The 288,358-nt window shown below is 47.0% G+C and overlaps 1 protein-coding gene and 1 long non-coding RNA gene across 2 annotated transcripts; one reads left to right on the plus strand and one right to left on the minus strand.

Annotated features, from left to right (window-relative positions):
- Positions 1 to 31,483: 31,483 nt before the first annotated feature.
- On the plus strand, positions 31,484 to 234,562 carry LOC143948006 (rho GTPase-activating protein 6-like). The gene is made up of 12 exons (XM_077465170.1): positions 31,484 to 31,621; positions 31,736 to 31,866; positions 49,508 to 49,555; positions 51,897 to 52,120; positions 148,126 to 148,321; positions 164,426 to 164,481; positions 169,933 to 170,083; positions 190,644 to 190,792; positions 198,113 to 198,277; positions 203,019 to 203,116; positions 215,170 to 215,300; positions 232,812 to 234,562. Exons 1-12 carry the CDS (start codon positions 31,599 to 31,601, stop codon positions 232,964 to 232,966), a joined length of 1,527 nt encoding a protein of 508 aa, XP_077321296.1. The 5' UTR covers positions 31,484 to 31,598; the 3' UTR covers positions 232,967 to 234,562.
- Positions 164,925 to 167,686, minus strand: LOC143988251 (uncharacterized). The gene is made up of 3 exons (XR_013276806.1): positions 167,489 to 167,686; positions 165,782 to 166,063; positions 164,925 to 165,650 (listed from the first exon to the last, which is right to left on the minus strand). It is a non-coding gene; the product is annotated as an uncharacterized LOC143988251 (long non-coding RNA).
- Positions 234,563 to 288,358: the final 53,796 nt, after the last annotated feature.

The raw sequence follows: 288,358 nt of genomic DNA on the forward strand, positions 1-288,358 counted from the left end.
CTGTGTCATATTTTTGGTGCCCAGCAGCGAGTTGCTGGTATCAGTGCTGCCAAACAGCGCTAACGCGCACACGCGCATCCGCCCGTTCCGTGCGGGAGAAACCCAGACATTACGGGAGTCAACAATGGATTGTACCTCATACTCCTCGTGGTTCTCAACCTGAATAGGGTGAGGACGTGGCACCAAGGTGGTAAATGGGTTACAGACCAACGGTTTCAATAAGGAGATATGAAACACATTTGAGATGCACATACTAGGAGGAAGGTCCAACGCACAAGCCACCTGCGAAGGATACAGAAAGGCCCAATAAACCGAGGTGCAAACTTCAGTGAGGGAACATGAAGCCGGAGGTTGTGAGATGAAAGCCAGACCCTGTCCTCAACCTGGTAGGAAGGCGCAGGCAGGCGTTTGCGGTCCACATGGAGTCTGTACCCATCATTAGCATGACACAAAGCCTCCTGGACTTGTACCCAAGTGGAACGAAGGCCACGGAGATGCTCCTCTAACGCAGGAATACTCTGCGGAACACACGAGCCAGGCAACATGAAAAATTGGGAACAATAATTTGCCATAAATGGAGACAATCGGGAGGCAGAATTCAAGGCACTGTTGTGAGCAAACTCTGCCCAAAGGTAATAGGTCTGTCCAGTTGTTATGATGGTCAGAAATATAGCAACGTAAGAATTGCTCCAAGGACTGATTGGCTCGTTCTGTGGCTCCATTAGACTGCGGGTGATACGCAGAAGAGAATGCAAGCTGGATTCCCAACTGTGCACAAACGGCTCGCCAGAACCGGGAGACAAACTGACTGCCGAGACAATCACCTTGGGTAGCCCATGTAAGAGAAAGATCTCCCGAGCAAAAATGGAAGCTAGTTCCTTAAAGGTAGGCAACTTCTTAAGTGGAATACAATGACATCTTTGAGAACCGGTCAACCACCATAAGGATAACAGTGTTGCCTTGGGAGTTGGGAATCTCCACAATGAAATCCATAGACAGGTGAGTCCAGGGCCTCTCTCCATTGGGTATGGGTTGTAGGAGGCCCACTGGAAGGTGTCGTGGAGTCTTACTCTGAGCACACACGGGAGAGGCAGCTACGAAGGCAGTAACATCAGCCCATAGACTAGGCCACCAGAATTGTTGGGAAATGGCCCAAATGAGTTGATTCTTCCCAGGATGTCCAGCTGCCTTGGGAGAATGGTAAGTCTGGAGCACAGCAGTACGGAGACTCTCTGGGACAAAGCAGCGGTCACAAGGTTCATCAGGAGGAGCATGGACCTGAGCAGCAAGAATTTTGTCACCCAAAGGAGAAGTAAGACTGGTGCAAGCCGTAGCCAAGATACGATCAGGAGGAATCATAGGAACCGGAACCGACTCCGACTTGGAAGTGGAGGAAAATTGTCGTGACAAGGCATCAGCCCTTACATTCTTAGTACCGGGTAAGAATGAGACAATGTAATTAAAGCTCGACAAGAAAAGAGCCCATTGCGCCCTTCTGGGAGAGAGTCGCTTAGCCTCAGACAAGAATGTAAGATTCTTATGGTCAGTCATGCCGCGTACACACGTAGCCGACTATCTGGTGGACTTAGTCTGGGGGACTTCCCGCCGGACTTTCCAAACGAGCTACTTGCCCACACACGGCACTTTTTCAGTGGACCAATACGGCATACTAAGTCCGCCAGACTATCCGCCGTACTTTTGAAATGAACGGACTCGCCCACACACGCGGAGGAAAGTCCACTCATTTTGAGCACGTCTCCCGGTAGCCGGGGCCAGCGAAGGAGGCGTCGCTGGCCCCGTCACCTGGTATGGACTTAAAGGGGAATCCCTACGCCGAAAAATCAGCGTGGGGGTCCCCCCTAGGTCCACATCAGACCCTTATCCGAGCACGCTGCCCGGCCGGCCAGGAAAGGGGGGGACGAGCGAGCGCCCCCCCTCCTGAGCCGTACCAGGCCGCGTGCCCTCAACACGGCTCCCCTCCCCAAAGCACCTTGTCCCCATGTTGATGAGGACAAGGTTGTCGGGGTCTGCGAGCGGGGGGCTTATCAGAATCCGGAAGCCCCCTTTAATAAAGGGGCCCCCGGATACCGGCCCCCCCACCCAATGTGAATGAGTATGGGTACAATGTACCCCTACCCATTCACCTGTGAAAAAAAGTAAAAAAAAAACACAGCACACAAGGGTTAAAATTGTTTATTGCACAGCTCCGGGGGTCTTCTGTCCGTCTTCGGGGGTCTTCTCGCCGGTCTCCTCCGCTATCTTCTGCTAACTCTTTTACTAGCAGAGGAGCCCGGGGTCATTGTGAGCGGAGAGAGCGACGAGGCAACATCTGAAGAGAAGAAGAGAAGAACAGAAGACGGCGACACCGGCGACAGAAGACCGGGCCACCGCCTGTAAAAGAGCTAGAAGAAGGCGCGGTGGCCCGGCAAGAAGAACCGAAGAGGGGGACAAGACCCCCGAAGAGGGGGACAAGACCCCCGAAGTCGGAAGAAGAGGGCGGCAGCGAAGAAGAAAGCCGGGCTCCTCCGCTAGTAAAAGAGCTAGCAGAAGATAGCGGAAGAGTCTGGACAGAAGACCCCCGGAGCTGTGCAATAAACTATTTTAAACCTTGTGTGTTGTGTTTTTTTTAACTATTTTTTTACAGGTGAATGGGTAGGGGTACATTTTACCCCATATTCATTCACATAGGGTGGGGGGCCGGTATCCGGGGGCCCCCTTATTAAAGGGGGCTCACGGATTCCGATAAACCCCCCGCCCGCAGACCCCGACAACCAACGGCCAGGGTTGTCGGGAAGAGGCCCTTGTCCTCATCAACATGGGGACAAGGTGCTTTGGGGTGGGGGGGCCGCGCGGCCCCCCCTTCCCCAAGGCACCCCCCATGTTGAGGGCATGTGGCCTGGCACGGCTCAGGAGGGGGGCGCTCGCTCGTCCCCACCCCCTTTCCTGGCCAGCCGGGTAGCGTGCTCAGACAAGGGTCTGATGTGGACCTAGGGGGGGGACCCCCACGCAGATTTTTCGGCGTAGGGCTTCCCCTTTAAGTCCATACCAGGTATCGGGGCCAGCGAAGGAAGCTACCTGGAGACGCGCTCAAAATGAGCGGACTTTTCTCCGCGCAGGAAAAGTCCGCTCAATTCAAAAGTACGGCGGACTAGCACACACACGGCCGTACTGTCCGCCGAAAAGCGAGTCCGGCGGACAGATTGGAGTGCACAAATACTTTCTTAGTCCGCCGTACTTTTGGGTAAAAAAAAAGTCCGCCGAAGGCTACACACGGGCGGATTGTCCGGTGGACTTGAGTTTGCCGGACTTTTCCACCGGATTGTTTCATCGTGTGTACGCGGCATCAGAATAAGAACAGGCATAGTGGTACCTTCACGCAGATGTCTCCATTCTTTCAGGGCTAAAATGATCGCCAACAGCTCTCTGTCACCAATCTCATAATTGCACGCAGCAGGTGACAATTTCTTGGAAAAGTAGCCACACAGATGCATAGCGCTCTCAGAGTTAGGACGTTGAGACAGAAGGGTGCCAACTCCAGTCTCAGAAGCATCAACTTCTAGGATAAAAGGCAACGTAGGATTAGGATGTGCCAACACAGGAGCAGAAACAAAGGGAGAGTCTGAAAGGCCTTAATGGACTCCGGAGACCAACTCTGTGGGTTACCGTCCTTTCCGGTCATATCAGTCAAGGGCTTGACCAGAGACGAGAAGTTACAAATAAACTTCCGATAGTAGTTGGCAAAGCCCAGGAAACTCTTCAGAGGACATAAACCCATGGCTCGAGGCCACTGTAGGACTGCTGAAAGTTTCTCTGGGTCCATCAAAAAACCAGCAGTGGAAATGACAGGAATGTAGCCCAGGAATGTAACCTGTTCACGATGGAACTCGCACTTCTCCAGTTTACAATAGAGATTGTTCTCTCTTAGTTTCTGAAGCACACGACAGACATCTGTGTGGTGGCTCTCCAGGGACTTGGAAAATATGAGGGTATCATCGAGATAAACCCCCACACATAAAGCTGCAAGAAATCTCGGAGGACATTGTTAATAAATTCCTGGAAAACACGAGATTGTATGCCCCTCTCAAGTCAAGCTTCATGAAAACCGTTGCTCCCTTGAGGTGGTCAAATAACTCTGTAATCAATGGAATTGGGTAGGCATTCTTAATCGCGACATGATTGAGACCCCTATAATCTATACAAGGTCTCAGTTCACCGCTCTTCTTTTTCACAAAGAAGAAACCAGCAGGAGACAAGGATTTGTGGATGAAACCTCGAGAAAGTGCGTCAGCAACATACTCCTCCATAGCCTTATCCTTCAAGACCAACAAAGGGTAAACCTGGCCACGAGGAGGTATGGCACCAGGTCAATTGTGCAATCATAAGACCGGTGTGGAAACAAACTACCGGCTTGACCTTTATCAAAGACATCGCTAAAATTGCGGTACTCCTCCAACAGGGAGGGGAGTGAAGAGGTGCACAGGACCTTGGATACCTTCAGGAAGCATGTCTCACTGCATTGTGGTGACCAGGAGAGAACTTCAGCACGGAGCCAATCAAAAGAGTGGTTCTGTCTCTGTAACCAAGGATAACCAATAACCAGCGGAAACCTGGGTGAGGAAATAACTTGGAATTTAATTATCTCATGGTGAAGAGCCCCTACGGCCATGGACAACAGAACCGTCTCACGAGTCACATGGGCAGGCTGTAAAGGTCTCCTGTCAAGAGCCTCAATGGCAAGTGGAGTGTCACGCCGCTGCAGCAGAATTGAGTGCTGCGAAACAAATGCAGCATCAATGAACAGGTCTGCAGCCCCAGAGTCGATTAGAGCCTATATCTTGATGGACGACTCAGCCCAAGAAAGGGTGACCAGAACCAGGGGCTTATCCTTCTGGATAACTGGGGACGAAATAACGCCACCTAAGGTCTGTCCATGACAAGACCTCAATGGTCGAGCGTTCCCTGGACGGGTAGAACAAGACTTCAAAAAATGACCTGCCTGGCTACAATAAAGGCACAATCTCTCCCTCCTCCTAAAGGCTCTCTCATCCGCAGATTGACACGTGAAGCCCTGGTGCATGGGTTCATCTTCACTGACCAACTCGGTACCAGCAGGCATGGGAGGTGAGGGAGGCATGGGTGGGACTACAAAGCTCAGAGTCAAATGTACAGGAGGCATCCGCAAGCGCTCCTTAAGAGAAAGTCTTTCTCTGAGTCTGGAGTCAATGAGGATGGCAAATGAGATCAAGCTCTCCAGCTCCGTGGTTATATCTCGGGCTGCTATCTCATCCTTGATGGAATCCGAGAGACCATGAGAAAAAGCAGCCACGAGGACCTCATTGTTCCAAGCAACCTCTGCTGCCAGAGTACGGAATTCAATGGCATAGTCGGCAACAGTTCTCGTACGCTGTTTGATGGACATGAGGCATTTGGCAGCAGAAGCGGAGCGTGCGGGAACGTCAACTACCCTTTTAAAGGATGCCACAAACTGAGGGTAACTTAAGACAACAAGTTTTTGCGTCTCCCATAGAGGGTTAGCCCAGGCCAAGGCTCTCTCAGAAAGCAACGATATCACGAAACCTACTTTGCTTCTGTCCGTGGGAAACGCCTGGGGCAGCATTTCAAAGTATATCTCAACCTGATTAAGAAACCCTCTGCATTGAACTGGATCGCCCACAAATCACTGGGAAAGCGGAGTGGAAACAGACATACCTCTTATAGAGGTAATACTCGAGGCGGGTGCCTGCACAGAGACTGGCGCAGCAGCAGGGATGGCCTGCGACTCAGAATGTACCAGAGCAGCCACCGTGGGGGATTCCAGGTTAGCTGTGCGATTCAGGAGCGTTTGCAACGCCATGGCAAACTGATCCATGCGGTGATCTTGCTCATCCAATCTGGAAAAAATATTACCAACAAGTGGATTGACTGTATCTTCTGAATTCATGGCCTTCGCCTACTGCAGTGTTTCTCAATTCCAGTCCTCATGGCCCACTAACAGGTCATGTTTTCAGGCTTACCATTATTTTGCACAGGTGATTTGATCAGTTTCACTGCCTTAGTAATTACCCCAGCTGTTTCATCTGAGGGAAATCCTGAAAACATGACCTGTTAGTGGGCCACGAGGACTGGAATTGAGAAACACTGGCCTACTGTCAGAAACCATGAGTCAGGCTGAGACAGAAGTACAATTAAATCACACTTATTTATTAATAAAAATAAAAAGGTAAATAGAAAAAGCGTAGTCAAAGCATAACCAGAGTCCAGTAACTGGTTACAGTAGTCAGCCAGGCCAGAGTTCAATAACCAGATCGGGTAGTCAGCCAGGCCAGAAGTCAGGGATCCAAGTAGAGCAACAGCAAGCAGGATAAGGAGCCAGAAGGGATGACAGCAAGCCAGTCTTTAAACAAACTGCAGGAGATGGTTTCTTGTGATGTGACCAAGGCGAAGGCAGAGCTAAAGTCAGATGGATGGCTTTAAGTAGGCAGGTCAGACGAGCATCATCAGGAACAGTTGGTAACTGTGGAGAGAGAAGAGAGCTGGCAATTAGCCAACAGCTGAGCAGCCAGCCTAGAGAAGGAAGGGCTAAGCCAGCCTTGACACTATCAAAGAACCATTACTTGGCTCAGACATATTGAACCAGAAGGCTTTGACAAGACCGGTGGACTAACGGGAAGCCGATCTTGCCTGCAGGAATAACAGGAGCTGGGGGTGCGCTGACACCCCGCCTTTAACTGAGCGAGCTTCGATTACCTCCATTCTGTGCTGCAACTGTAACAGGCTGTGGAGAGTATATCCAGCCAACATAAAGAACAATGCCCAGAATGTGTTCCATGCTGGAGGATGGGAGTAGCTGGGACAGAATTGGAACAATCCAAAGTGTCCTGCCTTCCCGGTTGTGGCCGAGAAAGGAAAACCCCTGTGATGAAGCCCCGCTGTGAGCTTGAGTAAAGACCAACTTCCTAATGACGAGGTGCTACCATGCTCTGAACCCCCACATAGGGTTGAAGGGATGAACGTGAATTTAGTCGCTTCTGAAACGTGCAGCATGTCCAACCTATGGGGACACAAACTAGAGAAAGAGATAACAGACAACCAGACATGAGAACACCACCCCTCTGTGCCTACCTAAGTATGAGAACTTAACAGTAATGACAAGACCACAGTGTGTGAATGAACCTGATGACCCCCATCCTAATGTATGTAGTAAATGAGCCTGAGAAACCTGCAGAGCAAGACAGGTAATTGAAACTGAACACTCAGGCCCGATGCACCCACAGGCCGTGGTGGGTAGTCATGCAGATGTAATGAAAATCAATGTGCATTATATGACGTATGATATACGGGCGAGAAGCTTGTGGTCAGCAATCATTTAAAAATGAAACCTCAGCCCATATGGATCTGTAGACGTGACAGATCCCGAGATGTGAGCACTGGCTAACTAAACCCATACAAGAAACGTATGACAAGACATGGAAATCAAATGAAGATGAAATGGCTATTAGTGTATGCCGTGACTTTATGGCACCGATTTGCCATGACAGAACATGTCATGGCGGAGCCGCCACGTCAGGACCCGCAAAGACAGAACCCCCTATGACCGAACCGGCTGTGACCGAACCGCCGACAGACCTGCTATGACAGAACCTGACTGCTGAACCGCTGACAGAACTGCTATGACACAACACGCCATGACGAACCGATGTGATGGAACGCCATGACTGAACATGCCACGAACCTCTGATGACACACTGTGGCCGAAACATGCTGTGGCAGAATGCGCTGTGAGAGAACCGCTATGACCAAAAACGCCATGACAGAACTGCCATGACAGAAAAATGCTATGACAGCACCCCTGTGGCTGAAAACGATATGACAGAACTTCTGTGACTCAAAACGCTATGACAGAACTGCTATGACAACCTACTATTGCAGACCTGCTGACATAACGGCTATGACAGAACATGCTGTGACCGAACACGCTACAACAGAAAAATACGATATGACAGGAACATGGCCAAGGAATCATATGAAATGACCACGGCATTGGAGCTAACCCACCAACCAGTCCCCCCTCCATCTTGGTACTGCCCTCAGTGACCCCCCTCCCTGAAGCTTGCTGGAAGAAGTGCTGCAAACAGACCTCACAAAGTGCTGGCCGATGAACCCGGTGACGCCCTCCCCCAGTGAATTGATTGTTCATTGCCATGAGTTACAGCACCCCGCATGCAATGACTGCCATGCTCCTGGAAGTGGGACACGGGAAAGCACACATAGCAACCCCAAAACAGAATGAGGAAGCTCAGCCAGGACAGTAGACAGACATCCCCAGGCATGCCGCAGTGTCAACCAGGGATGGAAGAGCAACAGCCCCCAAAAACATCCTGCAACTCTGCTAAGGATGGGGGGCAGCAGCATCCACCGGGTCCCAATAGAGTCATGAGAGATGCCACCAGAGTCACCATACTGTTGGACAGATACCAGCCCCCAGGAAATCAAGCCATCCAGGATGCGTGAAGAGCGGGAGAAATGAGTGGCATCCCCCCCTTCCCCATGATACCTAACGTGAACACCAGGAGAACTGGGTATGATGCCAGCGTTGATAGACTCTGACAAGACACCCTTCTCCCAACATGCCTGTGACCACGGCCGACTGACCGCCCCTGTCTCCTGACCCGAATGAAAACCGGAATGGTGGTATGCTGGCCTCCGATGCGGACGCCCCCCCATAGATGTATCCCGTCCCCACTAGAACCGTGAGAAGATGAATGTGACATGAGAAGCCGACCATGCTGCCACTCTGCTGAACATCAAACCGGAAGTGACGTGGACGCACTGTGACCCAGAAATTACGCGTCGCCTGAACAAAGCAACCACGAAGACAAGCCGATACAGGACCAGACATAGGAGGAGGGATATATACCCCCCAGACTCCTCCTACAGGCTATCCTTCTTACATATACACACACACAAATACCAGTTAAAAGTGGTCAATCATCAAGGGGGACCCCAGGAACTCTGGAAACGTGGAGCAGGGGGGGGACTCTGGTGACCAGAGACCACCTTCCACAGAAAGAATACACAAAGGTGGGGGGGTGGGTTACTGATATAAGGAGGGGGAAACTTTAAAATCAGTACCCCCTTACTGTATTCACTCCCCCTTACATCATTGACCCCCTCAGACCGGCCTGGCGGCACTGTCACTGACCTCCTCTCAGGTGCACCGTGCAGGGCTCAGTCAGTTGGCTCCAGGTTGGTGGCTCTGGTTTTATCCTATAGTCTCCTCTCCACAGTCCACACATGTCTGACTTCTCCCAGGACCCCCATCCTGGCAGCACTCCCACTCTTGACTCTTCGGTAGGCTCCCCCCCCACCCGGGGACTGCAGACATGATATAAGACAAAAGATGGTCAGAGACTGCGGACATGATGCAAGAGGTGGTCAGAGACTGCAGACATGGTGCAAGAGATCAATGCAGCGTCACCAGTGCCCATGAATGCAGCCTCACCAGTGCCCATCAAATGCAGCCTCACTGTGCCAATCAGTGCACTCTGCCCATCATCCCAGCCTCACTCTGCCCATCAAATGCAGCTTTAAGGTGCCCATCATCGCAGCCTCACAATTGCCTGCCCTGGATCCCAAACACAGCGGGAGCACTGTGTGTCACGGAGCTGGGTCTGTGTGTGTTGTCGGCGGTGCTGTAACAAGGTACTGCCCCCTAGACCATCTTGCGTGATAGAGACCTTGTTACAGGGCCGACAACACATAGACCCAGCTCTGTGACACACAGCGCTCCCGCTGTGTGTGACAAACAAGAGGAGGAGGTGGGAGGGGAGCGCTGCAGCCAGCCACAGATTAAAGCGGCCCCAGGGCAGGCGGCCTACCAGGAAATTTCCTGGTGTCCCGGTAGGCCAGTCTGGCCCTGGTTGTGCCATGATACAAGAGGTGGTCAGAGACTGCGGACATGGTACAAGAGATCAATGCAGCCTCACCAGTGCCCATCATTGCAACCTCACCAGTGCCCATCAAATGCAGCCTCACTGTGCCAATCAGTGCACTCTCACTCTAGCCATCATCCCAGCCTCACTCTGCCCATCATCCCAGCCTCACTCTGCCCATCAAATGCAGCTTTAAGGTGGCCATCATCGCAGCCTCACAATTGCCTGCCCTGGATCACGAGCACAGCAGGAGCACTGTGTGTCATGGAGCTGGGTCTGTGTGTGTTGTTAGCGGCGCTGTAAGGTCCCGCCCCCCCAGACTGTCTCATGTGATAGGGACCTTGTTACAGCGCCGCCAACAACACACAGACCCAGCTCTGTGACACACAGCGCTCCTGCTGTGTGTGATAAACAAGAGGAGGAAGGGGAAGGGAGCACTGCAGCCAGCCACAGATTAAAGTGGCCCCAGGGCCGACAGCCTACCAGGAAATTTCCCGGTATCCCAGTAGGCCAGTCCGGCCCTGGTTGTGCCTCCCCCTCACTTTCCTCCTCGGCATCCAAGTCATGTCAGTGACCTCCTCATCATTGTCTCCTCCTCCATCCTCATCCTCACTGGAGCCAACTTGGCAATACGCTGCACCTGGGGGAACATGACTGCCAATTTGTTGTGTATCAATGTTCTCCCCTCTCTGTAGGCTCATGTTGCTCCCATCCTCTACCTCCAAACCAACATCAGAATCAAGTAATGCCTGTGCATGATTGATAAGCAAATGGCTGACAGTGTTCAAATAACTCAGCTGACTTCTCCATGCCTGATGCTGGGGCTATGGCAGGAGTAGCTGTGAACAAGGGGGCAGAATAATCCACTCTGGAAGCTGCGGTGGACTGCACACTAGTGTCAGCTTGGGTCATATAGGATGAGGAAGGTTTAGTAAGCCAGTCCACCTCATCATGACTTTGCCCAATCATGGCTCTGACAGTACTCTATGCCCTGATTGGGCAAAGCCTTGCATCTGACAGCGGTCAGGTACATTCCTTTACCCAATTAGGGCCCTACAATGCACTGTGCAGCACGCAGTGCATTGTAGGGCGCTCGGCAGGCGAACATCCCGCTGAGTGCTCTGCAAATTCAGGTGTTCGCTGAACGGGCGAACAGGCAATGTTCGGACCGAACATTTGCTCATCCTGAACCATTCACCATACTCTAGCGACAACGTTCTGTTCTTGTCCCCAGTTCTCCTGTGGCCCTGTCACAAAAGCTTTCCAATGGACCTTACCAGTGGCCATTTCAATATACATCGATCCCTGGGGGTCATTGAAATGATCCCTGGGGATCCTGCCATGAAGATCCTTGTTTAGGCACTTCCCGTTATATAGAGTGACAATGCTCTGTTCCTGTCCCCCATTGTTCTTCTGTGTTGTCATGCTCAAAACAAGATGATAGGCAGTGATTTAGGAAACTGAGTGTCATTCAGCGGCAGTTTACATCTACTTGGATTTGAAGCAATCCTGCATTCATATACCTAAGGATAGTGAAAGATCAAAAGCCTTCAGTACAAAAACATCTTCCAGTCATATTGAAGCAGCCACTCCACATATGGCCCTGGCAGTCTTCCTGGCATTGTTGGCACTGGGGGTGTGTTATACCCTGACTGCCCAGACAGGTTGAAGGGACCGCCTGGGCAAGTTCATAACCACGGTGGATCTGGCAGCCGGCCATGCTAAGACATCGGGTATATCAGGAATCCGGCACAGGATGGACACTTGATCCAACATGCCAGTCTGGATAGACCAGGGTTCACTGCTACAGGAAAAACAAATTACTACTTTTTTTTTTTTTTTTGTAATATTTTCCAACAGTGTTGTTGCAGCAAGTTACAGTCATGTGTGTGCGCAACTTATGAATTTTGTTACCAGAGTCTATTTCAACTGGTAGCTTACTTTCCTGACAGACTCCATGGCAGCCTACGTGTGGGTTAACCCCGCCTCCTCTCCAATGCTATAGGTCCCCATTTCCATAAATGAGAGGTACTGTGTTCTTTTTTTCTCCTCCTCCAATGGACCTTCACATGCTGTTCACGTCCAGTTGGATGTTTTCAGGATCTTCAGCACACTTCTTATGCGATGCAGCTCAGAACCCAACCACGGGCGGGTGAGTAGCTTTTGAGGCGCTAGATACCCCACTGGTGGATGGAAGGTGGTCTCTGTGTGCAGGATGGACGGACGCATCATCAGCTGTCAAGATCTGCGACCCTCTTCCGTCATTTCTTTTTTTATCCATGGCAGTCGTTTCTGTGTTTATATGTTGTGATGTGGCTCAAATAGTTCAACAAACTGCATTTGTGTGCCCTCATGGCGGCTGGAACGATATGCGTTGTGGCTCGCTGTGGGGCTTCCGGGTCGCGGCTATCACCACCGTTCGCGCATGCACGAGACCTCTGCGAGGCTTGGTTCGCTTGTGTGCGGACCACCGAGCTCCCTGGCGGCCGCCCAGTCGCCGTACGGCTCCTCCCCACAGCGCATGTGCGAGGTGGGGGCTATGGCGTGATTGATCTCTATATGTCTTTGACATTCTCAGGCCCTTGGTCTTCTTTCAGACCACCCATGTTGTGACGTGTTGCGTCCATAGGCATGGACAATTCACCGCCTTCATGTGGCCAGCTCTCATGCACAAGGTATGTGCAGGTGAGGGGAGGGGTTGAGGTACAGTCGCAAGCATTTGCATTGTCTGACGTCACATATTGCCACCCCCTTCCTTTTTTCTCTCTTACAGCCCTTCCAGGTTGGTCCCTCAGATTGTGGTCCAGAAAGATACAGACCTTGCCAGGCCACAATTAAAACATCACTCATCATCAAGATCCAGACAAGACTCTCCGTCTGGAACTCGCCACCAGAGGAGACGCTCCCATTCCTCCTCCAGACACCACTCCCACTGCCATGACAACCCCTCTGGTCGCAGATCCTGCTGGGGATGTGGGACACAAGTCCCGGAGGGCAAGTCCTTATGTGACCGTGTTATACCCGAGCGGTCAGGGAAAAAGAGACTCTCATAATGCGTGTGGTACAAAATCCCTGAAGGAAATGGGTACATCCCACACGCAGAGCCAGTCCACCACTCTATCTGGCTCCCCGGCTGACGAGGCCTGTGAGGATCCAGGTCTTTCCCAGCCCTACATTACTTCACCCAATTCATCAGATGGTGAGTTGGAAGCTGAAGAGGATATCAGAGGCTTTGACTTCTCTCTAGTTTCTTCACTAATCAAAGCAATTAAGGAGGCCCTTAAGTGGGAAGACCCTTCCACCCCTTCGGCTTAAAGCATCTGGGGGAAGAGCGCTCGAACTTTCTGCTCCCTACTGAATTAAAAGGACATTTTTGATCAGGAATGGTGCAAGGTGGAAAGGAAGACCCCCATGTCAAATAAAACCTCCAGATTGTACCCCTTCAAGGCAGAAGAAGTGAAGTATCTGGAAAATACTCCTCTTGTGGGCGTAGCTTTGATGTGTCTGGCCAAGCATGTAAATCTCCCTTTGGAGGATGAGTGTCCTTCAAGGATGGTCTTGAGAGAAGAATAGACAAGGACGTCAAGAGGATTTATGGGCTTGCTGGAATGGCTTGAAAACCTGCCTTGGCCCTAGCAGCCATATCTAAGGCTATGGAAGCCTGGACAGAGAATGTGGACTCCTTCCTCAGAGGTATTTCGGAGGAGCTGGCTAGAAGTTCAGCAGCTGCAGAGCTAAAGCTGGCGGCAGTCTTCCTGGGGGAGGCGTCTATTGATTTGATCCGCCTGTTGGCGTGGATTATGTTGTCCTCAGTCACAGCCAAATGTGCCTTATGGTTACGTCCTTGGCTTGCCGAGCAATCCAAGTGTAAGATCCCCTTTGAGGGGTCCTCACTGTTCAGCAACAAGTTGGACGATGCCATGGCCTGGGCCACGGGCGGTAAGTCGGGCTTCCTTCCCCAGGACAGGCTTCTGGACGGAAGAAACACCAGTACAGAAGACACAGCCCGGAACGCTCTTACAGACCTGGTCGAGACTTCAGAAAGAATTGGAGCAGAGGGCGGCCATCATCCCAAAAGCCCACTAAGGGTCAAACATCCAATGGATGTGATCCACCCAAATCTTTTTGAGATCGCGGCCGCCCAGGCGGGTCGAGTGAGGGCCCGTCTGTTCCTCTTCCATCATGTCTGGGTGGCCTCAATCTCAGACTACTGGGTCGTGAAGATGGTTTAGTCAGGCCACACTTGGTCCTTCACCAGTATTCCTCCCCCCAGATTTGTCTCCACTCTACTTCACTCATGCAGAAGAACAGAAGCAGGCCTTACTGTCCTACCTGGACTTACTGAAAGCTCAAGGAGTATGTGTCCCAAGGGACGAATGGCTCCAGGGGGTATACTCCCCCTTTTTCTTAGTTCAAAAGAAAAACAGGGCATGGCATCCAGTCATCGATCTGACTTACCTGAACAGATTTATAAGACATGGAAAATTCAAAATGGAGACCCTGTCAACCATTCAACAAGCCATACAGGCAGGCGACTGGCTGATTTCAATCGACTTAAAAGACGCTTACTTCCATGTTCCAGTGGCAAAGGAGTTTCTCAAATACCTCCAGTTTCAAGTTGGGCAAGAACATCTGCAATGTATCTGCCTTCCCTTTGGGCTAACGACTTCTCCTCGAGTCTTTTCAAAAGTTTTTTTTGCTGTAGTGGTCCTCAACAGGTTGAAAGGAGTAAGCCTTTCTCATTATCTTGACGACCTCTTGGTGCTGTCTCAGGACAAAGTTCAACTGATGGTCCACAGGGAACAGGTGATCTCCACCTTGTCCAACTTCGGATGGCTCCTAAACATAGAAAAAAGCCACTTAGATCCAGTCCAATGCCTGATATACCTGGGGGCTCAGTTTGATACAGTGGAAAACACCATCTCTCTCCTGGGGGAAACAAATCCCAGTTATTCCAGTGAGAATCTCTCAGGCCGCGTACACACGGGCGGACTGTTCGCCCAACCTTGTTCGGCAAACAGTTTCATCAAACAGTCCGCTCAAAATTTGCATGAGCGGACTTGCCCACACACGAGCGGACTGTTTGACGAACAAGGTTGGGCAAACAGTTCGCTCAACTTTTGAAATGAACGGACTCGCCCACGTAAGGCGGAGGCAAATCCGCCCATTTCGAGCGCGTGTACAGGTAGGCGGGGCCCGCGAAGGAGACGTCGCGGGCTCCGCCGCCTGGAATGGGCTTAAAGGGGAACCCCAACGCCGAAAAAAATCGGCGTGGGGGTTCCCCCCAAGTCCACACCAGACCCTTGTCCGAGCACGCTACCCGGCCGGCCAGGAAAGGAGGGGTGAGCGAGCGCGCCCCCCCTCCTGAGCCGTACCAGGCCGCGTGCCCTCAACATGGGGGGTGCCTTGGGGAAGGGGGGGCCGCGCGGCCCCCCCACCCCAAAGCACCTTGTCCCCATGTTGATGAGGACAAGGGCCTCTTCCCGACAACCCTGGCCGTTGGTTGTCGGGGTCTGCGGGCGGGGGGCTTATCGGAATCCGGGAGCCCCCTTTAAGAAGGGGGCCCCCGGATACCGGCCCCCCACCCTATGTGAATGAGTATGGGGTACAATGTACCCCTACCCATTCACCTGTGAACTAAAGTACAATAAAAAACACAACACAGAGAAAAAATATTTTATTGCACAGCTCCGGGGGTCTTCTCGCCGGACTCCTCCGCTATGTGTGTGTAGCTCTTTTGCTAGCGGAGGAGTCCGGCTTTCTTCCTCCCCGCCGCCGGCCTCTTCTCCCGACTTCGGGGGTCTTGTCCCCCTCTTCGGTTCTTCTGCCGGGCCACCGCGCCTGGTCCGGTGGCCCGGTCTTCTGTTGCCGTCTTCCGTTCTTCTGTCGCCGCCTTCGGTTCTTCTGCCGGGCCACCGCGCCTTCTTGTAGCTCTTTTACAGGCGGTGGCCCGGTCTTCTGTCGCCGCTGTCGTCGCCGCCGCCGCCGCCTTCCGTTCTTGTTCTTCTTCTTGTTCTTCTTCTTCTCCTGGAGATGTTGACTCGACGATCTCTCCGGCCGGAATGCCAGAGCCGCGCTGTGCGGTCACTTATATAGTGACAATGGGGCGGTGTCACATGGTATATGTCACATGGGTTGGTCACATGGTGACCCCGCCCCCTTACGATGTCATAGTCCCCATGTGACATCAACCCATGTGACCAACCCATGTGACATATACCATGTGACACCGCCCCATTGTCACTATATAAGTGGCAGCGGAGCGTGTCCCTGGCATTCCGGCCGGAGAGATCGTCGAGTCAACATCTCCAGGAGAAGAAGAAGAACAAGAAGAACAACAAGAACGGAAGGCGGTGGCGGCGGCGGCGACGACAGCGGCGACAGAAGACCGGGCCACCGCCTGTAAAAGAGCTACAAGAAGGCGCGGTGGCCCGGCAGAAGAACCGAAGGCGGCGACAGAAGAACGGAAGACGGCGACAGAAGACCGGGCCACCGGACCAGGCGCGGTGGCCCGGCAGAAGAACCGAAGAGGGGGACAAGACCCCCGAAGTCGGGAGAAGAGGCCGGCGGCGGGGAGGAAGAAAGCCGGACTCCTCCGCTAGCAAAAGAGCTACACACACATAGCGGAGGAGTCCGGCGAGAAGACCCCCGGAGCTGTGCAATAAAATATTTTTTCTCTGTGTTGTGTTTTTTATTGTACTTTAGTTCACAGGTGAATGGGTAGGGGTACATTGTACCCCATACTCATTCACATAGGGTGGGGGGCCGGTATCCGGGGGCCCCCTTCTTAAAGGGGGCTCCCGGATTCCGATAAGCCCCCCGCCCGCAGACCCCGACAACCAACGGCCAGGGTTGTCGGGAAGAGGCCCTTGTCCTCATCAACATGGGGACAAGGTGCTTTGGGGTGGGGGGGCCGCGCGGCCCCCCCTTCCCCAAGGCACCCCCCATGTTGAGGGCACGCGGCCTGGTACGGCTCAGGAGGGGGGGCGCGCTCGCTCGCCCCCCTTTCCTGGCCGGCCGGGTAGCGTGCTCGGACAAGGGTCTGGTGTGGACTTGGGGGGAACCCCCACGCCGATTTTTTTCGGCGTTGGGGTTCCCCTTTAAGCCCATTCCAGGCGGCGGAGCCCGCGACGTCTCCTTCGCGGGCCCCGCCTACCTGTACACGCGCTCGAAATGGGCGGACTTTCCGAGCGGGAACAGTCCGCTCATTTCGAAAGTACAGCGGACAAGCCCACACACGGGCGGACTGTTCGCTCAAACACAGTTTCAGCGGACAGTTTTTCGGAATTTCCGAAAGACTTTGTCCGTCCAACTGTCCGCTGAAACTGTCCGCTGAAAGCCCACACACGAGCGGACTGTCCGCCCAAACACTGTTCAGCGGACAAGGTTGGGCGAACAGTCCGCCCGTGTGTACGCGGCCTCAGGTCTTATACTCTCCATGCCTGAAAGCATTACAAAGCCTAAAAATTATCAGCATAATGGTCTCTACAACCCCCATGGTCAAATGGGTCTTGTGGAGGTTACGCCCTTTTCAATCAGGGTTCCTCCAGCAATGGAAGTCCAGGGACAAGAGTCAACCTAGCCACATATCTGCAACGATGAGGAGCAGTATCCTTTGGTGGCTTCAGTGCAAGAACCTTCTAAAGTGCCACTCCATTGCCCCATCTCCTGGGTCACGGTCACAACCTATGCCAGCGGTTCTGTCTGGGGGGCAAACCAGATTTGAACGTCCTGGAACTTCTGGCAGCCTGGTGTGCCCTCCAATCCTTCTCTCATCTCCTGAAAGGAGAGTCAGTGCATTAAGGATGGACAACACCAAAGCAGTCTCCTATGTGAAAAGGCAAGGAGGTACTCGGAGCACCATACTTCGAGAAGTCAAACCCATCATGTCGTGGGCCCAGAAGAACCTGGCCAGCATCTTGGCAGTCTTCATCCCCAGAGTCCAGAACACTCAAGCGGTCTTCCTTCCCGAATTTCTATCTTAAAGTAGATCTATTCTGTTCCCCTGCAATTTCAAGGTGAAAAAGTATTACACTCAGGGCCATTGCAGTCAAGCATTCGGAACAGATGCCCCGACGGATCAATGGAGGTTCAGGAGGGCGTACGCCTTTCTCCCCGCTTCCGATTATCCTCAGTGGCGACTTCAAGCGGAAGCGGTTGAAGTGGTGACGATAGCCCCTTAGTGGCTGAACAGGCCTTGGTTTCCCTTTCTAGTCCAGCTCAGCTTCCGGGATCCAGTGCCTCTTTCCCTCCAGGCCAGACCTTCTCTCTCAAGGGACAGTCCTACACCCTGTTCCAGCACTACTAGAACTGAGGGTCTGGTTCTTGAGAAGGAGAGGCTAGAATCTCTCGGGTGTGCCTCAAGAGTGATTTCTACCCTCAAGAGCTCAAGAAAGACAAGTACAAATAAAGTGTATAGGAGAGTCTGGACCACATTTATCAAATTATCTTCTTCTACGAGCAGATCATTTAAAAAAATCCAGGGGTTCAGGATATTCTCAGTCAGGGGCAGACTGAAACTCATGGGGCCCCCGGGCAATAGGAGAAGATTATGGGGCCCCCGGGCAATAGGAGATTATAGGGCCCCCAGGCAATAGATTATGGGGCCACACAGTACACACACACACAGAATACAAATACACACACTGAAAAGGTACTGGAGAGGCGGGGCAGCTATAATCTTGGGATTTTTTAAAAAAAACACATATTTTTACATACCGTCCCTTGTTTTATTGAGGCTGGCAACCCTGATGGGGCCCCTTGGTGGCATGGGGCCCTCGGGCAGTGCCCGAGTGCCCAAATGGTTAGTCCGCCCCTGTTCTCAGTTTCCTTCAATCTGGCCAAGATTTATCTCTATCCTACAGCTCACTTAGAGTTCAAGTCTCAGCCTTGTCAGCCTTCTCTGGTACTTCATGGGCGGTTCATCCCTTAATTCGTCAGTTCTTCCGTGGGGCAGCAAGACTCAAGCCCCAAAGGAGACCAAGATTTCTCCGAGTGGGACCTTCCTCTTGTTCTCAACTCACTGTCTGGACTCAGCATCACCGGGCGCTCCCCGCTTTCCATTAAAGATTTCTCAACAAAGGATCAGGTAGTCCTTATCCCTATGCCGGGCTCAAACCCGAAACGGACTTCAGTGTTCCATGAGAACCAAGAAATCGCCTTATTTACATTCAGGACCCGGGGTCAACTGAAACTCATCCTCTGGATGTAGGCGAAATTCTAAAGGAATACCTGCAAATTACTTCTCCCTTTAGGCGTTCTAGCCATCTATTCATACTGCACTCAGGCAGCAATACAAGGAAGAGGGCTTCAACCAGGACAATTGCAGCTTGGATCGTCCAGACCATCCAGCAAGCATATAGGTCTAAGGGCTTGGCTCCTCCAAAGGCGGTGACATAGAGCTGGCTTCACTGTCTTCTGTAAACTTTGGTCTAAAATCCTGTCGGTTGGCAGGACAAATTACAATAATTTTTTGTTCAACATACCCACCCATGTGGTTTAACTAGTTATTTCACACATGTAGGCTGCCATGGAGTCTGTCAGGAAAAGGGAAAATTTAATATTGAATACTCACCGTAATTTTCCTTTCCTGATGCACTCCATGGCAGAGGGACTTCCCACCCATCGGTCAAAGAGTCGGCTAGTTATAGAACACGGTACCTAGCGGTGAGCTCTCATTTATGGGAATGGGGTCCTATAGCATTGGACAGGAGGCGGGGATAGCCCACACCTAGGCTGCCATGGAGTCCATCAGGAAAGGAAAATGACGGTAAGGCCGCGTACACACGGGCGGACTGTCTGGCCAACTAAGTCCGTCAGACAATCCGACAGACAGTCCGTCCTACTTTTGAATGAACGGACTTGACCACACACGATGAACAGACAGTCCGCTGAAAGCTTGCGCGATGACGTGTACAGCACGTACGACGGGACTAGAAATACGACGTCCAATACACTGCAATGCAACCTTCGGCCGTGTAAATCCTTTCTGAGCATGCGCCATACTTAGTCCGTCCAACTTGCCTACTCACGAGCGGACTGTCCGCTGAAACCAAAGTTGGACGGACAATATTACGGAAATTCCGAAAGACTTAGTCCGCCAGACTGTCTGCTGAAAAAGTCCGCTGAAGCCCACACAAGAGCGTACTGTCGTGTTTCAGCGGACCAAGTCCGTCAGACAGTCCGCCCGTGTGTACGCGGCCTAAGTATGTGGATATTAAATTTTCCGTTCTTGTTACTAAATTATGATACAATTTCCACACAAGACTTATTACTTAGGTTTTTGTTTAATTATTTGTTATTCTAAAAAATGTTTATAATTTTACACTGTACTTTTTTTTTTTCCCCACACACAGTTGTGCTAATAAGTTTACATACCCTGGCAGAATTGATGATTTCTTGGCCATTTTTCAGAGAATATTAATGATAACACAAAAACTTTTCTTTCACTCATGGTTAGTGTTTGGCTGAAGCCATTTATTATCAATCAACTGTGTTCAATCTTCAAATCATAATCACAACAGAAACTACCCAAATGACCCTGATCAAAAGTTTACATACCACAGTTCTTAATACCGTGTATTGCCCCCTTTAATATCAATTGCAGTGTGAAGTCTTTTGTGGTATTTGTGGATGAGGCTCTTTATCTTCTCAGTAAAGCTGCCCATTCCTCTTGGCAAAAAGCCTCAAGTTCCTGTCAATTCTTGGGATGTCTTGCATGAACGGCACATTTTGAGATTGCCTTGCGCGTCCCACCCCAAATCACCTTGTCCAATGTTGATATGGACAAGGGCCTCTTCCCAACAACCATGGCCGTTGGTTGTTGAACTCTGCGGGCAGGGGGGCTTATCAGAATCTGGATGCCCCCTTTAATGAGGGGACCCCCAGATCCCGGCCCCCCCACCCTATGTGAATGAGTATCGGGTACATTGTACCCCTACCCATTCACCGCTCTTTCCCGCTCTAGTGCTGGGTGCGTGAATGCACCCGATATGCATTCACATAGGGTGGAGGACTGGGATCTGGGGATCGCCTTGTTAAAAGGGCTTCCAGATTCTGATAAGCCCCCCGCCTTCAGACCCTGACAACCAACGGCCAGGGTTGTCAGGAAGAGGCCCTTGCCCTAATCAACATGGGCACAAGGTGCTTTGGGGTGGGGGGGTGCAAGCCCCCCCCCCAGTTTGAGCGCATGCAACTTGGTACGGGTAGATCCCTTTCACACTGGGGCGCTTTGCAGGGGCTACTGCGCTAAAAATAGCACCTGTAAAGAGCCCTGAAAGAGGCGCTGCTGTGTCTCCAATGTGAAAGCCAGAGGGCTTTCACACTGGAGCGGTGTGCTGGCAGGACACTCAAAAAAGTCCTGCTAGCAGCATCTTTGGAGCAGTGAGTATATCTCCTCCACCGCTCCTGCCCATTGAAAGCAATGGGCAGTGCGGCAATACCGCCGGCAAAGGGCTGCTGTAGCAGCACTTTGTGGATGGTTTTAACCCTTTCTCGGCTGCTAGCGGGGGGCTTTTACCGACAAATAGCGCTGCAAAATTGATGGTAAAGCGTCCCTAAAAATACGACGCATCCACCGCCCCAGTGTGAAAGGGGCCTTAAGGATGATGGGGGGGGGGGCTCTCACTCGGCCCCACCCTCTTTCCTGACCTGCTGGGCTGTGTGCTCGGATAAGGGTCTGGTATGGATTTGGGGGGCACCCAATGCCGTTTTTCCGGCGTGGGGGGTTCCCCTTAAAATCCATGCCAGACCAAAGGGCATCGCATGGTCTTGGAGGGGGAAGCCATACTATTTTTTATTTTTTATTTATTTTATTTGGCATGGCGTTCCCCCTAAAGATTCATACCAGACACAAAGTGCCTGCATTGTCGGGATCAAAGTCGGATCCCCATTCATTAATGTCGGACTTCAAGTCGCAGGGCAAAGCCAGATCCACAGTAGTGCGACTGTCGTGTTGTTCCAATGTGAACCCGGCCTCAAACCTATTTATGTCAACTTGTGTGCATGTTATCAGGTCAAAATCACCAGGGTGTGTAAACTTCAGGGTCATTTGGGTAGTTTCTGTTGTCATTATGATATAAAAAGATTAAACACAGTTGATTGATAATAAATGACTTCAGCCAAACACTAACCATGAGTGAAAGAAGTTTTTTGCATTATCATTCATATTCTCTGAAAAATGGCCAAGAAATCATAAATTCTGCCGGGGTATGTAAACTTATGTGTGTGTGTGTGTGTGTTTTTTTATTCCTTAATATACATTTTTAACCACTTAAGGACCGCCTCACGCCGATGTACGTCAGCAGAATGGCACGGCTGGGCACAATCACGTACCTGTACATTACTCTTTAAGTGCAAAGCCATGGGTCTGGAGCGCACAGCCGGTGGCACGCTCCCGGGCCTGAGCTCCGTGATCGTGGCCATGGGAGCAGCAGACCTGATCGCCGCTGGTGTCCCGTGATCGGGTCACAGAGCTGAAGAACGAGGAGAGGTCTGTGTAAACAAACCTCTTCCTGTGCTTCCTACTGTGGCTGTCACCGATCGTCTGTTCCTTGATATAGGGAAAGACGATCAGTGACCAAGGATGAGATAGCAGCCCGAGATATACCCACTGAGCTGGAGAGTTTGATCTCGTTTGCCATCCTCATTGACTCCAGACTCAGAGAAAGACTTTCTCTTAAGGAGCGCTTGCGGAAGCCTCCTGTATGTTTGCCTCCGAGCTTTGTGGTCCCACCCAAGCCTCCCTCAACTCCCATGCCTCCTAGTACCGAGTTGGTCAGTGAAGATGAACCCATGCACCTGGGCTTTACGCGCAGGGCCATCTTTAAGGCAGGGCAAAAGGGGCAGGTGCCCTGGGCCCTCATTGTTGTGGGGCCCAAAGCAGCTGCCTCATACTTGCCAACTATCCCAGTTTAAATTCCCTTGTCCCTTGAAGTTTCCCTTGAAGTGATTTTAAGTATAGTTGCTATTTATTGTATGTCTCAGAGCGGATGGAGAGTGAAATTGCATGGGGGGGGGGCAAGACATTTTTTGCCCAGGGTCCAATCAATATTAAAGACGGCCCTGTTCACGCGTCTCTCTGTGAATGACAGAGCCTTTAGGAGGAGGGAGAGATTGTGCCTTTATTGTGGCCAGGCAGGTCACTTTTTGAAGTCTTGTCCTACCCATCCAGGGTACGCCCTAACCTTGAGGTCCTGTCATGGACAGACCTTAGGTGGTGTTGTTTCGTCCCCAGTTATCCAGAAGGATAAGCCCCTTGTTTTGGTCACCCTTTCTTGGGCTGAGTCATCTATCGAGATAAAGGCTCTAATCGACTCTGGGGCTGCAGGCCTGTTCATTGATGGTGCATTTGTTTTGCAGCACTCGAATTCCGCTACAGCTGCGTGACACTCCACTTGCCATTGAGGCTCTTGATGGGAGACCTTTACAGCCTGCCCATGTGACTCATGAGACGGTTCCATTGTCCATGGCCGTAGGGGCTCTTCACCATGAGATAATTCAATTCCAAGTTATTTCCTCACCCAGGTTTCCGCTGGTTATTGGTTATCCTTGGTTACAGAGGCACAACCCCTCTTTTGATTGGCTCCGTGCTGAGGTTCTCTCCTGGTCACCACAATGCAGTGAGACATGCTTCCTGAAGGTATCCAAGGTCCTGTGCACCTCTTCACTCCCCTCCTTGCCGGAGGAGTACCGTGATTTTAGCGATGTCTTTGATAAAGGTCAAGCTGGTAGTTTGCCTCCACACCGGTCTGCACAATTGACCTTCAACCTGGTGCCATACCACCTCGTGGCCGGGTTTACCCTTTGTCAGCCTTGGAGGATAAGGCCATGGAGGAGTATGTTGCTGACGCACTTTCTCAAGGTTTCATCCGCAAATCCTCATCTCCTGCTGGTGCTGGTTTCTTCTTTGTGAAAAAGAAGAGCAGTGAACTGAGACCTTGTATAGATTATAGGGGTCTCAATCGTGTCACGATTAAGAATGCGTACCCGATTCCATTGATTACAGAGTTATTTGACCGCCTCAAGGGAGTAACGGTTTTCACGAAGCTTGACTTGAGAGGGGCATACAATCTCGTGCACATTAAGGAGGGCGACGAGTGGAAAACTGCGTTTAATACCAGAACAGGCCATTATGAATACCTGGTAATGCCTTTTGGCCTTTGTAACGCCCCGGCAGTTTTCCAGGAATTTATTAACGATGTCCTCCGAGATTTGTTGCAGTTGTGTGTCGGTGGTTTATCTGGATGATCCCCTCATATTTTCCAAGTCCCTGGAGAGCCACCACACAGATGTCTGTCGTGTGCTTCAGAAACCAAGAGAGAACAATCTCTATTGTAAACTGGAGAACTGCGAGTTCCATCGTGAACAGGTTACATTTCCACTGCTGGTTTTTCGATGAACCCAGAGAAACTTTCGGCAGTCCTACAGTGGCCTCGACCTATGGGTTTACTTCCTCTGTAGCGTTTCCTGGGCTTTGCCAACTACTAGTTTATTCGTAACTTCTCGTCTCTGGTCAAACCCCTGACTGATATGACCAAAAAGGACGGTAACTCACGGAGTTGGTCTTCGGAGTCCATTAAGGCCTTTGAGACTCTCAAGGCTGCCTTTGTTTCTGCTCCTGTGTTGGCACATCCTGATCCTACGTTTCCTTTTATCCTAGAAGTTGATGCTTCTGAGACTGGAGTTGGCACCCTTCTGTCTCAACGTCCTAACTCTGAGAGCGCTATGCATCCGTGTGGCTACTTTTCCAAGAAATTGTCACCTGCTGAGTGCAATTATGAGATTGGTGACAGAGAGCTGTTGGCGATCATTTTAGCCCTGAAAGAATGGAGGCATCTCCTTTAAGGTACCGCTGTGCCTGTTCTTATTCTTACTGACCATAAGAGTCTTACATTCCTGTCTGAGGCTAAGCGACTCTCTCCCAGAAGGGCGCGATGGGCTCTTTTCTTGTCAAGCTTTAATTACATTGTCTCATTCTTACCCAGTACTAAGAATGTAAGGGCTGATGCCTTGTCTTGACAATTTTCCTCCACCTCCAAGTCGGAGTCAGTTCCGGTTCCTATGATTCCTCCTGATCGTATCTTGGCTACGGTTCACACCAGTCTTACTTCTCCTTTGGGTGACAAAATTCTTTCTGCTCAGGTCCATGCTCCTCCTGATAAACCTTGTGACCGCTGCTTTGTCCCAGAGAGTCTCCGTACTGCTGTGCTCCAGACTTACCATTCTCCCAAGGCAGCTGGATATCCTGGGAAGAATCAACTCAACTCATTTGGGCCATTTCCCAACAATTCTGGTGGCCTAGTCTATGGGCTGATGTTACTGCCTTCGTAGCTGCCTGTCCCGTGTGTGCTCAGAGCAAGACTCCACGACACCTTCCCGTGGGCCTCCTACAACCCATACCCAATGGAGAGAGGCCCTGGACTCACCTGTCTATGGATTTCATTGTGGAGTTTCCCAACTCCCAAGGCAACACTGTTATCCTTATGGTGGTTGACCGGTTCTCAAAGATGTGTCATTGTATTCCACTTAAGAAGTTGCCCACCTCTAAGGAACTGGCTTCCATTTTTGCTCGGGAGATCTTTCGCTTACATGGGCTACCCAAGGTGATTGTCTCGGACAGGGGCAGTCGGTTTGTCTCCCGGTTCTGGCGAGCCTTTTGCGCACAGTTGGGAATCCAGCTTGCGTTCTCTTCTGTGTATCACCCGCAGTCTAATGCGGCCGCAGAACGAGTCAATCAGTCCTTGGAGCAATTCCTACGTTGCTATATTTCTGACCATCATAACAACTGGTCTGACCTATTACCTTGGGCAGAGTTTGCTCACAACAGTGCCTTGAATTCTGCCTCCCGATTGTCTCCATTTATGTTGAATTATGGTTTTCAACCTTCCATGTTGCCTGACTCGTTTGTTCTGCAGAGTATTCCTGTGTTAGAGGAGCATCTCCATGGTCTTCATTCCACTTGGGTACAAGTCCAGGAGGCTTTGCGTCATGCTAATGATAGGTACAGACTCCATGCTGACCGCAAGACGCCTACCAGGTTGGGGACAGGGTCTGGCTGTCATCTCGCAACCTCCAGCTTCATGTTCCCTCACTGAAGTTTGCACCTCGGTTTATTGGGCCTTTCCGTATCCTTCGCAGGATTAACCCAGGGGCTTATGCATTGGATCTTCCTCTTAGTATACGCATCTCAAATGTGTTTCATGTCTCCTTATTGAAACCATTGGTCTGTAACCGATTTAACACCTCGGTGCCATGTCCTCACCCTATTCAGGTTGAGAACCATGAGGCGTATGAGGTACAATCCATTGTTGACTCCCGTAGGTTCCGCGGGCGCATACAGTACCTGGTGCATTAGAAGAGGTACGGTCCGGAGGAACGCTCCTGGGTTTCATCCACTGACGTACATGCCCCTGTCCTCCTCCGCGAGTTCCATAGACGGTTTTCCCTCAAGCCCGGTGGCCCTCCGAGGGAGAGGGGTCATTGAGGAAGGGGTACTGTCAGGGCTGGCTTATGCCGCGTACACACGATCAAACAAGCGGGTGGAAAAGTCTGGCAAACTCAAGTCCGCCGGACAATCCCCCCGTGTGTAGCCTCCGGCATACTTTTTTGACCCGAAAGTACGGGGGACTTAGAATGTAGTTTTACACTCCAATCTTCCCGCCGGACTCGCATTTCGGCGGACAATCCGGCCGTGTGTATGCCAGTCCGCCGTACTTTTGAAATGAACTGACTTTTCCCGCCCGGAGAAAAGTCCGCTCATTTCGAGCGGGTCTCCAGGTAGGCGGGGCCCGCGAAAGAAGACGTTGCTGGCCCCTCCGCCTGGTATGGACTTAAAGGGGAACCCCGACGGCAAAAAAAATCGGCGTGGGGGTCCCCCCAAAGTCCACAACAGACCCTTGTCCGAGCACGCTACCCGGCCGGCCAGGAAAGGAGGGGCGAGCAAGCGCCCCCCCCTCCTGAGCCGTACCAGGCCGCGTGCCCTCAACATGGGGGGTGCCTTGGGGAAGGGGGGGCCGCGCGCCCCCCCACCCCAAAGCACCTTGTCCCCATGTTGATGAGGACAAGGGCCTCTTCCCGACAACCCTGGCCGTTGGTTGTCGGGGTCTGCGGGCAGGGGTCTTATCGGAATCCGGGAGCCCCCTTTAATAAGGGGGCCCCCGGATACCGGCCCCCCACCCTATGTGAATGAGTATGGGGTACAATGTACCCCTACCCATTCACCTGTAAAATAAAGTACAAAAAAAAACACAACACACAAGATAAAATAATTTATTGCACAGCTCCGGGGGTCTTCCGTCTTCGGGGGTCTTCTCGCCGGACTCCTCCGCTATCTTCTTGTACCTCTTTTACTAGCGGAAGAGCCCGGCATTATTCTTCGTCGCCACGGCCTCTTCTTCTGTTCTTCTTCTTCTTCTTCTCCTGGAGATGTTGACTCAACGTTCTCTCCGGCCGCAATGCCAGGGACGCGCTGCGCTGCGACTTATATTGGGACAAGGGGCGGTGTCACATGGGTTGATGTCACATTCCTTGTGACAGCAATAAAAGTGATCAAATTTTTTATTTTTTTTTAAAAACAATTTAGTCATTTTAAAATAAATAAAATAAATAAAAAAAATAAAAAAATAAAAAAATAAATTTCAAAGCGCCCGCCGTCCCCGCGAGCTCGCGAAGCAAAGAAAACGCATACGGAAGTCGCGCCCGCGTATGTAAACGGTGTTCAAATCACACATGTGAGGTATCGCCGCGATCGTCAGAGCGAGAGCAATAATTCTAGCAGTAGACCTCCTCTGTAACGCTAACCTTGTAACCGTAAAAATTTTTTAAAGCGTCGCCTATTGAGATTTTTAGGTACCGTACTTTGTCGTCAATCTACAAGTGCGCGCAATTATAAAGTGTGACATGTTTGGTATCTATTTACTTGGCGTAACATTATCTTTCACATTACGCAAAAAAATTGGGCTAATTTTACTGTTTTGTTTTTTTTTTATTCATGAAAGTGTCCCTTTTCCCAAAAAGTTGCGTTTAAAACACCGCTGCGCAAATACCGTGTGACATAAAATATTGCAACAATCGCCGTTTTATTCTCTAGAGCCTCTGCTAAAAAAATATATATAATATTTGGGGGTTCCAAGTAATTTTCTAGCAAAAAATATGGATTTTAACTTGTAAACACGAAATTCCAAAAATAGGCTTAGTCATGAAAGGGTTAAAGGAATATTACACTTTTATTGTTTCATGTTAAACATTATTAAAATCACTGCTCCTGAAAAAACGTCAGTTTAAAAAAAAATGTTTGCATTGATACATGTCCCCTGGGGCAGGACCCGTGTCCCCAAACACTTTTTATGACAATAACTTGCATATAAGCCTTTAAGATTATCACTTTAAATTTCTCCCATAGACTTTTACAGGGTGTTCCGCGGCTTTTTGAATTTGCCACGAATACCCCAAATTGTTCGCTGTTCGGGGAACGGGCGGACAGGCAATGTTCGAGTCAAACATGAGTTTGACTCGAACTGGAAGCTCATCCCTGCTGAGGAACGTTTTCCAACACATTGTTGGATCTATTCCATGAAGAATAAAGGGAAAAGGGGCTCCAACCCGTTACTAGCAAGGTGGACCTAATAAAGTGGCCGGTGAGTGTATGTTGGCTTTAGAAGATACAATGTAACATTGAATAGTGAGATCAGATGTGTTGTCAGCTCACACCATAATTGAGTCTCCACCGGCAGTCTATTAGAACATTTTTTACAGTGGAGCGGGACGTCAGAGACTCCGGGCTCCTATCCAACATCACATTATAAAATCCCGCTTATCTAAACACTAACTAAACAAAAATATAATCCTGTCACAGTGCTACAAACCCAAAATTAGTTCAGTACAAGAAGCAGAATACTTCTATTTTTTTTTAGAGAGATTCATGGAGGGGGCGGGGGGATCAGGCCATTTTGTTGATATTCAGCTACTTTAACTGGTAATTGCGCGGTCATGCAACACTGTACACAAATTCATTTTATATCATTTAAAAAATAGAGTTTAGTTTTTGGGGGCATTTAACCACTTGCCAATCTACGCCGGCAGAATGGCTTTCCTGCACAAACCAACGTACCTAGACGTCAGTCCGTGACAGCAAGATAGCGACTATATATAGTCTCTGCTATAATTCAAGGCCCATAAAGACATGGATGAGCGAGTTTGGGGTGGAGGAACATGACTGGCCTGCACTCAGTGAAGGGAACTCTTAAGACGTCAGCATACCAAGACATTTTGGACAATTTCATGCTCCCAGCTTTGTGGGAACAGTTTGGGGATGACCCCTTCCTGTCCCAACATGACTGCGCACCAGTACACAAAGCAAGGTCCATAAAGACATGGATGAGCAAGTCTGGGGTGGAGGAACTTGACTGGCCTGAACAGAGTCCTGACCTCAACCCCCATAGAACACCTTTGGGATGAATTAGAGCAGAGACTGCGAGCCAGGCCTTCTCGTCCAACGTCAATGCCCCACCCCCTTAAAAAAAATAAAAATCACGCCCACCAAAAGGCTACCCTACATCCATTATTGTATATCATGAGGGTGAGAGATAGAGGGAGTGAGGTGGGGGTTGATCAATTTGTTATGGGTACAACGTCGTACGACCGTGCAATTGTCAGTTAAAGTAACGCAGTGCCGTATCACAAAAAATGGCCTGGTCAATAAGGGGAGGGGGGGAATTTTCCAGAGCTGAAGTGGTTAAAGTAATTATTTCATTTTTTTGGGCCAGTTTTTGTATTTTTTTTGTATTGATGAGATGTGCTACCGGCGCGAAAAAAACCCCAACAATCTATATGATCAATAGCGTAGTTTGCTGCAATCAAAAATACATACCACCCTAGGGTTGGATGTTGAAATATTAGTTTGATGTGTGGATTGTGCTAACTTCTGAAAAAAAATTTGTATGTAATAAAAAATAAATAAAAACTAAAAATATAATAATATTATATATATATATATATATATATATATATATATATATATATATATTAAAGTGGGGAATCCTTACCCGTGTTTCTCTCTGCGCCAACAAATTAATTTATATATGTGCCCAAACTTCAACACAAGTCTCTATATATATTATTATTATACAGGTTTTATATAGCGCCAACAGTTCGTGCAGCTGGTTACAACATATAGAGATTTGATATAAACAGAAACACAAGTGAAAGTGCCTATGCAATATTGACAACAACTTGTTATCATTAAACAAAGTGCAAGTGCCAAATGTATATCAATTAAGAAAACAAAAAAATAAATAGGGTCCTTTCACACGGGGCGGATCAGTTCTGATCCGCCCCGTGGATGTCCGTTTGCTCAGCGGGGATCACTCCGCCGATCCCCGCTGAGCAGGGAGATGACAGGTCTGTCTCTGCACACTGCGCAGGGACGGACCTGTCACAGCGCCGCTCTCCCCTATGGGAGATCGGATGACGACGGACCGCAGTGCCCGTCGTCATCCGATCCGATCCACAGACGGATGGAAAAATAGCTTTTTCCTCCGTCACACTTTTTCGGATCGGAGCGGGTCGGATGTCAGCGGACATGTCACCGCTGACATCCGACGCTCCATAGAGCTCTATGGAGCACCCGTTCAGGTCCGCCTGAAAAACTGACAGGCGGGCCTGAACGGCACGTCAGTGTGAAAGAGGCCATACAAAGATTAAAAAGACAAAAAACAAACAAAAAAAAAACAATTGCTGCTCTCTTGAATCCCTGAATCAAAAACAAACGTGTATATATAACATAGTATAATGAAGTTAGCGCAATCCACACATCAAACTAGCTTTGTATTTCCTGCGTCAGTCGTGACTATCCCCTGAATATCGAAGTTTGATAAACACAAACGCAAAAAGTTTGCAGCCACCACCATTTTATTCTCAGAGATACATGTATAGTTTGTGGGGTTTTAGTTAATCCCCAGCAAAAAAAAGGGGGTCTCAAAACTGGCAACCCTCCAGCTGTTGGAACTACAATTCCCATCATGCCTCTGCTTGTGGGAGTCATGTTTGTAACTGTCAGCCTTGCAATGCCTCATGGGACTTGTAGTTCTGCAAAAGCTGGAGGGCCACAGGTTTAGGACCCCTGAATTAAAGTGTTAATTTTTTTTTCATTTCTTATTTTTTGTAATTTTTTTTTCCTTTCTAGTGTGTTTTTGTTATTTTTTTTATTTTTTTCTAGTGTGTTTTTGTATTTTTTTTTTTTTTTTACTTTATTTCTAGTGGTTTTTTTTTTATTTATTTCTAGTGTGTTTTTTTTTTTATTTATTTCTAGTGTGTTTTTGTGTTTTTTTATTTCTAGTGTGTTTTTGTGTTTTTTTATTTCTAGTGTGTTTTTTTTATTTATTTCTAGTGTGTTTTTATATATATTTTAATTTATTTTCTAGTGTGTTTTTGTATTTTTTTGTATTATTTATTTCTAGTGTTTTTTTTTTAATTTATAATGTGTTTTTGTATTTTTTTTTGGCCAGTTGTATTATAATCTGAATCCTTTGAATGAGAAAATGTTTTCACTTGTAGGACTGACTCCCCCACCTCTCTTCTCCTCCCCCGACTCTCCTCTTTTGTGTGTCTCTATAATCACCAGTGCCTGGGACATTTCCTGCATGCAACCTGCAGTCAGCGCAGACAGTCATGGAGGACGGTGCGCGGAGAAGGTAAGGCACATCGATTGTTTTCACTACTTTAACAATCATCTGGAAGTGCAAGTTGCGGCAGATAAATGACTTCTCTCATATTTTTCTCTTTTTTTACCCCCCACCTCTGTTCAGGATGTTGCAGTCAGTGGTGTGTCTTCCAGCCGTCCATCTGCAAAGTCTGTCTGAGCTGGAGAGATTCCGTCTGCAGGAGATCGCTCTGGGCAACCTGCGGGAGCGAGGGATGAGTGCCGCGCTAAAGCCAGGTGAGTGCTGGCCGAGGATGCCTCTTATTTGGACGCAAATATGCGTCCTGCTGATGGTAAAGCCTTCATGATGTTTCGTTTGCTAAAACAATTGTTTTACAGCTCATTCACACTATGGTCGGTTACGTGCGTTTTTGCGCATGCAGGGCACATATAAAAAAAATAAAAAATGTTTGTGTTGTGCCCTGCTGGTATGATATGGGTTACATGGCGGTGAGGAGAAATGCAGCATGTGCACATTTTTCTGCAGTGCGCTGGATGCTGCACATTGGCGCAAAGCACAACTGCTTGTGCAGTGACGTGAACGAAGTGTCACTATGGCTAAGCTTAGAGGTGTATGTTCAGATCGGTTTTCAGAGACAATGGCCAATTGTTTTAGCCCCATTTTTGACGAACAAACATGGGGCTTTGCAGGCATTTGTGTTTGTGTCGCTTCCCCTTTCACTTGAATAGGTCACATTTAGTGGACTTTCTGCCTAAAGTGAGTACAGCCCATCTTTGTAAATATTTTATTCTAATATATATATATATATATATATATATATATATATATATATATATATATATGTGTGTTTAATATAAAAAATATTAAATGTAAAGCATATATTATATTAAAAAATAAATATGATAAAAAAATGTTTAAAAATTACGCTGTGTATATAATATATACACACACACACACACACACACACACACACACACACACACACACACACACACACCCCCAATCTCACAAAAGTAAGTACACCCATCATTTTTGTAGATATTTTATTCTTTTCATGTGACAACGCTGAACACTTGGCTACAATGTAAAGTAGTGAGCGTACAGCTTGTAGAACAGTGTCAATTTGTTGTCCCCTCAAAATAACTCAACACACAGCCATTAATGTCTAAACCACTGGCAACAAAAGTCAGTACACCCCTAAGTGAAATTGTCCAAATTGGGCCCAATTAGCGATTTTTCCCTCCCCGGTGTCATATGACTCGTTAGTGTTACAAGGTTTCAGGTGTGAATGGGGAGCATGTGTGTTAAATTTGAGGTTATCACTCTCACTCTCTCATACTGGTCACTGGACGTTCAACATGGATAGAAAGATAAAGAAAATATTTACAAAAATGTGAGGGATGTACTTAATTTTGTGAGATACTGTATCTAGATAAGTTGGCCAGTTTTTGCCACAGTTGAAGAAACACAACCCTGGCATCCAAAACCCCCATTGCAGCTTAAGGGGAGCAGTTGGGGTGTAAAAACACAGCTCAACCACACATTTTTTAACACCCCCCAACCGCACGTCTAAATTTGTCTATGTGAAAATTCAAATAAAGTTAAAAAGGAGAAAAAAAATAAATAAAAAAAAAAAAAAAAAAGGAAGCATTGTGATGTACTATAACACACTTTGCACTGCTCTTTGTTGGAGCAGACGCTGGCACTGGACTGCACTTTTGCTAATGCACTCCAGTGCCTGTGTGGAAAACATCTGTGAAACATCTGTGTGTTGTGGGGGGTTGTGTTGGGAATGAAAAGAGGTGCATGTCCATTTTATTTTTTGTAGTACATTGCATAATAAAATAAAATGCCTATTATGTATTTTAAAATGTAATTGTAAATTAAATATAAATATTAGGCATTTTAAAATGCATATAAATTTTTTTTTTATATATAATATATTCTGCATCATAAATAAATGCAAATATTATGCATAATAAATATAAATCTTATACATGTTAAGATGCATTGTAAATATAAATATTATGGATAATAAACTGCATATTTAAATATAAATATTATACATATTAAAAGGCATAGTGATTTGATTGTAAGCTCTAATGAGCAGGGCCCTTTGATTCCTAGTGGTATTGTATTTGTACTTTCTACCCTCAAGTTTTAAAGCGTTGTGTAAATTGTTGGTGCTATATGAATCCTGTATAATAATAATAAATAAATATTATGCATAATAAAATGCATATTAAATATTATACATAATAAAAGGAATTTTAAATGAATATAAAGTATGCATAATAATATAATTGTGAAAAATACCACAGTTTGATGCACTGCGACACACTTCAGAGTTGTAAAGGACGCCTTAGGGCCTATACAAACTCTTGTGCATTGATGCGCTTTAACGTGCGTTGCATTATGGCAGTCTGTTCATTAATGGGATGCATAACAGTAAATAAATATAAATATTAGACATATTAAAATGCATATTAAATATAAATGTTATACATGTTAAAATGCATTGTAAATAAATATATATGTTATGCATATTAAAATGCATAGTAGATGGGTATAATATTATGAATATTAAAAGGCATATTGAATATAAATATTATACATAGTAAAATGTTTATTAAATAAATATAAATATCATGCATATTAAATATAAAATATTGTAAATATTAAAATGTTTTGTAAATAAATATAACTATTTTACATATTAAAATGCATATTAAATATAAATATTACAAATATTAAAATGCATTGCTGATGTTAGATGAGAAGACCTAATCCCAAAGGTGTTCAGTAGGGTCGAGGTCGGGTACTGATGTTGTTTACTATGCTTCAGTTTGTGAACGAGTGGGAAGGCTCAGAGTGCTGTGCCCTTCACTGCGCCCCTAGTGGTCTAACAGTACCCTTCTCTATGCCCCTAGTGGTCTAACAGTACCCTTCACTGCACCCCTAGTGGTCTAACAGTACCCTTCACTGCACCCCTAGTGGTCTAACAGTACCCTTCACTGCACCCCTAGTGGTCTAACAGTACCCTTCACTGCACCCCTAGTGGTCTAACAGTACCCTTCACTGCACCCCTAGTGGTCTAACAGTACCCTTCACTGCGCCCCTAGTGGTCTAACAGTACCCTTCACTGCGCCCCTAGTGGTCTAACAGTACCCTTCACTGCGCCCCTAGTGGTCTAACAGTACCCTTCACTGCGCCCCTAGTGGTCTAACAGTACCCTTCACTGCGCCCCTAGTGGTCTAACAGTACCCTTCACTGCGCCCCTAGTGGTCTACCAGTACCCTTCACTGCGCCCCTAGTGGTCTACCAGTACCCTTCACTGCACCCTAGTGGTCTACCAGTACCCTTCACTGCACCCCTAGTGGTCTACCAGTACCCTTCACTGCACCCCTAGTGGTCTACCAGTACCCTTTACTGCACCCCTAGTGGTCTACCAGTACCCTTTACTGCACCCCTAGTGGTCTACCAGTACCCTTTACTGCACCCCTAGTGGTCTACCAGTACCCTTTACTGCACCCCTAGTGGTCTACCAGTACCCTTCACTGCACCCCTAGTGGTCTACCAGTACCCTTTACTGCACCCCTAGTGGTCTACCAGTACCCTTTACTGCACCCCTAGTGGTCTACCAGTACCCTTTACTGCACCCCTAGTGGTCTACCAGTACCCTTTACTGCACCCCTAGTGGTCTACCAGTACCCTTTACTGCACCCCTAGTGGTCTACCAGTACCCTTTACTGCACCCCTAGTGGTCTACCAGTACCCTTCACTTCACCCCTAGTGGTCTACCAGTACCCTTTACTGCACCCCTAGTGGTCTACCAGTACCCTTCACTGCACCCCTAGTGGTCTACCAGTACCCTTCACTGCACCCCTAGTGGTCTACCAGTACCCTTCACTGCACCCCTAGTGGTCTACCAGTACCCTTCACTGCACCCCTAGTGGTCTACCAGTACCCTTCACTGCACCCCTAGTGGTCTACCAGTACCCTTCACTTCACCCCTAGTGGTCTACCAGTACCCTTTACTGCACCCCTAGTGGTCTACCAGTACCCTTCACTTCACCCCTAGTGGTCTACCAGTACCCTTCACTTCACCCCTAGTGGTCTACCAGTACCCTTTACTGCACCCCTAGTGGTCTACCAGTACCCTTTACTGCACCCCTAGTGGTCTACCAGTACCCTTTACTGCACACCTAGTGGTCTACCAGTACCCTTTACTGCGCCCCTAGTGGTCTACCAGTACCCTTTACTGCGCCCCTAGTGGTCTACCAGTACCCTTTACTGCGCCCCTAGTGGTCTACCAGTACCCTTCACTGCTCCCCTTGTGGTTGCCACCATCACTTGGAAGGTAGTGCACATACCCTCGCCCATGATGCATCTGATTTTTTTGGTTACACATTTGGTGTATTTATTTATGATACACATAACTGTTTTTGTAGTTATTTAAACCAGACCACCAAATGTCACTCTATAGTTTATAAAAATGTTACTGAAATAAAATCAGTACAGACAGTACATAAATATTTATTTATTATCACCTCCTGGACTGGTATCTCGTGTTCTTGATGACTTTGCTGCCTGGCTACCCTACTTTCTCTCCTCTGAAATACTATCACTTGGTGACTTCAACATTCCTGTCAATATAACAGCCCAACTACAGCTAAACTTCTCGACTTAACCTAATATTTTGACACAACCCAATGGATACATACTTCCACTCACTCCAAAGGTAATACCCTTGACCTTGTATTCTCCATCTCTGCAACCCTGGCAACCTCACCAACACCCCCTTTGCTCTCTCTGATCACAACCTCATTAGTTTCACTGTATCCTTGCCAGGGCCATCTTTACTATTGATTGGACCCTGGGCAAAACTTTTCTTGCCCCCCCCCATGCAGTTTTGCTCTCCACCTGCTCTGAGACATACAATAAATAGCAGCTAGACTCAAAATCTGTTTACTGAATCAGATCAGGCAGCTATTGCGATTGGTTTTCAGAGGTTACAGTGTATCATTATCTCTCACTGACTGGTTGCTAGAGGTCACAACACACATTGCGGCTCACTCAGTTGCTAGAAGTTACAGCACATGATTTGTGTTTGTTGATTAGTTGCTAGAGATTACTGTGGATATGACCTCACGGGGGCATGATATACATATCAATGTTACTGGCCACTGCTATTTACATATGAGTGCTGGTTATTTAGATGTAAACACCGGGTCTGCAGGTGAGTCATCTGTACACAACAATAGGGCAGAGCTGGGCAGCATTAGTAGCAGCACTTCACACTGAAATATCGGGACACAGCACAGGACTAAAACCTCAAGGGACAAGGGAATTAAAATCAGGATAGTTGGCAAGTATGAGGCAGCTGCATTGGGCCCCACAACAATGACAGGGCCCAGGGCAGCTGCCCCTTTTGCCCTGCCTTAAAAAGGGCCCTGATCCTTGCCTCCAACCACTCATCCCTCCAAGCAGCAAACAATTACGTGTAGGAACCTCGCCACTTTAACCCTTCTCTTCTCTATTCTGCTACTGACCACCTATATGACATAATTCTTCCCTGTCCTGTCCTGATCTGGCCACCTCTGTCTACAACAGTTCACTCTCATCATTGTTAGATGCACTTGCTCCTCTAACCACACACAGAATCAGGCCCCCCGGCCGTTACAGCCCTGGCACACTGACAACACTAGAAATCTCAAGAGACGTTGCCGTGCTCTTGAACGACTGTGGCGTAAAACCAAATGCCTGCAAAACTTCACCCTATATAAATCTGCCCTTCTAAAATACAATTCCTGCCTCCATGCTGCCAAACAAGCCTACTTGGTCTCTCTTATTAATACCTTGTCATCCAGTCACCATCGGCTCTTTGCAACCTTTAACTCTCTGCTTCGTCCGACATCCCCTCTACCCACTAACTCACTCACTGCCCAAGAGATTGCCAATCACTTCAAAGACAAGATTGATGCAATTCGTGAGGACACCTCCACTGTACGTTCATCCTTCCCACCCAACATACCTTGCCTAACAGCACATTCAACACGCTCCTCTTTTGAATTGGCTACTACTGAAGAGGTTACAAAACTTTTCTCAGATGCCCACCTAACCAATTGTCCCTTGGATCCTGTTCCCTCACATCTACTGTGGTCACCCTCTTCTATCCTATGCTCCCTCACATCTTCACTCTCTCCCTCTCTAGTGGCACCTTCCCCTCCCCTCTAAAACATGCGCAGATCACTCCCATACTTATCCCTTTCATGACTAAGCCTATTTTTTACATTTGGTGTTGACAAGTTAAAATCCATATTTTTTGCTAGAAAATTACTTGGAACCCCCAAACATTTATTTATATATATATATATATATATATATATATATATATATATATATATATATATATATATATATATATATATATATATATAAATTTTTTTTTTTTTAGCAGAGACTCTAGAGAATAAAACGGCGATTGTTGCAATATTTTATGTCACACGGTATTTGCGCAGCGGTGTTTTAAACGCAACTTTTTGGGAAAAGGGACATTTTCATGAATTAAAAAAAAACAAAACCGTAAAATTAGCCCAATTTTTTTGCATAATGTGAAAGATAATGTTACGCCGAGTAAATAGATACCAAACATGTCACGCTTTATAACTGCACGCACTCGTGGAATGATGACAAACTACGGTACCTAAAAATCTCAATAGGCAGCGCTTTAAAAAAAATTCTGGTTACCAGGTTAGAGTTACAGAGGAGGCCTTGTGCTAGAATTATTGCTCTTGCTCTGATGATCGCGGCAATACCTCACATGTGTGATTTGAACACCGTTTACATATGCGGGCGCGACTTCCGTATGCGTTTTCTTTGCTTCGCGAGCTCACGGGGATGGCGGGCGCTTTACATTTTTTATTTTTTTTTTCTTATTTATTTTAAAATTATTAAAAAAAAATTTAAATCACTTTTATTGCTGTCACAAGGAATGTAAACATCACTTGTGACAGTAATAGGTGGTGACAGGTACTCTTTATGGAGGGATCGGGGGTCTTTCGGCAATTCTGAATACTGCATATATTTTTAAATCCGGCTCCATTGGCAGCCGAGTAAACGGGAAGTGACGTCATGACGTCGCTTCCGTGTTTACTATTAGGAGACTGGAATGAAGCTTCATTCCAGTTCCTCCCCAGCCGCCGGAGGCATCGGATTCGCCAACGGTGCTCCCGACTGAACGGTAGCCCCGGTAAGAGTGGCGGGAGGCGGCGGGAGGGGGGGGATGTCCCCTCCCGCTCCTCCAGCATAACAGCCGCATGGCTTTTTATCCGCATCGGTTGTTATGGCTGGAAAGCCAAATCGCCCGCTGTGAAAAACGGTACCGGGATGCTGCCTGCAGGTACGGGCATCATCCCAGTATAACCCCCAGAAGCCGAGTACGCACATCTGCGTACACTCGGCGGCAAGGGGTTAAAAAGCCCTTACTGGACCCCACCAACCTGAACAACTTAAGACCCTTCTCATTGCTCCCATTCACCTCTAAACTTCTAGAACACTTATGCCACATACACACGATTTGGAATTTTGGTTGGCAAAAGCTCTGATGGTTTTCCCGACTGGAATTCCGATGGGATTTCGCTCAAGCTGTCTTGCATAGACATGGTCACACCAAATTCCGACCATCAAGAACACGGTGACGTATAACACATATGACGGGACTAGAAAAGGGAAGTTCAATAGCCAGTAGCCAATAGCTTCCGTCTCGTAGTTGAATCTGAGCATGCATGAGTTTTTGCGTGTTGGAATTGCATACACACAAACGCATTTTCGGATAGTAACTTTTTCCGACCAAAAAATTGAGAACATGCTCCCAATCTTTTGCTGGCCGAAATACGGCCAGCAAAAGTCCGATGGAGCATACACACGATCGCTTTTTCCAACCAAAAGCTCTCATCGGTCTTTTGCTGGTCGAATTTCTGATCGTGTGTACGCGGCATTAGTCTACAACCATCTTAGCGCCTACCTCAGTGAAAATAACCTTCTTGACCCCTTACAGTCTGGTTTTCACTCACGTCACTCCACGCAAACTGCCTTACTAAAACTCACTAACGATTTACCAACAGCCAGTACTCCATACTCCTACTACTTGACCTCTCTGTGGCCTTAGATACTGTTGACCACCCGCTTCTTCTCAATAAACTACATTCCCTTGGCCTCCTCCAAGATTCTGCTCTATCCTGGTTCTCTGCCTATCTATCACAGCGCTCCTTCAGTGTCACCTACAACTCTGTCTACTCCTCCAAATTGCCCCTTTCTGTGGGGGTCCCCCAAGGCTCTGTTCTTGGACCCCTTCTCTTCTCTATCTACACCTCCTCCCTTGGTCACTTGATAACTGCACACAACTTCCAATATCACTTATACGCTAATGACACCCAAATCCATCTCTCTACTCCTCACCTCACTCCTTCAGTCTCCTCTCGCATTACTAACTTACTACCTGACATATCGGCATGGATGTCGCACCATTCCTTAAACTAAATCTCTCTTAAACTGAGCTATTAATATTCCCCCCCCCCCCCCCGCCCATGCCCCCATCCATGACTTTTCCATCAAAATGTAACCATCAGTCCCTCCCCAGGCTACTAGGCTGTAATCTTATGCCGTGTACACACAACCGGACTTTGACGGACTAGGTCCGACCGCCTTCCCGACAGATTTTTGGCAGAGTTCTGACTGACTTTCCGAACTAACGGACTTGGCCACACACAAGCACACCAAAGTCCGACAGATTTGAACGTGATGACATATGACCGGACTAGAATAAGGAAGTTCATAGCCAGTAGCCAATAGCTGCCCTAGGGTCGGTTTTCGTCCATCGGACTAGCATACAGACAGACGGATTTTTCAACCGGACTCGAGTCTGATCGGAAAGATTTGAAACATGTTTTATTTCTAGGTCTGTCAGACTTTTGGAAAAAAATTGTCCGCTGGAGCCCATACACGATCGTAATATCGGATGGACTCATTCCGTTGGACCTAGACTGTCGAAAAAAGTCCGGTCGTGTGTACGCGGCATTAGACTTTGACTTGACATTTCAGCATCAAGTTCAATCGTTGTCAAAAGTTTGTAGAATTTACCTCCATAACATTTCAAAAATGTGCCCCTTTTTAACAAATGAAACCACCAAGCTCCTCATTCACCCCCTCGTTATCTCTCGCCTTGACTATTGCAACTCCCTTCTCATTGGCCTGCCTCTCCATAGGCTCCTTCCCTCTTCAGTCTATCATGAATGCTGCTGCCAGACTTATCCACCTTACCAACCGCTCAGTGTCTGCCAACCCTCTCATCCAATCCCTACACTGGCTCCCAATCACCCAGCGAATTAAATTCAAATTACTAACCACAACATACAAAGCCATTCACAGCTCTGCCCCGAGCTACATCACCAATCTTGTCTCCAAATATCACCCAAATTGTCCCCTCCGCTCTTCTCAAGACCTCCTACTCTCAAGCTCTCTCATCTCCTCCTCTCATGCTCGTCTCCAGGATTTCTCCAGATCCTCTCCCATCCTCTGGAATTACCTTCAGGCGATCCCTGAAAACTCATCTCTTCAGGAAAGCCTATCACATCTCCAACTAATCTTTTACCACTTCCATCAGCTCATTCCCCACAGTTACAACCTTTTGTACCACCCTAATAGATTGTAAGCTCTTCTGAGCAGAGCCCTCTTAATCCTCTTGTATTTTATTGTATTATATCATTATTGTAAAGCGCTGCATAAACTGTTGGGCGCTATATAAATCCTGAACAATAATAATAAAAACAAAATTATGTGTGTGTGTAATAAATATATATATATATATAAATATACTAGGAATGAAAAGGCCCTGCTCATTAGAGCTTACAATCGAATCACTATGCCTTTTAATATGTATAATATTTATATTTAATATGCAGTTTATTATCCATAATATTTATTTACAATGCATCTTAACATGTATAAGATTTATATTTATTATGCATAATATTTGCATTTATTTATGATGCAGTTTTATATATATTTACATTTATTTTCTATATATATATATATATATATATATATATATATATATATATATATATATATATATATATATATATATATATATATATATATATATATTGTAAGGGATCTTCCCGGGGTAGGGTGTGTTTGGACACAGTTCACAGCAGACTTGGAATTTGATAAAGCAGATCTTGGCGTTTATTCGTGGTACAAACAGTCCAGCAAACAAAATATACAGCAACACCGTGCTTTCTAAGTACAACAAAAATAAAAGTCCTAGCCCGGCTGGGCGCTTACTAACAGGTTCTGCTCACCTATCTGACACTTACAAACACAGCGTCTTTCGCCTGGACATCGCAGGGTGAGTTTTAGCTCCAGCAGTGGCTGTGCTTGCAGCTTCCTTCAACACACAGATGGTTCATTCCCTGGCTGAGAAGCAATCACCTGCAGACCCTACAGAGCCTTTAGCTTCCCAGGCTAATTAGGATCCAAGCTCACCTGATCCCAAACCCAGAACTGGATCGGGGGATGTGGAATGACAGGTCCCTCTACCAAACCTACCTGCCATTCCATATAAACCCAGGCCCGGCAAAATTAAATAACAACTCAGCAGCATATCGCTGCTGAGAAACTGATCCATCCTGGATTTACCATCTCACACTGTGTAGCAACCTAGGTGAGATGTACACCCCCTCGATCACTTCTCCAGTGACATGTCTACATATCCCCCCCCTCTTTTTCAGACCGGAGGGCTGAGCCTTTTGTCCCCACAGACAACTTACCCTTGACAATGCGTCAGCATTTGCCTGTAATTTCCCTGGCCTGTGTTCCACAGTGAAATTAAAGTTTTGTAGGGAGAGAAACCATCTAGTCACTCTTGCATTTCTCTCCTTGTTTAACTTCATCCATGTTAGGGGGGCATGGTCTGTCACCAACTTGAATTTCCTGCCTAGCAAGTAATACTTTAAAGATTCTAGGGCCCACTTCACTGCCAAACATTCTCGCTCCACAATGGCATAATTTTTCTCGGCCGGGGTTAGTTTTCTACTCAAGTACGTCACCGGATGTTCCTCACCATTCACTACTTGTGAGAGTACTGCACCTAAGCCTGTGCTAGAGGCATCTGTCTGGACCAGAAATTCTCGCCTGAAATCGGGGGTGACTAACACAGGTGGTTGGCACAAGGCAGACTTAAGGCTTTGGAAAGCCTCCTCGGCCTCTGGGGTCCACGTGACCATTGCTGTCTTTCCGCCCTTTGTCAAGTCAGTTAGCGGAGCAGCAACTGAGGCAAAGTTCGGCACAAATCTACGGTAATAACCCGTAATACCCAGGAAAGCTCTAACCTGTTTCCTTGTCAGGGGTCTAGGCCAATTCTGTATTGCCTCAATTTTATTTAGCTGTGGCCTAACCAATCCTCTTCCAACAATGTAGCCCAGATATTTGGCCTCTTCTAGGGCTAGAGCACACTTCTCGGCATTTATGGTCAACCCTGCATCACTTATGGCATCCAACACGGCCTGTACCTTACAGAGGTGACTTTCCCAATCAGGGCTAAAAATGACCACATCATCGAGGTAGGCGGCTGAGTAATCACGATGTGGTCGCAGAATCAAGTCCATCAACCTCTGGAAAGTTGCAGGCGCTCCATGTAACCCGAACGGCATCACTACATACTGGAATAGCCCATCAGGGGTGGAGAAAGCAGTTTTCTCTTTAGCCTCGTCAGAAAGTGGAATCTGCCAATAGCCCTTTGTGAGATCGAGGGTGGTTATGTACCTGGCGTTACCCAACTTCTCAATCAACTCATCTACCCTGGGCATAGGATACGCATCGAACTTGGAGATCTCATTCAACTTTCTGAAATCGTTACAGAACCTCCAAGTTCCATTGGGCTTTGGGATTAGCACAATTGGGCTGGACCATTCACTCTGTGACACCTCAATTACCCCCAGAGCAAGCATACGTTTTACCTCGGCAGATACGGCTTCCCTACGTGCCTCGGGTATCCTATAGGGCTTAAGGTTTACTCTGCTTCTAGGCTCAGTTTCAATGTGATGATGGATGAGGTGTGTACTCCCTGGGAGGTCAGAGAACTTGTTTTTGTTTTTCTGTAAAAATTCCTGAGCCTCCTGTTTCTGTGACACTGATAGAGTATCACCTACCTTGACTGGAGGGATTGGTTGTGACAAATTATTAACAGTATTTGTCGCCCCCAAGGACTCCCTGTCTTTCCAGGGCTTGATCAAGTTTATGTGATAAACTTGGAAAGGCTTCCTTCTACCTGGTTGGTGCACCTTGTAGTTCACCTCACTGATCTTTTCAACAATTTCATAAGGACCTTGCCACTTCGCCAAGAATTTACTCTCAACAGTGGGGACTAGTATAAGGACCCTATCGCCTGGGTTGAATGTCCTGATTCTTGCGGACCGGTTGTAAATTCTACTTTGGGCCTCTTGAGCTCTCTGGAGGTGTTCCCTTACCAGGGGCATTACAGTGGCTATACGGTCCTGCATTTGTGCTACATGCTCAATAACACTCTTGTATGGGGTGGACTCATTCTCCCATGTCTCTTTTGCAATGTCTAGTAGACCCCTAGGGTGATGACCATAGACCAACTCGAATGGTGAGAACCCTGTGGACGCTTGGGGCACCTCCCTAATAGCAAACATGAGGTAGGGTAATAAATGATCCCAGTCACGACCATCTTTTGCCACCACTTTCTTCAACATATGTTTCAAAGTTTTATTAAATCTCTCCACCAATCCGTCCGTCTGGGGGTGGTACACAGAGGTACGGATGTGTGAGATTTTAAATAGTCTGCATAATTCCTTCATTACTTTCGACATAAATGGCGTACCTTGGTCAGTTAGGATTTCTTTGGGGATCCCAGTCCTAGAGAACATATAAAACAACTCACGTGCAATTGTTTTAGATGCAGTGTTTCTTAAGGGTACAGCCTCAGGATAGCGGGTCGCATAATCCAGGACTACCAAAATATACTGGTGTCCTCTAGCTGACTTTACAATGGGACCCACTAAATCCATGGCAATACGCTCAAAAGGCACCTCTATAATAGGGAGCGAAACCAAAGGACTGCGAAAATGTGACACTGGGGCACTAACCTGACATGTGGGGCACGACTCACAGTATTTTTTAATGTCATCATATATGGCCGGCCAAAAAAACCTCTGGAGAACCCTCTCTCGCGTTTTGTCAGTCCCCAAGTGTCCCCCAAGAACATGGTTATGTGCCATGTCAAGCACCTGACGCCGGTACGGCTTAGGTACCAGAAGCTGTTCCACAATCTCATCCTTAACCTTAGTAACCCTATAGAAAAGATCATTAGTCACCGAAAAATGTGGAAATCTTTTTTCAGCATCTGGTTCCTGAGGTACCCCATTCATTACAGCAACCTGCTCTCTCGCATTTTTGAGAGTGGGGTCCTGTAATTGTGCAGCCCCAAAATTATCTCTAGACACCTCTAAGTCTAGTATATTTTGCTCAGTGGGAGGAGCCTCCTCCTCCCCAGCCAGGACCTGTAAAGGAAAACAATCATTTTCATCCTGCATACTTTTATCATTCACAGTGGACAAGGCAACCCCCTTAGAGGTATCCTCACTCCTTTTGGGGGATTTTTCTTTTTTCCCAGAGAGCCCAGAATAATGGAAAATCGCGCCCCAATATTACATTATGCATGAGGTTTTTAACCACACCCACTTCATATTGTACGGTGCCTTGTTCAGTCCCGACTTTAGCCAGCACTATAGGGTACATTTTTGTATCACCATGTATGCACACAACACTCATATGCTTTTTAGACTCTAAGTCCCCAGTCACCAGGCTAGCATGCACCAAGGTTACAAGGCTTCCTGAGTCCATTAACGCTTTAACAGGAAAGTCATTGATTGTAATATCGCAGATTTGCGGTTCAGTCTCTAGTCCAGGAACTGCAGCACAAGATGGTTCCGCAAATAGCGACTGACGCCGGCTAGCGTCACATTCCATGGGTTCAGAGGTAAGAGGGCAATGGGCCGACACGTGTCCCGCCTCATGGCATCTCCAACACTGGATAGGGCCTGGTCTCTTTGGCAAGGAGTCCTTTTCAGAGCCCCTTAGCCACCCTGGACCATCACCAGTCTTTTGTCCCTGAGACACCACTTGAGCCCTTTTCCCCCCCATCAGCACCCCTCCACACTCCCCCAATAGATGGAAGTCTCTTACCAGCTGACGGCACAGATCTGGCGCTCCGGGGAGGTGAAGATGCTGCAGGAACATCACGGAGGTAGTCCTCAGTCGCCTGGAACCTCTCCACAAGGTTGACAAGTTTGTTTGCATTCTTAGGATCACCTTGTCCCACCCAGCGTTGCAAGTCAGTAGGAAGCGCTCGGAGGTAGCGATCCATCACGACCTTCTCTAGGATTTGTGCAGGAGTAGAAGTGTCTGGCTCCAACCACTTTCTTGCCAAATGGATTAGGTCATACATCTGGGACCTCGCTGATTTGTCCAGACTGTAGCTCCAGTTGCGTACCCTCCGGGCACGGACTGCAGTAGTAACTCCTAGTCGGGCAAGTATCTCCTCTTTTAGCCGAGTATAGTCCTTAACCTCTTGCTCACTGAGGTCATAGTAGGCCTTTTGAGGTTCACCTGTTAAATAGGGCGCAATTACCTCTGCCCACTCAGCGGCTGGTAACTTCTCTCGCTCAGCCACGCGCTCAAATACTGTTAGATAGGCCTCAACATCGTCCTCAGCAGTCATCTTTTGCAGCGCTTTCTGCACAGTCCTTCTCCCAGAAAAAATCTCTGGAGCGGCTCCCATCACCACAGGCGCCTCTCGATTTGCTATCAGGTGCTCAATAAGTTGTTGTTGTGCAGCCATGGACTGTTCATGTCGTCTATTGGCCTCTATCTGAGCCTGCTGTTGTGCAGCGATCATCTGCTGTTGTTCAGCCATGGACTGTTCATGTCGTCTATTGGCCTCTGTCTGAGCCTGCTGTTGTTGCAAACTCACTTGCATAAACTGCTTCAGCATCTCCTCCATGTTGCTGGACTGTTTTTGGAGTGTAGTTGCAGCTTTCACCCAGGACATCAGCAGCTGTAGCCAAGTCTGTCCACACCGTTGCCCCTAGCAACCGCGTTGCCCGCTACCTCCACCAATTGTAAGGGATCTTCCCGGGGTAGGGTGTGTTTGGACACAGTTCACAGCAGACTTGGAATTTGATAAAGCAGATCTTGGCGTTTATTCGTGGTACAAACAGTCCAGCAAACAAAATATACAGCAACACCGTGCTTTCTAAGTACAACAAAAATAAAAGTCCTAGCCCGGCTGGGCGCTTACTAACAGGTTCTGCTCACCTATCTGACACTTACAAACACAGCGTCTTTCGCCTGGACATCGCAGGGTGAGTTTTAGCTCCAGCAGTGGCTGTGCTTGCAGCTTCCTTCAACACACAGATGGTTCATTCCCTGGCTGAGAAGCAATCACCTGCAGACCCTACAGAGCCTTTAGCTTCCCAGGCTAATTAGGATCCAAGCTCACCTGATCCCAAACCCAGAACTGGATCGGGGGATGTGGAATGACAGGTCCCTCTACCAAACCTACCTGCCATTCCATATAAACCCAGGCCCGGCAAAATTAAATAACAACTCAGCAGCATATCGCTGCTGAGAAACTGATCCATCCTGGATTTACCATCTCACACTGTGTAGCAACCTAGGTGAGATGTACACCCCCTCGATCACTTCTCCAGTGACATGTCTACAATATATATATATATATATATATATATATATATATATATATATATATTAGTGCTATATGAGAATATAATCTATTGTGTGTGTGTGTGTATATGTATGTATATGTGTATATATATATATATATATATATATATATATATATATATATATATATATATATATATATATATATATATATAATCACACACATATACACAGTGCCTTGCGAAAGTATTCGGCCCCCTTGAACTTTTCAACCTTTTGCCACATTTCAGGCTTCAAACATAAAGATATAACATTTTTATTTTTTGTGAAGAATCACCAACAAGTGGGACACAATTGTGAAGTGGAATGAAATCCTATTGGATTTTTGAAACTTTTTTAACTAATAAAAAAATGAAAAGTGGGGCGTGCAAAATTATTCGGGCCCCCTTGTGTTAATACTTTGTAGAGCCACCTTTTGCTGCGATTTCAGCTGCAAGTCGCTTGGGGTATGTCTCGATCAGTTTTGCACATCGAGAGACTGAATTCTTGCCCATTCTTTCTTACAAAACAGCTCGAGCTCAGTGAGGTTGGATGGAGAGCATTTGTGAACAGCAGTTTTCAGCTCTTTCCACAGATTCTCGATTGGATTCAGGTCTGGACTTTGACTTGGCCATTCTAACACCTGGATACGTTTATTTGTGAACCATTCTTTTGTAGATTTTGCTGTATGTTTGGGATCATTGTCTTGTTGGAAGATAAATCTCCGTCCCAGTTTCAGGTCTTTTGCAGACTCCAACAGGTTTTCATCCAGAATGGTCCTGTATTTGGCTGCATCCATCTTCCCCTCAATTTTAACCATCTTCCCTGTCCCTGCTGAAGAAAAGCAGGCCCAAACCATGATGCTGCCACCACCATGTTTGACAGTGGAGATGGTGTGTTGAGGGTGATGAGCTGTGTTGCTTTTACCCCAAACATATTGTTTTGCATTGTGGGCAATAAGTTAGATTTTGGTTTCATCTGACCAGAGCACTTTCTTCCACATGTTTGGTGTGTCTCCCAGGTGGCTTGTGGCAAACTTTAAACAAGACTTTTTATGGATATCTTTGAGAAATGGCTTTCTTCTTGCCACTCTTCCATAAAGGCCAGATTTGTGCAGTGTACGACTGATTGTTGTCCTATGGACAGACTCTCCCACCTCAGCTGTAGTTCTCTGCAGTTCATCCAGAGTGATCATGGGCCTCTTGGCTGCATCTCTGATCAGTCTTCTCCTTGTCTGAGCTGAAAGTTTAGAGGGACGGCCAGGTCTTGGTAGATTTGCAGTGGTCTGATACTCCTTCCATTTCAAAATGATCGCTTGCACAGTGCTCCTTGGGATGTTTAAAGCTTGGGAAATCTTTTTGTATCCAAATCTGGCTTTAAACTTCTCCACAACAGTATTACGGCCCTGCCTGGTGTGTTCCTTGGTCTTCATGATGCTCTCTGCGCTTTCAACAGAACCCTGAGACTATCACAGAGCAGGTGCATTTATACAGAGACTTGATTACACACAGGTGGATTCTATTTATCACCATCAGTCATTTAGGACAACATTGGATCATTCAGAGATCCTCGCTGAACTTCTGGAGTGAGTTTGCTGCACTGAAAGTAAAGGGGCCGAATAATTTTGCACGCACCACTTTTCAGTTTTTTATTTGCTAAAAAAGTTTAAAATATCCAATAGATTTCGTTCCACTTCACAATTGTGTCCCACTTGTTGGTGATTCTTCACAAAAGATAAAAATGTTATATCTTTATGTCTGAAGCCTGAAATGTGGCAAAAGGTTGAAAAGTTCAAGGGGGCCGAATACTTTCGCAAGGCACTAATATATATACACACGCACACAGAATAGATTATATTCTCATATAGCAGATCACCCTAGGCTGACTCGCATCATTCTGAGTTTGGCTGATTGACCAGGATAGGGAAAGGACATTTTCCCAGACTGAAAGGAAATGATTTGTTTATTTTAGTTATTCCCTCTGGATTCTATTTTTTTTTTTCCATCATAGACATTGATATGTTTTGCTTAATCATTTGTTTACCCCTTCTGTTGGTGGATTTCTCCTTTCTGCATAGCAGTGCTGAGATGTTGTTTGTTGTTGCAGGTTGGCAGAGTGCCAGGAAATTGGAGAAACGCAGACAAGACCGAAGAGGTATCTATGAAATACTAAGAATAAATGAAGAAAGTCGCGCTACGGACTATTTTCTTGGTCTGTGATCACAAAAACTGTGACAAAAGTGAATAAATAAATGTGTGAATGAGGACGCTAATCAAGGGTTAGAGTTGCCTATGACTGAATCCTCCCACCTTTAAATAAAGGGAGGGAGGTGTGAAATGAAAAATAAAAAAATGGGCTATGGCGCTAAACCCAATTTATGTGCAACTAGTGCATGTAGGTGTATGCGCATCAAATTTACCAGTGCTATCAAACTTGCACGTAAAGTGCTAATACTGTGGTGACACGTCTATAAAAATCCTATCAACTGGAACAAGTGCAGAAAATACATATATCAAGGTAAAAAAATAGAAAAAAATAACTAAAATAAATAATAATAAAAATAAACATAAAAATCCAAATAAAAATAATTCACAGTGCAGTTGAGTTAATCTCGGCAATCATGCAAAGTTTATGCAGCAAGGTAGTGATAAAGTCCTTAAAAATATCCTTTGAAAAAACTTTTCCCAAAATCGCTTTCTGAAATCGCAAAAAATCGCATGCTGCAGTACTTTGAAAGATGGTATTGGAGTGAGGTGACTTAGTGCAAACTGATCAATCTAGAGAGGAACCATTCATCCCCGGTGCGCCACTCAGTAGTGTGGAAATGTGATTGCTCTCACCAGATCCAGTCCCCTCAAGACGTCACTCTGACGAAACGCGCAGGGCATGGCCACGTACGTGCACCTTCATCGTAGCCAGCAGCAGCAACAGTAGCGGACGGCGGAGTTTACTTTCGTTTTATTGCTTTCCATATATGCACATTGTTATCGAACAAAATGTGAGTACCTTCCTTTTAATATTGAATAAAATAATTTTAAGAACGTACTTGCACCATGGATATCCTTCTCTCTCCCCCATGTATATAACCACTGAGAGCATTTGAATTGAGAAGTGAACACTCTCCCAGCGCACCAGCAGCAGCATTTGAATAGCGACACAGTGGCTTACATTGTGGAGGCCTGAGTAACCCCTTGAGGGGACTGGATCTGGTGAGAGCAATCACATTTCCACACTACTGAGTGGCGCACCGGGGATGAATGGTTCCTCTCTAGATTGATCAGTTTGCACTAAGTCACCTCACTCCAATACCATCTTTCAAAGTACTGCAGCATGCGATTTTTTTTTGCGATTTCAGAAAGCGATTTTGGGAAAAGTTTTTTCAAAGGATATTTTTAAGGACTTTATCACTACCTTGCTGCATTAACTTTGCATGATTGCCGAGATTAACTCAACTGCACTGTGAATTATTTTTATTTGGATTTTTGTTATTATTTATTTTTGTTATTTTTTTCAATTTTTTTTTTTTTACCTTGATATATGTATTTTCTGCACTTGTTCCAGTTGATAGGGTTTTTATAGACGTGTCACCACAGTATTAGCACTTTACGTGTAAGTTTGATAGCACTGGTAAATTTGATGCGCATACACCTACATGCACTAGTTGCACATAAATTGGGTTTAGCGCCATAGCCCATTTTTAAATTTTTCATATCTATGAAATACGTTGTGTCCCTAATCCAAGCTTCTGTGTCTAGATGAAGAACACCCAACTGTGCTGTCTTCCTGTGCTACCAACCCGTGCTGTCTTCCTGTGCTACCAACCCGTGCTGTCTTCCTGTACTACCAACCCGTGCTGTCTTCCTGTACTACCAACCCGTGCTGTCTTCCTGTACTACCAACCCGTGCTGTCTTCCTGTACTACCAACCCGTGCTGTCCTCCTGTACTACCACCCTGTGCTGTCCTCCTGTACTACCACCCTGTGCTGTCCTCCTGTACTACCAACCTGCGCTGTCCTCCTGTACTACCAACCTGCGCTGTCCTCCTGTACTACCAACCTGCGCTGTCCTCCTGTACTGCTCACCCTGTGCTGTCCTCCTCCTGTACTGCTCACCCTGTGCTGTCCTCCTCCTGTACTGCTCACCCTGTGCTGTCCTCCTCCTGTACTGCTCACCCTGTGCTGTCCTCCTCCTGTACTGCTCACCCTGTGCTGTCCTCCTCCTGTGCTGTCCTCTTGTTCCGCCCACCAGTGCCGCCCTCCTGTACCATTTAACTCAGAACAATGTAATTCATAGGGGTATAGCACAGGCAGAGAGCACAGGAAGTTACCAGCAAGATTTGTAGCAGGATCAACTGGTATTTTTTGTACTTATTGAACAGATACAACAAAACTCATTTAGTTATATATTTAATAGACCAAAAGGGAGCAAAAAAAAAAAGAGAAGATCATTCTTGGGGTGTACATGCCCTTTAATTCTATTTCTCATGATTCTACAGATTCCCCACACGGAGTATTCGGAGTGCCTCTGTCATATGTCATCGCGCAGGACCGCGCCGAGCGTCATCGCTCCAACCTGAGTCGCAACCGCAGAGCAAATGCAGAAGTTGAGAGCACCGTCCTTAGTTTTCGGGCCCAATCAAGACGTACATCAACCACGGAGGCATTGCTGGAGTATTCAGTATCATCCACATTTCGGAATAGTTTTCCCCAGACAAGACGGGTAAGAGCATCTCCAAGAGTGCCAAGTCGTGCAAGGCGACATAACTTTGCTGTCAGAATCCAATTGGGAAGATTTCCCTTCACTTCCTGTCTTACAGACACAACAGGAAGCGAAAGGAAGTCCCTACATAAACGGTCATCACTGCAAAAGGTGTCCCCTTTGGAAGATTTCTCTATATGTCCTGTTCTGGTGACAACTATAAAATATTGGACTTACTGTCTTGGAGACACAACAGGAAGTGAGGGGAAGTCCCTACACAGACAGCTGTCACTGCACCAGATGTTCCCATTAAAAGCGTTCCCTATACTTCCTGTTCTGGCGACAACGGTAAAATATCGTCCTTCCTGTCTTAGAGACACAACAGGAAGTAAGGGGAAATCCTACACAAAAAGGTTGTCAGTGCAACAGATGTCCTCATTGGAAGATTTCCCTATACCCACCCAGCCACCATCCAATACTATATAAAAAAAATACACTGGTAAAAAATACACAACTAATGCTTATTTATTCTTTCTATAAGAAAGTTCATTCCTGATATTTTTTTGAAAGCTGAAATCCATGATAAAAATAACATAAAATAATTATTTGCTTACTAAAATAAAAAAAATAAAAAAAAAAAAAATCAGCTATTGCTGCAATACTTAGCCAGAGCTGTCCCCATGCAGTACTTCTTTTCTGCCACTGGATGTCCTCAGTATTCCATGTTAAATGACAGCCATGGTCTTTTCTCCTATTCCCTTTGAAAGCAAGCTGTCATGGATCCGCCCCCAGCCTGTGATTGGACAGTGAAAGGAGAGCCAGCACAGGGATGAGCACCTCTCTCCATCACTCTGCTCTTTCCTCCTATGAGCATGCTGCTGGTTGCCACATGAGCCGATTGGCTCCCACTCTGGGCTCCGCTGTACAGGGACTGCAATAGGCTGACATCTGATCAAATTCAGGCACAATGGATCAATGGATTGTAATGCTGCTTGCATTATAAATACCCAATTCTGGGCTCCAGGCTCCCCCTGAAGGCACCCCCATATTATACGGTATGATTTTCTTTAGTGTGCTTGTTCCAAGGTCTTCTGGCTGGTCACACGCAGGGTCCTTGTCTTCTCCTGATCCCCTAGAGAAGTCACCTCCACCCTCTGCATGAATACACTATAAATGAAGTGTGCTGTAACTCTGCCCCCTCAGTAGGCGGGGCCATGACGCGCTTCAGTCATAGCAGTATGCTGGGCGTCATTCAACCCAAAAGAATGAGGACATCTAGTGGTGCAAACAAAGTGCTGCAGGGATCAGCTCTAAGTTGAAGGTGTTACAGCCTGGGCTGCTCTTTGATTTTGTTAACTGGAAGTTCTAATTACTTTTTTTTTTTTTTTTTTTTTTTATGTTCCCATAGTTGGGCTTTCATAATGTTCTTAATGAATACAGAACCACATTAATGTGCCCCTTCTATTTATCTGCCTGGAGATCAACATGGGTTACATTACAGATCCTAGCTTTGTAGATTCTGCCTGGAGATTCCATCCCTTGTTAGGAAGGCACATGATATCTTTCCCTTCAGCACTGTGCTAGTTATAGAAGGCTTAACGGTGTGTTAGCATTTTCTCAGCCACATGTTAGAATGCTGCGAACTGAACTTCACCCCGGTCCTTTGCCCTTTAATCATTCTCTATTCGTCTTTACTTGCTTAGAATTTATTATATAAATTAATTAAATTAATAATTTCTTATATATAAATTATATATACAGTGTAATTTGATAATATAATACATATTTTAAAATGTGAATATATAGTGTAAATAATAGATTATCAAATTACACTGTATATATAAGAAATATATATAACGATTAAAGGGCAAAGGACGGGGGTGAAGTTCAGTTCGCAGCATTCTAACGTGGCTGAGAAAATGCTAACACACCGTTAAGCCTTCTATAACTAGCACAGTGAGTATGTGTTATATATATATATATATATATTCAAATTGTTATATACATATTCACATAAAAAAAAAAAATTATATATATATATATATATATATATATATATAATTTTTTTTTATGTGAATATGTATATAACAATTTGAATATATATATATATATATATATATATATATATATATATATATATATATATATATATATATATATATATATATATATATATATATATATATATATATATATATATATATATATATATATATATAAGATTTTTAATATGAAAAAATATAAATGAGAATATATAGATATATTCTCATTTATATTTTCATATACATTCACATTAATAAAAATTTTTTTTTTTATATATATGTGAATGTATATGAAAAAAATATAAATAAGAATATATCTATATTCTCATTTATATTTTTTCATATTAAAAAATCTTTTTTTATATATATATATATATATATATATATATATATATATATATATATATATATATATATATATATATATATATATATATATATATATATATATATTCAAATTTTTACATTTTTATATACCTATTCACATTTAAAATAAATATATATATATATATTAAATGTGAATGTATATAATGATCTAAAAGAAATTATATAATTACACTGTTTTTTTTTTTTTTTATAAATATATATATATATATATATATATATATATATATATATATATCTCTATCAACAGGTATATTTTAAAACGGCCCATCATATACCTCTCTGCGCCAAACTAGGACCTTCACACACCTCCCAAAATATATATATATATATATATATATATATATATATATATATATATATATATATATATATATATATATATATATATATATATATATTTACGTATATGCACTCACCTAAATGGTGAACACGCGAACGAAAAAAGAGATATATATACACACACACACTTTTTATGCAGATGCCTGCATATATAATAATAATAATGCTAGAACCAAAGTATACTAGATAATAGCTGCTGAGTATATTAAAACCCAGCAGTACGGACAATAATAGCAGCTGTTAAAAGATTATAATAAAAATATGTAAAAAAAAAAGGTCATACAAACAATTCATCAATATACATCTGAGAATATCAGTATAAAAACAGCGCTTTAAAAAAAAAAAAAAAAGTCCTTTATAGAAGCCACAATGTACAAAAAAATCACTAGACAGTTCTAAGTGTGCAGATAAAGTGTCTATAGTGATCTAATCAGCGTTGCAAGGTGATCAAAGTGCTGTCAACCTTTCTTCCACCATAAACCGGGAGTGCTTCACCACATGCGATGCGTACCCCCCTCGGGGGTTAAACTCACCAGACACTGCTGATAAGGTAAGCCTTAAGGAGTGGTCACTTCATTGGATATAGTAATATTCCTATATATCCCCCTTAGCGTTGCAGTCCCAAGGCAGTCCTCCAAGTTTATCATAAAAATAAAACAAAGTGTGCACATAGCATAATACTGTTATTATTTATCTGCACATAGTCGTGAAAACCGGACAAAAGCAGCCGAATGTCAAGTGCGGGGAGATTAGAAATTAGAAAAATGCAATACAACCACCCCCGTGTGGGGGTTGGTGAGGTAAAAACAAAAAAAAGAGGGGAAAAGAAGGGGGAAGGCAGAAAGGAGATAAGGGAACTCTCAGGTCCAACCAAACACTCCCGTCAGAAAGAGAGGAAGGAAGAGAGCCCCTCTTCCTCCTTTAGCAAGTAATATAAGGGGACACAAATCACTCGTTTGGTTACTGAAAAGTCACCAGAGAGATGACCTCCATCCACCCGGTACAACTATACTGCAACCCAGACATGACAGGACTCCGACCAGTGGCGTAACTAGGACCTTCAGGGCCCCCGTTGCAAGAAACCATAAAGGGCCCCCCTGAACCCCAGCCAGGGCCCTTCCCTCCGAGTCCGGGGGTGGAACTCCAGGGCGTGGTCACAGGTATATGTAGAAAGAAGCGGGTGTTTAGCCACCCAATTGGTATATGTAAAAAGGAAAAATAACACAATATATATATATATATATATATATATATATTCGTTTGGAATGCTTTGTTGCACTAGTCACTTTGATCACGATTTATCACGGGAATCAGAATTTATGCACAGATAATTTGTTTTTATTGGTTAGCATTCCATGGATTAATATTATTTAGTTTAAGGGAGCGCAACACCATTTATTTGATTTGTTGCAACACAATAAGGGAGCCCCCAACGCTGCATAACCCATAAGTATACAAAAAAAAAAAAAACACAGGAAATTTCCCCAGGGGGTTTTTAGCAGCAGAAAGTTGGTATGAAAATAGTTGATGTAAAAAAGAATCATTTAACAGACAATAGTAATTCCAAATGAACAATAATACATCATCCATATAGGTAGTGCGACAAAAACAAACATGGAACATCACTCATAGCAAAAAAACTCTGTACAGGCATGGTTTGCCAATTGTATTTGTAACATATGTATCCACATGAAAAACCCCGATGCATTTCGACCCTTGCGATTTCCGGTCTCTTCAGGGGGATTTATATTCTAGGGAAATGTCAAAATATCTAATTAAAGACTTTGGACAATATAAAAATATATATAGGTATAGTATTTCAAATTAAGCAAAATTATGTCTCCATGCATATAGAGATATAGTTACCAATGGGTGGATGAGGACATGAGGATGTGTCACACAAGCCGGCATTGCAGGATTATAGCCGCATGTTTCCCCCACGCCCTCTGTGTGGGTGCATAGTCCACTGAGCTTACAGAGGGCCACGTTTTGGGACCCAGAGACGAGGATGGGGGGTAAAACACCTGCAGGTGGACATGCAAAAAAACTTTGTAAGTCATTATATAATATAATATTAGAGGGAGTATATAGAAGTGCTTGGCAGCTGCAGACTTATTATTACTTGGTCATTAATGGATTCATATTATAAAAGAATTAAGCTAGTTATACCTAGCATGGCGTAGTTTGTTCGTTTAGTTATATTGATTATAAGAAGGATTAACTGACAGTGAAAAGAAGGTGGGTGAGGGATGGGGGTGTGGTGATGTGATGGGTGAAGTGAAAATGCATGATGTGAGGTAAACTGATGATGGGGCAAGAGAAGTGTGAAAGTGAAAACAAAACAAAACTGCTAAAAAAGAAAACCGAAACAACAAAATATTGGAAGTGTGAAGTGATAAGTGTGGGCAACTAGATGAGTGTGGAGGGGATAATGCATGCGTGTATGTGCATGTGAGGAAAAAAGGAAGAAAAAAAAAAAAAAAAAAAAAAAAAGGGGGGGGGGATAATTAAATAAGAAGGTGAAAGTGAGATGGATCAAAGTGCCAAACACAAGTGATATGACACTGAATGCTGTATGCATAAAGTGAGGGAGTGGGATTATGGTTATATAGTATTACAAAAGGATAATATTGTGGGTTAAAGCGGGGTTCCACCCTAAAGTGGAACCTCCGCTGATCGGATCCCTCCCCCCCTCCGGTGTCACAATTGGCATCTTTCAGGGGGGAGGGGGTGGAGATACCTGTCAAAGACAGGTATTTACACCCACTTCCGGGCATAGACTCCCGTGGAGTCTATGCCATTTCCTGTCCTGCCGCGCTGTCTGCTGGGACACACACGGGTCCCAGTGACAGCGCGGAGAATTCCTATTGCGCTGCGTGACTCGCGCATGCGCAGTAGAGAACCGGGAAGTGAAGTCGATTGGCTTCACTTCCTGATTCCCTCACCTAGAATGGTGGCGGCAGCAGCCGAGGGCCAAGCGATCGATCGGCCTCGGCAACGCTGGAACCCGGGACAGGTGAGTGTCCATTTATTAAAAGTCAGCAGCTGTAGTATTTATAGCTGCTGGCTTTTAATATTTTTTTTTTTTGGTGGAGTCCCTCTTTAAATAGCAATGTTAGTAAATGAGTGGGTGTCACATAAGTACAAGGATTACCCAGTCAGAATCATTCCAAAAGCTGCACTTACCAAGCACTCCATCAGTCTTATATTAGTGTATGACAGCACTACCAGGGAACACCTCAGGATCTCCTGGGAGCTGTGGGATTTTAAAGTATCTGCATGATTTGTACATTGTCTGCAGGTGTTAGGCCCCACCCAATCCACCCTCCCACAGGTCTACAACACTAAAAGGGCATCGTCCGCATGGTCCCCTCGGCGTTCCGGAAGGCATGAGCCCTGGCCTAAGCCATCGCCTCCGACGCAAAAGTGCGAAGTCACTGACAGTACGGTGGCGATCACGGAATGCCGCCGGCACGGCGAAGGCCCCCCATAGTGGCCCAAAAAGGACTCAACTGTAGGAAAACAAACATTGGGGAGAAACGCTGATAACATCTGCGTCTTCCCCACCGTGCCGGGAAGCGGGCGGAAAAGAGGCACCCACCCAGTGACGCGGGGCTGAACACATCGGTTCACACCAAGGGGGATGGGAAAAATAAAACGCTGCAATGCATGCAAAGTAGTACAAATAAGATGATTTACAAATAATCATATGTTAATATAGGTATATTGTTGGTTGAAGGAGCCAAAGGCATATACAGTGCCATCAATTACATAAAACAAGATGGAGGGGGGGGGGAGGGGGAAGATGATAACTTTCTTCCTCCTCTCTGGGTCCCAAAACATGGCCCTCTGTAAGCTCAGTGGACTATGCACCCACCCAGAGGGCGCGGGGGGGGGGGGGGGGAACATGTGGCAGCGATGGGATCACTGGATGGCTATAATCCTGCAATGCCGGCTTGTGCGACACATCCTCATGTCCTCATCCACCCATTGGTAACTATATCTCTATATGCATGGAGACATCATTTTGCTTAATTTGAAATACTATACCTATATATATTTTTATATTGTCCAAAGTCTTTAATTAGATATTTTGACATTTCCCTAGAATATAAATCTCCCTGAAGAGACCGGAAATCGCAAGGGTCGAAATGCATCAGGGTTTTTCATGTGGATACATATGCTACGAATACAATTGGCAAACCATGCCTGTACAGAGTTTTTTTGCTATGAGTGATGTTCCATGTTTGTTTTTGTCGCACTACCTATATGGATGATGTATTATTGTTCATTTGGAATTACTATTGTCTGTTAAATAAATGATTCTTTTTTACATCAACTATTTTCATACCAACTTTCTGCTGCTAAAAAACCTCTGGGGAAATTTCCTGTGTTTTTTTTGTATACTTAAGGGGTTATGCAGCTTTGGGGGCTCCCTTATTGTGTTATTTTTTCCTTTTTACGTGATCACAGGTATGACCTTTGTGAGCCCTGTAGTTCCACCACTGGTATCAGTATTTTATTTTAATTTTTTTACATTTTTAGGTGCCCCATTGGGGGACTGTCCCTAGGCAGGATGGGGTCCCCGTCCCCAGAAGAGATGAGGTCCTTTTCTCCAGGGCAGATGAAGTTACTGCCCCCATATGAGAAGGGGTCCCTGTCCCCAGGGGAGGTGGGGGTCCCTGTCCCCACATGAGAAGGGGTCCCTGTCCCCAGGGGGAGATGGAGGGGGTATGTAATAGTGTGTGGGGGATGGGGTCCTCTCACTCACCATGACCAAGCTGTAGGCCGCACACTCATCCATGTTGGCCTGGGCTCCATCCAGTGTGCTGGACGGGCGATCAGCATATCTCCCAGAAAGATCTTTCATCATTTGTGTATGAAGGGGGAGGAGGGGGGCTGGCAGACAAGCCTGCAGTGTCCTCCGGGGGGGGCTCTCACAGGGCTGCACTGCATCTGTGTGCTTAAAGTTTGTTTACCCAGGAGAAGTATGCAGTGCAGTGTGGGCCGGACTCGGGGGGGACTCTGGCTGGGGAGAACAGACATCGGACTGAGCGGCAATGCATGGAGCAGGACAGGGGTACTCTGAGGAGCCGGCCGAGGACACAGGTCATGCGGGGAATGCACAACTAAAGAGCAGCCAGTGCGATAGTCGAGCGTGGAGCTCTGCTAGTCACCCTCCACCTCCAGCCACACGTGTGCATGGTGCACTGGTACCCCTAGCTGCCTATGCTGCTGCCGGCCATATGTAGAGGGGGCTGCATGGGCCCCCTGCATCACAGGGCCCATTTGCGGTCACGACTGCTGCACCCCCTATAGTTACGCCCCTGACTCCGACATACAACCCAACTGTATCTCAGCAATTAGGACATCAGATGTTTGCAATCATTCAGTGATTTAAAATGCAACCAACAAGCCCACATATGTACATAGAAGAGCCGGCACCACTGGAAATTCAGTCTTCAATTTCATTATTGTCGTATGACCATGATAAAGAGAACACGCCACATAAATCAGCTCCTCCATCTCCTCCAACCTGTTCAAGTGCGTAACCCAGCCATTCTCAACGAGGGTTCCGTGGAACCCTGGGGTTCCTCCAGAGGTTGCTAGGGGTTCCTTTAGCTCTGGCTGATGAACCACCTTTTTAATGGTGCCTGCAGAGTTCAAGGTTCAGCATTACTTAGCAAAACCAGCAGCATGACACCAAATATATTTTCAGCTGCCTTTAAGGGTGGCATTCTGAGCACCACTTTTAAGTGGGACGTTCTTTCTATTGGCCACTAGTATAAGAGGCATTGTTCCTATCGAGACCTGAAAATAATTTTTGACCTGCAAAGTAATCTCATCCACCTCAGTCCAGAACTGAGCTATAAGGGGACAGTCCTACCAAATATGGAGGAACGTACCCTCAGCCAACAAGCAACACCAGCAGCATTCAGAGACTGTTGGGAAAAGCTTATGAATCAAGGAGGGAACTCTCTACAGCCATTGCCAAATATTTTGAGTATTACACAAATATTAATTTTCACGAAGTCTGCTGCTTCAATGTTTTTAGATCTTTTTGTCAGATGTTACCATGGGATACTGAAGTATAATTACAAGCTTTTTAGTGTCAAAGGTTTTTATTGACAATTACATTTCGTTTATGCAAAGAGTCAATATTTACAATGTTGACCCTTCCTTTTTGAAGACCTCTACAATCTGCTCTGGCATGCCATCAATAAACTTCTGGGCCACATCCTGACTGGCAGCCCATTCTTGCATAATTAATGCTTGGTGTTTGTCAGAACACGTTGGGGTTTATTTTGTTCGCCCACCCCTTGAGGATCGACCACACGTTCTCAATGGGATTAAGGTCTGGGGAGTTTCCTGGGCACGGACCCAGAATTTAGATTTTTTGTTCCCCAAGCCACTTAGTTATAATTTTTGCCTTATGGCAAGGTGCTCTACCATGCTGGAAAAGGCATTGTTCATCACCAAACTGTTCTTGGATGGTTGGGAGAAGTTTCTCTTGGAGGATGTTTTTGTACCATTCTTTATTCATGGCCATGTTCTTAGGCAAAATTGGGAGTGAGCCCACTCCCTTGTAGGGATGAGCCGAACACCCCCCGGTTAGGTTTGCACCAGAACTTTCGAATGGACCGCAAATTAGTGCGAACTTTAGAACCCCATTGAACGTTTGAAATAAAAAGTGCTAATTTGAATGGCTAATATGCAAGATGTTGTCCTAAAAAGGGTTTGGGGACCTGGCTCCTGCCCCAGGGGACATGGGTCAATGCCTAAAATGTTTTAAAAAACTGCTGTTTTTTCAGGAGCACTGATTTTAAAGTGGTTGTAAACTCATTTTTTTAACTTTTACCTACAGGAAAGCCTATAATAAGGCTTACCTGTAGGTAAAAAAAATATCTCCTAAACCTGTACGGTTTAGGAGATATTCCCCTCGGTATGCGCCGCTGACTGCAGCGGTGCATGCGCACAAGGGGATTCTCAGCCTGAAAATCCGGCAGTGGCCGACCGGCCGGAATGAAATCTCCCACGCGCATGCGCAGGAGTGATGATATCGCGGCTTCGGCCAACGGGCCAGATGTCGGGGCCTCGTTCTAAGGTAAGTATTTCATAATGAGCTAGTATGCGGTGCATACTAGCTCATTATGCCTTTTGCTTTGCAGGTGTTAAAAAAAAAATAGCGGGGTTACTACCGCTTTAATGACGATTAAAGTGAAAAAAAAGTGAAATATTTCTTTAAATATCGTGTCTGGGGGATGTCTATAGTATGCCTGTGAAGTGCCACGTGTTTCCCGTGTTTAGAGCAGTCCCTGCACAAAATGACATCTAACAGAAAATATCTGGTTCCGGCAATATGGATGAAAATCATTGAGAAAAATGCCATGGGTAGCCCCCCTGCCCATTACCTGCCCCTTTGGGTCTTGTATGGATATTAAGGGGAAACCCGTACCCATATTAAAAAAAGGAAATGCGTGTGGCCCCCAGGCCCTATATACTCAGAACAGCAGTATACAAGCGGTGCAAACAAGACAGGGACTGTGTAGGTTTGTTGTGTTAAGTAGAATCTGTTTGTAATTTTGAACTGGTACATTTTTAAAGTGTAGCTCCAGTCAAATGTATTTTTAAGCTTTTTGGAAAACATAGGGAAGGGTTATCTCCCCTGTATAATTTGCCGTCCGTCTTTTTTCATCTCACTTCCTGTTGTCTCCTTCCGTTTGCAAGTAGGAGACGTTTGCAGTGGCGGCCCGTCCATAGGGGGCGCCCGGGCGCCGCCCCCCGCTTCTGTGTAGTCACAAAAAAATAAATAAAAAAATAATAAAAAAAATGTAAAAAAAAAAAGTTTAAAACTGCTCCTTTAAAAAAAAAAAAGTTCTTTAAGGAAGTGCACTGTGTTCGAGCGCCGGACACAGTGCACTATGGGAACCGCCACGTCAATGCAATCATGAGATTGCAGACGTGGCGCTTCATTTGCGGGCGTTTAGCCCGCCTTGGGGCGCTTTCTGAAGCGCTGAGTTGTTTCCGCCCGGCGCTGTAGTATGTATTACTACGGCTGTCGGCTGGGCAGTTTGATTGACATCTGACTCAGATGTCACTTCCTGTCTTCTCTCTCCCATTGCACCCGAGAGAGGAAACAGGAAGAAGAGAAGTAGAGCACACCGCAGGAGAGGAGCGGAGGACACCGGAGAGGAGCACACAGTCCACAGGTAAGTGCTGATCCTGTGCTCCCATGGAGAAGGGGGGTGGAGGGGGAGGCCATGCATTAAATAGGAGGAATATTTCCATTAACAGACATTATTTTCATTAATTTATGTTATATACTGTATATATATTACAATCCCCTATTTTGCATTGCCTTCCATTTTCATTGTTGGTGTAAACATCATATGAAGCACATACAATCCCATTTGACAGAAGGAAGGGAAGTGTTTGTGCAAGAAAGCCTTTTTTTTTTTTTTTCTTCTTCATTTTTAAGGTTAAAGTAATAGCTCCATACCAACTGCACAGATCCTGACTTAAAAAAAAAAAGATTTTCTCATTAGGACAAAAAGCAACATGTGAGTCCTCCATCCATGTGTGAGGGGGAGACTAGCTGGAAATCAAGCTGTAGGTTGCTAATTAGCATTAAAGAGGAAGTAAACCCTTACAAACCACTTTGACCTACAGGTAAGCCTAGATTAAGGCTTACCTGTAGGTCCAAGAAATATCTCCTAAACCTATATGGTTTAGGAGATATTTGTCCGAAAACGGGCACCACTGTCTACGGCGCATGCGCCGTAGACAGGGGCGCGCAGGCGCACTAAACGCGGCAGTTCCAAGAATGGAGCTGCCGCATTTGTCGACTCCCGTGCGCATGCGCGGGAGTGACGTCATCGCGGCTTTGCCGAATGACAGCGGCGGAGCTGCGAGACGCCACTCCCGTGCGCATGCGCTGGAGTGACGTCATCGCGGCTTCGCCGCTGTCATTCGGCGGAGCTGCAAGACGCCACAAGCAAGATGGATGCTGCGGACTACAGGGGACAGCGGCGACTTCGCTGGCTCCTGTGTCAGGTAAGTGACACATAATGGGCTACTATGCGATGCATAGTAGTCCATTATGCTTTACCTTTGCAGGGAAAAAAAGAGGAAGTAAACTCATCAGGGTTTACTTCCTCTTTAAGCGCTCAGGCTGCCATGAAGTAAAAGAGAGCCCTGCCATGGCATGGGGAGGACAGGGAGGGTGAGATCCCCTCCATGGAGGTTTGTGATCTCTACAGATCGAGGAGGGCTATGTGCTGTGATACTGTGATGACCAGAGGGGACTGGAACAGGGACTACTACAACCAACATACCCGCCCCATGGTGCAAGAGAAGGGGGGCTGACTACTGAATGGTCAAAGAGGGCAAGGACTGACTACTGAATGGTCTCTAGGGGTAACAATTGATGCTGAATGGTTGTATAGGTTACAGCTGATGCCCAATGGTCACTAGGGGTAACAACTGATGATGAATGGTCGCTAGAGGGAAAAAAATGATGTTGAATGATCACTAGGGTAATATTATGCTGAATGGTATTTAATGGCAACAACCGATGCTGAAGTCGCAACTGATGCTGAATGATGACTAGGGGCAATAACTGATGCTGAATGTTTACTAAGGGCAATAACTGATGCTGTGTGGTTACCAGGGACAATAACTGATGCTGTGTGGTTACCAGGGACAATAACTGATGCTGTGTGGCTACCAGGGACAATAACTGATGCTGTGTGGTTACCAGGGACAATAACTGATGCTGTATGGTTACCAGGGACAATAACTGATGCTGTATGGTTACCAGGGGCAATACCTGATGCTGAATGACTACTAGGGGCAATAACTGATGCTGTGTGGTTACCAGGGACAATAACTGATGCTGTATGGTTACCAGGGACAATAACTGATGCTGTATGGTTACCAGGGGCAATACCTGATGCTGAATGAATACTAGGGACAATAACTGATGCTGTGTGGTTACCAGGGACAATAACTGATGCTGTGTGGTTACCAGGGACAATAACTGATGCTGTATGGTTACCAGGGACAATAACTGATGCTGTATGGTTACCAGGGACAATAACTGATGCTGTGTGGTTACCAGGGACAATAACTGATGCTGTGTGGTTACCAGGGACAATAACTGATGCTGTGTGGTTACCAGGGACAATAACTGATGCTGTGTGGCTACCAGGGACAATACCTGATGCTGAATGAATACTAGGGACAATAACTGATGCTGAATGATGACTAGGGTCAGTAACGGATGCTGAATGATGAGCAGGGGCAATGCCTGATGCTGTATGGTTACCAGGGGTAGGGACTATGCTTTTATTTTATTTTTTTATGGGTTAAAACTGATGTTGCGTGATCCCTAGAAACAGTGGATACTGAATGTTTGTTTGTTCTTAGGGGTAAAAACTGATCACAATGGTGGTCTTGAGATATTAATTGACGCGCAATGGCTTATAGGGGTAACCACTGTCTGATGGGTTTTATATTTAGGGGTAGCAGCCACTTGGTGAATAGTAGGATTATTATTATTATTATTCCGGATTTATATAGCGCCACCAGTTTGCCAACTGATTTCTCAATAATCTGATTACAGAATGGTCCTTATGGGGTAACAACATTTTTTTATTCATGGATTAGCAGAAATTCCCCCCCCCCTTCTTTTTTTTTTTTTTTTTTTCTTTCCCCTTTTAGAACGATTACATTGAATAATTATACAGTTTGTGGTGGGTATGTTACTGTTATTAATTAAATTATTAAATATACCTTATATCGGATGTATGATGTTGGCATTGCAATAATAATAATTTATCACGATGGTCATGTAATGCTGCCATAATCTTATTATCCTTTATAGATTCCGCTCTTATAGCGAGAAATGTATTTGTCCCCAGCAATTTATTTTCTATAAAATGTTCTGAATGTTCCGTATAATCTGGGCTGAGGCTGATATACATTGAAGACAATGATAATTGCACATTTATGTACAAAATATAATAATCTCCGCTCTTGTCCAACATTGTACATGTATAGCTATTTGCTACAGTATAAGGTAATGCGTGCAAGTACATCATCACTATACAAAATATAGTATATTTTTTATTAAATACCGCAGTGTTTAAATACACATCTAATATGTGTGTGTGAGATTAGTATATATCGGCTCCTATCACTGTCTGCGTGTGTTTTGAAGACTTATAATGTTATACCTGTGGCCCATGATCATAGTATGATCTCATACTACTACACAGAATGTGCAGCCTGGTATATGATGTGCAGAGCCCTGTGTATAATGTGCAGCCTGGTATATGATGTGCAGCCTGTTATATGATGTGCAGAGCCTGGTGTATAATGTGCAGCCTGGTATGTGATTTGCAGAGCCCGGTGTATATAATGTGCAGCCTGGTATATGATGTGCAGAGCCCTGTGTATAATGTGCAGCCTGGTATATGATGTGCAGAGCTCTGTGTATAATGTGCAGCCTGGTATATGATGTGCAGAGCCCGGTTTATAATGTGCAGCCTGGTGTATGATGTGCAGAGCCCGGTGTATGATGTGCAGAGCCCGGTGTATGATGTGCAGAGCCCGGTGTATAATGTGCAGCCTGGTATATGATGTGGATTATATAAGGGGTGTGGCTTAAGAGAAGTGGAAGGGACCAGCTGTGGAGGGGCGGGGTCTTGCGCCCCCCCCCATCCTAAAACTTCAGCCGCCACTAGACGTTTGTAAGTTGGATGTTTGAAAGTAGGGGCCTGCCCTATATGCTCTGCAGAAATGTAGGAAAAAGATGTTGGTGTTGCCACAACATTGTAAGCCCTCAAAGTGACTCTTGGTGGGCGCTGGAGCGCCCTGCTGTGAACGATTATATCAAGAATTGTAATTGCATGCCATTGTTGAACAGTGGTAGAAAAATTGGGTCTTTGGTGGTTGTGGTGCTGGTGCCACAACACTATAAGTCCTCACAGTTACTCTCGGTGGGCACAGGAATGGGCCCTGCTGCAAAGCATTGCATCAAAAATTGTAATTACATGCCCCTGTTAAACAGGGGCTGAAAAATTGGGCCTTAGGCACTGGTGCTGGTGCCACGACACTGCAACCTCTCCCATATACTCTAGTTGTAGTGCAGGAATGAGCCCTGCTGCAAAGCATTGCATCAAAAATTGTAATTAAACGCCCCTGTTAAACAGGGGCAGAAAAATTGGGCTGGTGGCATCACCCAGAACCAAAAATGTCCAAGATATCAGCGGAGGAGGAGGATAGACAGTCAACATAACAGGACAGTCACTCAGCATCAGCATAGGCAGTCTTGAAGGGATGTGATAATTAAAAAAAAAAAATATTCAGTTAAATCAGCTTCAGGTGCTTGGTAGCTGTGGGTGATCCAAGACTGATTCATCTTTATGAAGGTCAGTCGATCAACTGAGTCGTGGACAGGCGCACCCTGTGATCGGTAACAAAGCCACCAGCAGCACTGAAGGTGCGTTCCGAAAGAACGCTGGATGCAGGACAGGCCAGTAGCTCAATTGCATATTGTGCAAGCTCTGGCCGGTGATCCATCCTCAAGACCCAGTAAGCCAGAGGATTTTCGGTGGGAAAGGTGTCCAAGTCTGACCTTGCCCCTAGGTATTCCTGCACCATGTAAATCAGACGCTGGCGATGGGTGCTGGAACCGATCATACCTTGGGGCTGCGGACTAAAAAATTGTCTGAACGCATCGGTCAGACAGCCACCTTCTCCACCGCTCCTTCTGACCGATGCCTCAGCAATACGTTGTCCAGGATCAGGAGTTTGTAACCTCCCAGTCTCTGGGAATGCGTTGCACAGACCTTTCTGCAAGGCCTCCTGGAGATGTCTCATCCTCTGCGACGGCAAGATAAGGTCGGCAACCTTACCCTTGTGCCGTGGATCAAGGACAGTGGCCAGCCAGTAATGGTCCCTCTCCTTGATCCGAAGAATACGAGGATCCTTCCGCAGGCTTTGCAGGATCAGGGAGGCCATGCAGCGTAGATTAGCTGAGGCATTTGGTCTGGAGTCCTCTGGGTCACTAAGGACAACATGATCCGCAGCTACCTCCTCCCAGCCACGTACAAGTCCACGGGTTTCTTGGGACTGTAAATCATCCCTACAAGACTGCTGCTGCTGATGCCGAGTGCCAGCCTCCACCTCCATGCTGACACAATCATCCTCCTCCTCCTCCTAGTCCTCTTCCTGTGTCATGGGTGGGACAGCAGGAACACTGTCTGGATAAAGGGGGCCTTGAGAGGCAAGGAAGTCCTCCTCTTCCTGCCTCTGTTCTGCCTCAAGTGCTCTGTCCATTATTCCACGCAGCGTATGCTCCAACAGGTGGACAAGAGGTACAGTGTCACTGATGCATGCACTGTCACTGCTCACCATCCTTGTGGCCTCCTCAAACGGTGACAGGACAGTGCATGCATCTCTGATCATGCCCCACTTGCGTGGAGCTCCCCTGACCCTGTCCTGGTGCCGCAGTCGCACAGGTACTCATTGATGGCCCTCTGCTGCATGTGCAGCTGCTGCAACATGGCCAACGTTGAGTTCCACCTGGTGGGCATGTCACATATAAGGCGGTTCTTGGGCAGGTTCAATCCCTTTGGAGCTCAGCCAGCCAAGCACAGGCATTAAATGATCAGCGGAAATGCACACAGATTTTCCTGGCCTGCTTCAGGACATCCTGTAAGCTCGGGTATCTGCCCAAGAACCGCTGCACCACCAGGTTAAGGACGTGAGCCACACAGGGCACATGGGTCAGTTGTCCCTGTCGGATGGTGGAGAGGAGGTTTGTGCCATTATCGCAAACCGCCAATCCTGGCTGAAGCTGGCGTGGCGTCAACCACCTCTCAGCCTGCCCCTCCAGAGCTGACAAAATATCTGCCCAAGTGTGGCTCCTGTCCCCCAAACAAACCAGCGCAAGCACGGCATGGCATAGTTTTGCCTGCATACTTGCGTAGCCCCTTAAATGCCCATGGAGCACCACTCATTCCGAGGACAGAGCACTGGAAGAGGCCATGGAGGAAGAAGAAGAGGAGGGGGTGGAGGAGAGAGGTGTGTCACAACCAGTAGTAGCATTTTGAGGCGTGGTGGCGGAACAACCTCCAACACTACTGCACCTTGTCCTGCATCCTTCCCAGCTGCCAGAAGAGTGACCCAATGGGTCGTAAAAGACAGATAACGTCCCTGTCCATGCCTGCTGGACCATGAGTCAGCGGTAATATGCACCTTACCGCTGACCGCCCTGTCCAGCGAGGCAAGGACATTGCCTTCCACATGCCGGTAGAGAGCCGGAATCGCCTTCCGTGAGAAAAAGTGGAGTTTGGGGACCTGCCACTGAGGAACCGCACATTGCACAAACTCACGGAAGGGGGCTGAGTCTACCAACTGAAAAGGCAGCAGTTGAAGTGCTAGCAATTTAGCCAAGCTAGCATTCAACCGCTGGGCATGTGGATGGCTGGGAGTGAACTTCTTTCGCCGGTCCAGCAGCTGGGGCAGGGTGATTTGCCTGCTATAATCAGACGTGGGTGTACTGCTAGCAGAGTGCCCGGAAGCACTTGGCTGTGACACACCTAATTCTACACCTTCATTCCTCTCAGAGCAGGTTTCAGAGAGGACTGAAGGTCTAGTGGGGTTGGAGATGCAAGCTGATGAGGAGCAAGGAGAGGTCCGCTTTGTTCTTTGGTGTGGGTCTTTGAGGTACGCTTGCCAACGAGCTGCATGGCAGGTCAACATATGTCTGATCAAGCATGTGGTGCCCAAGCGGCTGATGTTTTGGCCATGCGAGATACTCTTGAAACATATGTTGCAAATAGCAGCGGTGCGATCGGATCCACTCATCTCAAAGGTCCACACCAAAGAACTTTTAGAATAACGCGCAGAGGCATTCTAGCCTCTAGCACAGGCGGAGCTCTGTGGTGTGATTCAGTCAGTGTGCTGCCCCTAAGCTGGCCCCCGGAGGGCATCCTGCCTCATTGGAGATGTGCCTTCTCCTCCTCTCTCCTACCAGGCACCCACGTGGAGTCAGTGCCCTCATCATCCCCTCCTTCTTCATCGCTGGAGCAAACCTGGCAGTATGCTGCAGCTTGTGGAACATGACTGCCAGATTGCTGTCCTTCTTGAGCATCCCCTCTCTCTGCGCTCACGGTACTGCCTTCCTCTAGCTGAGTATCATCATCAGAGCCTACAAAACACTGGGCATCCTCCTGGAGCATGTACCCAACACTGTGCTCCAAGAGTTCAGGAGACTCCTCAGGAGGACATGGTGGGTCTAGGGAAGGAGTCACTGATGATGACATTGAGACGAGGGAAGAGGATGCATTGGCAGCTGCTTTGCTAGTACCCTGAGACTGGGTGAGAGAGGATGAGGAGGATGAAGAGGGCTTGGTCATCCACTCTACCAAGTCTTCGGCATGATGCAGCTCAACACGCCCAGCTGCCGAAAATAAGGACAAGCGTGTCCCATGACCACGTGCTGATGACGATGCACCGTGCCCATGACCAGCACTGTTGTCTCTAGACACAGAGCCTGCTTGCCTTCTTTTATCGGCTCGTGCCTGTCTGCCTCTTCTTGTTGGCCTTCCAGACATGGTAATGGCCTGAAGGGAGATGGGAAAACCAGCAATTGGGCAGTGTATATTTTGCTGGAGGCACACAACACCAACTAACTCCTGCAGATGGCTCAATTAGAGAAGAGCAAAATAGGTGGATAATGGTGTATACTGCACTCAGGTCACACAGACAACACCCAGAATCTTCTGCAGATGGCTGATAGCTCAATTACAGAAAAGCAATATAGTTATATGGGTGGATAATGGTGTATACTGCACTCAGGTCACACAGACAACACCCACAAACTCCTGCAGATGGCTGAAAGCTCAATTACAGAAGAGCAAGAACGCTAAATCGGTTCAAGGTACACAGAGAACACCCACTAACTCCTACAGACGCCAACACACTACACAAGGCCGCCGCGCTGGCGGCCTTAGAGTGTGGGGCGTGTACTACACAGCCTGAGCTATGATTGGCCATAGGCATCCTGCCTTTGGCCAATCATGGCTCTCCTCACTGCAGGCGCTGTGATTGGCCAAGCATGTTGGGTCACAGTGCATGCTTGGCCAATCATGAGCCAGCAATGCACTGCGATGGCGCAGTGCATCGTGGGCCGTGAGCGCCACACGAATTTGGCGCGAACGGCCCACCGAGTTCTGGCTTCGTCGAACGGGCGAACAGACTGTGTTCGAGCTGAACATGCGTTCGACTCGAACCCCAAGCTCATCCCTACTCCCTTGGCTGAGAAGCAACTCCACACATGAATGGTCTCGGAACACTTTACTGTTGGCATGACACGGGACTGAGGGTAGCACTTAAATTTTCTTCTCCGCACAAGGTGTTTCCCGGATGCCCCAAACAATCAGAAAGGGGATTCATTAGAGAAAATTACTTTTCCCCAGTCCTCAGCAGTCCAATCCCTGTACCTTTTGCAGAATATCAGTCTGTCCCTGATGTTTTTCCTGGATATTAGTGGCTTCTTTGCTGCCCTTCCTGACACCGGGCCATCCTCCAAAAGTCTTCTCCTCACTGTGCCTGCAGACAGGGTCATACCTAGAGCATTTGGCACCCGGGGCGGATCCTATATCTGGCACCCCCCACGTTGAAATGTAAAAACGCCCCACTGCATCCTTCAATATCTCACTACTACTACTACTACTGTGTACCTCCTCTCAACTGCATCTGGACCCCTTTACATTACACATCCCCTGCACCTCTGGACCCCTTTACATTACACAGTATCCTACACCTCTGGACCCCTTTACGTTACACAGCACCCTGCACCTCTGGATCCTTTTACATTACACAGCACTCTGGACCCCTTTACATTTCACAGCACCCTGCACCTCTGGACCCCTTCACATTACACAGCACCCTACACCTCTGGACCCTTCTACATTACACAGCACTCTGGACCCCTTTACATTACACAGCACCCAAAAGCTCTGGACCGCCTGCATGCAACACAGACCCTCCCATCAGTTCTGGACCCCCTGCTGGTTACACAGACCCCCTAACAGTTCTGGACCCCCTGCTGGCTACACAGAACCCCCCTCCCATCAGTACAGACCCCTCCCATCAGTACAGACCCCACCATTCATTACAGATCCCCTTTAGTACAGACCCCCCCTTCAGTACATCCCCCCCTACAGTGCAGACCCCCCTATTCAGTACAGACCCCCTGTTCAATGCAGACCCTCCTATTCAGTACCGACCCCCCTATAGTGCAGACCCTCTCTATTCAGTAAAGACCCCCCCCTACAGTGCAGACCCCTCCATTCAGTGCAGACCCCCCCCCCCCACAGTGCAGACCCCCTAATTCAATGCAGACCTGGGGGGGGGGGGACTGTAATTCTTGTTTTATATACATTATGTTCTATAAAGAAACAGAAGTTATTCTTATCTTGCACTCAGCAAGTAGCACAATTCTCCCATCCTATGTGGAATGTTATTTGCATAAGACAGTTGCAGAGGGGGGTGGGGACAGGAAATACCTTCCAGATGTTGCGAAAGCTGGTCTGAAGCCGATTCGTCATCTGTCAAATACAAGGAGTCTTGGCTGGCTTCAAAATAAATCTTCACTTGCAAAGTAAACTCAGAATCATGTATGTACTTGAGTCTGAGATGGTATTTTACAGCAGGGCTGAGAGTAGGGTTGCCACCTTTTCTTCAAGCCAAAACCGAACATTTTCACGGCGCACTGCAATTTTTGTAGTACACGCTATAGGATTGTAAAATACCTTGGGTTACCCAAAAAGAGTAGTAATGAAGTGTGCTACAGTGAACAGTTGCTATAGCCAAATTGCATTAACAGTGGGGGGACTTAAGGGGCATGATTTAATAAAACAAAAGCATTTAGTGTACCCAATAAAATATGAATCGATTAATAAAAGAAAGGTCAGTGAAAATAGCCTACCATAAAAGTGGACACTGTCAACCAGTAGAGCAGTGGACGGTGTCAGTAGTAGATCAGTAAATGGTGTCAGTAGTAGATCAGTAAATGGTGTCAGTAGTAGATCAGTAAATGGTGTCAGTAGTAGATCAGTAAATGGTGTCAGTAGTAGATCAGTAAATGGTGTCAGTAGTAGATCAGTAAATGGTGTCAGTAGTAGATCAGTAAATGGTGTCAGTAGAGCAGTAAATAGTGTCAGTAGGGCAGTGGACAGTGTCAGTAGGGCAGTAAATGGTGTCAGTAGAGCAGTAAATGGTGTCAGTAGGGCAGTGGGCAGTGTCAGAGCAGTAAATGGTGTCGGTAGAGCAGTGGACAGTGTCAGTAGAGCAGTAAATGGTGTCAGTAGGGCAGTAAATGGTGTCAGTAGAGCAGTAAATCGTGTCAGTAGGGCAGTAAATAGTGTCGGTAGGGCAGTGGACGGTGTCGGTAGGGCAGTGGACGGTGTCGGTAGGGCAGTGGACGGTGTCACCCCGTGAGAACTGTATATATGGATGGTGTCTGGGTGAGTGAAGAACAGTATTTATGGGGGGACTGTATATGTGTATAGTGTATGGCAGGGGGAGGGGGTGTATGGTGGGGGGAGGGGTGTATGTATAGTGTATGGTGGGGGGAGGGGGGTGTTTGGTGGAGGAGGGGTGTATGTATAGTGTATGGTGGGGGGAGGGGGTGTATATAGTGTATGGTGGGGGGAGGGGGGTGTATAGTGCATGGTGGGGGGGAGGGGGGTGTATAGTGCATGGTGGGGGGAGGGGGGTGTATAGTGCATGGTGGGGGGAGGGGGGTGTATAGTGCATGGTGGGGGGAGGGGGGTGTATAGTGCATGGTGGGGGGAGGGGGGTGTATATAGTGTATGGTGGGGGGAGGGGTGTGTGTATAATGTATGGTGGGGGGAGGGGTGTATGTATAATGTATGGAGGGGGGTGTATATAGTGTATGGTGGGGGAGGGGCGTATGTATAATGTATGGAGGGTGGTGTATCTAGTGTATGGTGGGGGAGGGGTGTATGTATAATGTATGAAGGGGGGTGTATATAGTGTATGGTGGGGGAGCGGTGTATGTATAATATATGGAGGGGGGTGTATATAGTGTATGGAGGGGGTTGTATATAGTGTATGGTGGGGGAGGGGTGTATGTATAATGTATGGAGGGGGGTGTATATAGTGTATGGTGGGGGTGTATATAGTGTATGGTGGGGGGAGGGGTGTGTGTATAATGTATGGAGGGGGGTGTATATAGTGTATGGTGGGGGGAGGGGTGTGTGTATAGTGTATGGAGGAGGGTGTATATAGTATTTGGTGGGGGAGGGGGTATATAGTGCATGGGGGGGGGGTAGAGGTGAGAGTACTATGAAATCCTGACAATGAAAAAACTTACCTTACAAGCTGGGCTGCAGTCCCGGGGCGATCTCTGCACACATTCCAGAGCAGCAGGGAATGGGGAGGCTCCGCCCACGTCCTTGTCCCTTCTGCAGCCAGCCAGAGGATTGGAGGAGAGCACCATGGAGACTCCGCCTCTGCCTCTGTGTCCCGACTCCCGCCCTGCACTGACAGCTGAACAGGAGCTGAAATCAAGTAGCGCTACGCCGCTGCGGACCCGAAATTGAGGAGACACGGCCGCGCAGGAAGGGAGCCACTGACGGGTCTGAAATGAATAATGTGCCCGGGTCTCAGGTGGTCAGAGACCCGGGCACATGTTTCAAAACCCGTACTGTACGGGTGAATCCCGGACAGGTGGCAACCCTAGCTGAGAGAGGGGGCGGGGCAGACAGGTGTGCTTATGGGTCAAGTCCTGGTGAAAAGTGTGGGAACTCCCACCCAAGATCCACTCCCCCACCAAAAAAAATGAAATAAAAAAAAGATACGCTCATATACATATATATTTCACAGAAAACACTATTTATTGTAAAGTGCCAGTTTACAAAAACAAAATAAGTTAACTTGTCAACCTAACAGAATAATCACCACAAGAATGGAGGGGGACAGCAGAGCAGAGGGGGACATGGAGGAGAACTGGAGGGGGACAGCAGCAAAATGGAGGGGGACAGAAGCAGAACGAAGGGGGACAGCAGAACGGAGGGGGGCATGGAGGAAAACTGTAGCGGGACAGCAGTAGAACGGAGGGGGAGAGCAGCAGAATGGAGGGGGAGTGCGGGACACAGCAGCAGAATGGAGGGGGAGTGGGGGACACAGCAGCAGAATGGAGGGGGAGTGGGGGACACAGCAGCAGAATGGAGGGGGAGTGGGGGACACAGCAGAACAGAGGGGGAGTGGGGGACACAGCAGCAGAATGGAGGGGGAGTGGGGGACACAGCAGCAGAATGGAGGGGGAGTGGGGGACACAGCAGCAGAATGGAGGGGGAGTGGGGGACACAGCAGCAGAATGGAGGGGGAGTGGGGGACACAGCAGAACAGAGGGGGAGTGGGGGACACAGCAGAACGGAGGGGGAGTGGGGGACACAGCAGAACGGAGGGGGAGTGGGGGACACGGCAGCAGAACGGAGGGGGAGTGGGGGACACGGCAGCAGAACGGAGGGGGAGTGGGGGACACGGCAGCAGAACGGAGGGGGAGTGGGGGACACGGCAGCAGAACGGAGGGGGAGTGGGGGACACGGCAGCAGAACGGAGGGGGAGTGGGGGACACGGCAGCAGAACGGAGGGGGAGTGGGGGACACGGCAGCAGAACGGAGGGGGAGTGGGGGACACGGCAGCAGAACGGAGGAGGAGCATGCTCACTGTAACTAACAAAGTGTGTGTAACACACTAACCTGGAAGTTTATCAATTACTCTGGCAGGCGGCGGACCTCGTGGGCGGGAGGGCTCGGAAGCTCAGCTCAGGAGAGGAGAAGTTGAACTGGAGAAGTCTGGCAGCTCAGAGTTGGGCTGCACTGCTGGCAATGTGCTACAGCGGCTGCGGGAGTAGTCGGCGCAGGCTGGATCCTTACCAGTATTAAGCGTGGCTCTGTCTGGTGTGGTGTCTGTGGCTGGCTGCTCACTCTCGGAGGCGCTGCTCAGCCTAGCAACCAGTTACTCAGTCATATGCAGGACGCGGCTGCTAACGGGAAATGAGTTCCTATTGTGGAAAAAGTACAGGAACTCAGTTCCCATGTGTTCCCGCAGGACTTGGGCCCTGAGTGTGCTGCATGTTAACGTGTTGGAGGTTAAACCTGCAGATAAGTGGAGAGATCAGACTGAGTGGCGGGATGACCTCTTCAGTCTGCTGCTGCTCTTTCACCTGTTCAGTGGGGCTGGCGAAAAGGAAACCACTTTATGACTTAACCGCTCCAGCCCCCTTCCCGACCAGAACACTTTTTGTGATTCGGCGCTTCGTCGCTTTAACTGACAATTGCATGGTTGTGCGACCTAGTACCCAAACCAAATTAATGTCCTTCTTTTCTCCCACAAATAGAGCTTTCTTTTGGTGGTATTTGATCGCCTCTGCGGTTTTTATTACTTGCGCTATAAACAAAAAAAAGAGCGACCATTTTGAAAAAAAAAAAAGCAATATTTTTTACTTTTTGCTATAATAATTATCCCCAAAAATCTATAAAAAAAAAAAAAATTTTTTTCCTCAGTTTAGGCTGATATTTATTCTTCTACATATTTTTGGTAAAAAAATAAAATAAAATCGCAATAAGCGTATATTGATTGGTTTGCGCAAAATGTATAGTGCAGGAAGGGGCGAAAGTGCATGGCATTGAAGTGGTTAAGGGGGTGTGGCAAGGGGTGTGTCCTATGCCTGCTTACCTGTCCCCCATTCCCATCTCAAAAAGTTAGGAGGTATGTTACTGCATAAATGACACTGGCAGGGAAGGGGTTAAACACTAGGGGGCGATGAAGGGGTTAAGTGTGTCCTAGAGAGTGATTCTAACTGTGGGGAGGGGGGCTTCAACACACAGGATGGACGATCGCCGCTCCCGATGAGAGGGAGCAGTGATCTCTGTCATGTCACTAGGCATAGCGGGGAAAATGCCTCGTTTAAAAAAGGCATCTCCCCGTTCTGCCGCTCCATGACGCCATCTAATAATATACATTGTAGTCAGAGTCTTCAAGCGGGAAATGCGATACTCCTAAGAACCAAGGCCTGAGGTGTGCCTTGGCCTAGCTGGTCAGTATGCCTGAGAAGAGGGCATACCCTGAATGTAAGAATAAGAACAAAATACTATGAGAATGTATGAAACTGGGGAACGGGTGGGTGGGAACCCAGAAATCTTAACGACACTGGCCCTGACAGAGGAGGAGGTTTAAATAGCCCTCTCAGGCTCCTCCTACAAATACAGCCAGCCTTTCAACTTGTAGTCAGAGTCTTCAAGCGGGAAATGTGATACTCCTAAGAACCAAGGCCTGAGGTGTGCCTTGGCCTAGCTGGTCAGTATGCCTGAGAAGAGGGCAAAAAGACACAAAATTTAGGTGAAGAAGGGAAGGTAATGAACCATCACGGATAAAGGTGTGCTCCCGGACGGCAGCAGTACGTATCCAGCAAGTAACCGGAGAGTGTTTGCAGTGGCAAAAGAACACACACCGACTCCTGACTTGGCGATGAGAAGGAACCTCCTATTGAACCTGTGACACTACCCTGAACCCAACTGAACATCCCCTGAAAGATTGAATTGAGCCGGATGCCCGTGACACCCAGACCCAAGAATGAACTGCTTGTGAAATGAGAGGATACGTGAGGGGAAAGGAACAAGGCCTGGCCCGAGGAACCCCTGCAAAAGATGGCGAAATACCCCAATGAACACCCTACTTGGAACAAGCTGGGGATCAGAAAAGACGACTGGACTGATGTCCCTAAGTGGAACTCCAGGCAATAAGTTCAAACAAGATCAGAGCCAAGAGTGGAATCCAAAACCATTATGACATCTGCCCAACCTACCCCCCCCAAGGACCGTCACGGGGACGTGGCTTAACAAACACCCTGAGAGAGACTATACATCCCTGGGCAGTAACCCAGGGATCAACACAACAGGACATCAACTGAAGGAAAATTTTTCGTCTGCTTCTGACCCAAGGGTGAGCCCAGTGGTGAAATGACATCAGCACCAATCAACTAGCCCCTAACAATGGCCGGGCTGATGGAAGTGATAGCAAGCATGGACGATATCGGTATGGATGCCAAGACTGCCCAACCTGAAACACAAACTAGAGAAATGACAGACAACCAGACATGAGAACAACAATACCCCCCTGCCTAACTAAGAATGAAACATGAGCAGAAAAGTCAAGACCACTGCGCGTAAAAGAACCCGACGGACGGACCCCCCCCCACCCACATGTAAGTGGTAAGTGTTAGGAACTTCCCTTGTGATCAGTAAAAAATCCAGGTGTTCTTGAGAAGCAAACTATTTATTTCTGATGTGGCCCACAACAGAGAGACATGCTTACAGGACGAAAGCTGAAGAAAAATGTCTGCCAAAAGACTGTGTCCCGCCTTCACATACCCCATAAGAATAACACCTCTATGCTTCTATTGGCTGAGGAAACATAAATAACGTTGTCATGGTACGAACTGGTACCTTTATTCTTTTAGCTATGTTTCCTGTACATTCTTAGGCTATCATATTTAGTTAAATCTAATGATTCTACAACTTACTATGGAGTTAATTAAGACAAAACAATACAATGAGTTAATACAATAATGTGCTCAGAAGTAAGCTTTTTAACAAATCAGTCTCCGGACTATTGTTTTTCTAATAGTCACACAATAAACATTTAAAACTTTTCTAACATTCCCTCCTCTTTGTGTGACTATTTTATCTCAACACATTTCGATGATAGTCCCTGTGTTATACACTTTCGGACTGTATGTCATTAAGTTGAGCTTCAATGTCCACATAGGTATCCTCAGAGGTAGAGAGGGTTTGATACATTGTTCTTGAGACTGCAGTTTCAATGAGTTTTTGTGAAAGTCCTCGAATACAGGGAATGCAGCAGCATCCGCAAGTAACCAAAACAGCCAAAGCCACAGCGATTGAGATCAAACATGATGTGATAAATCCAGTCCATTTACCGAACCATCCTTCAAGCCAAGTTGTGAATGGATCATTAATACCTGAGTTTTCCGCCAATTCATTCGATAGCGCAGTCAGTCCTTCCAAGGCTCTGGTCACTGTCCCTCCAGGAGCTGTATTGTTAGGGATAAAGATACAACACATGCTACCAAACATTTTGCATACCCTCCTCTTTCAGCTAAGACCATATCTAAAACCATTGGGTTCTGCCAGGCCATTAGAGATGTGGGGGCTAACTGTTCTGCTAGGCCCTTCACAGCATCCCTAGTATAGTTTACAAATCATTGTTGGTTATAATATATATAATTAATCCAGTCAACATTTTTATTTATAGTCACCCACCAGAGAAGAGACTCAAACCCAGCTGTCACCTGATTCCTGGCTTTAAACTCGTCCGGCACCCCGCGAGGAACCCCAATCTCATCTATGTAGATCTGAGAGTCAAATGACCCCAAGGGAGAGGTGTCCCTACGATACTGTCGGTGACTCTTAGTCCACGGGTATTCTGACAGGATTCTCAGGGGCATAGCCAGCTGGACCATAGCGCAATCCCCTTGGGCATTGGCTGGTAGTCTAGCTCGCAGTTTCTTATCCCCACACATCCACCAGACATCAGCTCTCTGAATGTCATGTCAAACCCAGTCACCGTTGTCCGTGTTAATCCTCTCCACACAGTAGTCATCAGGCAGTGACCCAAGATCCACCGTGCTACGGGTCCCTGGGAGTGCAAAACAAGTAAAGTTGCCCGGAGGTATCTGAGGTCTCTGTACTGGGGGAAACAACAAACTCAATGTGTGACAAGTAGAATTTGTTTCAGGTTTATAGCTCTTATTATACAATTGCAACATACATTTTAAACCTTCTGGATCTGTATTGTGATCTAGAGGAAAAGGAACTGTTGCTAAATGTGGTCTGGCTCCGGCACAAACCAAACAGTTTTCTTTTTCAGAGTTCTAACCGTGTACCTCAACCATTCTAACCACTCATTTTTTCCTTGGTCGCCGGTCTCCAAAGCTATGGCATCTTCTATCGTTACGTTAGTGAATCTTATAGTTTTACTCAGAACTTCAATTTTAGTATGGCCTTCTTCTTTCCCTTCTGAGTCTACTTTTTCCTATTGTCTAGTTTTATTAGGTGGTAATACCTCAAGGAAAAATGTTCCTGAGGGATCAGTTCCTGACACCCATGCTCCCATGGAATACAACCGCTGATCTTCCTTCCTCGGCTCCTTTAATGTTATTAATAGTTGGTTACAGTTCTTACTATTTGTGCAGGGGGAGTTGGCCGCTTTTGTGATTATGAGTCTCTCCTTTATACCACTCTTTTTAGCCCCTGGTTGATTATACCCCCAATCTTGATGCGCTGTAGTCCACAGGGCCCGATCCCATGCTTGACATCCTGCCTTATTCCAGAGCCAGCAGATATATTTATCTGCCCATAGAAGTCCTCTAGCCCCATTGGTATCCCCACAATCTGCAATCTGACAGAAGTCTACCAGTATAGTGCTAGTTATTCCCTCTATAAAGTTTTAGATTTAATGCTTTTCCTGTTCTTTCCTAATTCAAAGGTTCCTCTACTCTTCCATAGCGCCTACCCCCTCTTATGGATGCCTCTCCTAGAGTCACCAGTAACCCAAGGATAATTACTGTCCCTTTCATCCTAACCAGCTACAGAGTTCCAGCGGATAGGATAGGGGAGTTGGAAGGGGAGGGAGACTTCACCGGTTTGAGACAAGTCCCACCTTGTGTGAGACCTCCCTTTGTAGCCGGATTTTCTGAACCTCTGGTAGCCATCTGGCCCTACTCTGCCTGTAAAACCTTTTTACAATGGGACTGGTGAATCCAGGTAGACCTCTCTGCAATCCTTATCACAGTAGGGGTAGTTAAAAGGACTTTGAAAGGACCATCCCACCTTGGGGAGTACCACTGCTTTTTTCTTATTACTTTTTATTGAGACCCAATCTCCCACATGCACCTTTTTCATCTTCTTTTGGGGGTGTGATATACATACTGGTCACAGCTACTAGTAGGCAATACATCCAATTATTTTTACCTATTTCTTCCATAGCTTTTCTCAGTTTGCTTTTTAGAATGCCATTATGTCTTTCTACCAATCCAGCTGATTGGGGATGATAGGCACAATGGTATTTCCCTTTAATTCTCATCACTTCTGTCAAATGTTGTATATTTTTTAATTACAAAATGGGGTCCATTATCACCGTAAATCCTTTCAGGGATTCCAAATCTAGGAATAATATCTCTTAGTAATGCTTTGGCTACAGTCTGTGCATCTGCACTTCCTGTCGGGAATATCTCCACCCATTTAGTCAGGGTGCCTAGGTACCAAACAATATTTCTTCCTTTCACATTTGTCTAATTCAATAAAATCCATGCAAATGTGTTGGAATGGATATTGCGGTGTAGGGAACTTCCCTTTCTGTGGTCTTATACCTCCCTGAGCATTGTGTCTTGCACATATAAGACATTGAGAGCAAAAAGTTTTTTAAGTAATTTGTGAATCCCTAGGCTTTGTGAATCCCTAGGCTGTACATACTTTATTTAACATCTCAGTCATCCCCCTGTTTGACACATGCGTTACTCCATGTGTCAATACTGCTGCATACCTAAATAAAGATTTTGGTAATACCGGTTTCCCTTCAGGTGATGTGTAAATGTCATCAATTATTGTGCAACCCTTTGTTTTCCAATATTGTTTTTCCCCGGGGGGGCATTTTGCTGCATATCAGTAAGGACTGTATGATCTATCACTATGATTTCCTGTTCTGTCATTATTTTATGTGTTTCTTGTGCCGCTATTTTGGCAGCTTCATCTGCCCTTTTATTTCCCTTTGAGATAGGGTCCGTATATTTTGTGTGTGCTTGACATTTACAGATTGCAAGCTTTTTTGGTAACTGTATTGCATCTAGGAGTTCTAAAATGAAGTCCGTATGTGAAATTGGTTTACCACTGGAGGTGACCATCCCCCTGTTTTTCCATTGTTGTGCGAAAACATGTACTGTTGAAAAGGCATAGTGACTGGCCCCGCTTCCAAAATCTCATCCTGTGTCACTACTGCATATCCTGTTGCATTTGTGCCATCTGGATTTTTCTTACTAGAACCATCAACAAAAAGTATCATGTCAGGGTTAGATAACGGTATATCTTTCAGATCACTTTGTGGCAGTACCTTTTCAGTGATGGCAGCAGCGCAGTCATGTTTTATGACCATCAGTAGGAAGTGGTAGTAGTGTGGATGGTTTTAATGTAGTACACCTCTGTATTGTTAAGTGAGGTTGTGTCAAGAGTATTGTCATACAGGAAAGGTGTCGTGCTAGGCTCAAATGTGATACTTTTTGTTGTAACAGGATAACAGACACTGCATGTGGTACCTTTCATAGTTAGTAAAGTTGAATAAAGACACCAGTTCATCCGGTTCAGCCTGAGTGACTGTCTAGCCCCTACCCCTGTACACCCACATCGTTCTCCACCCCCAAGGATCCAACGTCCCCATTCATATACCAGGACCAACCCGGGACAGAAGCCAATCAACCCACCTGCATGTCCCCGGAGTGCGGGGGGAAACCAGAGCACCAGGAGGAAACCACGCAGGCACAGGGAGTACATGCAAACTCCAGGCAGGCAGCGCAATGATTGGGTTTCGAACCAGCGACCCCCTTCACTGCTAGGCGAGAGTGCTAACCACTACACCGCTGCTGCTACCAGTGCTTGTACACAGGGTGGAAGTGCTCTAGTTGCACTGTCTAATTCTGTAGAGTAATCCTTCCTCTAAAACCACCTGTGCCTCTCCCGCTATGAGACCCCTCTGGTTCTGCCTCAGCAGTGTACTCTTCTGCATCCTCCTCTCCTTCATCACCTTGCACAAAAACCTTTACTTTCACATTCTTTTTTGCCTTTGTTTTCAAATACTTCTCAGAATGCTTAGCATATTGTAAAACATCTAAAACTGATGCAGTTCGGTAAGTAACCATGTTTTTAACAATGTAATCCTCATGATCCTGTTTCAATCCATTTAAAAAAAACAATCTTTAGCTGTTGTTAATATGCACTATACACATCCTCAGCTTCGGGGAGCCCGGAGAACACTCTAAAAATCTCTCGTAATTTATTTAGGTAGTCACTGACACTTTCCTTGTCTTCTTGTACTGTCATATTTATTTTTTGCCAATCAGTCCGTTGTACCCATCTAAGCTGGCATCTGTTCAGTAGGGCAGTCAACCTGTTTCCTAAGTCTGGGCTTTCTGGAGGCAATGGATCCCCCCGTCCATGTGCATTTGCTGGGGCGCAGGGGTCCCAATCGCCCTTTACCGAGGCCCAATCTGATCCTAATACTCTCCTCAGGGCTCTCTCTACTTCCACCCCATTCAATTTATAACTGTTCCGTAATCCCTCTATGTTTTCAATTAATTCAGCTGGACCTAATTTTGGATGTTTTATGTGTTCTGTAGCCTTTTGTATATCACTGTCAGTCCATGGTCGAAAAACAGTCATAGTCAAGGGATATGGCTGGCCCAGTGCATCATTCTGTCCTCCCCTTGGGTTTGGGACCTCTATCAAGGGGTATTCCTCACCGTCCTCCACACCATACCTAATAGGAGGTTTACTTAGTCTCTTGGCTCCTGCTGGGGCACCTAGTGCATGAGTTATGGCGTCAGTTAATGTTTCAAGGATCGATCTGTTCATCTCCAGGACTGAACTACTGTCTGGAGAGATTGAGGAAGTGGAGTTGGGGTTTTGTTCAGAGGCGGTTCCTTTGACAGGGGTGGATGTCACAGGGAAGGTGTTACTCTGGGCAGTTACTTGCACCTGAGGGGGAGGACCATTATAAGGAGGTGGTCTCTGGGTGTAGCAGATGAGATCATCCTCTTTGTCCACTAGGGACAATTGGGCTTGGCATTTTTCCTTTGTTCTTCCTTCTACCCTAATTCTAGCATGCTGAAGCCAATACTCGCCATTTCCAACCCATACCTTTTTTGAACTTTGGGTCCTGACAATTTAAGCTTATCCACAGGGCCCCAAAATAGAACTTTCTTTCTTTTTAATTTTTTTTAGTATTCTGATTCAGAACTTAGCCTTTTGACTTTATAAATGTACCCAAATATAAACAGCATTTCATCATTAACACTTCACAGTTGAAAGTCCCTGAATTCTAAAAATAACTCATCCAATATAAATATTTACTTTAAGACTATTATTCAGACTTTCTTTCCCACCAAACTCCTAATATTTTCACAGATGCACAAATTGACCTCTGTCAGGCAATCTGCATTTTCTTGTTTCCGAGAAACAGCTTCTTGACCATCATAGTAATGAAAACATCCTCAGCCTTTTTTTTCTTTTCTTTTCACATTCATCAAGCCACCTGATAATAATTCTACACATTCTATTCACTCCAAAGTGCAATCCACCTTTCACGTGTCCCATTTACCCAAACTATAAACAATTTCTGCCACTTGCTTCCTGTAACACCATGGCATGCTAAAATAATAAAGCAATCTGGTGTTATCAGTGTACCTCCGTTTTCTTTTATGCTAAGTTTCAATATTTACAATATAACCCTTCTGTATTGTCATAGCTAATCAAGGGTTAATGTTTACAACTTCTGGCAGAAGCAAATCCTCATTCCTTACATGAGGGGAGGGGGAGGGGGAGAGAGTTCAGTGCCTTGGCTTCTTATCTCCTTTTAGAAATACGCAGCACAAAAACATGTAAACGAACAAAGCAATACAAGAGAAAAAACATCAGCACTCCCCACACTATCGAGAGAATCAAAAAGGGTTAAACATGAACAAAGATAAAGTAAACACACACAGAAGAAAGGTAGCCTTGCGATCTTTTTAGATCACTTAACTAAACAGCGCTTAAATAGTCAGGCATTCAACCTCTGACATTCAGTATACCTCAAATCTTTTTGTTATCTGTCCGGACAGCGGGCGACGTAATTTTTTACCTTAGACAACGTCCCCAAGTGTCTCTACGAGCACTGGACCACCTAGAATATTATAGGATCAATACCAATGTCGGCAATTACAACACATTAAACCAGAAGCAAAGAGAAAGAGAAGAAAAGACTCTTAGAAAGAATTAAGAATAATTTAAATTATCTTACCTCTCAAACACCTGGACTGGATCACACAAGGTTCGGAAACAGACAGTGGAATTCAGATCTTTGGCCCCGCCCCTTTTTCACCAAATAACATTGAATGGGGGGACTTTAATATTCAGTGAGCTTCAAAGTCCAATACTCACCGAAGTTTTGTCGGGCCGTCTGATCTGAAAACCAGCGCGTTGCTTCCGGCTCGAAAGACCAAAAATGTTAGGAACTTCCCTTGTGATCAGTAAAAACTCCAGGTGTTCTTGAGAAGCAAACTATTTATTTCTGATGTGGCCCACAACAGAGAGACATGCTTACAGGACGAAAGCTGAAGAAAAATGTCTGCCAAAAGACTGTGTCCCGCCTTCACATACCCCATAAGAATAACACCTCTATGCTTCTATTGGCTGAGGAAACATAAATAACGTTGTCATGGTACGAACTGGTACCTTTATTCTTTTAGCTATGTTTCCTGTACATTCTTAGGCTATCATATTTAGTTAAATCTAATGATTCTACAACTTACTATGGAGTTAATTAAGACAAGACAAAACAATACAATGAGTTAATACAATAATGTGCTCAGAAGTAAGCTTTTTAACAAATCAGTCTCAGGACTATTGTTTTTCTAATAGTCACACAATAAACATTTAAAACTTTTCTAACAGTAAGTGAGCCCGAGTAACCTGCAGTGCAGAGGCAGGTAATTAACTGAAAACTCAGGGCTAGTGTACCCACAGGCCGTGGTGGGTAGTCGAATAGATGTGGTGAATGAACATGCAACGTATGACGTATGGTATACGGGCGAGAAGATTGTGGACAACAATCAATTAATAAACGAAACCTAAGCCCGTATGGATCCATAGACGTGACAGATCCGGACGTGTGAGCCCTAACTACCTGACCCAGGTACAAAACATGACACAGACACGAAGGGACATTACAATCAACAAGGGCGAACAACTACCAGAGTATGCCATGAGTGAACGACGCCCCTCTGAGAAACTCTGAGACTGAACACCAAGGCTGAAATACTATGACAGACAAGCTGGCAGCAACACAAAAACAGAAACGCTGAGACAGAAAACGCTGAGACAGAAAACGCTCTGACAGAAACACAACATGCCATGTTGAAAAACACCAAGACAGAAAACGCTGAAACTTAATGCTGCTGCAGAAACGTAATGACAGAACCAGAGGCAAAACGCACTGACAGCAACAACCAAGACTGAAACGCTGAGGCATAAATGAAATGCCAGAAATGCTATAACAAAAAACTGAGACAGCGACACAACAGCAGAATCCTGGCCAGAAATGCCCAGCCCGAAAACACGCTGAGACTGAACGCTGAGACAGAAATGCAAAGACAGAAATCCTGCCTGATTCAGAACGCCATGACAGAAATCCTGCCTGATTCAGAACGCCATGACAAAAATCCTGCCTGATTCAGAACGCCATGACAGAAATCCTGCCTGATTCAGAACGCCATGACAGAAATCCTGCCTGATTCAGAACGCCATGACAGAAATCCTGCCTGATTCAGAACGCCATGACATTAACACTGGACAGAAACACTGTGACGGGAATGCTGCACAGCGCGCTGTGACGGAAATGCTGCACAGCGCGCTGTGACGGAAATGCTGCACAGCGCGCTATGACAGAAATGTCACGTGGAGCTCAGGCGGGGGGAGACCCGCCACGTGGAGCACAGGCGGGGGGGGGGGAAAACCCACCACGTGGAGCACAGGCGGGGGGAAAACCCACCACGTGGAGCACAGACGGGGGGACCCACCATGTGGAGCTCAGGAGGGGGGGTGGGGTGACCCACCACGTGGAGCTCAGGAGGGGGGGACCCACCACGTGGACACCACGCCACAGATGACGCACAAATCCCCTGACAGCTCTCTGTCTCTTTCCTGCAGCTCCCTGCTGCTCTGTCTTCATGCATTGGTCTCTGCCTGTCCTGTCCAGGACAGCACAGTGCGGACATGCACACCCCTCTGCTCCCTTGCAGCCACACACTGACTCCCGGGAAAGCAGAGCTCTGAAACTCTAACCCTGTCTAAGAACCCAGCACACACCTATACCAATCAAAGCAATAACTCCAAAGCCAATAATAAATAACAATTTATCCGCAACATGTCTGGTTGACGAACAGCCGTCTAAAAACAAACTGAACAACACAAAATGAAAAGCGCAAAATGAAAAGGGCGAAATGAAAAGTGCAGACTTAAAAGCGCGAATCAACACTCACCAAACTTCTACTAACACGAAATTAGCAGAAGGAGCCCAAAGGGTGGCGCTAAGGAGCTGGAAAAACCACGTAGTACATCACTACATTCGTATTTGTTGGCCAACAATTGTGTGGCTGTGTGTATGCAAGACAAGTTTGGGCCAACGCCCTTCGGACAAAAGTCCACGGTTGTGTGTATGAGGCTTTACATTGACACATCACTAAGGAAGAATATATTTAATGACAAGTCCACTTTCAGGCATCCCTGAGCTCTGAAGCACCTGACTGCCATCTGCTGTAATCTCCACACCTGATAAATGTGAAAACTCAGCCCTATTCTTCAGAATGATGACAGTGTGTATGTTGTTCCTTGCTAGCTTGGTCCTGTCAGGGGGTGAGATACTATACAATGTGATTTTATATCAGATCTCCTGTGTATCTATGGAGGTTAATTATATTTGTGAGTATTTAGGATGGCCGGACGAAAACGCCTATGTGAGGGGGGGGGGGGGGGGGGGAGCCGGCGGCGGACGATTACCTCCCCCTCCCCCCCGCCAGGAGAATCGGCGGGTGCACTACATATGTGAGGGGGGAGGGGGAGCCGGCGCGGCCGGTGTCTTATCATATAAAGGTCCCCCATCAGATAGCGTCTGCTGTGTACTGCGCATGCGCAGTACACAGCAACACAGATTCTGAAAATAGCCGAGGATGAACGGCGCCTGCGCACTGAGTCCAGGTTCTAGCCCCACCATCCAAGTGGACATAGAGTAGGAATAAAAAAGAGCCGAGCGCAGCGAGGCCGAGCCCGAAGCGTGGCGAGCGAGGGACCTTCTAATTTTCACAACCCTATGTCTGCTTGGATGCTGGGGCTACCACCTCCACTCACTGCGCAGGCTGCTTTCAGCTTCGGAAATTTTACGAAGCTTCTTCTGCCCCGTACTGCGCATGAGCAGTACGGTGCGGACACTATATGATGGCCGGACTGAATATGCCAGAACACCGGCACGGCCGATTACCTCCCCCCCGCCAGGAGAATCGGCGGGTGCACTGCATATGCGAGAGGGGAGGGGGAGCCGGCGCGGCCGATCACCGCCCCCTCCCCCCCACGAGGAGAAACGGCGGGCGCTCCGTGCCTGCGAGGAGAGAAGGGGAGCCAGCGGCGGCCGACTACCCCCACCTCCCCTCACCAGGAGGGCTGCAGGCTGTCCCCATGAAGCTGTGGGGAGATTAGAGCAGGATGAATGGAAATTAGAGGATGGATGGGCAGATGAACGGCCCCCTGCATGAGCGCCAGGAAAAGCGGGCGGGCCGCACGCTGGCACCACGGCGCTGTGAGATCAGTGAAAAAGGATGGATGAATGGCCGAACGCCCCCCGGCATGAGCAGTGGCAAAAGCAGGCGGCTGAGGGGAGAAAGTAAGGGGGACATGCTGGAACATGCCGGTAGCAGGGGGGGGAGGCGGGAGCTGCAAGTGACGACCATCCACCCAGAAATCCGAACGACACTGGCCCTGACGGAGGAGGTTTAAATAGCCCTCTGCGGCCAACCTTTCAACTTATTAGTATAGAGAATAACTCCACCCCCCCTCCCCTCCCCTCCCCTCCCAAGAAATGTTCCTGCTTGTGTGATTGGCTCACTGATATTCCGAGAAGACTGCACTAAACCTACAAGTCAGATTTTAGGCATCCCTGCAAAAGGAATTTCAGTTTTGGCAAGATATTCCCCCAATACTTTGAAAAGTGATGCAGGCCCTGTAGCTTTTCTCATTAGAACACTGAATGAGCACCAGGTGAATATAATGAACCCGATCCTCCCACTCAGAATCAGTCTCCACAGTACATGGTGAAAAACAACCAGATGTGTCTTTTGGGGGGGGGGGGGGGGGGATAGGGAAAGTGGAGTTGCTCTTTTGCTGTAAGTAATGTGATTCATCTGTGTGACATGGCTGTGTAAAATCTCAGAACTGGATGGACACAGATACATATTCTTAGGCATGTAAAGTAACTCCCTTGTATATAAGTCGCCTGTGTATTTAGCTGTGTGGCCGGAGTTGAGTTTTAAAATCTATTGATCACTTTGTAACTCTCAAAACTTTCTAAACAAAGTGCCAGTTTACTGTCCTTCGAGCTTAAAGCGGGGGCTGGACTTTGGTCAGTGGGAGTAGACAATGCCCCATCATTGTTGTCAGTGGGAGGAATAGTGCCCCATCATTGGTATCAGTGGGAGGAATGGTGCACCATCATTGGTGTCAGTGGTAGGAATAGTGCCCCATCATTGGTGTCAGTGGGAGGAATAGTGCCACATTTTTGGTATCAGTGGGAGGAATAATCCCCATCATTGGTATCAGTGGGAGAAATAGTGCCCCATCATTGGTATCAGTGGGAGGAATAGTGCCCCATCATTGGTATCAGTGGGGAGGAATAGTGCCCCATCATTGGTGTCAATGAGGAGGAATAGTGCCCCATCATTGGTGTCAGTGGTAGGAATAGTGCCCCATCATTGGTGTCAGTGGTAGGAATAGTGCCCCATCATTGGTGTCAGTGGTAGGAATAGTGCCCCATCATTGGTGTCAGTTGAAGGAATAGTGCCCCATCATTGGTGTCAGTGGGAGGAATAGTGCCCCATCATTGGTATCAGTGGAAGGAATAGTGCTCCATCATTGGTATTAGTTGAAGGAAAATATCCCAAGGGCCAGATGAAGACAAGGAAAGGGCCTCATCTGGCCCTCAGGCTACAATTTGGAGACCACGGCTTTATAATAAAGATGTGGAGATCCTTTTCATGTGTCACATTGTGGCAGATTTTACCTTCCTCTCCTTCACAGAATGTTTTTATGGTATCTTTACTGTCACAGAGTGTAAGTGAGGCACGGCAAGAGACACGAGGTGTCTGGTGATCTGTCTGGGGCGGTGGGCAGGAGGAAACTGGCATGGTATGATATGGAGAAGATGACTTTGCGTTTTGTGGGAGAATTCAGAAATGTGATTAACCCTTTCCCACCCACCCTTTAAAAAGGTTTGAACATGGGGGTGGGTTAGGATTGGCAGATCACCTGACGCTGTGCTTGGCTGTCAGGTTGGGCACATGATTGGGAGCCGCCTCCGCCATTTATTTGCCGTATTGCATATTAAATGCATTGGTGCAATGCGGTGCCATTTAATCTGAATGTTATGTTGGTGACTGTTTTTTTTTTTTTTTTTTTAAATTGTGCCATCCCTGAGCAGTTGCCCAGTTTGCCGCCTTAATGCCCGCCATGTTAAACCGACAATCATGACCTTCTCAGAGATGCAGAGTATTCACATCTATACTCTGGATCTTTTCTGCTTTGCCCTACATGGACACAAACCTTCTGCCAAAAAGTCACCATTCGTCTCTATGGCACATCCCAGCATGTATGATCCTAGTAATAATACAGTTCACTTTATAATAGTTTCTTTAATTTACTAAGTGAACAAGCCTTGGGCTAAAGTATAAGATTATTATTTGTGGGGATTGGGATCTTATACATGCCGCTGCATGACGTTCAATAAACTTAAAAAAAAAAAAAAAAAAAAAAAAATATATATATATATATATATATATATATATATATATAATCTCTAGATTATATCTATATATTATTAATTAAAATAATAATAACAGTAATAATTACAGTAATAATAATTATCAGATAATTGTAAGTTATGGGGATTGGGATCTTTTGCATGCCTGTGCATGATGTTCAATAGACTTAAAAAAAACTAATGATTTTATATATATATATATATATATATATAATTAAAATAATAGTAATAACAGCAATAATAATTATTAAACTTAAACTTAAATATAATAATATATATATATATCCCACTTTTAAGTACACATTGGGGTTTATTTACTAAAGCTGGCAAGTGCAAAATCAGCCTCACTTCTGCATAGAAACCAATGACCCCAGATTGTTCAATTAAGATATATATATATATATATATATATATATATATATATATATATATATATATATATCTCTATATATATATATATATATCTCTATTATTTTCTTATTAAAATAATAACAGTAATTATGAAATAATTATTTATGGGGATTGGGATCTTTTACATGCCAGTGCATGGCATTCAATAAACGTAAGTTTTATATATATAACTAATTATAAGTAAATAGAAATAAAAGTATACAAGTATAAGTATATAAATTATTTATATATTATATTAATTATATAATTATAATAATAACAGTAATAATAATCATTATTATATTATTATCAGATAATTATAATTTGTGGGGATTGGGATATTTTACATCGTGCTGCATGATGTTCAACAAACTTAACAAAAACAAAAATGAATTAAAATAATAATAACAGTAATAATAATTATTATTATTTTCAGAATAATAACATTCTTCAGAATAATAATATTTTTCACAATTAATAATTATTTTAAGAAAAAAAAATATATATATTTTTTTCATAATAATGTATTTTATGTACTTCTATAGCACCGTCAATTTACGCATTTCTTTACATATACATTAACATCGGTCCCTGCCCTCAAGGAGCTTACAATCTAAGGTCCCCAACTCACATTCATACATACAAGGGCCAATTTTGACAGGAGCTAATTAACTTACCAGCATGTTTTTAGAGTGTGGGAGGAAACCGGAGCACCCGGAGGAAACGCAAACTTCAGGCAGGTAGTTTCATGGTTGGGATTCAAACCAGCGCCCCTTTTGCTGCTAAGCGAAAGTGCAAACCACTACACCACTGTGCTGCCCAATAATAAACATTATTAATAATAATAATAATTATTATTTTTTATTGTTTTATATAAAATTATTAACAATAAAAAGGTAAATTAAAAATAATTTTGAACTCTTGTTGGGAAAAAGTCGTACTGAAGAACAGACCTAACTTCTTTCCATTATCCACCCGAATCCAGAAATGCTAAAAAAAAAAAAAAAAAAATTCTCACCCGTTCTGTATTCACGGAAAATTGGATTTAATTTGGAAAATCTTTATCTAGATCTACCCGTCTCCTTCCTGCCAGGAGATAAACCTCCTTGGAGACTGAAAGACTCCAATATTAAATATTCCTTGAATCCACAGCCGCACTGAGCGGTATTTTATTTTTAAGAACCACTCATTCTTTTCTCCTAGTGTTCTTCCGGGAATGTCCGAATAACTCAATGGACGGTCTCTGTTCTGTTTCAAATACAGCTTTATGCTTTTTTTAATCAATAGTTTTTATTAAAGTTTAAATTTTTATCAAGACAAATGACAGAAATTATGACTAAATAACAGATCAGTTACAGTATTTAGATACATAGATAATAGTATCCAAAAATAATAAATATAATATAAAGAAAACCATATTAATTATCTCAATTATAATAGGGATAATAAAGATAACGATTGGGAGGTTATTAATACATCCATTGTGGAGACAATACACAAAAGTAGAGGTCGACCGATATATAGGCCGGCCGATATATCGGCCGATATTTGCCGTTTTTTAATTAATCGGCATCGGCCGATTGTGCTGGTAAAAAGCCGATATAGAACTGCAGCGGGACTTTGAAATGACTTCTGTATAGAAGTCAGTGTAAGTTGCCATAGAAACGTCTTCCTCCTCTCTGGGCAGGCTGCCAAGAAAAGAACAGAAAGATACAATGTTTACACTTGAATGAATGAAGTCATCTCAGTGTGTAGAAGTTCTCAGTTTAACCATTTAAAGACTAAATCTTTTCTGACACTTGTTGCTTACAAGTAAAAATCCTGTATTTTCTGCCAGAAAATCACTTGGACCCCCCAAAAATTATATATATTTTTTTAGCAGAGATCCTAGGGAATAAAATAGCGGTTGTTGCAATATTTTATGTCACACGGCATTTGCACAGAGGTCTTTCAAATGCATTTTTTTGGGGAAAAAATACACTATTTAAAAAATAAAAATAAAATAAAAACAGTAAAGTTAGCCCATTTTTTTTTTTTTTTTTTGTCCAAAAGTTTTGACTACCTGTTTTTATTTAATACATAGGTTTTTTTTTTTTTATCTAAATCATACATACAAGTAAACTGATTGGAGGTTTGTTTTGTTTAATAAATGTTTAAATGTAAGAAATTTTCTGTATCACTTATGAAGGCTGCTTTCACACTGGAGCTGGCAGGCGTTGATGGTAAAACGCAAGTTTTAGCGGCTCTTTACCATCATTTTAGCGGTGCTATTTGGCTGCTAGTGGGGCACATATAACCCAGCTAGCGGCCAAGGAAGAGGTTAAATGCGCCCATGAAGCACTGCTGCCAAATCGCATTGCATGCGCTTCGGCAGTGGTGCCCATTCATATCAATGGGCAGGAGTGGTGGAGGAGCGGTATACACCACTCCAAATGTGCTGCTTGCAGGACTTTTTTTTTTAAGATCCTGCCAGCGAATCGCCTCAGTGTGAAAGCACTCTGTCTTTCACACAGACTGCAGGGGAGCCATTTTGCAGGCACTTTACAGGCGCTATTTTTAGTCCAAAAGTGCCTGAAAAACGCCCCAGTGGGAAAGGTGCGTTAGATCAAGGGGGGATTAAAAAAAAAAATAATAATATATAAAAAAAGGAAAAAAATAAAGAAATAAAATAAAATAAAATCGGCCTAACATATCGGCCCAAAAAAAATCGGCATCATATATCGGCTATCGGCCGCCATGATTTCTAAATATCGGCATCGGCCAGAGAAAAACCTATATCGGTCGACCTCTACACAAAAGTAATATAAATATTATCTTCATATATTTATATACTGCCAATTCAAGTAATTCAAAGATGATGAATCTAAATATATTCCCGAACACCCCTATGGGTGCTAAACTGTAACAGTAATAGTAACCTGTCATTTAATAGATACAAAACAAAGATTAAAATATTAGAGCGGGGTAAGTAATTTTTTAATTCAAGTTATCTAGGAACAAAGAACTTGTGAAATGTTTTGGGGACTACCCCATTTTAACCATGGCTGCCATATTTTGTATTTGTATGTTCTTTTTTGTGAGGCCCGAAGAGCTAGAATTGATTCATAAATGTAATGAGTTTGAGTCGATTCTATCACTTCTTTTATGGAAGGGGGATCAGGATTTTTCCAGTTCCTCGTTATACTGATCCTGGCTGACAGCAAAATATATGTAAACACATTTCTAAACTGGATAGGATATCGATCAAGATCAATGGATAATAGAGCCAGTGAGGGATTTGGAGGAATGACTGTTTTGGTAATTTCAGACATAACTTGAAAAATTTGTTCCCAATACTTCCCAAGTTTAGGGCATGTCCAAAATGTATGCAACATATCACCTTTTTTGCCACACAATCTCCAACATTTGTCGTCAAATGTGCCGTTGAATTTAGATATTTTCTCAGGAGTAAGATACCAGCGTTGAGTCAATTTAATGGATACTTCCCATAATGTAGAGCAGCATGTGGCTTTATATGTGGTGTTACAAGCTTTTTCCCATTGGTCAACTGTATAGGTGTATCCTAAGTCTTCTTCCCATCTAATTAAAGGGATAGTCTTTGTAAACACACTTTTTTGTTTAAGAAGATTATAGAAAAGAGAGATCCCTTTTTGTTGGTGTATGGGGATCTTAAGGAAGGACCAAGCCGATTGGGGAGGTTGGAAATGCAATTCTTAGTTCGGATGTAGAGGTATAAATTTGAATTTGGCAATTGAAATTTCTTTTGAAGTGTAGAAAATGGTTTGATCACCCCATTATAAAGTAGATCAGATAGATATTTAATTCCCTTCTCTATCCATGGTGTAAATGAGGTTGTCTTCATGAAATTATGTAGAGTATTTAGCGGAATTTGGACTTTGATAGGAAGAGGTTGTGAGGAAGTTAGATGCAGAAATCGAACCCAGGATTTAAGTGTTGCTAATATTGTTGGGGAGATGCGAGAAGGTATCTTGGCTCCAAGTGCCATGGAAGGCATCCAAATTGATAGATTATTTCCTGGGATCTTAGCAGTTTCCATCTTCCCCCAAATTGTAGATGGAGGAGATGGAAACCATTCCTTAGACTGTGTAAGAACCGAGGCTAAATAATAATCTTGGAAATCCACATACCCTGTTCCCCCAGCTTGACGTTTGAATGAGCACATCTAGATTTTTTACCCTGCCAGATGAATCTAGAAAACAGAGTCTGAAGGGATTGGAAATATTTTAACGGAATTGGAATAGGGAGAGTTCTAAAAAAGTATAACATTTGTGGAAGGTGAAGCATTTTAAATGCTGCCAAACGTCCCATCCATGAAAATTCATGGGATGCTAGTTTAGTGAGATTTTCTTGTAATGCATTACGAAATGGAATATAATTATATTGGAACAGTGTTTTACATGAATTTGATAATTGAATACCCAAATATTTAATTGTACTTTCAGTCCATGTATAAGGGAATTTTAATTTAAGATGTTTAGTAGTATTTTCATCTATCCCCAAGTTCAATATACAAGATTTATTCGCATTAAGCCTGTAATAAGAAACTTTGCTGAACATATTTAGTGTTTCCTGAATTTCCGGTAAGGATTTCACAGGATCAGTAATCATAAGAACAACATCATCTGCAAAAAGGTTGATTGTTTTTATGTATGAAAATTTTATGTTCTTGTTCAGCAATGGTAATTCCTAGAATTTTTTTGTTGGCCCTAATACTCTCAGCTAGGGGTTCAATAACAAGCAGTGGCGGAACTACCGCCATAGCAACCCACGCGGTCGCTATGGGGCCCGCAGTCACTATGGGGCCCGCAGCCTAGTGGGGACCGCTGCCGAATGGGGCCCTCAGCCGGGGCCCGCTGCCGAGTAGTCCGACCGGGGCTCGGCATTGGCAAGCTTCTGTCCTGCCTAGAACACCGGCGTCAGCCCCGTCCCAGCGTCGTGACGTCACTCGGCCGGAGGCTCGATGGGCGGAGCTACTGAGCCATGCTAGGCTGAGCTACTGCTGAGCTACTGCAGCCTGCATACAAGAGAAGCCAGGCAGCACCGCCGAGGAGGAACCAGTCAATGCCCTCACTTGATTGCAGAATTTGCAGACTACAATTCCAGAGGTACAGTAGAAGCTAAATTAAGCTGATGCAGTGATGGGGCCAGACTGCATTCTGAACTGTCTGTGAGTTTGACTGATTTTTCTAATATGCAGCATGGCGGGGGGAGGGGGTAAATGTCCTGCACTGGTCACAGTAATTTTTGCATTAATGTCCTGCACTGGTCACTGTCATTGATAAATTAATTTACTGGTCACTGATAAATGAATTTCCTGGTCACTGTCATTGATGAATGAATTTCCTGGTCACGGTCACTGATGAATGAATTTACTGGTCATGGTCACTGATGAATGAATTTACTGGTCACTGTCATTGATGAATGAATTTCCTGGTCACGGTCACTGATGAATGAATTTACTGGTCATGGTCACTGATGAATGAATTTCCTGGTCACGGTCACTGATGAATGAATTTACTGGTCACGGTCACTGATGAATGAATTTCCTGGTCATGGTCACTGATGAATGAATTTACTGGTCACGGTCACTGATGAATGAATTTCCTGGTCACGGTCACTGATAAATGAATTTACTGGTCACGGTCACTGATGAATGAATTTACTGGTCACAGTCACTGATGAATGAATTTACTGGTCACGGTCACTGATGAATGAATTTACTGGTCATGGTCACTGATGAATGAATTTACTGGTCACTGATGAATGAATTTCCTGGTCATGGTCACTGATAAATGAATTTACTGGTCACGGTCAAATGATTTTACTGGTCACTGTCACTGATGAATGAATTTACTGGTCACTGTCACTGATGAATGAATTTACTGGTCACTGTCATTGATGGATGAATTTACTAGTCACTGTCACTGATGAATGAATTTCCTGGTCACGGTCACTGATGAATGAATTTACTGGTCACGGTCACTGATGAATGAATTTACTGGTCACGGTCACTGATGAATGAATTTACTGGTCACGGTCACTGATGAATGAATTTACTGGTCACTGATGAATGAATTTACTGGTCACGGTCACTGATGAATGAATTTACTGGTCATGGTCACTGATGAATGAATTTACTGGTCACGGTCACTGATGAATGAATTTCCTGGTCATGGTCAAATGATTTTACTGGTCACTGTCACTGATGAATGAATTTACTGGTCACGGTCACTGATAAATGAATTTACTGGTCACTGATGAATGAATTTACTGGTCACGGTCATTGATGAATGAATTTACTGGTCACGGTCACTGATGAATGAATTTACTGGTCACTGTCACTGATGAATGAATTTACTGGTCAGTCACTAATGAATGAATTTACTGGTCACTGTCACTGATGAATGAATTTACTGGTCACGGTCACTGATGAATGAATTTACTGGTCACTGTCACTGATGAATGAATTTACTGGTCACTGTCACTAATGAATTAATTTACTGGTCACGGTCACTGATAAATGAATTTACTGGTCACTGTCATTGATGAATAAATTTCCTGGTCACTGTCATTGATGAATGAATTTACTGGTCACGGTCATTGATGAATGAATTTACTGGTCACTGTCACTGATGAATGAATTTACTGGTCACTGTCACTGATAAATGAATTTACTGGTCACGGTCACTGATGAATGAATTTACTGGTCACGGTCTAATTAATTTACTGGCCTGGGTACTGTGCCACGTGAGTATGGTAATCTGTTTTTCAATGGAATTTGCTAAATTTTTTTGTGTGGGGGGGGGGCTGTTTGCAGGGGGGCCCCATACAACATTTTGCTATGGGGCCCTGTGATTTCTAGTTACGCCCCTGATAACAAGGTTAAAAATTAGGGGGGATAAGGGGCATCCTTGTCGTGTACCATTTGTTATTGGGAATGGAGGTGATAAAGAATCCGTAGTATACACTCGAGCCGAGGGGACAGAGTACAGGGCTAATATTGCTTTGTTGATTTGACCTGTTAAGCCAAATTTAGTCAGAACTGATGACAGGTATCCCCAATGAACTCTATCAAACGCTTTTTCAGCGTCAAGCGACAGAAACAGGGATGTCGATTTTGGTGAGTTCTACATGGTGTATTATATTGATCATTCTTCTAGTAGCATCCGAAGCTTGTCTACCTTTGGTGAAACCCGATTGATCTCTATGGATAAGAGAGGGTAACAAACTATCTAGTCTTTTGGCTATAAGTTTTGCAAAAATTTTAACATCTAAATTGAGTAAGGAAATTGGTCTAAAATTTTTAGGTGAAGATGGTTCCTTATCTGGTTTTGGAAGAGTTACAACAAGAGCATTCAGCATTTCATTGGGAAATGACGAAGAATTGGCTGCTAAATTATAAATGTCACATATTATAGGTGCTAGAGTACTTTGAAATTTTTTAAAATATTCCCCTGTAAAGCCGTCTGGACCAGGTGATTTCAAGTTAGAAAGAATACGAATAGTTTGTAGAATTTCAGTGATGGTAAAGGCAGAATTGAGAATTTCTAATTGTTGTGGGGAAATAGATGGAAGTTTGACACTCTCTCCAAAAAGGTGTCAATCTCCTCCTGAGAAGGTTGATGGGTATCGCCATCGTTCTTAATGTTATATAAATCATTATAATATGAACTAAATGCTTCAGCTATTGAAGAAGGCTTAAGCAATTTTTCATTAGTGTGAGGATGGTAGAGGAATGGAATTTTAGTCTTAGATCAATAACCTTTAATGCGTAATGCCATTGTTTTCCCTGCTTTGTTCCCTGTTGCATAAGTGGTAGCTCTGAATTTTTTTATAGGATTTCTCATGTGTCTCTAGAAGTAGGGGTCTTAATTCATTACGTAACTGGAAAATTTGTGTTTTAATGAAAGGAGAAGGATCATTTTTATTGTGTTCCTCAGCTTTGGCTATCTCCTTAGTAAGTTCATCCATTCTCTGAGTTCTCTTTCTTTTAGCTTTAGAACCTAATTGCATAAACACCCCTCTCATAACAGCTTTATGAGCATTCCATAATATCATTGGGTCAGATATGATGTCAAATTAATTGAAAATAATTCAGTAAGGTGTTGTTGGAGTGTTGTGGAGTAATTTTCATTTTGGAGAATATAGTTATTAGCTCTCCATATATATATGTATTTGGTTGGGATGATGTGGTTGTTATGGACATGCTAATGGGAGTGTGATCTGACCACGTGGCCGTATGTATATGGGAGGATGAAATCTTGTCAAGCAGCCATTTATCTGTCAAGAATAAGTCAATTCTGGAGTAGGTATTGTGCCGTGGTGACAAATATGTGTAATCCCTTTCATTAGCATGTCCACATCTCCACACATCAAATAAGTCGTTCGAAGTTATGAACTTATCAAGGGGAGAAGCATAGCGTTTGGACTTAGCAGAAGAATCCATATCATTGTTTGGAATCAAATTGAAATCTCCACATATCAGGAGGTGTCCTTTTTGAACTTTCTTCGCCTCCTCTATAGTTTTTTTTAATGAAATGCATTTGCCTCATATTGGGAGCATAAATAGATACAAGGGTGTATTGAATATTGTTAATGGTACAAATCAAAAAAATATAGCGACCTTCAGGGTCAGTGATACAATTATCTAATTGAAATGTAATAGTATCTCTAATAGCTATTAACACCCCTCTTTTGTTTTTTGGAGAATTTTGTTTGAAAAATATGAAGAAGGGGGCGCATGCGCGGCGCGATGGAGAGCGGACGTCCATAGAGAGAGCTCCAGAGGCACAGAGACTTCTCGCCTTCCCGCAGGGCTAATATCCCACCAAACCTAACCGAAATTGCCAGACACCCCTGCGGGAGCTCCGGGTGTATGCCGTCCCGCAAAAAATTGAAGAACAACAAGCCACAAGGGTCGCTCTCAACTTACCTCCTCCGCACAACTCCCAGAACAAGCATGGCTAAAGATGGCGCCCAGGCGCGGCGATCCGCTTTATCTTTGGAGGTCTGCCCTGGAATCTCCTCTCCTGTCCAGGATGATGGTGAGTGCCCCGCACATCTCACTAAAGCAGATTTGGAAGATAGCCTGACATCCATGTATGAAAAGTTAGCTGGGACTTTCCAATCAGAGCTGCACAAAGCTACGAACACTTTATCATTGGAAATTACGAACCTAGGCAACCGAACGGATATCCTAGAGACCAAGCACGACGAGTTGGCACTAGCGCATGCTGATCTTCGTAAAGAATACGAATCCCTGGCCGACAACTTTCACATGGTTCAATCACAGGTCGAGGACCTCAACAATCGTAACCTCAAAAATAATCTTCGTTTGCGCGGCATTCCCGAAACTGTCACCGACCTCACTGCGGCGGCCATTAAAATATTTCAATCTCTTCTCCCCACTACCCCTTCCTCAGCGTTCACATGCGACAGGATACACAGGGCTCTCCGCCCCAAGCCTCCCGCAGACAAACCGCCTCAAGACATAATTCTGTGTCTTAAAGACTATTTGACTAAGGAAGAAATCCTGCGCTCGGCAAGAAATTCCACCAACATTGAATTGGAGGGAAACAAAATTCAAATTTATCCAGACATCTCCCAAGCTACATTAGACCGTAGACGTAAGATGAAAGAAGTCACCTCTGTGCTACAAGCTGCTAGGATCCGCTACAGATGGGGATTCCCGTTTAAACTTACGATACCTCATAATGGTTCAACATATACAGCATACAACGCAACAGAAGGAAAGGAGATACTGATTAACCTGGGCCTCATGGAACCGAATACTCCAAACCGCCGCCCTTCTACACTGGCACCTAGTCCTATTTGGAACACACCTTCTTCACGCCGTGGTCAAGGTAGTTGGCGCCAATCCCTCCGTGACAAGCCAGCCTGATTCATCATTTCCCTCACGTTTTCAGTCATCACGAACTCAAACTCTAATCCAACCGTTATTTTTTTCCCACTAGCCGTTGGCCACTTGGCCTATTTGTTCACCACTTAACATTTCAATCCGTCCTCTATGACCAGTCTCTAGATCCCTGGCTGAACATTGGGTTCTCCCCCCCCTACCCCCCTACCCCCCCTGCCCCCCATACCCCCCGCCCCCCCTGTGTGTCTATTTTTTTTCCTCCACCCTTTACGCTTTTTACAACCTACAAAACGGGGACGGCTTTCCTACACCTATGCACTTTTAAGTTTGGTACTGTTGTCCTGTTGGGCGACTGGTCTCCCCTCGTCCGCTGTTATGCCCCCCTATCAGCCACTGGTGCCCTCCTTTTTCTGGGTCCACTGGCTGATATTGGACGTATTGTCCATGGTTATTTTGTATTTTTTGGTCATTAAGATTTTTTTTTCTTGTGACCCCCATTGCCTTCAGGTTAATGAGAAAGAGATCTGGCCTCTTTTCCGGCCTCTCATTTATCCACTTTTTTTTTCTGGGTCTTTTCTCTTTTCAGATTTTTTCAATGATGCTAAATAATTTAGTTACATCATTATGTAATTTTTACACTCCTTTAAGTATTCAGTGTGTTATAGTCGATCAGACGGTTACTCGTAAAATACCAACAGATGGATTTGGTCATTATTTCTGTTATTATGTATGCATTCTGCTTATGGTCTCTCCACGATACATAATCCCCCTCTATCCCGTTTGTGCCATCCTAATCAAAGTATTGATATTTTACCAATGGCTTTAAAAATGTTATCACATAATGTTCAAGGCTTTAACCTACCACAAAAACGCAAAAAAGCCTTTTATCAATATAAAAGCCTGGGAGCTGATATCCTCCTGCTCCAAGAGACCCATTTTTCAACCGATAACCACCCACAATACTTTGATAAATCATTTAAACAATTTTTCGTATCCTCCTATTCTTCCAAGTCTCGTGGAGTGGCCATATTCATTAGAAACTCTCTATTTTTTGACCCCGAACATATATATAGAGACCCCGGTAGCAGATTTATAATTCTACAAGGTAAACTGCAAGGCCGTACCACAACAATTGCCTCTGTCTACGCCCCAAATGTCGCACAAGCAACTTTTTTTCAACAATTTTTTACCATTCTTGATAGGTACATATCTCCCCATATGATAGTAGGTGGCGACTTTAATCTGACAGCACACCCCACCCTTGACAGAAGTAGTATTACCCCTTCCTCCAAGGCCTTCCCTAAATCACTCTCACACAGTTTAAACACACATCAACTTTTAGACGCATGGCGAGCACACAATATCGGCTGTAAATCATACACTTTCTATTCTCACCCACATGATAGCTCAGCCCGTATAGACTACATCTTCTGCACTCCTTTAGTACTTGCGAATTCCACCAATGCTGACATACATGTCTGCCCATGGTCAGACCATCAAATTAAGCCCACCACTTACACCTGGAGACTGAATGACTCTCTGCTAACTGACCCGTCAACCATGGAGAATCTTACAACACATCTCCATAACTACTTTAATGAGAATCAGCTACCAGACACCCACCCTGGTTCTCTTTGGACTGCCCACAAGGCAGTGATGCGTGGTCATCTCATCAACATAGCCTCCAAGAAAAATAAGGCTAGGTTATTGGAGCTCAGAACACTCACTAAAACACTCGATAAACTTTACAATTGTTATAACCAATCACCCACCCCCGACTTATTACAGCAAATAAACAGCAAAAAACAATCCTTAGACCTTTTATTTTCTGATAAAACAGAAAAATCCCTACGTTGGGCTAAAGCCAAGTTCCTCCTTTACAGTAACACTGCTTCTACAATGTTCGCACGCAAACTCAATCAAACTGTTAAACCGACTCACAATTATAAACTCCGTAACTCAACAGGCTCCTTGGTTACACACCCAGAAGATATACTTAGAATCTGTGTAGATTACTATGAAAAACTTTATGCTGCTCCCTCTTCTACTAAGGATCCTTCCTCCCAATCTTGGTTCTCAAACCTCTCACTGCCATCTTTGTCACCTCAACAAATAGAGTCATTGAATGCCCCATGCACAGAGCTAGAGATCTTGACGCTTATCAAATCACTTAAAACTTCTACTGCGCCAGGCCCTGACGGATATTCAGCCTCCTACTACAAGAAATTTGCACACATCCTATCACCCAAACTGACCTCTCTATATAACCATGTATTAAAAGGTAATGACTTCCCTACAGAAATGTTATTAGCCAACATGTCCCTTATCCCCAAACCCCACAAAGACCATACTCTCCCCCAAAATTTTCGCCCAATATCAGTGATAAATAACGATTTGAAAATCTTCGGTAAGTTATTAGCCAACAGGTTGGCTACTGTTATATCTTCTCTTATCTCACCTGACCAAACCGGTTTTATTCCAGGCAGACAAATTACCGACAATATTCGCTTGGTCACCAACATAATCCAGGATGCCAATCTTAACTCTAACCAAACACTCCTGCTTAGTCTTGACGTTCACAAGGCATTTGACAGCGTCAGCTGGTCCTACTTAGACCACCTATTACCTAAATTCGGTATCTCCGGCGAATTCTTACACGGTTTCCACGCATTATATAGGGAACCCCAAACCAGAATCAAATTACCAGGTAATAACTCCCAATTTTTCCCACTGCAGAGAGGCACAAGGCAGGGATGCCCTTTATCCCCCCTCCTCTTTGCCCTAGCAATAGAGCCCCTAGCCCGTGCCATTAAAGAAAACGCTAACATTCAAGGTTTCACAAAGGCCTAGATGAATTCAAAATAAGCCTATATGCTGACGATGTACTTCTTTTTATAACTAACCCCTTAATCGCGCTCCCCAACTTAATTATTTTGTTAGATTCTTTCTTCACTATTTCAGGGTTAGGAGTTAATTTAGCCAAATGCTCAGCTATGCCCATTAACATCCCTAACGACTTAGCCTTATCATTACAACGCCACTTCCCCTTTGCTTGGTGCACCCAAACGTTTCGCTACCTAGGTATACAACTTACCCCTGAATTTAAAACTTTGTTCCAAGCAAATTATCACCCGGTAGTTTCAAATATTAGATCGCTCCTACTTACTTGGGATAAGTATCATATCTCATTTCTTGGCAGGGTCACGGCCATTAAGATGGCTATATTACCAAAATTACTCTTTTTTTTTTTTTTTATTTTTTTTTTTTAGATCCCTACCTATCTATATCACAAAAATCTACATAGACTCTATTCAAAGAGACATCAACAAATTTATTTGGCACCATAAAAAGCCTAGATTCCATAAATCCTTGCTATACAGACCTCTTCATGTGGGAGGTCTAGGCCTTCCAAATCTATGGCTTTACTATTTATCCGCCAGACTAGCCCAATCAGCTCAATGGCATAGTCCTTCAGCCAATATCCCTTGGCTTAAATTTGAAAGCAACTCCATCTTCCCCTTCCTACCCTCAGGATTACTATGGTCTAATTCAATCAAACCCAGTTGTTTCACCTCTCGCAATACAATCATCTATCAATCCATATATTTATGGTCACTCTATAGAAAGAAATTCCATCTAGCCTCCTCTATCTCGCCTTTACTATCATACCTAGGAGACCCCGAGTTTCCCCAAGCGTTCCATGACTCCTCACAGTTTTTTCTTTGGCGAAAGGCTAACCTAAACACATTCCAAAGCTTTATAACAGGAACTCACTTTAAGTCTTTTCCTCAATTACAAATGCAATACAAACTTCCTTCCTCACAACTACATAATTACACTTTAATTAAACAATTTTTTCAGTCTAGAGGCTCCTTAGACTCACGCCTACAAAGTACCTGCTTTGAACGTATTTGCTCTCATTCCCCTAGAGATAGAGGTGTAATTTCTATCTTATATCGCTCACTTATGGAGACCACAATAGATGATAAAACCAAACCAATGCTCAAATGGGAAACAGATATGGGCTTATCATTTTGTCCGTCTGATTGGCAGAAAATGCTGTCCAATATGTTTAAAAGTACAAGATCATACTCGATACGTGAGACCGCTGTCAAACTACATATGAGATGGTACATGACCCCTGCAAAAATCCATTCGATATACCCTGCTGTTTCCCCACTTTGTTTTCGTGGATGCAACGAAACAGGCACACTATCACATATCTTTTGGAGCTGTAGCCACCTTACCCCAATATAGCAGAAAGCCTCGGCCGTGGTTTCCTATATAGTAGCCCGTCCTATTACCTTTACGATGCAAACCTGCCTATGTTTGTTTTTCTTCCATCCCTAATATACCAAAACACTGTAGAAAGCTTATTTACACACTTTTTGTAGCGATCCATTGGGTTATTGCTTTTAACTGGCGTTCTCCATCTCTTCCTTGGGCTCAAGTCATGACAAGAATGGAAACTATTAAATTATCTGAACGCATCCACCATATTTTATTCGACACTATGCAGATATTTGATGATAAATGGAAACATTGGAACACATCATTACTATAAATGCCCTGTATGCCTTCCAAACTTCCACCCCTCAGTATTTGTCTTGCTTTTTACCCTTTCAGGTCAATTTCTGTACCTACTAACCTTTTATATCCCATCCTGTATATGTATACTTTATCTCACTCTGTATGCCAAATCCGTTCTGACGCTACTGTTGTACTCGTTTTTACATTCATTGAATAAAAACTCTTTGTAAACAAAAAATAAAAATATGAGGAAAATGTTTATGTTGACATTTGGGAGATGCATCTTTAGCAAAATGTGTCTCTTGAACACATAATATGTCACAATTAAAGGATAAGGCAGACCTCCACATAGAGGTTCGTTTTGCTGGGTGATTCAGTCCCCTTCCATTTATGGACAATATTTTGAAAGACATATTAATATATATCAAAATTAGATGTTACTATAATTCTATATATTCCTAAAAAAAGAATATTCTCTAGTTTCTATAACGCTTAAACTAAATATCTAAGTATTTGTTATATGATCAGTTCACAGTTACTATTAAATCATGCACACAACAATGTAGATTTTTTATTTTTTTTCAAACCTATGAAAAAACTAGTTATTACTCTATTAGTAGTTATTTGGCAATATATATATTGCAAGAGGAAAAAAAAATATTAATAAAAAAAAAAAAAAAATTTTTTTCCAAGAGTCAGCAGTAATCCACTCAAAGGAATGCTGACCAAGATAGGGGGTGAAGTTCAAGTAGTAAGGTATTGAGCATCAAACCAGACTGTATATGTCAGTAATGCATATGAGTTAACAGGCAGGAGTAGTTCATTTGTATTTAATTCTATTTTGTTCAAGTTTTTGTCCAAAGTGGAACAAATTTGGTTTTTCCTTCAAGACAGGGGTGTTATGTGGAAGATCAACTATAATACCCCATGTTTGGAGTAATTGCATGCCATCTTCAATGGTAGATATAGCAAAATGTTTCCCGTTGTAAGTGGTCAAGATAGTGGCTGGATGTCTCCATTTGTATGTGATCTTATGATTAGATAATGCCTTCGTTACAGTTTTGAGCTGTCTTCTCATTTGTAGTGTAAATTGCGAGAGATCGGCAAATAATTGTATATCTGAGTATGTTGGTGGCAGAGTAGTTAGCTCCCTCGCTTTGGAGAGAATTTGCTCTTTAGCTTGATAAAAATGAATTCGCAGAATAACATCTCTGGGAATTGATTCTTCTAGATGTTTTGGTTTGGGAATTCTATGAATACGATCGATTGTAAGTTCAATTGGCGATAATTCTGGCAATAATGTAGAAAATGGTGTATTTGCATAGTTACGTAAGTCCATAGGTAGAACTGACTCTGGTATTCCTCTCATTTTAATGTTGTTTCGACGTGAGCGGTCCTCAGGATCTGCCAATTTCATCTTGACCCACATGGAATCATCTTTTTGTTCTGTACATGCATCCACTAGCTCATTCACTGTTTCAGTGCATTCCTCCATTTTGTTTTCAACGTATTGCAGTCTACCATCCATATGTTTCATATCAATAGAGAATTTATGAATCATGGAGGATAGATTAGATATAATAGATGATTGTAATGACACAAGCATTTCTTTCAGTGTGGTATCTAGTACTGGCTGACCTGATGTTAGGAAAGCAGCTATAGATGTCTGTAATGAGGACATAGCATTATCACTATGCAGAGCTGTGTTCACAGTATCAGCTGCCTGACAAGATGAATCCAGCTTCATCTGTGATTTTGTGGGTCCCTGAGATGTTGGGGATAGTTGAGAGGAGCCATTAGAATACGAAGAAGATAATTTCTCATCCATTTCAGGTGGATGGCTATCAGAAAGGTTTGTGTGAGTTTTATTATTTTTCCTCACAGCTCCGGCGGCGCCATCTTGGATTTTAGTCAGCTCACTGCTCTGTTTAAATGTAAATGATGACAGCTTTTTTGGTCCCCTTTCTTGTCCTCTTTTGCGAGACATTATTGCCCCTACTGTCCCAGGAGTACTGCAGAGTATTTAGGTATGTTTTTAGAGGAGAATACCTGCCTGTTTTTTGCTGTTAAACGGCCGGCTGTGGAGAGCTCTAGGCTTAAGCAGCCATCTTCTTCAGCACGCAAGCCACGCCCCCTCAGCTTTATGCTTTGCCGTATCTCCATAGACCCAGTAGTCTGCCTGGGACAGTGTGGCCATCTGCTGACTTGTTGGCACCATCCACAAGCAACGATAAGATACAGAAGTTGCATCCAATACAGTTTTACTTGAGCTAATTTACTACAAGATACAAAATAAAGACATTGATGACATTCCCCCGGCCCCAAAATTTTGCAGTACATTTCCACCCCATCTCCCCTTATCCGTTTTGCTGAGTTCTCGTCAAAATACACACTCACCTAGCGGATCTAGCCTTGTCCTGTAGCAATCCACTGCTTGGGTATGGCAGTGGTGTCCTGAGCCTCCATCTTGGTCCTACTTAGCCAACTGTCTCTTCCGGGTTCTGGCAGCCCAGGACACGATGACACAGGTCCGGGTTTTTATTGGCTTCTGTGGACCCTCTTTGTTATTAGCAGGCAGCATCTCAAGAAGTAGTTTAGGTGAGAGAGCACTGGAGCCTTAGCCTATGCTAACGTTATGGGGAGTATAGATACTTATCTAGCCCCTGCTTTGATCTGAATCATTTGGTGGAGGGGGGGATTATGGTGTGGGGGTTATTTTTCAGGAGCTGGGCTTGGCCCCCTAGTTCCAGTGAAGGAAACTCCTAAGGCATCAGCATACCAAGACATTTTGGACAATTTCATGCTCCCAACTCTGTGATAACAGTTTGTGGATGGCCCCTTCCTGTTCCAACATGACTGCGCACCAGTGCACGAAGCAAGGTCCATAAAGACATGGTTGAGCGAGTTTGGGGTGGAGGAACTTGACTGACCTAGACAGAGTCCTGAGCTCAACCCGATAGAACACCTTCGGGATGAATTAGAGCGGAGACTGTGAGCTAGGCCTTCTCATACACAACAGTGCCTGACCTCACAAATGCTCTTCTGGAAGAATGGTCAAACATTCCCATAGAAACCTTGCGGACAGCCTTCCCAGAAGAGTTGAATGTGTTAAAAAAAATGAAGTTTAATAGCCAGTGCTGCTCTTCTGCTTGATTCCGAGCGTGAGTGGAACTTTGTGTGTCAGAATTGTGTACACACAATCAGAATTTGCGCAAACTGATTTTTTTTTGTTGGAAAAAAATTTGAGAACCAGATCTCAAATTTTGTGCAATGGAAATTACGATGGAAACTGTCCAATGGAGCCTATAATGGTTGGAATTTCCGACAAAAGGCTCCCATCGAACATTTTCCATCGGAAAAAACGACCATGTGTACAAGGTATAAGACTGGTATGCCATTAAAGTTAACGTGCGTGTAAAGGCGGGTGTCCCAAAACTTTTGGCAATATAGTGTATGTGGGATTATGAGACTGAAGAGCCAAATCAAAATACAATCTAGATATTTGATAAAATACTTATTTTTTTTACAAAGCCAACTCATTTTTGGGGTCAGAGAGCACCCCTTTCTTCAGGATTGACATGAGCTGTAATATATACTGGACTCCTTATCAGCAGATAACATGGAATGTCCTAAGGCAAGAGATCTCCAAATGTTTTAAATAAAAGTCCTGTTTACTGTCTTTCAGAATGTAGCGGTCGAGCCTGAATGTGGCCAGAGAGAATAAACAATGCCTTTAGACTTGGTGGTCAATGGGAGTAGGAAAAAAATAAATACATTATGTCTATGGTCAGTAGGATGAGGATGATGGTGCCCCATCATTGGTGTCAGTGAAAGGAACAATACCCCATTGTTGGTATCTGTCGGAGGAATTATGCCACAACATTGGTGTCAGTGGGTGAAGCAATGCCCCATCAATGTCAGTGGGAAAAATAGTGTCCTGTCAGTGGAAGAAAAAGTGTCCCCTAGTTGGAGCCTGTGGGAGAAACTATGCCACATCCTTGGTGTCAGTGGGAGGAATAGTTCTCCATTATTGGTGTCAGTGGGAGGAATAGTGTCCCATCATTGGTGTCAGTAGGAGGAATAGAGCCCCATCGTTGGTGTCAGTGGGAGGAATAGTGCCCCATCATTGGTGTCAGTGGGAGATATAGTACCCCATCATTGGTATCAGTGGGAAGAATAGTGCTCCATTGTTGGTGTCAGTGGGAGGAATAGTGCCCCATCATTGGTATCAGTGGGAGGAATAGTGCCCCATTATTGGTATCAGTGGGAGGAATAGTGCCCCATCATTGGTGTCAGTGGGAGGAATAGTGCTCCATTGTTGGTGTCAGTGGGAGGAATAGTGCTCTATTGTTGGTGTCAGTGGGAGGAATAGTGCTCTATTGTTGGTGTCAGTGGGAGGAATGGTGCCCCATCATTGGTGTCGGGGGGAATAATTGCCCATTGTTGGTGTCCGTGGGCAGAACAATGCCCCATCATTGTTGTCAGTGGAAGGAATAGTTCCCCATAATTGGTGTCAGTGGGGAGGAATAGTTCCCCATCATTGTTGTCAGTGGAAGGAATAGTGCCCCATCATTGGTGTCAGTGGGGAGGAATAGTTTCCCATCATTGGTGTCAGTGGGATGAATAGTGCCCCATCATTGGTGTCAGTGGGAGGAATAGTGCCCCATCATTGGTGTCAGTGGGGAGGAAGAATAGTGCCCTATCATTGGTGTCAGTGGGATGAATAGTGCCCCATCATTGGTGTCAGTGGGAGGAATAGTGCCCCATCATTGGTGTCAGTGGGGAGGAAGAATGGTGCCCTATCATTGGTGTCAGTGGGATGAATAGTGCCCCATCATTGGTGTCAGTGGGAGGAATAGTGCCCCATCATTGGTGTCAGTGGGGAGGAAGAATAGTGCCCTATCATTGGTGTCAGTGGGGAGGAAGAATAGTGCCCCATCATTGGTATCAGTGGGAGGAATGGTGCCCCATCATTGGTATCAGTGGGAGGAATAGTGCTCCATTGTTGGTGTCCATGGGAGGAATAGTGCCCCATCATTGGTATCAGTGGGAGGAATAGTGCCCCATTATTGGTGTCAGTGGGAGGAATAGTGCTAGATTGTTGGTGTCAGTGGGAGGAATGGTGCCCCATCATTGGTGTCGAAGGGGGGGGGATAATTCCCCATTGTTGGTGTCCGTGGGCAGAACAATGCCCCATCATTGTTGTCAGAGGAAGGAATAGTTCCCCATTGTTGGTGTCAGTGGGTAGGGATGAGCTTCGTGTTCGAGTCGAACATACGTTCGACTCGAACATCGGCTGTTCGCCCGTTTGGCGAAGTCCGAACGTTTTGGTCTGTTCGCGCCAAATTCGTGTGGCGCTCACGGCCCACAATGCACTGCAATGGCGCAGTGCATTGCTGGCTCGTGATTGGCCAAGCATGCACTGTGACCCCGCATGCTTGGCCAATCGCAGCGCCAGCAGCGAGGAGAGCCATGATTGGCCACAGGCAGGATGCCTGTGGCCAATCATAGCTCAGGCTGTGTAGTGCACGCCCCACACTATATAAGACCGCCAGCGCGGCGGTCTTGTGTAGTGTGTTGGCGTCTGAAGCAGTGGGTGTTCTGTGTACCTTCAACACAGTACACACCGATCGTTTTCGGCCGATTTTCGATCTTGCTGTTGTGTAGTGGTTGTTGTCTGCGTGCCCTGACCGCAGTACACACCGCTATATTCACCTCACCTATATAGCTAGTGATCTATCTTTTATAATAGAGCTTGCAGTCAGTAGTGTTAGGAGCTTGTGCGTGCTGTCTGCGTGCTCTGTACCCAGTACATACCGCTATATCCACCTACATAGCTCTTCTCTATTTGAGCCCACTTGCCATCTGCAGGAGTTATTGGAAGTTGTGTGTGCCTCCAGCACAGCACAGTATACATCTGTATATAATCCTTTATCTCTGGTGTTCTATAATAAAGGCATCTGCAGGAGTTAGTGGGTGTTGTGTGCCTCTAGCACAATATACACTACCCAACTGCTTTTTTACCCAACTCCCTTCAGGCCATTACCATGTCTGGAAGGCCAGCAAGGAGAGGCAGACAGGCGCGAGCCGATAAGAGGGCAAGCAGGCTCTGTGTCTAGAGACAACAGTGCTGGTCGTGGACGCGGTGCATTGTCATCAGCACGTGGCCATGAGACACGCTTGTCCTTCTTTTCGGCAGCTGGACATGTTGAGCCGCAACATGCCAATGACTTGGTAGAGTGGATGACCAAGCCCTCTTCATCCTCCTCATCCTCTCTCACCCAGTCTCAGGGTACTAGCAAAGCAGTTGCCAACGCATCGTCTTCCCTCCTCTCAATGTCATCATCAGTGACTCCTTCCCTAGACCCACCACGTCCTCCTGAGGAGTCTCCTGAACTCTTTGAGCACAGTGTTGTGTACATGCTCCAGGAGGATGCCCAGTGTTTTGTAGCCTCTGATGATGACACTCAGCTAGAGGAAGGCAGTAGCGTGAATGCAGAGAGAGGGGATGCTCAAGAAGGACAGCAATCTGGCAGTCATGTTCCACAAGCTGCAGCATACTGCCTGGTTTGTTACAGCGATGAAGAGGGAGGGAATGATGAGGGCACTGACTCCACGTGGGTGCCTGGTAGGAGAGAGGAGGAGGAGGCACATGTCCAACGAGGCAGGATGCCCTCCGGGGGCCAGCTTAGGGGCAGCACACCGACTGAATCACACCGCAGAGCTCCGCCTGTGCAGGGCGCTGCCTCTGCGCGTTATTCTAAAAGTTCTTTGGTGTGGGCCTTTTTTGAGACGAGTGCATCAGATCGCACCGCTGCTATTTGCAACATATGTCTCAAGCGTATCTCGCGTGGCCAAAACATCAGCCGCTTGGACACCACATGCTTGACCAGACATATGTTGACCTGCCATGCAGCTCGTTGGCAAGCGTACCTCAAAGACCCACACCAAAGAACAAAGTGGCCCTCTCCTTGCTCCTCATCAGCTGGCATCTCCAACCCCACTAGACCTTCAGTCCTCTCTGAAACCTGCTCTGAGAGGAATGAAGGTGTAGAATTAGGTGTGTCACAGCCAAGTGCTTCCGGGCACTCTGCTAGCAGTACACCCACGTCCGATTATAGCAGGCAAATGTCCCTGCCCCAGCTGCTGGACCGGCAAAAGAAGTTCACTCCCAGCCATCCACATGCCCAGCGGTTGAATGCTAGCTTGGCTAAATTGCTAGCACTTCAACTGCTGCCTTTTCAGTTGGTAGACTCGGCCCCCTTCCATGAGTTTGTACAATGTGCGGTTCCTCAGTGGCAGGTCCCCAAACGCCACTTTTTCTCACGGAAGGCGTTTCCGGCTCTCTACCGGCATGTGGAAGGCAATGTCCTTGACTCGCTGGACAGGGCGGTCAGCGGTAAGGTGCATATTACCACTGACTCATGGTCCAGCAGGCATGGACAGGGACGTTACCTGTCTTTCACGGCCCATTGGGTCACTCTTCTGGCAGCTGGGAAGGATGTAGGACAAGGTGCAGTAGTGTTGGAGGTTGTTCCGCCACCACGCCTCCAAAATGCTACTATTGGTTTTGACACACCTCTCTCCTCCACCCCCTCCTCTTCTTCTTCCTCCATGGCCTCTTCCAGTGCTCTGTCCTCAGAACCAGCGGTGCTCCGTAGGCGTTCCAGGGGCTACGCAAGTACGCAGGCAAAACGATGCCATGCCGTGCTTGCGCTGGTTTGTTTGGGGGACAGGAGCCACACTGGGGCGGATGTTTTGTCAGCTCTGCAGGGGCAGGCCAAGAGGTGGTTGACGCCACGCCAGCTTAAGCCAGGAATGGTGGTTTGCGACAATGGCACCAACCTCCTCTCCGCCCTCCGACAGGGACAACTGACCCATGTGCCCTGTGTAGCTCACGTCCTTAACCTGGTGGTGCAGCGGTTCTTGGGCAGGTACCCCCCGGCTTACAGGATGTCCTGAAGCAGGCCAGGAAAGTCTGTGTGCATTTCCGCCGATCATTTAATGCCTGTGCTTGGCTGGCTGAGCTCCAAAAGGAGTTGAACCTGCCCAAGAACCGCCTTATATGTGACATGCCCACCAGGTGGAACTCAACGTTGACCATGCTGCAGCGGCTGCACACGCAGCAGAGGGCCATCAATGAGTACCTGTGCGACTACGGCACCAGGACAGGGTCAGGGGAGCTCGGTTTTTTCTCACCACGCCAGTGGGGCATGATCAGGGATGCATGCACTGTCCTGTCACCGTTTGAGGAGGCCACAAGGATGGTGAGCAGTGACAGTGCATGCATCAGTGACACTGTACCTCTTGTCCACCTCTTGGAGCATACGCTGCGTGGAATAATGGACAGGGCACTTGAGGCAGAACAGAGGCAGGAAGAGGAGGACTTCCTTGCCTCTCAAGGCCCCCTTTATCCAGACAGTGTTCCTGCTGTGCCACCCATCACACAGAAAGAGGATGAGGAGGAGGAAGAGGAGGAGGATGATGATTGTGTCAGCATGGAGGTGGAGGCTGGCACTCAGCATCAGCAGCAGTCCTGTAGGGATGATTTACAGTCCCAAGAAACACATGGACTTGTACGTGGCTGGGAGGAGGTAGCTGCGGATCATGTTGTCCTTAGTGACCCAGAGGACTCCGGACCGAATGCCTCAGCTAACCTACGCTGCATGGCCTCCCTGATCCTGCAAAGCCTGCGGAAGGATCCTCGTATTCTTCGGATCAAGGAGAGGGACCATTACTGGCTGGCCACTCTCCTTGATCCACGGTACAAGGGTAAGGTTGCCGACCTTATCTTGCCATCGCAGAGGGAGCAGAGGATGAGACATCTCCGGGAGGCCTTGCAGAAAGGTCTGTGCAACGCGTTCCCAGAGACTGGGAGGTTACAAACTCCTGGTCCTGGACAACGTGTTGCTGAGGCATCGGTCAGAAGGAGCGGTGGAGAAGGTGGCCGTCTGATGCTTTCAGACAATTTTTTAGTCCGCAGCCCCAAGGTATGATCGGTTCCAGCAACCATCGCCAGCGTCTGATTTACATGGTGCAGGAATACCTAGGGGCAAGGTCAGACTTGGACACCTTTTCCACCGAAAATCCTCTGGCTTACTGGGTCTTGAGGATGGATCACTGGCCAGAGCTTGCACAGTATGCAATTGAGCTACTGGCCTGTCCTGCATCCAGCGTTCTTTCGGAACGCACCTTCAGTGCTGCTGGTGGCTTTGTTACCGATCACAGGGTGCGGCTGTCTACCGAATCAGTTGATCGACTGACCTTCATCAAGATGAATCAGTCTTGGATCACCCACAGCTACCAAGCACCTGAAGCTGATGTAACCGAATAATTTTTTTTGAAATATCACATCCCTTCAAGACTGCCTATGCTGATGCTGAGTGACTGTCCTGTTATGTTGATTGTCTATCCTCTTCCTCCTCCGATGATATGTTGGAAGAACATTTCTATTTCTGGGTGATGCCATCAGCCCAATTTTTCTGCCCAGGGGCGTTTAAGTACAATTTTTGATGCAATGCTTTGCAGCAGGGCTAATTCCTGCAATAAAACAAGAGTATATGGGAGAGGTTGCAGTGTCGTGGCACCAGCACCAGTGCCTAAGGCCCAATTTTTCTGCCCCTGTTTAACAGGGACATGTAATTACAATTCTTGATATAATATTTCACAGGAGGGCCTGTTCCTGTGCCCACCCAGAGTAACTGTGAGGACTTGTAGTGTTGTGGCACCAGCACCACAACCACCAAAGGTCAATTTTTCTACCACTGTTCAACAATGGCATGTAATTACAATTCTTGATATAATCGTTCACAGCAGGGCGCTCCAGCGCCCACCAAGAGTCACTTTCAGGGCTTACAATGTTGTGGCAAAACCAACACCTTGTTCCGCCATTTCTGCAGAGCATATAGGGCAGGCCCCTACTTTCAAACATCCAACTTACAAACATCTCCTACTTGCAAACGGAAGGAGACAACAGCAAGTGAGATGAAAAAAGATGGACGACAAAACAAATTATACAGGGGTGATAACTAGGGGTGCACCGAATGGGTTTTTTGGTGCCGAAACCGATACCGAAAATGAAAAATACACTAGGCCGAAAACCGATACCGAAACAGCACCGATACCAAAAAAAGACTGTTTTTAAAAAATATTTTTATACAGGAGATGGTCAGAGACTGGGGACATGGTACAGGAGGTGGTCAGAGACTGGGGACATGGTACAGGAGGTGGTCAGAGACAGAGGACATGGTACAGGAGGTGGTCAGAGACAGAGGACATGGTACAGGAGGTGGTCAGAGACAGAGAACATGGTACAGGAGGTGGTCAGAGACAGAGAACATGGTACAGGAGGTGGTCAGAGACAGAGAACATGGTACAGGAGGTGGTCAGAGACAGAGAACATGGTACAGGAGGTGGTCAGAGACTGGCGACATGGTACAGGAGGTGGTCAGAGACTGGCGACATGATAAGAGATAAGTGCAGCCAGTGTTGCCCCCAGTGATGCAGCCAGTGTTGCCCCCAGTGATGCAGCCAGCTATGCCCCCCAGTGATGCAGCCAGCTATGCCCCCCAGTGATGCAGCCAGCTATGCCCCCCAGTGATGCAGCCAGCTATGCCCCCCAGTGATGCAGCCAGCTATGCCCCCCAGTGATGCAGCCAGCGATGCCCCCCAGTGATGCAGCCTGCGATGCCCCCCACTGATGCAGCCTGCGATGCCCCCCACTGATGCAGCCTGCGATGCCCCCCACTGATGCAGCCTGCGATGCCCCCCACTGATGCAGCCTGCGATGCCCCCCACTGATGCAGCCTGCGATGCCCCCCACTGATGCAGCCTGCGATGCCCCCCACTGATGCAGCCTGCGATGCCCCCCACTGATGCAGCCTGCGATGCCCCCCACTGATGCAGCCTGCGATGCCCCCCACTGATGCAGCCTGCGATGCCCCCCACTGATTCAGCCTGCGATGCCCCTCTGCAGTGAAGAGAGCCGTCTGGTTGAATAGAGCGCCGGGAACATCACAGCTTTAATATCAATAGCTGTGTGTTTCCCGTCGCGCGCCGTCACACACAGCCCCTCCCCCTTGTCCAGGCACTTTGATAGACAGATCACCCGTCCAATCTGGACAGGTGATCTGTCTATCTAGGTTCCCCGGACAAGGGGGAGGGGCTGTGTGTGACGGCGCGCGACGGTGAACACACAGCTATTGAAATTAAAGCTGTGATGTTCCCGGCGCTCTATTCAACCAGACGGCTCTCTTCACTGCAGAGGGGCATCGCAGGCTGCATCAGTCCTGCGCTATTCACCCCCATCATGGGCGGCACCAGGGGCGGGGCGGGGGCGGAGTTCCGCCCCAGGCCCCGCCCCATTTTCGGCTCAATTATCGGCCGTTTTTTCCTTTCGGCAAATTGCCGAAAAGGGCATTTTCGGCCGATATGTTTCGGCGGCCGAAATTTCGGTGCATCCCTAGTGATAACCCTTCCCTATGTTTTCCAAAAAGCTTAAAAATTTTTTTTTGGACTGGAGCTACACTTTAAAAATGTACCAGTTGAAAATTACAAACAGATTCAACTTAACACAACAAACCTACACAGTCCCTGTCTTGTTTGCACCGCCTGTATACTGCTGTTCTGAGTATATAGGGCCTGGGGGCCACACGCGTTTCCTTTTTTTAATATGGGTACGGGGTTCCCCTTAATATGCGTACAAGACCCAAAGGGGCTGGTAATGGGCAGGGAGGGCTACCCATGCCATTTTTCTCAATGATTTTCAACCATATTGCAGGAACCAGAAATAACATTAAAACCGCAAGCAGCTTTAAATGACGTTATTTCCGTTAAATGTCATTTTGTGCAGGGACTGTTCTAAACACGGGAAACATGTGGCACTTCACAGGCATACTACAGACACCCCCCAGGCACCATATTTAAAGGAATATTTCACTTTTTTTTTTCCACTTTAATCGTCATTAAAATCAGTGCTCCCGCCAAAACTGACGTTTTTAAAACTTTTTTTTGCATTGACCCATGTCCCCTGGGGCAGGAGCCAGGTCCCCAAACCCTTTTTAGGACAGTATCTTGCATATTAGCCGTTAAAATTAGCACTTTTAATTTCGAACATTCGAGTCCCATAGACTTCAATGGGGTTCTAACGTTCGTACGAATTTGGGGTCCGTTCGAAAGTTCTGGTGCGAACCGACCTGGGGGGTGTTCGGCTCATCCCTATCAGTGGGGAAGGATAGTTCCCCATCATTGTTGTCAGTGGAAGGAATAGTGCCCCATCATTGGTGTCAGTGGGGAGGAATAGTTTCCCATCATTGGTGTCAGTGGCAGGAATAGTGCCCCATCATTGGTGTCAGTGGGGAGGAAGAATAGTGCCCTATCATTGGTGTCAGTGGGGAAGAATAGTGCCCCATCATTGGTATCAGTGGGGAGGAATAGTGCTCCATCATTGGTATCAGTGGGGAGGAATAGTGCTCCATCATTGGATTTAGTGGGGAGGAATAGTGCTCCATCATTGGTATCAGTGGGGAGAAATAGTGCCCCAACATTGGTATCAGTGGGAGGAATAGTGCCCCATCATTGGTATCAGTGGGAGGAATAGTCAGGGCCTTTTTTAAGGAAGGGCAAAAGGGGTAGCTGCCCTCGGCCCTATCATTGTTGTGGGGCCCAAAGTAGCTGCCTCATACTTGCCAACTATCCTGGTTTAAATTCCCTCGTCCTTTGAGGTTTTAGTCCTGTGCTGTGTCCCGATTTCTCAGTGTGAAGTGCTGCTACTAATGCTGCCCAGCTCTGCCCCTATTGTTGTGTACAGATGACTCACCTGCAGACCCCGTGTTTATGTGTAAATTACCGCCATTGATATGAAAATAGCGGCGGCATTCATATGTAAACAGCGGAGGCCGGGCGGCATTGATATGTATATCATGCCCCCTGAGGTCATATTCACAGTAATCTCTAACAACCAATCAACAAGCAGAAATCGTGTGCTGAAACCTTTAGCAACTAATCAGTGAGCCGTAATGTTACATAGTTACATAGTAAGGTTGAATAAAGACACCAGTCCATCCAGTTCAACCTGAGTGAGTGTCTACAATTGTCCCTATCCCTTCACAATGCTCACTCATATTGGTCCCTACCCTCAAGGAGCCCACAGTAATGTGTGCTGTAACCTCTAGCAACCAATCAGTGAGCGGTAATGATACACTCTAACCTCTGGCAACCAATTGCAATAGCTGCCTGATCTGATTCAGTAAACAGATTTTGAGTCTAGTTGCTAATTATTGTATGTCTCAGAGAAGGTGCAGAGCAAAACTGCACGGGGGTGCGGGGCCCAAGAAAAGTTTTGCCCAGGGTCCAATCAATATTAAAGACAGCCATGGGAATAGTGCCCCATCATTGGTGTCAATGTGTCAAGGTATATGAAAAATGCCTTACTGCTGGTTTTAGAAAAAGTAATGGTGCCTCATTCTTGGTGTGATTGGGAGGAAAAGTGCCTCAAGGGCTAGATAAAGTCCAGCAAAGTACCACATCCAGCCCGTTGGGCCGCAGTTTGAAGACCAATGCCATAAAGGAAGCAAAGTCTCCAGTTCCCAAGACCAGTTTCCCCTGCATGACACTCTCATTCACCCTCAGAATTCTATTATTTGCATAGACAAGAATGCAGGCACAGATGGTGAATACCATTTGCTACTGTAAACCATAACCAGCAAAATAAACAACCAAAAGTCACTTGGCCCTTCAGCTTTCTCACGTTGTTCTCTCCTTCCTTGTGGCCATCTCTTGAAGACAACCTGACTTGTCACGCCACTTCTATGCAAATATCGTTCGTCACTCCATAAAATCTTTACTTTTGGTGGTCCTTCCTCTTGTAAAAAATGTTTATAGGATTGTTAAGGCAAAGTTGCCTGTTGAGTACAGATGCTCTTCTCAAATGTTTTAGGAAGAATTGTCCTATTCAATGATAGGCAACCCTTTGTGGGGAACGACCAAAACAAAAAAGGTGAGACTTCAAAGACTGAAGCAAGGAGGCCCCATTCATCTGCTATGTAGCTGTGAACAGCTGCCCATACACACTATAATTAAAGTCATACTAAACACACACTGTTTCATTTACATTGTCCCTTCTATTCCAGTATATAGATGATGGCACGGCAATCATTTTAACCACTTGTCTACTAGACACGTTTACCCCCATTCCTGCCCAGGCCAATTTTCAGTTTTCAGCGCTGTTGCATTTTTGAATGACAAACTAAGTGTAATGGTGAGCTGCGCTAAAAAAAAAAAAAAAAAAAACACAAAAAAAAAATTGCGCTAAAATGATTCCTAAATAAGTGAAATAATAAAAAATCAAACAAATACCCTAAGCTAGATGAGAAAATAAATCTCCATCAATTCATGCAGTATGGGGTCAGCAACCCAAATAGGATAATAGTGAACATTGAATAGTATGTAATAGAATAAATAATATTATAAAAATTGTTATAAAAGATATAAATGAATCATATCATTAGTACATAAGTGGAAAAAGCAAAAACCCCCCCAAAAAAACAAAAAACAAAACAAAAAAAATAAACACAACAGTGTCAGATCACGTGAAAAGACCCAACCTGATTAAACCAATCAGAAAAATCCTCAAATAAAAAGAGGTGAATGACACAAAATATATGTATCCCTTATAAATACAAACATATGAACTCAAAGTGAAAACAGAAATAAATTCCGATAAATGTGAAAAAAATTGAAAAAAGAATAGAATATAGTCAATTAGAGTCCCAAGAAAAATATCAATCAGCAAGTGGTAATGATTCGTCCAGAGTGAGGATGGAAAAATGACACCCACGTCACTTCGTGTATACAGGAGTCCAAAAAGCCACCTCCACCAGTGAAAAAAGGGGCCGCTTACCAGAACTTGAGATCTCAGTGTTAGGTGAGATCAAAAGGGCATGTGTATGAATGGTCTGGATGAACCGTCACAGGACCACACCGGACTCTCCTCAATGTTACTCCCCAATGGTGAAGTGATGATATCACAGTTCATATGAAAAAACATAAAGGAACTCGCATAGCTTAAAAACCCTTATTTATTAAATCTCAAATAAAATCAGTACACTCACATAAACGAAGAGAATTCAATGCGTGTCACAAAGACGAGCCGGCCGGCTCTCGGTTACCGCCCACACTTCCGGGTCTGGCATAGAACGCGGTGACGTCAGCGCGCCGTACCTCCCACGTACATTCCCCTGGGGTGCGGGAGGGGGGTGGAGAAGGACACTGAGGGGGCCAGAGGAGAACAGGGGGGCAGAGGAGAATACAGGGGCCGGAAGAGAACAGGGGGGCAGAGAAGGACACGGAGGGGGCCAAAGGAGAACGGGGGGTGGAGGAGAATACGGGGGCCGGAGGAGAACAGATGGGGCGGAGAAGGACACAGAGGGGGCCAGAGGAGAACAGGGGGGTGGAGAAGGACACGGAGGGGGGCGGAGAAGAACAGGGGGTGCGGAGGAGAATGCAGGGGCCCGAAGAGAATGGGGGGGCGGAGGAGGACACTGAGGGGGGCGGAGGAGAATCCCGGGGCCGGAGGAGAACAGGGGGGGCAGAGAAGGACGCAGACAGGGCCGGAGGAGAACAGGGGGGTGGAGAAGGACACGGAAGGGGCTGGAGGAGAACAGGGGGTGCGGAGGAGAATACAGGGCCCCGAAGAGAATGGGGAGGCGGAGAAGGACACGGAGGGGGCCGGAGGAGAACAGGGGGCGGAGCAGAATACGGGGGCCGGGGGAGAACAGGGGGGTGGAGAAGGGACCAGAGGAGAGCGGGGGGGGCAGAGAAGGACATGGAAGGGGCCAGAGGAGAACGGGGGGGCTGAGAAGGACATGAAGGGGGCTGGAGGAGAACGGGGGGGCGGAGCAGAATACGGGGGCCGGGGGAGAACAGGGGGGTGGAGAAGGACATGGAAGGGACCAGAGGAGAGCGGGGGGGGCAGAGAAGGACATGGAAGGGGCCAGAGGAGAACAGGGGGCGGAGAAGAACATGGAAGGGGCCAGAGCAGAACAGGGGGGCTGAGAAGGACACGAAGGGGGCTGGAGGAGAACGGGGGGTGGAGGAGAATAGAGGGGCCAGAGGAGAACAGGGGGGGGCAGAGAAGGACATGGAGGGGGCCAGAGAAGAACAGGGGGGTGGAGGAGAATATGGGGGCCGGAGGAGAACGGGGGGGGGCGGAGGAGGACACAGAGGGGCCGGAGGAGAACAGGGGGGGTGGAGAAGGACATGGAAGGGGCAAGAGGAGAACAAGGGTGGCGGAGAAGGACATAGAAAGGGCCAGAGCAGAACAAGGGGGTCGAGAAGGACATGGTAGGGGCCAGAGGACAGGGGGGCGGAGAAGAACACAGAGGGGGCCAGAGCAGAACAGGGGGGTGGAGAAGGACACTGAGGAGGCCGGGGGGAGGACCACACAGAACAGCCGGGAATGATCGGGGGGACAGCTGTGAACACAGATCTCCCTGTATAGCTTTTTAGCTGACAGCCACAGGAGGGAGAGAAGGAGAAGCGGCTGTCAGATATAAATCGATACAAAAGGAGATCAGTGTTCACAGCTGTTCTCCCACCACACTGATCATTCCCGGGAGTTCGCAAGGTGCTTGCGGGTGCCGCTGCAGAAATGCGGGAGACTCCAGCACCTCGCAGGAGACTTGGGATGTCTTTGTATTTGTGTAGGACCTTCGATAAACATACTGGGTACATACATCTCCGATATTTATAAGATACTGATTTCCAAGTCAGAAAAATCGCTTTATATGAATAGATGGGAAGAAGACTTGGGAGACACATTTAAAATTTGGTTTAAAATTACAGTGTGCTTCAAAACCGTACATAAATATCTTGTTGATTGAAGCCAACTATAACATTTTGATGAGATGGTACATGGTACCGGTGGGAGTGGCTGCATATGTCCCAGGGGCTACCTCCTCTTGTTTTTGAGGTTGTGTCCAAAAAGAAAACGATTTTGGATTCTGTATTCCACAATTTTATTTACTCACTAACTCAGCTGAACCTAATGAAATCATCACAGCAAGCATTACCGGGACCTCCAGCTGACCAGACACCGACACATGTAAGGAAACTCATAGCATTCATCTTCACGACAGCTAGGATTGCAATAGCTAGGTCGTAGAGGACATCCACGATCCCCTTTCGACTTGGTGAAAACCAAGCTGTCGTGGATCATGGTAAATGAGCGCATCTCTGCAATTTTATGCACCTTCTTCCTCACCTCACTCTTTCCTCTTCCTTCTGGTTACCTCCTCTCCTTTATTCTCCCTGACCAGGGAGCTAGACAATAGGAGAGGTCTAGTAATGAATAAGGTATTGAAGGGGAGGCTGTAGCACCCCAACTGTGGTTCCAAGTTATAGACTAGATTTCTCGATTCCACAACAAATGGGAATGAGGATATCAGCATTATGGCTACGCTGGTATGGTTTTCCCCCTCCCCTTTCATACAGCTTTCGGAGGAGCGATGGGAGAACCAAAATATACCTGTTTTTATTTTTATTTTTATGTTACATGATTGTTCCTTTATAGTGTATCCTGATGTGGCTTGTGAAGAGACAAGCAGTATAAGGTGTGCAGGTTTGAAGACATCTATATACTCTTCCAGCAATATCCATTGTACCACGATATATGCATATGGAATTTTGTTATATTACTTTAATATTTATAGGTCTTGAAAACTTCAATAAAAATATTGGAAAGATACCAAAGTAAAAAAGAAAAACACTGTTGACAATATTTTGCAAGACATCTGGTGTATCACACAGCACAAAGGGCATAACACAATGTTCATGAAGCCCATCAACTATTGCTTTATATATTTTTATTGGAAAGCATTTCTTCTCAAAACTGAACGAAAAACAGTTCAAGTGTTTATATTGTAAAATTCCTTTGCAAGGCACGTGCAAATTTTTATTTATTTTTTAAACAATTCTTCAGCAAGATAAATGTTATAGGGTTTACAAAAAGCCTAGAAGAATTGAATGTCTGATGATGGCATTGGTTATTAGGATCATTGGCTTAGGTCTGTGTGAAATGTATTCTTTGTCTTGTGATGTACTTGGCAAAAAAGGCAAACCTTCAAGCATGCTGTTGGTAATGATTAGTGATGAGCTTGGGTTTGGGTTTGGGTCAGTCCAACACCAGGTTTGCCGAACCCGAAGTTAGCTGCCATTGCCGGGCCAATATGGGCACATGGCCATAGTAGAGCAATGTCATTGACCTGACCCTATCAAGTCATTGATGTCTATTAGACCCCTGATGTGTCATTAAAAAGAACCTGTTGCAACATATTTATATAACATAGGGGACCATTGGTCTCCTATGAGATACAGTTAATAAAGTTAAAAAAAAAAAAACGTTATTAACTGTATCTCATAGGAGACCAAGGGTCCCCTATATTATATAAATATGTTGTGCCAGGTTCTTTTTAATGAAACGCAGGTGTTTATTAGACATCAATGACTTGATAGGGTCACGTCAGGTCATTGACATTACTCTACTATGGCCATGTGCCCATATTGGCCCGGCAATGGCAGACAATTTTCGGGTTTGGCAAACCTGGGGTTGGACTGACTCAAGGCCAAACCCAAGCTCATCATGCTGTTGGTATTGATTATTGTTTTCCATTTCAATGTTTTCAGGCCTGTTTGGGCCTTTTTTTAGTAAGTACACCACAAGATAGACAATAACTTTTACACTTAATAATGTTAATACCAACAGCATGATGAGCTTGGGTTTGGGCTTGAGTTGATCCAAACCCAAGTTCACCGAAAACTAGCTGTTGGCTACCTGCCCATAGTAGGACAATGTCATTAACCTAACATGACCATATCAGGTCATTGATGTCTAGTAGAGCCCTGATGTCTCATTAAAGAGAACCTGTCACAACATAATTATATCACATAGGGGACTATTGGTCTCCTATGATATATAAAGTTTTATTTAAAAAAAAAAAAAGTGTAAAAAGTTATTGTCTATCTTGTGGTATACTTACTGAAAAAGGCTCAAACAGGACTGGAACCAAGGAAGTGGCAAACATGCTCTTGGTACTGATTAGTGATGAGCTTGGGTTTGAGCTTGAGTCGGTCCAAACCCAAGTTCACCAAACAGGATATTTACCTATCATTTATAGGTAAATATGGGCACCTGGCCATAGTAGGGCAATGTCATTGACCTAACATTACCATATCAGATCTCATTAAAGAGAACCTGTCACAACATAATTATATCACATTGGGGATTATTGGTCCACTTTTGAGATATAAATAAAGTTTTATTCAAAAATAAAGTGTAAAAAATTAAAGTTACACCCACTTTTAAAGTGCCACCTTCGAAAAAAATTTGGTACTGAAGTTTGTTTTCATGGGTAGTTGTAAATTTAAGACTTAACACCTCCACCTCCACCTAATCAGTACCAACAGCACGTTCGCCACTTCCATGTTCCCAGTCCTGTTTGCGCCCTTTTTCCTGACTGGACAAACTGGGGCAGGGTGTTCCAAAGGATGGGAGAGGCTTGGAGAAGTCCTAGAGGCAAGCATGGGAGGAGGGAATAAGGAAGCTAGAGAGCAGGAGATCCTGGGAAGAGTGGAGAGGACAATTGGGTGATATCTTCAGATGAGATTGGTGTTGTAGCTGAGGGAGGTGTTGTGGATGGCCTAGTATGTTTGTGGTTAGTATTTTGAATTTTATACGGTGGGGCAGGGAAAGCCAATGAAGGGATTGGCAGAGAGGGGCAGCTGTCACAGATTGGTTAGTAAGGCGTATTTGTCTGGCAGCAGCATTCTTCATAGACTGAAGAAGGGATAGGATGTGTAATGGTAGGCCATTGAGGCAGGGCTGGTGCAAGGATTTTTGACCCCCTAGGCGAAACCTCATTTTGCCGCCCACCCGATTCTGCCCCTTTTCCCTGCCCATGTAAATCCCACCTTTTTAATAAAGCGCACATCAAATACAGCCTCACCAGCACCCATCAAATGCAGCCTCACCAGCGCCCTTCAATTAATGTTTGCTTGCTGCGGGAGTCGGGACACAGACACAGTCCTCCACCACTGCTGCGCCTCTGACACTATGTGTGAACAGAGTGGTGGCTGACTGCTGATGCTGAGACTTAGTTGATTGCTGTAGAAAGAAACGAGTAGGAAAACCAGTGGCTGGGCACCCTAAGCAGCAGGGAACCCTTGGCGGCCGCCTAGTTTGCCTAGTGGAAGCATCGGCCCTGCATTGAGGAGAGAGTTGCAGTAGTAGTCAAGGTGGGAAATAACCAAGGAGTGAAAAAAAAACACATTGAGTGTTTATGTGCCCTAAAATTAACTTTTTTTTTTATTTTTTACTGAAATTTTTAGGAAATTTTAGGTGGTAGGTAGGGATGAGCCGAACACCCCCCCAGTTCGGTTCGCACCAGAACTTTCGAACGGACCCCAAATTCGAACGAACTTTAGAACCCCATTGAAGTCTATGGGACTCGAACGTTCGAAATTAAAAGTGCTAATTTTAATGGCTAATATGCAAGATACTGTCCTAAAAAGGGTTTGGGGACCTGGCTCCTGCCCCAGGGGACATGGGTCAATGCCTAAAATGTTTTTAAAAATGGCCGTTTTGGCGGGAGCACTGATTTTAATGACGATTAAAGTGAAAAAAAATCAAGTGAAATATTCCTTTAAATATGGTGCCAGGACAGTGCATGCATCCCTGATCATGCCCCACTGGCGTGGTAAGAAAAAACCGAGCTCCCCTGACCCTGTCCTGGTGCCGTAGTCGCACAGGTACTCATTGATGGCCCTCTGCTGCGTGTGCAGCCGCTGCAGCATGGCCAATGTTGAGTTCCACCTGGTGGGCATGTCACATGTAAGGCGGTTCTTGGGCAGGTTCAACTCCTTTTGGAGCTCAGCCAGCCGAGCACAGGCATTAAATGATCGGCGGAAATGCACACAGACTTTCCTGGCCTGCTTCAGGACATCCTGTAAGCCGGGGTACCTGCCCAAGAACCGCTGCACCACCAGGTTAAGGACGTGAGCTACAAAGGGCACATGGGTCAGTTGTCCCTGTCGGAGGGCGGAGAGGAGGTTGCTGCCATTGTCACAAACCACCATTCCTGGCTTAAGCTGGCATGGCGTCAACCACCTCTCGGCCTGCCCCCGCAGAGCTGACAAAATATCTGCCCCAGTGTGGCTCCTGTCCCCAAAACAAACCAGTGCAAGCACGGCATGGCATCGTTTTGCCTGCGTACTTGCGTAGCCCCTGGAACGCCTACGGAGCACCGCTGGTTCTGAGGACAGAGCACTGGAAGAGGCCATGGAGGAAGAAGAAGAGGAGGGGGTGGAGGAGAGAGGTGTGTCACAACCAATAGTAGCATTTTGGAGGCGTGGTGGCGGAACAACCTCCAACACTACTGCACCTTGTCCTGCATCCTTCCCAGCTGCCAGAAGAGTGACCCAATGGGCCGTGAAAGACAGGTAACGTCCCTGTCCATGCCTGCTGGACCATGAGTCAGCGGTAATATGCACCTTACCGTTGACCGCCCTGTCCAGCGAGGCAAGGACATTGCCTTCCACATGCCGGTAGAGAGCCGGAAACGCCTTCCGTGAGAAAAAGTGGCGTTTGGGGACCTGCCACTGAGGAACCGCACATTGTACAAACTCACGGAAGGGGGCCGAGTCTACCAACTGAAAAGGCAGCAGTTGAAGTTCTAGCAATTTAGCCAAGCTAGCATTCAACCGCTGGGCATGTGGATGGCTGGGAGTGAACTTCTTTCGCCGGTCCAGCAGCTGGGGCAGGGACATTTGCCTGCTATAATCGGACGTGGGTGTACCGCTAGCAGAGTTCCCGGAAGCACTTGGCTGTGACACACCTAATTCTACACCTTCATTCCTCTCAGAGCAGGTTTCAGAGAGGACTGAAGGTCTAGTGGGGTTGGAGATGCCAGCTGATGAGGAGCAAGGAGAGGTCCGCTTTGTTCTTTGGTGTGGGTCTTTGAGGTACGCTTGCCAACGAGCTGCATGGCAGGTCAACATATGTCTGGTCAAGCATGTGGTGTCCAAGCGGCTGATGTTTTGGCCACGCGAGATACGCTTGAGACATATGTTGCAAATAGCAGCGGTGCGATCTGATGCACTCGTCTCAAAAAAGGCCCACACCAAAGAACTTTTAGAATAACGCGCAGAGGCAGCGCCCTGCACAGGCGGAGCTCTGCGGTGTGATTCAGTCGGTGTTCTGCCCCTAAGCTGGCCCCGGAGGGCATCCTGCCTCGTTGGACATGTGCCTCCTCCTCCTCTCTCCTACCAGGCACCCATGTGGAGTCAGTGCCCTCATCATCCCCTCCCTCTTCATCGCTGTAGCAAACCTGGCAGTATGCTGCAGCTTGTGGAACATGACTGCCAGATTTCTGTCCTTCTTGAGCATCCCCTCTCTCTGCGCTCACGCTACTGCCTTCCTATAGCTGAATGTCATCATCAGAGCCTACAAAACACTGGGCATCCTCCTGGAGCATGTACCCAACACTGTGCTCAAAGAGTTCAGGAGACTCCTCAGGAGGACGTGGTGGGTCTAGGGAAGGAGTCACTGATGATGACATTGAGAGGAGGGAAGACTATGCGTTGGCAGCTGCTTTGCTAGTACCCTGAGACTGGGTGAGAGAGGATGAGGAGGATGAAGAGGGCTTGGTCATCCACTCTACCAAGTCGTTGGCATGTTGCGGTTCAACATGTCCAGCTGCCGAAAAGGACAAGCGTGTCCCATGGCCACGTGCTGATGACAATGCACCGCGTCCACGACCAGCACTGTTGTCTCTAGACACAGAGCCTGCTTGCCCTCTTTTATCGGCTCGCGCCTGTCTGCCTCTCCTTGCTGGCCTTCCAGACATGGTAATGGCCTGAAGGGAGTTGGGTAAAACAGCAGTGTAATGGAGTCACACAACACCCACGAAGCCCTGCAGATGGCTCTATTAGAGAACAGCAATAAATGGTAGATACAGGTGTATATTGTGCTGGAGTCACACAACACCCACTAACTCCTGCAGATGCCTTTATTATAGAACACCAGAGATAAAGGGGTATACTGTAATTGAGTCACACAACACCCACTAAGCCCTGCAGATGCCTCTATTAGAGAACAGCAATAAAGGGTAGATACAGGTGTATATTGTGCTGGAGGCACAAAAAACCCACTAACTCCTGCAGATGCCTTTTTTATAGAACACCAGAGATAAAGGGGTATATACAGATGTATACTGTGCTGGAGGCACACACAACTTCCAATAACTCCTGCAGATGGCAAGTGGGCTCAAATAGAGAAGAGCTATGTAGGTGGATATAGCGGTGTGTACTGGGTACAGAGCACGCAGACAGCACGCACAAGCTCCTAACACTACTGACTGCAAGCTCTATTATAAAAGATAGATCACTAGCTATATAGGTGAGGTGAATATAGCGGTGTATACTGCGGTCAGGGCAAGCAGACAACAACCACTACAGAAGAGCAAGATCGAAAATCGGCCGATAACGATCGGTGTGTACTGTGTTGAAGGTACACAGAACACCCACTAACTGCTTCAGACGCCAACACACTACACTAGGCCGCCGCGCTGGTGCCCTTATAGTGTGTGGGGCGTGTACTACACAGCCTGAGCTATGATTGGCCACAGGCATCCTGCCTGTGGCCAATCATGGCTCTCCTCGCTGCTGGCGCTGTGATTGGCCAAGCATGCGGGGTCACAGTGCATGCTTGGCCAATCATGAGCCAGTAATGCACTGCGATGACGCAGTGCATTGTGGGCCGTGAGCGCCACACGAATTTGGCGCGAACGGCCCATAACGCTCGGAATTCGCACAAAGCTCATCCCTAGTGGTAGGTAACTACCACCGTTTTATTCTCCAGGGTCTCTGCTTTCACACAATATACAGTAAAAACTTGGTTTGAGAGCGTTTTACAAGACGAGCTAAATTTTTTAAATACATTTTGACTTGATATACTTGATATACAAGATATTACTTGATATACGAGTAGCGTTATGTCACAACTGAGTATAAAAGAGAAGAGGGGCACCTCTAAGTGTAGCAATATTGTTACATTTAATGAAGGTACAACATTTAGCAAGCCACACGGTTGATGATTAAAAGAGGCACATCTAAGTAGGCAGGCATCTGGGGTAAAGTTGTCCATATCACATTGCTATAATCTTTTTATATGGACGATAAACTGAAGGACCTATCAATAAATGGTTGTGCTACGAATTATCTGAGTTTCCATTATTTCTTATGCTGAAATGCGCTTTGATATACAAGTGCTTTGGATTACATAAGATTTGCTTTCAGCAGTCTTTCACTCTCTCTTTTGGTTTATAACAGTTACAAAACCTGTCCATAGCGCAACTTTATTGATTTATTTATGCTTTGGATTACAAGCATGTTTCCGGAACAAATTATGCCCGCAATCCAAGGTTTTACTGTATAATGTTTGGGGGGTTTTACCCAATCTGCAGACCTAAATTTTCTTTTTTGTTTTTTATTTATTGAAAAATTTACCTAAAATGTAATATTTTTTTTCAATGTGTCCTAAAAAATACAAAAGCAGTCCTGGCAGCGAAAGGGTTAAAGGACTGATTAGGTGATTTCTGACTAATTTATGGAAAGGTTTATTACAACTGAGGTCACTCCGAGTGTTTCTTGGAAGCCCAAGAAGAAAAAAACAAAAAAACAAAAAAAAAACACACATCTGTTACAAATGTTAAAAGTGAAGCAAATGGAATAGATCCGTTTTGGAATAGGACAACAGGATATTTACTTGAAAATAACCAAAACCATCTGGAAAGCATGGCGTGAAAAATCACATGCGTGACGCAACAGTAACTAAATGCGTTTAAAAAATACAGTCTTGAATTACAAAATTAAAAACATTTTAATAAAAAAAAAATTATCTTTTTTGGAAAATTTTTACTAGGTGCTGATGGATTGTCTGTTCGAGAGCCAAGGAGTCATTCCCGGTATATTTCCATATTTTTTTGTCACTTTACTATTGCTTAATATAAATTTTCCGAAACTATTTGTGGTTTTTCGGAAGAAGCCCGCTTGTGTTTTCAATTATTTTCTTTTTTTATATTAAGACTAAAAGGTGGAAACTGATTATCATTTGTGTGAAATGTTTAGAAATAACTTCCTGTTGCATTTTTTCTGGCTTCATATGATAATTTTAGATTGGATAACATACCAAGGTGATTGGGATTACCCTATAACAGGAAATTCCATTCATTACTAGGTATCTAGTTGTAGCAAGGTCCTCTGATGCAAGAGGAGCCTCTAATGGAGAACCGCATGTAAGGGGGTACTCTGGTGTAAGGGGGACTTTGATGGGGACCCTGAATTAAGGGGGCTTTGAAGGGGGCTCCAGTGTTGATGGGGACCCTGAATTAAGGGGGCTTTGAAGGGGGCTCCAGTGTTGATGGGGACCCTGAATTAGAAGGGCTTTGAAGGGGGCTCCAGTGTTGATGGGGCCCTGAATTAAGGGGGCTTTGAAGGGGACTCCAGTGTTGATGGGGACCCTGAATCAAGGGGGCTTTGAAGGGGGCTCCAGTGTTGATGGGGACCCTGAATTAGGGGAGCTTTGAAGGGGACCCTGAATTTAGGCGGGCTATGAAGGGGGCTCCAGTGTTGATTGGAACCCTGAATCAAGGGAGATTTGAAGGGGGCCCCAGTGTTAATGGGGACCTTGAATTAAGGGGGCTTTGAAGGGGGCTCCATTGTTGATGAGGACCCTGGATCAAGGGGGCTTTGAAGGGGGCTCTGGTGTTGATGGGGACCCTGAATTAGGGGGGCTTTGAAGGGGGCTCCAGTGTTGATGGGGACCCTGAATTAAAGGGGCTTTGAAGGGGGCTCCAGTGTTGATGGGGACCCTGAATTAGAAGGGCTTTGAATGGGGCTCCAGTGTTGATGGGGACTCTGATCTAAGAGGGGATGTCCTCAGTCTTCAAGGTTGAAGACTGAGGACATAATGTGAGTGCATGATGCTATTGGAGGGTGCATCATTGGCATGCCGTATCTTTACAGTGTATTGATGCAGGGAGTGACATTGTCACATACAGTAAGCGCTGCTGTCTGCATGTCAAGAACCACTTACTGGCTAGGAGGAAAGCCAGGTGGACCTTTTCCAGATGTAAGTTGAAGACATCTGGAAAAGGTAAGTATTCAGTTGCAGTCAGGCCAGGTCTAGATAGACAAATGTGTGCATGAAACAGTGGCGGCTGGTGCTCAAAATTTTTGGGTGGGCGCAAACAAACTGAAAAATACTGAACCCCCCTCCCCCATCAATTGCAGCCTCACTGTTCCCATCAAATGCATCCACTTGTGCCCCATCATATGCAGCCACTTGTGGAGGCACTGTGGTGTAAAAATAGCAAAATTGTATTTGCTATGGTCACACAACAGGGTGGGATCAGGGCGCACTCTCTGCGCCCCGAGCCCACCATTCTTTTAAGCCTATTAGAGCCTCGGGGTCTAATCAGATGCTTCAAAAAACAAAAACCCTCCCACACTGCCATAGGAGTCCATGCATCCTGAAAGGTGCCGGGAGCATGGATAGGGAGGCGGGGGCAGAAATGGGGGGGGCGGCGCCTGTGCGCCCACAATGCATGGGCCGCCACTGGCATGAAATAATAATCTGAGTCTATCCTGAGTCATCTAAAAGCTACAGAGCTTGCCAGTTCTGTCCCCTGCACCACATTTTTTCACCACAAGATGTCCTTAGTCTTTCCAGGTGAGGACTGATGGCTAGGGATGGCTGAACGGTTTGCCCGGCGGTCGCTTTGCGGCGAATTTCGGCTGTTCGCGGTCCGCCCGATCGGCGGACTATTGCCGCTGTTCGCCCGGCGGACTTACGTGTTTACTGTGTAAAAGAACTTTGACCTATGATGACACATCCATCATGTGGTACAGGACAGCCAATTGAGACATTACAGCACATGGACACTTGGACATTCCCCCTAACTTATAAAGAGACCCGATCCGGTGGCCATTTTACATTCTTTCATATGTCACTATAGGGAGAGGTTGCTGTGTGGAGCAGGGAGAGACTGCAGTGACCCAAATCGCTAGCTATTAGGTCCACAAAAGTTATTTTAAGGACTGGTATGGTATAGGTGTAGTTCAGGATATAGGTTTGAGGCATTGCTATTCAAGTCATTGTTGCAGCAGCCTGTCTTTTGTCAGTGCTGAGAGAGGGACAGGATGCTGTGTGCAGCAGGGACAGTCAGTTTAATCATTAGCTGTTACTATTAGGTCCACAAAAGTCCTTTTCAGGACTGGTATGGTAAAGTAGTACAGGATATAGTTTTGAGTGCTATTCAAGTTATTGTTGCAGCAGCCTGTGTTTTGTCAGTTTAAATAGGGACAGACAGGAAGCTGTGTGTGGCAGTGAGGGACAGTCAGTTTAATCAGTAGCTGTTACTATTAGGTCCACAAAGGTTCTTTTCAGGACTGGTATGGTAATAGGCTTGTACACGTATAATAGTCTTTCTTCCAAATATAGAAAGAATATTATACTTGACTGCTGCCCTTCTGCTGCAGTAGTCCTTTATGAGTATAGGGACTGAGGTACAGTCTGCTAATCACAACCTACTAGTTCCACAAAGGTCCTTATAAGGACTGGTAAGGTATAGTGTACTACAGTATATAGGGTTGAGTGAGGTACAGTCTGCTAATCCTTAAGAACTGGTATAGGTCCACAATATATAGGGTTGAGGTACACTACTGCTGACTGCTGCCCTATTCTGCAGCAGTCCTTTATCAGTATAGGGACTGAGGTACAGTCTGCTAAGCACAACCTACTAGTTCCACAAAGGTCCTTCTAAGGACTAGTAAGGTATAGTGTACTACAGTATATAGGGTTGAGTGAGGTACAGTCTGCTAATCACAACCTACTAGTTCCACAAAGGTCCTTAAGGACTGGTATAGGTGTACTATTTGGTGTGCAGTATATAGTTGTGTAATACACGTATAAAATACTTGCACATATAGAAAGCATAGTATAGTGCATTTCCACTGTCCAGCATTTTGACTGCTGAGCGGTTCTGCAGCGATACTTCAAAGAGTGACAAATGCAATCCAAAAAAAAAAAGTATTGTAACTGGTGTGATAGACCAGTGGCCCCCAAAAACAATAGATTGAAGTGGGGTGTTATATACCTTCTTCCACATACATACTGCACTTCTGTAGAGAGTTTCGTCACAGGGTCATTTAAAAAATTACAGGCAGAGGAAGAGGCAGGCCCTTCCGCAGGGGTGGTAGGGGTAGGGCAGGAGCAACAGGCTTGAGCCAAAGTGGGAAATTGCAGAAGGTGCGTGCAATTATGTCAAAGGAAGCACCAGAGTTGGTTGAGTGGCTCACTCAGCCTTACTCTTCTGCACCCTCTGCTGTGCATATTATGAGGGGCTCCCACCATCCCTGTGCTATGCTCATTATGAGGGGCTCCCACCATCCCTGTGCTATGCTGACTTCCTCCTGGGGCTGCTTACGGTGCAGGTGTCAGTGCTGTATATCACGGTGCAGGTGTCACTGCTGTATGCCACGCTGCTGATGTCAGTGCTCTCTATCACGGTGCTGGTGTCAGATCACTCTATCAGGGTGCAGTTGTCATTGCTGTATGTCACGCTGCTGATGTCAGTGCTCTCTATCACGGTGCGGTTGATCATCTCCTGCACCCTCTTCTTTTCCTACCCTGACCTTCCCTCTCCCCCATTGCCTTCATGCGCTCCACAGTCCTGAATTGTCGCAACAATTTCACATATAAAAAAAAGAATGCTTGTAGTTGTCGATCTCAGATTCACCTCATACATGTGTTATGTCATTGGCCATGTGGTGGGACTATGTGTGCACAGCTATTAATTATTTTGTGGCTGCAAATTTGACCTGTAGGTTTGTAAAGTTCGCCTCCCATTGAAGTCAATGGGGCCCGCCGCGAACGTTACGGTTAGCGAACTATCGGCCTCGTTCGCGAAACGTCCCGTCGGAAGTTCGTCCATTACTACTGAGGGCATACTGTGAGTGCAGGATGTCCATTGGACTGCCCCAAAAAAAGTAAACCATCAGCATGTCATACCTTTATAGTGCATTGATGCAGAAAGCACCACAGGTATTTTTTACAGAACCACCCATTCCCATTGACATCTGGAAATGGTAGGTATTCAGTTGTAGTCAGGCCAGGCCTAGATAGACAGATTTGTTCAGTAGATAATGATCTGAGTCTATTTTGAACTATCCTCAATTTCTAATGTGCTGCAGAGCTTGCCAGTGCTGTTCACTATAGTACCTCTTCTTCACCACAAGATGTCCTCAGTCTTTCCAGTTGAGGACTGAGGACATACTGTGAGTGCAGGATGTCATCGGACTGCCCCCTGAATGGTGCATGAGTCCATTCTCAGTCTATCCTGAAGTATCCTCAAGCTCTATGTACCGCAGGAAGTTTTGCTCCCATAACTAACTCTCCCACTTTAAGTATCATTGCTTGCAAAAAATATGTGTGTGGTTGTCGAACTCTGGGGTCTTTTTTTAAATTAAAAAAACCTTGGAGGTTAAAAAAAATTGTCTATAGTACTCATCTTCTTTCCAGTGCTGCCCCATGCAGTATCTCTTCTTCACCACAAGATGTCATCAGTCTTCATGGTCAAAGACTGAGGACATACTGTGAGTGCAGGATATCATTGGACTGCCTACAGAGGACACATCATCGCAGCATCAAAGTTATGATGCAGAGACCCTCATTGGGGATTTAACCTTAGAGCTGCTGGCCTACATGAAATTAAGGAAATACTTGTATAGCGCACAATGCGAACTGAATCGCCTCTAGGCATCATCAAGAATCCAAACTGCAGCCCCCTTCCCCGCTCATGATATGCAAGCTTAGGGAATCCTATACCCAGCAGTCACTTGCTCGTCAGAATCACTGTGGCTGTCACTACTCCTGTCAGCCTTGCAACAGAAGTACGGCACCCCCAATAAACCATTGCGCCCAAGGCAGCCAACCCTCCTGCCCACCCCTTGTCCTGGTCCTGTCACCAACCACAAGTTTGGCCTTTGGAGATCTGGAGGCGTTGGTGTTCTAGGCAGGATACATTTACATGCAGCACATGATACTGAGCCCCCATGATTGAAAAAAGGCCCGAAATCCAATAAAGCGAGACAGGAGTAAAAGGCTAGAGCAGGGGGCATGCAATTAACAGACCTCCAGCTGTTGCAGAACTACAAGTCCCATGAGGCATAGCAAGACTCCGACAGCCACAAGCATGACACCCAGAGGCAGAGGCGTAATGGGATTTGTAGTTTCACAACAGCTGGATGTCTGCTAATTGCATATCCCTAGGCTAGAGGATACTGGACGTCCTTTAGCTAGGAAATGAGGTGGGCTCTGACATGTTGTAGCTCTAATGCATTTTTAAGAACCTCACAGTGATGAAGTGAGAACCTCACTAGTGTGCTGGTGGTCTTTGCATAAGGTGATTGTTGGCTGAGGGTGGCGTGCACTCTAATTTTCAGGCATACAGTTTGCGATGTTTGTTAAAATGGCCATTTGTGGTCTTCATTGGAAGCTCAGCTGTTTAAGTAGAACTAAAGCCCATAGATATCTCTGGTAAAGTGAGGTCCACATGGTCCATCACTGACATCTTCTCCCCAGATGTGGGGTCTTCAGGCCACCTTAATTGTTTGGTGTGAGATGGCGTATCTCTCGTACATGTGCACAGAAGTTCAATTATCCCAGCATCTGGCAGATGCCGGAACAGGGGATCTGTACAGCCTCAATTGGGTTGGCAGTCCTCCATGTTGGTCGGCTCGGACTCTGGAGTAGCTCTGATAGTTGAACTTCAGCACTGGAATTGCTCCAAAAATGAAATGTTATGGAAAGGATTACTGTAAACTCCACTTCCTTGGAATGAGCTTTACAGCTTCTATTCCCATGAATCAACCGTGTAGTGGCTAAAATAAGAAAAAATGCTTTTACTTCCCCCCTTTTGCTTGCATATAATTGTATCTTTTACCAGTAAAATGTGGCCATACAGGATGATAGATTCATATGACTCAACTCCGCCAGCCTCATCACACTAGACAGCAAAGATGATTTTTCACTACTTTATTTTTTCATTGCATTATAATTGATTTGATATTTGTCAGTGATATAAAATATTCCTCTTTTCAAATTGTATAACAATTGTGCAATATATGTACAATGCCTTGCGAAAGTATTCGGCCCCCTTGAACTTTTCAACCTTTTGCCACATTTCAGGCTTCAAACATAAAGATATAACATTTTTATTTTTTGTGAAGAATCACCAAGTGGGACACAATTGTGAAGTGGAACGAAATCTATTGGATTTTTGAAACTTTTTTTAACTAATAAAAAATTGAAAAGTGGGCCGTGCAAAATTATTCGGCCCCCTTGCGTTAATACTTTGTAGAGCCACCTTTTGCTGCGATTAGGGATGAGCTTCGAGTTCGAGTCGAACTCATGTTCGACTCGAACATTGCCTGTTCAGCGAACAGTGAACAATTTGGGCTGTTCGCAGCAAATTCGAAAAGCCGGAACACCCTATACAAGTCTATGGGAGAAATCTAAAGTGCTCATTTTAAAGGGTAATATGCAGGTTACTGTCCTAAAAAGTGTTTGGGGACCTGGGTCCTGCCCCAGGGGACATGGATCAATGCAAAAAAAAAGTTTTAAAAACTGCAGTTTTTTCAGGAGCAGTGATTTTAATAATGATTAAAGTGAAACAATAAAAGTGTAATATTCCTTTAAATTTTGTAGCTGGGGGTATCTATAGTATGCCTGTGAAGGGGCGCATGTTTCTGGTGCTTAGAATTGTCCCTGCACAAAGTGTCATTTGTGCAGGAAAAAAAGTCTTTTAAAATCACTTGCGGCTAAATTGTCGGGTCTCCGTAATACAGAGAACACTCAATGAGTGTTCTCTGTATTAGCCGACAATTCATTCATTCATTGATTAAAAAAAAAAAAAAAAGCGTGGGGGTTCCCCTAAATTCAATTACCAGGCCCTTCAGGTCTGACATGGATATTAAGGGGAACCCCGTGTCAAATTAAAAAAAAAAATTGACGTGGGGGTCCCCCTAAAAATCCATATCAGACCCTTTATCCGAGCACGCAACCTGGCAGGCCGCAGGAAAAGAGGGGGGGACGAGAGAGCGGCCCCCCCTCCCTCCTGAACCGTACCAGGCCACATACCCTCAACATTGGGAGGATGCTTTGGGGGTCTGTGACCCCTCAAAGCACCTTGTCCCCATGTTGATAAGGACAAGGGCCTCATCCTCACAACCCTGGCCGTTGGTTGTGAGGGTCTGTGGGCGGGGGGCTTATCAGAATCTGGAAGCCCCCTTTAACAAGGGAACCCCCAGATCCCGCCCCCCCCCCCTGTTTGAAATGGTAAGGGGGTACAAAAGTACCCCTACCATTTCACAAAGAAAGTGTCAAAATGGTTAAATAAGAAACACACTTTTGAAAAATTCCTTTTTTTTTAAAAATGAAAAAAATAAAAAAAAGATTCCAGCGGTGCTAATCCACTCTTGCTATCCAGCGACGGATCTCCGGGGTCCAGCGATGGATGATCATATCCAGCGACGGGGGATCTCTCAGTCCAGCGCTGTCCATACATCCTTCTTCTGTCTCCACTCCGGAGACACTGCAGAGAGCCCAGCGCTGACGTTTCTTATATTAGGAGGGCGGGGCCACCCGTCACCTGACCCCGCCCCCTCTGATGTAACGGAAACCTGCGTTACATCAGAGGGTGCGGGGTCACCCACACGTCACTGGGGAACCCCTGGCTTCCCTCTCCAGCGTCAGAGGGGTGGGGTCAGGTGACGGGTGGCCCCGCCCTCCTAATATAAGAAACGTCAGCGCTGGGCTCTCTGCAGTGTCTCCGGAGTGGAGACAGAAGAAGGATGTATGGACAGCGCTGGACTGAGAGATCCCCCGTCGCTGGATATGATCATCCATCGCTGGACCCCGGAGATCCGTCGCTGGATAGCAAGAGTGGATTAGCACCGCTGGAATCTTTTTTTTTTTTTTTTTTTTTTTTTTTCATTTTTAATAAAGGAATTTTTCAAAAGTGTGTTTGTCTTATTTAACCATTTTGACACTTTCTTTGTGAAATGGTAGGGGTACTTTTGTACCCCCTTACCATTTCAAACAGGGGGGGCCGGGATCTGGGGGTCCCCTTGTTAAAGGGGGCTTCCAGATTCTGATAAGCCCCCCGCCCGCAGACCCTCACAACCAACGGCCAGGGTTGTGAGGATGAGGCCCTTGTCCTCATCAACATGGGGACAAGGTGCTTTGAGGGGTCACAGACCCCCAAAGCATCCTCCCAATGTTGAGGGTATGTGGCCTGGTACGGTTCAGGAGGGAGGGGGGGGCGCTCTCTCGTCCCACCCTCTTTTCCTGCGGCCTGCCAGGTTGCGTGCTCGGATAAAGGGTCTGATATGGATATTTAGGGGGACCCCCACGTCATTTTTTTTTTTAAATTTGACACAGAGTTCCCCTTAATATCCATGTCAAACCTGAAAGGCCTGGTAATTGAATTTAGGGGAACCCCCACGCTTTTTTTTTCTTTTTTTTTTATCAATGAATGAATGAATTGTCGGCTAATACAGAGAACACTCATTGAGTGTTCTCTGTATTAAGGGGAGCCGACAATTTAGCCGCAAGTGATTTTAAAAGACTTTTTTCCTGCACAAATGACACTTTGTGCAGGGACAGTTCTAAGCCCCAGAAACATGCGCCCCTTTACAGGCATACTATAGATACCCCCCAGCTACGAAATTTAAAGGAATATTACACTTTTATTGTTTCACTTTAATCATTATTAAAATCACTGCTCCTGAAAAAACGTCCGTTTTTAAAACTTCTTCTTGCATTGATCCATGTCCCCTGGGGCAGGACCCGGGTCCCCAAACACTTTTTAGGACAGTAACCTGCAAATTACCCTTTAAAATTAGCACTTTAGATTGTGAACGTTCGAGTCCCATAGACTTTAATAGGGTTCTAAAGTTCACACGAAGTTTAGGTCTGTTCGCAGGTTCTGGTGCGAACCGAACAGGGGGGTGTTCGGCTCATCCCTAGCTGCGATTACAGCTGCAAGTCACTTGGGGTATGTCTCTATCAGTTTTGCACATCGAGAGACTGAAATTCTTGCCCATTCTTCCTTGCAAAACAGCTCGAGCTCAATGAGGTTGGATGGAGAGTGTTTGTGAACAGCAGTTTGCAGCTCTTTCCACAGATTCTCGATTGGATTCAGGTCTGGACTTTGACTTGGCCATTCTAACACCTGGATATGTTTATTTGTGAACCATTCCTTTGTAGATTTTGCTGTATGTTTGGGATCATTGTCTTGTTGGAAGATAAATCTCCGTCCCAGTTTCAGGCCTTTTGCAGACTCCAACAGGTTTTCATCCAGAATGGTCCTGTATTTGGCTGCATCCATCTTCCCCTCAATTTTAACCATCTTCCCTGTCCTTGCTGAAGAAAAGCAGGCTCAAACCATGATGCTGCCACCACCATGTTTGACAGTGGGGATGGTGTGTTGAGGGTGATGAGCTGTGTTGCTTTTACGCCAAACATATCGTTTTGCATTGTGGGCAAAAAGTTCTATTTTGGTTTCATCTGACCAGAGCACCTTCTTCCACATGTTTGGTGTGTCTCCCAGGTGGCTTGTGGCAAACTTTAGACGAGACTTTTTATGGATATCTTTGAGAAATGGCTTTCTTCTTGCCACTCTTCCATAAAGGCCAGATTTGTGCAGTGTACGACTGATTGTTGTCCTATGGACAGACTCTCCCACCTCAGCTGTAGTTCTCTGCAGTTCATCCAGAGTGATCATGGGCCTCTTGGCTGCATCTCTGATCAGTCTTCTCCTTGTCTGAGCTGAAAGTTTAGAGGGACGGCCAGGTCTTGGTAGATTTGCAGTGGTCTGATACTCCTTCCATTTCAAAATGATCGCTTGCACACCTTGGGATGTTTAAAGCTTGGGAAATCTTTTTGTATCCAAATCCGGCTTTAAACTTCTCCACAACAGTATTACGGACCTGCCTGGTGTGTTCCTTGGTCTTCATGATGCTCTCTGCGCTTTCAACAGAACCCTGAGACTATCACAGAGCAGGTGCATTTATACAGAGACTTGATTACACACAGGTGGATTCTATTTATCACCATCAGTCATTTAGGACAACATTGGATCATTCAGAGATCCTCGCTGAACTTCTGGAGTGAGTTTGCTGCACTGAAAGTAAAGGGGCCGAATAATTTTGCACGCACCCCTTTTCAGCTTTTTATTTGCTAAAATATCCAATAGATTTCGTTCCACTTCACAATTGTGTCCCACTTGTTGGTGATTCTTCACAAAAAATTTAAATTTTATATCTTTGTTTTTTTTTTTTGTAAATTTGTTTTTATTAACAGTTTTTCAACACAAACAACACATACAAACATATGACCCAGAACCCCCCCCCCTCCCACCCCCATACCCCTGTGCAGCCCCCCAGTCAAATACAAATCACAGAACATATTCATCAGCCGTATCCCACAGATAAAAACTGTCTCCCCAAAAAGTAATGATGCACCCTGACTCCGAATGCACAACAGAAAGACCCATAGAGCTCATAGCATCAATCTGCCCCGTGCACCTATTGGCTATCCAGGAGTCCTCTCCCCACTCAGCAAACTAATTCAAAGTATCTTTGGCGTCTAGCCAGCCCTGCCACACTTTCTCAAATTTTTTGGAGCATCCCCTACTAAGGTACGTGGCCTTGTAAAGTGGAAGTGCTTTGTTAATCAGGCTTTTCCAATAGGACACAATAGGTGGTTCAGGCCTTTTCCAATATAGCAGGTTGGCTATACGCGAATAGAACAAAAAATGTAAAAGTGTAAGCGCCAAGTATATGTAAATATTGCCCTTATGATTGGCAAGAAATAATTGAACAATAATGTGTATATATATCTGTAACAAACAAATGCAATGTGACCCAAAATATAAAAAAATATATCACATTATGTGTGAAGAATGATAATAATAAGTGTATAGACAAATGAAGTCTATATAAATCAAAAAAACTAAGCATATATCATAATAAACAGAAAAAAATTCAATAATACAGTGAAATAATCCAGAAAAAGAAAAAATGATACAGTGAATGTCCACGTGAGTGTGAAGTGAGATAAATAAAAAAAGTTTTTTCAAGAAAAACATCAAACTTCCAACATAGAAAAAATAGAAAGTGTGAGTCCCAATAGACTTCGGTGTCCACAAGCGTATCACTTCAATATGACCAGAAATGACTTCACCCGGTGAAACTCCCACCACCTTAGAGAGCACAGGCTTACCAGATGGACGTGACCCAAAAAGACGTATGTCTAGAGGGTCAGAAATAGCTTGCAGTCGCAATTACTGCAACTTTGGATACGACATTCCACCATAAAAGAAGTCCCACCGTAAAGGATTCATTCAGCGTCACGGGATGCGAATATTCAATTTGCAGTGTGATCAACAGACATGTTTTAAAGAGAAAACAGGCAGTGGTAAAGTCCTCCCAATTGTTTTTGTATACATCTAGCGCATAGAACAAAGACAGAGATATCATAGTCCTTTGTGCCCTTCTAGGAGCCAACTCCTCCACCAGCCCCAGCAAACAAACCGCGACCGTAAGAGGAATCGGCACCAAGAGGACAGTTTGTATGGTGTCCGTCACTCCCCTCCAAAAGTCCCTAATCTGTGGGCACTGCCAAAATATATGATCAAAGCCAGCTCGGTCCTCCGTACACCTCCAGCACCCCGCCGCACTTGTACCATACATGCCAGCTAGCCTTGCAGGTGTGTAGTGTACCCTGTATAGAATTTTATATTGAATAAGTCTATCTCTGGCCGACACCAGAGTCTGGAAAGGATAGGCCCACATGTCGTCCCAGTCCTCCCCCCCAAAGTCCGTCACCAAAGCACTCCATGTGTCCCTACATTTTTGTACCACACTGGGTCTATCAACGAACAGCTCTTTGTAGACTGCGGACAAGGGCTTCAAAAGGTCGCCCGTCCGCAGCACCCTCTCCAGGGGAGACACACCCAGCTCCAAAGCATCAGAACCGAACTGGGTGAGGAAGGCGTGTCTCAACTGGAGGTAGCGAAAAAAATACCAGTTCGGTAGATTGTATTTCGTTTTCAGTTGATCAAAAGTGTATAGCCTAGTCCCCCCCACTATGTGCATGAGTTGTTTGATGCCAACCCTGGCCCATATCACCGGGTCAGGAATCGCACCAAAATGCAGCAGCCTGGGATTAAACCAGAGAGGGGCGTCCGGCGACCAGCACCCCCCCCCCGTTCTTCATCAAGACCTGCGCCCTGTCCCAAGCTCGCACCGTTACTCGCATGGAGACTGTCAGGGAAGGAGAGGCCCCTGGACCCCTATACACCAGGTAGGATAAACTCTCATACGAGCCCATAAGGGCTGCCTCTAGTACCGTGGCGGAGTCCCCATCATCACTTGTTAACCATCTCCTGGCGACCAATATCTTTGTTTGAAGCCTGAAATGTGGCAAAAGGTTGAAAAGTTCAAGGGGGCCGAATACTTTCGCAAGGCACTGTACATACATATATACACACACACACACACACACACACACACACACACACACACACACACAACACAAAAGGTCCATGTATAAAAAAAAATCCCTTTGTCGATGTCTCGATCATGGCTCAAAAAAATCTTCAACGTAATTTGCTTTGCCTTGAAAAAGTATGCATACCCCTTAACATTTTCTAATTTTTTTCATGTTACAGTCAAAAATGTCAATGTATTTTATGTGATAGACTAACACAAAGTGGCACATAATTGTGAAGTGAAAGGAAAATGATAAACGGTTTTCAATTTTCTTTTTTACAAATAAATCTGAAAAGTGTGGCGTGCATTTGTATTCAGCCCCCTTTACTCTGATACCCCTAACTAAAATCTAGTGGAACCAATTGCCTTCAGAAGTCACCTAATTAGTAAGTAGAGTCCACCTGTATGTAATTTAAAGCGGAGGTCCACCCTAAAGTGGACCTTCCGCTCATTGGAATCCCCCCCCTCCGGCGCCACAATTGGCACCTTTCAGGGGGGAGGGGGGGTGCAGGTACCTGTACAGTACAGGTATCTGCGCCCACTTCCGGCGTAGATTCTGCAGAAGGTACGCCCCTTTCCGAAAGTCCCCCGCTGCCTGCTTGGAAACACACGGATCCCAGAGACCGCAGGGACCATCCTTATTGCGCAGCGCGACTCGCGCAAGCGCAGTAGGGAACCGGGAAATGAAGCCGAAAGGCTCCACTTCCTGATTCCCATACCCAAGATGGCGGTGGTGGCAGCACCCGAAAGACAATCGAGAGATCGGCTTCGGGTGCCGACATCGCGGGCGCGCTGGGCGGGTAAGTGTCACTATTTTAAAAGTCAGCAGCTACAGTATTTGTAGCTGCTGGCTTTTAAAAAATAAAACGGCAGAACTCCCGGCGGACTCCCGCTTTATTCACAGTATAAATATTGCTGTTCTGTAAAGCCCTCAAAGGTTTGTTAGAGAACCTTAGTGAACAAAAAGCATCATGAAGGCCAAGGAACACACCAGACAGGTCAGGGATAAAGTTGTGGAGAAGATTAAAGCAGGGTTAGGTTATAAAAAAATATCCCAATCGTTGAACATCTCACGGAGCACTGTTCAATCCATCATCGGAAAATGGAAAGAGTTTGGCACAACTGCAAACCTACTAAGACATGGCTGTCCACCTAAACTGACAGGCCGGGCAAGGAGAGCATACATCAGAGAAGAACCCAAGAGGCCCATGGTAACTCTGGAGGAGCTGCAGAGATCCACAGCTCAGGTGGGAGAATCTGTCCACGTGACAACTATTAGTCATGCTCTCCACAAATCTGGCCTTTATGGAAGAGTGGCAAGAAGAAAGCCATTGTTGAAAGAAAACCATGAGAAGTCCCTTTTGCAGTTTGCGAGAATCCATGTGGGGGACACAGCAAACATGTGGAAGAAGGTGCTCTAGTCAGATGAGACCAAAATGAGACCAAAATTTTTGGCCTAAAAGCAAAACGTTGTGTGGTGGAAAGCTAACACTGCGTATCACCCTGAACACACCATCCCCACCGTGAAACATGGTGGTGGCAGCATCATGTTGTGGGGTTGCTTTTCTTCAGCAGGGTCGGGGAAGCTGGTCAGAATTGATGGGAAGATGGTTGAAGCCAAATACAGGCAATCTCAGAAGAAAACCTGTTATGCCGCGTACACACGACCGGACTTTCCGGCTGACTAGGTCCGACGGAATCAGTCCGTTGGACAATCCGATCATGTGTGGGTTAATTTGATAGTTTTTCACATAAAAAAAAAATCAGATGGACCTAGAAATAGAACATGTTTTAAATCTGTCCGACAGACTCAATTCCTAGGAAGAGAAAACCGTTTGTCTTTATGCTGGTCCGACGGACCAAATAAGACGCAAGGGAAGCTATTGGCTACTGGCTATTGAACTTCCTTTTTTAGTGCCGTCTTGCGTCATCACATTCAAAACGAATGGACTAAGTCCGTTCGTGTATGGGCAAGTCCGTTCGTTTGGAAGGTCCGTTGGAACTCTGCTGAAAGTCCCTCGGGAATACCGTCGGACCTAGTCTGCCGGAAAGTCCAGTCATGTGTATGCGGCATTAGAGTCTGCAAAAGTCTTGAGACTGGGGCGTAGGTTCACCTTCCAGCAGGACAATGACCCTAAACATACAACCAGAGCTACAATGGAATGGTTTAGATCAAAGCATATTCATGTGTTATACCCCGTACACACGAGGTAAAACACATGAATATGCTTTGATCTAAACCATTCCATTGCATACACACAATCACGCAAGTTCGCTGAACTTTCGACCATCAAGAACGTGGTGACGTACAACACTACGACAAGCCAAGAAAATGAAGTTCACTGCTTCCGAGCATGCGTCTAATTGTTCCCGAGCATGCATAGGAATTTTGCGCGTCGGAATTTGTACAGACGATCGGAATTTCCGATCGGAACTTTTTCTGACCGTAAAATTGAGAACATGTTCTCAATCTTTTGATGGTGGGAATTCGGCCAGCAAAAGTCCAATGGAGCATACACACGGTCGCATTTTCTGACCAAAAGCTCTCATCGGTCTTTTGCTGACCGAATTTCCGATTGTGTGTACGGGGCATTAAAATGGTCCAGTCACAGTCCAGACCTAAATCCAATTGAGAATCTGTGGCAAGACTTGAAAATTGCTTTTCACAGATGCCCTCCATCCAATCTGACAGAACTTGAGATATTTTGCAAAGAAGAATGGGCAAAAATGTCCCTCTCTAGATGTGCAAAGCTGGTAGAGACATCCCCAAAAAAAGACTTGCAGCTGTAATTGCAGTGAAAGGGGGTTCTACAAAGTACTGACTCTGAATACAAATGCACGTCACACTTTTCACACACGAAACAAAGGGGCAAGGGGGAAAGAAAAACTTAGCATGGGCTACTCCGACAGCAGGCAACCATGCACCCCCCAATGGAATCGAGGACTATTTTTATACCCAGATGGAAACAACAAATATAAATAAAAGAACTTTTATTTTGAAAAGAATTATGAATTTAAAAACAGCTGTTGACAATCAACATAGTAACAATAAACAATTGTACAATCAAATGATACCCCGACCTCCGGCCCCTTTCACACATGCGGATGGTATGTCCGTATTTCATCCATCCGTTTGCGGATGAAATACGGACATACATTCATCCCTATGGGATAGCGGGTGTCTGCAGATGAGCATCCGCAGACACCCGATTTCGTCCGCCTCCGCAACAGTCCGATTCTGCAGACGGAGGAAAATCCTATTTTTCTATCCGTCTGCAGAGCGGATCGGACGAACATGGACACACGGTCCGTGTTCGTCCGATCCCCATAGAGGAGAGCGGAGATCTGACAGGGCGGTCCCTGCACAGTGTGCGGAGACCGCCCTGTCCGCAGCCGGCTCAGCGGGGACAACGGAGCGATCCCCGCTGAGCGAGCGGATCTTCACGGGGCGGATCATTACTGATCCGCCCCTTGTGAAAAAGGCCTAACATAGGAAAGTTCAGGGTACAGCGACTAATGTCCAAGTTGATCGTATATTTCAACTAGTTTCGCGACTGAAAGTCGCTTCTTCAGGAAATTTCTTGGTACAAATCTAGAGTTAAATACACATTGTCAAAATTATTAACATAGTGCAAAAAAATGTATCTCAAAATCACATTTTGCGGAGTATTTATTGTAAATATAATTAATACTACAAAGCATACGGCTCACCGCTGGAAACTCCAAAAACGGGCCAAAATAGAGCACCGGTGGCTCCCACTATTAGGGGTTTAACACCCCCAGGGCTGACAAGGGAGGTTTGGTGTACAGAGTCAACTATAAGGAAGAAAATAAAATGTATGTAATTTACAGATAATGGATAATGCAATGATATAATGGGCCACACAGAAAAATAAAGGGGCGGGGGGGAGAAAAAGAGGGAGGGAGGTGAATAGAAGGGAAAGGGGGAACACAAGAAATAAATAAAAAACAATTAAAAAAAGGGGGAGGGGGGGGGGAAATTGGAGAGAAAAGAAAAGTGTGGTACATTAATCAATTTTAATGAGGGGTTAACATACCTATACAGCCATAGGTGTGTATCAAAATATACGAGTTATAATCCAGATCATGAATCGCTGTGTTAGTCACGCAAAGCTTTTTTAAGGTTAATAAAGTATATGTCCACTGTTAGTAATCCTCAATTGATGAAGCAGATAAGGGCTTTGCTGGGTTTAGCCTCCGGAATGATTCTAATGGATCAAGCATATATTATGTTAGTTGAATTGGGATCAACTCCACTCCAATGTATATGATTAATAGGAAGCCAAAAAACAAAGCCTATTGCCATAAGTGTATTTTTACCTGTGTAGCACTGTAATCGGTCCGGGTGGATTTTTTTTGCTCTGCCTAGGAGCCATCGAACAGGTGGCTCCTTTTATCCTCCAACTACGTGACTGCGCGCACAGGCCCGCTGTCGGAGTAACCAATGCTAAGTTTTTCTTTACCCCACCCTGGCAGAGTCCAGCCTGTCGTGGACACGCCCCCGAGGGGTAAGTCATAGTACTGTTTGGAGCTCACAGTACCACTGCAACGAATTGGCCCCACACAGGTCAAGATATGCATCATTTGCAAATGGCAGAACCAGAGGGAACCACCCCAATGGCTCATAGACAAGGGTCATCAAACTGATTGCTGGGTATTTCTGAACGAAAGCTTGAGAGATCACAGTTAGGGTCCATGTTAGAGAGCAAGTACATATCTGAACTAGTTACATATTCTTTATAGACTTGCTTCAAGGGTCTTAAATAATTCGATTTATGCATTTGTGTTGTATTTAGGGGGCTCTCTCTGTGGATTGCATAACCGAGCTAGACGATGGAGAAGATCGTCTTCTTGAAGCCCTTCAGTTGTCCCATTCCGAAGAACTGAGCTTTCAACATAAGAATAGCGGCACCCTTCGTTTAAGTTTAAATCCCATCTACAGACAAGTACCTCGCATTGTAGAGAGATGTTGCTCTTATATAGAGCAGTATGGTATGATTCTTGATGTCTTTTTGCGGGAAAAAAAAAATATATATAAGATACATGAGTATGCCTAAACTGAGGAAAAAATTTTGATATATTTTTGGGGGATATTTATTATAGCAAAACGTAAAAAATGTGTTTTTTTTCAAAATTGTCGCTCTTTTTTTGTTTATAACACAAAAAATAAAAATGGCAGGGGTGATGAAATACCACCAAAAGAAAGCTCTGGGGAAAAAAGGACGTCAATTTTGTTTGGGAGCCACATTGCAGTTAAAGCGACGCAGTGCCGAATCGCAAAAAGTGCTCTGGTCTTTGGCCAGCAAAATGGTCCGGGGCTTAAGTGGTTAAAGGATAGAGACAGACTATCAAACAAAAGCCCAGAGAAAAAACACATTAAAAAAGTTGTAAATTGAGTTGATCCCCAAGTAAAACATGACTTAGTACTTGGTGGAAAAACCCTTGTTGGCAAGCACAAAGGTCAGACGTTTCTGGTAGTTGGTGACCAGGTTTGCACACATCTCAGGAGGGATTTTGGTCCACTCTTCTTTACAGATCTTCCCTAAATCTTTAAGGTTTCTTGGCTGTCGCTTGGCAACTTGAAGTTTCAGCTCCCTCCATAAATTTTCTATAGATCTGGAAACTGGCTAGGCCACTCCATGACCCTAATGTGCTTCTTCTTCTTGAGCCAATCCGTTGTTGCCCTTGGTGGTATGTTTTGGGTCATTGCTGGAAGACCCATCCAGGACCCGTCTTCAGTGTTCTAGTTGAGAGCCAATGTGCTCAATTTTGGTCTCATCTGACCACCAAAGTTTATCCCAAAATCCTTCTCTAAATCATTTAGATGTTCATTGGCAAACTTCAGAGGGGCCTGTACATGTGCCTTCTTGAGGAGGGGGACCTTGTGGGTGTTGCAGGATTTCAATCCATGGCGGAGTATTGTGTTACTAACAGGGGTGACCCATCCATTAGGGGCGCCCGGGCCCCAACCCCCTCTCTCCTCGCCACCCCCCCAGATGGTAATGGATAGATCCATGCATGGCACAAATATATCAATGGCTGCCGCAGCCGCCCTCTATTCATGCGTCTGACCCCTTTCAGGACACCGGGTGTATGAATTACAGTGGGTAGGTTTTTTCTTTTTTTTTAACCACTTCCCAACCGGCCAATGTACATATACGGCCGGGTGGGAGCCGCCTCCTTCTGACTGGACGTTCAGGAACGTCCTTCAGAAGGAGGGGGATCGCGCGCTCAGCGGCGCGATCCGATGCGCTCGTGTCACCCGGACACGGCACATCTCGGATTGGCAGGAGGGCTCTGTGACTGGCCCTCCTGATCACATGACAGCCGTGTCCAATCAGTCGTCATGTGATCAAAACAAACAGCCGGTTGCTAGGCAATCGGCTCTCCTCTCCTCACACGGAAGTCGTCGCTGAGAAGAGGAGAGCAGATCGCTGCAGCCGGCTGGTGATCAGTGAGTATGAGCTGTTTTTACAGCTTTTTACTCACTGATCACTAGTTTAGTGTCACCACACAGTGTAAACACGCATGTCCCCAAAACACACATGTCCCCAAATAAAAAAACATATGTCCCACTAAAATCACATGTCCCAATGATTATCTGCACACATATGTACGTGATCACCTGCACACATATGTACGTGATCATTTCCGTACATATGTCCGTGATCACACAAACCAATTATTATACACTTAACAGAATTTTTTTTACCAAAAACATGTAGCAGAATACATTTTGGCTTAAATTTAGGACAAAATTTGATTTTATTGGATTTCTTTTAAAATAGAAAAAAGAAAATATTGCTTTTTTTCCAAATTTACTGCGTAGCATGACCACGCAATTGTCACTGAAATTGCGAGAGCGTTAAAAGCTGAAAATTGGGCTGGGAAGGAAGGGGGTGAAAGTGCCCTGTATTGTAGTGGTTAAGAACCTGATTAGAGCCAGGGGCTCAGGACGCAGAGGATGCGTCCAGAGACCACCCAGGTGTTTTCCAGCAGCAAATTAAAATTTGCTGTTGCAAAACTGATCCTCCTCCCCGGCCAATTGGGAAGCAGGTCTGATACCTGTCACCCGATTGGCTGAAAGGACAGACGATCTTATTTGATGCCTAGGAGGAGGGGGGGAGGCACAAAGCGGAAGCCAGAAGGAGAAAAGCCGTCTGGTCCCCGCTGATGCCTGGATGCCCAATCCCTGCCGGCGCTCTTCAGATGCCTTGTAAGTGCCGGTGAACCGACCAGTGGACAGAGGGGTATGAGTTACTGTGGGGGGTTCAATTGCTGCCCCCCCAAACAAAACACCAGCTACCACTGGTTACCAATGGTTTGATTGATGACTGTGGTCCCAACTGCCTTGTGATCATTTACAAGCTCCTCCCGTGTAGTTCTGGGCTGATCCCTCACTTTTCTCATATCCAGGGAGGGATGTACAGACCTCTATAGGATAGACATAGGCACCCTGACTGCCATTAGGTATCGGGAGGAAATCCTTGGACCAGGCCCAGACTGGGACAAAAAAATAGGCCCGGGCATTTTGGAATGAGCAGCCCATGACATCTTAACCGGCCCCTTTCCCACTTTCCATCCTGATGAATCCCCCTGTAGAGGGGAGGGGGAAACCCAGCAAAAGTGCGGGGGGCGATGGGGACAGGGAAAGAGCGAGGGGCAGAGAGCACAGGGAAGAACCTTGAGAACATGGGGTGGGGCGAGAGCACAGGGAGGCTGGAGAGCACTGTGGGGGGGAGGCGTAGAGCATGGGGGGCAGAGAGCACAGGGGAGAGGCAGAGAACACAGAGAGGAAGAGGCGAGCACAAGGGGGCCGGAGAGCATGGGGGGCTGGAGAGCACAGGGAGTGGGGGTTGGAGAGCACAAAGGGAAGCAAAAACACAGGGTGGGGCAGAGAGTACGGGGGGAGGTGGAGAGCACAGGGGGGAGGCAGAGATCATTGGGGGGCTGTAGAGCACTGGGGGGAGGTGGAGGGCACAGGGGGGCAGCAGAGAGCATGAGAAGAGGAGGAGAGAGCAGGGGGTAGGCGGAGATCACTGGGAGAGAGGCGTAGGGCACAGGGGGCAGTGTAGAGCATGGGGGAGGTGGAGATCATGGGGGGCTGGAGAGCACTGGGGGGGCTAGAGAGCACTGGGGGAGAGGCAGAGGGTACAGGTGGGACCATAGAGCATGGGGGGGCTAGAGAGCACTGGGGGGCTAGAGAGCACTGGGGGCAGCGTAGAGCATGGATCTTCAAACTATGGCCCTCCAGTTGTTCGGAAACTACAATTCCCATCAGGCCTAGTCATGTCTGTGAATGTCAGAGTTTTACAATGCCTCATGGGATGTGTAGTTTCGCAACAGCTGGAGGGCCGTAGTTTGAGGATCCCTGGCGTAGAGGATGGGGGCAGTGGAGAGCACAGGGAGAGAGACGGTGGGCATGGGGGGGAGGTGGAGAGCACAGGAGGGAGGTGGCTAAAAGAGGGGGGCGGTGAAGAGCACAGGGGGAGGGACACAGGGGGCAGCATAGAGCATGGGGGGAGGTGGAGAGCACAGGAGGGAAATGGAGAGCACAGGGGGTGAGGCGCAGGGCACAGGGAGAAGCGTAGAGCATGCAAGGGAGGTGGAGAGCACAGGAGGGAGATGGAGAGCACAGGGGGTGAGGCGCAGGGCACAGGTGGGCAGCATAGAGCATGGGGGGAGGTGGAGATCACAGGGGAAGGTGAAAAGCACAGGGGGAGAGGCGGAGGGCACAGGGGGGCAGCGTAGAGCATGGGGAGGTGGAGAACACAGGAGGGAGATGGCAAGAACAGGGGGGCTGGAGAGCACTTGAGGGTACTAGAGAGCATTGGGGGAGGTGAAGTGCACAGGGGGGCAGCGTAGAACATGGGAGGAGGTGGAGAGCACAGGAGGGAGGTGGAGAGCACAGGGGGAAAGTCAGAGGGCACAGTGGGGCAGCGTAGAGCATGGGGGATGCATGGGGGAGGTGGAGAGTACTGGGTGGAGGTGGAGAGCACAGGGGGGCTTGTAGAGCACTGGGGGAGAAGTGGAGGGCACAGGGGGGCAGCGGAGAGCATGGGGAGGTGGAGAGCACAGGGGGCAGCGGAGAGCATGGGGGAGGTGGAGAGCAACGGAGAGCACAGGGGGGCAGCGGAGACCATGGGGGGGAGGTGGAGAGCACAGGGAGAGAGACGGAGAGCACAGGGGGGCAGCGGAGACCATGGGGGGAGGTGGAGAGCACAGAAGGGAGGTGGAGAGCACTGGGGGAGGTGAAGAGCACAGGGGGAAAGCGTAGAGCATGGGGGGAGGTAAAAAAGCACAGGGAGGAGAGGCGGAGGGCACAGGGGGCAGCGAAGAGCATGGGGGAGGTGGATATGACAGTGAGAGAGAGGCAGAGGCCACAGGGGGGCAGCAGAGAGCACTGGGTGGGTTAGAGAGCACTGCGGGGGGGGGTAGAGATGAGCAGGATAGGAGGAGTAGTGGGGTGGTTGCATATAGAAGAATTATTCTCTCCATCTTCCTCCCGCAGTACCTGAAAGTCTGCGAGAGGGAGAGGAGTAGAAGCAGGCATTCAGAGGCTGCAGGAGGAAGATACACAGAATGATTCTTCTATATGCAGCCGCCCCACCTCTCCTCCTATTCAGGTTACAGGTGGCCACACTTACTTTCTCTCTGATCCGACTGCATCAGGCTCCTCTCCCCTTCGTGGTCACGTCCGTGGCGCCAATGGCTAAACTATATTGGCAGCCATGGCTCCTCTAGCTCCTCCCCCCTTCATGTCTCAGTCCCCCTTGTGCCGATGGCTGAGCCTGAGCTGATCTGGCAGCCGGGGGGCCGCGGAAAGGTTAGGGGACTGACGTGGGCTTAAAGAGCAGCCTGCCTTGGCCCCGCAAACAAGGACAAGCGACCTGGTGGCCCCGGCCCACCGGGCAAATGCCCGGTTTGCCCTATGGCCAATCCAGGCCTGACCAGAGACTGCGGATCTAATTCAGGAGATGACCAGAGACTGCGGATCTAATTCAGGAGATGACCAGAGACTGCGGATCTATTACAGGAGATGACCAGAGACTGCGGATCTAATACAGGAGATGACCAGAGACTGCAAATCTAATACAAGAGATGACCAGAGACTGCGGATCTAATACAGGAGATGACCAGAGACTGCGGATCTAATACAGGAGGAGATGACCAGAGACTGTGGATCTAATACAAGAGATGACCAGAGACTGCGGATCTAATACAAGAGATGACCAGAGACTGCGGATCTAATACAAGAGATGACCAGAGACTGCGGATCTATTACAGGAGATGACCAGAGACTGCGGATCTATTACAGGAGATGACCAGAGACTGCGGATCTATTACAGGAGATGACCAGAGACTGCGGATCTATTACAGGAGATGACCAGAGATTGCGGATCAAATACAGGAGATGACCAGAGACTGCAGATCTAATACAGGAGATGACCAGAGACTGCGGATCTATTATAGGAGATGACCAGAGACTGCGGATCTATTACAGGAGATGACCAGAGACTGTGGATCTATTACAGGAGATGACCAGAGACTGCGGATCTATTACAGGAGATGACCAGTGGTGATGTACGAACTTCCAACGGGATGTTTCGCAAACGGGGCCCACGAACGAGGCCGATAGTTCGCGAACCGTAACGTTCGCGGCGGGCCCCATTGACTTCAATGGGAGGCGAACTACAAGCATTCTTTTTTTTTTTTATATGTGAAATTGTGACAATTCAGGACTGTGGAGTGCATGAAGGCAATGGAGGAGAGGGAAGGTCAGGGTAGGCAAAGAAGAGGGGGCAGGAGATGATCACCAGCAGCGTGACATACAGCAATGACACCAGCACCGTGATATACAGCGCTGACACCAGCACCGTGATATACAGCAATGACACCTGCACCGTGATAGAGTGATCTGACAGCAGCACCGCGATAGAGAGCACTGACATCAGCAGCGTGACATAAAGCACTGACACCAGCACTGTGATATACAGCACTGACAGCAGCACCCTGATAGAGAGCACTGACATCAGCAGCGTGACATACAGCAATGACACCCGCACTGTGATAGAGTGATCTGACACCAGCACCGTGATAGAGAACACGGACACCAGCACCGTGATATACAGCACTGACACCTGCACCGTAAGCAGCCCCAGGAGGAAGTCAGGATAGCACAGGGATGGTGGGAACCCCTCATAATAAGCAGCCCCAGGAGGAAGTCAGCACAGCACAGGGATGGTGGGAGCCCCTCATAATAAGCAGCCCCAGGAGGAAGTCAGCAAAGCACAGGGATGGTGGGAGCCCCTCATAATAAGCAGCCCCAGGAGGAAGTCAGCACAGCACAGGGATGGTGAACTTTACAAACCTACAGGTCATATTTGCAGCCACAAAATAATTACTAGCTGTGCACACATAGTCCCACCACATGGCCAATGACATAACACATGTATGAGGTGAATCTGGGATCGACAACTACAAGCATTCTTTTATTATATGTGAAATTCTGACAATTCAGGACTCTTGAGACAATGGAGGCGAGGGAAGGTCAGGGTAGGCAAAGAGGGTGCAGGAGATGATCACCAGCACCAGCACCGTGATATACCAGTCTTTAAGGAATAGCAGACTGTACCTCACCCAACCCTATGTACTGTAGTACCCTAGACCTTACCAGTCCTTATAAGGACCTTTGTGGAACTAGTAGGTTGTGAATGATTAGCAGACTGTACCTCAGTCCCTATACAGATAAAGGACTACTGCAGCAGAAGGGCAGCAGTCAAGTATAATAATCTTTCTATATTTGGAAGAAAGAATATTATACGTGTACAAGCCTATTACCATACCAGTCCTGAAAAGAACCTTTGTGGACCTAATGGTAACAGCTACTGATTAAACTGACTGTGCCTCACACACAGCTTCCTGCCTGTCCCTATTTAAACTGACAAAACAGAGGCTGCTGGAACAATAACTTGAATAGCACTTTTGTTCTTTTACACAGTAAACACGGAAGTCCGCTGGGCGAACGGCGGCAATAGTCCGCCGACGCGGGTGGACCGCGAACAGCAGAAATTCGCCGTGAAACGACCTTCTGGTGAACCGTTCGGCCATCCCTAATGACCAGAGACTGCGGCTGTATTAAAGGAGATGACCAGAGACTGCGGGTCTATTACAGGAGATGACCAGAGACTGCGGATCTAATACAGGAGATGATCAGAGACTGCGGATCTAATACAGGAGATGACCAGAGACTGCGGATCTAATACAGGAGATGACCAGAGACTGCGGATCTAATACAAGAGATGACCAGAGACTGCGGATCTAATACAGGAGGTGACCAGTGTGAAAGAGGTCTCTAAGAGAGACTGACCACTTTTATTTTTTATTAAGATCAGTTTAACCACCTCAATACAGTGCAGTTACACCCCCTTCCTGACCAGACCAATTTTCAGCTTTCAGCGCTCTCACAGTTTGAATGACAATTACTCAGTCATCCAACACTGTATCCATATGAAACTTGTGTCCTTTTTTCCACACAAATAGAGCTTTCTTTTAGTGGTATTTAATCACTAGTGGGATTTTTATTTTTTGTGCTATAAATAAAATAAAACGTAAATTTTGTGAAAAAAATGCCTTTTTCTTTGTTTCTGTCATACATTTTTGCTAATTAGTAATTTTTCTTCATAAATTTTGGCCAAAATTTATATGGCTACCTATCTTTGGTAAAAATAACCCACATTTAGTATATATTATTTGGTCTTTGTGAAAGTTATAGAGTCTACAAACTATGGTGCCAATCACTGAAAATTGATCACTTCTGATCAGGCCTTCAGTACATCAGATGTATCTCATTTCTTGAGACACTAACAAGTCAGGAAAGTACAAATACCCCCCAAATGACCCCTTTTTACAAAGTAGACATTCCAAGGTATTAAGTAAGTAGCATGGTGAGTTTTTTAAGTTGTCATTTTTTCCCACAATTCTTTGCAAAATTAAGATTTTTTTTATTATTATTTTTTTTTACAAAATTGTCATATTATCAGGTTATTTCTCACACACAGCATATGCATACAACAAATTACACCCCAAAATACATTCTGCTACTCTTCCCGAGTACGGTGATACAACATGTGTGAGACTTTTACACAGCCTGGCCACATACAGAGCACCAACATTGATGTAGTACCTTCAGACGTTCTACGAGCAAAAATGACGCATCTTATTTCTCATCCACCTATTACACTTTTAAAGGCCCTGGAGTACCAGGACAATGGAATTTCTCATGAAATGACCCCATTTTGGAAAGCAAACACCCCAACGTATAATCTGTGAGGCATAATGAGTCTTTTGAATGGTTATTATTTTTTCCAGAAGTTTTTGGAATATGTGGAAAAAAATTAAAACACATTTTTTTTTTTTTTACACAAAATTGTCAATTATATTTCTAACACATAGCATGTATATAGCAAAAATTACACCCCAAAATACATTCTGCTACTCCTCCCGAGTATGGTGATACCACATGTGTAGGACTTTTACACAGCCTGGCCACTTAGAGAGGCCGAACATTGAAGTAGTACGTTCAGGCGTTCTAGGAGCATAAATGACACATCTCATTTAATTCCTACCCATCACACTTTTGAAGGTCCTGGACCACCAGGATAATGAAGTTACCCACAAAATGACCCCATTTTGGAAAGCAAACACCCCAACGTATATTCTATGAGACATGGGCTGCAAATAGGTACTCGGGTACTCTGATGGTCTGGTGACAGGTACTCGGGTACTCTGATGGCCTGGTGACAGGTACTCGGGTACTCTGATGGCCTGGTGACAGGTACTCGGTACTCTGATGGCCTGGTGACAGGTACTCGGGTACTCTGATGGCCTGGTGACAGGTACTCTGATGGTTTGGTGACTGGTATTTGGGTACTCTGAAGGGTGGTGACAGGTACTCATATGGACTGTGACAGGTACTCAGGTATTCAGATGAACTGTGACAGGTACTTGGCTACTCAGATGAACTGTGACAGGTACTCGGGTACTCGGATGAACTGTGACAGGTACTCTGGTACACGGACTGTGACAGGTACTCGGGGACTCAGATGGGCTGTGACAGGTACTTGGTACTCTAATGGACTGTGACAGGTACTCGGTACTCTAATGGACTGTGACAGGTACTCGGTACTCTAATGGACTGTGACAGGTACTCGGTACTCTAATGGACTGTGACAGGTACTCGAGTACTCAGATGGGCTGTGACAGGTACTCGGGTACCCTGATGGGCTGTGACAGGTACTCGGGTACCCTGATGGACTGTGACAGGTACTCGGTACTCTAATGGACTGTGACAGGTACTCGGTATTCTAATGGACTGTGACAGGTACTTGGCTACTCAGATGAACTGTGACAGGTACTCGGGTACTCAGATGAACTGTGACAGGTACTCTGGTACACAGACTGTGACAGGTACTCGGGGACTCAGATGGGCTGTGACAGGTACTTGGTACTCTAATGGACTGTGACAGGTACTCGGTACTCTAATGGACCGTGACAGGTACTCGGGTACCCTGATGGGCCGTGACAGGTACTCGGGTACCCTGATGGGCCGTGACAGGTACTCGGGTACCCTGATGGGCCGTGACAGGTACTCGAGTACCCTGATGGGCCGTGACAGGTACTCGGGTACCCTGATGGGCCGTGACAGGTACTCGGGTACTCTGATGGGCTGGGACAGGTACTCGGGTACTCTGATGGGCTGGGACAGGTACTCGGGTACTCTGATGGGCTGGGACAGGTACTCGGGTACACTGATGGGCTGGGACAGGTACTCGGGTACTCTGATGGGCTGGGACAGGTACTCGGGTACTCTGATGGGCTGGGACAGGTACTCGGGTACTCTGATGGGCTGGGACAGGTACTTGGGTACTCTGATGGGCTGTGACAGGTACTCGGGTACCCTGATGGACTGTGACAGGTACTCGGTACTCTAATGGACTGTGACAGGTACTCGGTATTCTAATGGACTGTGACAGGTACTTGGCTACTCAGATGAACTGTGACAGGTACTCGGGTACTCAGATGAACTGTGACAGGTACTCTGGTACACGGACTGTGACAGGTACTCGGGGACTCAGATGGGCTGTGACAGGTACTTGGTACTCTAATGGACTGTGACAGGTACTCGGTACTCTAATGGACTGTGACAGGTACTCGGGTACCCTGATGGGCCGTGACAGGTACTCTGGTACCCTGATGGGCCATGACAGGTACTCGGGTACCCTGATGGGCCGTGACAGGTACTCGGGTACCCTGATGGGCCGTGACAGGTACTCGGGTACCCTGATGGGCCGTGACAGGTACTCGGGTTCTCTGATGGGCCGTGACAGGTACTCGGGTACTCTGATGAACTGCGACAGGTACTTGGGTACTCTGATGGGCTGTGACAGGTACTCGGGTACCCTGATGGGCTGGGACAGGTACTCTGGTACTCTGATGGGCTGGGACAGGTACTCGGGTACTCTGATGGGCTGGGACAGGTACTCGGGTACTCTGATGGGCTGGGACAGGTACTCGGGTACTCTGATGGGCTGGGACAGGTACTCGGGTACACTGATGGGCTGGGACAGGTACTCGGGTACTCTGATGGGCTGGGACAGGTACTCGGGTACTCTGATGGGCTGGGACAGGTACTCGGGTACTCTGATGGGCTGGGACAGGTACTCGGGTACTCTGATGGGCTGGGACAGGTACTCGGGTACTCTTATGGGCTGGGAAAGGTACTCGGGTACTCTGATGGGCTGGGACAGGTACTCGGGTACTCTGATGGGCTGGGACAGGTACTCGGGTACTCTGATGGGCTGGGACAGGTACTCGGGTACTCTGATGGGCTGGGAAAGGTACTCGGGTACTCTGATGGGCTGGGACAGGTACTCGGGTACTCAGATGGACTGTGACAGGTACTCGGGTACTCAGATGGACTGTGACAGGTACTCTGGTACACGGACTGTGACAGGTACTCTGGTACACGGACTGTGACAGGTACTCGGGGACTCAATGGGCTGTGACAGGTACTCGGGGACTCAGATGGGCTGTGACAGGTACTCGGGGACTCAGATGGGCTGTGACAGGTACTCGGTACTCTAATGGACTGTGACAGGTACTCGGTACTCTAATGGATTGTGACAGGTACTCGGTACTCTAATGGACTGTGACAGGTACTCGGTACTCTAATGGACTGTGACAGGTACTCGGCAGGCATGAAAAAAAAAAACACATTGGCAGGTATGAAAAAAATAAACACATTGGCAGGCATAAAAAAAACCACATTGGCAGGCATAAAAAAAAACACATTGGCAGGCATGAAAAAACCACATTGGCAGGCATGAAAAAAACACATTGGCAGGCATGAAAAAAACACATTGGCAGCATGAAAAAAACACATTGGCAGGCATGAAAAAAACACATTGGCAGGCATGAAAAAAACACATTGGCAGGCATGAAAAAAAACCACATTGGCAGGCATGAAAAAAAACCACATTGGCAGGCATGAAAAAAAACCACATTGGCAGGCATGAAAAAAAACCACATTGGCAGGCATGATTAAAAAAAAAAACACATTGGCAGGCATGATTAAAAAATAAAACACATTGGCAGGCATGATTAAAAAATAAAACACATTATCAGCCAAGATGCATAAAAAAATCTACATATATATGCCGGCAATAGTGTCACTTATCTTTTTAGCAGTTGCAGATAGTGATGGCCGAACGGTTCGCCCGGTGGTCGTTTTGCGGCAAATTTCGGCTGTTCGCGGTCCGCCCGGCGGACTTCCGTGTCTACTGTGTAAAAGAACTTTGATCTATGATGACACATCCATCATGGGGTACAGGACAGCCAATTGAGACATTACAGCACATGGACACTTGGACATTCCCCCTAGCTTATAAATACACCCGATCCGGCGGCCATTTTACATTCTTTCTTCTGTCACTATAGGGAGAGGTTGCTGTGTGGAACAGGGAGAGATTGCAGTGACCCGAATCGCTAGCTATTTGGTACACAAAAGTTCTTTTCAGGACTGGTATAGGTGTTAGGTGTAGTTCAGGATATAGGCTTGAGGCAGTGCTGTGCTAGTGATTGTTGCAGCAGCCTGAGTGTCTTTTGTCAGTGTAGAGAAAGGGACAGGACGGTGTGTGCTGCAGGGACAGTCAGTTTAATCATTAGCTGTTACTATCAGGTCCACAAAAGTGCTATTCCAGTTATTGTTCCAGCAGCCTCTGTTTTGTCAGTTTATATAGGGACAGGCAGGAAGCTGTGTGTGAGGCAGTGAGGGTCAGTTTAATCAGTAGCTGTTACTATATTAGGTCCACAAAGGTTCTTTTCAGGACTGGTATCAGTGGTATGGTAATAGGCTTGTACACGTATAATATTCTTTCTTCCAAATATAGAAAGAATATTATACTTGACTGCTGCCCTTCTGCTGTAGTCTGCTAATCAGTCACAACCTAAGTGTTCCACAAAGGTCCTTATAAGGACTGGTAACCTGGTGTAGGGTGCTACAGTACATAAGGTTGAGTGAGGTACAGTCTGCTATTCCGTAAGGACTGGTATAGGTCCACAATACCTAGGGTTGAGGTGCACTACTGCTGACCGCTGCCCTATACTGCAGCAGTCCTTCATCAGTATAGGGACTGACGTACAGTCTGCTAATCAGTCACACACAACCTACTTGTTCCACAAAGGTCCTTATAAGGACTGGTAACCTGGTGTAGGGTGCTACAGTACATAGGGTTGAGTGAGGTACAGTCTGCTATTCTATAAGGACTGGTATAGGTCCACAATACATAGGGTTGAGGTGCACTACTGCTGACCGCTGCCCTATACTGCAGCAGTCCTTCATCAGTATAGGGACTGAGAGTTTTGTCACAGGGTCATTTAAAAAATGACAGGCAGAGGAAGAGGCAGGCCCTTCCGCAGGGGTGGTAGGGGTAGGGCAGGAGCAACTAGGCTTGAGCTGTTTGCTCCTGTGACCAGTGACCATGTATATGTCTATAAACAATTGTTTTAAATCGAGCACACAGACCTTCTTTCTTCATTTGGCTCACTTCCTTGTCCAAAAAAAGCACACGTACTATATGCCCGTACCCTCCTGTTTGAAGAGGTTGAGCGGTGTCATATTTCTACTGGGGCTGCTTATTATGAGGGGCTCCCACCATCCCTGTGCTGTGCTGATTTCCTCCTGGGGCTGCTTATTATGAGGGGCTCCCACCATCCCTGTGCTGTGCTGACTTCCTCCTGGGGCTGTACCTCTGCTGTGCATATTATGAGGGGCTCCCACCATCCCTGTGCTATGCTTATTATGAGGGGCTCCCACCATCCCTGTGCTGTGCTGACTTCCTCTTGGGGCTGTACCTCTGCTGTGCATATTATGAGGGGCTCCCACCATCCCTGTGCTATGCTTATTATGAGGGGCTCCCACCATCCCTGTGCTGTGCTGTGCTGACTTCCTCCTGGGGCTGTACCTCTGCTGTGCATATTATGAGGGGCTCCCACCATCCCTGTGCTGTGCTGACTTCCTCCTGGGGCTGCTTATTATGAGGGGCTCCCACCCTCCCTGTGCTGTGCTGACTTCCTCCTGGGGCTGTACCTCTGCTGTGCATATTATGAGGGGCTCCCACCATCCCTGTGCTATGCTCATTATGAGGGGCTCCCACCATCTCTGTGCTATGCTCATTATGAAGGGCTCCCACCATCCCTGTGCTATGCTCATTATGAGGGACTTCCACCATCCCTGTGCTATGCTGACTTCCTCCTGGGGCTGCTTACGGTGCAGGTGTCAGTGCTGTATATCACGGTGCTGGTGTCAGTGCTCTCTATCACGGTGCTGTTGTCAGATCACTCTATCACGGTGCAGGTGTCATTGCTGTATGTCACGCTGCTGGTGATCATCTCCTGCACCCTCTTCTTTGCCTACCCTGACCTTCCCTCTCCTCCATTGCCTTCATGCGCTCCACAGTCCTGAATTGTCACAACAATTTCCCATATAAAAAAAGAATGCTTGTAGTTGTCGATCCCAGATTCACCTCATACATGTGTTATACATGTGGTGGGACTGTGTTTGCACAGCTATTAATTATTTTGTGGCTGCAAATTTTTACCTGTAGGTTTGCAAAGTTCACCTCCCATTGAAGTCAATGGGGCCCGCTGCGAACGTTCCGGTTCGCGAACTATCGGCCGCGTTCGCGGAACGTCCCGTCGGAAGTTCGTCCATCACTAGTTGCAGATCCTTTTACGACACTAGGCAGATGAGGTCTCCTTCAACTCCTCCCCCTTCGGTCACATGACCTGTCCCTAACTCTTCATTTCCTCCTAAGGTGAAAGGCTGGCCGGACGGCCGCGGAGGTGGCCGTGGAGACGGCTGTGTTGAGCGGTGCTGGCACAAGGAGCAGCCCAGCCCACAGCCTTGATAGAGACTCTGCCAGAAACAAATGCGGCCATCTCTGCGGAGTCGGCCGCGGAGCCGCTCGCGGAGCTTGTTGCAGGTCCGGCCAAGCAGCTGCACAATGGGGAGATAATGACATATGCGGCCCGGTGGGCAAATGCCCGGTATGCCCTATGGCCAGTCCGGGCATGCCTTGGACCCATTGTCAGACCCAACGCTGGTGCAGTGGGTCCTGGGTTCCTTCTGGTGCACGATAATGCCCTGCCTCATGTGGTGAGAGTATGCAGCCAGTTCCTGGAGGATGAAGGAATTGATACCATTGAATGGCCCCCACACTCGCCTGACCTAAATCCAATAGAACTCCTCTGGGACATTATGTTTCGTTCCATCCGACACCACCAGGTTACACCACCACCAGGTCTGTTCAAGAGCTTGGCGATGCCCTGGTCCAGATCTGGGGAGGAAATATTCCAGGACACCATCTGTCGTCTCATAAGGAGCATCCCCCAACATTGACAGCCATGCATACAAGCACCCGGGGGCCATACAAACTACTGAGGACCACGTTGAGTTGCTGCAATGAAATTTCAGTAAAATGTACTCGCCTGCAGCATAATTTTTTTACTTTGAATTTCAGGGTGTGTTTGAATTCAGCCCTCTGTAGGGTGATCATTTTTGTTTCCATCAAACGATGTGGCATTCTTTCCTTCCTAACACATAATTCAGACCATACCAATATAGAGCCTAACACGTAACCTAGTCCATACCAATATAGACCCTAACATGTTACCCAGTCCATACCAGTATAGATCCTAACATATTACCCAGGCCATACCAGTATAGATCCGAACACATAACCCAGTCCATACCAGTATGGATACGAACACATAACCTAGTCCATACCAGTATAGATCCTAACACATAACCCAGTCCATAGCAGTATAGATCCTAACACATAACCCAGTCCATACCAGTATAGATCCCAACACATAACCCAGTCCATACCAGTATAGATCCTAACACATAACCCAGTCCATACCTGTATAGATCCTAACACTTAACCCAGTTCATACCAGTATAGATCCTAACACGTTACCCAGTCCATACCAGTATTGATCCTAATACATAACCCAGTCCATACCAGTATAAATATCCAGCATGAAAATGTTTTAAATAAAATACAATATCTATCTATCTGTTATTAATAAATGCAAAATTCTGAATCCATTGTTGACACAAAATTTTCCGGCAAGGTGTTACAGAGTATGTGAACTCTAACAATGACCTTAATTGTTTTGGCAAGTTAAATATGAAGCTGAAAGCAATTTGTTATGTCTGATAAGTGCAAAAATACCTGTTTCTCTTGCCAGAAATCCTGTGAGGTGCTAACCTCCTACATTCCTCCCTGTGCTGCACTCTTCCTTGTTTGTACAGCTCCCATTGTAGACTACTAAACACTCACCCTGTGCATTATGGAAATGAGGAGAGGGGGACATGTACATAGTCCTGTCCTAGGTTGTGCAGTACAGTGTAGTAGAGTGTCACTCTAGCACAGGAAGTGTTTTACAGGCAGGATCAACAGGCGAAAATAGGGGGGGGGGGAGTCAGATAAATCTCAGAAATATGACATTTTTTTTGTTTATTTGACTTAGGCCTTCAGACGGTGGGAATCTTTCGTATCGCTGGTTCGAAGAAAAGAGTAGAACAGGCAAGTATAATACTGAATCGTGAGCAGACTGCAGAAACACATTAGGAGGAAATAGTAGTAAAAATCTTTTGTATTTTCTTGCCGTGATATTCATGGCAAATCTTTGTCTTCAGTTTTGGGCCAAGCAACTTGATCTAAAATCCCCAAAAATCTAACATTTTGCAGCTTCTCTCAGCTTAGATGAGGTGGCTGCATTAATTTTCTTTTTTCGGACTAAGATCATCTTTAGCAATGACAGAGAATATCTGTTGATCCTGCCAAAAACGCCATGTCTTTGTCACCTCCTGTGAGTTGAACTGATATACAGTGCATCCAGAAAGTATTCACATTGCTTCACTTTTTCCACATTTTGTTATGTTACAGCCTTATTCCAAAATTGATTAAATTCATTATTTTCCTCAAAATTCTACAAACAATCCCCCATAATAACAACATGAAAGAAGTTTGAAATCTTTACAAATTTATTAAAAATTAAAAACTAATAAAATCCCATGTACATAAGTATTCACAGCCTTTACTCAATACTTTGGGGAAGTTCCCTTGGCACCAATTACAGCCTCAGGTATTTTTGAGTATGATGCTACAAGCTTGACACAACTATTTTTGGGCAGTTTCTCCCATTCTTCTTCGCAGAATTTCGTATGCTTCATCAGGTTGGATGGGGAGCGTTGGTGCACAGCCATTTTCAGATCACTCCAGAGATGTTCAAATGGGTCCAAGTCTGGGCTCTGTCATTTGCCTTTTACAGAGGAGTTGTCAGGTCTTCCAGGAGGCTCTAACCACCCCTCCAGTTTCCTGTCCAGTAGTCTTGTTATCCCAGTATCAGGTGGAAGGGCAGTTGAGATCCCGCAGTCAGAAATACGGGACCACAAAGGGAAGTGCAAACAGACTGAATTAAGGAACACCAAACAAGCAGCTCACAGTTGGTAGAGAATGAAGTCAGCGAAACCCGATCAGAGTAATCCAAAGAAGTAGTCCAAGAGGCAAGGCTGGGAACAGGCAGAGTCGGCAACAGTGATCAGCGAAGTCCAAAGGAGTAGTCCAAGAGGCAAGGTCAGGAACAGGCATTGGCGAAGGCCACAGGGGTAATCCAAGAAGTGGAGTCAGGAACAAGTGGAAGTCAGAAACCAGCAAAACAATATCATACACCAACAATCAGTAACGGGAACCTATACTAGGGCAAAGACAGAAAGGGCAAGTGAAGATTTATATAGTCACTAGATCAGGTGACTGCATACAGCTGGTCACAGGGTGCAGCCAGCATCCAAACTCAAGAAGCAGAACATAACAATGATTCTACCTTTAAAGGAAGTTCCCTGGTGGTTCAGGCAATATAAAACCATCCAAAGAACCCCAGGCCTCAGGATCAAATCCCGGACACAGCATGACAGGTCGGGTGGCTTCCGTCTAACCATACAGGCCTGATAGGTGGAATGCTGAAGCGATGGCTGTTCTTTTGGCAGGTTCTCCTCTGTCCACAGAAAAAACACTAGAGCTCTGTCAGAATGACTATCAGGTTCTTGCACACAGGGCTGCTGTTAGAAATCATGGGGCCCCGTACAGCTTACCTGACAGGGCCCCACTAAAAAATATAAAAACAAAATTTTCGCTAAAAATACACAAAAATCATCATTAGTGGATACAAACACAACATAACTTATAAACTTATGGGGGGAACAGGAAGGCATGGTTAAGCAGTTAGGAGGGAACAGTACAGGGAGCCACAGAAGAAGGGGGACTGGAGGGTACAGTACGGGAGGGCACAGTACAGTGGTTAGGAGGGTACAGTACAGGGGAGGGTAAGTGGACACAGTACAGGGGGCCAGAGGGTACAGTATAGGGGCAGTAATGTATTATTATACAGATACGGCCTCCTGAAGAAGAGCTGTGCAGGGAAGTTGACATTTCAGATTCTGGCAGGCTGCCACTGGGCTAAATCTACAAATGGAAGAGCAACTCCCCCTCTACCTTCCCCTCCAGAGTTTCTGGCTTTCTTCTGGTGCTTTGCAGGGGTTCTGGAATAACTCTAAGGTGGAGCATCTCATTACTGCTGCTACTTGTGTGGGTGAGATATGTACTGTGCCAATCACATGGGATGAATAGGAGAGAAGGGTCAGCAGGGATTGGCACAGTACACATCCCACCCACACAAGCAGCAGCAGTAATAAGATGCTCCACTTTGGGGTTCTTCCTTAACCCTGAAAAAAATGGTGGGGGGGGGGAGGGATAGAGATGGGAACCATGGGGTAAGGGAAAATGAGGAGAGTGGAGTGGAGGTGGGTAGAGAAGAACTGGAGTGAGACTGTGGGAATTTTGGGCTGTATAGGGATAAAAAAGGAGGATTTGTGATAGAATATGGGAATGGGGAGGCATATAGATGGGGTGGAGGGGACTGGATGGTCAGGGATGGGCATGGGTAATACTGTTGGCTGGTGAGGAATTGCCACAGTATAATAAAAGCAAATTGTATGTCAAGGAGGGGTAGATGGTGAGATTTCATTAACTAATAAAGATTCAGTGTTGGGGGTGTGCAGGCTGGGGGATTCCAGCAAGTTATAGTGTTTGTGTATGGAGCACAGACACCTGTGTGAAGGTGGGGGGGCACATGTACCTGTGTGAAGGTGGGGGGCATATGTACCTGTGTGAAGGTGGGGGGCACATGTACCTGTGTGAAGGTGGGGGGCACAGGCACCTGCATGAAGGTGAAGTGTCTGCAGAGAAGAGGACTGGGAGGGGGAGGGGGAGGGAAGTGAAGGACTATTTTTTGTAAATTGTCAGGAAAAGAATGTCTGGAGAGGCTGAAAATTAGCAAGGAGCAGAAGTGGCGAGGGTTAACAACATGTGGTAGAAGAGCAGTGTGACAGGCAGAGACTGATGAGTGTTGTGACCTGTATGAAGATGAAAGGAAAGCAGGACCAGCTAGTGGCTGAGGTGGGGAGGATGATGCAGGGGAGGGAGAGACACACACATTAGGACAGCTGGACACAAGATACATTACAGCACTGACCTGTACAAAACAGCTGACCAAAGCCAGAGGAACCTCCTACCAGAGTACTGCGGGAAGCAGTGGGATGCACCAAGGACCCCTGGGCAGTTCTCAGAGGTGCCTGTATTTTAATACAGCCTTGGGAAGGGGCCGTATATGACTTATCCACCGGCACTTCCCCCGCTCTCAGTGTCCCGACACAACTCTGTGTTCCACACGAGGAAAACAGGCAGCCGCAATGCTGCTTTCAGATGCATCTAGCAGCTGAAAACTGACAGGAGGGAGAGAAATCGGCTTTCAGCTGCTAGATGGATCCTTTCTATATTTGTCATACCGCGCCGACCTGCCTCCCTGTCCGGGCCCCTGTGTGTGTGCGGGCCCCGTACAGAAGGACCGGTGGTTCCCCCCTATCAGCGGCCCTGCTTGCACACCTCCTTGGCCAAGGCCCTTCTCTCCCAATCGCTCAGTTTGGCTAGTCAGCCCTATCTAGGAAGAATCCTGGTGGTTCCAAACTTTTTCCATTTATGGCTGATGGAGGCCACTGTGCTCATTGAGACCTTCAATGCTGCAGACATTTTTCTGTACCCTTCCCCAGATCTGTGCCTTGATACAATCCTGTCTCTAAGGTCTACTGACAATTCCTTGGACTTCATGGTTTGGTTTGTGCTCTGACATCCACTGCTAACTGTGGGACCTTATATAGACATCATAGACATGATTTCCAAATCATGTCCATTCAGCTGAATTTAACACAGGTGGACTCCAATCAAGTTGTAGAAATATCTCAAGGATGATTGGATGCACCTGAGCTCAAATTTGAGTGTAATGACAAAAACTTGGATACTTAGGTACATGGGATTATAACAAAATAACTTATAACAAATAACAAACGTATTTCCCATTGTCATTAAGGGGTATTGTTAGCAGAATCCTGAGAAAAATAATGAACTTAATCAATTTTGGAATAAGGCTACAACATAACAAAATGTGGAAAAAGTGAAGCGCTGTGAATACTTTCTGGATGCACTGTATATCAGTGTTCACTTTGTTCCTAATGATCTTCTACTAATTCTCAGACCCATGTAATGAAGACAAAGGAAGATGTGTTGGTAGACCCTTTGGTCTACCAATACATCTTCCTTTGTCTTCATTACATAGGAGAATATCTCAGAAAAGAGCGTTTCTCAACTAGGGTCCCCCCAGAAGTTGCTAGGGGTTCCTTGAGCAATTTGTGCCTCTCAGATAAGTTCCCATTGATCTTTGGTGATTTTTTTATTATCTGTAAGGGGGTAATTCTTCCTAAAGATCACAAGTGTAAGGAGCATTCTTCCCACTGAACACCACACTAATATATCATGAGTTGTAGATATAGTCATTTTTAGCAGGGGTTCCCTGAGACCAGAAAGTTATTTCAAGGGTTTCTCTGTGTTGGAGAAGGCTGTCTTAGGGCAATAACATTCTCCATAAATCTGTTATATTATGTTCTACAAGCTGTAGGAGGGCATCATAATTAATAATCATACTGTAGATGACTACCTGTAAATTGTGTTAATAATGTATTAGTGATGCAAACACTATATTGACCAAATGTTTGTGAAAGTAAACATCTGACCATCACACCTTATTGGACATCTCATTCCAAACCATGGATAATAATATGGCCTTGACACCCCACCACCCTTTTCAGAAACAACAATGTCCAACTCTTCTGTGAGGATTTGTGACCATTCAACCAAAAGAACGTTTGTCAAATAAAGTGTACAAAGTAAAATCAAGTGCTATATATGGGCAAAAGTTTTGGAACCTTACCATCACACCTAATATGATTTTTTTGGACATCCTATTCCAAAACCATGGCCAATAATAGGGAGTTGGCCCCTATTTGCCACTTAAACAACCTCCACTCTTCTTAAATAAGCTTTCCACAAGGGTGTCTGGGGATTTGTGGCCATTTGTGGTACCAGGTACCCATGCTGGAGATAACTTGACTTTCAGTTGGCGTTCCAGTTTGTCCGAAAGGTGTTTAGTAGGTTGGAGGTCAGGGCTCTGTACAGGACACTCAAATTTCCCCACATCATACTCATCAAACTATTTCTTTATGCAGCTGGTTTTGTGTACAGGAAAACAGTTGTGGTGGAAAAGAAAAGGGCCTTCACTCAGCTGTTACCACAAGGTTGGAAGAAAACAATTATCTGTGTACGTTGTAGTATTCACAGTACCCTTCACTGAAAACATTCGAATTTAGAAAGGTGTCCACCTACTTTTGGCTATATAATGGATGTGATGGCTGGATGTCCACCCATTTTTGGTCATGTCGTGTTAATAATGATAAGATTCTAAAATTCTGGGATGTTTTTGCACTAAATTACATCTAAATTAAAAAAGTAGATTCCTTTTCAATTAAATATTTTACATTTTAATTATTTACTTAATTTAATTATTTTAATTTTAATGTAATCATTTAGCTTCGAGAAGAGTTTGCAAATTCCGGTGACGTTCTCCTTGGAGAAGACACGTGTGTCCATGACATATCTGCAGTGCTTAAGGGGTTTCTGAGGGACTTGCAAGAGCCTCTTCTACCTCAGGAATTATATACAGCATTCATGCAAGCTGCAGGTAAATCTAGATTTATTTTAAATCCTTAGTCGACAGCCACATATAGGATGGTCCTGCTTATCTAGGTTTCTGATAAAGCATAACAAGCACATAACTGAATATTGACCTTATTATTTTTATTTAGAGACTATACATAACAAAAGGAATATCACATCAGAATATTAAAAAAGGCAGAAAGGCAGAGGAAAATTAGGGAAGTAAACAAGTGGTTAAAGAGCTGGTGTAGTAAGAAAGGGTTTGGGTTCCTGGAGGGCCGACGTCTCAGTCGATAACCAGTACTATAGAAGGGATGGACTGCACCTAAATGAGGAGGGTGCAGATCAGCTGGGAATGAAGATGGCCAAAAAGTTAGAGTGGTTTTTAAACTAGGAGATGGGGGGGGGGGGTGTCCAGATGTAGAGATAGTCAGCGTGGAACATATTCTAGAGGGTAGTATTGGGGGCATTAGTGGTAGGTTGACCAAAGCACATAAATCCAAGGTTCTCGCGGAGAACCTCGGAGTACCCAATAAGAGGATAATATGCGACCGGCATATTCCCCAATGCCAGGAGCCTGGCGGACAAGATGGGTGAACTAGACATACTGTTGTTACGAGGAAGATTTGGATTTTGTGGGAATTTCAGAGACCTGGTTCAACAGCTCTCATCATTGGCTGACAACCATTGCAGGGTATACCCTTTATCGCAAGGATAGAGAGGGTGAAATAGGGGGAGGGATGTGCCTATATATCAAGAATATGTACTAATGAATGGGAGAGATGACATCACTAAGGGAGCTAGGGGGGAGGTGGAATCCTTATGGGTAGAGCTCCAAAGGGATGAAGCTAAGGGGAATATAATACTAGTAGTATGCTATAGGTCCCCTAACCTGAGGGAGGAAGGGGAGACAGATCTCCTATCACAATTTGGATTAGCAGCAAGGATGGGAAGTGTTATCATAATGGGGCATTTTAATTATGCAGACATAGACTGGGCGGAGGGAACCACGCATTCATCTAAGGCTTGCCAGTTCCTAAATGTCTTGCAGGGCAATTTTATGGGTCAGATGGTAGACGTACCAACAATACAGACCTGATCATGGATGTGGAAATAGGGACAATTTAGGAAACAGTGATCACAGGTCAGTTGGCTTCAGTATAAATCACACAAATGGCAAACATAAGGGGAATACGAAGACACTGAATTTCAAAAGAGCCAACTTCCCTAAACTACAAACCTTGCTAGAAGGCATAAATTGGGATAAAATCTTAGGAACAAAGAACACACAGGAGAGATAGGTTTGCTTTAAGAGCATATTAAATAAGGGCATTAGCCAATGCATCCCATTGGGCAATACATTTAAAAGAGCGAACAGAAGTCCTGGATGGTTTAACTCCAATGTAAAAATGCATATAAAAGCAAAGGAGAAGGCCTTCAAAAAATATAAGGTTGAGGGATTATCGTCAGCATTCAGACTTTATAAAGAATGCAAGAAGAAATGTAAGGGTGCAATAAGGGGGCTACGATAGAACATGAAAGACATATAGTGGAGGAGAGCAAAAAAAATCCCAAGAAATTCTTTAAGTATGTAAACAGTACAAAAGGGAGGACAGACCATATTGGCCCCATAAAGAATGAGGAAGGACGTCTGGTTACAAAGGATGGGGAGATTGTGAAGGTATTGAATTTATTCTTCTCCCACTCTACAAGATTCTGGTCCGGCCACACCTGGAGTATACTGTCCAGTTCTGGGCACCAGTCCTCAGGAAAGATGTACTGGAAATGGAGCGAGTACAGAGAAGGGCAACAAAACTAATAAAGGGTCTGGAGAATATTAGTTATGAGGAAAGTTTGCGGGCACTGAACTTATTCTCTCTGGTGAAGAGACGCTTGAGAGGGGATAGGATTTCAATATACAAATACCGTACTGGTGACCCCACAATAGGGATAAAACGTTTTTTCGGAAGGGAGTTTAACAAGACTCATGGCCACTCATTAAAATTATAAGAAAAGAGGTTTAGCCTTAAACTACATAGAGGGTTCTTTACTGTAAGAGCGGCAAGGATGTGGAATTCCCTTCCACAGGCAGTGGTCTCAGCGGGGGGGCATCTATAGTTTCAAGAAACTACTAGATAAGCACCTGAATGACCGCAGCATACAGGGATATACAATGTAATACTGACATGTAATCACACACATAGGTTGGACTTGTGTCTTTTTTACAACCTCACCTACTATGTAATAGACATGGGCGCCGTCAATAAATTTGTTTCGTTCCGTTACCTTCCAGTTCATGTTAGAATTAATTCGTACTTCGTATTTCGTGTCCGAAATTCAATTTCAATTCGTACGAAATACGAATTGTCGTTAGGTTCGATAACTTGTACGAACGTTCTTTACGATGAATTTAAAGGAAAAAATATATACCTCAATATGACAATATATCCAAATTTCGTTACTACGGAAACAACACGTGACTTGGTTGACCAATCAGAGGTTTTCTTCTGCTGCTGAGGCCTACAGGGCAGGCCCGATCATGTGACTTCCCTTTGTGGGTTAGTTAGTGTAGTGGAGCTGTCAGGAAAGGCTGGCTGGGGACAGTGGTCCGTCACCTATCTGTGCGCGCCTGCGGGTGCCTGGTGCGCGTGTTCGCGGTTGCTCGCGCGCGCGCACGGTTACCGGCGCCAGGCGGGCTATTTAAACCCAGTTCTCCCTTCTGATCTTGCTGCTTGATCTACAGCGTTCCTGAGACTTACCTGAATCTGATCTGTTTGTGTATTGACCCGGCCTGACCTGCGACCTTCCCTGCGACCTTCCCTGCCTTCTGCCTGCCTCTGACCTCCGGTTTGTCTACGACTCTGCACCTGTCTCATCCTCTGGTCCATCCGTGCTCATCCGTTACCGACTCGGCCTGTTCCACGTTCCTGCCTCTGCCTGCTGCATCTGTTCCTGTACTGACTGTCTGGTTTGACCCGGCTTGCCTGACTCTTCTGTGTGCCTGCCCCTGAGTGATCCACCTGTTCCTGTTGGTCTCCTGCTGTCTACTGGTTCCTGCCTGCTGTCACTGGGGCCTGCTTCTCCAGCTACAGTTCCTGAAGTCAGCCTGATCCATCCACCGGCTGTTGATCCTGCCAGGCACTCGTGCTACCTCTGACTCCCGTGCCTCCTGTCACCATCATCAAGGCCTGTGAGTCGGGGACGCAAGAGAGGTCTCCTTCTGCATTCCGGGCTCACCACTAGGTACGTGACAGTATCAAGCAGCCATGACCGAGCCCGCGCAGGGAGCCTCTCCTTTGGATGAACTGTGTTTGCATCTGGCGGGTTTGACCCAGGCAGTTAAAAGCCTTCAAGAAAGCTATTCCCGTTTGGGTAACGTGTTCAAGCCCTCTCCCCGCCAGCTACTACCCAAGGGTCACCATCTGCCTCTGCCAGCATGCCTGCTCCACCAGCAGTAGTGATGTTACCTCCTGAACCTCGAGTGCCCACGCCTGAAAGATTTTCTGGTGAACGCAGCAAATTCCTGCGAGTTATACCTTGCTCTTCAGCCACGGACATTTTCTTTGGAAGCCACCAAAGTTGGCTTTGTGATCTCCTTGCTCCAGAACGAACCCCAGACATGGGCACATCGCCTTCTTGAACAAAAGGCTGACAAACTTTCCAACCTGACCACCTTTTTTTTTTTTTGTTTAATAAATGTTTATTAAAGATAAACAACAAACATATACTGTTAAATCCACATACAGCACCCAGTCCCATAAACCAGGGGACAGGATTAGTAATTAGCATCAGAGCATCTTAGGGCAAACACAGTAAAGCAATAACGGAAGTGCCAGTGAAGAAAAACAAACAAAAAAAAACACAAAAACAAAACCGAAAAGCATTCAAGAGATAATGAGCAAAGTACACAGCTCTGATTCAAGGACCAGGTATCATGTTGTCTATCACAGAAACTGAGAGATAACAGAAAAAGGCAAGAGAGTGTAAAAAGGGGGGGGGGGGGGAAGAGAAGGAGAGGAGGGTCAAGGAGGGGAGAAAGAGGGTGGGGGTACGGTGGCTCGCGTGGTGGCATGTAGAAACTTAGTTTGCGCTACTCAGTGGGGCTGCGCTAAGATATCTGCGTAAAATGTAGTGGAGGTAAATTCTTTCCAACAAGACCAAGTCAAGAGGGTTTTTTGCGAGGAATTCTTATTGGCATGAGTGATGTCCTCCATGAGGTAAACTGCCTCGATTTTACGCATCCAACTTTTCAGTGACGGAGTCTTTGATTGGCCCCACAGGGCAGGTATCAGTGCCTTAGCTGTGTTCAGCAGGTGTGGGATGATAGAGCGTTTGTATCGGCCCACAGGGTCTATAGTAGCATGGAAGAGAATGGCCCAGGGTTCATCGGGGAGGAGGGTGCCAGAAATACGTTGAATAATCTGGATGACATTCGACCAGAACGGCTTGATAACGGGGCATGACCACCATATGTGTGCATGAGTGGCCCGGAACCCACAATTCCTCCAGCATAACGGGGAGTTGTCAGGAAACATCCTGTGTAACTTCACAGGGGTGTAGTGCCATCTGGTGAGCAATTTGTAGTTAACCTCAGCTATTTGTGAGGCGATGGATGAGACCTGGGTTAGTTGTAGCACCTTCCGTTTTTGTAGGTCAGTGAGGTTGGTACCTAAATCTTTCTCCCATGAGGCCAGAAAGGACGGGAATGAGTTGTGGAGGAGACTATTGAGGGCCTTATAGAACAAAGAAATGCAATGCAAGGGAGGATCCTTGGGGTAAAACACCACCTCAATTTCATTTAAAGTCTCGGAGTCTCTCAGTGGTCGGGGCAGGGCCCGCAGGAAACACTGTAATTGAACGTACCTCCACTTGTCCAGGAATGTAATCGGCTTGGTGCCGAGTATTTCTGACAAAGGTTTAGGGGCATTGTTCCGGAGGACCTGGTGCAGCATCAGGGACCCATCCGAGGACCAGGCATGAAAGCCTGGATCTAGTAGACCCGGTAGAAAATATCGTTGGTGGAGAAGTGGCATTAGAGGGGAGTTGTAAGACCAGGAGAACCGCTTGTGTAAGTAGTCCCAAACAGCAAAGGTGGAGGAAGTGAGTGAGGAGGTTTCAGTACCAAGATGTCTGTGAACACGAGGGATCCACGGTGCAACTCTGAGGTCTGCCCCAGATAAAAAGTGTTCCATGGCCACCCACAGCTTGGTGTTAACCGCGTACTTCCAATTTGCTATCCTGGTGAGTATAATTGCATGGTAATACATCCTAAAGTTCGGTAGAGCCAGGCCCCCAGCATCTTTGGCACGGTATAAAACGTCCCTAGATACCCTGGGATGGCTGTTCCTCCAAACATAGCGGGAGATCATGGTCTGTAGTGTTGTAAAAAAACCTATGGGTACCCCCATGGGGATCATTTGGAATAGGAATAAGACTCTGGGCAATATGTTCATTTTAACAACGTTAACCCTCCCTAGCCAGGAGTGTGAAAGGTTCTTCCATTTTCTCAGGTCCTCTCTGATATTGTTGAGTAGTGGGAGGTAGTTATATCGAAAAAGGGAGTGAATATTTGGTGTAAGGTTGATTCCTAGATATTTCATATGACGCTGAACCCATGTAAAAGGGAAGAGGGGCCGCAGTAGATCTGCTTCCCGTCTGGGGAGATTAATGTTTAGAATTTCCGATTTCGAAAAGTTAATTTTAAAATTGGAGAGGGTTTGGTAGGTAGAGAGGGCCGACATCAGATTAGGCAGGGAAATATGGGGCTTCTGGACAAAAAATAAAATATCGTCAGCATACGCTGCATATTTATGCTGACCACCTTTTTTGACGCGATGGCCCGAATCTATGAGGACCCTCAGCTCTCAGCAACAGCCGAAGCCGCTCTCCATGCATTACAGCAGGGTTGCAGGGCCGCAGAGGACTACGTTGCAGAGTTCAGGCGTTGGAGTGCAGACACCAATTGGAACGATGCTGCTCTCCGCTACCAGTTCCGGTTGGGTCTGTCTGATCCCCTGAAAGATGAACTCGCCCGTGTAGGGGGTTCCTCAGACTCTGGATGAATTAATCAATCTATCCATACAGATTGACAGGCGCCTACATGAACGCAGGTCAGAGAGAGACGCAGGTCCGTCACGTGCCACCTGGATGTTGCCAAGAGTGCCCAGTTACTCAAGTACTATGCCACCAGCTCAGTCTACTCCTACTACTGATGTGCCGGAGCCTATGCAGCTGGGTTTGCTACGACCAACGCTCACACCTGAAGAACGTCATCGTCGCCGCATGAAGGATCTGTGCATGTATTGTGGGGAGCATGGGCACTACGTGAGGTCCTGCCCAACCAAGATCCGTAAGTGGCTTCCTCCTTCTGCTGATCAAGTCCTTGCAATCACCAATGCTTCCCCTCATCTTGCTCTTTCCGTTTTGTTGCAGCTCCCCGGAAAGAACATCCAGGTTCCCGCTATCGTTGACTCGGGAGCATGCAGCTGCTTTATGGACTCTGTTTTTGCAGCAAAACACCACATACCACTACGCTCCAAGACCCAAGGACTACTGATACATCTTGCCGATGGATCTGCCATCCGGTCTGGTCCTGTCACCCAGGAAACCATCCCCATCTCTGCCAGCATATCCAATCTTCACCATGAACTTTTATGTCTTGACATCATCACTTCCCCCCTGTTTCCTGTTATCCTGGGAATGCCCTGGCTCCAGGCCCACAACCCTTGCATTGACTGGACTACCAGAGATGTTACCTTTCCTTCACCCTATTGCTTCCAAAATTGTCTACCAAGGACTTCCAACCAGCCCACAGCTCTGATGTGCCTGGATACGGAAGCTCGCCAATTAGTTCCAGAGGCATACCACGACTTCATGGATGTCTTCAGCAAGAAAGGTGCAGAGACTCTTCCCCCTCACCGGGTCTATGACTGTCCTATCGAGCTCCTCCCTGGGGCCGAAGTACCATTTGGAAGAATTTTTCCTTTAACTGAACTGGAACTGGCAGCACTCAAGGACTATATTGACGAAAATCTTAAAGGATTCATCCGCTCTTCCACATCCCCTGCAGGAGCTGGCATTTTCTTTGTGGGAAAAAAAGGACCATACCCTTCGGCCATGTGTCGATTACCGGGAACTAAACAAGGTGACCATTAAAAACCGATACCCTCTTCCTTTGGTGCCAGAACTTTTCCAGAGACTGGGGGCAGCCCGTTATTTTTACTAAATTAGACCTACGGGGGGCCTATAATCTGGTCCGCATAAGAGAGGGTGACGAATGGAAGACAGCTTTTCGCACCCGATTCGGACATTTCGAATATCTAGTTATGCCGTTTGGGCTCTGCAACGCCCCTGCCACCTTCCAGCATTTTATAAATGACATCTTCAGAGACTTCCTGGACCTATTCGTCATCATCTACCTGGATGACATTTTGATGTTTTCTGCCTCCATCAGTAGCCATCGTCAACATGTCAAGTGTGTGTTAGAGCGACTCCGTCAGCATGGCCTTTATGCAAAACCTGAGAAGTGTGAATTTGAACAGAGTATACAGTTTCTGGGAATAATCATTTCTGTTGAGGGCATTAAAATGGACCCTCCAAAAATTTCCGCTATTCTTGAGTGGCCTGCTCCTGTGGATAAAAAGGGTGTTCAGCGGTTTGTGGGCTTTTCGAACTTTTATCGGAAATTTATTAAAGGATTCTCAGCCATCATTTCACCTATTACCCAGCTGACCAAGCAGGGAGTTCGATTTCATTGGACTCCCGAAGCCCAAACTGCTTTTGACACCCTTGAGACTTTTTACCTCCGCTTCTGTATTGAAACACCCTGACCCGGCTCTCCCGTTTGTTCTGGAGGTTGATGCATCCGAAGTCGCCGTTGGGGCAGTACTCTCACAACGACAAGCCCCCAAGTCTCTTCTGTTCCCTGTTGGCTTCTTTTCACGCAAGCTCCTGAAAGAAACTATGATGTGGGAGACAGGGAACTATTAGCAATAAAAGCGGCTTTGGAGGAGTGGCGGTACCTTCTGGAAGGAGCAGCTCATCTGATCCTGATCTATACGGATCACAAAAACCTGGAGTACCTGAAATCTGCTAGAAGGTTGAAGCCGCGTCAAGCCAGGTGGGCGCTGTTCTTTTCCAGGTTTGCCTTCCATGTCACCTACAGACCGGGTTAAAAAAATACCAAACCGGACGCATTGTCCCGCATGTTCAATGATCCCAAAGTACCTACCTCTCCGGATACTATTCTGTCGGCGGAAAACTTTCTCCTTCTTCAGGAAGATCTGTTAAGTCGGATTAAGCAAGCTTCCAGTGAAGAGCCCCCTCCTGCAGTAGCAAGGCTGCTTGCGAAAGACGGTCTGTTCTGGCTTGAGGACAAAATCTTAATTCCAGAAAATCTTCGGGCCACCATACTCGGGCTCTGCCACGACCATGTACTAGCCGGCCACTTCGGTGTCTCCAAGACGTCTGACCTCGTGCAACGCACGTTCTGGTGGCCGCAAGTTGCAAAGGACTGCAAAAGATATGTGGAGTCTTGTACCATCTGTAATCGCAACAAGGGTAATAAGGCCAGGGCTTGGGGCCTGCTCGAACCTCTACCTGCTCCAGAGAGACCCTGGAAATTAATCTCCATGGACTTTATTGTTGAACTTCCCCCTTCAGAAGGCCATACGGCCATCTTTGTGGTAGTGGATCGGCTGTCCAAGATGGCACACTTCATCCCCTTGAAAGGAACACCATCGGCAACGGAAACTGCACAAGTTTTTATCAGGGAAGTCATCAGACTTCATGGAGTTACAGCCAACATCATATCAGATAGGGGGGTGCAGTTTACCTCTCGTTTCTGGAGAGCACTATGCAGTTCCCTTGGCATCGAGCTATCTTTTTCTTCTGCATACCACCCTCAGACAAATGGGCAGACAGAACTAACCAGACTCTTGAGCAGTATCTTCGCTGCTTTTCCTCCTTTTCTCAGGACGACTGGTTCTCTCTGTTGCCACTGGCCGAGTTCGCTTATAATAATTCCATCCATTCTACCATCAAGCAGACCCCGTTTTTTGCCAATTATGGTTTCCACCCATCATTTCTACCTAACTCTGTTCCTGAATGTTCTGTGCCAGCCGTTCTCAAGACTGTGGATTTCTTCAGTATCAACAATAAACTGTTGCAGGAAACCATGACCAGAGCACAAGCGCTAAACAAAGAGACTTTTGATAAAAACAGACGGGGGGAACTGATTCTGAAACCTGGAGACCAGGTTTGGCTGTCTACAGTTAATCTCCGACTCGCTTGCCCTTCAAAGAAATTGGGCCCTAAGTTTCTGGGTCCCTTCACAGTCAAGAGGAGAATCAATGAGGTGGCATACGAACTGGAACTGCCAGAAACACTTCGGGTACACCCCGTTTTTCATGTTTTTCTCCTGAAACCCGCCATCTCTAACCCTTTCCCAGGACGAGCCACAGATCCCCCTGCTCCTATTATGGTCAATGGTGAAGAGGAGTTCGAAGTGGAGGCAATAATGGATTGCAGGAAGAGAAATAACTGTGTCCAATTTCTCATTAAATGGAAGGGGTACGGTTCCGAGGAAAACTCATGGGAGCCTGAAAGCAACATACATGCCAAGCATCTGATACAAGCCTTCAAGAGATCCCATCCTGAGAAAATGGCCCGGTTGGGCATCCGGAGGCTGCCCCTTGGGAGGGGGCAATGTCAGGAAAGGCTGGCTGGGGACAGTGGTCCGTCACCTGTCTGTGCGCGCCTGCGGGTGCCTGGTGCGCGTGTTTGCGGTTGCTCGCGGTCTCACGGGTGTGCGCGCGTGCACGGTTACCGGCGCCAGGCGGGCTATTTAAACCCAGTTCTCCCTTCTGATCTTGCTGCTTGATCTACAGCGTTCCTGAGACTATTACCTGAATCTGATCTGTTTGTGTATTGACCCGGCCTGACCTGCGACCTTCCCTGCCTTCTGCCTGCCCCTGACCTCCGGCTTGTCTACGACTCTGCACCTGTCTCATCCTCTGGTCCAACCGTGCTCATCCGTTACCGACCCGACCTGTTCCACGTTCCTGCCTCTGCCTGCTGCATCTGTTCCTGTACTGACTGTCTGGTTTGACCCGGCTTGCCTGACTCTTCTGTGTGCCTGCCCCTGAGTGATCCACCTGTTCCTGTTGGTCTCCTGCTGTCTACTGGTTCCTGCCTGCTGTCACTGGGGCCTGCTTCTCCAGCTACAGTTCCTGAAGTCAGCCTGATCCATCCACCGGCTGTTGAGCCTGCCAGGCACTCGTGCTACCTCTGACTCCCATGCCTCCTGTCACCATCATCAGGGGCCGTGAGTCGGGGACGCAAGAGAGGTCTCCTTCTGCATTCCGGGCTCACCACTAGGTACGTGACAGGAGCAGATCACACGATTATTTCTCTGTGCATCTGAGCGACTGTTGGGCGGACTGTTCGCCCAACTTTGTCCGCTGAACAGTGTTTCAGCGGACAGTCCACTCGTGTGTGGGCTTGAGCGGACAGTTTCAGCGGACTGTTTGACGAACAAAGTCTTACGGAATTTCCGTAAAACTGTTCGCTGAAACTTTGTTTCAGCGGACAGTCCGCCTGTGTGTGTGCCAGTCCGCTGTACTTTCGAAATGAGCGGACTGTTCCCGCCCGGAGAAAAGTCTGCTCATTTCGAGCGCGTGTCCAGGTAGGCGGGGCCCGCGACGGAGACGTCGCGGGCTCCGCCGCCTGGAATGGACTTAAAGGGGAACCCCAACGCCGAAAAAAATCGGCGTGGGGGTCCCCCCAAAGTCCAGAACAGACCCTTGTCCGAGCACGCTACCCGGCCGGCCAGGAAAGGGGGGCGAGCGAGCGCGCCCCCCCTCCTGAGCCGTACCACCCCCCACCCCAAAACACCTTGTCCCCATGTTGATGAGGACAAGGGCCTCTTCCCGACAACCCTGGCCGTTGGTTGTCGGGGTCTGCGGGCGGGGGGCTTATCGGAATCCAGGAGCCCCCTTTGATAAGGGGGCCCCAGATACCGGTCCCCCACCCTATGTGAATGAGTATGGGGTACAATGTACCCCTACCCATTCACCTGTAAAATAAAAGTACCCAAAAAAAACACAACACACGAGATAAAATATTTTATTGCACAGCTCCGGGGGTCTTCCGTCTTCGGGGGTCTTCTCCTCTAAAAGAGCCTCTAAAAGAGCTATAAGAAGGCGCGGTGGCCCGGCAGAAGAACCGAAGAGGGGGACAAGACCCCCGAAGTCGGGAGAAGAGGCCGGCGGCGAGGAAGAAAGCCGGACTCCTCCGCTAGCAAAAGAGCTACAAGAAGATAGCGGAGGAGTCCGGCGAGAAGACCCCCGAAGACGGAAGACCCCCGGAGCTGTGCAATAAAATATTTTATCTCGTGTGTTGTGATTTTTTTGGGTTGTTTTATTTTACAGGTGAATGGGTAGGGGTACATTGTACCCCATACTCATTCACATAGGGTGGGGGGCCGGTATCCGGGGGCCCCCTTATTAAAGGGGGCTCCTGGATTCCGATAAGACCCGCAGACCCCGACAACCAACGGCCAGGGTTGTCGGGAAGAGGCCCTTGTCCTCATCAACATGGGGACAAGGTGCTTTGGGGTGGGGGGGCCACGCGGCCCCCCTTCCCCAAGGCACCCCCCATGTTGAGGGCACGCGGCCTGGTACGGCTCAGGAGGGGGGGCGCGCTCGCTCGCCCCCCTTTCCTGGCCGGCCGGGTAGCGTGCTCGGACAAGGGTCTGTTGTGGACTTTGGGGGGACCCCCACGCCGATTTTTTTCGGCGTTGGGGTTCCCCTTTAAGTCCATTCCAGGCGGCGGAGCCCGCGACGTCTCCTTCGCGGGCCCCGCCTACCTGGACACGCGCTCGAAATGAGCGGACTGTCCCCTCGTGTGTGGGCGAGTCCGTTCATTTGAAAAAGTTGCGCGGACTTAGTACGACGAACTTAGTTTGCCGTATTTGTCCGCTCAAAAAGTGCCGTGTGTGGGCAAGTTCGTTCATTCAAAAGTTTGAGCGGACTGTTTGACGAACTTAGTTTCGGCAGACAGTCCGCCCGTGTGTACGCCGCCTCAGTGTTTAGTTTCTGGTTTTATTCGTTTTTTGGTTGGTTTTGAGAGATCATTTTTTTTTTTTTTTCATTTCTTGTTTCATTTAGTTAATATTTTGTTATTTTCTGTTGGTACAATATTTTTTTTGTACATTTGGTGATTTTGGTGTTTGCTGCAATCAAAATCATATTTTTTTTTTTGTTTACATTTTTCTAACTTTTTTAAAGGAAAAATGAGCAGCAAACAAGGCCAAAAAAGCAGTAAGAGTGCTGCTGGGAGAGGGAGAGCTATGAGCCATGTACATGAGCAGCAGGTGGGACGTTCTGTCTCTGCGCCCTCTGAGCTCAGTTCACCTCCCATAAAGCTGAGGCGACTGGGAGTGAAGACTACTGGTGGTAAAGAGCCTGGCAAACAATAGACATTTGCATGTCGCCAGCTGTTCCAGGATTTACCTCCTAGAACCAGCAGCACAATTCATAGCAAAAGTGTGTCCCAATGTGCTTCAATATGCCCTGATGTGCCCTGATGTGCCCCAATATGCCCTGATGTGCCCTGATGTGCTCCAATGTGCCCTGATGTGCTCCAATGTGCCCTGATGTGCCCCCACCATTCTTCTCATTTACACATATGACTGCTAGAACAGATAAAAAGACATTTAGGGAAATTGATCAAGCTTGAAGCGAACAGAATCTGGAGCAGTTGCCCATGGCAACCAATCAGCTTCTCTTCAGTTTGTTCCGTTAAGATTTGAAAATACAAGAGAGAAGCGGATTGTCTGCCATGCATCGCTGGTCCAGTTTTCGCCTGATCACCCTACACTGTTTGGGGTCACCGGGGATGTGCGGAGAGCACATGCTTGGTAACACCAAACAATTTCCAGTGACCCTGCATATCCCCGCTGACCCCCGTACAGTGCGGGGTATAAAAACAAAAGCAGCTGTACATGACAGCAATGTGCTCATTATGAGGGGCTCCCACCATCCCTGTGCTGTGCTGACTTCCTCCTGGGGCTGTACCCCTGCTATGCTCAGTATGTCAGCACAGGAATGGTGGAAACCCCTCATAATGAGCACAGCAGAGGTACAGCCCCAGGAGGAAGTCAGCATAGCACAAGGATGATGGGAGCCCCTCATAATTGTCGATGCAACGACAACTGATCCGAAATTCGTAAACAAAAGTTCGTATTGCGTACAAAATTCGGACGCATGGCAATTCGTATTCTGGATCCTCCCAAACGTACGAATTTAGGGAAATTCATACGAATTTGCGATTCGTACGAAACTAATCGCACATGTCTACTATGTAACTATTTAACATAACCTGGCCATAAACTAGTAGAATTTTGTAAGCAAATCTTAATTTTATGAAGGCTTATTTGATTTTCTAAATGTTGGTGGGTGTCAAATTGACATTTGTGATAAGAAAATTACAAGGAGCAGGATGACATTTTTTTCTTAAACAAATTTCTAACAGCGAATGTGGTTTTCATTCAAGAAAGTACATTTGCTCTAAAGTCAAATGAAAGTTTGAGGTAGTTTCAAAGTACATTTGTCATACATCAAATGCACTGTGAATCTTTGTACAAATGTTCGGATGAACGCTCATTCGAATATTAACTAGTGTATGGCCAGCTTGAGCTGTCCTGCTGGCTTTGTCTACAATCTCTGCTCTCTTGAAAGGATTCTTCGGCATCTGACACTTAATCTGGATGCATCGGATTCCTGGGCTGATGTGGTTTAGGCGATATAACATTACTGTGTCTTGTAGTGATGTAGTGCCTGGTGGGTGGAACCAAAGCAAGCCACGGGGGTATCAGGCATATGACACATCTGGAAGTGTCAGAGGTTAAAAAGTCCTTGCCCAGTGTAGGTCTTAGTGGGGATATAATAAGAACATACAGTGCCTTGAAAAGGTGTTCACAGTCTATTAGAGTTGTAGTTCCCACCAAAAGATCCTTCATAATGCAATGAGAGAATAATGCTTTAATGTATTTTATATATAGTCTTTCTAACGGTGGTCTTCATGTACTGCAACCACACTTCCCTGAAAGTACAAGGTACAATTAAAAGCATTTTGTTAGTGCAAAAAAAAAAAAAAAAAAAAATCAGCTCCTGATCCTGCCAGAAATCCAATGAGCTTCTAACACAGGTACTTTTTTTTTTTTTTTTTAACAAAAGATTTTATTAGACAAATCAGCATTACATTGCAAAGAACAGTAAGTACGATATTACTCAGTTATAGAAAGGAGAAACCACCTTCATCCGGCAGTCATTCTTAAATTAATGATCCAGCAGTACAGATAACATAAGTAGCCGTTACACTCTATCATAAATGCAGGTCATCCTCAGCAGAACCTCACAGTCATGCAGGTACTTGACATTCACACGAGTCCGCGGGAGGGGGGCCAGGGAGGTCAGGGTGGAAATGGTCAGGAGAGAGAGAATATGACGGTCAACTGGAGGGGGAGATTCACAGCCGTCTTGGTCTGACTCAAAGTTAGGGAGAGGGGAATCAAGGTCAGCAGATGCGTCTATCCAGGAGGACCACATTTTATCAAACTTCCCTGGACATTGTCTACTTTCATAGGTCAACTTATACAGGGGGAGCACCAGGTTTACCGATTTCCTCCACGGGGCAGGGGTAGGGGGGTCTTCAAGTTTCCATCTCAATAAAATCTTGCATCTGGCATAATACAATGCGAAAGGTAAGGCACAGTTTGCAGTGCCTGTCCCCCTCAACGTCTGCCAAATGGCTCAATAGTAGGGTTTGAGGGTCAACCTGGAGGTTCGACCTGGTCACATTATTTAGCGTAGAGACCACTTCCGTCCAGTAGGGCTGGATTTTGGGACATGACCAGAAAGTCATAGTGTCATAGTGTCATAGTAAGGTTGAATAAAGACACCAGTCCATCCAGTTCAACCTGAGTGAGCGTCTACCCCTATCCCTGTACATTGCACACTCACATTGGTCCCTACCCTCAAGGAGCCCACAATCTAAGGTCCCCATTCATATACTAAGGCCAATTTTGGACAGAAGCCAATTAACCTACCTGCATGTCTTTGGAGTGTGGGAGGAAACCGGAGTACCCGGAGGAAACCCACGCAGGCACAGGGAGAACATGAAAACTCCAGGCAGGTAGTGTCGTGGTTGGGATTCGAACCAGCGACCCTTTTTACTGCTAGGTGAGAGTGCTAACCACTACACCACTGTGCCGCCCTCCTGTTTACATCTTTGACAATTAGGGTCCCTTTGAGGGTAAATACGCGCCAGCCTCTGTGGGGTGAAGTAGGCCCTATGCAGGAATTTAAATTGTATGAACCTGTCCTTCGCAGCTATCATTGATGGAATGTAAGAAGTCAGGCACTCCTCCCATTCCTCCTCACCTAGGTATGGAATGTCCATATGGAATGTCTTGGGGGAGAACCACCATCGAATTGTGACCAGAACGTCCGCCCAGTAGTAAATCTGAAAGTTCAGGAGCGCCAGGCCCCCCCCCCCCCCCCCCCGATAGTGGGAGGTATAGTATCTGCTTGGCTACCCTGGGGGGTCTCCCAGCCCAGACAGAGGATATCAACAGACTCTCCAGCCTCTGGAAAAAAAGTCCTGGGGATGTGTATGGGGGTGTTACGAAAGAAGTACAGGTATTTGGGGAGATAGGTCATTTTTAGCAGATTGACTCTGCCCACTGGGGATAAAAGAAGGGATCGCCATGCCGCGCACCTAGCCCCTAATTGCGCCTCAGCCGAACCTGCATTCTCCACCCAATAGCTATTCAATTCAGTCCTGAATTGAGCATCCACAGCGGTATCTGAGATCCAGAATCTGGATAGCCTCCATAATCTAACCACTGGTCCCAGGGAAAGATCCAATGTCAGGAGCAGAGGTGTGTGATCCGATATTCCCCATGGCAATATTTGTATGTCTACGACCCTTGGGAGGACTGGACTTCGCGCAAAAACCAAGTCAATGCGGGAGAATGTTTTATGGGTGGCAGAGTGACATGTAAATGCCCGAGACCTGGGGTGTCTCCACCTCCAGACATCCGTCAGGCCATACGTGTCCTCCCAGTTAGCCAGCCCAGGGCCGTGGTGTCCCCCCGGAGTCAGTCTGTCCATGTCTGGGTCTAGATTAAACTCACCCAGGATGAGAGCATTGTCAGAGGCAAACTCAGCCATCTTGCTATTGATTTGGTTCAGCACCATCAATCAGGCCGGCGGGGGCAAGTATAATCCCACAATGGTCCAGGTCATAGAGTAAATTGTCGCATGAATAATGACATACCTGCCGTCCGGGTCCAATGCCAGATCCAGGAACCTAAAGGGGGGGACTTCAATACTAGGACACTTACACCCCTGTCAAAACTAGAGTGGGTGGAGTGGTAATGGTACCCCATCCAGGATTTTTTTTTTAGGGAGAGAGGTGCGTCTCCTGGAGTACGCATATATGTGGGTTATAACTTTTAAGGAATTGGAACACCGGGGATCGATTAACCGGGGAGTTCAACCCCCTGGTGTTCCAGGAGAGGGGGCTGGGGTCCTCCAAGACAGCTGGGGCGTACAGAAGTCCCCTGCCCGGTCTCACTCCGCAGGGGCCGTCATGAGGGGCCACAGCTGAACTACTACCGGAGACTGAGCCTTTCCAATTATTTTCCAGAAGGGCCCTGTATAGCTGAGGGGAGGGGGGTCAGCAGCCGCCCCAAGACAGGCCCCTTCCCCTCCTCATATAATGAGCAGGCTATGGAGGGGTCCTCACCACAGTGCAGAGGGGAGCTACAGGCCGGAGCCTGCAGGCAGTCTGCAGGCCATCAGGAAAGGCCGCGGTCACGGCCTACTCACCGCCGGAGGTCCGGATGCTCCACTTATTGTATGGCCACAGGCCGCGGGGGGTCCCGCTCTGATCCGCTGGGAGCACCGCACTCCGTAGCTCGGGCGGGGGCCGCCAGGAAAGGCCGCAGTTGCGGCCTAAACCACCTTGGAGGCCCAAGGCATGTGAACCTCCTCCAAATAATTCCAGTGAAGGCTACAGCATACAAAGACATTTTAGACAATTGTGATTCTCCAACTTTGTTGGAACGGTTAGGGGAAGGTCCTTTAGATGTGTTTGGTGTCGAGGCGCTCAAGAGACCTACACAGAGCCCTGACCACAACCCTACAGAACACCTTTTTGTTGAATTGGAAGAACATTCCAAATTATGGAATTTTTCTGGCGTTTCCAGTGAAGGGTACAATTGCACACTTCCAACCGCGTGCTAACAGTTTGGTGAAGGTCCTTTTTTTTGTTCCAGAATGACTGTGCCCCTGTGTACAAGCCAGCTCCAAAAAAAAAAAAAAAAGGTTTGACCAGTTTGGTGTGAAGGAAGTTAAATGCCCTGCAGAGAGCCATGACCTCAACCCTACAGAACACCTTTGGGATGAACTGGAACACTAGGCTAGGTCTTCTCAGCCAACATCAGTACCTGACCTGATCATAAAGTCGTGGTTTTCCCAGTTTTGTGTAGAGGAACTCAAAGGTCCTGCAAAGAGCCCTGACCTCAACCTTAAACACCTTTGGGATGAACTAAAACATTAAGTCAGGTCTTCCCAACCAACAATAGTACCTGACCTAAGAATAAACACATGGTTTGTCCAGTTTTGTGTGGAGGAACCCAATGGTCTTAGAAAAAGCCCTGACCTTATCCTCATAAAACACATTTGGGATGAACTAGAACACTACGTCAGTTCTTCTCAACCAACATCAATACCTGACCTAATCATAAACATGTAGTTTGGCCAGTTTTCTGTGGATGAACTCAAGGGTCCTGCCAAGAGCCCTGACCTCAACCCTACTGAACACCTTTGGGATGAACTAGAACCAGGTCTTCTCAACCCACATCAGTACCTGGCTTAATCATAAAGTAATGGATTCATACATTAAAGTGATTGTAAGGCTTCTTTTTTTTTGTTTTAAAATAACAAATATATCATACTTACCTCCACTGTGCAATTCGTTTTGCACAGAGTGGCCCCGATCCTCGACTTCTGGGGTCCCCCTGGCGGCACTGGTAGCTCCTCCCCACATTGTATAACCCCCTAGGAGAAACGCTCTCCTGCGGAGTTACCTTGCAGGCGTGCTCCCGAGTCCAGAATTTGCGTCCATAGATGCAGAATGTCGGACTCGGCCCCGCCCCCGGCACCTGCGCTATTAGATTTGATTGACAGCAGCGGGAGCCAATGTCTGCACTTCTATCAATCTATCCAATCAAGAGCTGAGATAACGGGCAGAGGGGAAGAGTGCGTCTCTGGCGTGGGAATTACAGGAATCAGGTGAGTAAAATGGGAGGATTGGGGGACTGTCAGTGACCGTAGGAGCTTACAAGCCCTTTACATGAGGGATTACAACCCCTTTAAGTCAAGTCTTCTCAACCAACATCTGATCATAAGCACATGGTTTGTACAGTTGTGTGGATGAACTCAAGATTCCTGCAAAGAGCCCTGACTTCAACCCTACTGAATACCTCTGGGATGAATTGGAGACCAACTCCAAACCATGGTTTCTCATCCAATACCAGTACCTGACCTCATAAATGACCAAAAATCCCTACAGACACCATTATGTAAAGCTGATTTAGGTCCATTTTAGTCCATGTGTCCTGCACAAAGCCCTGACCTCAGCCCTACAGAACACCTTTGTAACTGGAATATTAATGGTGAGCCAGGTCTTCTCATGCAACATCAGTACTTGACCTCACAAATGTCCACAATTCCCCACAGACACTCTCGTGGAAAGCTTTATTTAACCACTTGCTTACTGGGCACTTAAACCCCCTTCCAGCCAAGACCAATTTTCAGCTTTCAGCGCTGTCACTCTTTGAATGACAATTGAGCGGTCATGCTACAGTTTACCCAAATTAAATTTTTATAATTTTTTTTCACACAGATAGAGCTTTCTTTTGGTGGTATTTAAATGCTGCTGGGTTTTTTATTTTTTGATAAATAAAACAAAAAGGGACCGGAATAAAAAAAAAAGTTTCATAGTTTGTTATAAATTTTTGAAAACCGGTAATTTTTCTCCTTCACTGATGTGCGCTAATGAGACTGCACAGATGGGCACTGATAGGCGACACTGATGGGCACAGGCACTGATAAGGCAGCACTAATGGGCACTGATAGGTGGCACTGATGAGCACTGATGAGGCGGCCCCGAGAGGTGGCACTGAGAGTTGGTACTGATGGGCACTGATGGGTGGCAATGATGGGTGGCTCTGAAAGGCACTGATAGGTGGCTCTGAAGGGCACTGATAGTTGGCACTTATGGGCACTGATAGGTGGCAATGATGGGCAACACTGATCTGTGGCACTGATTAGACACTGATGGGCATTGATTGGCAGCACTGGTGGGCATTGATGGGTGGCACTGTGGGCACCGGTAGGTGGCACTGGTGGGTACTGATAGGTGGCACTGGTAGGTGGCACAGTGGACACTGGCAGGTGGCACAGTGGGCACTGGCAGGTGGCACTAGTGGGCACAGTCACGGCTTTCTGCGTGAGTGACCGATGTCCCTCTAACAGAAGCCGGTGATCGGGTTTATTTTCCCCTCGCGCTGACAGCGTGAAGAAAAAAAATACTGATTACCAAGCTGGGTTTCATTACCCACTGGAGAGTACCCTTCTCATGTCTCGTCCTATGCTTTAACTGTGTGTGTGTGTTTTTTTTTTTTTTTTTTTTAATGTTTCCTGTATATATTTTGTGACAGCATACGTCTTTTATCATTGATCATCCATTTGTTTGGAACTATTTAATTAAATAACTTTTCTACACAACACAGTGTTGGTGGCCTTCGAAAGTCCCAATTAGGGGGCATTCTCTTATGTTCTGTCATATCAGAGATGGGACCACCACACTGTTTTTCTGATATGGTGGAAGCCTATCCTTTTTTGATTACTGAGCTTCTATTTACATCACGTGATCAGCCGTCATTGGCTGACAGCTGATTACCTGGTGAGGGGCCGGGATCGACCCCTTACTCGGATCTGTGATCAGCCGAGCCTCACAGACTTGGCTGATCACAGAGTGAGCGGCACGCGATCCGCATGGTCGCGCAGACTGCGCTTGCTCAGGAGGATGTCTATGGACGCCCTCCCGGCAATCAAGGCCTGCGTTGCAACCGTCTTTGGGCTACAGCACGGGTGGCAAGTAGTTAATAGTGGAGGTTGTTTAAGTGACTAGAGGATAACTCCATATTATTGGCCATGATTTTGGAATAGGATGTCCAACAAACTAATATAGGTGTGAGGGTCAGGTTCCAAAACTTTTGGTTGTGTAGTGTTTGATTTTGATTTATATTACTTTCTTTTTTTCCCACACCAAGTCTCTTCATTGTACAAATAGTCTATCGATAAAGAAGTACCTCATTGCTATAAGTGTTGATTAAATTGTAATTTATCATTTTGAATGTGTTAGAAGATCAGAGTGGAAACGGCATAGGCTACAACGTTACCCCCTGACATATCTAACCTGTCTTCAAAGATATTTTTTTTTGCGTGCAGGGTTGGATCCCCAGGAAAGAATAAACATTATTCAGCTCCTGATTTTTGCCTTGCCCCCATGCAATGCTGATACATTGCTTCGTGTCTTGAAGATGCTACATATAGTATCGCTCCACGAGAAGGACACAGTCAGTCTTGCAGGAGACCAGGTAGGTGGGCCTCTGGGCTTCATGAAAATGTGGATATCAACACCTCCCAAAATTTTGAGATGTGAATGAGGGACACCTACTTGCAAACATATGTAGGCATAGGACATGCCCCCCAGACACACCCCCTTAAAGGAGAATTAACCCCCCCCCCACAAAAAAAGGTTAATTAAATCCACAAGGACTTTTTTGTCACTCCTATTCCTTTATATTGGCTTTTAACGTTTACAGATGGAGCCATTTTGAATTTAGTTGAAAGGTTTATCGCTGGGAAACACTTTTTGAAATATAAAAAGGGCATTTTATATACACAACTATATGGATGAGACCAAAATGAGGGGGGAAGAGGGACATTGCTTCAAATCATGGACAATCCCTCGAAATCAGGAACAGTTGGGAGCTATGGATATCAACAGCCTCGATATTTATTTATTTTTGTCCATAAATAGTTTGAGGTCAGTATACATATACAAAAAAATGAAAGAAACAGTAGGGCAGGTGTAAGCCTACCCCCCCCTATTGACAAGGATGGATACAACGCGGCGTTAGGACACCACAGACAACGCCTGGTACAGTAAATAGACCTCAATTCAAAGTAAAAGGTAGCTGATAAAAACATAATAAAGCAAATATGGACTCTGCCCCTTGATGTTGTGGCAATCCCTTCTTGGGAGTTATGTAATAAAAAAAAAAAAAAAAAAAAGTATCCTTATTTTTTTTATGGTTATCTTAGCTGATACATGGGCACCAGGGCCGGACTGGGCATAAAAACCAGCCCTGGAAAAAATTTCATACCAGCCCCACTGCATTATTATACCATCCCAACAGCATAAGGTCAGTATTTTCTTGTTCATGAAAGGGAAAACCATACACTTTAAAGCACATTTGATAAAGAATGTATTATATATAGATATGAAATCACATAGGGCGGCGATAGATAGGGGGAAAGAATACACTAAGGTAAGGGGGTGGGTGCCCACCAAATGCAGCTTTACTCTGCCCGTAAATGCAGTCTCACTGTGCCCACAAATGCGGCCTCACTTTGCCCACCGTTGCAGCCTCACTGTGCCCATCAAATGCAGCCTCACTGTGCCCATGAATGCAGCCCCTCCTGTGCCCCATGTCCCAGTCTGCAGTCCCTGTCTGTGGGAAGGTGTGTTGTTGATGCTCGGTATGGTACCTTGCATGCCAGCAGGATATCCATGACGGGCAGCAGCAGGCAGGGTCTGTTCTCGTTTTGGATGAGTACTGTGCTCCTTCCAGAAGATCTGTTTGCTGTGAGATGGAGTGGTCCCTGGCCACCTGCACTTTCAGCCGTACCCATTTTCCGGCCCCAGTTAGCCTGTCCTCTGCTCCTCGGGAAGTGGAGAGCACTGGGTGGGAGCTGGAGAGAAGGGGGAGCAGAGAGTACTGGCGGGGTTGGAGAACACATGGGTGGGGGAAAAGAGCAGGGGGTAGTGGAGATCACAGGGGTGGGGAGCAGAGAGCGCTGTGGGGGGAACTTGAGAGTACTGGGGGGGCCAAAAAGAACAGGGGTGGACAGCATGGTAGGCTGAGAGCACTGAGGGGGCTAAGAGTGTGGGGTGGCGAAGAGCACTGGGGGGGGCAGAAAAACAGGGGTGGAGAGCACGGGGGCTGGAGAGTACAGGGGGTACAAAGAGTAGGGGGGAGAGCTTGAGAGCACCAGTGGGGGCCAAAAAGAACAGGGAGAAAAGCACGGGGGACTGGAGAGCATTATGGGAGGTGGAAAGCATTGGCAGGGTTGGAGAGCACATGGGTGGGGGCAAAATGCAGGGGGGAGTGGAGAGTACAGGGGTGGGGAGTGGAGAGTGCTGGGGGGGAGCCAAAAAGAACAGGCGTGGAGAACACGAGGGTGGGGGGGTAGAGAGCACTGGGGGGGGGGGGCTGGAGAGCGATGGGTGGAGCTTGAGAGCACCAGGGGGCCAGAAAGAACAGGGGTGGGGAGAATGGAGGGCTGGAGAGCACTGGGGTGGGGGCTGGAGAGTTATGGGGAGAGCTGGAGAGCACTGGGGGTGAGAAAGAACAGGGGGGAGAGTGCACTGAGGGAAAAGAACGGGGGGGAGAGCACTTGGGGGGCATGGAGAGCACTGGGGGGAGAAGAACTGGGGGGAGAACAAGGGGGGGGAACAAGGGCGGAGAGCACTGGGGGGAGTGGAGAGCACTGGGGGGGGAAGAACAGGGGTGGAGAACACTGGGGGGACTGAAGAGCACTGAGGGGGGGAGAACACTGGGGGGAGTGAAGAGCACTAAGGGGGGGAAAGAACGGGGGGGTTAAAGAGCACTGGGGGAAAACAACGGGGGAGCACTGGGGTGAGTGGAGAGCACTGGGTGGGAGAACAGGGGTGGAGAGCACTGAGGGGGAGAACAGGGGGGGAGAGGAGAGAACTGGGGGGGAAGAACTGGGGGGAGTGGAGAGCACTGGGGGAAAGAGCAGGGGGGAGTGATGAGCACTGGGGGGGAGAAGGGGGGAGCACTGGGGGGGGAGAACAGAGGGGAGAAGAACACTGGGGGGGGGGGGGTGAAGAGCACTGGGGCGGGTGAAGAGCACTGGGGGGAGTGGATAGCACTGGGATGGTGGCTAGAGAAGGATGGGGAGAACTGGAGAGCAGGTTGGGGGGGCAGAAAGAACAGGGGGGGAGAGCACTGGGGGGAGTGGAGAGCACTGGGAGGGGAAGAACAGGGGGAGAGCAGAGCACTGGGGGGAGAATGGGGGGAGTGGGGAGAACGAGAACAGGGGGGAAGAGCACTGGGGGAGTGGGGAGCACTGGGGGGGAGCACAGAGCACTGGGGGGGTAGAGCAGGGGGGGAGAGCACTGGGAGGAGTAGAGAGCACTGGGGGGGGAGAATGGGGGGAGAACAGGGGGAGCACTGGGGGGAAGAACAGGGGGGGAGCGCACTGGGAGGGGTGGAGAGCACTGATAGGGGTAGAGAGCACTAGGGGGGTGAAGAGCACTGGGGGGGGGGGTGAAGAGCACTGGGATAGTGGCTAGAGAAGGATGGGGACAACTGGAGGGGGGGGGCAGAAAGAACAGGGGTGGAGAGAACAGTGGGGGGGGGGGCTGGAGAGTGTGGTGGAGGAGGAGAGCACTGGGGGGAGTGGAGCACACTGGGGGGGGGAAGAACAGGGGGGATTGAAGAGCACTGGGGGGGAGAACACTGGGGGAAGTGGATAGCACTGGGGGGAAAACAGGGGGGAGCACTGGGGGGAGTGGAGAGCACTGGGGGCGGGGAACAGGGGGGAGAAGAGCACTGTAGGGGGTGAAGAGCACTGGGGGGAGAGCAGAAGAGCACTGGGGTGGGTGAAGAGCACTGGGGGGAGTGGATAGCACTGGGATGGTGGCTAAAGAAGGATGGGGAGAACTGGAGAGCAGGTTGGGGGGGCAGAAAGAACAGGGGGGGAGAGCACTGGGGGGAGTGGAGAGCACCGGGGGGAGCACAGAGCACTGGGGGGTAGAGCGGGGGGGAGAGCACTGGGGGGAGTGGAGCGCACTGGAGGGGAAGAACAGGGGGGAGTGGAGCGCACTGGAGGGGAAGAACAGGGGGGAGTGAAGAGCACTGGGGGGAAACAGGGGGGAGCACTGGGGGGAGTGGAGAGCACTGGGGGCAGGGAACAGGGGGGAGAAGAGCACTGGGGGGAGAGCAGAAGAGCCCTGGGGGGAGTGGATAGCACTGGGATGGTGGCTAGAGAAGGATGGGGAGAACTGGAGAGCAGGTTGGGGGGGGCAGAAAGAACAGGGGGGGAGAGCACTGGGGGGGAGTGGAGAGCACCGGGGGGGAGCACAGAGCACTGGGGGGTAGAGCAGGGGGGAGAGCACGGGGGGGGGAGAACAGGGGGTAGAGCACTGGGAGGAGTAGAGAGCACTGGGGGGGAGAACAGGGAGAGAACGGAGCACTGGGGGGAAGAACAGGGGGGGAGCACTGGGAGGGGTGAAGAGCACTGGGGGGGTGAAGAGCACTGGGATGGTGGCTAGAGAAGGATGGGGAGAGCTAGAGGAGGGGGGCAGAAAGAACAGGGGTGGAGAGAACTGTGGGGGGGGGGGGCTGGAGAGTGTGGTGGAGGAGGAGAGCACTGGGGGGGAAGAACTGGGGGGAGTGAAGAGCACTGGGGGGGAAGAACAGGGGGAGAGCAGAGCACTGGGGGGAGTGGGGAGCACTGGGGGGGAAGAACAGGGGGAGAGCACTGGGGGGAGCACTGGGAGGGGTGAAGAGCACTGGGGGGAGTAGATAGCACTGGGATGGTCGCTAGAGAAGGATGGGGAGAACTGGAGGGGGGCAGAAAGAACAGGGGTGGAGAGAGCTGTGGGGGGCGGGGCTGGAGAGTGTGGTGGGGGAGGAGAGCACTGGGGGGCAGGGAGCACAAGGTGAACTGGGGGGGGGGGGCAGTAAAAGAAGTTGGATAGGAGGATCATCAGGGGGGCTGCATATAGAGGAAATGAGCTTTCTATATTCCTCCATGCAGCCGCTGAATACTTGATTCTCCTTCTCTCCCTCCTGCAAACATTCAGCGGCTCTAAATTTCCTCTATATGCAGCCCCCTGCTGATCCTCCTATCCAGGCACACAGGGCAGGCTGTACCTGCAGCATCTCCTCCTCTTGATCACAGCGCTGGCTGGCTCTCTGTTCGGCGGCCGCTCTGTAACATGGCCCCACCCCCCCAGACCGGCTTGTGTTATAGGTGGAACGTTGATTCTATCTACTATCACATGAGCTGGTCTGGGGGGCGGGCCGTGTCACAGAGCAGCCGCCGAAGAGCGGAGGATGCAGCAGCCCGCAACCAAAAGCGGCCCCAGGGCAGATGGCCTACCGGGAAAACTCCCGGTATCCCAGTAGGCCAGTCCGGCCCTGATGGGCACGGAGCTTTTACTTAAATATGCTTCTCAACAGGATATAAATGCGATTTGTGTGCATCAAACGCCTTTGGAAACCCAGATATTACCTTATAAAAGTAGCAGTAACATCATCGCTGGACTGTGTGCATAGCCTGCGTAGAGAGAGCAGAGCTGTAGGAGGGGCTCAGTGGGCTCCGCCCACTTTGGGGCTGCCTGTAGAGAACAACAGGAGGAGGCAAGACCAGTCACCCTGCAAGAAGGAGAGAGAGCAGCAGTGAGCGGTCTTTATTACAGGAAGGAAACATCTCGCATTGGATTACTGAACAGATCTAGAAGGAATATACAAAACACACCGGGATTCAAGGAAGAATACACATGACCAATGTACAGTATATACCAGTGATGGTGAACCTTGGCACCCCCAGATGTTTTGGAACTACATTTCCCATCATGCTCATCTACACTGCAGAATGCATGAGATATCATGGGAAATGTAGTTTCAAAACATCTGGGGTGCCAAGGTCCACTGGTATATAGAGTCTTAGATAGAGAAGTACAGTGCCTTGAAAAAGTATTCATACCCCTTGAAATGTTCCACATTTTGTCATGTTACAACCAAAAACCTAATTGTATTTTGTTAGAATTGTATGTGATAGACCAGGGATCTCCAAACTACGGCCCTCCAGCTGTTGCAGGACTATACTTTCCATAAGGCATTGTAAAACTGACATTCACAGACATGACTAGGCATGATGGGAATTGTAGTTTATGAACAACTGAAGGGCCATAGTTTGGGGACCCCTGTGATAGACCAACACAAAATGGCAAATAGTTGAGAAGGGGAAGGAAAATGATAAATGGTTTTCAATTTTTTTTTTACAAATAAATATGTGAAAAGTGTGGGGTACATTTGTATGGCGCCCCCGAGTCAATACATTATAGAACCCCTTTAACTGAAAGTACATCTCCAAGTCTTTTTGGGGAGGTCTCTACCAGCTTTGCACATCTAGAGAGGGACATTTTTGCCCATTCCTCTTTGAAAAATAGCTCGAGCTCTGTCAGATTGGATGGAAAGCGTCTGTGAACAGCAATTTTCTTGCCACAGATTCTCAATTGGATTTAGGTCTGGACTGTGACTGGGCCATTCTAACACATGAATATGCTTTGTAAACCATTCCATTGTAGCTCTGGCTGTATGTTTAGGGCCGTTGTCCTGCTGGAAGGTGAACTCTTCCATAAAGGTCAGATTTGTGGAGAGCACGACTAAGGCCGCGTACACACGCGCGGACTGTTCGCCCAACTTTGTCCGTCCAACAGTTTCGGCAAACAGTCCGCTCAAACTTAGCATGGACGGACATGGCCACACACGACGGACGAACAGTTTGCTGAAACCGTGCGCGATGACGTGAACGGCACGTACGACGGGACGAAAAATACGACGTCCTATACACTGCATTATAGCTTTCGGCGTGAAAATCCTTTCTGAGCATGCGCGCAACTTTGTTTGACGAACAAGCCTACACACGAGCGGACTGTTCGCTGAAACAAGGTTTCAGCGGACAGTTTTACGGAATTTCCGAAAAACCTTGTCCGTCCAACTGTCCGCTGAAACTGTCCGCTGAAAGCCCACACACGAGCGGACTGTCCGCCCAAACACTGTTCAGCGGACAAAGTTGGACGAACAGTCCGCCCGTGTGTACGCGGCCTAATGGTTGTCCTGTGGACAGATTCTCCCACCTGAGCTGTGGATCTCTGCAGCTCCTCCAGAGTTACCATGGGCCTCTTGGGTGCTTCTCTGATGAATGCTCTCCTTGCCCGGCCTGTCAGTTTAGGTGGACGGCCATGTCTTGGTAGGTTTGCAGTTGTGCCATACTCTTTCCATTTTCAGATGATGGATTGAACAGAGCTCCATGAGATGTCAAAGCTTGGGATATTATCTTTATAACCTAACCCTGCTTTAAACTTCTCCACAGCTTCATCCCTGACCTGTCTGGGGTGTTCCTTGGTCTTCATGATGCGATTTGTTCACTACGGTTCTCTTACAAACCTCTGAGGGCTTCACAGAACAGCTGTGTTTATACTGAGATAAAATTACACACTCTATATATGGACTCTATATACTAATTTAGGTGACTTCTGAAGTCAATTGGTTCCACTAGATTTTAGTTAGGGGTTTCAGAGTAGGGGGGCTGAATACAAATGCCCCCCCCCCCCCACACACACACACACTTTTCAGATATTTATTTGTAAAAAAAAATTGAAAACCATTTATGATTTTCCTTCCACTTTTTTTGGCAGTGCATATGTCTAGTAATGACCTGCCCCGGCCTCTGTTGCTGCCATTAAATCAAAATTGTCAGGAGATGGGGCCAAGTTAGGGAAAAGCCAAGGAGACCTGGTGGTGAGACTTTTGGAAGCTACTGATATAAATGTTTAAATGTAAACTGATTTCAAGGTAATCTTGTCCACTTAGATTCCTGGAAATAAAATGTCAGCTGCCAACCTCGCAACGGTATTTGGTCCAAATTTACTGCAGAACCAGAAGAGTTTGGTGGACGAAAAGCAAAGCTTCCTGGACAGCGCATCACAGATAACGGTGACGGAGTCCATGATAACACATCACCAAACCTTGTACACCGTGAGTATACCTAAGTCATGTTTTCTACTGGGGCAATTGAAATCTTTTTTGTACCTTTTAAAATCTGCATTACTTAATAGAAAATTACTTTAACCCCCCCACCAAACAATAAAGTTTCTGAAAACAGAAGGCCTGTAGAATAAAATGATGACAGTTGCAAAATTTTCTTTTTATGTTGCAGCACTTTATCAAACCTAGATTCTCAGAAGAGAAATGCACACAAAGACAATATATTACCATATAAAAGCTAAAATATTTTAATAAAAATAATTGAAAAACTTTTAATAAAATAAAAGCTAAAATCTCTTTACTCTTAAATCGAGTAAAGAGATACCAAACATGTCCAGCCTTGAAACAATGTACGCCTGCAAAATGGCAAAAAACAAAAATGGTCCTTTTTAAAATATTTTTATTTTAATATCATTAAAAAAACGACGATACCCCAAAATTGTCCATAAATAACACTTCAAAAGCCTTTACAGGTTATCAGCTTTGAGATAACTGTGAATCATTGCCCAAGAATTATTGTTCTCACTTCAATGTTCGAGGTGATACCTAACCTGTGTCGCCTAGTCACTGTTTACATACACATGTATGCCATATACACGTCTACATTTGTGCATGTGCGCGGGGCAAACAGGTTTTTTTTTTAGGTTCGTTTTACATTTTAACACAATTTTAGTTTTTAACACATTTTTATTATTTGTTTTTTCTTTTTCAAGAATTTTTGTTGGTTTTGGAAAATATGTACATTACAAGTACATTGTTACATAGTTAGGTTGAAAAAAAAAAAGAGTCTATCTAGTTTAACCAATAAAAAATACAACAAAAATCATACGATCCCATATAGTACACTCTCTCATAGAATCAAAACAGTGGTTTGTGCAAAAATAAAACAAAAATGCATCGACAAATATTAGGTATTATTATAATTATAACATTATTATGAGCAGTGTTACACCAAAAAATATAGCTACTATAGATCCGCTATATGCACCCTATTGTAACAATTTATATTGGTATCAAACAACCAATATTAGAACAATCAAAAAATATCTTGTCGTATGTGAATCAAAGTGCCATAGTGCTACACATGTAATATGGTACCAAGTACTAAAAGCTAAAGTGCAAAAAATCAAGTAAAGTGACTAGTGCACAAATATATGAAATAATCAAATAAAATAGTCACACTCAGAAATAAATCCGTAAAAATAAATAAGTAAAAATAAAGTGCTAAGTGCCAATAAGTCCAAGCAATTAATCGCATAAATGGATAAGCTGAAAGTGAAATCCGTGCAACTGTTGCTGCCGTGGCATATCAGACAAAAAACGTATCCACGTATTGTGATGTGCAATTCATGCAGGCAATTCAGTGCCACACTCCTTCTTTCCCCTTCGTGGGATAAATAGATGGGTGTCCCCTTACCTTACCGCTGTAAGGTTACAGCGCATAACATATATTGATGTCACTATGGGGCTTCCTCACTCTTGTATCAGATGTCTTTAAGGCAGATGAACCTCATAAAAATGTAAGAGATGGTGCCAAATAGTGTAGTATTTTGATATCAAATTTTATTAAATAAGGTTGTCAGGTTACTCACATTTGATAAGATAAAAACAGGCATCAAGTGTAAACAGAACAGTGGACAGCGGGTTAGGGCGCCACTTCCGGTGTCTCTCTCTCTGTCTCTCTCTCTTTCCGACGCGTGTTTGTCACTGTCACGTGACTTCATCAGGGAATAGACAGAGAGAAAGGTGTCCCTTATATATCCTATTTTGATTGTTACGGCGGCCATTTTGTTGAAGTACAGTGACCGGAAATACAATTGCGGCCATTTTCTCGTCTATCCTACGCAAATAATGTGACCGGAAGTGCAAGCGCGGCCATTTTCTTGTCTATCGTGCACAGGTAATGTGCTTGTACAATGATATATTGGAAGCGAATGGATTGTGATAGTCGCCATTTGTTATAGTCCATACCCAAGGTAATTGAATACAGCCATTAATTGCCACTGTGTCAAGCGCCAAGTGTGTTGCGCAACTCGTATTCATCGATCAATACAGACTATATGTGTACTAGAGCCGTCAGAGATAGGGTGACACCGGAAGTGTGGAAACCGCTGTTTACATAAATCTAATTTGTTAAAAAACTTTTAATACAAAAGATGATTACATAAAACCACAATATTGTATAAAAAATAATAAAAATAAAAATGAAAATAGGATAAAAATAAAATAAAAATTAAAATAAACAAAAAAATTTAAATTAAAATTAAAATAAAAATAAAATAAAAATGTATGATAAACAAAAGAAATATAAAGAAAAGAAAATCATGAAAAATATGTATAATATAAATTTTAAAATGACTGGAAGCACCCTATTGTTGTAATAATAATACTAATAGCAAAAATAACCATACATATATTTAACATCCTATATGCGAACTGGAACAAAGGTGGATCTCCAAGAAGTATTGAACTGCTATGAAAAAGAGGGGAAATGTATATAAAAAAGTCAAGAGAAAAAGAGTATTTATGTTTACAAATTACTAATATATTGAACTACTATGAAAGAAGGGACAATGTGTATAAAAGAACCCAAAACAAGTATTTTGTTTAAAAATCACTGATAAAACAATTCAAATCGAAATCTATATTTAAGCCTTGTGGCGCAAAAGTGTCCATAATAAAGATCCATTTGGATTCTAATTGGCTTAGGGTTCTCACTTTGTGACTTCCCCGCCAATGTCTGACGTAGGGTTCTATACCCCAGAATTTGAACTGAGAGGGGTCCCTATTATGAACCATCGCAAAGTGTTTTGACACACTGTGTTTGTGGAACCCCTTTTGGATATTTTGTATGTGTTCCTTCAAACGGATTTTCAGCGGTCTCTTAGTGCGGCCCACATACTGCTGGCCGCAACTGCATTCAAGCGCGTAGACTGCCCCTTCAGTGTTACAACAGATGACGTTTTTGATCTCATACGTATTGCCCGTAGATGTAGAGGTAACGTTTTTCCTTTTCGTATTCTGACATTTGGTACTCATACACGTGAAAAACATCGTTTGCAAGGAAAAAACCCTTTGCCTGAAAAAAATTTTTTTTTTTTTTGGGAGGATCTGGAATGTTTTTCACTATCTTATCACGGATGGTTGGAGCCCGTCTGTAAACAAATTTAGGCTTTGGAGGAAGAATTGTTTGTAATTGTCTGTCAGCTAGCAAGATATTCCAGTTGCGTCTGATTATTTTTTCTACGTCCTTATATTGGATGTTATAGTCCAAGATGGGTACTACGTCTGATGAGACCACATGTTTTGATTTATTTACCATTAGTGTTTTCCGATCAATGTCTGCTACTTCTTTAATCTTTCCATCAATGAACTCACTATCGTAGCCTTTCTCCAAAAACTTAGACCTCAATATATCTGCTTGTGTTTCGTAAGATGTCTTATCGGTGCAGTTTCTGCGTATCCTCATGAGCTGTCCTTTCGGTATATTAAATAGCCAATTCCTATGGTGGCAACATTCAAGTGGAAGATAGCTATTTCTGTCAACCTCTTTAAAATATGTCCTAGAGGAGAGGGTATTATTATTCTGTGTGATTTCCAAGTCTAAAAAGTTGATTTGTTCATCACTTATTTCCCAGGTGAGGTGGATGTTTCTATCATTATTGTTTAATTTTTCCAGGAAGCTATTTAATTCTTCTTTTCCACCTCTCCATATTATCATGATATCGTCTATGTATCTTCTGTATATACAAAGATTTTCTGGTACATTCGTGAATACCTCTTCTTCCTCCCACTTGGCCACTTGGAAGAAGAGGTATTCACGAATGTACCAGAAAATCTTTGTATATACAGAAGATACATAGACTATATTTTTTGATTGTTCTAATATTGGTTGTTTGATATCAATATAAATTGTTACAATAGGGTGCATATAGCGGATCTATAGTAGCTATATTTTTTGGTGTAACACTGCTTATACTTGATATCCCCCAATCACCTTACCTCCCCTCCCTTTTCCCATGTCATTTCCCCTCCCCCACACAGCGCAGCACTACTATATACCCATCAATTCCTATTAGGGTTAGAGTCTCTTCCCTTCATCTGTGCATGCAGCAGTATCCCATCTTCCCATTACATTACATCCATTGGGCATAGCGCAGAGGTACCACACATAAAACATTATTATAAAAAATGTTTACTTTTTAAAAACTTTAAAAAAAAGTTTTTATGTTTTTATTACATTTTTAACTTTTTTTTACTTTTGCTTTTTGTTTGCTGTTATTTATTTTTATTTGTTCTATTAGAATTTTTTAAAGCTTTTTTTATTTTTTTATTTAGCTTTATTTCTTTTAAAGAGATTGTAAAAAAAATCCCTATGTAATGCATCAAAGGTTATATCTGTTATATCTATATATCTTGTCTAGGGTACGGGTAAATGGCAATATATTACATTTGTGTTCCCGAGTTTAGTATCGTGCCATGTTTTGGGATTCCTTAAATCCCTTTGTCAGGCTGTATATAATTACAATTACTGTATAAGCCAAGGGGTTCTAAGGAATCCTGAAAGCTTGTGTGAACTTAAATTGGCCAGTAAAGGGTATCACATATTCAAAAGTTTCTATGTTCTTGAGTTTTATTTTACTTCATTTTATTTTTTATTTAATACATTTTGATTTATTTTAATACATTTAATATATTTTAATTAATTTAATTTTTCTTCTTTTCTTTTTAGGTTCCGCCCAATACACATAGTGAAATAATGATACGGCTATTGCAGACAGATCCAGAAGTTGTAGATTACTTATTGCGGCGTAAATCCTCAGACCCTCAGTAAGTGGCAATATACTAGGTATATGAGATATATCTAAAAATAAAAAAAAGAATATAAAGTTATTCTGTAGGAATAAGATTCCATAATACATAATCAGGTTTTGCATCTCTGCATGAATGTAATACAGGTGCGTGAATTCCACAATCATATTATAGCATTATAAAAGAAAATATTGGTCAAAATCTCAAGTGATTATTACACCGTGCAAAGTGTAGCAATTGGTTCCAAGAAATCGCATAAAGTGCTAGTGCTTGAATATCGTGGTGCAAATGATCGTGGACAAAAATGGTGATGCTGGTGATTGTGGGAATATCCCTCGTGATCCTGTGTGATCTGATTATGGGTGTCCCCTTACCTTACTGCTGTAAGGTAACAGCATGTGACAAGTGTGTCTTTAGGGTCCTTGGTGGTCTTTCCCTTTAAGGTCCCGCTGTGGTGTCCCCAAATCCTGGCATTTTCTGTCCTGCCTATTGCGCTTTAAGAAGTAGCTCTGAGATGTTCAGCAGTGGGGGTCCCTCAGCGGATGGCATGTATATAGGATCAGAGGGGTATAAAGGAAGAATGCCCCATAGTGTAGTAAGTTTGATCAGTGAATTTTATTTAGGTTAAAAAAGGACAGAATACTCACAAAAATAAATTCGTAATGGATATTGTATAAACGAGCAGCGAGCTCGATGTGCGTCACTACCGGTAGCTAAACATCACGACGCGTGTTCGTCACGTCCTTTTTTAACCTAAAAAAAATTCACTGATCAAACTTACTACAATATGGGGCATTCTTCCTTTATACCCTTCTGATCCTATATACATGCCATCCGCCGAGGGACCCCCACTGCTGAACATCTCAGAGCTACTTCTTAAAGGGGCCACACAGCGCAATAGGCAGGACAGAAAACGCCAGGATTTGAGGACACCACAGCGGGACCTTAAAGGGAAAGACCACCAAGGACCCTAAAGACACACTTGTCACATGTTGTTACCTTACAGCAGTAAGGTAAGGGGACACCCGTAATCAGATCACACAGGATCACGAGGGATATTCCCACCATCACCAGCATCACCATTTTTGTCTACGATCATTTGCACCATGATATTCAAGCACTAGCACTTTATGCGATTTCTTGGAACCAATTGCTACACTTTGAACGGTGTAACGAACACTTGCGATTTTGACCAATATTTTCTTTTATAATGCTATAATATGATTGAGGAATTCACGCAACTGTATTACATTTAAGCACTGGCACTTTATGCGATTTTCGCAGTTAATCGCTAGATTTTGCACTATTGAAGGATATTTTTATTTACCTTTTTATTCGTTTATCCTCTCTGCAAGTTTTTAATTTTATTTCTATATATATATAAGCTGATTTATACAAATTTATGCACTTAGATTGAAATGAATGTCACTATTGTTTAATCACAGAGAAGAACCTATTATGTTTTTTATTAGACTGTGTGCTAGACCAATACGCATATATGCTATATATACTTTCTAGCTGTTGATTGCATGTTCTGCCATACTTTACCGATTCTGTATTTAGTCTTTTTTTTTTTTACGGCAACCACAGTCCAATCCCCTTTATTATAATATACCGTCTTTTGGGGCGGGCCCAACCTATCCCAGTACAGCGCACCACTACTCTACTTGTTTTTAATTTCTTTGGGTTCAGATATTTCCCCCCAGTGCGCGCAGCAGTATGCCTTCTAGCTGTACCCTGACTAGGCGCAGGAATACTTTTTTAGACCTTTGGGATCAGGTCTTCTCATGCAAATTCAGTATCTGACCTTAACCATACCTTTTGGAAGACCTTTGGGATCAGGTACCTAACTCAACCCTATTGAACACCTTTGGCATCAGGTCTTCTCATCCAAAATCAGTTACTGACCTCAACCCTACTGAACGCCTTTGGCATCAGGTCTTCTCATTAAACATCAGTACCTGACTTCAACCCTACCGAACACATTTTGGGATCAGGTCTTCTTATCCAACATCAGTCCTGAACTCATGAATGCTTTTGGAGACAGGTCTTCTAATCCAACATCAGTACCTGACCTCAACTTTACTGAACATCCTTGGTATGAATTGGAAGGCCATTCCAAATGATGGCGTTCAGGTGTTTCCATGTGAGGGGGACTACAGTAATAATACTACAGTGTTCAAAGACATTTTAGACGACAGGACGTGTTGAGGCTGAGCTCCGCCGGCCGGTTCTGAATCCACAGCCATCCTCCGCTGTGGAAACCTCTTTTCACCCCAAAAAGGACTTGCCTGCTCGCCTGGGCACTCCCGCACAGCCCCATTCAGGTTTGGCAGCATTTCTCGACCCTCGGGCTGAACGATTCGGCCCCACCAGCGGCGCGCCGGCCGCCATCTTGCGGCCTACTCGGCCTCCGGGATCGCCGCTCTAGCCTGACATTTCGGCCGGGAATCCACGCATCGGCAGCGGGAGGTCGCCAGGTGAAGACCCTCCTGGTCGCCGGACCCTGAAAACGGGAGCCATCGCTTGATCCCCCTCCATGGACTTCTCTGGGCCTGGTGAGTCGCAGGGCGGACTGCATCCTATCCCCAGGCCATTCTAACCCAGCCGGGGGGGGGTTTCATCTTTCTGGGCTGTGAGGGGACTGAATTAGGACGGCCCTGATAACCCCCCCCTGAACCAAGGCCACGGGTTACTCAGCAGCAGCCCCTTTTCCTAGGAAGGGCCCTGGCTTCGACCTGCTCTGGATGACGGCGGCCATCTTGCTACACCCAGCACCCTAAAGTTTTTCCTTCCATAGCCTGTTGGTGTGGGGAGAGACTGTAATTCTTTGCCATTACCTAAAATTATTATATACTGAGGGTACTCATGAACTAAGAACCAAGATGGTCGCAAACTAATGGCGCTTCTCCACCACCGACCACACTGACAGTGAAATCACCGCTCCTGCACATTAATTTGGGCTCGATATACCCCGCAATTGAAGCTGACATTATGGGACGCAAATCAGGCACAGCGCGGAGCACCTCGAGGAGACAAGCTGTGAGTGCAAGCCTCGAGGCCTTTCCACCGGACGGTCCGCTGAATTCGCAGGCCTCGGACATGGACTCTACCCCTCCGCTGCTGACTGGTGAGCCCGAAGCTTGCTCGGATGCAGAAAGTATACCTGGAACCCAACAACCACGTGTAGCACCTTCATTGCGGGACGCTGACCTGCTATCTTGCTTTAAAACCATGCTGCAGGGGGAACTGTCAGCAGCCACCTCTAAACTGGCCACGCATCTCACGAAGGAAATTCGTGAACTTGGCAACCGTACGAATGCGTTGGAAGATAGAATGGAGGCTGCAGCAACGGTCATTGATCACCATGAGCAGGACTTACAAGACCTCCGCAGGGACCTGGACGCAGCTCTCCTAAAATTAGAGGACTATGAGAACAGGTCTAGACGTGGGAACCTTAGGCTTAGGGGACTTCCCGAAACTATTGAGGACTTAACTTCCATGGCCACGGCCCTATTCCAGTAACTGGTCCCGGGCATCCCTATTGACCGCATGGAGTTTGACCGGATCCATCGGGCCCTGGGGCCGAGGAGGGAGGGGGGCCCCCCTCGGGACATTATCATCAAGTTCACGTACTACCGTACGAAGGAAACACTCCTTAGAGCAGCACGGGACAAACCTGATCTCCACTTCCAAGGTCACAAATACCAGCTCTTTACTGACCTGGCCCCCACCACGGTGCTAAAGAGACGTCAACTAAAGCCTTACACCTCAGCTTTGGTGGAACGCCACATTAAATATACATGGGGCTTTCCTTTTCGCCTCGCTTTCACCTACCAAGGTCGGGGCTACACTGTGCGCAACGCGGAAGAAGCTCAAGCAACTTTTGAGGCATTACATTTGCTCCCCCCGGATGACCCCAGCATCCGTGAGAGGGCCCCAGGTCCTAAACCCACTCCTCGGCGCTTGGGCCGTGTATGGGAGCCGGTCAGCAACAGGAAACGACCCCCACCGGATGCCCAGCAGCATGTGCGATCCCCCTATTCAGATCCAGGATGACGACTGCACGGATGAGCCCGTACATGATTCTTTGCTGTTTGCTTGGTTGCCTTCTCCAGGCCTTTGGAAAACTGTTTGCCTCTTCCTGGTGCGGGACTTTGTTTTCTACCGGATGATGTGCCCAAGTGCTCCTTGTTCATACCTCCTCCCCCCCTCCTTGTTCTTATTTCCAAATTTTTGGTTGGTTCTACTTTGGTTTTTTGTTCAACCCAGAGGCCCTATGCACCTTCCTTTATGACTTTGGGCTTCTGCCAGTGATCCGGCCCTACTTGGACTGCCTCATTTTGCCCAGACCACTCAGCTAACCTGAGGGTCCTATATCAGGACAAAAATTTTATGTTCTGTATAATTTTAAATTAATTTTTGTATTTTTCCTTCTTCCTTTTAGGGAGGGGAGGGAAGGGGAAGGAAAAGAAAGGGAAAAGTCAGGGAAATGGGACTATAGTCCTGGTGGGATAGGGGCAGTTTGGGAGGCTGGTTCCGGGAGTACTGTATGTATTGTCTACTTATTGTGTATGCAGGTTGCCCTCTGGACACTAGGAACCATCTGGGGCTTCAATTTTGCATTTTTCTTCCCCTTGCATTTTATTTCGTATATTTTTTACCCTTCCTCCCCCCTCGTCCCCCCCCCTCCCCTTATCCATGGCCCCTCCCTGTTTCCCCATCAATTCCCCTACTCCCCTTACCCTGCTCCTCTATTTCCCCCCTTCCTGCTTCCCCTCTTGCTCCCCTTCCCCCCTCTCCACTTAACTCCCTCCCTTCCCTTGCCTCTCCCTCCCTCTTATACCCTTTTTGACTCCAGGGGGCCTGGCGGCAACCCAACGTGGGGGTCACTTTTGGGGACCGTGGTTGCGTCCTCTCCTCGGGCGCTCCCTGCGGGGTGGCGCCCGGTGGGGAGAACCTATAGTCCCGGGGCCAGTTCTAATCACTGCCACCCGGTAGCGGTTCTACGAGATGGGCCTGGCTCGTCTCATCTGTTTTTGGTTTAGTTCTCGTAGCCCTGTGCAGGGGCGGTAATAGGATAATAAGGTAGTAATGCTCTAGAAAATTGAAGTATTATTGTTCCTACTGTTGTTATGTTTTACTATTAGTTAGCCTTGTGGTTGGTGGTGCAGCCACCTATATTAGTGTCCGGTAACGGGATTCTAAGCCCACCCATTGTGGTGTTTATGTGTGTCACATGTCTATTCAATGTTTCCTCTTCTCTTTCTTCCTCTTCTCCTCTGTGTTCTCCTCCCTCCCGGTCCCCTACTCGGACTCGGACTGCCTCGCCATGGGATCAGGGTAAGTACGTACCTTGCTGGCTGCGATATCAATGTATGTACCTTCCTTTACCTCCCAGATGGCTCAAAATGTGTTGAAAATATTCTCGCAGAACATACATGGGTTCAATTCCCCCAATAAGAAATCGAAGGTCTTCCGCCATTTAAAATCACAATCTATTGATGTGGTGTGTCTGCAGGAGATCAGGTTCTCCCAATTCTCATCCCCCAAACGTTTGTCCCCCCATTATCCAATGTTTTTTACGGCCTCCGCCTCTGAGAAGCAAAGAGGGGTGCTGATGGCCTTTCGGTGTAACCTCCAATTTATCTGTTCTAAAGAAATAGCAGACCCTACGGGTAGATATTTGATCCTGCAGGGCACCCTGTGGGACCAGGAGGTCACTTTGGTTGGATACTACGCTCCTAATTCATTTCAGCAGAAGTTTTTCTCCCACCTACTCCAAGTGATCACCAGGCACCAAAAAGGCCTTCTGATTATGATGGGAGACTCCAACTCTGTTTTTAACTCCTCTTTGGACAGGCGTAGTCTCAGGGAAGTGCCTCCGTCCCGTGATGCCTCTCAGGAACAACTATTGCATGATCTTTTCCAATCTTATGGCATGGTGGACGTGTGGCATGAGCAGCATCCATTGTCTCGGGATTTTACCATTTTCTCTAACCCCCATCAGAGTTTTTGTAGGATAGACCACGTGTTTCTGCATCTTGGCTCCCTGCCATTGGTACAAAAGATCACTATTGCCACCTCTCCATGGTCTGACCACGATCCCCTGATCTTTGGAATCACTTTGACGGGATTCTCCCGCCCGGCCTACCTTTGGCGGATTAACGAATCCCTCCTGAGTATGAAAGCTACATCCTCCCAGATAGAAACTCATATTCAAACTTATTTTGCGGAAAATGTGGGCTCAGTCGGCTCTCCCGTCGCCTTGTGGGAAGCCCACAAGGCGACGGTCAGGGGACATTTGATCCAGATCGCTTCCCATACAAAACGGGCCAGGGAGCAGCGGATACGGGAATTGACCTCCTTATTAGAGGCGGCGGACGCGACATGGAAGGCGCACCCTACGGTAACCCATAGGCGGACACGTGACAAATTGGCCACTGAGTTGGACCTGCTCGCCTCTGCTCAGGCGGAAAAGGCCCTGCGTTGGTCCAAATATACGTTTTATAGTTGCTCGAACAAACCTGGTCCTATGTTGGCTAGGAAACTTAATTCGGTGGGACGCCCGGGCAGGCCGGTTCGACTACAGGTGACGGGAGGGGGATTTACGTCAAATCCATCTAAAGTAGTGGCAGGCTTTGCCTCCTTCCTCTCATCCCTATATAATAGACCGGCAGCCTTCGACCGAGACAGGGCTGAGAGATTCTTCCAATCGATTGACCTTCCTACATTGTCCTTGGCGGCACGAGATAATTTGAATGCTCCTATAACGGAAATGGAGGTCACCCAAGCCCTAAAGTCCCTTAAGCCTTCCAAGGCTCCGGGTCCGGACGGCTTCACCGGTCTATATTATAAGACATTTGCACCCCTACTCACGCCCCATCTCAATCTTATTTCAACGCCTGGCGGGACGGTGCGAGACCCTTGCCGGACTCGCTGAAAGCCCATATCTCTATGATACCTAAGTCGCCTGAGGAGGCCACGGACCCACAGTCCTTTCGTCCCATCTCCCTGTTGAATGTTGACCTGAAGGTACTGGGCAAGGTCCTAAGTGCGCGGGTCAACAGATATCTTCAGGCCCTCATTCACAGGGATCAGGTGGGCTTTGTGCCCGGTCGCCAGGCGGGGGATAATGTCCGCAAGATGGTCCATCTCCTCCATATACTTAATCAGCGCAAAATACCAGGACTCTTGCTTTCCCTAGACATATATAAAGCGTTTGATTCGCTCTTGTGGGATTACCTTTATTTTGTTCTAACCAAATGGGGATTTGGTCCACATTTCCTGCGATGGATCCAAGCCCTATATTCCGCACCGTCGGCATCAGTAAAATACGTGGGCTTCCTTTCTGACCCTTTCCCGATACTCCGGGGAACTAGACAGGGCTGCCCCCTGTCCCCGGCACTGTTTATCCTGGCCTTGGAGCCGCTGGCGGCAGCGATCAGGGCCAATAGTGATATCTCGGGAATTCCTTACGCGGGCACTCAATACAAAGTGAACCTATTTGCGGACGACGCCCTCTTGACCATTTCAAACCCGCTCATCTCCCTGCCCAACCTGCAACTTGTATTAGATCAATTTTCAGCCTTCTCAGGTCTTCAAATTAACCCCTCCAAAACCACAGCACTGAATGTTAACCTCCCTCTGGAACTGGTACAGCGACTTCAGGACCATTTTCCTTATCGTTGGGCATCTCACTCGATTGACTATTTAGGTGTCAAATTGACTCCAGCTTACTACTCCCTATTCTCTGCCAATTATTATCCCCTGTTGCGCATGGTGTCCACCCTTATGCAAGCCTGGCAATTTTCCCCACTCTCCTGGGTAGGGAGGATCTCGGCGGCAAAGATGACGATACTTCCCAAAGTCCTTTATTATTTTCGCACTCTGCCTGTCCGGGTACCCGCTTTTTTCCTTCGACTCTTGCAGAATAGGATCCTCCAATTTATATGGGTGCGCAAACGCCCTAGGGTACCTAGAGCGACCCTTTATACCCACAGGCTCCGGGGAGGCCTGGGGGTCCCCAATATCTCTAAATACTACGTAGCAGCCCAGATCTCCCCATTGACCATGCTTCATGCAACCATGGATGTTCCTCTGTAGGTGCTCCTAGAGGTACCTGGTTCTGACCCGTGTTCACTTCAGGCACTCCTCTGGCTCCCCAGGAATCTACGCCCTCCCTCTCTAAGCCCCATGCTGCTTCATGGTCTGCAGGTGTGGGACTCAGTTCGATCGGTTAACAATTTGATGTCCCCCTTCCTACCCCTACTCCCCATCACCCATAACCCTCTTTTCCTTCCCGGTCATGTGGAGCCCCAGGCATTCTCCTGGTGGTCTTCGCATGGCTACCCACAAGTCCAAAATTTTCTATCTTCACGTTCATTCCCCTCCTGGGAGAGTATTAGGGAAGCGCAGGGGGCGCCGGTCACGGAGCATTATCACTTTATCCAATTAAAGCACTGGATTGTAGCATTGCGCTGCACGTCCACCTATCCCTTCCAAAAAACTTTTTTTGAACATACATGCCATCACTCCCCAGGGTCCCCGGGCCTCATCTCGGCCATTTATGCCTCCCTGAATGGTCGCCCACCATCGGCACTCCTCTCTTATATGACTCAATGGGAAAAGGACCTTCAGGCCCCAGTAGACCCAGAGGATTGGAACAGAGCCTGGCACACGGTCGCCAAATGCTCGTTCAACACAAATACCTTAGAGGCCGCATATAAAGTAATGTTCCGATGGTATTGGGTACCTGCCCGCACGGCTCGGGCATTCCCTGGGAGTACTGACAGATGCTTCCGCAACTGTGGTCAGCGAGGTGATGTCATGCACACTTGGTGGGCTTGCCCAAGGTTGGTGGGGTTCTGGTCTAGGATCTTTGGTTTACTGCAGACACTCTTTCATCTAACGATTCGAAGGGACGCTAGGCTAGCTCTCCTACATTGCCCGGTTCCTGGCCTGCGCGGCCCTCAACAGAAGCTGGCTACCTATCTGTTTATAGCGGCCAAGCGGACCATTGCCCAAGCCTGGAAGTCACAACGGGTAGATTTTCAAGGGGTTAAGACACGCATTTTTTTTCTCCCTACCCTTCTTTCTTCTGTTCCCAATCTCTCTTCTCTCTCATTAGTAATCTCTCCCATTGCTAATTAAAAACTGCTTCCTCCCATGGACGGGGGTGGCAGGAACAGGGCTTACTCGCAGAACATGATTAAGGAACGAGTTGTTTGACACTGAATCAGTCTAGATTCCACCTTTTGCTCATCTCCCTTCCTTATCCTGAGTTTATTAGAAATATATTGTGATGGTTAGCCCTTTGGATTTATATTCATGATTAGTGGCCCCTGCGAGGGCTCACAAGGAGTTGATTGTACTCTTTTGTTTATTACTGTTTATTCAAAAATTCACAATAAACATATTGAAACAGAAAGACATTTTAGACAATTGTGCTCTTCTAACCTTGTGGACTGTACTCTTGGCTACCAAGCCAGCTAAATAAAGACATGTTGTAATGAGGTTGGTGTGGAGGAACTCAAGTGGTCTACACAGAGCCCTGACCAAAACCCTACTGAACACCTTTGGGGTGACTTTGAATGTAAATTCCAAGCCAGGCCTTCTCATCTAACATTAATACCTTAACTTCATCAAAATTGTTTTGGCTGAATGGAGATCAGTTCCCACAGACGCACTAGAAAATCTCGTGGAAAGTCTCCCCAGAAAAGCGGAGGCTGTTATAGCCACATAGGGGACTAACTCCATCTTCATATCATGGTTTTGGAATGTCCAACATGTTCATATACAGTATCTCACAAAAGTGAGTACACCCCTCACATTTTTATAAATATTTTATTATATCTTTTCATGTGACAACACTGAAGAAATGACACTTGTCTACAATGTAAAGTAGTGAACAGCTTGTATAACAGTGCAAATTTGCTGTCCCCTCAAAATAACTCAACACACAGCCATCAATGTCTAAACCGTTGGCAACAAAAGTGAGTACACCCCTAAGTGAAAATGTCCAAATTGGGCCCAAAGTGTCAATATTTTGTGTGGTCACCATTATTTTCCAGCACTGCCTTAACCCTCTTGGGCATGGAGTTCACCAGAGCTTCACAGGTTGCCACTGGAGTCCTCTTCCACTCCTCCATGATGACATAATGGAGCTTGTGGATGTTAGAGACCTTGCTCTCCTCCACCTTCCGTTAGAGGATGCCCCACAGATGCTCAATAGGATTTAGGTCTGGTGAAATTTTTTAATGAAGCGCCCATCAAATGCAGCCTCACCAGCGCCCATCAAATGCAGCCTCACCAGCGCCCATCAAATGCAGCCTCACCAGCGCCCATCAAATGCAGCCTCACCAGCGCCCATCAAATGCAGCCTCACCAGCGCCCATCAAATGCAGCCTCACCAGCGCCCATCAAAGCAGCCTCACCAGCGCCCATCAAATGCAGACTACCAGTGCCGATCAATGAATGTTTGCTTGCTTCAATTCATTCAGGAGTAGGAAAAAAGACACAGTCCTCCACTGTCGCTGAGCCTGACAATATGTGCGAATGGAGCGGCGGCTGCCTGTTGATGCTGAGATTTAGCTGCTTGCTGCATAGAGAAGAGAGTAGGAACACCAGTGGCTGGGTGCCCTAGTTTGCCCAGTGGTAGCACCGGCGCTGATGGGCACAGACAGTTGAACAGTAGACTGCTGCAGGATAATGTACCATAGGCTGAATAGTGAATAAATATTTTAATTTTAACCCAGCATAACAGGTAGGGGAGAGTGAAGTTCTGCTTAATACTCCTGTATGTACTGTGCTGGCAGATCTCATTATTAGTTGCAAACTAGAAACTGAATGTGTACACTGTAAAGGAAGATTTACTAAAACTAGAGCACTCAGAATCTGATGCACTTGTGCACGGCAGCCAATCGGCTTCTAACTTGAGCTTGTTGAATTGAGCTGTGACAATTAAACCTGGAAGCTGATTGGTTTGTTTGCAGAGCTGCACCAGATTTTGCACTCTCCAGTTATAGCAAATCTCGCCCTGTGTGGCTTAAAGATCTCAAGGCAAGGGTACTGCATTGCAAGTTAAAGTGGTTGTAAAGGCTGGAGTTTTTTTTTTACATGCATGCATGCAGGTAAAAAAGCTTCTGTGTGCAGCAGCTGCACCCCCCCCACACCAACATTCACCTGGGCCCCTTCTCGATCCACCGATGTGCATGAGAGAGCCTGAGTCAATCACAGAGAGAGCAGGGGCAGGACCAAGCCACTTCTCTATGTGGTTTATGGAGCATGGCTCAGAAGCAAGCATGCGCCAGTGCCCCCATAGCAAGCAGCTTGATTTTGGGGGCACTGGTCAAGGGGGGAGGAGCCAGGAGTGCCAGCGGGGGGGACCTGAGAAAAAGAGGATCGGGTATGACGTGTGTTTTTTTTGTTCTTTAATATTACTTTAATGTAGTATAGTGGGGCTTTGACTGCAAAAGTGGAGCAACACTTTAAAACACAATCAGAGAATACATTTCTTTGCAAGCAACATGGACACCACAGTAAGGAAGAAAGGCAACGTTTTGGGAGCCAAACTATCCCCTTTATCAAGCCTGTTCAGACCTGACTTTTTGGGCCTCCTGGAGGAAATAAAGAAGAATGGGAACCAATGATAAGGAGTTTACCTCAAGGCACTGATGTGTTGGTAAAATAAAACTAAAACTTTGCAAAATGAAAGCTTTGAATGCCGTGTGTTGGTATGTGCCCAACTGTGCCAATGGGCATCGGCTGAGGCATGAGGCTGAAAAAAAAATCATCTTCTGCAGAAGAGTTTGCAAAAGAGTTGCCCACTTTGCCGACGGACCTACTATGGCCAAATGAAGACCATGGTCCTTACCAACAGTTAAGAAATACTCTTTTCCGAAACTTGTATCTACTCAGAAAGCTGGGTAAGTAATTCTCAAAAGATACATTGACTGGAAGTTTAGGATTCACATTCAAACAGAGAAAATACAATATTGTAAAAATGTTTGAAAAGTGTAAAACGTTGCAAATGAATGTAATATATCGATCCATTGCTACTTCACCTGCAGGATGCTGAATGAAGAGGAGGAGGAGGTTGTGACAGAACATGAAAGCCAGCACTCCATAGTTCACTTCTCACCAACTGGCCACACCAAGATTGAAACAATCATGAAGATACAGAAAACCAAAGAAAGAACAGGTGAGATGTTGAAAGTTTTAAAGAAACATATGCAGTTGCTTTGATATACACAGGTGTGGCTGCCTTCATCCCCTCCGCACTCCTCTCCTGTACATACCACCCACTGTCATCCCCTCCGCACTCCTCTCCTGTACATACCGCCCACTGTCATCCCCTCCATGCTCCTCTCCTGTACATACTGCCCACTGTCATCCCCTCTGCACTCCTCTCCTGTACATACTGCCCACTGTCATCCCCTCCGCACTCCTCTCCTGTACATACTGCCCACTGTCATCCCCTCTGCACTCCTCTCCTGTACATACTGCCCACTGTCATCCCCTCCGCACTCCTCTCCTGTACATACCGCCCACTGTCATCCCCTCCGCACTCCTCTCCTGTACATACAGCCCACTGTCATCCCCTCCATGCTCCTCTCCTGTACATACTGCCCACTGTCATCCCCTCCACGCTTCTCTCTTGTACATACCTCCCACTGTCATGCCCTCCACGCTACTCTCCTGTACATACTGTCCACTGTCATCCCCTCCACACTCCTCTCCTGTACATACTGCCCATTGTCATACCCTCTTCACTCCTCTCCTGCACATACTGCCCACTTTCATACCCACCACACCCCTCTCCTGTACATGCTGTCCCTTGTCATATCCTCCACACTCATTCTGCAGATACTGCCGTCTGTCATACCCTCCACACTCCTCTCCTGTACAGCCACCAGATAACTTCCATACATCTCCGTAAGAGTACCTTATGTGATGAAAAAACAAGAAGGTTTAGTAATGTAGCACTGACCCCCGAAGGAGCTGCTGGTTTGATTGGGCTTACCGTTACATTCTCCTCCTCGATCTGTGTCTAGGGGTTCCCGTGGTAGATGGCCCAGTAAACTCAGAGACTGACGACAGATCCGCATAAAGGGATTTTTATTTGCAAAACGTAGACAACAAACAGTCTCTCAAAATAGGATCAGAGGGTTAGGAAGGAAGTTCAGGTACTCTTATGCCGCGTACACACGATCAAACAAGCGGGTGGAAAAGTCCGGCAAACTCAAGTCCGCCGGACAATCCCCCGTGTGTAGCCTCCGGTATACTTTTTTGACCCGAAAGTACGGAGGACTTAGAAAGTAGTTTTGCACTCCAATCTTCCCGCCGGACTCGCATTTCGGCGGACAATCCTGCCGTGTGTGTGCCAGTCCGCCGTACTTTTGAAATGAGCGGACTTTTCCCGCCCGGAGAAAAGTCCGCTCATTTCGAGCGGGTCTCCAGGTAGGCGGGGCCCGCGAAGGAGACGTCGCTGGCCCCGCCACCTGGTATGGACTTAAAGGGGAACCCCAACGATGAAAAAAATCGGCGTGGGGGTCCCCCCCAAGTCCACAACAGACCCTGGTCCGAGCACGCTACCCGGCCGGCCAGGAAAGGAGGGGCGAGCGAGCGCCCCCCCTCCTGAGCCGTACCAGGCCGCGTGCCCTCAACATGGGGGGTGCCTTGGGGAAGGGGGGGTCGCGTGGCCCCCCCACCCCAAAGCACCTTGTCCCCATGTTGATGAGGACAAGGGCCTCTTCCCGACAACCCTGGCCGTTGGTTGTCGGGGTCTGCGGGCGAGGGGCTTATCGGAATCCGGGAACCCCCTTTAATAAGGGGGCCCCCGGATACCGGCCCCCCCACCCTATGTTAATGAGTATGGGGTACAATGTACCCCTACCCATTCACCTGTAAAATAAAGTACAAAAAAAACACAACACACAGGATAAAATAGTTTATTGCACAGGTTCGGTGGTCTTCCGTCTTCGGGGGTCTTCTCGCCGGACTCCTCCGCTATCTTCTTGTAGCTCTTTTACTAGCGGAGGAGTCCGGCTTTCTTCCTCACCGCCGCCCTCTTCTTCCGACTTTGGGGGTCTTGTCCCCCCTCTTCGGTTCTTCTGCCGGGCCACCGCGCCTTCTTATAGCTCTTTTACAGGCGGTGGCCCGGTCTTCTGTCGCCGCCGCCTTCTGTTCTGTTCTTCTCTTCTTCTTCAGATGTTGCCTCGTCGAGTCCTCCGCTCACAGTGGCTCTGACCGGGCACGCGGCGACTTATATAGGGACATCACCGGATGATGTCCCCACCTATTATGATGTCACAGTCCCAGCATCCTCTGGTTGTATATTCTTTCTATTTTATTCTATTAAATTATAAAATTATTATATTTACTATTAAACTATTATATACTATTCAATTATAGTTTTTTTTATCTTTTCTATTTGAATTAGAAATTTTGGAAGATGGTTAGTTACTTATATACATCTGTCACATCAACTTCTCATACTTGCAGTGTACCAGTGCAAAAAAAAACACACATCTTATTTAATTTATATTAATTTTCTGCAGAAGAGAATGACATTTTGCGACCCAACTTTGGGGCCACGTATCTCGGGGCCACTTATAGCTAGGAACCCCAAATTTGGTATGCAAACACAGTAGAACTATCATTACTACATATCCAAATCCAATGGGGTTTCTAGCTCCAAGTGACCCCGAGTTATGGGGCCCCAAAATAGGGTTGCAAAATGTCAAGCACTTTTCTGTAGCAGAGAATGACATTTTGTGATCCGAGTTTGGGGCCCCGTAACTCGAGGTCACTTGGTGCTAGAAACTAGGATATTTGAATATGTTGTAGTGCTAGTTCTATTGTGTTTGCATACCAAATTTGGTGTTTCTAGCTATAAGTGGCCCCGAGATACATGGCTCCAAATTCGGGTCGCAAAATGTAATTTTTCGAATTTGATTCGAATTTCGTTTGAATTTGTTAGCATTGTAATTCGGTAATTCGGATGCATCCGAATGTCTGAATAATGAAAATTTGTCCGAATTTCGATTCGGAACGAAACAAAATGCACATGTCTATCTGTGACTACTCTCCTGCCTGCTCCCTTGTACCTTGCTGCCAGCCCGATACCTGACCTTGGCCTGTCTGTGACTACTCTTCTGCCTGCTCCCTTGTACCTCGCTTCCAGCCTGATATCTGACCCGGCCTGTTTGACGATCCTACCTGCTAAGCTGATCCAGTTTTCTGAGCTGATCCAGTTTGTTGAGCTGATTCTGTCTGCCGAGCTGATTCCGTCTGCCGTCTGCCGAGCTGATTCCGTCTGCCGAGCTGATTCCGTCTGCCGAGCTGATTCCGTCTGCCGAGCTGATTCCAGTCTGCCGAGCTGATTCCAGTCTGCCGAGCTGATTCCAGTCTGCCGAGCTGATTCCAGTCTGCCGAGCTGATTCCAGTCTGCCGAGCTGATTCCAGTCTGCCGAGCTGATTCCAGTCTGCCGAGCTGATCCAGTCGGCCGAGCTGATCCAGTCGGCCGAGCTGATCCAGTCGGCCGAGCTGATCCAGTCGGCCGAGCTGATCCAGTCGGCCGAGCTGATCCAGTCGGCCGAGCTGTTCCAGTCTGTTCATCCCTTTCGGTCTGTTGATCCTGCCAGGCACCCGTGCCCCTCCTTACTCCTGTGTCCCGTTACCTTACCAGGGAACCGGTAGTGGGTGCCATAAGGGAGGCCTCTCTCTGCAATTCGGGCTCAAAACCACTAGGTACATGACAGTAGCAGACAGCCATGTCTGAGCCTGAGCGGGGACATGTCAACACCTGGCAGGACTTACCAAGGCAGTTAACAATCTCCAGCAGGGCTACACCTAGCTGGAAGAACGGGTGCTCGCCCTATCCAACCCCTCCAGTACCCTGGGAGCCCCTCATCCATCAGCTCCTTTAGCCGAAGCAGGACCGACACCTACAGTTGTGATGCTTCCTCTGGAACCTAGAGTTCCTACACCTGAGCGATTCTCCAGGGACCACAGCAGCTTCAGGGCCTTCCGCAACTCCTGCGAATTGTATTTCACCCTCCAACCACGGACCTTTTCTTTGGAAGCCACCAAGGTGGGCTTTGTGGTGTCCTTACTTACCGGAGACCCCCAGACTTGGGCTCACCGCCTCTTAGAACAGAAGGATGCAGCCTTGACCAATCTCACCACCTTCTTTGACGCAATGGCTCAACTGTACGAAGACCCTCAACTTTCAGCGACTGCAGAAACTGCCTTGCGGACCCTCCAGCAGGGACGAAGAGCGGCAGAGGACTATGTGGCCGAGTTCAGGCGATGGGGTGTGGATACAAACTGGAATGACACTGCCCTTCGTCATCAGTTCTGCATGGGACTCTCTGATTCCCTAAAATACGAACTCGCTAGAGTCGGTGTTCCACAGACTTTAAATGCGCTGATCGACTTGGCTATATAGATCGATCGACGTCTGAGAGAAAGGAGGGCAGAGAGGGCCACGGGTTTCTCTCGTCGATTCTGGATGCTTCCAAGAGTTCCAAGCCATCTACACCCACCCTGACCAGCATCCACTTCTGACACACCTGAGCCAATGCAACTTGGGGTCTTGCGGCCGTCTCTTACCCCTGAAGAACGTCAACGACGTCAGAATAATAATCTGTGTCTCTATTGTGGGGAATCTGGACATTACGTCAGGAACTGCCCTATAAAGCTCTGTAAGTACCCATCTATGCCTTCTGGTTACACAGATCCTCTAACCAAGATTTCATCTCACTTTGCCCTTTCTGTCTCCTTTCAGCTCCCAGAAAAGACTTTACAGACACCCGCCATTATTGATTCCGGGGCATGCAGTTGTTTTATGGATTAATCTTTTGCTGCCAAACACCAGATCCCCTTCCTGCCTAAGACCCATGGACTCTCTATTCATCTGGCCGACGGGTCTGCTATCAAATCTGGCCCTGTAGTTCAAGAGACTGCCCCACTACCTGCTGTTATCTCCGGTTCTCACCGAGAATTCCTTCGTATGGACATAATTTCCTCTCCACTCTTTCCCGTAATACTTGGTATGCCATGGCTGCAGGCCCACAATCATGCCATAAACTGGGCCACGGGGGAAATTGCTTTCTCTTCACCTTACTGCCTGAAGTTCTGTGGTTCTTCCGACCCTCTGAGACCATCCACCTTGTTATGTCTAGACTCGGAAGTCGAATTACATCAGGCCATTCCTGAAGCTTATCATGAGTTACTCTATGTGTTTAGTAAACAAAAGGCAGAGGTGCTTACATCCCACCGAGCCTATGACTGCCCCATTGAACTGCTCACTGGAGCCGAAATCCCGTTTGGAAGGATTTTTCCCCTGACAGAGGTAGAGCAAGGGAAGCTAAAAGAATATATCGATGAAAATCTGAAGAAAGGGTTCATTCGCCCGTCCACGTCCCCAGCAGGCGTGGTTATTTTCTTTGTCGAGAAGAAAGACCACACCCTCTGACCCTGTGTGGACTACCACAAATTGAATAACATTACAATAAAGAACCGTTACACTCTTCCTTTAGTCCGGGAATTGTTTCATAGACTGGGGACCGCTATCATTTTCACTAAGCTCGATCTCCACGGGGCCTACAATCTGGTCCGTATCAAGGACGGAGACGAGTGGAAGACCGCTTTTCGTACCCGATTTGGACACTTCAATTACTTGGTGATGCCCTTCGGGTTGTGTAATGCCCCTGCCACCTTCCAATACTTTATCAATGATGTGCTCTGGGACTTTCTGGACTTATTTGCTGTTGTTTATTTAGATGACATTTTAATCTTTTCTTCTTCCCTCGAATCCCATCGCAGGCATGTCAAGAGTGTGTTGGGCCGGCTCCGACAACACGGCCTATATGCAAAAGTCGACAAGTGCCAATTTGAGCAGGAAAGTATACCATTCTTGGGCTTGATCATTTCCAGCAAAGGTATTAAGATGGACCCCCAGAAGATCGCTGCGATTCTGGATTGGCCAACTCCTGCGGACAGGAAAGGAATCCAATGTTTCATCGGGTTCGCCAACTTTTATCGCAAATTCATGAAAGGGTTCTCGGCAATTGTTGCAACAATCATGCAGCTAACAAAACAAGGGACCCGTTTCCGATGGACCCCTGAAGTCCAAGAAGCTTTCTTAAGACATCCAAATTCCTCCCTGCCATTTGTTCTAGAAGTGGATGCATCTGAAATCGCCGTAGGGGCTATATTGTCCCAAAGACAAGGAGCCAGGGCCCTGCTCCATCCCGTGACTTTCTTCTCACGCAAGCTATCAGCAGCCGAGAAGAACTACGATGTAGGAGATCGGGAATTGTTAGCAATTAAATCTGCATTGGAAGAATGGCGCTATTTACTGGAAGGAGCTTCTCACCCGATCTTAATATTCACCGACCACAAGAACCTGGAGTATTTGAGATCCACAAAAAGATTAAAGCCGAGACAAGCCAGGTGGGCACTCTTTTTCTCCCGGTTTACCTTCCATGTAACTTATCGCCCAGGTTCTAAGAATGTTAAGCCAGATGCCTTGTCACGGATGTTCCACAAGTCCCAAGAAATTTCTCCTCCAGACACCATTCTCGCTCCTGGGAATTTCCTTCTGCTTCAGGAAGACCTTCTTTCCTGACTCAGACAAGCCTCCGTGGGGCAAATACCTTCTCCCGAACCAGAACTACAGGCCAGAGATGGGTTACTGTGGCACAAAGACAAGATCTACATTCCCGAGGGCCTACGGGTAACAGTTTTAGAGCTATGTCACGACCACGCACTCGCCGGGCACTTTGGCATCACCAAGAACACCGACTTGGTACAACGTACCTTTTGGTGGGATCAGTTGCGGGAGGACTGCAAGAAGTTTGTGGATACCTGCACTACGTGCATCAGGAGTAGGGATGAGCTTCGTGTTCGAGTCGAACATACGTTCGACTCGAACATCGGCTGTTCGCCCGTTCGGCGAATTCCGAACATTATAGGCCGTAAGCGACAACTTCGCGTGGCGCTCACGGCCCACAATGCACTGCGTCATCGCAGTGCATTGCTGGCTCATGATTGGCCAAGCATGCACTGTGACCCCGCATGCTTGGCCAATCACAGCGCCAGCAGCGAGGAGAGCCATGATTGGCCACAGGAAGGATGCCTGTGGCCAATCGTAGCTCAGGCTGTGTAGTACACGCCCCACACTATATAAGGCCGCCAGCGTGGCGGCCTTGTGCAGTGTGTTGGCGTCTGAAGCAGTGGGTGTTCTGTGTACCTTCAACACAGTATACACTGATCGTTATCGGCCGATTTTCGATCTTGCTGTTGTGTAGTGGTTGTTGTCTGCGTGCCCTGACCGCAGTATACACCGCTATATTCACCTCACCTATATAGCTAGTGATCTATCTTTTATAATAGAGCTTGCAGTCAGTAGTGTTAGGAGCTTGTGCGTGCTGTCTGCGTGCTCTGTACCCAGTACACACCGCTATATCCACCTACATAGCTCTTCTCTATTTGAGCCCACTTGCCATCTGCAGGAGTTATTGGAAGTAGTGTGTGCCTCCAGCACAGCACAGTATACATCTGTATATACCCCTTTATCTCTGGTGTTCTATAATAAAGGCATCTGCAGGAGTTAGTGGGTGTTTTGTGCCTCCAGCACAATATACACCTGTATCTACCCTTTATTGCTGTTCTCTAATAGAGCCATCTGCAGGGCTTAGTGGGTGTTGTGCGACTCCATTACAGTATACCCCTTTATCTCTGGTGTTCTATACTAAAGGCATCTGCAGGAGTTAGTGGGTGTTGTGTGCCTCCAGCACAATATACACTACCCAACTGCTGTTTTACCCAACTCCCTTCAGGCCATTACCATGTCTGGAAGGCCAGCAAGGAGAGGCAGACAGGCGCGAGCCGATAAGAGGGCAAGCAGGCTCTGTGTCTAGAGACAACAGTGCTGGTCATGGACGCGGTGCATTGTCATCAGCCATGGGACACGCTTGTCCTTCTTTTCGGCAGCTGGACATGTTGAACCGCAACATGCCAACGACTTGGTAGAGTGGATGACCAAGCCCTCTTCATCCTCCTCATCCTCTCTCACCCAGTCTCAGGGTACTAGCAAAGCAGCTGCCAACGCATCGTCTTCCCTCCTCTCAATGTCATCATCAGTGACTCCTTCCCTAGACCCACCACGTCCTCCTGAGGAGTCTCCAGAACTCTTTGAGCACAGTGTTGGGTACATGCTCCAGGAGGATGCCCAGTGTTTTGTAGGCTCTGATGATGACACTCAGCTAGAGGAAGGCAGTAGCGTGAATGCAGAGAGAGGGGATGCTCAAGAAGGACAGCAATCTGGCAGTCATGTTCCACAAGCTGCAGCATATTGCCAGGTTTGCTACAGCGATGAAGAGGGAGGGGATGATGAGGGCACTGACTCCACGTGGGTGCCTGGTAAGAGAGGAGGAGGAGGAGGCGGCACATGTCCAACGAGGCAGGATGCCCTCCGGGGGCCAGCTTAGGGGCAGTACACCGACTGAATCACACCGCAGAGCTCCGCCTGTGCAGGGCGCTGTCTCTGCGCGTTATTCTAAAAGTTCTTTGGTGTGGGCCTTTTTTGAGATGAGTGCATCAGATCGCACCGCTGCTATTTGCAACATATGTCTCAAGCGTATCTCGCGTGGCCAAAACATCAGCCGCTTGGGCACCACATGCTTGACCAGACATATGTTGACCTGCCATGCAGCTCGTTGGCAAGCGTACCTCAAAGACCCACACCAAAGAATAAAGCGGACCTCTCCTTGCTCCTCATCAGCTGGCATCTCCAACCCCACTAGACCTTCAGTCCTCTCTGAAACCTGCTCTTAGAGGAATGAAGGTGTAGAATTAGGTGTGTCACAGCCAAGTGCTTCCGGGCACTCTGCTAGCAGTACACCCACGTCCGATTATAGCAGGTAAATGTCCCTGCCCCCGCTGCTGGACCGGCGAAAGAAGTTCACTCCCAGCCATCCACATGCCCAGCGGTTGAATGCTAGCTTGACTAAATTGCTAGCACTTCAACTGCTGTCTTTTCAGTTGGTAGACTCGGCCCCCTTCCGTGAGTTTGTAAAATGTGCGGTTCCTCAGTGGCAGGTCCCCAAACGCCACTTTATTTCATGGAAGGCAATTCCGGCTCTCTACCGGCATGTGGAAGGCAATGTCCTTGCCTCGCTGGAGAGGGCGGTCAGCGGTAAGGTGCATATTACCGCTGACTCATGGTCCAGCAGGCATGGACATGGACGTTACCTGTCTTTCACGGCCCATTGGGTCACTCTTCTGGCAGCTGGGAAGGATGCAGGACAAGGTGCAGTAGTGTTGGAGGTTGTTCCGCCACCACGCCTCCAAAATGCTACTATTGGTTGTGACACACCTCTCTCCTCCACCCCCTCCTCTTCTTCTTCCTCCATGGCCTCTTCCAGTGCTCTGTCCTCAGAACCAGCGGTGCTCCGTAGGCGTTCCAGGGGCTACGCAAGTACACAGGCAAAACGATGCCATGCCGTGCTTGCGCTGGTTTGTTTGGGGGACAGGAGCCACACTGGGGCGGATGTTTTGTCAGCTCTGCAGGGGCAGGCCGAGAGGTGGTTGACGCCACGCCAGCTTAAGCCAGGAATGGTGGTTTGCGACAAGGGCACCAACCTCCTCTCCGCCCTCCGACAGGAACAACTGACCCATGTGCCCTGTGTAGCTCATGTCCTTAACCTGGTGGTGCAGCGGTTCTTGGGCAGGTACCACGGCTTACAGGATGTCCTGAAGCAGGCCAGGAAAGTCTGTGTGCATTTCCACCGATCATTTAATGCCTGTGCTCGGCTGACTGAGCTCCAAAAGGAGTTGAACCTGCCCAAGAACCGCCTTATATGTGACATGCCCACCAGGTGGAACTTAACGTTGGCCATGCTGCAGCGGCTGCACATGCAGCAGAGGGCCATCAATGAGTACCTGTGCAACTACGGCACCAGGACAGGGTCAGGGGAGCTCAGTTTTTTCTCACCACACCAGTGGGGCATGATCAGGGATGCATGCACTGTCCTGTCACCGTTTGAGGAGGCCACAAGGATGGTGAGCAGTGACAGTGCATGCATCAGTGACACTGTACCTCTTGTCCACCTCTTGGAGCATACGCTGCGTGGAATAATGGACAGGGCACTTGAGGCAGAACAGAGGCAGGAAGAGGAGGACTTCCTTGCCTCTCAAGGCCCCCCTTTATCCAGACAGTGTTCCTGCTGTGCCACCCATCACACAGGAAGAGGATGAGGAGGAGGAGGAGGATGATTGTGTCAGCATGGAGGTGGAGGCTGGCACTCAGCAGCAGCAGTCTTGTAGGGATGATTTACAGTCCCAAGAAACACGTGGACTTGTACGTGGCTGGGAGGAGGTAGCTGCGGATCATGTTGTCCTTAGTGACCCAGAGGACTCCGGACCGAATGCCTCAGCTAACCTACGCTGCATGGCCTCCCTGATCCTGCAAAGCCTGCGGAAGGATCCTCGTATTCTTTGGATCAAGGAGAGGGACCATTACTGGCTGGCCACTCTCCTTGATCCACGGTACAAGGGTAAGGTTGCCGACCTTATCTTGCCATCGCAGAGGGAGCAGAGGATGAGACATCTCCGGGAGGCCTTGCAGAAAGGTCTGTGCAACGCATTCCCAGAGACTGGGAGGTTACAAACTCCTGGTCCTGGACAACGTGTTGCTGAGGCATCGGTCAGAATGAGTGGTGGAGAAGGTGGCCGTCTGATTTTTTTAGTCCGCAGCCCAAAGGTATGATCGGTTCCAGCAACCATCACCAGCATCTGATTTACATGGTGCAGGAATACCTAGGGGCAAGGTCAGACTTGGACACCTTTCCCACCGAAAATCCTCTGGCTTACTGGGTCTTGAGGATGGATCACTGGCCAGAGCTTGCACAGTATGCAATTGAGCTACTGGCCTGTCCTGCATCCAGCGTTCTTTTGGAACTCACCTTCAGTGCTGCTGGTGGCTTTGTTACCGATCACAGGGTGCGCCTGTCCACCAAATCAGTTGATCGACTGACCTTCATCAAGATGAATCAGTCTTGGATCACCCACAGCAACCAACCCCCTGAAGCTGATGTAACCGAATCATTTTTTTTTAAATATCACATCCCTTCAAGACTGCCTATGCTGATGCTGAGTGGCTGTCCTGTTATGTTGATTGTCTATCCTCTTCCTCCTCTGCTGATATGTTGGAAGAATATTTCTGGTTCTGGGTGATGCCATTAGCCCAATTTTTCTGCCCCTGTTTAACAGGGGCGTTTAATTACAATTTTTGATGCAATGCTTTGCAGCAGGGCTAATTCCTGCAATAAAACTAGAGTATATGGGAGAGGTTGCAGTGTTGTGGCACCAGCGCCTAAGGCCCAATTTTTCTGCCCCTGTTTAACAGGGACATGTAATTACAATTCTTGATATAATATTTCACAGGAGGGCCCGTTCCTGTGCCCACCCAGAGTAACTGTGAGGACTTATAGTGTTGTGGCACCAGCACCACAACCACCAAAGGTCAATTTTTCTACCACTGTTCAACAATGGCATGTAATTACAATTCTTGATATAATCGTTCACAGCAGGGTGCTCCAGCGCCCACCAAGAGTCACTTTGAGGGCTTACAATGTGGCAAAACCAACACCTTGTTCCGCCATTTCTGCAGAGCATATAGGGCAGGCCCCTACTTTCAAACATCCAACTTACAAACATCTCCTACTTGCAAACAGAAGGAGACAACAGCAAGTGAGATGAAAAAAGATGTTCGACAAAACAAATTATACAGGGGTGATAACCCTTCCCTATGTTTTCCAAAAAGCTTAAAAATTGTTTTTTTGATTGCAGCTACACTTTAAAAATGTACCATTTGAAAATTACAAACAGATTCAACTTAACACAACAAACCTACACAGTCCCTGTCTTGTTTGCACCGCCTGTATACTGCTGTTCTGAGTATATAGGGCCTGGGGGCCACACGCATTTCCTTTTTTTAATATGGGTACGGGGTTCCCCTTAATATGCGTACAAGAACCAAAGGGGCTGGTAATGGGCAGGGAGGGCTACCCATGCCATTTTTCTCAATGATTTTTAACCATATTGCAGGAACCAGATATAACATTAAAACCACAAGCAGTTTTAAATGATGTTATTTCCGTTTAATGTCATTTTGTGCAGGGAATGTTCTAAACACGGGAAACACGTGGCACTTCACAGGCATACTACAGACACCCCCCAGGCCCCATATTTATAGGAATATTTCATTTTTCTTTCACTTTAATCGTCATTAAAATCAGTGTTCCCGCCAAAACGGCCATTTTTAAAAACATTTTAGGCATTGACCCATGTCTCCTGGGGCAGGAGCCAGGTCCCCAAACCCTTTTTAGGACAGTATCTTGCATATTAGCTGTTAAAATTAGCACTTTTAATTTCGAACGTTCGAGTCCCATAGACTTCAATGGGGTTCTAAAGTTCTTATGAATTTGGGGTCCGTTCTAAAGTTCTGGTGCGAACCGAACCGGGGGGTGTTTGGCTCATCCCTAATCAGGAGTAAGAGCCGTAGGACCAAGGCCTGGGGCCTACTCAAACCCCTGCCTGTTCCGGACATGCTGTCTCTGGATTTCATTGTTGAAACTGCCCCAACAGAGGATCATACCACTATCTTTGTGGTAGTTGATCGTCTGTCGAAGATGGCACACTTCATTCCCATGAAGGGCACCCCCTCAGTCCCTGAAACGGCACAGGCATTCATCAAGGAAATCATCAGGCTGCATGGGATATCAGCCAATATAGTTTCAGATCGAGGGGTGCAGTTCACCTCTCGATTCTGGAAGTCCATCTGCAAGGCTTTGAATATTGAATTGTCTTTTCATCCGCCTACCACCCTCTGTCCAACGGGCAAACTGAGAGGACGAACCAAACCCTTGAACAATACCTACGCTGTTTCTCCTCTTTTGCACAGGATGATTGGATCTCCCTGCTTCCAGTAGCCGAATTCGCCTACAACAATTCTATCCACTCCGCCACCAAGCAGATCCCCTTTTTCGCCAATTACGGCTTCCACCCTTCGTTTCTACCCAACTCCCTTCCCGAATGCACAGTGCCAGCGGTTCAGGAAAAGATTGATTTCTTCTCAACCAATAACCGACTTCTGCAAGAAACCATGACTAGAACTCAAGAGCACAACAAGACAACCTTCGACAAGAAGAGACTAGGGGAATCGGTACTGGTACCTGGTGATTTGGTGTGGCTATCCACGGTGAACTTGAAGATGGCGTGTCCTTCAAGGAAACTGGGTCCCAAGTTCTTAGGACCCTTCCCAGTTAGAAGGAGGATTAATGAAGTAGCCTTCGAATTGGAACTCCCAGACTCATTAAAGGTCCACCCAGTATTCCATGTGTCCCTGTTGAAACCTTCCATTCTCAACCCATTTCCTAACCGAAGTACCACTCCTCCTGATCCGGTCGTGGTAGACAGTGAGGAAGAATTTGAAGCGGAAGCTATCCTAAACTTCAGAAGAAGAAGAAACCAGAACCAGTTCTTAATTAAATGGAAGGGGTATGGTCCCAAAGAAAATTCTTGGGAGCCTGAGGACAACATCCATGCCAAGAGTCTGGTTCAATCTTTCAAGAGGGCCCATCCCGAGAAATTTGCCCGAAGGGGCATCCGGAGGCTGCCCCTTGGGAGGGGGCAATGTCATGGAGATCCTGCCAGAAATCTGCGCCCCAGGCCCTCTGGCTCGCGCCCTGTTGGCGCCAGACAGGCTATTTAAGCCTGTCTGTCACAGACGGTCCCCGCTGTCTGCTCTACAGTGTTGTGTGCCTAAGAACCTGATCTGAAGTACTTACCTGTGATTTAGACCCGGCTTGTTTGTGACCTACCTGTTACCTGCCTGCACCCGACCCCAACCTGTCTGTGACTACTCTCCTGCCTGCTCCCTTGTACCTCGCTTCCAGCCTGATACCTGACCCGGCCTGTTTGACGATCCTACCTGCTAAGCTGATCCAGTTTGCTGAGCTAAATCCCATCTGCTAAGGTGATCCAGTTTGCTGAGCTGATTCCATCTGCTGAAGTGATTCAGTTTGCTGAGCTGATCCCCTCTGCTAAGCTGATCCAGTTTGTTGAGCTGATTCAATCTGCTAAGCTGACCCAGTTTGTTGAGCTGATCCTATCTGCTGAGCTGATCCAGTTTGCTGAGCTGATCCCATCTGCTAAGGTGATCCAGGTTGCTGAGCTTATCCAGTCTGCTGTGTTGATCCTGTCTGTGGAGCTGACCCAGTCTGTTCATCCCTTCCGGTCTGTTGATCCTGCCAGGCACCCGTGCCCCTCCTTACTCCTGTGTCCCATTAGCTTACCAGGGAACCGGTAGTGGGAGCTGTAAGGGAGGCCTCCCTCTGCAATTCGGGCTCAAAACCACTAGGTATGTGACAGTCCCTCTCTCACAAGGCCTAGCAGCCAACAAGGTGCTTTACTCAGGAAAAAGTCTCTGCCACAGTTGGTGTTGTAGACTTCAGGAAACACTTATGGAACACTCGTGTGATACCTGGATCTTTCAGCCAGCTTGGCGATACCCATGAGACTGGATTCACTAGGTACTTCAGCCCTTCCAGGCTCTTGCTAAGAAGCCAACCCTTATGTGGCCTTCTTCTGAAGAGTCCTCCCCTGGATAGCTATGAAGTTACTTGTCCTCTCCAACTACCGGAGACGGCACCGGACCACCTCAGAATCATTCTTTAGTTTCCTTGCCTCAGGCTAGCCAGCCCTGAGACAATAAGTTGGGTGGATCCGCACCCCAGGCCATAGCCTTCCTGGGGGCTGGTCAGGAGGACCAGGACCATGGAGTCAGAACATCCTTCTGGACCGGAATCCCGAACCATTTGACATCCACATCTTAAGTACCCTCTCCCAGAATGCACAGCAAGAGTAACACTCCCACTGGGCGGGCTCCGAAAGAGAGTAAACTTACAGTACCCAACTAGACTGTGGTTCCATGCCTGCCAGAAGAGACAGTGCCTCTTGTGGCCAGGCTGAACATCCTATAGTCCAGTCAGACTGATGCTGAGGTCCACATTTAGAACAATTGTACCTGAACCAAACTGCAGTTCAGGTGTAACCTTAACTTTAAAAAAGCATAGCGCGTGCTCTTAAGGAGCCGGCGCTACAGTTAAAAAATTTTTAAAAAGTGTAAAAAATACATGTACATACATAAATGCATGTGTCGAGGGCTCCCATGCACCAAAATGTTGATCGCAATACATGTTACATATTGCTGCGCACCTCAAAAGGGAGATCAATAATTCTAGGCCCATTGTTCAAGGTTTTTGAAAATGTATTTTTATTGAAGATGATTTGTATAGGTACAGAACATGGCCTTTGTGCATTTCCTGGATAACAAATACAGATAACACAAACTGCTAAATAATACAATGTATCAAATAAAAGAACAAAACATTCCATACACTTTGTTCTAGTAACTTATTTCAAGGATTAATTAATTACAAGGAGATTCTTGTTCCCTCGCAACCTACAGAGTGATACATCAGGAGAACATTAACTCATAGTTGGATCTATTTACTCGGCGTAACCTTGTCTTTTATATTTTACCCCCAAAAATTGGCAATATATTGCATTTGTGCTAATATTGTGTAACATAAAAAATTAGAGCTATTATTATTTTATTCTCCAGAGTGTTTGCTTTTGGAAAGTATATAATGTTTGGGGTCTTAGCAAGTCTTCAGGCCTAAATAGATTTTTTTAAACATGCATGCAAACAACGCATGTAGCACCCTCTAGTGTGCTACTAGTGTGTGAGAATAGGTAAATCATAGTTTGACTCAGGGCTAAGCCTGATTTATGGAATCTGCTTAAGGGTTTACTAAAGTTCAGGGCTGGATACCTCACCCGGGACAGCTCTCTGGTGCACCCCCCCTGGTTCTTAAATGTTGGAGAACGTTCTAGAAACTAGAGGGCGGGGGTTAGGAGGGCTGTCCTGCATGTTTAAGGGAACTTAGTCAATCCCCAGGTAGTGGGCCTGGCAGGGGACTAAGTGAGCCCTTAAATATGTTTGAGTCATGCCAGCAAGGGAGTTGGGTGGAAGATGGAGATACAGTGCTGAGGAGACTGTCGTGGCCCTCTAGGGGGCTCTACCTCAGGCTGAGGCTCAGGTGGCTGTCCTGGAAAGTTTCTACCACAGGAGAAGTTGGAGGAGGCTTTCTTGAGAGGCAGTGGGAGCAAGGAGGACAGTATGAGTACTGCAGCATGGGAAAAGGGACATACAAGGGGGAGAGACTGCCATAGGTAGCAGGTCTCTCTAGAGCAGTGATTCTCAACCAGGGTTCCTCTAGAGTTTGCTAGGGGTTCCTTCAGCATTGGGCAATTTCTGGCTCTTAGATAAGTTCCCACTCACACCATTGATCTTTTTAGCTATCTGTAAGGAAGTAATCCTTCCCAATGACCTCAAGTGTAAGGACCATTCTTCCCACTAACCATCACACCAATGTTCAGGAATGGTAGACTTCTAATTTTTAGCAGGGGTTCCCCGAGACCAGATAACGATTTCAAGGGTTCCTCTGTGTTGAAGAGGTTGAGAAAGGCTGCTCTAGAGCATATCGGTGTGCCTAAATTCTCCCTCCTTGCCCTGGAAGATCTCAAGAAAGGCAGTCAGGCAGACTAATGAAGAGAGTAAGTGGGGTAGACCAGTCAAGAGGAGCAGCCAAGTGGGCTGGTGAAGGAGTAGCCAGGTGGGCTAGCATTTCCTGCAGAAGGCAAGGCTAGGATAAGTGTCTGCAAAGGAGCTGGAGGTACTCCAAGAGACAGTCTACAACTGCACTGTGCTACTTCTACAAAAGGGACTAATGCCCCGTACACACGAGAGGACTTATGTCCGACAGACTTCCAAAGGAGTTCCGCCGGAGTTCCGACGGAGTTCTGACAGACTTTTCGGCCGAACGGACTTGGCCACACACGATCACACTAAACTCCGACGGATTCGAACGTGATGACGTACGACCCGACTCGAATAAGGAAGTTCATAGCCAGTAGCCAATAGCTGCCCTAGCGTCGGTTTTAGTCCGTCGGAGTAGCATACACACGAGCGGAGTTTTCGAAGGGGACCGGGTCCGGCGGAGTTCCTTCGGGAAAATTTGAAGCATGCTTCATTTCTAAAGTCCGTCAGACTTTGGCGAATCAAAAGTCCGTTGCAGCCCACACACGATCGGATAGTCTGACGGACTCGGTCCTTCGGACTTTGGATGTTGAAAAGTCCGCTCGTGTGTACGGGGCATTAGAGTTCCTAGCCTGTAAAGGGCTTTTGCATCAAGTTGAACCTGTACATAGGGAGGACGTTGTCCCTAAGTTGTTGCTACCAAGTTAAGCATCCCGTAATTTATATCTTCATCAATGTTATTACTCCCCTAATAAAACAAAGCTCAAGGACTAAAGCTAAACTGTTGGGATAGGTTGTATAATGTTAAGAGTTCAGGACCCCCAATTGGTAGGTCACTTTGACAATGTAAAAGGACATATAGTATATCTTTCCCCAGTAATGTTGGGGGTTCCTTCTTTATCCAAAAGGGTAGATAGATTGATGGATGAATGATGTTTAGGATATTTGTATCTTCTCTGTTTTTGTATCATTCTTATCCAATTATTAGATTCTTCCTCATTTATTAATTTGTACTTCAATCTTGGTTTCCTCAGGGGCTCGGGAGAATTCCCTGCGGTTAACGAGGCGCCGGATGTCTCGTTCACAGGAGAATCTGACGGAGTTGCCTGCTGTCACACCTCACAAAGGCCCATTGCCCCGATTCTTGCACCCCTCTTTCATGGTTCACCCTTTCCAACTACATAAATGATATTTATGTCATAATCATCTTATTATCATTTGAGACTGCCCCCCCCAAAGCAAAGGTATACTCACCCATCCATGCTCCATTGCAACCTACCCTCTGCAGGAGTCCAATATGGGAGAGTATGGCATAGTAACGATGGAGCTGGAGCCTACCCAGGTGGATGATATAACTGCCCTTCCCACATGACAGCGTTTAGCCCTGACAACTGGCTGTTTAGGCTTGAGCAGCATGGAGGTGGTCAGATGCCCTTTCATACCTAGGGATCTGTTGCCTTAGAGCAAGGGTCTTCAATGGTCCCCCAGTTGTTCAGGAAGTACATTTCCCATCATGCCTCATAGGACGTGTAGATCCACAACAGCTGGAGGGACGTAGTTTGGAGATCCCTGCCTTAGAGCACAGGTGTCAAACTGGCGGCCCTCCAACCGTTGAGGAACTATAAGTCCCATGAGACATTGCAAGGCTGACAGTAACAATCATGACTCCCACAGGCAGAGGCATGATTTGGCTTTGAGTTCTGCAACAGCTGGAGGGCCGTCAATTTGGCACCACTGCCTTAGAGCATGGATGGGCAACCTTGGAGAGATGGAGATCTACCTGAACAACATGGAAAGAAAATCAGAAATCATCAGAATGCAGTGCATTGTTTTTATTATAATAACATTGTAGGGTCTTATCAAAATGCAAGGAAGGCTTGAAGATTTTAAGGGTTAATAGTAAGTAACAGCGTTCAGAGGTCAGTAGTAAGAAATGCAGAGTGCAGGGGCCAGGAGTAAGTAACACAGAGGTCAGTAATATGTAATGCAGAGTGCAGGGGTCAGGAGCGATGCAAATTTAAACGTTTAACGCATAATTGGGTAAGACGTAAGCAACAGACAGTACAGAGGTCAGAACTAATACACATCGCCCACCCAACAAGCAAAAACACCTACCCCTCCTTTGAAAAATTCACTCACCAGACCTCAGATTTAGCAGCTCCAGCAGAATACGGGACGTCCTTCCAGGTCTCCCTTTGGCTCTAACACATTAGAGCCAGGGAGGGTCCTAGGACTTCCCCCATCTATGCACTCACAATGCCTGAACTCTGATCTGAGATCTAAGAGGCAGCATGGCAGGGTTAGGAGATAGCTGCAAGGTGGGTTGACGATTTCCATCTTGGAGCAACGGAGCAAGGGCTCTGATGGAGTGGGGATGGGACAAGGGAGCATGGATGAAGTATACTTTGCTGTGGATGGGGGTATCAGCAGACACTGACACTTTTCTATAAACAGACAGTGCCTCTTAAAGTGTAACTGTTTTTTGTACAGTTAATCTTTAATTACTGCCTCCTACTCCCTCCCCACCTGTCCTACAGTACATCACTGGAGTCCTGTGACAATGCTACCCCTCCTTAAATACAGTACATCGAGTGAGCGTTGTCACCCTTGGACAGGAAATTTGTTACTGGCAGCATCACTAGGTCAAAATAAAAAGCATGAAATAAAGTCCACGCAATATATTCTCATTTAGGAGTCCAATTTATGATATTCTTTTGTTGCATTTTGTATGAATGTATAATTAAAATTGTAATCTTTATTAAAGTGAACAAATTTTGTAAAAAAATTTACTCTTCTTCTGATTCACTATTCATAAGGTTTTTCTTTTGGGGGGTGGGGAGAGTGCTTTCTACCTTTCTTCCGACACTGAAAGCATCTCTCCTTAGAAACCTGAATTCACATTTAGAAAGGCTTCCAAATTAATAAATAATGGTACATAAGTATATTTTCCAAAGGGAACTACATTTTTAATTGCCACATTTTTTTGGGGTGTCATGATACACTATCTGGTCAAAAGTTTGTGGATGTTTGTCCATTTCACGTACACTTTATGGCGAAAAGTATGTGGGTCCCTAATGTAGGTCAACCCTGCTGAACACCCTTGGTATGAATTGGAAGCCCTGCCCTCAACCTTACTTATGGGAAGACCTTTGAGATGAAGTACCGAACTTTAAACCTACTGAATGCCTTTGGGATCAGGTCTTATCTAAAATCAGTACCTGACCTCAACCCTGCTGAACACTTTTGGCATTGGTTCTTCTCATCTAAAATCAGGATGTGACCTCAACCTTACTGAATGCCTCTGGGATCAGGTCTTCTCATCCAACATCAGCACCTGACCTCAACCCCGCCTTTGGGATCAGGTCATTTATTATTTATTATTTTCAAAATAAAGGTCTTCTAATCCAACATCAGTATCTGACCTTAAACCTACTGAACATATTTGGGATCTTGTCTTTTATTTTTTATTTTTTTTGTTTCAATAGATTTTTATTGTTATAAAAACAGCAGATTACAAAACATAGAGATAAAGAAATGCAGCAGGGCAAGGCGCCCCCGTGAAGTCGGATACAGCACGCTGGAAAAAAAACAATTGTTGCAATATAGAAGGTAAAAGGATAACCCAAACCAGACTGAGGTTGAGAGCGTGTGGTTACTGCAGTATAATCAAGAAAAGGGGCAACGGGCCCCCCAACTCGTGGGGACCCAGAGGCCCTTCCTTAGAACCCTCCGCCTGGGGCCGGGATGGACCCAGGGAAGAACACCCAGCCGCCCCAAATGGGAGCACACTGCGACTGGGCAACTCTTCCCCAGCCCCCCCACCCCCCAGCAATAGGGTTGGGTCAGCTACCTACGCTGTTCATGAATTTGAAGTATAACAGGTGAGAACTAGGAAGCATGTAACTGGGTGCAGCCCAGGTGATATGCACACGCTATCTGAAAAGGAATAACAAGAAGGAACACAGTAAAACAAATGAAGATTTCCTTTCAGTGTATAGACCAAAAAAACCAGCAAGTGTTACATGAACTAACCCTGAGGGGTTTAATCGTCAAAAGGGAGAACCCCCTACAGGAGGGGGAAGAAGAGAAAGGGAAAAAAAAGGGAGAGGCAAAAAGGGAAAGCAAATAGGAGGAAAGAGAAAAGTGGTGTAAAGGAGAGGAAAAGAAGGTAGGAGGAAGGTAGAGAAGGTCGACCGGAGAGGTGAGTGACAGTCAGGAGTATAAACGAGATCAGAGCGGAAGGGTGATTCCAACAAAAGAAGCCCAAGGTTCCCAAGTATGATAGAATTTCTCGGAGCGGTGCAAGATTACACCGGCCATTTTGCCATTTTTTCTTGATTCATGATCCAAGAAATGTTTTTCTTAGCTAATCTGGGTGACACCGAAGGTGTCTTCCAGGCTTTTGCCAGAGTGAGTTTGGCACCCAGTAAAATAAAGTGGATGAGGCGTTGTGTAATCTTGGACGCTCCCGTGATTGGGAAGTTGAGGAGTGCAATGAGGGGAGATGGTAGAATAGGCCGTGAGGTGATTATGCTGATCCAGGAGAAAATTTTACGCCAAAAGTGACAGATCCTGGGACAGGACCACCAAACATGAAACATGTCACCCCTAAGGTTACAGCCCCTAAAACAGAGAGGAGATGCTGATGGAAAGATGTTAGCTAGTTTTGTGGGTACTAAGTACCATCTGGTAAAAACTTTTATGCTCGCTTCTATGAGACCGGTATTCAGGATGCCCTTGTATGAGCAGGAAAAATTCCGTTGCCAAGTCTCCAGGTTCCAAGATTGAGCTAAATCATCTTCCCAGGTAGGGATGAGCTTCGTGTTCGAGTCGAACGTACGTTCGACTCGAACATTGGCTGTTCGGGCGTTCGGCGAAATCCGAACTCTTGGTCCATTCGCGTCAAAATTCGTATGGCGCACGCGGACCACAATGCACTGCGATGGCGCAGTGCATTGCTGGCTCATGATTGGCCAAGCATGCACTGTGACCCCGCATGCTTGGCCAATCGCAGCGCCAGCAGCGAGGAGAGCCATGATTGGCCACAGGCATCCTGCCTGTGGCCAATCATAGCTCAGGCTGTGTAGTGCACGCCCCACACTATGTAAGGCCGCCTTTGAGGCGGCCTCGTGTAGTGTGTTGGCATCTGAAGCAGTGGGTGTTCTGTGTACCTTCAACACAGTTACACACCAATCGTTTTTGGCTGATTTCCTATCTTGCTCTTGTGTAGTGGTTATTGTCTGTGCCCTGACCGCAGTATACACCACTATATTCACCTCACCTATATAGCTAGTGATCTAGCTTTAATAATAGAGCTTGCAGTCAGTAGTGTTAGGAGATAGTGCATGCTGTCTGCGTGCTCTGTACCCAGTACATACTGCTATAATCCACCTACATAGCTGTTCTCTATTTGGGCCCAATTGCCATCTGCAGGAGTTATTGGAAGTTGTGTGTGCTTCCAGCACAGCACAGTATACATCTGTATATACCCCTTTAACTCTGCTGTTTTTTGGTTATTGTCTGCGTGCCCTGACCGCAGTATACACCGTGATATTCACCTCACCTATATAGCTAGTGATCTAGCTTTAATAATAGAGCTTGCAGTCAGTAGTGTCAGGAGATAGTGCGTGCTGTCTGCGTGCTCTGTACCCAGTACATACCGCTATAATCCACCTACATAGCTTTTCTCTATTTGGGCCCAATTGCCATCTGCAGGAGTTATTGGAAGTTGTGTGTGCTTCCAGCACAGTATACATCTGTATATACCCGTTTATCTCTGCTGTTCTATAAAAAAGGCATCTGCAGGAGTTAGTGGGTGTTGTGTGACTCCAGCACAATATAAACTACCCAACTACTGTTTTACCCAACTCCCTTCAGGCCATTACCATGTCTGGAAGGCCAGCAAGGAGAGGCAGACAGGCGCGAGCCGATAAAAGAGGGCAAGCAGGCTCTGTGTCTAGAGACAACAGTGCTGGTCATGGACGCGGTGCATTGTCATCAGCACGTGGCCATGGGACATGCTTGTCCTTCTTTTCGGCAGCTGGACATGTTGAACCGCAACATGCCAACGACTTGGTAGAGTGGATGACCAAGCCCTCTTCATCCTCCTCATCCTCTCTCACCCAGTCTCAGGGTAGTAGCAAAGCAGCTGCCAACACATCGTCTTCCCTCCTCTCAATGTCATCATCAGTGACTCCTTCCCTAGACCCACCACGTCCTCCTGAGGAGTCTCCTGAACTCTTTGAGCACAGTGTTGGGTACATGCTCCAGGAGGATGCCCAGTGTTTGGTGGGCTCTGATGATGACACTCAGCTAGAGGAAGGCAGTAGCGTGAGCGCAGAGAGAGGGGATGCTCAAGAAGGACAGCAATCTGGCAGTCATGTTCCACAAGCTGCAGCATACTGCCAGGTTTTCTACAGCGATGAAGAGGGAGGGGATGATGAGGGCACTGACTCCACGTGGGTGCCTGGAAGGAGGGAGGAGGAGGAGGAGGAGGAGGCACATGTCCAACGAGGCAGGATGCCCTCCGGGGGCCAGCTTAGGGGCAGCACACCGACTGAATCACACCGCAGAGCTCCGCCTGCGCAGAGCGCTTCCTCTGCGCGTTATTCTAAAAGTTCTTTGGTGTGGGCCTTTTTTGAGACGAGTGCATCAGATCGCACCGCTGCTATTTGCAACATATGTCTCAAGCGTATCTCACGTGGCCAAAACATCAGCCGCTTGGGCACCACATGCTTGACCAGACATATGTTGACCTGCCATGCAGCTCGTTGGCAAGCGTACCTCAAAGACCCACACCAAAGAACAAAGTGGACCTCTCTTTGCCCCTCATCAGCTGGCATCTCCAACCCCACTAGACCTTCAGTCCTCTCTGAAACCTGCTCTGAGAGGAATGAAGGTGTAGAATTAGGTGTGTCACAGCCAAGTGCTTCCGGGAACTCTGCTAGTGGTACATCCACATCCGATTATAGCAGGCAAATGTCCCTGCCCCAGCTGCTGGACCGGCGGAAGAAGTTTACTCCCAGCCATCCACATGCCCAGCGGTTGAATGCTAGCTTGGCTAAATTGCTAGCACTTCAACTGCTGCCTTTTCAGTTGGTAGACTCGGCCCCCTTCCGTGAGTTTGTACAATGTGTGGTTCCTCAGTGGCAGGTCCCCAAACGCCACTTTTTCTCACGGAAGGCGATTCCGGCTCTCTACCGGCATGTGGAAGGCAATGTCCTTGCCTCGCTGGACAGGGCGGTCAGCGGTAAGGTGCATATTACCGCTGACTCATGGTCCAGCAGGCATGGACAGGGACGTTACCTGTCTTTCACGGCCCATTGGGTCACTCTTCTGGCTGCTGGGAAGGATGCAGGATAAGGTGCAGTAGTGTTGGAGGTTGTTACGCCACCACGCCTCCAAAATGCTACTATTGGTTGTGACACACCTCTCTCCTCCACCCCCTCCTCTTCTTCCTCCATGGCCTCTTCCAGTGCTCTGTCCTCAGAACCAGCGGTGCTCCGTAGGCGTTGCAGGGGCTACGCAAGTACGCAGGCAAAACGATGCCATGCCGTGCTTGCGCTGGTTTGTTTGGGGGACAGGAGCCACACTGGGGCGGATGTTTTGTCAGCTCTGCAGGGGCAGGCCGAGAGGTGGTTGATGCCACGCCAGCTTAAGCCAGGAATGGTGGTTTGCCACAATGGCACCAACCTCCTCTCCGCCCTCCGACAGGGACAACTGACCCATGTGCCCTGTGTAGCTCACGTCCTTAACCTGGTGGTGCAGCGGTTCTTGGGCAGGTACCCCGGCTTACATGATGTCCTGAAGCAGGCCAGGAAAGTCCGCTGATCATTTAATGCCTGTGCTCGGCTGGCTGAGCTCCAAAAGGAGTTGAACCTGCCCAAGAACCGCCTTATATGTGACATGCCCACCAGATGGAACTCAACATTGGCCATGCTGCAGCGGCTGCACACACAGCAGAGGGCCATCAATGAGTACCTGTGCGACTACGGCACCAGGACAGGGTCAGGGGAGCTTGGTTTTTTCTCACCACCCCAGTGGGGCATGATCAGGCATGCATGCACTGTCCTGTCACCGTTTGAGGAGGCCACAAGGATGGTGAGCAGTGACAGTGCATGCATCAGTGACACTGTACCTCTTGTCCACCTCTTGGAGCATACGCTGCGTGGAATAATGGACAGGGCACTTGAGGCAGAACAGAGGCAGAAAGAGGAGGACTTCCTTGCCTCTCAAGGCCCCCTTTATCCAGACAGTGTTCCTGCTGTGCCACCCATCACACAGGAAGAGGGTGAGGAGGAGGAAGAGGAGGAGGAGGAGGATGATTGTGTCAGCATGGAGGTGGAGGCTGGCACTCAGCATCAGCATCAGCAGCAGCAGTCTTATAGGGATGATTTGCAGTCCCAAGAAACACGTGGACTTGTACGTGGCTGGGAGGAGGTAGCTGCGGATCATGTTGTCCTTAGTGACCCAGAGGACTCCGGACCGAATGCCTCAGCTAACCTACGCTGCATGGCCTCCCTGATCCTGCAAAGCCTGCTGAAGGATCATCGTATTCTTCGGATCAAGGAGAGGGACCATTACTGGCTGGCCACGGTACAAGGGTAAGGTTGCCGACCTTATCTTGCCATCGCTGAGGGAGCAGAGGATGAGACATCTCCGGGAGGCCTTGCAGAAAGCTCTGTGCAACGCGTTCCCAGAGACTGGGAGGTCACAAACTCCTGGTCCTGGACAACGTGTTGCTGAGGCATCAGTCAGAAGGAGCGGTGGAGAAGGTGGCCGTCTGACTGATGCTTTCAGACAATTTTTTAGTCCGCAGCCCCAAGGTATGATTGGTTCCAGCACCCATCGCCAGCGTCTAATTTACATGGTGCAGGAATACCTAGGGGCAAGGTCAGACTTGGACACCTTTCCCACCGAAAATCCTCTGGCTTACTGGGTCTTGAGGATGGATCACTGGCCAGAGCTTGCACAGTATGCAATTGAGCTACTGGCCTGTCCTGCATCCAGCGTTCTTTCGGAACGCACCTTCAGTGCTGCTGGTGGCTTTGTTACCGATCACAGGGTGCGCCTGTCCACCGAATCAGTTGATCGACTGACCTTCATCAAGATGAATCAGTCTTGGATCACCCACAGCTACCAAGCACCTGAAGCTGATGTAACCGAATAATTTTTTTTGAAATATCACATCCCTTCAAGACTGCCTATGCTGATGCTGAGTGACTGTCCTGTTATGTTGATTGTCTATCCTCTTCCTCCTCCGCTGATATGTTGGAAGAACATTTTTGGTTCTGGGTGATGCCAGCAGCCCAATTTTTCTGCCCCTGTTTAACAGGGGCGTTTAAGTACAATTTTTGATGCAATGCTTTGCAGCAGGGCTAATTCCTGCAATAAAACTAGAGTATATGGCAGAGGTTGCAGTGTGATGGCACCAGCACCAGTGCCTAAGGCCCAATTTTTCTGCCCCTGTTTAACAGGGGCGTTTAAGTACAATTTTTGATGCAATGCTTTGCAGCAGGGCTAATTCCTGCAATAAAACTAGAGTATATGGCAGAGGTTGCAGTGTGATGGCACCAGTGCCTAAGGCCCAATTTTTCTGCCCCTGTTTAACAGGGACATGCAATTACAATTCTTGATATAATATTTCACAGGAGGGCCCCTTCCTGTGCCCACTCAGAGTAACGGTGAGGACTTATAGTGTTGTGGCACCAGCACCACAACCACCAAAGGTCAATTTTTCTACCACTGTTCAACAATGGCATGTACCGTATATACTCGAGTATAAGCCGAGATTTTCAGCCTCTTTTTTGAGGCTGAAAGTGCCCCCCTCGGCTTATACTCGAGTCATCGCTGTCTGCCTGCTCGATCAGCGTGTCGAGCAGACAGACAGCGGACATTCTACCCTTCAAACGCCGCGCCTCCGCCTCCGCCTTCGCCTGTGATAGGCGGAACACTGAATTTCCCAGCAGCCTGTGTTCCGCCTATCACGGACATCGTCTCATCCTCGTACTACGGACGAGGATGAGACGATGTCCGTGATAGGCGGAACACAGGCTGCTGGGAAATTCAGTGTTCCGCCTATCACAGGCGAAGGCGGAGGCGCGGCTTTTGAATTTTAGAATGGCCGCCGAGGCGCCGACGAAGAGCGGCGATCCTGGCAAGGCACGGGACGGAGGCAAGGCAAGGCACGGCACGGGATGGGACGGAGGCAAGGCACGACACTGGACGGAGGCAAGGCACGGCACGGGACGGAGGCAAGGAGGCAAGGCACGGCACGGGACGGAGGCAAGGCACGGGACGGAGGCTCGGGACACAGGTAGGCTGGACACACACACACACACACACACACACACACACACACATGGACACACACACACAGGGATGGATGGATGGATGGAGACACACACACACAGGGATGGATGGATGGAGACACACACACACAGGGATGGATGGATGGATGGAGACACACACACACAGGGATGGATGGATGGATGGACACACACACACACAGGGATGGATGGATGGATGGACACACACACACACAGGGATGGATGGATGGATGGACACACACACACACAGGGATGGATGGACGGACACACAGGGATGGACGGACACACAGGGATGGACGGACACACACACAGGGATGGACAGGCATGTCTCACCCTCGGCTTATACACGAGTCAATAAGTTTGCCAGTTTTTTTGGGGGTAAATTGGGGGCCTCGGCTTATATTCGGGTCGGCCTATACTCGAGTATATACGGTAATTACAATTCTTGATATAATCGTTCACAGCAGGGCGCTCCAGCGCCCACCAAGAGTCACTTTGAGGGCTTACAATGTTGTGGCAAAACCAACACCTTGTTCCGCCATTTCTGCAGAGCATATAGCCCCTACTTTCAAACATCCAACTTACAAACATCTCCTACTTGCAAACGCAAGGAGACAGCAGAAAGTGAGATGAAAAAAGATGGACGACAAAACAAACTATACAGGGGTGATAACCCTTCCCTATGTTTTCCAAAAAGCTTAAAAATAGTTTTTTTGACTGGAGCTACACTTTAAAAATGTACCAGTTGAAAATTACAAACAGATTCAACTTACCACAACAAACCTACACAGGCCCTGTCTTGTTTGCACCGCCTGTATACTGCTGTTCTGAGTATATAGGGCCTGGGGGCCACACGCATTTCCTTTTTTTAATATGAGTACAGGGTTCCCCTTAATATGTGTACAAGACCCAAATAGGCTGGTAATGGGCAGGGAGGGCTACCCATGCCATTTTTCTGAATGATTTTCAACCATATTGCAGGAACCAGATATAACATTAAAACCGCAAGCAGTTTTAAATGGTGTTATTTCCGTTTAATGTCATCTTGTGCAGGGACTGTTCTAAACACGGGAAACACGTCGCACTTCACAGGCATACTACAGACACCCCCCAGGCACCATATTTAAAGGAATATTTCACTTTTTTTTTTTCACTTTAATTGTCATTAAAATCAGTGCTCCCGCCAAAACGGCCGTTTTTAAAACTTTATTTTGCATTGACCCATGTCCCCTGAGGCAGGAGTCAGGTCCCCAAACCCTTTTTAGGACAATATCTTGCATATTAGCCGTTAAAATTAGCACTTTCCATTTCGAACGTTCGAGTCCCATAGACTTCAATGGGGTTCTAACGTTCGTAACGAACGTGGGGTCCATTCGAAAGTTCTGGTGCGAACCGAACCGGGGGGTGTTCGGCTCATCCCTATTCAGCATATATGAGGTTTTGGACTGTTTGCCTGAAAGTGGGCTGTAAATCAGTGAGATCCCACCCCTCTGCTCGATGCCCTGCCCACACCATTGTTCATAAGGGGTAATTTGTGGGCCATCCGGGAGGGATCTGCATTTTTTATGAAGGAACGCGGAAATCTGTGTGAATCTAAGGAATTCAGACCTGGGCATATCCAGTTTACTCATGCAAAATGCTTTCGTTAGAGGGCCTAAAGGTCTGAGAAAGTGTCCTATTCTGTAGAGCCCTTTGTTTAGCCACCACTGGAATGCTCTGATGTCTAGGCCTGGGTAAAAGTCTGGGTTGTGAAATAAGTGTTTCAAGGGTTCTAAGGGGGAGATTAGGTGTGTGTTACCTCTTAGGGAGTCCCACAAAGTAAATGAGTGGGACAGCGTCGGCGACCTAATTGGGGGTCTGGATCTTCTGGGGCTCCATAGGAGGAAGTCCAGGGTATGAAGTGGGATTGTCAGTCTTTCAATGTGTACCCAGTCAGGGTGTTCCCAGCATGAGTAGATCCTGGAGAGCTGTGAAAGTTGTGCTGCTTGGAAGTACCAGAGCAAATTTGGCAAACCCAGTCCCCCCTCTGTCCTAGATCTATACAAGACAGACTTGGCTAATCTACGACCGCCCTTCCCCCAAATAAATTTGATGACTCCGGCTTGGAAGTGCCCAAGGTGACTTTTGTTTATTGGGATCGGAAGGGTTCTAAAATAATAATGTATACGCGGGAGTAGGGTCATTTTGATTGCATTGATCTTTCCTAGCCAGGACATAGGAAGCCCTGACCACCTTAAGATGTCTCCCTCTAGTTTTTTGTATAGCGGTGGATAATTAGCTTGGTAGAGGAGATCCACCCTTGGAGTCAGTTTTATCCCCAGGTATGTGATGAACGAGTCATTCCAGGAAAACCTGAAGTTCTCTTGGAGCCTAGAGAGGAGAGAGCTCGTAAGATTAATGTTAAGTGCTTGAGATTTGTTGTAGTTAACCTTGAGACCAGATGCCAAGCTAAAGTCATCTAGGAGGCGACAAATGTTAGGGAGAGATGTGAGGGGAGAGGAGACAAAAAGTAAGATGTCATCCGCAAATAATGCGCATTTGTGAGTTTGTGAGCCGCAGGATATGCCCTGGATATTAGGATCGTTCCTAATAGAAATTGCTAAAGATTCAATTGCTATGGCGAAAATAAGTGGGTATAGGGGACATCCTTGTCTTGTCCCCCTCAAAATGGGGAAAGATTCCGAGTAAAATCCCTGCAGACGCACCTGGGCTGAGGGAGTTGAGTAGAGAGCACGCAGAACATTGAGAAAGGGTTCTCCAAACCCCCAACGCTGTAAAGTTGAAAAAATGAATGGCCAGGGAATGGAGTCAAACGCCTTTTGCAGGTCCAGAGAAAGAAGGCAGCCTTGTCTAGGAACTCCTTTATCCCAGTTAGAGTTTAGGATAGAAATCAGGTCCAATGGCTCTACGTGTCTGGTCAGAACCTTGTCGACCTGGTATACAGCCAACCTGATCTTTATGGATGTACAAACTAATGAAAGAGGCCAGGCGATCTGCAAGGATTTTAGTCAGAATCTTTAGATCATTATTGATGAGGGAAATTGGTCTATAGTTGGAAACTGCGCTAGGGTCTTTATCTGGTTTAGGGATAACCGTTACATAGGCCATATAAGAGGAAGCTTCTAAGGGACCCCCTCTCCTGAGCTCATTGAAGAAACAAGCCAGGTATGGGGCTAGAGTGGTGGAGAAGGATTTGTAATAGGGTATAGAGAAACCATCCGGGCCAGGAGCAGAGTGGGGCTTTAATCTTTTGATCACTGCACAGATACTGCGAGATAGGAGCATCTAAAATCTGACGGTGTGAAGTTTTCAAGATTGGGTTTTGTACCGTGTTGAGGAACTGATCAACCTGCGCTTGCGTCGGGCAGTCCTTATTACTATAGAGGGATTGGTAGAAGGAATGGAATTGTTCCATTATGCGTTGGGGGTTTTGGGAGAGGGTACTACCGTTTATTTTGATTTTGGGAAGTGCAGTGTGTTTGCTTTTTGGGGAAAGTCTATGTGCTAAAAACGTGCCTATCCTATCACCCTGGCAGTAAAATCGGGATTGATTCCAGCGGACCCATTTTTCAGCTCTAGTAGTGAGTGCCAAGTTCAGGGAAGTACGAGCTGCATCCAGGTCCGAGATGGGAACCTGAGAGGGGTGAGCCTTATGCCTTTTGGATAGAGCTGCGAATTCCTGCTCCAATCTGGCAATTTCAGATTTTTGTGCTTTGTTAATTTGAGAAGCAATTTGGATAAGGTGTCCTCTGAGAACCGCCTTATGAGCAGCCCAAAGGCATGAGGGTCCAACCTCCGGGGTGTCGTTAATTTCAAAATAAGTTTTAAGTTTGAGGTCAATCTCCGCTTTTCTACTAGGATCGCTCAAAATAGATTCATTGAGGCGCCATCTCCTACTGGGTTGAACAACTCCAGGGCGTTGGAAGGTCAATACCACCATAGAGTGGTCTGACCAGACGACGTCTTTAATGAAAGCTCTGTTCGTTAACGGAATGGTAGGGGAAGTGACCAGGATGTGATCTATTCTCGAGAAAGATTGGTGGGGACTGGAGAAATGGGTGAAGTCCCTCAGGGATGGATTCATTTCTCTCCAGATATCAATCAGCCCATGTTGAGAGATTAGTTTGGCTATACTCAGACTTTGTTTAGTGGGTCGAACTAGGCGTTTACCCGGGGGGCGTGCCTTGTCCATACCCATGTCAAAGGCCGTATTCGAGTCACCCCCAAAAACTACAGTTTCCTCTAATAAAGGTGATACAGTGTCCAGCAGAAGCTTAAAGAAGGCATATTGTGCCCTGTTGGGAGCATAATATGAAACAAATGAATAAAGGTGTCCATCCAGCTCTCCAATCACTAGAATAAATCTACCTTCTGGGTCTTTAAGTTCTGACTTGAGAGAGAATTTACATCTATTGGAAAAAAATATACCCACCCCCTTTGTTTTATCATCTGCACTAGCCAGCGAGAAATAATGGAATTTGGAATGAATAAAGGAAGGATGGAAGCGTTTAGGGAAATGGGTTTCTTGCAGAAGTGCTACATCAACTTTTTGGGAGTGAAGATGTTGAAATATTTTCCGTCGTTTAGCCGGGGAGTTTAGACCTTGGGCATTATGAGAGATTAGCTTAAGGGGCGTTTTATCTGGGTCAGTTACCGCCATCGAGCAGAGGAGTGAGGATACCCCGATAAACAAAGGCACTTACCCTTCATAGACTCATAGTCCAGGATAACATCAGACCGACTGGTGACTTCGGCGTGCATGTGTGATGATCGTGTGCTCAACCTCCGGACGACTTCTAGAGGTAAGAACAGAGAGTAAGCAGGAGAAAGGAATAGAGAGGGACAGAGAAGAGAAGATGGGGGACAATCATGACCCCCGATGCAGGGTGGGACAAAATACCACCCACAAAAAAAATACAAAATCCTCCCTAATCTCAATCCCAAAGGGGGGAAAGAGACAGAGAGTAATCCTGACCAGCGAAGGGCCAAAAGCCAAGTTCACTAGACAGGATGGGGTGCACGAGTACCACCCCGGCAGATAGGACCATATAAGAAGATCTAAACAAAATGAAGCTTTCAATTAAGGCCCCAGGACCAACATTAACATAAGTAATCGCCCAAACCTCCCCATTTTCCCCAAAAAAAAAAAAACAGGAAAGGAAAAAACTCTTGAGTAGGGTGACGTAAAGGGGGAAAGAAAGGGGTGACCAGCCCCCCCTCATCACAGAAGGAGACCCTGAGGACCGCCTCCACCTAGATGGTGAGATATTTCTTAGGCGTATCCCCCGCTCAAGGCCCCTGAAAGGGGACTAGTACCCCCCTAAAGTCCCAAAACATATACACAAAACAGTCCATATTGGATCAAGGAGGGACGTTGTCCTTCGACTTCTTGTGTCTTGCAGATTCCCACATCGGGTTCAGTGGACTGGAGGGGCTAGAAGGAAGTTGCCTTTTTGCCGAGTGAGGAGAGGGCTCCTGTTGCATAGCGATCGGATCGTGAGAGATGAGGCCGAGTCGCAGGAAAAGCTTTTCCCCTTCTGGAAGTGAGCTGAAGGTGTAGGGCTTGCCTTTGAAGAGCATCTTCAGTTGAAATGGAAAGAGCCACCAATATTTAATTTCCTTGTTCATTAAAATTTGAAGTAGCGGCTTCAAGGTGCGTCTATTTTGAATGGTGGAGGGAGAGATGTCAGCAAAGACTTGTAGTTGGTGTCCTTGAAAGATGATTTTGGACATGGATCTGGATTTTTTCATGACTGCTTCTCTCACTGTGAAGTGGTGAGGCTTCACTACAATATCACGGGGCAGGCCATCTTCCCTGGGGGTCCTAAGGGCCCTGTGAGCCCTATCAAGCTCTAGATGATGTTGTGGGATGTCAGGAAGCAGTTCTTTAATGAAGGCCTGTATTGTCTCAGGAACATCCTTGTAAGATTCAGGGAGTCCCCTGACTCTAAAGTTGCACCTCCTTTTTCTATTTTGAAGGTCATCTATTTTGGCGTTGGCAGTTTCTAGCTGCTCTTGTAAAACTTGTAAGCAAGCAGAATTTTGATTTGTTCTAGAAATTGTTGCAGCCAGATTGGATTCAATAGTTTTTATGCGAGATCCAATGCTCTGGAGGTCTGCCTTAATGTCATTTGTGATTTTGGTAGCCGTATTATGTAAGCCCCTGTCCAAAAGGTCTGCAAATTTAGCAAAGAGTTCAGCCATGTTGATCGGCTGCAGCAGGCCCAAATCCCCAGGCTGTATTAGTGTTGGGACCGGGGGCGGGTCAGCTCCTAAGGGTGGAAAATCCATGTCCGGGAAGGATTACTCCAGAAGGGACACTGGAGGCTGGGGATGCCAGGTCAGAGCGAACGGTACCTGTCGTTCGTTGCAGGGCAGGTGAGGGAGAGACTGCCAGCTGTGTCCTGGCCGAGTAGGCCGCGTCTGAGCGGTGATGCGCGGCCGCCATTTTCGCTTCTTCCTGAAGAGAGCGGGTTGCCTCGAAAGTGGGTTTTAGGTTCCTCCTGACAGCCCCGGAGTACATTAGGGTGATCCCTGGGGATTCCGCCACTCTGCGGAGGTATCGCTGAGAGAATGCTGGCTCTCCGAATCTATGCGGCCATCTTCGGAGCTGCCGCGCATGGGATCTTGTCTTCTTACTCCACATCAGTACCTGACCTCAACCCTACCGAACACCTTTGAGATCAGATCTTCCCATCCAACATCAGCACCTGACCTCAATCCTACTTGAACGGCTCTGGGATCAGGTCTTTTCATCCAACATCAGTACCGGACCTCGACCCTTCTGAACACTCTTGGTATGGAAGACCATTCCAAATGATGGAGTTCAGGTTTTTTCATGTGAAGGGTACTGTTTATACTACAGAACACTAAGACATTAGACAATTGTGCTCCTCCAACCTTGAGGAAACAATTAGGATACGGTCCTTTCAAATGTTTGGTGTGGAAGAACCCAAGAGGCCTATACAGAGCCCTGACCTCAACCATACTGAACACCTTTGGGATGAATTGGAAGGCCTTTCTAAATGATGGAGTTCAGGCAGTGGCATAGCGTGGGTTGTCAGCACCCAGGGCAAGACAAGTAATTTGCGTCCCCTAACCTGCAGACTTTTAGCACTCTGAGTCCCTTCAAATACAATAGTGCTGACCTGCCCGATTCCTATACTGACCACTACACTAACCTACTTGATTTCAACACTGACCAACCTGATTTCTTTACTGACCATTACACACTACACTGACCACTATACTATACTGACCACTATACTATACTGACAACTACACTGTCCACTATACTGACCACTACACTGTCCACTACACTACAGTGACCACCATACTACACTACACTGACTGACCACCATACTACATCTACACTACCTTCTCTCTCCCCCCCCAGGCCAATAACATGAGTCTCACTCTCACTCACCTTCTTTTCTAGCTGGCCTGCATCAGTCCGGAGGATAGGAGGAGAAGACAGTGGCGGCTTGCATTGCTTCTCTCCCCCGCACTTTAGTTGCCATGGTCAGTGTTCAGCTCAGCGCATTGGGATTGGGCGTATGGGGGGTCATGTGCGGAGGTGGGACTTCAGGAGCGATCGCAGACAGGCCAGCCCTACGCCTCACATGATCCCCATATGCCCAATCACAGGGTGCCGGAAACTGAACATGGCCGCCAGAGTGTGGGGGACACAGGAATTTAAAAATTAGGAGGAGGCAGCCAGTGGCACATACTGGGGCCCCCCTAAATTTTGCGCCTGGAGCCACAGCACCCCCTGTACCCCCCACGCTACACCACTGAGTTCAGGTGTTTCTAGTGAAGAGTACAATTGTGCTCTTCCAACCTTATGGTAACATTTTGGCGAAGCATGACTGTGCCCCTGTGAACAAAGCCAACTTTATTAAGACATGGTTTGACCTGGTTCGTGCGAAGAAACTTGAGTGGCTTGCACCAAGCCCTAACTGGACACCATTGAGATTAAGTCTTCCAATTCAACATCAGTACCTGAACTCAACCCTACTGAACACCATCCGGATCAGTTAGGAGATGGTCTTTTTGAAGAGTTTGAAGTAGGAGTTGCCTGGTCCTGGAACCAGTCTCGATACCATCCCCTACGCATATTCCCTCCTTTTTTTTTCTTCTGTTTATTATGAGTATAATGTGCTGGCTGGCCCTTTGGTTATACATTCATGCTTTGTAGCCCCTGCAAGGGCGCACAAGGAGCAGATTGTAGTCTCTTGTTTATTTCTGTTTGTTAAACTTTTCAATAAAAATATTGAAACAGAAGAGTTTGAAGTAGAAGAATTCAAAAGTCTTATACAGAGCTTTGACCTCAGCTCTACTGAACACCTTTGGGATGAAATGGAAGGCTGAATGTGAGCCAGGTCTTCTCATCCAACATCAGTACCTGACCTCACAATTAGACACAGACACACACCAAAAGGCTTTTGGAAAGCCTTCCCAGAAGAGTGGTGTCTGTTATTGCCTACAGCATATAATGTTGTTGGACATTTCATTCCAAAACCATGGGCAATCATATAGACTTGCATGCCCCTTGCAGCATTATAGCTTCCATTCTTCTAGGCAGGCGTTCCACAACATTTTGGAGTTTTTTTTTTACAAAACAATTGGGTGAAAATTCCCACAGACACACTTCAAAATCTTACAGAAAGCCTTCCCAGAAGAATGGAGACTGGTATAGTCACAAAAAGAGCAGGCAAATCTAAATTAATGCCCATGGTTTTGGAATAGAATGTCCAACAAGATCTTTTAGGCAATAACGACCTCCATTCTTCTAGGAATACTTTCCACAAGATTGTGGAGGGTATCAGTGGGAATTTGTGACCACTATTGAAATCAGGTACTGATGTTGGGTGAAAAGACCTGGCTAATAATCGGCGTTCCAATTCAGGGTGCTCAATAGGTTTTAGGCCAGGGTGTTGTGTAGACCAGTTTTTCTCAACTAGGGTTCCATCTAAGGTTGCAAGGAGTATCTAGAGCGGTGAGCAACGGTGGATTAATCTCCCACTTACACCGAACATCAGTGCAAAGGAACCATTCTCCACTAACCACCAATGTAAGGGGTCACTTTTGCATTGACCGCTAATGTTAGAGGACACCTGATCTGGCTCACAATTTGCATTTAAATTCATCCCAATAATGTGCAGTAGGGTTGAGTTCAGGTACTGAAGCTGGATGAAAAGACCTGATTCCAAAGGTGTTTAGTAAGCTTGAGGTCAGGTACGGATGTTGGATGAGAGGATCTGATCCCAAAGGTGTTCAGTAGGGTTGAGGTCAGGTACGGATGTTGGATGAGAAGACTTGGCTCACAATTGCCATTCAATAACTTCCCAAAGGTGTTCGGTAGGGTTGAGGTCAGGGCTCTGTGCAGGACACTCAAGTTCCTCACACAAGACTGGTGAAACCATATCTTTTATGAAGCATGTTTTGTATACAGGGGACAGTCATGCTGGAACAGAAAAGGACCTTCTCCAAACTGATATCACAAGGTTCAAAGAACACAATTGTCTAAAAAGAAACATGCTACCAAGGAAGACAATTCTGCTTCAGTCTAATCTAAAGCCCAAATCCAACGAAACAAAACACGATCAAATTCAGCACCTAATTCTTATGTCACCCCTGCAGGCATTTATTAAGCCATGGCAGGGAAAGATTCAGTTTGTGAGGATAGTTTCATTTTGGCGGTAAAAACGGAGTGGGGGGGGGGATTGGTGGTGTATTCATGTTTTGTCTTTCAAGGCAAGATAAGAGGATATTAATCAAACAATACATTTCAAGGTAAGTAAATGGCTCTACCTAGTGGTAGAAAGTAGAATTGCATCTGGGTGGATAGTCTACTGCTTCTGTACAAGATATATAAAAAGTTACTGATAAAGAAAGGAAGGGAAAAAAATTGTAATTCTTAACAACTTACTGTAAGATAAAAAAAATTAGGTCCAAAACACACGTCGATGAATGAAATATTTTAGGTTTTGCTGCTTTTTTTTTGCAGCACAATCCAAATTGGATACTGTAATGCAGTTGCATTCTATAGAAGTGTTTTGGTACCATTCAAAATAAATATGCTGGGGTTCTCAGTGAAGTTCAGGGTAGCTCTGGTAACGCAGGAAAACTAGATGAGGTATCCAAGGTCCGGGGGGGGGGGGGGGGGGGGACAACCCCACTGGAATTGATGTACTGTGGTAGCAATTGGGGAATGGTTCCCTGCAGTACATTGGTCACCTGGAGAAGCTGAGGGCTACTAAGCTCTGACAGTCTGAAACTGCCCCCGTGCCAGTTGTGACAGTGGAGGGCCTTTATCTTTGCTACAGATCATTTGCCCGTCTACCTTGGCCTCACTAGCTGTGGCCACTCTGAGCTGCTGAGGAACAGAAGAAGAGAACACATCTTGCCTATTGGTGTCCATGAAAATGAGTTGCCAGAAAATGAATGGTACAATGGGTTTAAGGGGATGAGCTGTGTGTGCTGGGGGGCAGATACTGGTAGGTGAGTTGTGTGTGGTGGGGGGGCAGATACTGTAGGCGAGTTGTGTGTGGTGAGAGCAGATACTGGGGAGGGATCATCATCTGTGTGTGATGGGGCAGATACTGAGAAGGGATCGGTGTGTGGTGGGGGCAGATACTGGGGAGAGATCATCATCTGTGTGTGATGGGGCAGAAACTGAGAAGGGATCTGTGTGTGGTGGGGGCAGATACTGGGGAGGGATCGTGTGTGGTTGGGGCAGATAGTGGGGAGGGATCCTCATCTGCGTGTGATGGAGCAGATACTGGGAAGGGACCTCTGTGTGGTGGTGACAGATACTGGGGAGGGATCTCTGTAGGGTGGGGACAGATACTGGGGAGGGATCTCTGTAGGGTGGGGGCAGATACTGGGGAGGGATCATCTGTGTGTGATGGGGCAGATACTGGGGAGGGATCTGTATGTGATGGGACAGATACTGGGGAGAGATCTGTGTGTGGTGGGGCAGATAGTGGGGAGGGATCATCATGTGCGTGTGATGGGGCAGATACTGGGGCGGGATCTCTGTGTGGTGGTGACAGATACTGGGGAGGGATCTGTGTGTGGTGGAGGCAGATACTGGGGAGGGATCTGTATGTGATGTGGTAGATACTGGGGAGGGATCTTTGTGTGATGAGGTAGATACTGGGGAGAGATCTTTGTGTGATGGGGCAGATACTGGGGAGAGATCTTTGTGTGAAGGGGCAGATACTGGGGAGGGATCTGTATGTGGTGGGGGCAGATACTGGGGAGGGATCTGTATGTGGTGGGGGCAGATACTGGGGAGGGATGTTTATGTAATGGGGCAGATACTGGGGAGGGATCTGTGTGGAGTGGGGGCAGATACTGGGGAAGGATCTGTGTGGGATGGGGCAGATACTGGGGAGAGATCTGTGTGTGTCGGGGGCAGATACTGGGGAGAGATCTGTGTGTGGCAGGGGCAGCTACCGAGGAGGGATCTGTGTGTGGCAGGGGCAGCTACCGAGGAGGGATCTGTGTGTGGCAGGGGCAGCTACCGAGGAGGGATCTGTGTGTGGCAGGGGCAGCTACCGAGGAGGGATCTGTGTGTGGCAGTGGCAGTGGCAGCTACCAGGAAGTAATCTGTGTGTGGCGGGGGCAGATACTGGGGAGGGATCTGTGTGTGGTGGGGGCAGATACTGGGGAGAGATCTGTGTGGGGTGGGGCAGAATCAGTGCTTTCAGATCATCATACAAAATGTAATATTATAGGAAGATAACGCGAGCAAATACACAATGCAGTTTTTAAATGAGGATTTAATTCATTAAGGGAAAAAAGCTGTCCAAACCTGCCCTATGTGAAAAAGTAATTACCCCCCTCCCCCCCCCCCCCCCCCCCCCCATCCCCATTTGTATGAATCATGATTGAATTGTGATTAACCAAATTTTTTGGAAAGCCAAGTTAAATTTTACGTGCCACACCCAGGCCTCATTACTGTCAGACCTGTTGAATCAAGAAATCAATTAACTACAATCTTTCTGACATAGTGAAGCACGCTCAAAAGATCTCAGAACTCAACACATCATGCCGCGATCTAAAGAAATTCAAGAACAGATGAGAAACAAAGTCATTGACATGTATCAGTCTGGAAAGGGTTACAAAGCCATTTCTAAGGCTTTGGTACTCCAGCGAACCACGGTGAGAGCCATAATCCACAAATGGAGAAAGCTTGGAACAGTCGTGAACCTTCCCAGGAGTGGCCGGCCAACCAAAATTACTCCAAGAGCACAACGACAACTCATCCAGGAGGTCATAGAAGAATCCAGAACATCTAAAGAACTGCAAGGCTCACTTGACTCAGGTAAGGTAAGTGTTCATGATTCAACAATAAGAAAAAGATTGGCAAAATTGGCATCCATGGAAGAGTTCCAAGGCCAAAGCCACTGCTGACCAAAAGAATACAAAGGCTTGTCTTACATTTGCTAAAAAAAAACATCTTGATTATGCCTGAGACTTGTGTGTGGTGAGGCAGATCTGCGTGTGGTGGGGCCAGACACTGGGGGAAGATCTCTGTGTGGTGGGGCAGATCTGTGTGTGGTGGGGGCAGATACTGGAGAGAGATCTGTGTGTGGTGAGAGCAAATACCGGGGAGAGACCTGTGTGTGGTGGGAGCAGATAATTGGGAGGGATCTGTGTGTGGTGGGGGAAGTTACTGGGGAGGGATCTGTGTGCGGTGGGGGCAGTTACTGGGGAGGGATCTGTGTGTGGTGGGGGCAGATACTGGGGAGGGATCTGTGTGTGGTGGGACAATAAATAAAAAAGATGATCAGCGCAAACTATATACCAAATATTACTACAAAGATGGAAAATCCTTGTTTAATATGTATTCTACTTCATAGATAAAGTGCAATAAATCAATAATTGTATCAATACTATTGGTGAATCCTAATGCAAATTGCTGCTGTGCATGCAATTATTTAGCTGCTGTGCAAAACTGCTACTGTGCAAACTACATAAATAAATTATTTGCTGTGCATGCGATTATTTAGCTGCTGTGCAAAATGCTACTGTTCAAACTATGAAAACAAATGATTTGCTGTGCATGCAATTATTTAGCTGCTGTGCAAACTGCTACTGTGCAAACTACGCAAATAAATTATTTTCAAAACATGCACAACACATTACCATAAATTCATAAAGTGAATAAAATAGCTGCTGCTGTGCAAATAGTTAAAACAAACAATGTAGTGCAAAATCGTGCAAATCATCATCAGATGCTAAACATTAAATAATAATTGAATGAACACGAAATAGTGCAAAATGGTGCAAGATTATCATAAAGTTATGAGTATCAAATGATCCTTTGTGTACGCCTTTAAGTGTGTAGGTGTACCAATACAGTCCTATTTATATTGAGTAGTGATACCCATAAAAGTCCATCCATAAACAGTAAACGTGCAAATTAGTGCAAAAAGTGCTGGTGTGCAGCAATGTGACAGGCAAACTCTTCAGGTGACATCCACTGTGTACTCTTCGTGTGCTCCACTCAGTGCTCTCTATTAGGGATTAGTGAGGGACGAACTTCCGACGGGACGTTTCGCGAACGCGGCCGATAGTTCGCGAACCGTAACGTTCGCGGCGGGCCCTGTTGACTTCAATGGGAGGCGAACTTTGCAAACCTACAGGTCAAATTTGCAGCCACAAAATAATTACTAGCTGTGCAAACATTGTCCCACCACATGGCCAATGACATAACACATGTATGAGGTGAATCTGGGATCGACAACTACAAGCATTATTTTTTTATATGTGAAATTATGACAATTCAGCACTGTGGAGCGCATGAAGGCAATGGAGGAGAGGGAATGTCAGGGTAGGCAAAGAAGAGGGTGCAGGAGATGATCACCAGCAGCGTCACATACAGCAATGACACCAGCACCGTGATATACAGCACTGACACCAGCACCGTGATATACAGCACTGACATCAGTAGCGTGACATACAGCATTGACACCTGCACGGTGATAGAGTGATCTGACACCAGCACCGTGAGAGAGCACTGACATCAGCAGCGTGACATAAAGCACTGACACCAGCACCGTGATATACAGCACTGACAGCAGCACCGTGATAGAGAGCACTGACATTAGCAGCGTGACATACAGCAATGACACCTGCACCGTGATAGAGTGATCTGACACCAGCACCGTGATAGAGAGCACTGACATCAGCAGCGTGACAAAGCACTGACACCAGCACCGTGATATACAGCACTGACACCAGCACCGTGATATACAGCACTGACACCTGCACCGTAAGCACCGTATAGCACAGGGATGGTCGGAGCCCCCCATAATATGCACAGCAGAGGTACAGCCCCAGGAGGAAGTCAGCACAGCACAGGGATGGTGGGAGCCCCTCATAATAAGCAGCCCCAGGAGGAAGTCAGCACAGCACAGGGATGGTGAACTTTACAAACCTACAGGTCATATTTGTAGCCACAAAATAATTACTAGCTGTGCCCACATAGTCCCACCACATGGCCAATGGCATAACACATGTATGAGGTGAATCTGGGATCGACAACTACAAGCATTCTTTTATTATATGTGAAATTCTGACAATTCAGGATTCTTGAGACAATGGAGGCGAGGGAAGGTCAGGGTAGGCAAAGAAGAGGGTGCAGGAGATGATCACCAGCACCAGCACCAGCACCATGATATAGAGCATTGACACCTGCACCGTGATAGAGTGATCTGACACCAGCACCGTGATAGAGAGCACTGACATCAGCAGCGTAACATAAAGCACTGACACCAGCACCGTGATATACCAGTCCTTAAGGATTAGCAGATTGAGCAGTACCTCACTCAACCCTATATACTGTAGTACCCTAGACCTTACCAGTCCTTATAAGGACCTTTGTGGAACTAGTAGGTTGTGAATGATTAGCAGACTGTACCTCAGTCCCTATACTGATAAAGGACTACTGCAGCAGAAGGGCAGCAGTCAGCAGTAGTGCACCTCAACCCTATGTATTGTGGACCTATACCAGTCCTTAAGGAATAGCAGACTGTACCTCACTCAACCCTATGTACTGCAGTACCCTAGACCTTACCAGTCCTTATAAGGACCTTTGTGGAACAAGTAGGTTGAGAATGATTAGCAGACTGTACCTCAGTCCCTATACTGATAAAGGACTACTGCAGCAGAAGGGCAGCAGTCAGCAGTAGTGCCCGTCAACCCTATGTATTGTGGACCTATACCAGTCCTTAAGGAATAGCAGACTGTACCTCACTCAACCCTATGTACTGTAGTACCCTAGACCTTACCAGTCCTTATAAGGACCTTTGTGGAACTAGTAGGTTGTGAACGATTAGCAGACTGTACCTCAGTCCCTATACTGATAAAGGACTACTGCAGCAGAAGGGCAGCAGTCAGCAGTAGTGCACCTCAACCCTATGTATTGTGGACCTATACCAGTCCTTAAGGAATAGCAGACTGTACCTCACTCAACCCTATGTACTGTAGTACCCTAGACCTTACCAGTCCTTATAAGGACCTTTGTGGAACTAGTAGGTTGTAAATGATTAGCAGACTGTACCTTAGTCCTTATACTGATAAAGGACTACTGCAGCAGAAGGGCAGCAGTCAGCAGTAGTGCACCTCAACCCTATATAAATTGTGGACCTATACCAGTCCTTAACCACTTTAGCCCCTGACCAATAAACACCCTAAGGACCAGAGGTCTTTTTACAATTTCGCACTGCACTGCTTTAACTGGTAATTGCGCGGTCATGCAATGTTGTACCCAAACAAAATTTGCGTCCTTTTCTTCCCACAAATAGAGCTTTCTTTTGATGGTATTTGATTGCCTCTGCGATTTTTATTTTTTGCGATATAAATGGAAAAAGACCGAAAATTTTGAGAAAAAATAATATTTTCTACTTTTTGTTATAAGAAAAATCGAATAAACTAAATTTTAGTCAAACATTTAGGGCAAAATTTATTCAGCCACACGTCTTTAGTAAAAAAAAATGTCAATAAGCGTATATTTATTGGTTTGCGCAAAAGTTATAGCGTCTACAAACTAGAGTACATTTTCTGGAATTTACACAGCTTTTAATTTACGACTGCCTATCTCATTTCTTGAGGTGCTAAAATGGCAGGGCAGTACAAACCCCCCCCCCCAAATGACCCCATTTTGGAAAGTAGACACCCCAAGGAAGTTGTGGAGAGGCATGTTGAGCCCATTGAATATTTTTTTTTTTTGTCCCAAGTGATTGAATAATGACACAAAAAAAAAGTTTACAAAAAGTTGTCACTATTCCCCCCCCCGGCATATTGATAAATGATATATTGCTCACACATGCCATAGTTATATGTGGAATTGCACCCCAAAATATATTCTGCTGCTTCTCCTGAGTACGAGGATACCAGGGGGGGGGATAGTGTCCCGTCACTGGTGCCAGGGGGGGGGGATAGTACGAGGATACCACATATGTGGGACTTTTTAGGAGTCTAGCTGCATACGGCACCCCGAAAACCAATCACTGCCTTCAGGGTTTCTAAGGGTGCAAATTTTTGATTTCACTCCTCACTACCTATCACAGTTTCGAAGGCCATAAAATGCCAAAATAAAAACCCCCCCAAATGACCCCATTTTGGAAAGTAGACACCCCAAGCTATTTACTGAGAGGCATGTTGAGTCCATGAAATATTTTATATTTTGCCACAAGTTGCAGGAATTTTACAATTTTTTTTTTTTTTGCACAAAGTTGTCACTAAATGATATATTGCTCACACATGCTATGGGCATAAGTCAAATTACACCCCAAAATAAATTCTGCTGCTTCTCCCGAGTACGGGCATACCACATGTGGGGGACTTTTTGGGAGCCTAGCCACGTACGGGACCCCGAAAACGAAGCACTGCCTTCCGGATTTAAATATAAAATGCTACCAAAAAAACTGTTAGCGATCGCAGGGATCAGGCCTGACTCTGCGATCGCTGCAGTTATGTGTTTTGTAAGTGACAGTGATCGATCGATACTGCAATTGGGTGGGCTGGGCAGAGGGGCAAAACGCAGGTGTAGCAGGTATCTGGGCTGATCCCGTTAACAATGCGTTTTTTTGGAACCCTAAACTGCTGGGGATGCTAGTATAGATCTGATCAGATCAGATATTGATCTGTTCAGATTCTATACCACTACGGGAGGTTTATGCTTTGCGTGTGGGTGTTAGCGGTACTGGCACTAACCTAGCGCTGCCTGGGGCGACGCAGACCCTGACCCTAAAACCTAATTGATATCACCCGCCGGGTGATCAGGGGGTTAAACCTTTATTGGGTAATAAATGGTGGGTGCCCTGATGCTATAAAAAGCAAACTAACCAGAGTCACCCGTAACACTTATACGGTGATCACTGGTGAAAGGGTTAACTAGGGGCAATCAGGGGGTTCAAATTTTTATTAGGTAGTATATGGGGATTCCTGGCGCAATATAAAAACCTGACGGGGAACCTAAATAACTAACTGGCTAACCAGCGTCACCAGTGACACTTATACTGTGATCGCTGGTGAAAGGGTTAACTAGGGGCAATCAGGGGGTTAAAACCATTATTGGGTAGTATATGGGGGTACCTAACGCTATAAAAACCTGGCGGTGAACCTAAAAAAATAACTAGCTACCTAACGACACTAGTGACACTAATGCAGCGATCAGAAAAACGATCGCTTAGTGACACTGGCAAAAGGGGGTGAAAGGGTTAACTAGGGGCAATCAGGGGGTTAAAACCATTATTGGGTAGTATATGGGGGTACCTAACACTATAAAACCCTGGCGGTGAACCTAAAAAAATAACTAGCTACCTAACGACACTAGTGACACTAATGCAGCGATCAGAAAAACGATCGCTTAGTGACACTGGCAAAAGGGGGTGAAAGGGTTAACTAGGTGCAATCAGGGGGTTAAAACCATTATTGGGTAGTATATAGGGGTACCTAGCGCTATAAAAAACCTGGCGGTGAACCTAAAAAAATAACTAGCTACCTAGCGGCACTAGTGACACTAATGCAGCGATCAGAAAAACGATCGCTTAGTGACACTGGCAAAAGGGGGTGAAAGGGTTAACTAGGTGCAATCAGGGGGTTAAAACCATTATTGGGTAGTATATAGGGGTACCTAGCGCTATAAAAACCTGGCGGTGAACCTAAAAAAATAACTAGCGGCACTAGTGACACTAATGCAGCGATCAGAAAAACGATCGCTTAGTGACACTGGCAAAAGGGGGTGAAAGGGTTAACTAGGGGCAATCAGGGGGTTAAAACCATTATTGGGTAGTATATCGGGGTACCTAGCGCTATAAAAACCTGGCGGTGAACCTAAAAAAATAACTAGCTACCTAGCGACATCAGTGACACTAATGCAGCGATCAGAAAAATGGGGGGGGGGGGGTTGTGTGCCTGTGTGTACTTACATGTCAGTGTAGTGTTGGTGCACACTTACTTTCTGTCTTCTCCTCGTAGTCCGGTCAAAAAGACCGCCCCGAGGAGAATGACATCACTTCCTCCTTCCTGTGTATACAATACACAGTGGGAGGAAGCTTCTCATTGGCCAGGAGCGATCGAGAGGGGGTGGCCAGAAACCAACGACCATCCCCTCATCATGGATCGCTCCTGCAGCGAACCGGACCGCCGTATCCAGCTGGAGGGGTCCGTTCGGACCCCCCACCCGCTGGAAGGCAGGCACGTACATGTACGCGCTTGTGCCTGCCTGTGCCATTGCGATGACGTACACTGGCAATACGGCGGTCCTTAAGTGGTTAAGGAATAGCAGACTGTACCTCACTCAACCCTATGTACTGTAGTACCCTAGACCTTACCAGTCCTTATAAGGACCTTTGTGGAACAAGTAGGTTGTGAATGATTAGCAGAATGTACTTCAGTCCCTATACTGTCAAAGGACTACTGCAGCAGTAGGGCAGCAGTCAGCAGTAGTGCACCTCAACCCTATGTATTGTGGACCTATACCAGTCCTTAAGGAATAGCAGACTGTACCTCACTCAACTCTATGTACTGTAGTACCTTAGACCTTACCAGTCCTTATAAGGACCTTTGTGGAACTAGTAGGTTGTGAATGATTAGCAGACTGTACCTCAGTCCCTATACTGATAAAGGACTACTGCAGCAGAAGGGCAGCAGTCAAGTATAATATTCTTTCTATATTTGGAAGAAAGAATATTATACTTGTACAAGCCTATTACCATACCAGTCCTTAAAAGAACCTTTGTGGACCTAATAGTAACAGCTACTGATTAAACTGACTGTCCCTCAGTGCCTCACACACAGCTTCCTGCCTGTCCCTATTTAAACTGACAAAACAGAGGCTGCAGGAACAATAACTTGAATAGCACTTTTGTGGACCTAATAGTAACAGCTTATGATTAAACTGACTGTCCCTGCAGCACACAGCGTCCTGTCCCTCTCTCTACACTGACAAAAGACAGGCTGCTGCAAAAATCAGTAGCACAGCAGTGCCTCAAACCTATATCCTGAACTACACCTAACAACTATACCAGTCCTGAAAATAACTTTTGTGGACCAAATAGCTAGCGATTTGGGTCACTGCAGTCTCTCCCTGCTCCACACAGCAACCTCTCCCTATAGTGACAGTAGAAAGAATGTAAAATGGCCGCCAGATCAGGTCTATTTATAAGTTGGGGGGGAATGTCCAAGTGTCCATGTACTGTAATGTCTCTATTGGCTGTCCTGTACCCCATGATGGATGTGTCATCATAGGTCAAAGTTCTTTTACACAGTAAACACCGAAGTCCGCCGGGCGAACGGTGGCAATAGTCCGCCGATCGGGCGGACCGCGAACAGCGGAAATTCGGCGCGAAACAACCGCCGGGTGAACCGTTCGGCCATTCCTATTAGGGATGGCCAAACTGTTCGCCCGGCGGTCGGTTTGCGGCAAATTTTGCGTGTTCGCGATTCGCCCGCGCGGCGGACTATTGCCACTGTTCGCCCGGCAGACTTATGTGTTTACAGTGTGAAAGAACTTTGACCCATGATGACACATCCATCATGGGATACAGGACAGCCAATGGAGACATTTCAGCACATGGACAATTGGGCATTCCCCCCCAACTTATAAATAGACCTGATCTGGCGGCCATTTTACATTCTTTCTTGTGTCATTATAGGGAGAGGTTGCTGTGTGGAGCAGGGAGAGACTGCAGTGACACAAATCTCTAGCTATTAGGTCCACAAAAGTCCTTTTAAGGACTGATATGGTATAGGTGTAGTACAGGATATAGGGTTGAGTGCCCTGCTGTGCTAGTGATTGTTGCAGCAACTTGTCTTTTGTCAGTGCAGAGAGGGACAGGACGCTGTGTGCAGCAGGGACAGTCAGTTTAATCACTAGCTGTTACTATTAGGTCCACAAAGGTCCTTTTAAGGACTGGTATGGTATAGGTGTAGTACAGTATATAGGGTTGTACACGTATAATATACTTTCTTCCAAATATAGAAAGAATATTATACTTGACTGCTGCCCTATTCTGCAGCAGTCCTTTATCAGTGTAGGGACTGAGGTACAGTCTGCACATCACTAGCTACTCAGTTCACAAAGGTCCTTGTAAGGACTGGTATAGCTGTACAATATATAGGGTGCTGGTGCACTACTGCTGCCCTATTCTGCAGCAGTCCTTTATCAGTGTAGGGACTGAGGTACAGTCTGCACATCACTAGCTACTCGGTTCACAAAGGTCCTTGTAAGGACTGGTATAGGTGTACTATTTGGTGTGCAGTACATAGGTGTGAAATACACGTATAAAATACTTGCACATATAGAAAGCATAGTATAGTGCATTTCCACTGTGCAGCATTGTGACTGCTGAGCGTTTCTGCAGCTATACTACAAAGAGTGACAAACGCAAAACGACATATTGAAGCGGGGTGTTATATACCTTCTTCCACATACATACTGCATTTCTGTAGAGAGTTTCTTCACAGGGTCATTTAAAAAATGACAGGCAGAGGAAGAGGCAGGCCCTTCCGCAGGGGTGGTAGGGGTAGGGCAGGAGCAACAGACTTGAGCCAAAGTGGCAAATTGCAGAAGGTGCATGCGATTACATCAAAGGATGCACCAGACTTGGTTGAGTGGCTCACTCAGCCTTACTCTTCTGCACCCTCCTCATCCTCTCGATCTGCACCCTCTTCTTCAGTCTCTGCTATGTGCACCCCCAAAGATACTACCACCAACACCACCACCACCATATACCTTCCGCTTGAGTCACGGGAATTATTTTCCGATCAATATTAAGACTTTTCCGATGCACAGCCACTCTTGGCATTGGATCAGGAAGAGGAGGTAGCAACAACCGCCACTCAGTAGTCTGACGACAGTACCCAGATCAGTCCAAGGAGGAGGTTGGTCCCCACTGTTGCTGCCTACTCCGAGATCAGTAATTATAGTGGTGGGGAAGGTGACGTCGATGATGACGTGTCTAGTGATGCCACGTGGGTGCCCACAAGAGAGGAAGAGGAGGGGAGTTCAGAGGGAGATATGGACCAGCAGATAGGGAGGAGAAGCAGGAAGAACTTAGATTGCACAGGAGGGACAAAGCAGACTGCTAATGTATCAGGAGCGAGGCATCAACCATGTACGGTCACATCTGGCGCTCCCAGGATCCCGACACATGGCTCCGCAGTGTGGGCTTTTTTTTAACATGTCCGCTAATGACAATAGTGTTGCCATCTGCAATCTTTGCAGTCAACGCATAAGTAGCGGTAAGCCCAACACTCACCTAGGGACGACCGCCTTGAAAAGGCACATGAGCTGCCATCACCGAGCCCAGTGGGAGCAACGGAACACACAAAGCCACACTCCAGGCTCTCACCGTCCCGCCTAGTCTTCTACTTCTACTCTCTCTCCTCACAATTGTCCTCCACTCCACCTTCCATCATGCTTTCCTCACATTTTTCTGGAAAAAGGCAGGCTTCCGTGGGCCAAATGTTGGAGCGTAAAAAAATGATGACGCCAGATAACCCTCTTGCCCAACGGTTGACAGCTGGCTTGTCAGAACTGATAGCCCACCAACTACAGCCATATAAACTGGTGGACTCGGAGGTCTTTCGAAAATTTGTGGCCATTGGAACACCACAATGGAAGGTCCCAGGAAGGAAGTATTTCTCAGAGAAGGGCATCCCAGAGCTATATGGCCATGTTCAGCGGCAAGTGAATGTATCTCTGGCACACAGTGTCGATGCCAAGATACATCTGACCACAGACACGTGGTCTAGCAAACATGGGCAGGGAAGGTATATCACTTTTACTGCCCACTGGGTGAACCTTCTGACGGCCGTCAAGCAGGTAACCCGTGTCACCCGTGTAGATTTGGTTTTACCGCCACAGATTGCATGCAGGCCTGGCTCTTCTTCTCCTCTTCCTCCTACTCCATCCTCCTCCCTCTCCTCCTCGGCTGACTCCTCCTTTTCCGCTGCTAGCGTCTCTTCTGCTGCGCCGCCCAAGCTCCCCAGAACCTATTCGACATGCCAGGTGAGACGTTGCCATGCCGTGCTGCGTCTGTTGTGCCTGGAAGCCAAGAGCCACACTGGCCCGGCACTCCTTTCAGCCTTGCGTTTACAGGCAGATCAGTGGCTAACACCGCTCAATTTGACAGTTGGTAAAATGGTGTGTGACAACGGTGCCAATCTGCTTAGCGCATTGAAACAGGGCAAAATTATGCACGTGCCATGCATGGCACACGTTTTAAACGTGCTTGTGCAGCGATTCGTTGTCAAATACCCTGGGGTCCAGGACATCTTGCGGCAGGCCAGGAAAATCTCAGCCCATTTCAGAAGGTCTTACACGGCCATGGCTCGCCTTGCTGATATTCAGCGGCGACACAATCTGCCGGTCAGACGTCTTGTTTGCAATTGCCCGACGCGATGGAACTCAACCTTCTATATGCTTGATAGGCTGCTCCAGCAGAAACATGCAGTTAACGTCTACCTGTAAGAAATCTGCGGCAGAACAGGTTCTGGGGAGCTGTTTTTTTTTTCACCGCGCCAGTGGCTGCTCATGCGCGATGCATGCAGACTTCTGCGGCCATTTGATGAGATCACCAAACTGGTCAGTCGCAGCCATGGCGCCATCAGTGACATGGTACCTTATGCCTTCTCTATGGAGTGTGCATTGCGTCGTGTCATTGGTCAAGCCGTGGAGGAGCAGGAGCGGGAAGATTAGGAAGTCGCAATGCTGGATGAATTCCCAGGGGGGCCTACTCTATCTGAGACAAGTCAACAACTGGAGTCTGAAGAGGAGTGAGAGGAGGATGGTGCTGGGGCGGATGAGGAGGAGCAAGAAGAGCATGCTTTAAGCCTTTCTGGGATCCCTGTTGTTGTGCGTGGATGGGGAGAGAAGAACGAGGAGGATGACATTATCCTGGATGATGAGCAGGAGCCTGGCCACCACAAACACTACAAACACAAAATGGCGGAAATGTTACCACCCTCACAGAGGGCTGTCAGAATGGAGGACTTCCAGGCCTTGCTTCGAGAAATGCTGCATTCTGATTTTGCTGGCAGAAGAGCAATTTCCACTCCCAGAGAAAGAGTTGCGGGTACCAATCCAACAGCACCTGCAAGAAGAGGGTGGTTTGAAGATGTGTTGGTGACTTCTGATATGAGGTCATTCTTTCAGCCGACCCATCGACAGGTGACATCCGGATCCAGCATCAGGGAACGCCTAGACCGACAGGTGTCCGACTACATCCGATGTGGACGCTCTGAGGAGTGATGAACCCCTAGACTTCTGGGTGAGCAGGCTTGGCCTCTGGCCAGAGCTTGCCCAATTTGCAATGGAACTGTTGGCTTGCCCCTCCTCCAGTGTCCTGTCTGAAAGGACATTTAGCGCAGCAGGGGGGATCGTGACCAATAAGCGGACTCGCCTAGCTCACGACAGTGTTGACTACCTCACATTTATAAAAATGAATGAGGCATGGATCTCAGAGGAATTCAACACATGGGACCAGTAGACCATATATATCTCTATAAACAATTTATTTAATCGAGCACACAGACCTTTTTTCTAGATTTGGCTCACTTCCTTGTACAAAAAAAGCACACCGTACTATATGCCCGTACCCCCCTGTTTGAAGAGGTTGAGCGGTGTCATATTTTTGGTGCCCAGCAGCGAGTTGCTGGTATCAGTGCTGGTGTCAGTGTTCTATATCACAGTGCTGGTGTCAGTGCTCTATATCACGGTGCTGGTGTCAGTGCACTCTATCACGGTACTGGTGTCAGTGCACTCTATCACAGTGCTGGTGTCAGTGCACTCTATCACAGTGCTGGTGTCAGTGCACTCTATCACGGTGCTGGTGTCAGTGCACTCTATCACGGTGCTGGTGTCAGTGCACTATATCACAGTGCTGGTGTCAGTGCTCTTTATCACAGTGCTGGTGTCAGTGCACTCTATCACGGTGCTGATGTCAGTGCACTCTATCACGGTGCTGGTGTCAGTGTTCTATATCACAGTGCTGGTGTCAGTGTTCTATATCACAGTGCTGGTGTCAGTGCACTCTATCACGGTGCTGGTGTCAGTGTTCTATATCACGGTGCTGGTGATCATCTTCTGCACCCTCTTCATAGCCTACCCTGACCTTTCCTCTCCTCCATTGCCTTCATGCGCTCCTGAGTCCTGAATTGTCAAAATTTCACATATAAAAAAAGAATGCTTGTAGTTGTTGATCCCAGATTCACTTCATACATGTGTTATGTCAGTGGCCATGTGGTGGGACTATGTGAGCACAGCTAGTAATTATTTTGTGGCTGGAAATATGACCTGTAGGTTTTCAAAGTTCGCCTGCCATGGAAGTCTATGGGGCCCGCCGCAAACTTTGCGGTTCACGAACTTCCGGCCGCGTTCGCGGTTCGCGCAACGCCCCGTCGGAAGTTCGTCCATCTCTACTCTCTATGCGCTTACCACTAAATGGGTAAGAAATGCCACTCAGATTTTTCTAATGAGTCCTCCTGAGTGTGGTAACCAGGGATGATGTCCTTAAGAGTGCTGTATTGCAATAATGGCTCCCACTTGGTTAGTTCACCCGTTCATCCACGGCAAATGAAAGCGGGGAATAAACAGGAAGATCCCATAGTGTAATATGTCTCAAATAGGTTTATTGTTGTCTGTGTGCCCTGACCGCAGTATAAACCATTATCCACCTATATAGCTAGCTATATTGCTCTTCTGTAATTCAGCTTTCAGTCAGCTGTAGGAGTTTGTGGGTGTTGTCTGCGTGCCCTCACCGCAGTATACACCATTATCCACGTATATAGCCAGGGGCGGACTGACAACTCATGGGGCCCCCGGGCAATAGGAGATTATGGGGCCCCCAGGCAATAGATTACGGGGCCATACAGTATACACACACACATACAGTATACACACACAGACACACAATATACACACACCGCATACACACACAGAATACACATACAAACACTGAAAGGTATTGGAGAGATGGGGTAGCTATAATCTTTTTAACAAAAAAAAAATGATTTTGACATACTGTCCCTGGTTTTATTGAGGCCGGCAACCCTGATGGGGCCCCTTGGTGGCATGGGGCCCTCGGGCAGTGCCCGAATGATCAGTCCGCCCCTGTATATAGCTCTTCTCTAATTGAGCCATCTGCCATCTGCAGGAGTTAGTTGGTGTTGTGTGCCTCCAGCACAGCACAGTATACACCGGTATCTACCCTTTAATTCCTGTTGTTCTATAATAAAGGCATCTGCAGGAGTTAGTGGGTGTTGTGTGCCTCCAGCACATTATACACTACCAAATTGCTGGTTTTCCCATCTCCCTTCAGGCCATTACCATGTCTGGAAGGCCAACAAGGAGATGCAGACAGGCACAAGCCTATAAAAGAGGGAAAGCATGCTCTGTGTCTAGAGACAACAGTGTTGGTCGTGGACGCGGTGCATCATCATCAGCACGTGGCCATGGGACACGCTTGTCCTTATTTTCGGCAGCTGGACGTGTTGAGCCGCATCATAGCGAAGACTTGGTAGAGTGGATGGCCAAGCCCTCTTCATCCTCCTCATCCTCTCTCACCCAGGCTCAGGGTACTAGCAAAGCAGCTGCCAACGCATCGTCTTCCCTCGTCTCAATGTCATCATCGGTGACTCCTTCCCTAGACCCACCACGTCCTCCTGAGGAGTCCCCTGAACTCTTTGAGCACAGTGTTGGGTACATGCTCCAGGAGGATTCCCAGTGTTTTGTAGGCTCTGATGATGATGATACTCAGCTAGAGGAAGGCAGTAGTGTTAGCGCAGAGAGAGGGGATGCTCAAGAAGGACAGCAATCTGGCAGTCATGTTCCACAAGCTGCAGCATACTGCCAGGTTTGTTCCAGCGATGAAGACGGAGGGGATGATGAGGGCACTGACTCCACGTGGGTGCCTGGTAGGAGAGAGGAGGAGGAGGAGGCACATCTCCAACGAGGCAGGATGCCCTCCGGGGGTCAACTTAGGGGCAGCACACCGACTGAATCACACCGCAAAGCTCCGCCTGTGCAGGGAGCTGCCTCTGCGCGTTATTCTAAAAGTTCTTTGGTGTGGGCCTTTTTTGAGACGAGTGCATCAGATTGCACCGCTGCTATTTGCAACATATGTCTCAAGCGTATCTCGCGTGGCCAAAACATCAGCCGCTTGGGCACCACATGCTTGACCAGACATATGTTGACCTGCCATGCAGCTCGTTGGCAAGCGTACCTCAAAGACCCACACCAAAGAACAAAGCGGACCTCTCCTTGCTCCTCATCAGCTGGGATCTCCAACCCCACTAGACCTTCAGTCCTCTCTGAAACCTGCTTTGAGAGGAATGAAGGTATAGAATTAGGTGTGTCACAGCCAAGTTGTTCCGGGCATCCTGCTAGCAGTACACCTGCGTCCGATTATAGCAGGCAAATTTCCCTGCCCCAGCTGCTGGACCGTCGAAAGAAGTTCAGCCATCCACATGCCCAGCGGTTGAATGCTAGCTTGGCTAAATTGCTAGCACTTCAACTGCTGCCTTTTCAGTTGGTAGACTCGGCCCCCTTCCATGAGTTTGTACAATGTGCGGTTCCTCAGTGGCAGGTCTCCAAAACGCCACTTTTTCTCGGAAGGCGATTCCGGCTCTCTACCGGCATGTGGAAGGCAATGTCCTTGCCTCGCTGGACAGGGCGGTCAGCGGTAAGGTGCATATTACCACTGACTCATGGTCCAGCAGGCATGGACAGGGACGTTACCTGTCTTTAACGGCCCATTAGGTCACTCTTCTGGCAGCTGGGAAGGATGCAGGACAAGGTGCAGTAGTGTTGAAGGTTGCTCCGCCACCACGCCTCCAAAATGCTACTACTGGTTGTGACACACCTCTCTCCTCCACTCCCTCCTCTTCTTCTTCCTCCATGGCCTCTTCCAGTGCTCTGTCCTCAGAACTAGTGATGGACGAACTTCCGACGTGACGTTTCGTGAACGCGGACCGCGAACGCGGACCACGAACGCGCCCGATAGTTCGCGAACCGTAACGTTCGCGGCGGGCCCCATTGACTTCAATGGGAGGCGAACTTTGCAAACCTACAGGTCACATTTGCAGCCACAAAATAATTACTAGCTGTGCAAACATAGTCCCACCATATGGCCAATGACATAACACATGTATGAGGTGAATCTGGGATCGACAACTACAAGCATTCTTTTTTTATATGTGAAATTGTGACAATTCAGGACTGTGGAGCGCATGAAGGCAATGGAGGAGAGGGAAGGTCAGGGTAGGCAAAGAAGAGGGTGCAGGAGATGATCATCAGCAGCGTGACATACAGCAATGACACCTGCACCGTGATAGGAGTGATCTGACACCAGCACCGTGATAGGGAGCACTGACATGAGCAGCGTGACATACAGCACTGAAACCAGCACCGCGATATACAGCACTGACACCAGCACCGTGATATACAGCACTGACACCTGCACCGTAAGCAGCCCCAGGAGGAAGTCAGCATAGCACAGGGATGGTGGGAGCCCCTCATAATGAGCATAGCACAGGGATGGTGGGAGCCCCTCATAATATGCACAGCAGAGGTACAGCCCCAGGAGGAAGTCAGCATAGTACAGGGATGGTGGGAGCCCCTCATAATAAGCAGCACCAGGAGGATGTCAGCATAGCACAGGGATGGTGGGAGCCCCTCAAAAATAGCCCTAGGAGGATGTCAGCATAGCACAGGGATGGTGGGAGCCCCTCATAATGAGCATAGCACAGGGATGGTGGGAGCCCCTCATAATGCGCATAGCACAGGGATGGTGGGAGCCCCTCATAATATGCACAGCAGAGGTACAGCCCCAGGAGGAAGTCAGCACAGCACAGGGATGGTGGGAGCCCCTCATAACAAGCAGCCCCAGGAGGAAGTCAGCACAGCACAGGGATGGTGGGAGCCCCTCATAATAAGCAGCCCCAGTAGAATTATGACACCGCTCAACCTCTTCAAACAGGAGGGTACGGGCATATAGTACGGTGTGCTTTTTTTGGACAAGGAAGTGAGCCAAATGAAGAAAGAAGGTCTGTGTGCTGGATTAAAAAAAATCGTTTATAGACATATACATGGTCTACTGGTCACATGTGTTGAATTCCTCCGAGATCCATGCCTCATTCATTTTTAGAAATGTGAGGTAGTTAACACTGTCGTGAGCTAGGCGAGTACGCTTATTGGTCACGATCCCCCCTGCTGCGCTGAACATCCTTTCGGACAGGACACTGGACGAGGGGCAAGCCAACAGTTCGATTGCAAATATGGCAAGCTCTGGCCAGAGGTCAAGCCTGCCCACCCAGTAGTCCAGGGGTTCATCACTCCTCAGAGCGTCCACATCGGCCGTTAACCCAATGTAGTCGGACACCTGGCGGTCTAGGCGTTCCCTGATGCTGGATCCGGATGACACCTGTCGATGGGTCGGCTGAAAGAATGACCTCATATCAGAAGTCACCAACACATCTTCAAACCGGCCTCTTCTTGCAGGCTCCCAACTCCTTCTCTGGGAGTGGGAATTGCTTCTCTGCCAGCGCACGCAAAAGCAGAATGCAGCATTTCTCGAAGCAAGGCCTGAAAGTGCTCCATTCTGACAGCCCTCTGTGACGGCGGTAACATTTCCGCCATTTTGTGTTTGTACCGGGGGTCTAAGTACGTTGCCACCCAGTACTGGTCCTTGACCCTTATGCTTTTTATACGGGGGTCCCTATTAAAACACTGGAGCATGAAGGCCCCCATTTGCACTAAACTGGAAGCGGTGTGGTGGCCTGGCTCCTGCTCATCATCCAGGATAATGTTGTCCTCTTCATTCTCCTCTCCTCATCCACGCACAACAACAGGGATCCCAGAAAGGTTTAAAGCATGCTCTTCTTGCTCCTCCTCATCCGCCCCGGCACCACCCTCCTCTGACTCCTTTTCAGACTCCTGTTGTTGACTTGTCTCAGATAGAGTAGCCCCCCCTGGGAATTCATCCAGCATTGTGACTTCCTCATCTTCCCGCTCCTGCTCCTCCACAGCTTGATCAATGACACGACGCAATGCACACTCCATAAAGAAGGCATAAGGTACCATGTCACTGATGGCGCCATGGCTGCGACTGACCAGTTTGGTGATCTCATCAAATGGCCGCAGAAGTCTGCATGCATCGCGCATGAGCAGCCACTGGCGCAGTGAAAAAAAAAAAACAGCTCCCCTCAGAACCTGTTCTGCCGCAGATTTCATACAGGTAGACCTTAACTGCACGTTTCTGCTGGAGCAGCCTATCAAGCATATAGAAGGTTGAGTTCCATCGCGTCGGGCAATCGCAAATAAGACGTCTGACCGGCAGATTGTGTCGCCGCTGAATGTCAGCAAGGCGAGCCATGGCCGTGTAAGATCTTCTGAAATGGGCCGAGATTTTCCTTGCCTGCCGCAAGATGTCCTGGACCCCAGGGTATTTGACAACGAATCGCTGCACGACCAAGTTTAAGACGTGCGCCATGCATGGCACATGCATAATTTTGCCCTGTTTCAATGCACTGAGCAGATTGGCACCGTTGTCACACACCACTTTACCAACTGTCAAATTGAGCGGTGTTAGCCACTGATCTGCCTGTGAACGCAAAGCTGAAAGGAGTGCCGGACCAGTGTGGCTCTTGGCTTCCAGGCACAACAGACGCAGCACGGCATGGCAACGTCTCACCTGGCATGTTGAATAGGTTCTGGGGAGCTTGGGCGGCGCAGCGGAAGAGACGCTAGCAGTGGAAAAGGAGGAGTCAGCGTGAGGAGGAGAGGGAGGAGGATGGAGTAGGAGGAAGAGGAGAAGAAGAGCCAGGCCTGCATGCAATCTGTGGCGGTAAAACCAAATCTACACGGGTGACACGGGTTACCTGCTTGACGGCTGTCAGAAGGTTCACCCAGTGGGCAGTAAAAGTGATATACCTTCCCTGCCCATGTTTGCTAGACCACGTGTCTGTGGTCAGATGTATCTTGGCATCGACACTGTGTGCCAGAGATACATTCACTTGCCGCTGAACATGGCCATATAGCTCTGGGATGCCCTTCTCTGAGAAATACTTCCTTCCTGGGACCTTCCATTGTGGTGTTCCAATGGCCACAAATTTTCAAAAAGGCCTCCGAGTCCACCAGTTTATATGGCAGTAGTTGGTGGGCTATCAGTTCTGACAAGCCAGCCGTCAACCGTTGGGCAAGAGGGTTATCCGGCGTCATCATTTTTTTACGCTCGAACATTAGGCCCACGGAAGCATGTCTTTTTGCAGAAAGACGTGAGCTTGGCGTGATGGAAGGTGGAGTGGAGGACAATTGTGAGGAGAGAGCAGAAGGAGAAGTAGAAGACGAGGCTGGACGGTGAGAGCCTGGAGTGTGGCTTTGTGTGTTCCGTTGCTCCCACTGGGCTCGGTGATGGCAGCTCATGTGCCTTCTTAAGGCGGTCGTCCCTAGGTGAGTGTTGGACTTACCGCGACTAATGCGTTGACTGCGAAGATTGCAGATGGCAACACTATTGTCAGCAGCGGACACGTTAAAAAAAGCCCACACTGCGGAGTCATGTGCCGGCATCCTGGGAGCGCCAGATGTGACCGTACGTGGTCGATGACTCGCTCCTGATACATTAGCAGTCTGCTTTGTCCCTCCTGTGCAATGTAAGTTATTCCTATCTGCTGGTCCATATCTCCCTCTGAACTCCCCTCCTCTTCCTCTCTTGTGGGTACCCACGTGACATCACTAGACACGTCATCATCGATGTCACCTTCCCCACCCCTATAAGTAGAGATCTCGGAGTAGGCAGCAAACACCGGCGACCAACCTCCTCCTTGGGCTGATCTGGGTACTGTCGTCAGACTGCTGTGTGGTGGTTCTTGCTACCTCCTCTTCCTGATCCAATGCTAAGAGCGGCTGCGCATCAGAAATGTCTTGATATGGATCGGAAAATAATTCCTGTGACTCAAGCGGAAGGTATGTGGTGGTGGTGGTGGTAGTGTCTTTGGGGGTGCACATAGCAGAGAGTGAAGAAGAGGGTGCAGATCGAGAGGATGAGGAGGGTGCAGAAGAGTAAGGCTGAGTGAGCCACTCAACCAAGTCTGGTGCGTCCTTTAAAGTAATTGAACGCACCTTCTGCAACTTCCCACTTTAGCTCAAGCCTGTTGCTCCTGCCCTACCCCTACCACCCCTGCGGAAGGGCCTGCCTCTTCCTCTGCCTGTCATTTTTTAAATGACCCTGTGACAAAACTCTCAGTCCCTATACTGATAAAGGACTGCTGCAGAATAGGGCAGCAGTCAGCAGTAGTGCACCTCAACCCTATATATTGTGGACCTATACCAGTCCTTAACCACTTGCCGACCGCCGCACGACGATATACGTCGGCAGAATGGCACGGGCAGGCATATGGGCGTATATATAAGTCCCTGCCTGCCCGCGGGTGGGGGGCCCGATCGGGCCCCCCCCCGGTGCCTGCGGCGGTCGGCATTTCTTCGAGAGCGATCCGGGATGAGGGGGCGGCCATTCATTCATGGCCACCCCCTCGCGATCGCTCTCGACGAATGGAAATCCCCCGTGACATCACTTCCTCTCCTGTAATGTAAACACAGGAGAGGAAGTGATGTATTCTCTCCTCCGTGTCGGTATTTTCCGTTCCGACACGGAGGAGAGCGGATCGGTGAGTTGCACCAACACTCTACACACACAGTAGAACATGCCAGGCACACTCACACCCCCCCTTTACCCCCCGATCACCCCCCCAATTACCCCTGCCCCCCAGTCACAGTGACACCAATGTCATTTTTTTATTTTTTTTTTGCATTGGTGTCATTTGTGACTGTAATAACTGTTAGGGCAGTTAGGGTTAGCCCCCTTTAGTTCTGATGTACCCCCCTAACCCCCCCCAATAAAGGTTTAACCCCGTGATCACCCCCCGTCGCCAGTGTCACTAAGGCTGGGTTCACATTGCAGCGGTTTATGAGAACGAATGTGATTCGCACCGCACTGCAGTGCAAATCACATCCGATCTCTGTGCGATTCGAGTTCAGCCATTCGCCGCACCCGCCACACCCGCCGCACCCGCCGCAAATTCGCACGGGACCCTTTTTTTGGCCCGCAGCAGAATCGGATCGCATGGGTGTTCACACCATGCGATCCGAGTTTGCAGATCGCACTGCGATATGCGAACTGATCTGGGGGTGTCAGTAACATTTCACTGACACTCCCAGCAGTTCGCATAGGGCAGTGTGAACTGCCGCCGGGAGGCATGCGATGCGGGAACCCGCCGCGGATTCGCGGCGTTTCCGCATCGCTCCAGTGTGAACCCAGCCTAATAAGCGATCATTTTTCTGATCGCCGTATTAGTGTCACAGGTGACGCTAGTTAGGCAGGTAGGTATTTAGGTTCGCCGCAGCTTTTTATAGCGCCAGGGACCCCCATATACTACCGCATAAAGCCCCCTGATTGCCCCCTAGTTAACCCTTTCACCAGTGATCACCATATAACTGTTACAGGTGACGCTGGTTGGTTAGTTATTTTTTTATAGTTTCAGGGCACCCGCCATTTATTACCTAATAAAGGTTTAACCCCCTGATCACCCGGCGGGTGTCATTTGTGACTAATAACTGTTAGGGCAGTTAGGGTTAGCCCCCTTTAGTTCTAAGGTACCCCCCTAACCCCCCCAATAAAGGTTTAACCCCGTGATCACCCCCCGTCGCCAGTGTCACTAAGGCTGGGTTCAGATTGCAGCGGTTTGAGAACGGATGTGATTCGCACCGCACTGCAGTGCAAATCACATCCGATCTCTGTGCGATTCGAGTTCAGCCATTCGCCACACCCGCCGCACCCGCCGCAAATTCGCACGGGACCCTTTTTTTGGCCCGCAGCAGAATCGGATCGCATGGGTGTTCACACCATGCGATCCGAGTTTGCAGATCGCACTGCGATATGCGAACTGATCTGGGGGTGTCAGTAACATTTCACTGACACTCCCAGCAGTTCGCATAGGGCAGTGTGAACTGCCGCCGGGAGGCATGCGATGCGGGAACCCGCCGCGCATTCGTGGCGTTCCCGCATCGCTCCAGTGTGAACCCAGCCTAATAAGCGATCGTTTTTCTGATCGCTGTATTAGTGTCACAGGTGACGCTAGTTAGGCAGGTAGGTATTTAGGTTCGCCGCAGCTTTTTATAGCGCCAGGGACCCCCATATACTACCGCATAAAGCCCCCTGATTGCCCCCTAGTTAACCCTTTCACCAGTGATCACCATATAACTGTTACAGGTGACGCTGGTTGGTTAGTTATTTTTTTTATAGTTTCAGGGCACCCGCCATTTATTACCTAGTCTCACTAGTGTACCCCTAAATTTAGGGGTGTCTACTTTCCAAAATGGGGTCATTTGGGGGGGGTTTGTGCCATCTTGGCATTTTATGGCCTTCAAAACTGTAACGCCCTTAGAAAGCCTGAAGGCGGTGCTTGGTTTTCGGGGCCCCGTACGCGGCTAGGCTCCCAAAAAGTCCCACATATGTGGTATCCCCGTACTCAGGAGAAGCAGCAGAATTTATTTTGGGGTGTCATTTCACATATGCCCATGGCATGCGTGAGCAATATATCATTTAGTGACAACTTTGTGAAAAAAAAAAAAAAAAAAAAAAAGTTTGTAATTTTCCCGCAACTTGTGGCAAAATATAAAATATTCCATGGACTCAACATGCCTCTCAGCAAATAGCTTGGGGTGTCTACTTTCTAAAATGGGGTCATTTGTGGGGGTTTTGTGCCATCTTGGCATTTTATGGCCTTCAAAACTGTAATAGGTAGTGAGGAGTGAAGTCAAATATTTACGCCCTTAGAAAGCCTGAAGGCGGTGCTTGGTTTTCGGGGCCCCGTACGCGGCTAGGCTCCCAAAAAGTCCCACATATGTGGTATCCCCGTACTCAGGAGAAGCAGCAGAATTTATTTTGGGGTGTCATTTCACATATGCCCATGGCATGTGTGAGCAATATATCATTTAGTGACAACTTTGTGGAAAAAAAAAAAAAAAAAAAAAAGTTTGTAATTTTCCCGCAACTTGTGGCAAAATATAAAATATTCCATGAACTCAACATGCCTCTCAGCAAATAGCTTGGGGTGTCTACTTTCTAAAATGGGGTCATTTGTGGGGGTTTTGTGCCATCTTGGCATTTTATGGCCTTCAAAACTGTAATAGGTAGTGAGAAGTGAACTCAAAAATGTACGCCCTTAGAAAGCCTGAAGGCGGTGCTTGGTTTTCGGGGCCCCGTACGCGGCTAGGCTCCCAAAAAGTCCCACATATGTGGTATCCCCGTACTCAGGAGAAGCAGCAGAATTTATTTTGGGGTGTCATTTCACATACGCCCATAGCATGTGTGAGCAATATATCATTTAGTGACAACTTTGTGTAAAAAAAAAAAAAAAATTTTTTTTTTGTCATTATTCAATCGCTTGAGGCAAAAAAATAAAATATTCAATGGGCTCAACATGCCTCTTATCAATTTCCTTAGGGGGTCTACTTTCCAAAATGGGGTCATTTGGGGGGGTTTTGTACTGCCCTGCCATTTTAGCACCTCAAGAAATGAGATAGGCAGTCGTAAACTAAAAGCTGCGTAAATTCCAGAAAACGTACCTTAGTTTGTAGATGTGACAACTTTTGCGCAAACCAATAAATATACAATTATTGACTTTTTTTTTACCAAAGACATGTGGCTGAATACATTTTGGCCTAAATGTATGACTAAAATTGAGTTTATTGGATTTTTCTAATAACAAAAAGTAGAAAATATCATTTTTTTTCAAAATTTGCGGTCTTTTTACGTTTATATCGCAAAAAATAAAAATCGCAGAGGCAATCAAATACCATCAAAAGAAAGCTCTATTTGTGGGAAGAAAAGGACGCAAATTTTGTTTGGGTACAACATTGCATGACCGCGCAATTACCAGTTAAAGCAGCGCAGTGCCAAAGTGTAAAAAGACCTCTGGTCATTTACCAGCAAAATGGTCCGGTCTGAAAGTGGTTAAGGAATAGCAGACTGTACCTCACTCAACCCTATATACTGTAGTACACTATACCTTAGCAGTCCTTAAAAGGACCTTTGTGGAACTAGTAGGTTGTGATTAGCAGACTGTACCTCAGTCCCTATACTCATAAAGGACTACTGCAGCAGAAGGGTAGCAGTCACGTATAATATTCTTTCTATATTTGGAAGAAAGAATATTATACGTGTACAAGCCTATTACCATACCAGTCCTGAAAAGAACCTTTGTGGACCTAATAGTAACAGCTGCTGATTAAACTGACTGTCCCTCACTGCCACACACAGCTTCCTGCCTGTCCCTATTTAAACTGTGAAAACACAGGCTGCTGCAACAATGACTTGAATAGCAGTGCCTCAAACCTATATCCTGAACTACACCTAACACCCATACCATACCAGTCCTTAAAATAACTTTTGTGGACCTAATAGCTAGCGATTTGGGTCACTGCAGTCTCTCCCTGCTCCACACAGCAACCTCCACCTATAGTGACATACGAAAGAATGTAAAATGACCGCCGAACCGGGTCTATTTATAAGTTAGGGGGAATGTCCAAGTGTCCATGTGCTTTAATGTCTCAATTGGCTGTCCTGTAGCACATGATGGATGTGTCATCATAGGTCAAAGTTCTTTTACACAGTAAACACAGAAGTCCGCCGGGCGAACAGCGGCAATAGTCCGCCGATCGGGCGAACCGTTCGGCCATCCCTACTCAGAACCAGCGGTGCTCCGTAGGCGTTCAAGGGGCTACGCAAGTACGCAGGCAAAATGATGCCATGCCGTACTTGCGCTGGTTTGTTTGGGGGAAATGAGCTACACTGGGGCAGATATTTTGTCAGCTCTGCATGGGCAGGCCGAGAGGTGGTTGACGCCACGCCAGCTTAAGCCAGGAATGGTGGTTTGTGACAATGGCACCAACCTCCTCTCCGCCCTCCGACAGGGACAACTGACCCATGTGCCCTGTGTGGCTCACGTCCTTAACCTGGTGGTGCAGCGGTTCTTGGGCAGGTACCTGGGCTTACAGGATGTCCTGAAGCAGGCCAGAAAAGTCTGTGTGCATTTCCCCTGATCATTTAATGCCTGTGCTCGGCTGGCTGAGCTCCAAAAGGAGTTGAACCTGCCCAAGAACCGCCTTATATGTGACATGCCCACCAGGTGGAACTCAACCTTGGCCATGCTGCAGTGGCTGCACACGCAGCAGATGGCCATCAATGAGTACATGTGCGCCTACGGCACCAGGACAGGGTCAGGGGAGCTTGGTTTTTTCTCACCACACCAGTGGGGCATGATCAGGGATGCATGCACTGTCCTGTCACCATTTGAGGAGGCCACAAGGATGGTGAGCAGTGACAGTGCATGCATCAGTGACACTGTACCTCTTGGAGCATATGCTGCGTGAAATAATGGACAGGGCACTTGAGGCAGAACAGAGGCAGGAAGAGGAGGATTTACTTGCCTCTCAAGGCTCCCTTTATCCAGACAGTGTTCCTGCTGTCCCACCCATCACACAGGACTAGGACGAGGAGGAGGAGGAGGATGATTGTGTCAGCATGGAGGTGGAAGCTGGCACTCAACATCAGCAGCAGCAGCAGCAGTCTTGTAGGGATGATTTACAGTCCCAAGAAACCCGTGGACTTGTACGTGGCTGGGAGGAGGTAGCTACAGATCATGTTGTCCTTAGTGACCCAGAGGACTCCGGACTAAATGCCTTAGCTAACCTACGCTGCATGGCCTCCCTGATCCTGCAAAGCCTGCAGGAGGATCCTCGTATTCTTCGGATCAAGGAGAGGGACCATTACTGGCTGGCCAATCTCCTTGATCCACGGTACAAGGGTAAGGTTGCCGACCTTATCTTGCCGTCGCAGAGGGAGCAGAGGATGAGACATCTCCAGGAGGCCTTGCAGAAAGGTCTGTGCAACGCGTTCCCAGAGACTGGGAGGTTACAAACTCCTGGTCCTGGACAACGTGTTGCTGAGGCATCGGTCAGAAGGAGCGGTGGAGAAGGTGGCTGTCTGACCTATGCGTTCAGACAATTTTTTAGTCCGTAGCCCCAAGGTATGATCAGTTCCAGCAACCATCGCCGCTGATTTACATGGTGCAGGAATACCTAGGGGCAAGGTCAGACTTGGACACCTTTCCCACCGAAAATCCTCTGGCTTACTCGCGTCTTGAGGATGGATCACTGGCCAGAGCTTGCACAGTATGCAATTGAGCTACTGGCCTGTCCTGCGTCCAGTGTTCTTTCGGAACGCACCTTCAGTGCTGCTGGTGGCTTTGTTACCGATCACAGGGTCAGCCTGTCCACCGACTCGGTTGATCGACTGACCTTCATAAAGATGAATCAGTCTTGGATCACCCACAGCTACCAAGCACCTGAAGCTGATTTAACCAAATAATTTTTTTTCTGAAATATCACATCCCTTCAAGACTGCCTATGCTGATGCTGAGTGACTGTCCTGTCATGTTGATTGTCTATCCTCTTCCTCCTCCGCTGATATGTTGGAAGAACATTTTTGGCTCTGGGTGATGCCACCAGCGCAATTTTTCAGCCCCTGTTTAACAGGGGCGTTTAATTAAAATTTTTGATGCAATGCTTTGCAGCAGGGCTCATTCCTGCACTACAAATAGAGTATATGGGAGAGGTTGCAGTGTCGTGGTACCAGCACCAGTGCCTAAGGCCCAATTTTTCTGCCCCTGTTTAACAGGGACATGTAATTACAATTCTTGATATAATATTTCACAGCAGGGCCCATTCCTGTGCCCACCGAGAGTAACTGTGAGGACTTATAGTGTTGTGGCACCAGCACCACAACCACCAAAGGCCCAATTTTTCTACCACTGTTCAACAATGGCATGTAATTACTAGGGATGAGCTTCGAGTTCGAGTCAAACTCATGTTCGACTCGAACATTGCCTGTTCGCCTGTTCAGCGAACAGTGAACAATTTGGGCTGTTCGCAGCAAATTCGAAAAGCCGGAACACCCTATACAAGTCTATGGGAGAAATCTAAAGTGCTAATTTTAAAGGGTAATATGCAAGTTACTGTCCTAAAAAGTGTTTGTGGGCCCGGGTCCTGCCCCAGGAGACATGAATCAATGCAAAAAAAAGTTTTAAAAACGGCTGTTTTTTCAGGAGCAGTGATTTTAATAATGATTAAAGTGAAACAATAAAAGTGTAATATTCCTTTAAATTTCGTAGCTGGGGGGTATCTTTAGTATGCCTGTGAAGGGGCGCATGTTTCTGGTGCTTAGAACTGTCCCTGCACAAAGTGTCATTTGTGCAGGAAAAAAAGTATTTTAAAATCACTTGCGGCTATATTGTCGGCTCCCCGTAATACAGAAAACACTCAATGAGTGTTCTCTGTATTAGCCGACAATTCATTCATTCATTGATAAAAAAAAAAAAAGCGTGGGGGTTCCCCTAAATTCGATTACCAGGCCCTTCAGGTCTGACATGGATATTAAGGGGAACTCCGTGTCAAATTAAAAAAAAAAAAATGACGTGGGGGTCCCCCTAAATATCCATATCAGACCCTTTATCCGAGCACGCAACCTGGCAGGCCGCAGGAAAAGAGGGTGGGACGAGAGAGCGCCCCCCCCTCCCTCCTGAACCGTACCAGGCCACATACCCTCAACATTGGGAGGATGCTTTGGGGGTCTGTGACCCCTCAAAGCACCTTGTCCCCATGTTGATGAGGACAAGGGCCTCATCCTCACAACCCTGGCCGTTGGTTGTGAGGGTCTGCGGGCGGGGGGCTTATCAGAATCTGGAAGCCCCCTTTAACAAGGGGACCCCCAGATCCCGGCCCCCCCCTGTTTGAAATGGTAAGGGGGTACAAAAGTACCCCTACCATTTCACAAAGAAAGTGTCAAAATGGTTAAATAAGACAAACACACTTTTGAAAAATTCCTTTATTAAAAATAAAAAAAAGATTCCAGCGGTGCTAATCCACTCTTGCTATCCAGTGACGAATCTCCAGGGTCCAGCGATGGATGATCATATCCAGCGATGGGGGATCTCTCAGTCCAGCGCTGTCCATACGGACGGCAAAACAAATTATACAGGGGTGATAACCCTTCCCTATGTTTTCCAAAAAGCTTAAAAATAAATTTTTTGACTGGAGCTACACTTTAAAAATGTACCAGTTCAAAATTACAAACAGATTCTACTTAACACAACGAACCTACACAGTCCCTGTCTTGTTTGCATCGCCTGTATACTGCTGTTCTGAGTATATAGGGCCTGGGGGCCCCATGCCTTTCCTTTTTTTTAATATGGATTGGGTACGGGGTTCCCCTTAATATCCGTACAAGACCCAAACGGGCTGGTAATTGGCAGGGGGGGGGGCTACCCATGCCATTTTTCTCAATGATTTTCATCCATATTGCTGGAAACAGATATTACATTAAAACCGCAAGCAGTTTTAAATGACTTTTTTTCCGTTAAATGTCATTTTGTGCAGGGACTGTTCTAAACACGAGAAACATGTGGCACTTCACAGGCATACTATAGACACCCCCAGGCATGATATTTATAGGAATATTTCACTTTTTTTTTTCACTTTAATCGTCATTAAAATCAGTGCTCCCGAAAAAATGGCAGTTTTTCAAAACATTTTAGGCATTGACCCACGTCCCCTGGGGCAGGATCCAGGTCCCCAAACCCTTTTTAGGACAATATCTTGCATATTAGCCATTAAAATTAGTACTTCTTATTTAGAATGTTCGAGTCCCATAGACTTCAATGGGGTTCTAAAGTTCGTACGAATTTTCGGCCCGTTCGAAATTTCTGCTGCGAACCGAACCAGGGGCTGTTCGGCTCCATCCCTACTCAATATAAATAGGACTGTATTGGTACACCTACACACTTAAAGGCGTACACAAAGGATCATTTGATACTCAGAACTTTATGATAATCTTGTACCATTTTGCATTATTTAGTGTTCATTCAATTATTTTTTAATCTTTAGCATCGGATGATGAGTTGCACGATTTTGCACTATATTAATTGTTTGTTTTAACTATTTGCACAGCAAAAGCTATTTTATTCACTTTATGAATTTATGGTAATGTGTTGTGTATTTTTTGAAAATAATTTATTTGCGTAGTTTGCACAGTAGCAGTTTGAACAGCAGCTAAATAATGGCATGTACAGCAAATAATTTATTTGCGTAGTTTGAACAGTAGCAGTTTGCACAGCAGCTAAATAATTGCATGCACAGCAAATCATTTGTTTGCATAGTTTGAACAGTAGCATTTTGCACAGCAGCTAAATAATTTCATGCACAGCGAATAATTTATTTATGTAGTTTGCACAGTAGCAGTTTTGCACAGCAGCTAAATAATTGCATGCACAGCAGCAATTTGCGTTAGGATTCACCAATAGTATTGATATAATTATTGATTTATTGCACTTTATCTATGAAGTAGAATACATATCAAACAAGGATTTTCCATCTTTGTAGTAATATTTGGTATATAGTTTGCGCTGATCACCTTTTTTATTTATTGCTGTTCAAGTGCACGGTATACACTTTAGATCTAGCAGCAATCTAACAGACATACCACATTCAGATATTTTTCACTTTGATAGCGCGAGGGAACCCCATTTTTCTGTGTGTGGTGGGAGCAGATACTGGGGAGAGATCTGTGTGTGGTGGTGCAGATCTGTGTGTGGTGGGAGCAGATACTGGGGAGAGATCTGTGTGTGGTGGGGCAGATCTGTGTGTGGTGGGGCAAATACTGGGGAGGGATTTGTGTGTAGTGGGAGCAGATCTGTGTGTGGTGGGGGCAGATACTGGGAAGAGATCTGTTTGTGGTGGGAGCAGATACTGGGAAGAGATCTGTTTGTGGTGGGGGCAGATACTGGAAAGAGATCTGTTTGTGGTGGGGGCAGATACTGGGGAGGGATATGTGTGTGGTGGGGGGCAGATACTGGGGAGAGATCTGTGTGTAGTGGGAGCAGATACCGGGGAGAGATCTGTGTGTGGTGGGAGCAGATACCGGGGAGAGAGAACTGTGTGTGGTGGGGGCAGATACTGGGGAGGGATCTGTGTGTGGTGGGGGCAGATACTGGAGAGGGATCAGTGTGTGATGGGGCAGATACTGGGGAGGGATCTGTGTGTGATGGGGCAGATACTGGGGAGGGATCTGTGTGTGATGGGGCAGATACTGGGGAGGGATCTGTGTGTGATGGGGCAGATACTGGGGAGGGATCTGTGTGTGATGGGGCAGATACTGGGGAGGGATCTGTGTGTGATGGGGCAGATACTCGGGAGGGATCTGTGTGTGGTGGGGGCAGATACTGGGGAGGGATCAGTGTGTGATGGGGGGTAATTACTTTTTCACATAGGGCAAGTTTGGACAGCTTTTTTCCCTTAATGAATTAAATCCTCATTTAAAAACTGCATTGTGTATTTGCTCGTGTTATCTTCCTATAATTATACATTTTGTATGAGGATCTGAATCATTTCATAATCAGCAAAGGGGCAAATACTTTATTCACAGCACTGATTCTGCCCCCTACACACAGATCCCTCCCCAGTATCTGCCCCCACCCCACACAGATCCCTCCCCAGTATCTGCCCCCACCCCACACAGATCCCTCCCCAGTATCTGCCCCCAACCCACACAGATCCCTCTCCAATATCTGCCCCATCACACAAAGATCTCTCCCCAGAATCTGCCCCATCACACACATATCTCTCCCCAGTATCTGCCCCATCACGCACTGATCCCTCCCCAGTATCCACCCCACACAGATCCCTCCCAGTATCTGTCCCATCAAACACTGATCCATCCCCAGTATCTGCCCCCACCACACACAGATCCCTCTCCAGTATCCGCTCCATCACACAAAGATCCCTCCCCAGTATCTGCACCATCACAGATAGATCTCTCCCCAGTATCTGCCCCCACCACACACAGATCTCTCCCCAGTATCTGTCCCATCACATGCATTCCTACGGGGTGTAAGTTTTCTATATAAACTTTATTTGTATATATTTCTTATACTATGGGCTTTTTAATTTAGAACACCTGTTATTATTCATTATTTACAGACATTATACATTTGCTCGTGATGAGTCGGTCAACCGACGAAACGCGTCGAGCTAGTGAGGATGCAATCCCTCACATTTCCATCATTTGTTACAGCATTTTTATTTTTTATGAATTCTATTGTACATTATTACTGTACTATTTCTTTGAAATTTGTATACATTTTTTTCCCTGTTATGATTATTAAGTTCTATATCGTGTTTACTCGGATGTCATGTCTGTATATGTATTGAATACTCATTGGTCACATAGAAACGCTCCTTGACATTCATGTATAATTTAATAATAAAATTTCTACTCTTACATTGTTTTTGAGCCTGCCTCATTTAAAGTCCCATACTCGTTTTGTCTTTTGAATTTAGAATAAGGATGGAGATGCACTGCCCCCCCTTTCCTTGTGCATTTCATTTAAAGTCCCAGTATATGGAGATATACATTCCCCCCCATCTGCCCCCACCCCACACAGATCCTTCCCCAGTATCTGCCACCACCCCACACAGATCCCTCTCCAATATCCGCCCTATCACACACTGATCCCTCCCCAGTATCTGCCCCATCACACACTGATCCCTCCCCAGTATCTGCCCCATCACACACTGATCCCTCCCCAGTAGGGATGAGCTTCGTGTTCGAGTCGAACATACGTTCGACTCGAACATCGGCGAATTCCGAACGTTATGGGCCGTTCGCGCCAAATTCGTGTGGCGCTCACGGCCCACAATGCACTGCGTCATCGCAGTGCATTGCTGGCTCATGATTGGCCAAGCATGCACTGTGACCCCCCATGCTTGGCCAATCACAGCACCAGCAGTGAGGAGAGCCATGATTGGCCACAGGCAGGATGCCTGTGGCCAATCATAGCTCAGGCTGTGTAGTACACGCCCCACACTATATAAGGCCGCCAGCGTGGCGGCCTAGTGTTGTGTGTTGGCGTCTGAAGCAGTTAGTGGGTGTTCTGTGTACCTTCAACACAGTACACACCGATCGTTTTCGGACGATTTTCGATCTTGCTGTTGTGTAGTGGTTGTTGTCTGTGTGCCCTGACCGCAGTATACACCGCTATATTCACCTCACCTATATAGCTAGTGATCTATCTTTAATAATAGAGCTTGCAGTCAGTAGTGTTAGGAGCTAGTGCGTGCTGTCTGCGTGCTCTGTACCCAGTACACACCGCTATATCCACCTACATAGCTCTTCTCTATTTGAGCCCACTTGCCATCTGCAGGAGTTATTGGAAGTTGTGTGTGGCTCCAGCACAGCACAGTATACATCTGTATATACCCCTTTATCTCTGGAGTTCTATAATAAAGGCATCTGCAGGAGTTAGTGGGTGTTGTGTGACTCCAGCACAATATACACCTGTATCTACCGTTTATTGCTGTTCTCTAATAGCGCCATCTGCAGGTCTTAGTGGGTGTTGTGTGACTCCATTACACTGCTGTTTTACCCAACTCCCTTCAGGCCATTACCATGTCTGGAAGGCCAGCAAGGAGAGGCAGACAGGCGCGAGCCGATAAAAGAGGGCAAGCAGGCTCTGTGTCTAGAGACAACAGTGCTGGTTGTGGATGCGGTGCATTGTCATCAGCACGTGGCCATGGGACACACTTGTCCTTCTTTTCGGCAGCTGGACATGTTGAACCGCAACATGCCAACGACTTGGTAGAGTGGATGACCAAGCCCTCTTCATCCTCCTCATCCTCCTCATCCTCTCTCACCCAGTCTCAGGGTACTAGCAAAGCAGCTGCCAACGCATCGTCTTCCCTCCTCTCAATGTCATCATCAGTGACTCCTTCCCTAGACCCACCACGTCCTCCTGAGGAGTCTCCTGAACTCTTTGAGCACAGTGTTGGGTACATGCTCCAGGAGGATGCCCAGTGTTTTGTGGGCTCTGATGATGACACTCAGCTAGAGGAAGGCAGTAGCGTGAGCGCATAGAGAGCGGATGCTCAAGAAGGACAGCAATCTGGCAGTCATGTTCCACAAGCTGCAGCATACTGCCAGGTTTGCTACAGCGATGAAGAGGGAGGGGATGATGAGGGCACTGACTCCACATGGGTGCCTGGTAGGAGAGAGGAGGAGGAGGAGGAGGAGGTACATGTCCAACGAGGCAGGATGCCCTCCGGGGGCCAGCTTAGGGGCAGCACACCGACTGAATCACACCACAGAGCTCCGCCTGTGCAGGGCGCTGCCTCTGCGCGTTATTCTAAAAGTTCTTTGGTGTGGGCTTTTTTTGAGACGAGTGCATCAGATCGCACCGCTGCTATTTGCAACATATGTCTCAAGCGTATCTCGCGTGGCCAAAACATCAGCCGCTTGGGCACCACATGCTTGACCAGACATATGTTGACCTGCCATGCAGCTCGTTGGCAAGCGTACCTCAAAGACCCACACCAAAGAACAAAGCGGACCTCTCCTTGCTCCTCATCAGCTGGCATCTCCAACCCCACTAGACCTTCAGTCCTCTCTGAAACCTGCTCGGAGAGGAATGAAGGTGTAGAATTAGGTGTGTCATAGCCAAGTGCTTCCGGGAACTCTGCTAGCGGTACACCCACGTCCGATTATAGCAGGCAAATGTCCCTGCCCCAGCTGCTGGACCGGCGAAAGAAGTTCACTCCCAGCCATCCACATGCCCAGCGGTTGAATGCTAGCTTGGCTAAATTGCTAGCACTTCAACTGCTGCCTTTTCAGTTGGTAGACTCGGCCTCAGTGGCAGGTCCCCAAACGCCACTTTTACTCACGGAAGGCGATTCCGGCTCTCTACCGGCATGTGGAAGGCAATGTCCTTGCCTCGCTGGACAGGGCGGTCAGCGGTAAGGTGCATATTACCGCTGACTCATGGTCCAGCAGGCATGGACAGGGACGTTACCTGTCCTTCACGGCCCATTGGGTCACTCTTCTGGCAGCTGGGAAGGATGCAGGACAAGGTGCAGTAGTGTTGGAGGTTTTCCGCCACCACGCCACCAAAATGCTACTATTAGTTGTGACACACCTCTCTCCTCCACCCCCTCCTCTTCTTCTTCCTCCATGGCCTCTTCCAGTGCTCTGTCCTCAGAGCTACCGGTGCTCCGTAGGCGTTCCAGGGGCTACGCAAGTACGCAGGCAAAACAATGCCATGCCGTGCTTGCGCTGGTTTGTTTGGGGGACAGGAGCGACACTCGGGCGGATGTTTTGTCAGCTCTGCAGGGGCAGGCCAAGAGGTGGTTGACGCCACGCCAGCTTAAGCCAGGAATGGTGGTTTGTGACAATGGCACCAACCTCCTCTCCGCCCTCCGACAGGGACAACTGACCCATGTGCCCTGTGTAGCTCACGTCCTTAACCTGGTGGTGCAGCGGTTCTTGGGCAGGTACCCCGGCTTACAGGATGTACTGAAGCAGGCCAGGAAAGTCTGTGTGCATTTCCGCCGATCATTTAATGCCTGTGCTCGGCTGGCTGAGCTCCAAAAGGAGTTGAACCTGCCCAAGAACCGCCTTATATGTGACATGCCCACCAGGTGGAACTCAACGTTGGCCATGCTGCAGCGGCTGCACACGCAGCAGAGAGCCATCAATGAGTACCTGTGCGACTACGGCACCAGGACAGGGTCAGGGAAGCTCGGTTTTTTTCTCACCACGCCAGTGGGGCATGATCAGGGATGCATGCAC

Source organism: Lithobates pipiens, unplaced genomic scaffold, assembly GCF_037356315.1.
Source record: "Lithobates pipiens isolate NorthernLeopardFrog02 unplaced genomic scaffold, aLitPip1_a1.2 Scaffold_1, whole genome shotgun sequence".
Classification (NCBI taxonomy): Eukaryota; Metazoa; Chordata; class Amphibia; order Anura; family Ranidae; genus Lithobates; species Lithobates pipiens.

What these genes read in the sequence shown, in the direction of transcription:
- LOC143948006 (XM_077465170.1), top strand. Translation starts at nt 31,599, where the DNA reads ATGGAGGACGGTGCGCGGAGAAG. An exon ending in GAGTGCCGCGCTAAAGCCAG is followed by an intron (nt 31,867 to 49,507) that starts GTGAGTGCTGGC and finishes TTGTTGTTGCAG; the next exon opens with GTTGGCAGAGTGCCAGGAAA. An exon ending in GTTTTCCCCAGACAAGACGG is followed by an intron (nt 52,121 to 148,125) that starts GTAAGAGCATCT and finishes TGTTGTATTTAG; the next exon opens with GGGGCTCTCTCTGTGGATTG.